A 288358-nucleotide genomic window follows, 5' to 3' on the forward strand; every position below is an offset into this window, starting at 1 on the left:
AGCGGGTCAGCTGGCCAGGCGGCTGGGCTGGCGCTCGGAGAGGCTGGCTGAGAGAATGATAAATGAGCTGAAGAACTCTGTTTCTGTGGGGAGGAGGAGACAGTGTTCCATACATTCAGTGACCGAGTCAGGCTGGAGTCATACTTTCACCTCCTGCAGGGGCTCCTGCAAGCTCTTGGGGTGACTTTCAGCAAGGAGATTTTTATTTTTGGGTTTCCCTATAGATTTAAAACAAGGAATAGGAGTGTTTTAATTAACTTTATTTTAGGACAGGAAAACTGGCTATTTTAAAATTCAGGATAAATAAGATTTTAGAGGCGGGACTGTTAGATGTGGTCAAACTTTTTTGTATTTTAGTAGTTAGCCAGGTAATGGTGAATTTTAATTATTTTAAAATAGTCAGTAACCTGGAGGGCTTTCAGGAGAGGTGGTGTGTGGGAGATGCCTTGTGCTCATTGAGTGAGGAGGGAGAGCCGCTGTGTAACTTCTAGTTTTAATTTTATTTGGTTTTATGTTTTAGTGTTTTTACTTACTTTGAGTCTAACCTGTTTTTACAGGAAAATCACTGTTTAGATTTTTTTAAAATAGGGTTTTTGTTTTTATTTACATTTTATGATCCTTTTATTTGGTTAAAATCTGTTTGTAAAGGAGAACATTGTTTTTTTAGGATTTTACGCTGTTGCCTGGGAAGGTTTCTCTGGAGCCAGCAAGTATCTTAATTGTGTTGTGTTTTTCCTTATTGTTATTGAATGGATTTTAATTGCAATGATTTAATAAAGGATCTTTAAAAGTCAAAAGTCTCTCTCCTCAGGAATTGTGTGGTGGTGATCACTCTCTCTCTCCTCAGGAATACTGTGGTGGTGATCACTCTCTCCTCTCCTCTCAGGTTCTCTCTTTCTCTTTAGGAATGGTGTGTTGGGGAATCACTCTCTCCTCTTCTCTCAGGTTCTCCCTCTCCTCTGGAATGTTGTGGTGTTGATCACTCTGTCCTCTCCTCTCTCAGGTTCTTTCTCCCCAGGAATGGTGTGGTGATTACTCTCTCCTCTCCCTTTCAGGTTCTCTCTCTCCTCTGGAATGATGTGGTGGTGATCACTCTCTCCTCTCCTCAGGTTCTCTCTTTCTCCTCTGGAATGGTGTGGTGGGAATCACTCTCTTTCTCAGGTTCTCTCTTTCTCTTTAGGAATGGTGTGGTGGCGATCACTCCTTCCTTTCCTCTCTAAGTTATGATAAAGCATATTAAAAAACAAACCATGGTAAACTAACTCTTATAAAAGTTTCCTACAGTATAGGGGGGGCTGGAGCCGAAGGACGGGGTGACTGAGGCCGATTGACCGAGGGATGTCCCTTTTCTCTTTTCTTCCCTTCACCGAGTGGGGTCACCACAACGTTGTCCACGGAGGGGAGTCGGTCCGTGGTCATCACAGGAACTGGACTAAGGCCACACTGGTGGAGAGGAAAACAGAAGACAGTCTTGCAAAGAGGATGTTCGGCACAAGACTTTGTATGGTGGCGATTGCCACTTATGTAACTGAAATAACTTAAGTCTGTCCGTCGCAACAACTACTACTACTTCCCTACTTTGGGGTAGGGAATGACTGGTGCACGGGTGGTGTGAATTCAGGTTGATGTGAATTCATTTTTTTAGCGAGTTTTAGAAAAGTTAACCTTTCTTGTTTTACTTTTGAGTAATGATTTGTGCTGTAACCTATTTGCAGTGACTGTTCCTTTTCCAGGGTTTTTATAACGATTTGTTTTGTAGCTGCTATGCTGTGTGTTTTAGTGTGCTGTGTTATTAGAATTTACCTTGGCCATTGTTTCTAATCATCTTGGTCGAGGGTGGTCCACTGCAATTCAAAGAGAACCTGCACAGGAAAGAAAATCAAAGGGTTATTCATTGGGGCTAACGATGTTATACACTTACCTGAGCTACCTGTGACATAAGCACTGTAAAGCACAGAGAGGTATGGTAAAGCATATTAATAAACATTGCAAACTGTGGTAAACTAAGGTAAATGTATTACCTGAGGAAAATGGCTGTGGTAAACTTTTATAAGGGAATGTGAACAGATGGGCTTGAGTGGCGTGTGTGGTGACGTCACGGATCAGGAAGAAGTGCAACAACAAAACCAAGTACCAATGCTGAAACTCGGCGCATTGGCCCTCAGCGTTTTATTGAATGAAATGATCAAAATAATAAACGGTTTAAAAAAAAAAACACAAAAACAAAAGAGCATAAGGACCAAACAAACCAACACTAAATCAGTAGCATGCTGGTTGCAAAACCAGCATACGCAGCAATTTATTTCTTTGTTTACAGCCTTGCGTCTGTCCTCTGACACTCTCCGCCTGCTGAGTCTTTTATATTCGTGGCTGGAGCCTTAATTGCCTATTAATAAATTACCCTAGGAAGGCTCCAGCCACATTCTCAAGAGAGTTCTAGGGAAGAGGTTTTAACCCATCCCCCTGACTATATATTACAAGACCGGCTTTCCGCCGGTCTCAAACCGCAAAACAAAAAGACGGACGGTGCTCGACCTCCTGTACATAAAACACAATAATAACAACAAACGAATACATACAGAAATAATAAAGTACACACTGCCACATGGAAACGAAAGATGTTTAAAATATTTCTGGTTTAAACTTCTGTGCTCTCTATTGTATCACAGACAGAAAGGCCGTGCTGAATGTTCAGTTTCGTGTTCAGATAGCTAAACATCCCAATATTGAAATTAATACCAATAAAAAATTGATAACATCACCATTCTACACCTGGCTCAGATTTTTTTATCCACGTTCTTACCTGTGATTATTAAAAACACCCCGATAGCCACAAGACACTCGGGCCTCAGCACTGATTTGAACTCAGCTTGTTTTCCCAAATAACGCAATGTTACCTCTAATAATGCTAAAAATATTGCCAAATAAATGTAGAAATAAATAGATCAGGTGGAGGGAGGAAAAGGAATGAAACATTAAGAGTTTCCTGAGAGTAGTCAGCTCCTTCTTGTTTCTCATTTGATAATGCTTCAGGTGTCTTATCGCAGGAATTAAGCATTAGCTGAAGTTTAGTTCCATGTTAATAAGCAGTCAATAGCTATGCCATGCATGTGTGTATCTATCATTAGACTGCCACTGGAGCTACTATTTCATGTGTATGTTGAGCATGTTTTTGAGACTTGGCAGTTTCCTGCTCCAGTAAAAAAATTCAAAGATCAGGATGTCAATCTACTAATATCCGATTCACTTGAAAACGTGATTGTGAATGGCAATCCTCTGGTTTAAATGCATATTATTTAGGTAGTGTGGATAGCTTGTAGGATATCAGTAACACTACATACAAGTTTTTGTCTTTTTTTTACTGAAGCAGGAAATGACCAAGTCTGAAATACTCAACATAGATAAGCAGTCTAATGATAGATACACACATGCACGGCTCATCTATTTATTTACATTAAAAACAAATGGAAATGGTTAATTGCACGTGAAATATTTGTGGCACTCAGTACAGCGTTATCTATTGTTTTTTTTTTTTTTTTTTTTTATTTAGTCGTCGCCAATTATTTACCCCGGTTTTCCTCCCCAGTTTGCTTCGCCCAATTATTGTCTGTATCCTCGGCTCATCGCTCGCAACCCACCCTGGTTTCCAATTGATGACCAGCTTGCAACCCTCAGCTTTCACCTCTCCCTCGAAGGGGCTGTGAGAGTAGTCATACTTGAACATGTAAACTTGAAAGACGCAGACGGGACAGTGTCACACACCATGACTGCAGAAAGCCATGCTCAGAAAACTTCACATAAGAACAATTGAGACATTTAGTAATCCTACTACCTTAACTGAAATGTACACGGCTTTCTTGGTCATAAATGTTGGTTTGACTTTGCCTGTTTCATTTATTACGATAAATGAAACATGGAGCCTATAGATTCCTGTACAGTTTCTATATATGAAGCTTAGAGAAACTGCTCTACTTGGTTAAGCACAATTGAAGAAAAAAATTGCAAACTTGAGAAACCTTGGTCAGGTTAGGGTGGACAGCAACAGTTAAAGCTTAATTTACTTCATATCAAACACACTCTAGTGCTGCTGCACAACATCTGTTCCAGCTACAGTGTAGTCTGCTAATTTATTTTCTTGGTGTCTGCTCCACCTTGTGGAACACAAATGTAACTGCTGGTCACTCTGGCTCACTGTGTAGTCCTGGTTGAGGAAGGGGTTATTGAAGTCCATGACCTCCACCTTCCCAGAGAGCACTGCGGCAGGGGTCAAGGACTGTGAGATAGGCGATACGGCCAAATCTGAAACAGTGAACAGATCATTAAATAAGAGATACAAGACACCCAGGCTAGACTGGAACACAGCCTGGGCACTTTCAAGATCTACTTCAGAGAGGAATGTCAGTCTGCCAATGCCAGGCCTCAGATTGCATTCTCTAATAGCGTTTAAACCCATTTAACTTGAACATACCCTGACTGCTTGTAATGCAGTCAATAGAGAAACTTTAACATACTAATATAAATTAGTGTTACATTGACCGCAAGCATGAATGCCTACAGGCAAGAAGCAAGACCTTGTGAGACATTCTAAATTAATTAACAATCCGAGGGAATCTCTAAAACACTGCCTTATGATCGATTGTTTGAGAAACACCTGTGTGTAAATGGTCAGTTTAAGCCCTTTATTAACTTGTAGTAAAAAAAAAATTAACATTATGAATGAGTGAAATACTGCAGTTGCAATTTTTTTCCCACAAGGTGGCAGCTCAACCCAACAAAAAAAATCCAAGCGAGCCAGCTGTATTTCAGTGCTGCCTCTCCAGACCCCTGCTAACAGTAAACAAATAGTTTCATCAGCTTTAGATGCTAGACCAGTAGGATTGGCTTTTGGAGAGTGTTTGTGCACTTTAACCCAATACATGCAGCCCTGTTAAAAACCCACCAAAGTTTTAGCCAAAGGTTATGTGCAAAGGTCAGTATACAAACCTTTAGCTTTTTAGAAAAAATATCAACTTCCTAAATTAAACTTCTGGAATGGAGCAGCTGTAATTCTATCTTCACCGCACCAACTTTCAAACACATTGTAATTAAAGTCATTTTACAAATGCTTTGTATTTTGTATTTCATACAATGCACTTCCTGTCACCTATTGTATCGCTGCAGAATATATCTATAAATATAAAAATATGCAAAAAAAAAGAAAACATTTGGATGGTTATGGCAGCAGCCTAATGTATGCAATAAATAAATAAATAATAAAACAAAAACTGTACTCAGTGACGTTATTTTGTGATAAATGTAGAACGAGGAAAAAAGCTCACTCAACGAAAAACAGGCTTTTCGATCACAGCAGCATTGGAGTTGGTATTTGTAAGTCAAAAATATACTTCAAAGTGCAAAACTGAATCAATTAGTCTTTAAACGCATGTAACATAGTCAGTGGGACATCAACGTAATTGAGATGTTTTCATTTTCACCATGCTGGTGTGTTTACACCTCTTTCCACGCACCATAAATCTAAATATACTGTCCCATTTACTAACAGAGAATTCATTTACGTACACACTATAGCGTGCACAATACATGCATTGTGAGCAATAATTCAATGTGCACGATAATGTCCAAGAATTACCCGTGACCACCGTGATATGAAAAGTCCTAGCAGTCCAGGTATATACCTTTGGTCAGTGGTTTATTCTGAAAGGTGGAGGTGGCTTATGTTGACCAAACCACTAGCGATCAACAGACACAGCACTCAGCAGGGGACAGGCAGAGGCAATGAAAACTAAAATATTAGTTTACCTACCTTAAACCTGGTTCCCTGAAAGAGAAGATGGCCAGCAAAACATTGTTATGGGATACATGCCTGCCTATTGGTAGGTGTCACTGAGCTCTTTCTATCAGAGCTGCCGATGGGCCCCCTCCCCTGGGTGACCCCCTCAGTCCCGCCTACAGAGGGTACATAACCGTCATGCAGGGGAGCCTCACCCTCTTTTTGCGATGAAACCGTGATGTCGAGTGACGCGACCTTGCGGTTGGTGGCCATCTTTTCTTTCAGGGAAACCGGTTTATGGCAGGTAAACCAACGTTCCTTTTCAATTCGAAGATGGCTACCAAAACATCGTTATGGGAAACGTTTACCAGAGCCGACGCGAGGGAGAAAAGAACGGCAGCATATGAGGGGCGTGAGCGTGCAACCTCAAGGACCCTAGTGCCCAAAGAGGGCAATGAGGGATCTATCACATTCAGGCGATAGAACCTGGAAAAAGTATGCGGGGTAGCCCAGCTAGCCGCATCACAAATCTCAGCCATGGAGGCACCTCGAAAGAGGACCCGTGACGTAGCCACACCTCTCACAGAATGTGCGGCTACCCGCCCAGGCGGGGGTAAGCCAACACCATCATACGCAGTCGAGACTGTGTCCGCAATCCAATGCGACAGTCACTGCTTCGAAGGGCTGTCCCAGGGTCCGTGTTCCATGGAAGACGAAGAGTTGGTCAGACTGACGCAGCACTCTCGTCCGATCGACATAATATCTCAACGCCCGATCCAGGCACAGAAGGTTCAACTTCTTATGTTACTCCGAAGCAAACGGTGGAGGATGAAAGGACTCCAGTTCCACAGACTGATTCATGTGGAAGTCTGTAACCACCTTGGGGAGAAAAGCAGGGTTTGCACGCAGTGACACTCTGCTACCACCATCCCAAATACGCATGCAGGAGCTATGCACAGACAGCGCCTGCAGCGCACTAACCCGCTTCGCGGAGGTGATAGCCAAGAGGAAGGCTGGCTTCATGGACAGGTGCGCACCAGAAAATGCACGCCCCGGGGACACAGAGTCAACTGGGCCATGGCAAGCAGAAATAGCCGCTAGGTAAACCTTCAGAGTGGAAGGTGATCTACCAGCCTCAAGCAGATCTTGCAGAAACTGCAAAATGACAGGCATGGGACAGGAGACTGGATCATGACCTTTAGTACGGCACCAATCTTGAAAGTATTTCCACTTATAGGCATACAGTGACCTAGTGGAATACGTCCTAGCATTCTGCAGTGTACCCATGACCGCGTCCGACAGCCCTAAGGCTGACCAGCAGTCCCTTTCAGGGGCCAGACCCACAACTGGAGTCTGCCCGGCTCCGGGTGCCAAAGTGTGCTTCTCATCTGACTGAGACGATCTCGGCGAAGCAGGATTTCCCAGGGCGGGCCGTTCAATAGCTGGCACAGGGATGAAAACCAGATTCTCCTGGGCCACTGGAAAACTGACGCCTTCTCTGACCGGACTTCGTACTCGTAAATGAGTGCTCTGGGCCATATGTGGACTAGGGCGTCGATGCAGAGTGGACCACTGCAGCGGTGAAGGGAGTACCATAAGGGGCAGTGTGTCACTCCACCAAGGCAAAGAGATTGACCTGCGCCTTCCTGAACCGTTCCCAAATGCACTCCACCACCTGAGGGTGGAGCTGCCGCTCCGACAGATATGGGCCATCCCTCGAGAGGAGGTCCGCTGCCCAATTCTCCATGCCCAGAACATGCGTCGCCCGAAGGGACAGTAGGTTCTGTTGGGCCCAAATCAGAAGCCTTAGGTTAGGCAATGCAACCCCGGAGACCGAAGGCCATCTGGTGGTTGTGCGGACCAGCACATGTCTGTTCTGCACCATGGGTAGGAAGTGCTGGAGGGCAAGGAACACTGGCTGCAGCTCCAGCATGTTGATATGCAGGGACATCCAAAGGCCCGACCAGGGTCCACTGACTTGTTTGCCTTCGCAGACTGCGCCCTAACCCGAGTTGGAGGTGTTCGTCATCACCACCCTGCAGCTGCAAACCACTCCCATTTGGACTCCTTGGCGCAGGTGAGAGGGAATCCTCAACCAGTGCAGGGCCGCCGTACACGTGAGACACACTATCAGCCAACGATGCCTGTTGCGTTTGGGATGTAACTGGAATGCATTGAGCGGCGCCTGTAGCGGGCATATGTGCAATAAACCCAGCTCGACGGCTGATACCGCTACTGCCATCAGACCCAGTAGTTGCTGGCACAAAATAAGGGGCACCCTTGATCTCTGTCCAAACAGGGAGAGGTGGTGCTGGAGAGCTGCTACCCAGTCGTCTGACAGGTATGCGCATATCGTAGTGGGGTCCAGCCGGAGCCCCACATACGTTATGCACTGCACCGGCGTCAGCAAATTCTTGGCATCTCACTAAATGCTCCGTCACTAGCACTGTGTGGGCCATCGCTCCCTCCCGCGACTGGGAACAAATCAACCAGCTGTCGAGGTAATTCATCACTCTGACTCCTTGCAGCCGCAAGGGGGAGAGGATAGCGTCTACACACTTTGAAAACGTACAGGGAGCTACAGAGAAGCCGAAAGGCAGCACAAAAAACTCGTACACGCTGCAGTGGAAGGCGAAGCGGAGATATTTCCTGTGCTGTGTACGAATGGGAACGTGAAAATATGCGTCCCGTAAGTCCACCGAGGTGAACCAGTCGCCCTGCCGGACAGACTGGAATATGCGACGATGAGTCAGCATGTGGAACCCTTTCTGTTTCAGAAACCGGTTGAGAAACTGCAGGTCCAGGATGGGGAGAAAGCCACCGTCCCACTTCGGTACCAGAAAGTATCTCGAGTAGAACCCCTCTCCAAGAGAGGTGGGATCTACGAGACGAATGGCGCGCTTGCGTCAGGTCACCTGGTGGGGCTGTGGGATCTGGCACCGTCCGAGTGACTGTTCGCATCGGAATACAGTGTCGACCTGACCCATGCCGGAGCGGAGGGCGGGTGCAACACGGCTACCTGTCTTGACACCTCGCGTTCCCTAAGAGACCGCTACAGAATCTCCTCCACTGCTGGGCCAAAGGTGTGGCCTGGTGATATGGGCACATCCAACAGCATGGCCTTATCGGCATGAGGCACCTGCAACAGCCACAGCTGTCTGCATGCGACCACTAGACCCGCCAGACAACGGCCCAGGGTCTGACCCTGCAGGCCGGAGATCTGGAGGACCATGTGCGATACAATCGCAACTCTGTGGCCACCGGCTCTGGGAGCACAGCGTCACGCAAAATCCCATCCAAGTATGCAGTCAGCATGCTGGATGTGTTTGATCAGCGGGTACTTTGGGCTTCTGCTATGTAAGCTCTCCGGAAGTGTGTCTCCGTAACCCTGCACTGCAGGTTTGGGCACACAGGTCCCTGGGCATACCTCCTACCGGTGGAGCCTTAACCAAGGCTGCAATGGTGGAGTCCACAGGGGGTAACCCGGCCAGGCCCAGCTTCTCTGCACCCTCCAGCGAGGCCAGAGGAGAACCATGTCTCAATTGCACCGGTGCTGTGGCTGGGTGGTTCCAAGAGGAACGCACCTCCTCCATAAAATTGGGGAAAGCTGGGAAGGGTTGAGTTTGGGGAGCCACATCATGCGGTTGAAAGACAGAATGGTGTGGCTCTGTCTGCGCTGTCCAGGGGACCTGAAGGTACGCCGCTGCACGCACCACAAGTGCGGGCACGGGCCCTGCCAGTGGTGGTGCATTAATAACCGAGGCAGCCTCGGAACTAGGGGCCATATCAGCCGAGAATTCGGGCTCCGTCTCGACCTCCATATCCGGAGGAAAAGCGGACTCCCCCACAAGGCGGCGATAGAGAGTGTCCACGTCCAAACAGAGCGGTCGATCCGCTTGCCCTGCTGCCCTCCTGATGTCGCAGGAGCCTTTCAGGGCTGAAGCGGCGTGATGGGGCCTAGGCAACAAGCACACATGCTGTGCCTGTCCTCCTGCGGGATATTGGTCCCACAGGCCTCACAGGCATGGAAGCCAGCCCTACCCGTCATAGAGTGGGGTAGAAAAACCACCGTTTGCACTGAACACCATGGGCACCGAGTGTCGTATAGCACCAGGTCTAAGGAGCACCGAGTACCGTGGGCACTGAGTGTCGTATAGCACCGGGTCTAAGGAGCACTGAGTGTTGTATAGCACCGGGTCTAAGGAGCACCGAGTACCATGAGCACCGAGTGTCGTATAGCACCGAGTCTAAGGAGCACTGAGTACCATGGCACTGAGTGTCATATAGCACAGGGTCTAAGGAGCACTGAGTACCATGCAACAATAGATGTTGTTATTTTAAGTTTATTGTCTCAATAAATTAAGCACGCGGTTGATTTTCAGCGCTCCAGCGTGTTTGTGTGGTGGGTACCCCTGATTGGTCAATAGGAGTTGTTCTGCCTGACCCACCTCCGCACACTTGCCGTGACTGCCTAGCTAGTTATTTCTGCACATAGAACGCTGCACAGCGGTTTGGTTGAATAACACGCTTAAGAAAAGTCGCAGTGCTGTTTCTGAAGGTTACTTTTCAACAGGAGAAAAAAAGTTTAAGGAATTTGGGACGGAAAACATGCTTTCCACACGAGAGGCGCGGAGGAAGTAAGTAAAACATTAGGAAGCTGTTCAACTTATCTGGAGAAATGCTCATCACATGTATTATCAGCGATACACAACTGAAAAGGCAGGTTGTTTTTACAGTGTGATCCTGAACACTGGAATTGAATGCTGGTTTGTTTAGTCCCATCGACCTGGTGTGAGCTGGTTGAATGCTAATTTAGTTTATCACTGAGTACAGTTTGAATACGTTTCTTCGCGATACCCATTTCTTACAAAAAAAAAAACAAAAAACTGTCCCAGTACGGGATTTTTTTTTTTCATTTTTTAGAGAGCGTTATTTCAGTTTTTTGGACATTACTTTTCAAGTGTTGTTAAAAATGTATTTTCCTACTCGTGTAATGTTTCAAACTTTAGCATGGTAATGCGCGCGCACACACGCACATATTTAAAAAAATGTTTAAGAAAACTTCTTTTGTAAGCGAGTTTGAGAATGCACACTGTGTAATATTTATTTTAATAGCTATTGTTTTCAAGTGTTAATAGTATATTTCCAAACAATTAAACATTAGATGTGTTTTAAATCGCATACCATTTTTATGTTCAATTTGTAAACACCTGCTCTTTATTGCAGTGTAGGATGTTTGGTTGGGAACGTATCTCTAAATGTAGGTCCATATGGATGACCTTTAATATTGGGTGCGTTCACATAGATCATTCTTAGACGATCATTGGCTAAACTGTTCAGATTCTGGACAAAATCTGCGCGGAATGATCTCCGTGAACGCACCCATACTGTTCACTGTTTTACTAAATTGCTTTCCATTTTTATAACCGTATGTAAATAGTTGTACGTTACTTTCGTAATCTACATCCTCTAGTGCGAGCAACATGTTGTAGTCAGTGGTAAGGAATAGGCTTGCTTGGTGATTGTGTTTCACAAAGCGCACAGTCCACAAGGAAGCTGGGGCCCAGAAGGGCCTAAGCATTCAGTCAGTATCTATCCAGCCTAGTTGTCAAGAACCCTATACGGAGCCAACCTGAGTCACTTTGAGTCATATTCATGTTCAGCAATCCATGTATATGAAGACTTTTTAAAAAAACAGCAGAGGCAGACAGTGAGTGTGTTCATACATGCAGTGGAAAATAATGCATATTAAAACAGTGTGTTTAGTTCATGGTTAAAATAAGACTAATGAGGGGGAGTGTTGGAGTTGACAGCCTCTTTGGGATGTGCTGGAAGAACTCTATCTAGTGGTCTTTGTGTACACGGATCCCTCTGTATCTAGTAGTTATCTTCACACTCAATCAATTGTCCCTTGCTCTTAGCTCAATTGATGCAGATATTCGAAGGGTATGAAAACATCAGTCACCTTAAACAGTTTTTAAATATCAGGCTTCATTTTGTCTATAATGAAAGATTATATTACTGTTTTGAAGTCCAGTCATTTTCATTTAAAGGATACTATAGCAGATCAGTTGTACCAATACTTGGAAAGTGTTGGCATTCACTCAAAATGTTCTAGCGCTGTGCTAGTGCCTTGCTATTTTAAAATGGACCGTCAGTACAGAAAGCTTTGTTGCTCTAATTCATTTGTACTTACATCAGGGAAATGGCCCAGAGGAGGGGACCTGTGCACGTTCCGAGTGTGCCGTCCCCACAGGTACAGCTTGCAGTGATCGGGACAGCTCTGAGGAACAGGACCGTGTCCCACCCAAGGAAGAGGAGGAAGATTAGCCCCTCTGGCTGTAAAGAGAAAGGTACTGAATGGATAAGGAAGGTAGGCCCCTCTGGCTGTAAAGAGAAAGGTACTGAATGGATAAGGAAGGTTAGCCCCTCTGATTGTAAAGAGAAAGGTACTGTATGGATAAGGAAGGTTAGCTCCTCTGGCTGTAAAGAGAAAGGTACTGTATGGATAAGGAAGGTTAGCTCCTCTGGCTGTAAAGAGAAAGGTACTGTATGGATAAGGAAGGTAGGCCCCTCTGGCTGTAAAGAGAAAGGTACTGAATGGATAAGGAAGGTAGGCCCCTCTGGCTGTAAAGAGAAAGGTACTGTATGGATAAGGAAGGTAGGCCCCTCTGGCTGTAAAGAGAAAGGTACTGTATGGATAAGGAAGGTTAGCTCCTCTGGCTGTAAACAGAAAGGTACTGTATGGATAAGGAAGGTTAGCCCCTCTGATTGTAAAGAGAAAGGTACTGTATGGATAAGTTCTGCTTTTCTTTAACTTTATATAGTACTAAGGAAGGCTTTTAATGTTGAAGGAATTTCAGTGTGTATGACAAGTTTCCTGAAGGAAGTCCTACATTTACTATACTGTAGTATAGCTTCTTTCCTGCAAGCCAATGACAGTCTTTTTGAGAGGGAGGCTAGAAGCGCTACAGAAATGTGCCGAGACCCATTAAAACTAATATCACATAGGCTGTCAATGGCTACCCGATGCAGGCGACTCATAACTTGTAGCGAGGCAACTGAATACGGTAATTAAGGAGCTGTTTGGGGGAGAAAAGGTTATGCAATGGAATTGGAGATGCACGTTTGCCTACCCTTGCTTTAGACATTATCACATTGAGAGTGCGAGTCCTAGGAAAAGGATACAGTGACTTTAAGATAAACACTGGGAAACATACTCCTATATAGAGCAAGACCTGGCTGTGGGAGCAGTCATGAACTAGCTAGGGCAAATATGTAAAGAAAAAAAAAACAGGGTGGGGGATTTATAAAGTGTCGTCTAGTTTATTGGTGTCAAGTATACTTGTGATAACATTGTAAAGCCTAGTATTCTCATACATGGAGCAGAGCTGCCAATCAGCATTATAGTTATATGCACTGATTCCAATCAGCATCACAGTTATACGCACTGATTCCAATCAGCATCACAGTTATACGCACTGATTCCAATCAGCATCACAGTTATACGCACTGATTCCAATCAGCATCACAGTTATATGCACTGATTCCAATCAGCTTCACAGTTATATGCACTGATTCCAATCAGCATCAGTTATATGCACTGATTCCAGTCAACATCAGTTATATGCACTGATTCCAATCAGCATCACAGTTATATGCACTGATTCCAGTCAACATCAGTTATACGCACTGATTCCAATCAGCATCAGTAATATGCACTGATTCCAATCAGCATCACAGTTATATGCACTGATTCCAGTCAACATCAGTTATATGCACTGATTCCAATCAGCATCACAGTTATATGCACTGATTCCAATCAGCATCACAGTTATATGCACTGATTCCAATCAGCATCAGTTATATGCACTGATTCCAATCAGCATCACAGTAATATGCACTGATTCCAATCAGCATCACAGTTATATGCACTGATTCCAGTCAACATCAGTTATACGCACTGATTCCAATCAGCATCAGTAATATGCACTGATTCCAATCAGCATCACAGTTATATGCACTGATTCCAATCAGCATCACAGTTATATGCACTGATTCCAATCAGCATCACAGTTATATGCACTGATTCCAATCAGCATCACAGTTATATGCACTGATTCCAATCAGCATCACAGTTATATGCACTGATTCCAATCAGCATCACAGTTATATGCACTGATTCCAATCAGCATCAGTTATATGCACTGATTCCAATCAGCATCACAGTTATACGCACTGATTCCAATCAGCATCACAGTTATATGCACTGATTCCAATCAGCATCACAGTTATATGCACTGATTCCAATCAGCATCACAGTTGTATGCACTGATTCCAATCAGCATCACAGTTATATGCACTGATTCCAATCATCATCAGTTATATGCACTGATTCCAATGAGCATCAGTTATGCACACTGATTCCAATCAGCATCAGTTATATGCACTGATTCCAATCAGCATCACAGTTACATGCACTGATTCCAGTCAGCATCAGTAATATGCACTGATTCCAGTCAGCATCAGTAATATGCACTGATTCCAATCAGCATCAGTTATACGCACTGATTCCAATCAGCATCACAGTTATGCACACTGATTCCAATCAGCATCACAGTTACATGCACTGATTCCAGACAACATCAGTTATACGCACTGATTCCAATCAGCATCAGTAATATGCACTGATTCCAATCAGCACCAGTTATATACACTGATTCAAGTCAGCATCACAGTTATGCACACTGATTCCAATCAGCATCACAGTTATATGCACTGATTCCAATCGGCATCAGTTATATGCACTGATTCCTTTAAAGATTCCTTTTGTAGACCTCTTTTTTATTTGCTATTAACTATAACTGTTTTGTGTTTGTAAAAACAGTGGATAAAACAATTTATACTTTTGAGATATATCCTTTCTTGTGCTACTAAAGTTTCTATAACTTGTAACAAGCCCTTAAAATTGAATGTGATGGTAGTTTATAATAGGGGAGTTCACACTTTTGCCTGGAGAGGGCAGCAAAAACAAACACATTTTGTAATTTGTAAATGCAAGTCCCTTTTTCTCCTTACCCCTTTTACACATGCTACATCACTGAGATTCCCCATCAGTCTGTAGAATTTTAACAACCCCAGACATTCTTGTATTCTTTCCTAAATTCTTGTAAATAATGTATGCAGACAGATAGCAGCTTTATTCGAGCAGACCGTAACAGCAACAGCCCAGTAATTTGCAAACATCTCCTGGGTTTTAATACAGTGTAGATCAGGTAGCTGTTGGCTAGAAGAGCCCTCAGAACTGCCTTCCGCCAGTCTGTAATCTCCATTCAAGGGCACTGCCATACATTAGAGGGCTATCTAGCTTTCAGATAATGAAATGGAAGAACAGCAAAACATGGGGAATAATACACATGGGAACATTGAAAGATTTGAAGGATCAGTGGTAGTGTACCTACTTCAGTCACTAGATGAGGCCACATGGTCTCTTTTTATTAGTTTCTTCTGTTTCTGTTTTTCATTACATCCTTAACATGTTTTTAAGAAGGTTACGCTCAGCATGGCTCGCAGCTAGGCTTGCTACTATTCCATTTCTATTTTTTTTGCCAAAAACGATTGATTAATATCAACGTTTATTTTTGAAAGAATTTCCAGGTTTTTTTTTTTATCATTATTTTTCAATTCAAACAGAGCATGGGTGAAATCAGCCTTAATGCTTACCCCCCCATCTCATTCAGCGAAACCCCTTTATCATATTCAACATGCAACAAAACCATGGTTACCAACATTCTAATCGAAGTAACGTTTAGACACAGCAAAGCTATACCTTGTAAAGCTAAAGTTCCTACACAAATTATAAAATGTCTCAAATAAACTGTAGAAAACGCAGCATGTAAAGTGTATTACACAGACTTTTATAGCATACATTTATAAGTAAAAATAATTTGCGCAGAACAAAACATTAGATAGTTGAACAAAACTAACTTGCACTTATTATTCTGAGCTCCCACCTCTCCTGCTTCAGCACAGCTGGAATCAGAGTCACTGGAGGCAGACCTGCCGCAGAGACTTCAGCTGTCGATCAGGGATTGTGCACAATGTTCTTTAAGTGTTTTCCTCTTGCGCCACATTTTCAAATCAAACTAGTTACTGTCACAGTATACCTATAACAGCAAAAGCTTACCTACTCCTTAACCCGCTAATTTCAAAAGTAGGCGCTTTGAATGACAGGCGCTGTAGCTGGCGGTCTTGATGACTGACAGTCATTTAAACTAGCGTTGCTTCAGCCAATGAGATCTGTCCGAACAGGATGAAGTGATTGACAGTGAAACTACACTAGCTTATTAAGGGACCCCTGAGTTGACTGACAGCGACCCCTAGCCATTCAGAGTGGAACGGAGATGGGACAGACAGCATGTATAAAAACTACACAAACTAGAGATGATTTCTAAATGATTATTTTTGGTAAGAAAAATAGTGAGTGGTTTTACCGACGTTTATCCTATATAAATGTATTTGTCAAACTCATATTTTTGGGGAATTTGATGTTTAATGAGCTTTACTGATTTAATATCAAAGTAGCAAGCCTAATTATAACAGCATGCTTCTGTTCTAAGAACATTCAAACATGTGTCTGGTAAATTCCTCACAGTAGTTTTTGGTTCATCAGTGAGAAATCATTTTCAATATTAGTATTAACTTCCAACACCCATGTGTGCTTGAGTCTGTAGATGGAACAAATGGTGCAGTTTTACATCTGTATATTGGATTAGTGTGTGTGTTTTAGTCTCTCTTCCCCATGTAAAATTAATGCAGTTTTTCGTTACGATTTGAATGGGAGATTATTTGCATATTAGAACCACAGAAATGTACCCAAAATATCAAAAGAGCACATTTATGAAATGCATGCATGCAGTTCATGATTTTTAAACACCCTTCAGTCACACCATGTATCTTTAAACCCTTACATTAGGGCTATGTAATGTAGTTGAGGTTACAAATGTGATGTCTGCTCATATCTATGTGCTCTATACTAATCTTTAAAAATATTATGCATGTTTTTTATTTGAAGTGCTTGCCAAATTCAAGTAAATTAAGTGTGTTTCTGTTTAGTGCTAAAAACTGAATCCAGGGATTTTTTGTTTTCATTTCATTTTCTAGAATTAAAAAAACAAAAACCACACACATTTATATTCTACCTCCTTTTCTTTTCTCAGTGTATTAAAATACAGCCCATCTGAATATTCCAATTGGTGCAGGGTTATTACTGTGTAGTGCAAACCCTGCACTTGAAACATTGGTCTGTTTGCCTGGACCTGAGTAATATGTAACTTGTAAAGCTGATAACACACTGTAAAAGGTTCAGTGGCTTTGCTTTAAAACTTGGTAGTTAGTGTGTATTAGCAACCGTAACTGGAAGTGTAGGAGGAAAACCTGGAATGGAATCCTGTAAACTGGAGTTTTAAAGCATTGGCAGAACTCTCAGATTTGGCTGTGTGAAATGGGAGTGTGCTGAACGGAGGGTGCATATTTCACATCAGTTTGTTTTGTAATGGTTAATATGGTTTATTAAATCGGAGGATTTGCACTGAGGAGGCTGTCAGTTGCTGGTTTACGGTTATTTTCTGGCAGTCTTGTAAATTTGAGATTAATATATATTTTTTTGTATATTTGGGGTTACGGCTGTTACCTTTTAAATTAAATGCTTCTATTTAGTTTAGTAATAGTAAATGTTTAAAAAACCCGTGAGCTATGAGTTACCATTAAGCAGTGGACAAGTCTGCATCACCTCTCCACAATATCTTTTGTATTCTATTGCAATCGCATGCTGACTCGATGGCAGTCTGGTTCATAATTAAACAACATTGTTTTTTGTTCTTGTAAAGACTGTAGATGTTTTAACAAAAAAAAAATAACCCAAAAACCCATCCACAATACACATGGTCTAACTTCTAGCCAAATGAATACCCAGAAGCTGACCTATGAAGAGTAAGTGTTAAACTAAAGCGGTTTTGTTCATAGTTTGCTTGTGTAGATAGTAAGTGTTAATCTAAAGCGGTTTTGTTCATAGTTTGCTTGTGTAGATAGTAAGTGTTAATCTAAAGCGGTTTTGTTCATAGTTTGCTTGTGTAGATAGTAAGTGTTAATCTAAAGCGGTTTTGTTCATAGTTTGCTTGTGTAGATAGTAAGTGTTAATCTAAAGCGGTTTTGTTCATAGTTTGCTTGTGTAGATGGTAAGTGTTAATCTAAAGCGGTTTTGTTCATAGTTTGCTTGTGTAGATGGTAAGTGTTAATCTAAAGCGGTTTTGTTCATAGTTTGCTTGTGTAGATGGTAAGTGTTAATCTAAAGCGGTTTTGTTCATAGTTTGCTTGTGTAGATGGTAAGTGTTAATCTAAAGCGGTTTTGTTCATAGTTTGCTTGTGTAGATAGTAAGTGTTAATCTAAAGCGGTTTTGTTCATAGTTTGCTTGTGTAGATAGTAAGTGTTAATCTAAAGCGGTTTTGTTCATAGTTTGCTTGTGTAGATAGTAAGTGTTAATCTAAAGCGGTTTTGTTCATAGTTTGCTTGTGTAGATAGTAAGTGTTAATCTAAAGCGGTTTTGTTCATAGTTTGCTTGTGTAGATAGTAAGTGTTAATCTAAAGCGGTTTTGTTCATAGTTTGCTTGTGTAGATAGTAAGTGTTAATCTAAAGCGGTTTTGTTCATAGTTTGCTTGTGTAGATAGTAAGTGTTAATCTAAAGCGGTTTTGTTCATAGTTTGCTTGTGTAGATAGTAAGTGTTAATCTAAAGCGGTTTTGTTCATAGTTTGCTTGTGTAGATAGTAAGTGTTAATCTAAAGCGGTTTTGTTCATAGTTTGCTTGTGTAGATAGTAAGTGTTAATCTAAAGCGGTTTTGTTCATAGTTTGCTTGTGTAGATAGTAAGTGTTAATCTAAAGCGGTTTTGTTCATAGTTTGCTTGTGTAGATAGTAAGTGTTAATCTAAAGCGGTTTTGTTCATAGTTTGCTTGTGTAGATTTGCCGAATGTCTGATAAAAATGAACTGCTTAGCCGGTGGTTGGTGTGTGCTTATGATCGTGTTTAAGGGTTAATTAACAATGTTTTCTAATGCTCTGTATTCCAACACAGAAGCACATGTGCAAATAACTTGTCATATATACCTTAAGTGTATTATGCACTGCTTGGTACTATATTATATGTGAAACAATGCTTAATGCCCAATTGAAAGGTGTTGTTTTTACTCACCGTGAAAAATACCCGGGTACCCGGATCTTTTTCAAGAAATGATTTAAAAAAATGAAACACATATATTAATGTTAAGTGCATGATACATACATGTACATGTACTGTACGTTTAGTCCCTTCAGATCTGTAGAGTTGTGTAACCTTTTTCAGTACTGGAAACGTCATAATAGTAATAATTAAAAAAAAAAATCTCTGTTTTAATAGAGTTATTACTTTTAAATGTGCCTCATGCTGCAGGATTCTTTGCTACATATATTACCCATATTCCACTGTGGTGGTTGTTGTTGTTGTTGTTAACATGGCTGTTGTGTTCAGTTTTAAAACTAATTCAGTAGCACTGCTATTACGTTATTGACTGTCGCAAAAGGCACATGCGTCTGTTAGGTTGTAACAATGAAATGCCGTTCCTGATCACTAAATTCTGTCTTGTGAATACATAACAATGGCATCCAAGCAAAGCACTGGGTGGAATTTCTTTACTAAGCAGGAGAAAATGGAATTTGCAAACTCTGCCAAGGAAATTCAAAGGAGGAAGCACACTTACTTAAAGTGTTTCACGTTATTTTATTTTAATTTTATTGATTTACTTATTTGTTTTTAAATAAAGGCTACTGATTTTATTTTGTAGGTAAGTAACTTTATCTGCAGAATAACTGTAGATAAAGCATTCCGTATTGGAAGCCACACGGTTATTATTAATGAATTCCAGTGTTATCACTGGCATAAACCAACAGGATTTTATTATGTTGTTTTGTTTCCGATTTAGTTCCTGAGAAGAATAGTCACCGCAGTGATTATTATTGAGGTGTACTTGCTGTTCGCTGTCTTATTGTTTTCTGTGAATCATTGATATCCTGTCAGTTAAGAAAAGGCAGAAGCTTGTTTTAACATTGTCTTTATTACGCCGACGAGAGACCCGCAGTTACAACTGCATTGTCATATTTTCTACATTTTCTTTAAAGGACTGTGAACAGGATGGCTTTGCAGGTGTGCAGACCAGCACACACACTCCACAACAAGGACTGGCGGATGAAAACTGAGATGCTATGGCGGTCAGATTATTTATTAAATAATAAACAACAAAAGATTTAAACAGAACACACAACACTGAAAATAAAGGGCACGTTGGGCCAAACAAAAGGACAGACAGACAAACAGTGGACGAACACTAAACAAGTACCGTGCTGGTCTTTCCAGCACGTTGTAGCAATTGTATATACTTTGTTTTTACCTCCTCTCTACACCCGTTCTCCACTTGCTGAACACACAACCCCAAGTGGGTGAAAACATGCTGCTTTTATGCAGCTGTACCGAGACTCGAACGCTAATCAGTCATTCCATTGGAGTCTCGGTACAACTGCACGTGAATTAATTTCCAGTGCTCACGTATTACATTTTACCTGCACGTGAAGTTCTGTGCAATCCTTGTGCCTAAATAGAAATATAAATTTTAAACAACTCGTGCTCATAAACCATATTTATATCCCGTGTATTTTATAAATAAATACCAACATTAACACACTACATACGTCATAAAACACTAATAAACATAAAGGGGCGGGACACTCCGCCACATGTGCCCCCCCTTGTGTGCAGCATGCATGGCCTTAAAATGCCACCTCCTCCCTTAGTCCCCAAGGTCCACGTTTATAGTCCCAACCCAGGAACGGGCAGCAACAGGCCAAAGGTGGCGGCCACGGTGGGAGGTCCTCCTCCCCCCCCCAACAGCTGTAGCGGCCAAAGCAATCCTGGCAACCGCATGGCTGTCTGACCTCCCCCCCTTCTTTGTAGCTTGTGGGGCTCCGGCCACCAAATTGACTGCAGCGAAAGTGCTGCGCGGGAAGGTGGTCTCCTGATGAATCCCCCCTTTTTCATAGCCGGTAGCTCCCCCTTGTTGGGCTCCGGCCACAGTATTTCCTACGGAAAAGCAGGGCTGACAGCAACCCCTGGCGAAGCAGTTCCGGCGACCCCAGACGAAGCAGAGCTGGCAACCCCAGGCGACGGCAGCAGCAGCGGGCCCTCGGGAGGCGACGGCAGCAGCAGCGGGCCCTCGGGAGGCGACGGCAGCAGCAGCGGGCCCTCGGGAGGCGACGGCAGCAGCAGCGGGCCCTCGGGAGGCGACGGCAGCAGCAGCGGGCCCTCGGGAGGCGACGGCAGCAGCAGCGGGCCCTCGGGAGGTGAACTCGGGAGTGGAGCCCCTGGCCATAGAGGCGGCAGTGGGAGCTCCACTTCTCCCTCATACCCTGTAACCGTTAGCTCCCCAGGTGATGCGGAGCAGCAGGCAACCCCAGGCGATGCGGAGCAGCAGGCATCCTTGGACGGGGTAGAGCGAGGCAGGCATCCTTGGACGGTAGAGACGGAACCACAGGTACTCGCCCTCTGCTGGTGGAGATAGGAGCTGCAAGCAGTCTCCTGGCGATGAAGGTGGGAGCAGTGTGTAGTCTCCTGGCGACAGGGGTGGGAACAGCGTGTAGTTTTCCTCACTTGCAGGGGACTGGTGTGGCTCTCCCTCACTTGCAGGGGACTGGTGCTTCTCCTTCTCCTCTTCTTCCTGGAGAATGGGGCAGTTGACCGCGATGTGGCCCCACTCCCTGCAGGCAGTGCACCAGTTCATGGCCCCAAGAGCGCTGAGGTAAGCTTCCCAGCTGCCCTTCGGTCATCTTTCCTCCTCCTCTCCGGGGCGGGGACAGTTGACGACGGAGTGGCCCTCCTTCCCGCAGGAAGTACACCAACTCGAGGCCTCGACCAGGCAAAAGTAGCCATCCCAGCGACCACTCTTGGGCTTCCCTTTTTGGGCTGTGGATGCTCGGCCTCTTCCTTCTTGGGCTGTGGATGCACCTCCTTCTTCGCCTTCTTGGCAGCGCCCCTCCTTCAATTCTTTGGGACCGGCAGTTCCATCTCTTGCCATGGAGGGGGTTGGTCGGGTGATTTGTGCCTGACCTCACCGATGGCAAAGCAGCACTCCTTCCCTTTGAGGCAGGTGAGCTGTTGGGGTGGGAGGAGGACCTCCCACCATGGCCGCCACCTTTGGCCCGTTGCTGCCCCTGTTCCTGGTGGATCCACTCCTCGGTCTGCACCTCTCCCTGATCAAAGGCCTGCATAAAAAGTCTGTATATGGGAGGTGCCCATACTCCAGACAGGCGAGGCACCATGTAGCCCCTCCTTCCTTTAACTCCCTCTAATGCTCATGCCACTTCTCCATGTACTCCTCCACTTTATCCATTTCTTTTTTTTTTCCCAAACCAAAAAAAAAACTCCTGTTGCGAAAAAATAAAAAGGTTCACCTGCCGTATTCCTGGTCTGACGCTTGGAGGCGCTGTAATCCCACTTCTGTGAACAGGATGGCTTTGCAGGGGTGACGTTGGACCAGAAACACACTCCACAACAAGGACTGGCGGATGAAAACTGAGACGATATGGCGGTCAGTTTTATTAAATAATAAACAAACAAAAGGTTTAAACAAAACACACAACACTGAAAATAAAGGGCGCGTTGGCCAAACAAACGGACAGACAGTCAAACAGTGGACGAACACTAAACAAGTACCACACTGGTGTTTCCAGCACGTTGTAGCAATTACTTAGAAATGCATGTGAATTACATGCAATTCCCCATGCTCCCATATTACATTTTACCTGCTCGTGAAGTTCTGTGCAATCCTCGTGCCTAAATAGAAATATACATTTTAAACACTTGTGCTCGTAACCCATATTTATATCCTGTGTATTTTATACATAGATACCAACATTAACACGCTACATACATTATAAAACACTAATAAATATAAAGGGGCGGGACACACCGCCACAGTACATAAGGACCTTTTTTATTTTAGTGTTACGTGTTCCCATGTGTTGCTACAACTGTTTATGTAACGTGTGTGTTTTAAATTTATTTTTTACATTTTGACTGCTTTTTTTAAACTTTTTAAATTGCATTCCCTGCATCAAGATGGCTTCACATGTACCTGCTTGGACCTCTTGGAACTACATTTCCCATCATCCTCCTGCTCACTGGTAAATCCATCTCAGTTACATGTGTGTGAGCAAGACAGTGACAGTCTGGCAGCCACTACCTATGACCTTATTTTTGATTTGCCCATTGCGATGCAAACCGCACGTAACGCAAATACAAATAAAACAAATGAATTTCTATATTTGCTCGCTTCATTCGCGCTGCTTGCTTTGCTTGCAGTGTGCATTACTCCATTTAAATCAATAATTTGAATTATTTTTGATTGGCTCGCTCGTGGCTGGTGTGCATAGCCCTTAGCATGTGAGGCACCAGGTCAAATGAATAATAATTGCAAGTTTGTCAAATTCATATTTTGCATTTGTTGTTATTACTATGACTTTTATTTGTATTTATTTAGTTTTTGATACAAGGTGGAATTATCTGGGATCCCTTTTGAAAATAAAATATTAATAATAATAATAATAATAATAATAATAATAATAATAATAATAATAATAATAATAATAATAATAATAAATGGATTTACCTTTTTTAGATGTTTCAATTTACCTGGGATTTAAGTATGTTGTTTATAATCTCTGGTTTAAAATAATTTTTAAAAAGCGTTGTTTTATTAATCTTATCATTTGATTTCTATAAATCTCTTTGCATAAGATCAAAATCCCAAGTAATTTGTTTATAGTAATGCAGATTTTAAAAAAAGATGCACAAAGCAATGTAACGGTATTATTGGATCTTAAACTTGAATCAAATTGTGAACTTGGACCTCTGTTCAGATTCTGTATCTTATCTTTATCTACATTTTATAGGTCATGAGAAGTGTAAAATAAATACTTGAGCCATCACAACAAATTCGATAATACTTTACAAACTGAGCTTTGGAATTGGAATAGGGCGAGGTTGCTGCCAAAATCAGTGAGTTGGATTCCATGCCATGTTTTCCAGCTCACTTGCCAATTGGATACCATTCTTTATTGTGTGTAACAGATTTGTACTTTTGGAAGAGCCAGTGAATTGACTGCATAGTCAGGTGGAAAACCAACATTCAAACAAGCCCCCTTAGCCAATCAGATGAGGGGCTGCATGTCTCCCATTCAAAGCAAAGGCGGCTAAGAGGCTTTCTCTGTGACACTCCCACAGCAGGACTGATTCAGCATGCATTTTTAACGGCTACTCGAGTTACTGAACAGAAACCCTGTCTTGGATTCAAGTTTCACTCCTGCAGCAGGAGTTCTAAGCATGGAATATTGCAGCATCCACCGGGTCTCCCTGTGCAACAGGCTTCCCAGCACTCCAAATTCCTCTTTCCTCCTGCGGACCTTTGGTGAGTCCTGGAACAAGACCGGACCCTGTTAATTAGGATTCTGTTAGAAGGGGGTCTGGCAGCTGTGCTGTGACGCTTAGATCAATCACTGAGATATAACGAGCTGTATTACAGGTTGTGTGTGTTTATTATTAACATGCATCACTAGACCAGCATTGCTACCTCTGCCATTACTAAACACAACATTTTTGTTGTAAATCACAACCTAGAATAGAATGTTAATGGTTTGCACGTGACGCTTTCTTTCTGTTTGTTAAGTTTAGTGGTGTGGTGTAAGGGAGTCATGTTAGGGAATTGCCTTCTTCCCAGTTCCTGGGAGTGAAGTTTCAGTACATGCTGTTGGTTGGTTCGTGTTTTCCGCTGTGTGGTGTTTGAGTGTAATGTTCTTTACTGCCTGTGAACGGGACAGACTGTTCTAGGAACGGTTACAATGGACCACAGACACAATAGAAAGAGATGCTTTTCACATTGTATAAGATTGTGTTTCTGCCAAAACAATAATTATGGTCTTGTATACCTTTCATGGTTATTAATCTCGTGCACAGCGGCTCACTCTAATTTGGCTCTGAATGATGCAAGACTAAAGTGCTTGATTATTCTTTTGATATTTTTTTATTAGTGACAGTGGGATATGCATGAACCAGGGAGTCTGTTGGGCTTCTGAGAAACTGGCAATGTATATCTGTGCATTACTGGAGTCCTAAAATGTGCTTAAACTATTCTAATTGTAATATAAATTTTTGGGAGAGGTTGAATTAAGTATGTGGTAGGTCTATGTAGTAATCTCCAGGTGAGTCTCCTGAAGGCAACTGCTGACAGATACCGTTGAGTCATACATTTGGTGAACAGAGACACAAGTAATAGGTTTTATACAATGGGCTAGATTGCCTGCTGATAACAGAAGGCATGATCAGATTCCTTTACTTTCTTTCATTACTAACTTTAAATGTTCGAGGTGTTTTCCCGTCGGCCTCTAGTTAAGGAACAAGGATGGGAATAGAATGGAGCAGCTACAGTATATGTTTTAAAATGATTATGTCAACAACAATTTGTTACAAAAGGCAATGCTAATTGCTAATTTAAAAAATAAATAACAATGCTATATTTGCTTAACTCATTCTTATAAATCCATTGTATTTGGGGTGGGGGATCGGTTCAGGCAGTCCTGCAGCATGTGGGATTGATAGAATGTTATAGATTGTAAACTTCATAAGTCAGCCAGTGGTTTGAAATACACACTGCTGAGTCCAATATATGATATGAGTCTAGATCAGTTCTGCAATATTAGTGATCATTTCAAAGGATGTCAGTAGCCTTTATGCAAACATGGCAGCACTGACAGCAGTTCCCAGTTAAAGCAGGGCAATGCAAATGGCATTGAAAGTGTAAGGAAATCATTACATTTAAGGGATGAAAAGGAGCAAAAGCAAAATCAAACAGTGCTAAAGGCTGACTTGAGTCAATAAACCAGTGTCTGCTGTTAACAGTATTAGTGTCTTAGAGGCAGCTCCCTGCTATATAGCTGTGGGGCAAACGGGCATGCTTCTGAGACCTTTATGGAAACAGAAGATTATGATTGCTTTTTATAGCTCCTTCAAAGAGCTGGAAATCAAAAACAAAAAGGCAGGAGCGAGGAACAAACAGAAAAGTGAAAGGATGACAAAAGGGTCGCGCACAACCACTTGCCAATACACTAGTAATTCAATCAATACAATAGTCTCTGCAGACGTGGGAGCTTGGTACAATTACATTAGTGTATTTAAACCTTGTGTAGAATGCGGTACAGTAACTAGGCATATTTTTTTAAAGTCTCCTGACCTCCTCCCCCCCTCTTCACAACCAGCGGCTCCCTATCTGACAGTGAAAAGGCTGTCAGCTTACCGACTGGCAGCAGAGCCATTTATGGCTTCCGGGCTGGCTCCTCCAGCTCCAGCACATCCCCAGAGCTGGCGGCTACAACTAGCGAAGCAGTTCCGGCGAGGTCAGGCGAGGCAGAGCTGCTGGCAAGCCCAGGCGAACTCTGGGATAGAGGTGGCAGCGGGCGCTCCACTACTCCCTCACACCCCGTAACTGTTGGCTCCACAGGCGATGCGGAGCAGCAGGCCACCAAAGGCGATGCGGAGCAGCAGGCGTCCCTGGGCGGTGATGAGAAGGTGTCCCCGGGCGAGGATGGTTTTAGAACCAGTCGTGGTGATGGAGTTGGCCACTCGGGCAATGGCGGGGATGACCCTCTTTGCGGCCGCTGCGGCTGAGCTGTTTTCTGCCGTGCTCCCCTCAGCAGACTATGTAGTGGTGGCTAAGGACTGCCAGCATCATGTCCTGGTCCTTCCACTAGGAATAGAGGGGGAAGCTGCAGGCAATCTCCCTTTTGTGGTGGTGGGAGAGGCAGCTCCTGTTGCTCTCCTTCTGGAGGTGGAGGCAGAGGCCGCTCCTTCTGCTCTCCCTCTGGTGGTGGAGGCAGAGGCTGCTCTGCTCCTGCCGGTGGAGATAGCGGAGGCAGCTCCTGCTGCTCTCCTCCTGGTGGTGGAAAAGGTGGAGGTGGGAGCAGCGTGTAGTCTCCTGGCGATGAAGGTGGGAGCAGCGTATAAGAACATAAGAGAGTTTACAAACGAGAGGATGCCATTTGGCCCATCTTGCTCGTTTGGTTGTTAGTAGCTTATTGATCCCAGAATCTCATCAAGCAGCTTCTTGAAGGATCCCAGGGTGTCAGCTTCAACAACATTACTGGGGAGTTGATTCCAGACCCTCACGGTTCTCTGTGTAAAAAAAGTGCCTCCTATTTTCTGTTCTGAATGCCCCTTTATCTAAACTGCATTTGTGACCCCAGTTCCTTGTTTCTTTTTTCAGGTCAAAAAGTCCTTACGCTCGACATTGTCAATACCTTTTAGAATTTTGAATGCTTAAGTTAGGTCACTGCATAGTCTTCTTTGTTCAAGACTGAATAGATTCAATTCTTTTAGCCTGTCTGCATGTGACATGCCTTTTAAACCTGGAATAATTCTGGTCGCTCTTCTTTGCACTCTTTCTAGAGCAGCAATATCATTTTTGTAGCGAGGTGACCAGAACTGAACACGATATTCAAGATGATGTCTTATTAATGCGTTGTACCGTTTTAATAATGCACATATTGTTTTTATAATGTGCATTTTTATTTCCTGCGTGCAGTACCTTACACTTTTCTCTATTAAATGTCATTTACCATGTGTCTGCCCACTTCTGAATCTTGTCTAGATCATTTTGAATGACCTTTGCTGCTGCAACAGTGTTTGCCACTCCTATTTTTGTGTCATCTGCATATTTAACAAGTTTGCTTACTATACCAGAATCTAAATACATTAATGTAGATTAGGAATGTGGCAGAGCAAAGCTCTGCCGTTTAGAAATTGGCAGGGATGGGGTTAATTTCCCCTACCTGCCTGGGTTTATTATGTTCGGGTGGCTGGGGTTGATTAGTTGATTCGGTCAATTAACGATCAATCAGTGCCCAGCCACCTGACATAAAAGGAGGCCTCTGCTTCTCATTTCGGGAGGAGGGAGTTGAGGAGCAGGTTGGTGTTTTGTTGTTTGTATTTTTGAAAGTTTGAATCCAGTGAAGGCATTGCCCAGCCTGGAAACCTTATATTTTTTGTAAGTTTTGTTTTGTTGTCTTTCTATTTGTGTTTGAATATTTTTTATTTTGCCTTTGTGCATGTTTATTTTGTGTTATTTATAATAAAATTTGTATTTTTTTTTAACTGAAATCTGTCTCTGGGCCTCTTTCCACTCGCCAGTCTGCCACAAGGAATAATTAGGATTTTTTTTTATGTCTCCTGGCAGCGAAGGTGGGAGCAGCGGGCAGTCTGCCCCTGGCGATGGAGGCGAGAGCAGCAGGTAGTTGGCTGGTAGTGGAGGCGAGAGTAGTGGGTAGTCTCCCTCTATTGCAGGGACTTGTGTGCCTCTCCCTCTCGCTCTGGAGACAGCGGTGGGACCTCTTCCTCTGGCGCTGGAGACAGCAGTGATGCCTCCTCTCCCTCTGGAGCTGGAGACGGCACCTCTGGCTCTGGAGGTGAAACCAGCAGGCATTCTTCCTCTGCTGGTGGAGATGGGGACAGCAGGCATTCCTCCTCTGATGGTGGAGATGGGAACATCTGCCTCTTGGGCTTTGGATTCCCGCGATCCTCCCCCCGTCTGGGCACTGGATGCTCGCGGTACCCCCGTCTGCGCGCTGGATGCTCAGGCTCCTCCCAAACATATGTAGGATGACTGGGATCCTCATCCTTCCAGTCTGTCATCTCCTGCGGTTGTTGTTGCAGCTTTCCTCTCCCCCTTCTCTTCCTGCTCCTTCTTCCCACCTTCCTCTCCTGGGCCGGTTCCTCCTCCTTGTCTTGGAGGGGGCAGATTGCCACCGTGAGCCCGCAGGCAAGGCATCAGCCTTGATCGTTGATGCCCCTGAGGAGGTCCTCCAGTTCCTGGCAGCAGTCTCTCCAGCTCCAGCCTTCCATTTCTTTATTTTTTACATTTTTTAAATAAATTTTTTTTTTCTCCAATAACAGAACAAAAAAACACATCGAAAAACTAAACCAAAAAAAAACGCACTTTCCTTTCCTGGTCCGGCTCCTGGAGGTGTTTATCCCACGCAGGACACCATATGTGACAGATGGCTTTGAGAGCTGCTGCACTCATATTTAATAATCAAACAAAATAAACAGTGTTAACAAAAAGAACACACACAAAACAAAGCAAAGGGGCACTCTGGCCAAAACAAACACGAACCTAAACAAGTATATTCTCGATTTGATACAACTGTTCTTTCCAATCATCTAGACCAGGATGTCAGTCTCTCCTGGAAGGCCACAGTGTCTTCTGGCTTTCGTTCACCTGAGCTCTCAATTACTTAGCTGGTCTAATTATTTGATTAACACTTCTCTTCAGGCCTCAAAATGTTTTTACCTTGAATCAAGTGTATTCTTAAAACCATCAACTGTAAAATACCTTGAAAATTATAAAATGCAAAATTGAACAAATAATTAGATAAATTATATCAATTAAGAGCTTAAGTTGGAATGAAAGCCACAAGACCCTGCGGCTCTCGAGGACTGGAGATTGACACCCCTGCTCTAGACTAACGTCTCTCCTCTGACACTCCCTGCCGTCTGAGCCGATGGTGGGTCTTTTATATTCGTGGCTGGAGCCTTAATTGCCTATTAATAAATTACCCTAGGAAGGCTCCAGCCACATTCCCAAGAGAGTTCTAGGGAAGAGGTTTTAACCCCATCCCCCTGACTATATATTACAAGACCGGCTTTTCGCCTGTCTCAAACCGCAAAACAAAAAGACGGACAGTGCTCGACCGCCCGCACATAAAACACAATAATAATAACGAATGAATACATACAGAAATAATAAAGTACACACAAGGGGTGGGCACACTGCCACAGGGCACTACTGGGGGATACTGTGAAGCACTGGCTATAACTAAGCATTCCTTTAAGGGGAGATTGACACTCACACCAGCTACTACCTATATCTCTAAATCATTTCAACTGCAACTTCACATTGTCAGTGCTGTGGAGACTGCAGGGCAAATCTAACAGAATCCTTCACTTTGATCTGTGACCTAAGATAGCCGCCACATTGTGTCAAGCGACTTTTTAGTTTCCAGGTGATAAAAACCTAATACTTTGAGAAATCGCCTTCTTGCTTGGCACGCAGGTATTCTGTGATTCTTCAGATTGTGAGTGCAGATAAGTGAACCACTTTATGGAAAGCTGCTGACTCCACATTGTCAGATTTGCATCTCGGAACCTGTTTTGAGATAGTGACTGTTTGCAGGGTTCTCTTGTCTTTGTGTTACACAGCGTAGAGACAGGACAGCTTGAGTTATTGTCTTCGTGTTACACAGCGTAGAGACAGGACACCTTGAGTTATTGTCTTCATGTTTTGTACACAGATCTGTTCTTACTTTAGTTCCATTTCCAGTGTTGTCCAGTAAAAATGAACCCTTTTACTACTGCATGGCTTTAAAATGTGGCCATATCGATGATACAGGCAGCATGCTTTGACATATATTTAGAAAGAGCGTTTACCAGGCATTTCACTAGTGATGTGGCTAAGAGTAACATGTATTCATATTGGAGTGAAGCGTGTCTGGCTAAAAGGGCTTTCAATGAAACTTCAACCAGTATTCAAAAAAACGATTTAAACACCCTTTTAGCTGAGTGTGTCTAAATGTGAGAGATGCGCTACGCTTGCAGTCAACTGTAATTAAATGCAACGTCACTGGTGGATTATGTGGCATATTAGAGATGGACGCACCCCTCCCAGTAATTTCTTTTGTTAATTGAATACAGTATTTTTGTTGGGTAATTAAAAAGGTCTCTGTATTCGGTATGGTGAAAGCTAATCCTATTGTAGTACATTGGGTGGTCGTTATTACTTCCTGCCAGTAGATGGCGTCGGGACTCTTGTAGTACAGAGTAAGAACATAAGAACATAAGAAAGTTTACAAACGAGAGGAGGCCATTTGGCCTATCTTGCTCGTTTGGTTGTTAGTAGCTTATTGATCCCAAAATCTCATCAAGCAGCTTCTTGAAGGATCCCAGGGTGTCAGCTTCAACAACATTACTGGGGAGTTGATTCCAGACCCTCACAATTCTCTGTGTAAAAAAGTGCCTCCTATTTTCTGTTCTGAATGCCCCTTTGTCTAATCTCCATTTGTGACCCCTGGTCCTTGTTTCTTTGTTCAGGTCAAAAAAGTCCCTTGGGTCGACACTGTCAGTACCTTTTAGAATTTTGAATGCTTGAATTAGGTCGCTGCATAGTCTTCTTTGTTCAAGACTGAACAGATTCAATTCTTTTAGCCTGTCTGCATATGACATGCCTTTTAAGCCCGGAATAATTCTGGTCGCTCTTCTTTGCACTCTTTCTAGAGCAGCAATATCTTTTTTATAGCGAGGTGACCAGAACTGCACACAATATTCAAGATGAGGTCATACTAGTGCATTGTACAATTTTAACATTACTTCCCTTGATTTAAATTCAACACTTTTCACAATGTATCCGAGCATCTTGTTAGCCTTTTTTTATAGTTTCCCCACATTGTCTAGATGAAGACATTTCTGAGTCAACAAAAACTCCTAGGTCTTTTTCATAGATTCCTTCTCCAATTTCAGTATCTCCCATATGATATTTATAATGTACATTTTTATTTCCTGCGTGCAGTACCTTACACTTTTCTCTATTAAATGTCATTTGCCATGTGTCTGCCCAGTTCTGAATCTTGTCTAGATCATTTTGAATGACCTTTGCTGCTGCAACAGTGTTTGCCACTCCTCCTATTTTTGTGTCGTCTGCAAATTTAACAAGTTTGCTTACTATACCAGAATCTAAATCATTAATGTAGATTAGGAATAGCAGAGGACCTAATACTGATCCCTGTGGTACACTGCTGGTTACCACACTCCATTCTGAGGTTTTTCCTCTAATCAGTACTTTCTGTTTTCTACATGTTAACCACTCCCTAATCCATGTCCATGCGTTTCCTTGAATCCCAACTGCGTTCAGTTTGAGAATTAATCTTTTGTGCGGGACTTTGTCAAAAGCTTTCTGGAAATCTAAATAAACCATGTCATATGCTTTGCAATTATCTGTTATCGATGTTGCATCCTCAAAAAAATCAAGCAAGTTAGTTAGACACAATCTCCCTTTCGTAAAACCATGTTGACTGTCTCCCAGGACCCTGTTACCATAAAGGTAATTTTCCATTTTGGATCTTATTATAGTTTCCATAAGTTTGCATATAATAGAAGTCAGGCTTACTGGTCTGTAGTTACCTGGTTCAGTTTTGTTTCCCTTTTTGTGGATCGGTATTACGTTTGCAATTTTCCAGTCTGTCGGTACCACCCCTGTGTCAAGAGACTGCTGCATGATCTTGGTTAGCGGTTTGTAAATTACTTCTTTCATTTCTTTGAGTACTACTGGGAGGATCTCATCCGGCCCAGGGGATTTGTTTATTTTAAGAGCTCCTAGTCCCTCTAACACTTCTGCCTCGGTTATGCTAAAGATATTTAAAACTGGATAGGAACTGGATGACATGTGGGGCATGTTGCCCGTATCCTCCTTTGTAAAAACTTGTGAAAAGTAATCATTTAATATATTTGCTATTTTTTTTCTTCATCTACGATTTTGCCATTTGTATCTCTTAAACATTCAACCTGCTCTGTGAATGTTCGCTTGCTCTTGTAGTGATAAGGGAAACTGCACTTGGGACAGGGATCTGTTGTTGACCTACTCTGTGTAAGCAAAGCAAATGGCTCCTGAGTGATCGTCCTATGTAAAAATAATCTTTTGCTTTTTCAGATTGTACAGGAATAAAGACTATTGGAGCAAAGTGCTTTTGTTTATTTATTCAAACGTGCAACAATTAGCCAGTGGTGTAGAGGGTGATGCTCACCCACTGCAGAAATGTAAGAGTGAAATGTAAAAGCAATGTTGAATGGAAATATAAAATGGAATGTGGGAATATAAAAGGCTGTGTTGTTCCAATCAACATGAGGTCATTGTAGGACCTTTCAGTCCCTTCATTTGTTTTTTAACCATTCATTAGCAGAAAAATACCAATAAAAAACCCAATACCGTTCTGTCAACAGCTTAGACTGTTAAGATTTGAACAAGCCACCCTTGTTTAACAAATTCTATTGTATTCTGGTTAGCCACGTCTAAAATCTACAACAGACTTTAACCTATAATTACTTGGGTCTGTTTTATCTCCATTTTGAAATAATGGCACGGCATCTGCAAGCTTCCAGTCTTCAGGAAACTCACCTGGCTGTTTCTATTGAACTGGTCATGATAGCATATTTCTACCCTTCTTTCCTTAAGCACCCTTGGATAAATCTCATCTGACTTGTTATTCTTTAGCTCCTGTAACACATTTAATACCTCTGCATCACTGATGCTGATGTCTTTAAGGATAGTCAGCATATTTCTATCCTCCTGAGTGAAAACATTTAAACAATATATGTTTATTATATCAGATATTTTGCAGTCCTCATAAACCTAGTTATCATATTCATCCCCTAATACACTAACATTATCTTTCACAGTTATTTTACTTTTACAAGTAAAATACCTCGGATCTCGGTGCATTTGATCAACTGTTCTATGACCCAACTTACATTCCAAAATGCTGCATGAAAAACAATGTTTGTTAATGAGTGTAAATGACTGATTGGAATCGTGTTGTGTGGGATATACAGTATACATGGCTCTGCTATATGACACAGGCTACCAGGGGTGTGGTGGAGTGGAGCGGGGTGTCAATAATACCAGGGGTGCAGCAGAGCGGACCGGGGGTATAGTGGGTGCTGAGCGGGGCGTCAGTACTACCAGAGGTGCAATGGAGTGTACCGGGGCGTTGGTACTACCAGGGATATAGTGGGTGCTGAGTGGGGCATCAGTACTACCTGTGCCTACCAGTTCACTGTGCCTCAGTAACACAGCACTGGCCCCCTCACTATCATACAGCTCACTGTGCCTCAGTAACACAGCACTGGCCCCCTCACTATCATACAGCTCACTGTGCCTCAGTAACACAGCACTGGCCCCCTCACTATCATACAGCTCACTGTGCCTCAGTAACACAGCACTGGCCCCCTCACTATCATACAGCTCACTGTGCCTCAGTAACACAGCACTGGCTAGCAGGCAAACTTTTTATTGTACATACTGTACATGGAAATGCCCAGTCTGTGGAAAACCACTTCATTCATATCACTTTGCTTTTTATTCAGTGATATGAAGAAGTGTTTAACTTTCAGTTTTCACCTTCCTGTTTATACAGTAGCCTATCACTGCTTGCGACCCCATTGTTCATGTTAACACTGACTGTCACAACACAGCTGTACAAAAGCACTTTATTTAATATACACTGAAAAATGTGCAGTATTTTCTGGTTTTGCTTCAATGAGAGCATTTGTATTTGAAATTGCCTTTTGCTTTTGGACACACAGGATTTTAACTTTTGGATTTTGAAATCTGTTGTTATTCAAGTAAGTGATTTAACTGTGCCACCTTAGTATCAGTTATTTGTTTTTTATACTTCAGTTGTTAGTAAACATGAGTTAGTATGTGTGATGGTTGACTCAGCTGGTATTTAATTAAACATAAAAATGAGTAAAGGTTAAATGTTTACAATGTACTGTTCATTTATCGGACAGTTCCAGTAGGTTTCGCCAGTACACACCTGCTACCGGCTTCAGAAACTTTAGTGCTGATCTAAAATATTTAAGGCTTCTAAAACATAAAACCAGTTTTCTTAAATACTATAAAGCCCCTATTTTATGCCTGTGTTTAATAATTCATTCCAGATAGTTTCATATTTTTAAATGCTCGTTTTCTGTGTGTGTCATGTTTGAAACATGTTTGCGGAGATTCGGAAGACACACATTAAATGAGTGTGTGCGCACTCCAATTTGATGGAGTCAAAATTGGGAGATGTTGGACTTAATTACTTCCAGAAAATGTGAAGTATGAGGTGTAGGCCTATATATTAAAAAATGTTTCATACAAATCTTCACAGCTGCATTAAAGTGAATGAAGCCATGTCCCAAATCAGTTCCCATAGCAATCCTAAGTAACGTCTATATTGTGAAGGCTAGAAGTATAAACATTATTGTTCATGAATATAACAAAACATTCAGTTCCGTGTGCCAAAAGTGTTCAATGTGAAAGTAAATATTTTTAAATTAACAACAAATGGTGCTATGCCAGTAAAGAATACAATCACAGCAAAGGCAAACACCTGGGTTATCCTTTTCTTAAAGGGAATGCCAGTTGCTCCTGAATTCCTAGCAGCTTCTGATTCTCACTTTTTCTTCGTTGGTCAGCGCTATTGGAACTCTTGTCTGTGCCCAGCTCAAACTCCCATCAAAATCACAGCACAAAGTTGATGGCGCAGATGTAAAGTACTTTGCCCGTACATTTGCCTTTTAACCACATTTCCTCTGAATTGGGCCCTATACGTTCATCTGAATGCAGAGATAAAGAGAGTAACACTGCATGTTCACTTTACCAGAAGTATGACTGCAAATAAAGCAGTGGACCAAAGATGCTGTTCAATTTATCACTCATAAAATTGGCAACTGGTTCAATTCTTCTTTGTCATTTGTTTTGTAATTCGTTTTGTAACGTCTCTTTCTGTGACCTGTTGAAAATGTATGATGATTCAAGTAAGAATGATCCTTCTGATGGCTTGTATCTTTTTCCTTCTACAGGGCAGCTGAAACTGTCAATCAGTGCAGAGGATGGGGTTATTGTTCTTCATAGTAAGTGCATCCAGATATTTAACCACCACAAGATGTATCTGAAACGTGCAAGCGCTCTCAGGAAGGGCATGCTCACAGTTGCTTTTTCACACAGTAGTTATAGTAATCCAGCTTTCTGCAATTGAAATAAAACACCCTACATCTATAATCCATCCATTAAAACAATGGCCATTTTTAGATTGTCTTAATTTCTTCACATTGTCATGGACAGTATTCCTGTCTTGTAGGAAAATTAAATGCATTAAGTCAACATAAGTGTCTGGGAAGGCACGGATATTGATATACTGTAACACTAATGCTGGGTTTATAACTACACTATTGAGAGACTGGGTTTATAACTACACTATTGAGAGACTAACACTAATGCTGGGTTTATAACTACACTATTGAGAGACTAACACTAATGCTGGGTTTATAACTACACTATTGAGAGACTAACACTAATGCTGGGTTTATAACTACACTATTGAGAGACTAACACTAATGCTGGGTTTATAACTACACTATTGAGAGACTAACACTAATGCTGGGTTTATAACTACACTATTGAGAGACTAACACTAATGCTGGGTTTATAACTACACTATTGAGAGACTAACACTAATGCTGGGTTTATAACTACACTATTGAGAGACTAACACTAATGCTGGGTTTATAACTACACTATTGAGAGACTAACACTAATGCTGGGTTTATAACTACACTATTGAGAGACTAACACTAATGCTGGGTTTATAACTACACTATTGAGAGACTAACACTAATGCTGGGTTTATAACTACACTATTGAGATACTGCTCTAACAATAATACTGGGTTTGTTTACAGTCATGGAAGCCAAAGGGCTGATGGGTAAAGAATACAGGACTTGTGATTCTTACGTTAAGGTAGGGGGTGTATCTCTGTTTCATTTGCTGTGTTGTCTGTCATCTAGTTGGTCACAAGTTAATATATGGAATTCTTTATGCTGTGTTATAAAGTAACTATAACTAATACTAGTGCAGTATTGTAATTTCTTTTATAGTATGCAGTGTAATTTTAAACCTTATTCAAACCCTAACTTGCTGTTTATGTTCTATAGTGTGTTTTATTTAATTGTTATCACTTCAAACTTTCATTAAATTCAATAGCATTTAGAAAATGACAACACTCGCATCGTTATTTGTTGACTTCTTTAACAACTCTTCCAGATGGCTCTTGTACCTGATACTGACCACAGCAGTCGTCAAAAGACAAAGACTGTTCCAGACTGCAGAATCCCAGTGTTCCACAAGCTCTTCAGATTGTAAGTAGAACTGTGGAATCCCAGTGTTCCACGAGATCTTCAGATTGTAAGTACTAGAACTGTGGAATCCCAGTGTTCCACGAGATCTTCAGATTGTAAGTAGAACTGTGGAATCCCAGTGTTCCACGAGATCTTCAGATTGTAAGTAGAACTGTGGAATCCCAGTGTTCCACGAGATCTTCAGATTGTAAGTAGAACTGTGGAATCCCAATGTTCCACAAGCCTTCAGATAAGTGTTTTTAATATGTGCACAGTTTATTTACAAGCTGTTTGCCAGGAATGTAATCCTGTCGTCCTGCTCTGGATACAAGGCTGCACGTTTTTTTTTGTTTCAGTTTTTTGCACAGTGAATACAGAGAGGGGTGTACTAACAAAGAATTTTGTAAAACAGATTCGCTGGTAGGATGGGACCAGTAAATCAGATGCTAGTTAACACGAGCAGGAAAAGAAGAGCACGCCCACTGCTTGTCTGTGGCAGAAATACTGTAAATAGCAAGGCAGGGCAGTCAGCGCAGTTTCATTGACAACTTTAATAATGTTGTTAACTGTGCGTTACAAAAATGTAATTGCTGAATTGATTACACAGTGTAACAATTTTTTTTTTTGTTCCTGGGTAGTAAGTGTTATTTCCTAATTGCTTATGCCTCAAAAGTATAGAAAATGGCTATTATTCCCCACAAACTTTGCTTTTGTGACCAGGACAGTGATATTTTGAAATTTACCTATTTTCCAGAACATTCCAGATAGATTCAGTGCTGAGTAAACTTGGAGTAACTTCTAGAACTTTCCAGTACTATAAATAGTAGTATAAATACAGGGGCCTTAAGCCCACCAGTTCAGTTTAGTTCCAGCTGCCTAAGTGGATACATATCTGCATTTTTCTGAGATGGCATCAAGAGGCTGCAAGCATCCGGCAGACGCATTTTGCTATGTCTACGGCCAATTTATCAAGACAAGAGCGAAAAAGTACTCCGTGGACATCTGCTAAGATGTGTGAGGCCTACAAGGCATATTTCAGCATGCCTGTCGGGGATCAAGACAAACCCTGGGCACCTAATTTCACCTGCGAGCACTGCAAAAAAACTCTGGAAGGTAAGATGGACAATTGTTGCTCGGAATTTTATTATAAAATTTGTTAATTTTTAAAATTGTAAAAGTTTTTAATTTTAAAATGTTTTACAATTTTCAATGTTATTGAAAAAATATATCATATATGAAAAATGTTGCGAGAATCTCTTACACATTAGTCATGGGTGAAATAAATGTATTTTTGTAGGATGGTACAGAGGGGAAAAGAGATCCATGAAGTTCGCTATCCCAAGAATTTGGCGGGAACCCACTGACCACTCAAGCAACTTCTACTTCTGCATGGTGAACCCTTCCAAACGTCGGTCTGGCAAGAATGCACCTGCTATCACGTATCCGGACCTTCCTTCATCCATCGCCCTGGTGCCACACTGCCATGAGCTCCCCGTACCCACTCCTCCGGAGAGAGAGCAGCTGTCTTTAGAAGAGAGCAGCAAGTCAGAGAGCGAGGAAGACGTAGATCCAGATGACAATTTCAGAGGTGGAGCTGAGGAGAGAAACCCATACTACCCCAACCAAAAAGACCTCAACGACTTGATTAGAGGTCTTGGTCTCACCAAGTCCAATGCCGAGCTTTTAACTTGTAGGCTCAAACAGGGGGGAACTTGTTGGATGAAAGTGTGCAAGTCACAGATCAGAGGAAGCGTCAACAACCTTTTTCCAGCTTCTTCACCCGTCAAGATGGGCTCTGCTTCTGCCACAATGTGACCAGTCTGTTCGAGGCAATCAGAATTGCCTGTAACCAGAATGAGTGGCGCCTCTTCATTGGCAGCTCATCCAGGAGCTGCTCCATAATGGTAACAAGTACCTGTCTTTGCTGGACTTTGCTGGACGCCTTAAAGTATGATGAGTACGGCTGGGAGGTCATAGGAGACTTCAAAATGGTGGCATTCCTGATGGGTCTCCAAGGCAGTTTTACCAAGTTTCCCTGCTATCTTTGGCTTTGGGACAGCAGGGACACCAAGGCGCACTACCACAGGCGGGACTGGCCACAGAGGACCGAGTTCTTTGTGGGGAGGAACAACGTCAAGTGGGAGCCACTGGTGGACCCCCGGAAGGTGCTGATGCCACCACTGCACATCAAATTGGGCCTTATGAAACAATTTGTCAGAGCTCTAGATAAGGAGTCGGCAGCCTTCAAGTACCTTCAAGACTTCTTCCCTAAGCTGTCTGAGGCAAAGGTCAAAGCCGGTGTCTTCGTCGGTCCATAGATAAAGAAGATCCTGGAGTGCAATGAATTCCCCAAGAAGCTCACTAGGAAGGAGAAAGAGGCTTGGAACAGCTTTGTCGCAGTGGTTCAGGGCTTCCTGGGCAATCACAAGGCCGAAAACTATGTGGAGCTGGTTGAGACTCTGGTGAAGAACTACGGTACAATGGGCTGTAGGATGCCCCTCAAAGTCCACATCCTTGATGCTCATCTTGATAAATTCAAGGAGAACATGGGCGCGTACTCGGAGGAGCAAGGTGAGCGCTTCCACCAGGATATACTGGACTTTGAATGCCGCTACCAAGGACAGTATAACGAGAACATGATGGGAGACTACATTTGGGAGCTGATTCGTGAAAGTGATTTACAGTATAATTGTAAATCTCGAAAAACTACTCACTTCTAAATCTTTTGTAGTCATTTTTGTATTACTTTAGTATAAATACATGTTAATTTGGATTCATATGTTTTTTTCTGACTTTATGTGAACGAAAAGACACACATTCGCCCGTTTTCTCATTGGAAATAGGTCAATTTCAAAATATCGCTGTCCTGGTGTGGAAGGGGTGTGGATAATTCACTGACTAGGAGACAGACAGGTGTAATTGAAAACACCACACAGGTGCCCAGTTTTATTTTTAGACCAGTTCTTATTTTTCCCCGGCAGAGGGCACTGTTGGCCGTGGGCTGCCTATCAACGATGATAGACAGCACCACGGAAATACCACAGCTGGTACACGAACAGCAAGTGCACTCGCAGGTGCTCAAAGAAATAATAATGAAAACAGAAGGTGAAAAGAACAAGGGAAAATAAAACAGTAATAAAACTACAAATAAAAGGTGCTGCACTCGGCAGCATTATCCCGGTCGCCGCTACCCGCACGACCTGGATCACCGTCCTACTCTGTCGGCTCCCAGCCTGCTCTACACAATAGTTCAGGGTCTGCCCAAGGGTTCCCCGCTGTCACTCCCTGACTTGTTCGCTGTTGTCAGCTGGTCTTTCCGTCGTCGACCAGCACTTCCGCACACACACAGCGCGTCTACAAAGGCAGACCTGAGGAAACAGCAGAGCATTTTTTATATAGGGCTAGCAATCTGCCAAGACTCGCCTCTCAGCCATTCAGAGAGGGAGAAAGTCCACACACCTACCTTCCCACCTCCCTGTGTCACTGCCATGACTCACAGGCGGTTGTTGGAAGGCTGCCGCCCTCTTCCTGCAGTACTGTGAACACGCCAGCAGAGTCAGCACAGATCTCTCCCTGCTACACCTGGTCACAAAAGCAAAGTTTGTGGGGAATAATAGCCATATTCTATAATTTTGAGGCATAAGCAATTAGGAAATAACACTTAATACCCAGGAACAAAAATTGTGTTACATAGTGTTATGCAGTGTCTATATAATGAGGAATGGAATCGATTGAAATTATTTAATGGCAGCAGCCCTAGTACCCGTATTTGGAGAGAAAAGCATCTGTTCTGTTTCCAGCCACGTTTAGTGAGTATGTGACTATCGTTTTCTGTGATTATCGAATAATTTAAAAATGTAAACAATACGGTTATCACGAATATTCGTAATCACGATATATGGTACTATCGAAAAACAGTTTCATCCCTAGCGGGGACTGGTAGCAGTAGGGGGCGCTCTAGGGAGCGCAGTTCTGACTGTCCTAGGGAACGCTGTTCTAGAGAGCACCGTTCCAAAGAATGTAGCCAGAGGCCCTATTCTGCGGAGCGCAGTGCAGGGCACGTAGCTCCAGGGAGCCTACCTCTAGGAAGGCACACAGGAGAAGCCCCACTTCCTCCTCCCCTTCCTCTCTTGCTTCTTCTCCTTCCACCCCTCCCCCCAAGGAGTAAGAAGAGGAGGTACAGGTCCAGGTCATCAGGACTGCTGGCATAATATGTACGAGATGTTCCAGCAACAGCAGTCAACTCAGACCCAGTTGTTGCAGGATCGGTCTTTGCCAGTACAGGCACCTACTGCGCTTATGGCGACACACACACACGGTGACTCCCCCCCCCCCCCCCCCCATCTGATTCGCTGCCTCTACCTCCATTACCTGGGGAGCTTATACCCTAGAGGCCTCGAGCCAATAAAGCACTTAGGGTGCCATGGCCAAGCGTAAAGGCCGAGAGGTGCTCAGTGTTTGATGAGCGTAAGGAGATTCCATCTGAAGCCCTGCCCATCCACCCGGATTTTAGGCAGGAGCTTACCTCGTCATGACAACACCTGGTCATAGCCCCTGTGACCCCTAGGTCGGGCACGACCTATAGGGTGCATGAGGGGGATAAGATGGGACTGTTCCAGTTCCCCCCCAGTGGGATCGACCATACCAGCCTTGGTGCAGCCAGCGAACCTGGCGTTGCTGTCCAAGGACGCTGCTTGCCTGAACAAGCAATGTAGGATTACAGAGGTCTTTCTAAAGAAAGACTACTCCGCTGATGCCTTTGGTGCGCATTCGGGCAACTACAATACGGGCCTGGTGGTGGGACTCATCTCTGATCAGACGGATGAGCTGCAGTTAATCTCTCGCATGTTGCTACTGCTGGTGAAGCTCCTGAGCCAAGCAACAGGGCAGAGTATGGCAGCATTGGTAGCAGCACGCCGTCAGCTGTGGCTTTCTCAAACCAGGCTGACGGAGGGTAACAAGGCTGCTCTGCTTGATGTGCCCATTACACCAGGGCATACTTTACCACCGCGGCCACAGAGGCAGCCTCAGGGCAGTCCATGGGATCCTCCAGCAGTTGCTGGTACGTCGGGCCGAGGGCGTGGTAGGCACAAGTAGTTTCAGCGCAATGCGCCTGGCAAGAAACCACAGGTGCCAAAGTTGAAGCAGCAGCCCTAGGACATTGCTGCCACAGGCCCAGTCCCCTTCTCCAGGGACCATCAGGGCTACTGGGACCAATGCACTCATGATTCTTGGGTGCTCACCACTATATGTTGGGGATACTCCTTAAAATTCAGCCATGGACCACCCCCCTTTCGGGGCGTGGTCCAGACGCTGGTCAGGGACCTCCGAGCCAGCGACTCACTAGCTCAGGAGCTAGGAACCCTCCTGCACAAGCAGGCTATTTGCATCTTACCACCCTCCAACGTGGTCGGAGGGTTCCACTCAAAATACTTTCTGGTGCCCAAACGGGATGGCGGCCTCAGACCGATCCTCGATCTCAGACAGGTCAACCTGTACCTAGTCGCAGGCAGTTCAAGATGTTGACCCTGCAACGGCTGTCGCAGTTCATCAGGCCAGGCGACTGGTTCACGACAGTGGACTTACAGGACGCCTACTTCCACATTCCCACATTTTACATGCATGTACGCTGCACTGGCCACTCTGAGACTTGAGGGTATCAGAGTTCAAAACTACCTGGACGACTGGCTCATTTGTGCGGAGTCGCTAGGTCAAGCACGACAACACACGCAACGCTTCACCAATCACCTCTTCAGGTCTGAAAGTGAATTATGCGAAAAGCCAGTTGGAGCCAACCCAGGTAGTGGGTTACTTGAGTCAAGGCTGGACTCTCGGTCCATGACAGCTGCTCTGTCGGACAACAGGGTGACAAACATGTCGGCCAGTCCAGACCTATTCTAGTTAGGCAGAGCATTACTAGTGGTGACATTCCAGAAACTTCTGGGCTTGATGGCAGCAGCTTCTCAATCCCTTACCCTGGGCCTTCTACATATGCGGCCCCTACATGTTTGGTTCAACAGGATGGTCCCTCACCCAATGCTGAACTGCAGCTGCTTAGTGACAGTGTCCAGATACTGTGTCCAGACTCTCTCTTGCTGGAAACAACCAACCCACCTGCGCTTAGGCGTCAGGCTGGGAGCAGTCACAAGAAGAGAAGTGATCACCACCGATGCCTCCAACCATGGTTAGAACATAAGAACATAAGAATTCTCTGTGTAAAAAAAGTGCCTCCTGTTTTCTGTTCTGAATGCCCCTTTGTCTAATCTCCATTTGTGACCCCTGGTCCTTGTTTCTTTTTTCAGGTCAAAAAAGTCCCTTGGGTCGACAATGTCAATACCATTTAGAATTTCGAATGCTTGAATTAGGTCATCGCGTAGTCGTCTTTGTTCAAGACTGAATAAATTCAGTTCTTTTAGCCTGTCTGCATATGACATGCCTTTTAAACCTGGAATAATTCTGGTCACTCTTCTTTGCACTCTTTCTAGAGCAGCAATATCCTTTTTGTTGCGAGGTGACCAGAACTGAACGCAATATTCAAGATAGGTCTTACTAATGCATTGTACAGTTTTAATATTACTTCCCTTTATTTAAATTCAACACATTTCAACAAAAACTCCTAGGTCTTTTTCATAGATTCCTTCTTCAATTTCAGTATCTCCAATATGATATTTATAATGCACATTTTTATTTCCTGCGTGCAGTACCTTACACTTTTCTCTATCAAATGTCATTTTCCATGTGTCTGCCCAGTTCTGAATCTTGTCTAGATCATTTTGAATGACCTTTGTTGCTGCAACAGTGTTTGCCACTCCTCCTATTTTTGTGTCGTCTACAAATTTAACAAGTTTGTTTACTATACCAGTATCTAAATCATTAATGTAGATTAGGAATAGCAGAGGACCTAATACTGATCCCTGTGGTACTGTTACCTGGCTCCATTTTGAGGTTTCTCCTCTAATCAGTACTTTTTCTACACCAGTAACCAAGATCATGCAACAGTCTCTTGACACAGGGGTTGTACTGACAGACTGGAAAATTGCAAAGGTAATACTGATCCACAAAAAGGGAAATACAACTGAACTAGGTAACTACAGACCAATAAGCCTGACTTGTATTATATGCAAACTTATGGAAACTATAATAAGATCCAAAATGGAAAATTACCTATATGGTAACAGTATCGGAGACGGTCAACATGGTTTTAGGAAAGTGAGATCGTGTCTAACTAACCTGCTTGATTTTTTTGAGAATGCAACATCGGTAATGGATATTGCAAAGCATATGACATGGTTTATTTAGATTTCCAGAAAGCTTTTGACAAAGTCCCACATGTCGATGCACTGTCTCATCAGTGGCCAGCACGACTACTATATGCGGTCTTGCCGTTAGCAACTCTGCCACTGTGTCTGGAGAAGATCAGACATGGCAGGGCCATGGTCCTACTAGTAGCACCTCACTGGCCTAAGAGAGCCTGGTTTTGCCTGGTCACCGCGACCTGTCAGTCAGACGCAAGGCAGTCTGTGGCACCACGACCGATTGAGCCTGCATCTATGGGTTTGGCCCCTGAGTGGCTGCATTTGAGCCGCCTTGGTCTGTGTAATAGGATGATTGACACCCTACAGAATGCTAGATCTGTCTCTGCTCATTCCCAGTATGGTGTTTTTTCAGGCATGGTGTCTCGCAATTGGACGCAATAGAAAACTCCTGTGCCTTATTTGCCAGTGCCTGGTTGCATAAAACATCTTATTATTAAGTATTTCACTATATGTGACACTTATGTGTATTCAGTGTAGGGAAAAACTTAAGGGTGTTGCACAAAAAAAATCTTAACCACTCTCCTTAGCTAAGGGAAAACACTTAAGTATGCATGGACTAAAATTAAGATTTCAACCAATAGGCGCGTAGCTTGCTGTACTCTGTAAATCCTGTCTACATGGGAACATTTGGGCAATTAAGGAAAACTACAGTATGTCTGATAGAAGAAAAAAAAAAGAAAAAGAAACCCAAACTGGACAGAGGAGGAAAAACATAATACTTACGGAGAAATGTAATAAAAAAAGCAACTAATAATAGGCAAACTATGTCAGAATTTGACAACAGCCATGAAGCAGAAGAAAGTGGCAGGAATAACTGAATGTGTGAATGCAAAATGTAACGGTAAGTTGCAGCATTCACGAGATTAAAAAAAAAGGTAAATATTCTGATTTCAGAAGAACATCACAAAAAAACAGGTAAATCTACAAAAAATATACACTAAACATATGTGTTTAAACAATTTGTATGGCTGTGTTCGCAACAAAAGTGAGAGCAGTATCTTGTATTTAGCAGAATTAACCATTCATCTCACTTAAGGTGTTATGCAACTTGCCAAATGTTGTGTTTTTTTTTTGTTGTTGTTTTTTTAAGTATACATTTTTATAGTAACAAAAAGCCATCAGCTGCAAAATAACGAAGTGCTGCCGCTGTATCTGAAGCACAGGGAGCAGTGCGTGATTCCTTCTTGTTTGGGATTGTTAATCTGCTTCCAGCATTATACAGACATTTAAAAGAGAGCTTGTCTGTCAAATCAATAGTTTGTTATTAATTGCTCGTCATCCATTATAGGATCCAAAGGATTTTCTCTCTGCAAATCCTTCTGCTAAGTGTGGCTCTGTCTAATTTTGAAAATAAACATTCTATGTTTATTTTTCCATTTAAATACAGTGTTTCTGTTATGCAAATGTTAGACATTATGTTCATGAATACATCTTTTGAGTTGTATTTGGAAGTTTGTATTTCATTTTCATATCGGAGCTGATTAAAAATGTACCAGTTAAAGTGACTGCTGTCAGTGTTAACCAAATTTGCCAAACAATCTGAGACCACGACTCTAGCTTACTCCTAACAAGTGGCCTGGAACATTGCCCGTGCAAAAAAAAAACCCTACTCTGAAGGTGAGTATGTGAAAACTTGCCTTAGGGATGTTTTTGCTATCCTATGTCCAAAAACAGTCGACTGCAAAAGCAAATTTCAGACCCGCTGGCTGCAGCTGTCGCATCACACAGTAGAACGTATCCATCTCAGATCTAAATAGTGACTTTGAACTACAGCTGCATTCAGAACTTCAACAAAGTGCGTAGTAAAGAATTCCAAAAGTACAGATCCTGCCTGTATGCGGTATAAGAAAAACGATAGTTAGCTACTCACCCAAATATGAAACAAAAACAAAACTATGCTTTTATAAATAGTGAAAATGTATTTGTTTGGATATCAATATTACGTAGGTACTTAAAAAATAAAGGTCAGCTGCATTTAATAGTGTGTGTGATAGTAATTGCAGTAAAAATATCAGTGAAATGCTAAATTAAGCACTTTTTAAAGTTTGTGGCTCTTTGTCACTACATTTTATTTCCTTGACTCTGTGAAAGGTTGGCCACCCCTGGTTTAGAGAGTCTATGGGGGATCTTCGAGCTGTACATGTGGGTATAGGTCATGGGGATCTACAGTTCTTTCATGTTACGGATTCTTGTTTTTGTATATACCTAGAGAACCGCTTGTACAATTATGATGACACTTGTTAAGGACTTTCTTTAGCTTTCTTTAAGTTAAGTGTATCATAATGTGCAGTATATGGAGGCTTTCTCTCTGACTGACTGTCTCTCTGTCATATCTAAAGAACTGATTATCCAGTAATTTCATTAAACTTTGTGTTTGTAGTTCAGTAAAAAACGAAGACTATCAGAAAAGGCTTCTGGTTACAGTATGGAATCGCGACAGAAGCTCCAGGTAAATATATTGAGTACATTATCCGATTTCCATTGTTCCAGTATTGTGCGTTCATACCTGATGTTCTCATCCCACATTGTTACTTTGGAACAATGGCTGGTCTCTAACTGTGTTCTTCCCTGAAGAGACTTCGTGCTGAATAATAATTATTTAATGCCCAGTCCTGCCTTCAGAATGTTTTCAGAAGGATACACTTACCAGATTGCAAATTCGACAACAACATGCTTATGTGACATTATTGAATAGTACTACACTGGCCTGGGATATTTCACAATCCATGCAACTGTTATAATGGATAATGCAAAGTCAATGTACATGTCTAACTAATTCTTTTTGCTTTTTAAATTAGTACTTCAACTTCTTGACACATTGCATGTCTTGAATATAACTAAGAACGCTAAAGAGCACTCCTGAGAGAAATCATAGCAGCAGTCCAGTTAACTATTTGCTTATGGAAATACATATACTGTAATACAGGGGAGTACATTAATTTAAGTGAAGATCCAACTTTCTTGGTAACAGCAAGGTCAAGGACTGAAGAAACATTTTCAGCCCGACTCCTATCCCCAGATACACAAATACACTTATTTGCCTAAACATGGTTTAAAGGAGTTTGTTTTAGCATTACTACTTTCTTTTGCATTAGTCTACCTTCCTTGCTGTCTTGTTACTCCAGGAGTTCCTTCTGTACCAAAACCACAGAATTGTAGAACTATTATTATATATACTGTTTCGCCATAGCAAAAACAAAGCAAACTGTTTGGGGGCAAAAGAACTGAAGCACAAACTACAAAATGATCATTCTTTCTCTTTCAACTGAATTAATAAATAAATAGATTTTGGAAATAATAAAAGTCTAGCAGCAGGGTCTTTGCTCATACAGTTGCATTTTGAATGTTTTTATAGGAAAAGTGAGCTGCTGGGATGCATGAGCTTTGGGATTCGTTCTTTAATTGCACATGAAAAGGTAAGGGTTGCATTCAAGATACATATTGTGAAATGGTTACATTTAATCCTATTTTTTCATTAAATATATTGTGCTAGTGCAACAGGCTGGAGACTCGGTTTACAGTTGCAAATGAAAGAGTTTCTTTTTATTTTCTCCGGGATTAAATAGGCAAATAAAAAATAAACAAACAAAATAAACCTAGCTCTTGTTTGAGCGCTGACTATGCAGCAGTTTTCATGTCCCTGTTACAGTCAGGACGGCTAAACCGTTTACCTGACAAGTTAGCAATTCCACACTTTCCCCCAGGAATGTAAGCACAGTAATCCCCGACAATGTATAGTGGTTTAGAACAAAGGTGTGACTCGTTCGTAGGTTTCAAACTCTTTTCTGGTTTCAGCAATGTCAGACACGCTTCCACTCGCACACTCCACAACACCCTCAATGAACCCTACCCAGAACTCTGCCCATCTTGCTCGTTTGGTTGTTAGTAGCTTATTGATACCAGAGTCTCATCAGGCAGCTTCTTGAAGGATCCCATGGTGTCAGCTTCAACAACATTACTGGGGAGTTGGTTCCAGACCCTCACAATTCTCTGTGTAAAAAAGTGTCTCCTATTTTCTGTTCTGAATGCCCCTTTGTCTAATCTCCATTTGTGACCCCTGGTCCTTGTTTCTTTTTTCAGGTCAAAAAAGTCCCTTGGGTTGACATTGTCAATACCTTTTAGAATTCTGAATGCTTGCGTAGTCTTCTTTGTTCAAGACTGAACAGATTCTCTGTTCAAATTGTGTTAGGAAGCAGTCATTTGTCATTTCCACCATTTCTATTTCGTCCGTCATGCTCCCCACCGGGTATTCCCACTTTATATGGGTGAAGTTGAAATCCCCCATTAGTATGGCTTCTCCTTTGCTACACGCATTTCTGATGTCATTGTATAACAGATTATTTTGCTCACCGTCTGAATCTGGCGGTCTATAGCATGCTCCTATTATTATGCCCTTTGAATTTTTGTCTGTTATTCTGACCCATATTGATTCTGCTTTATTTTCTTTGTCCAGGTTTAACCCCCGGGCTTCAAGACTGTTTGTTTGTTTCTTATATATAGCGCTACCCCTCCTCCTCTTCTGTCCTGCCTGTCTTTCCTATACAGTGTATACCCACAAATATTATATTCGTCCCCATCACTCTCAGATAACCACGTTTCTGTAACACCTATCACATCATAGTTACCTGTTAGTGCAGTAGCTTCAAGTTCTAGAATTTTGTTTCTGATACTTCTAGCATTTAGGTAAATACATTTAATGGTTGTCTTACCTGAGTTGTTGTCCTTGTTTTGATGCAGTCTCCCTTCTGTTTTTTTTTGTTGATTTCTCCCCCCTTCCTTTCTAGTTTAAATGCTTCTGAACCTGCTCGAGGATCTTTTCTCCAAGTAGACTGGTTCCCTTGTTATTTAAGTGCAGTCCATCCCGTCTATACAGATAGTCCTCGTTTTAGAATGTGGTCCAATGATCAAGATAGGTGAAGCCTTCCCGTGTGCACCACGTCTTCAGTCATGCGTTTTGATTAATTATTTCCAGTTGTCCATATGATCCTTTGCAAGGTGTTGGTAGTATACCAAAAAATACCACGGTTTTGGTCTTGTCTTTTTAATTTCCTTCCATCTATTTCCTTTTGTTGGCTGTCTCTCCAAGCTATGAAATTAATGTATTACAGCCACACATGACCTTTTATATATACCTTTTAAAAGCCTTTTTTTATATTAAATATTATTTGTATGCACATTACTGCATGTGTCATACTATATAGTGACTAAAAGCTGTTTTAATATGGAACAATACACAACAGTTCAATATGGGTGTTACTAAAACAATCAGTGATTTGTATCTTGTGTTTTTTTCTTTTCTTTTAAATGTTTTCTTTCTGTAAACACACACTCTGACAGCCCTCAGGGAGCACTTCAAGACTGCACTATTTTAGCAAGGGACAATAGTGCACAAAGGAAAAAGCTAAGTGGGAGAAACACATTTCAGAAATTAAAAATTGCTGATACTTATCTGACTGGGGAAAAACCCAGTGCTAAACTGGAAGTGTTTGTTCCAGCTGATTAACGTAAGAAGGTAAAGTCTCAGCAGTGTCTGTTGCTCTACGGCTTTTAATTCATTTTACAATTTTCACAGCAGAATGATGGCTTTTTCACAGCAGAATCATGGTTTATTTAATTATTCAGACAGTTTTCACTTGCCATATCCGCCACAGAATCAAAAACGGAAAGAAATAGAATTTTTAGCTTTTTTTAAAAAGCCAGCAATAAAGCATTTGGTTGTACTACTTATAAATGCTTATTATCCTACACTGAGCCAGTGGCTTACCACACATTTACTCAGTGGTAACTGTGACCACTAGTTGCATTGCTGTCCCTCGTATTTGATCAACTCCTGAGTGATATTTAAACTCACTGCACTTTTGCTTCTCGTTGAACACATTGCACTTTATTTTATTCTTGCCCACTCTGTGAAAATGAAACTCACAAAGACGGATCCAGTCAGTGAAGTGTGATGCGTCGACTCTCATGGCTGTCTGCTCACCCAATGTGTTGGGGTTAATCACTGCTGCGACTATGGCAATGCTAAGAGAAGTTCATTGGTGTCTAAGGCCAGCTACTTTTAAAAGTGTGTTGCAAATAATGAGTTAACATAGAGGTGCTGTTAACTAAGGGGTTCATCTGACCGCCCAAGTCTAGCAGTTATATTGTAACTTATTGTTTTTTTGGATACACAGATATGGGTGTAATGTTTGGATCAAGCATTTTGGCGTTCCATCACCCTTCACCTGCTTCTTTCTACTCTTGCTTTCAATAAAGCGTTTTAGTAAGAAGCTTTCTCTTCCAGTTTGATCCACAGTGTTGTCTCATGGAAAGCTGACTTTGCTTAGTTGTTACTATAGCATGTTTATTTGTTAGAATATGTTAATTGTCTTGGGATTGGTGACTGTTACTGTTCTGTGAATTAACAGCAGGAGTCTTGTTATAACAGAATTACCAACTTTTCTTTAATCAGAAGTCTGTGGGGGGGTCTAAATATGTTTACATGCTGCCAAGTGTGTTTGTGGCTGCCTTGCTCCTAACAGACATTGCATTTTAAGAGAAGGGGAAAGTGGTTCCAGTCTGTGTGCTTGGTGTATCATGTGTCTAACACATGGATATTTATTAAGACCCTAGCAGGATATGTGTAAGAGTGATTGTTGTGTTTGCCTCATTTAAGTATGGGTTCTTTTTTTGCCTTAATATGCAGATCAGGCTGTTTTCTTTTCCCTCTTGGTTTTCCGTTTAATTTGAATTCCTGTAGTCTAGAAGGAAAATCTATTTGTCACGATGTTTATGTGTGTGGACTGTAAGCATTTCATCAGGATTGAAATGGAATCCATGGCTTTCCTTTATATAACAAAGAACCATTTGGCTGCTTGGGGTAGATCAGCTGCTGGGTAAAACTGAACTTGCTCTTATTCCTAGACTGCACAACTTGTGTTTGAAAGTCTCAAGCTGAATTATGTACAAGCCAACTGAGTTTGTGTGGAGCGCCCTGTGCTCCTGTTAAACACTGCTTAGTCTTTTGAAGTGTCATTTTTACAGAAGCAGCTGCCGTGCATATTTAGGTGGTTTTACTTGATTTTTCTGATGTGAATGCCTCAGGAAGTCGTTGGGTGGTACTATCTCCTGGGAGAAGAGCTGGGAAGGACAAAGCATTTGAAAGTGTCTGCACGGCATCGGAAGCAGCGTCAGGGTAAGTTATGCAAGTTGATTCTGATTTTAATCATCTGTTTTAATTAACAGAAAGGAAGTGCTGTATGCTTTACTTGGAACTGGTTTGTGTAGGCAAGGGTTATCACTAGAAGAGTCAATATCTTGTCAAATACCATTCCTCTTTTAAAAGCATTTGTCACAATAATCTCCATGGGATACTGCAGTTTAATAATAATAGTAATAATAATAATAATAAACCTTTTATTTTTATAGCACAATTAATGTGCAATACAATTCAAAGCACTTTACATACAGAAAAAAATACAAATACAATAATAAACAGTAAGAAAGGAGTACAATTATTAAAAACTGAAGAAACAGTAAAATTCAGAATAAATCATAAAAATGTTATGGAAAAGCTATATTAAAAAGGTATGCTTTTAATTGAGATTTGAGATTGCAATTGAAGGTGAATCTCTGATAAAAAGGGTAAGGAGTTCCAGAGTGTGGGGGCATTAAAACAGAAAGCAGCCTCTCCCATCCTTTTACCATTCACCCTCGGAATACATAAAAGGCCAGCATTTGCATATCTCAGAGTGCGTTCAGGCTGATAAGGAATTAGAATATCATTTAGATATTGTGGAGATAGTCCATTCAGTGCTTTAAAAACTAGTAATAGAATTTTAAAATCTATTCTGTAATGCACAGGAAGCCAATGCAGTGATGCCAACACAGGCGTAATGTGAGTCCTTTTTTTGTTCTAGTTAGCATTCTAGCAGCAGCATTTTGCACTAGCTGTAGGCGTGATATAGCATGACTTGTAAGTCCAGAAAATAAGGCGTTCCAGTAATCTAACCTAGAAAAAATAAAAGCATGTACTAATTTCTTTGCATCATCCAAGGACAAGAATAATCTAACTTCTGCAATGTTTCTTAAATGATAGCAGGACACTCTAGTAATGTATTTTACATGTGGTTCAAAGGAAAGCACAGAATCAAAAATAACCCCCAGGTTTTTCACTTCAGATTTTACATTTGATTTTAGCATACCTAGATCAATATTTGTTGAGTCAATCTGTTGATTAGAGCCTGAAAGCAAGACTTCTGTCTTATCCAAATTTAACTGTAAGAAATTCTGAGACATCCAGCTTCTAATATCGGCTAGGCATTTGAAAAGGGCATTGATAGATGTTGTGTCACCTGGTTTAACAGATATATAAATCTATGTGTCATCTGCATAGCTGTGGAAATTCACCCCATGTTTACGAATAACCTCCCCAAGTGGCAGCATGTATAAAGAAAATAACATGGGAGCAAGAATGGAGCCCTGCGGAACAACACGTGTAATATCAGCTAGTCCAGATGGAGATTCTCCTAAGGCAACAAAATGCTGTCTCTTCATTAAATAGGATATGAACCAGTTTAGGACACTACCAGAAAGGCCCACCCATTCGCTAAGACGATTAATTAAAATCTTGTGATCCACAGTATTAAAAGCAGCACTCAGATCTAAAAGGATCAGTACAGATAAACACTTAGAATCTGTACTTACACGCAAGTTACAAGTGCAGTATCCTGCATGAAATTTCTCGAAGATGTTATTTCCAAGGAAACTATTAATTTGTTTAAAAACGACTTTTTCTAGTACCTTTTGATAAAAAAGGAAGTTTTGAAATAGGTCTAAAATTACTTAGAACTGAACTATCCAGATTCGATTTCTTAAGTAAAGGTTTCACTAAGGCAGTTTTTAAAGAAGTAAACCTTCCTGATAACAAAGAGCTATTAACTGTATCAAGGACATCATTGGACAGCTTACTAAATACCTCCATCTGGTGTAGGATCCAAAAGACACGTAGAGGATTTAATGTGCATAACTATTTTATTTAAGTCTTGTAAGTTAATCAGAGAAAAATAATATAGTTCTGTTTTGATTGTTTTTGGTGGCAGACAGAGCTCAAAGAGTGTAAGTAACACTCTATGCCTGCCGATAAGCCCGGTGATCGGGTTCTGCCGATAAGCCCGGTGATCGGGTTCTGCCGATGGGCCCGGTGATCGGGTTCTGCATGTCCACATATTCATGCATTTGTCTGGCTTTAACTGTGTGACCAGCAAGCTGCTATCCATTTTCTTTCTTTTTAATCATGTTGGAATGAGATCTCTAGTCATTCTTTATTAGTTTTACATTTTCTGGAAAGAAGACAGAAGACTATTGAAATAGCAAAGCCAGCACATTTAGATCCTCTTTATTGTGTATCGAAGTCAGTGCTACATTTGAAAATGTTATGATAATTCTTCAGCATGCTATCTGCCATCTCCTTTTTATTTTTTAATATAATTAATATAATTAATATAAACTTTGTTAATCTGATATTAAGCTTTGTCAAATAGAACTATTTGAAGTAATTTTAAAATATTTTCTCTAGAACTTGAATCTATATGTTACATAATCTATCAATGCCCAGATTCCATTATATTGTTATATTAACTATACTGTTCAGGGATCAGTGCCAGAAACAGGAATTCCATAAAAAAAAAAAGAAAATCTTCCCTTCTGTTGTCGAATTACATATTTGTGCCGGTGAAATCCTGATATCAAGGAAATGGAATTCATTTTTTTTATCAAATGATTTAAGTATACTGGTAAAATTTAAAACCTATAAATAATGTATTTATAGTTGTTCTCTGCAATAATATTGAAAAAAAAACTTCCTTTTAAAAATCCTGTTATACGTATATGAAACTTCGTCAAACACAACCACCAGAAAACAAAACATCCAACAAATTTGAGCCACTTCATAATTTTGATGAGCAAAACCAACATCAAGAGAATGAAAGGAATATCATCCAGGACCCTATTAACAGTGGTGACCAGACAGCAAAAAGAAGGGAGGTTATGATTGTTGGGGACTCCATATTGAGAAACACAGCAAGTTCAGTTCGCAGTTTGGACCCCCTTACTACAACAGTGTGCTGCCTTCCAGGAGCCTCTGTCAAGCACATCACTGAGAACGTGGACAGGCTCCTAGAACGAACAGAAGATGACCCGGTAGTAGTCATCCACATCTGTACAAACAACATTGGAAGAGACAGACCAAAATCACTGCAAAACAAATTCAAAACTTTGGTATTTTCTGGGATATTGCCGGCACCTTGAAAGGACCATATGGACAGCTGGAAATAATTCATCTAAACGCATGGCTGAAGATGTGTGCACACGGGAAGGCTTCACCTATCTTGATCATTGGACCACATTCTACAACAAGGACTATCTGTATAGAAGGGATAGACTGCACTTAAATAAAAAGGGAACCAATCTACTTGGAGAAAAGATCCTTGAGCAGGTTCAGAAGTATTTAAACTAGAAAGGAAGGGGGGACAAATCAAAACAAGGACAACAACTCGGGTAAGACAACCATTAAATGTATTTATCTAAATACTAGAAGTATCAGAAACAAAATTTTAGAACTTGAAGCAACTGCACTAACAAGTAACTATGGTGTGATAGGTGTTACAGAAACTTGGTTGTCTGAGAGTGATGGGGATGAATATAATATTTGTGGGTATACACTGTATAGGAAAGACAGGCAGGACAGAAGAGGAGGAGGGGTAGCGCTATACATAAGAAACAGTCTTGAAGCCCAGGTGTTAAACCTGGACAAAGAAAATAAAACCGAATCAATATGGGTCAGAATAACGGACAAAAATTCAAAGGGCATAATAATAGGAGCATGCTATAGACCGCCAGATTCAGACGGTGAGCAAAATAATCTGTTATACAATGACATTAGAAATGCGTGTAGCAAAGGAGAAGCCATACTAATGGGGGATTTCAACTTCACCCATTTAAAGTGGGAATACCCGGTGGGTAGCACGACGGACGAAATAGAAATGGTGGAGAGAAAAATAGAAATGAACATTGCTAAGGGGGCTAAAACCAATTCCAAAATGTTTTCCAATATTACAACAGCAAGAGAACATTCAAAGAGGAGGTTAAATGTTTAAGAGATACAAATGGCAAAATCGTAGAGGAAGAAAAAAAAATAGCAAATATGTTAAATGATTACTTTTCACAAGTTTTTACAAAGGAGGATACTGACAACATGCCCCACATGTCATCCAGTTCCTATCCAGTTTAAAATAACTTTAGCATAACTGAGGCAGACGTGTTAAAGGGAGTAGGAGCTCTTAAAATAAACAAATCCCCTGGGCCAGTTGAGATCCTCCCAGTAGTACTCAAAGAAATGAAAGAAGTTATTTACAAACCGCTAACCAAGATCATGCAACAGTCTCTTGACACAGGGGTTGTACCGACAGACTGGAAAATTGCAAACATAATACCGATCCACAAAAAGGGAAACAAAACTGAACCAGGTAACTACAGACCAGTAAGCCTGACTTCTATTATATGCAAACTTATGGAAACTATAATAAGATCCAAAATGGAAAATTACCTTTATGGTAACAGGGTCCTGGGAGACAGTCAACATGGTTTTAGGAAAGGGAGATCTTGTCTAACTAACTTGCTTGATTTTTTTGAGGATGCAACATCAATAATGGATAATTGCAAAGCATATGACATGGTTTATTTAGATTTCCAGAAAGCTTTTGATGAAGTCCCACATAAAAGATTAATTCTCAAACCGAACACGGTTGAGATTCAAGGAAACGCATGTACATGGATTAGGGAGTGGTTGACATGTAGAAAACAAAGTACTGATTAGAGGAGAAACCTCAGAATGGAGTGTGGTAACCAATAGGAGGAGTGGCAAACACTGTTGCAGCAGCAAAGGTCATTCAAAATAAGATCTAGACAAGATTCAGAACTGGACAGACACATGGCAAATGACATGCAATAGAGGAAAGTATAAGGTACTGCACGTAGGAAATAAAAATGTGCATTATAAATATCATATGAGAGATACTGAAATTGACGAAGGAATCTATGAAAAAGACCTAGGAGTTTTTGTTGACTCAGAAATGACTTCATCTAGACAATGTGGGGAAGCTATAAAAAAGGCCAACAAGATGCTTGGATACATTGTGAAAAGTGTTGAATTTAAGTCAAGGGAAGTAATGTTAAAACTGTACAATGCATTAGTAAGATCTCATCTTGAATATTGTGTTCAGTTCTGGTCACCTCGCTACAAAAAGTATATTGCTGCTCAAGAAAGAGTGCAAAGAAGAGCGACCAGAATTATTCCAGGTTTAAAAGGCATGTCATATGCAGACAGGCTAAAAGAATTGAATCTGTTCAGTCTTGAACAAAGAAGACTACGTGGCGACCTAATTCAAGCATTCAAAATTCTAAAAAGTATTGACAGTGTCGACCCAAGGGACTTTTTCGACCTGAAAAAAGAAACAAGGACCAGGGGTCACAAATGGAGATTAGACAAAGGGGCATTCAGAACAGAATATAGAAGGCACTTTTTTACACAGAGAATTGTGAGGGTCTGGAATCAACTCCTCAGTAATGTTGTTGAAGCTGCCACCCTGGGATCCTTCAAGAAGCTGCTTGATGAGATTCTGGCATCAATGAACTGCTAACAACCAAATGATCAAGATGGGCCTAATAACCTCCTCTAGTTTGTAAACTTACTTATGTTCTTATGTTCACAGGGATGCAAGGGGTTAAATAAATATCAGTCGCCATCTACAGCGTTCTGTTTGTTAATCTGCTAATACATGCTTTGCAGTAATGGGATGAGCAGTTTGTATTACTAGGTTGAAATAAATGATCTCTTTTTGTAGGAATAAATAAAGTAACATGCTCCTGAAATATCGTTTGATAGTGCTGGTACTTCAAACCGGTATTGCCTGCCTCCAAAACAGTTCATGTGTGTTTTAAGAATTGTGAAAATTATATTTTACTTTCTTTTTTTAATACCCACACCACCTATTAAAGTTAAATAATATTACAAAATGATATGTACAAAGACATATGTTTTTCTACCACATTTTAAAATTACGCCTTGCCCTGTTTCGTTGGGTGTCTTTCTTAATTTGTGCTGCTCATAACCAGATTAACTAAAGGGCAGCTTTGACCTGCGAAAAAGCTGCAGAAGTTTTTGTAGCACCTTTGAGAACAGTTCAAACCACAAATGATTCTAATAGTAAGGGCATTGTTTAGCTCAAGTTATTTAGACTTGAAGTCCCTCTTTGTCTTCCAATACATATGCAAGTCACGCTTCTACTTTGACGTACATCCCTGCATTTGTAATTCTGATAACATGGGGGGCTTTCTTTAACACAAGTATAAGTGTATATGTACAGAGGAGTGTGGCAGAGCAAAGCTCTGCCCTTTTTAAATTGGCAGGGATGGGGTTAACTTCCCCTACATGCCTGGGTTTATTATGTTCAGGTGGCTGGGGTTGATTAGTTGATTAACGATCAATCAGCGCCCAGCCACCTGATATAAAAGGAGGCCTCTGCTTCTCATTTGGAGAGAGGGAGCTGAGGAAGCAGGTTGTTTTTTTTTGGTTGTTTAGAAAGTTTGAATCCAGTGAAGGCATTGCCCAGCCTGGAAACTGTTATTTTTGTAAGTTTTGCTTTTTATCTTTTTTGTGTTTAAATTGCTTTGTTTTGGCCCTTGTGCCCTTTCATTTTGTGTTTATTTATAATAAAAGTATATTTGTTTGAACTGAAGTCTGTCTCTGGGCCTCTATCCACTCGCCAGCCTGCCACATTTGGTGTGAGAAGTGGGATAACGCCACCTAGAGGCTCAGAGCAGTATTTTTTTTTTGTTTTGTGGAATTTTTGGGATAATTTTATTTTTTTTTTTTCAAAAAAAAAAAAAAAAAAAAAAAAAAATGGGAAAGAAGAGCAGACAGAGGCAAAGGCAGGAAAAGCAGCAGCAGCTGAAGAAATGTAAGCTGCTGCAGCCACCGCTGGAGGACCCGGCCAGCCTCTTCCCCTGGTGTTCCTGGTGCGGGAAGGAGGACCATCGTTGGCGGTCCTGCCCAGACGTGCCACCGGCAAACTGGTGTGGCCGTTGTGAGGAGGATGGCCACAACTGGGCAGGATGCCCCTACAACCAGGCCCAGGAAGAGGTGCCGTGTTCACCCCGGGCATCAGGGGCCACCCCACTACCTCCAGCACCACCACCTTCACCACCGTCCCAGGAGATCTGGGACTGGTTGATGCACCCTGAGGCAGACCTCGTCCACGATCTCCCCATAGTTATCAACACGCTGTGGCGTCGAGATGGGGAGAGGTGGGAACAGTGGGAGGAACAACACCACCCGGCCTCCTTCCCAGAGGTTGCCCTCATGGTGGTTAATTACCTGCCGCTAGACATGGGAGATAAGAACATAAGAAAGTTTACAAACGAGAGGAGGCCATTCGGCCCATCTTGCTCGTTTGGTTGTTAGTAGCTTATTGATCCCAAAATCTCATCAAGCAGCTTCTTGAAGGATCCCAGGGTGTCAGCTTCAACAACATTACTGGGGAGTTGATTCCAGACCCTCACAATTCTCTGTGTAAAAAAGTGTCTCCTATTTTCTGTTCTGAATGCCCCTTTTTCTAAACTCCATTTGTGACCCCTGGTCCTTGTTTCTTTTTTCAGGCTGAAAAAGTCCCTTGGGTCGACACTGTCAATACCTTTTAGAATTTTGAATGCTTGAATTAGGTCGCCACGTAGTCTTCTTTGTTCAAGACTGAACAGATTCAATTCTTTTAGCCTGTCTGCATATGACATGCCTTTTAAACCCGGAATAATTCTGGTCGCTCTTCTTTGCACTCTTTCTAGAGCAGCAATATCTTTTTTATAGCGAGGTGACCAGAACTGAACACAATATTCAAGATGAGGTCTTACTAGTGCATTGTACAGTTTTAACATTACTTCCCTTGATTTAAATTCAACACTTTTCACAATATATCCGAGCATCTTGTTAGCCTTTTTTATAGCTTCCCCACATTGCCTAGATGAAGACATTTCTGAGTCAACAAAAACTCCTAGGTCTTTTTCATAGATTCCTTCTCCAATTTCAATATCTCCCATATGATATTTATAATGTACATTTTTATTTCCTGCGTGCAGTACCTTACACTTTTCTCTATTAAATGTCATTTGCCATGCGTCTGCCCAGTTCTGAATCTTGTCTAGATCATTTTGAATGACCTTTGCTGCTGCAACAGTGTTTGCCACTCCTCCTACTTTTGTGTCGTCTGCAAATTTAACAAGTTTGCTTACTATACCAGAATCTAAATCATTAATGTAGATTAGGAATAGCAGAGGACCTAATACTGATCCCTGTGGTACACCGCTGGTTACCACACTCCATTCTGAGGTTTTTCCTCTAATCAGTACTTTCTGTTTTCTACATGTTAACCACTCCCTAATCCATGTACATGTGTTTCCTTGAATCCCAACTGCGTTCAGTTTGAGAATTAATCTTTTGTGCGGGACTTTGTCAAAAGCTTTCTGGAAATCTAAATAAACCATGTCATATGCTTTGCAATTATCCATTATCGATGTTGCATCCTCAAAAAAATCAAGCAAGTTAGTTAGGCACGATCTCCCTTTCCTAAAACCATGTTGACTGTCTCCCAGTACCCTGTTACCATATAGGTAATTTTCCATTTTGGATCTTATTATAGTTTCCATAAGTTTGCATATAATAGAAGTCAGGCTTACTGGTCTGTAGTTACCTGGTTCAGTTTTGTTTCCCTTTTTGTGGATCGGTATTACGTTTGCAATTTTCCAGTCTGTCGGTACCACCCCTGTGTCAAGAGACTGCTGCATGATCTTGGTTAGCGGTTTGTAAATTACTTCTTTCATTTCTTTGAGTACTACTGGGAGGATCTCGTCCGGCCCAGGGGATTTGTTTATTTTAAGAGCTCCTAGTCCCTTTAACACTTCTGCCTCAGTTATGCTAAAGTTATTTAAAACTGGATAGGAACTGGATGACATGTGGGGCATGTTGTCAGTATCTTCCTTTGTAAAAACTTGTGAAAAGTAATCATTTAATATATTTGCTATTTTTTTTTCTTCCTCTACGATTTTGCCATTTGTATCTCTTAAACATTTAATCTCCTCTTTGAATGTTCTCTTGCTGTTGTAATATTGGAAAAACATTTTGGAATTGGTTTTAGCTCCCTTAGCAATGTTCATTTCTATTTCTCTCTTGGCCTTTCTAACTTCCTTTTTGACTTGCGTTTGCAGTTCTGTGTACTCTTTCTGCGTACTTTCTTTTCGGTCCTTTTTTAATGCTCTGTAAAGTGCCTTTTTTCGCTGAATATTTTTTTTAATTGATCTATTAAACCATTTTGGCAATTTAGTTTTACATTTAGATTTGTCTACTTTAGGGATGTAATTGTTTTGCGCCTCTAGTACTACATTTTTGAAGAACAACCATCCTTCTTCTGTGGGTGTTTTCTCTATTTTACTCCAATCTACTTCTGTTAGTCTCTGTTTCATGCCTTCATAGTTTTGCTTTTCTAAAATTGTAAACCTTAACTTTAGTCTTTACTTTTGGGGATTTAAAAAACACTTCAAATGAGACCATGTTATGGTCTGAGTTTGCCAGTGGTTCTCTGACCTCTGTTTTAGTTATTCTATCTTCGTTATTTGAAAAGACTAAATCAAGGCATGCCTCCCCTCTAGTGGGTGCCTTCACAAATTGTGTTAGGAAGCAGTCATTTGTCATTTCCACCATTTCTATTTCATCCTTCGCGCTACCCACCGGGTTTTCCCATTTTATTTGGGGGAAGTTGAAATCCCCCATTAGTATGGCTTCTCCTTTGCTACACACATTTCTAATGTCATTGTATAACAGATTATTGTGCTCACCGTCTGAATCTGGCGGTCTATAGCATGCTCCTATTATTATGCCTTTTGAATTTTTGTCTGTTATTCTGACCCATATTGATTCGGTTTCGGTTTTCTTTGTCCAGGTTTAACACCTGGGCTTCAAGACTGTTTCTTATGTATAGCGCTACCCCTCCTCCTCTTCTGTCCTGCCTGTCTTTCCTATACAGTGTATACCCACAAATATTATATTCGTCCCCATCACTCTCAGATAACCACGTTTCTGTAACACCTATCACATCATAGTTACCTGTTAGTGCAGTAGCTTCAAGTTCTAGAATTTTGTTTCTGATACTTCTAGCATTTAGATAAATACATTTAATGGTTGTCTTACCTGAGTTGTTGTTCTTGTTTTGATGCGGTCTCCCTTCTGTTTTTTTGTTGATTTCTCCCCCCTTCCTTTCTAGTTTAAATGCTTCCGAACCTGCTCGAGGATCTTTTCTCCAAGTAGACTAGTTCCCTTGTTATTTAAATGCAGTCCATCCCGTCTATACAGATAGTCCTCGTTGTAGAATGTGGTCCAATGATCAAGATAGGTGAAGCCTTCCCGTGTGCACCACGTCTTCAGCCATGCGTTTTGATTAATTATTTCCAGCTGTCCATATGGTCCTTTGCAAGGTGCCGGTAGTATACCAGAAAATACCACAGTTTTGGTTTTCTCTTTTAATTTCCTTCCTAGCTCTCTGAATTTATTTTGCAGGGATTTTGGTCTGTCTCTTCCAATGTTGTTTGTACCGATGTGGACGACTACTACCGGGTCGTCTCCTGTTCGTTCTAGGAGCCTGTCCACGTTCTCAGTGATGTGCTTGACCGAGGCTCCCGGAAGGCAGCACACTGTTGTAGTAAGGGGGTCCAAACTGCGAACTGAACTTGCTGTGTTTCTCAATATGGAGTCCCCAACAATCATGACCTCCCTTCTTTTTGCTGTCTGGTCACCACTGTCAATGGGGTCCTGGATGTTGTTCCTTTCATTCTCTTGTTGTTGGTTCTGCTCATCACAATTCTGAAGTGACTCAAATCTGTTGGTTGTTTTGATTTCTGGTGGTTGTGTTTGACGAAGTTTCTTTTTTTCCCTGCTTCTGCCTACCTGAACCCAGCTGTTCTGACCTTCTATCTCCCTGGTGGCTTTCAGTCTGTTAGGGGTGATGCAGACTTCCATGAATTGTGGGTGTGCCAGTTCCTCAAGATCCTGTTGCTGTCTCACTTCCTCCAGCTCCATTTCTAGCATGCTTACTAGTTTATGCAAATCCTGGATCGCGCGGCACTTTACGCACACTTGGTTTAGCTCCGCTGGGTTTTCTCGGATTTCCCACATCAAGCAGGTGTCACAGATTACTGGCTTGAAGACCATGTTGAGGTTTTTTTTTTTTTTTTAAGTTTAGTTTCTTCTGCAACTGTCAACCTGCTTTCAAACTGCTTCGAAACTGCTCTGTACTTTTCCACGCTGTACTTCTCCCACTCGCTGTCGCTTCCACTCGCTGTCGCTGGGAAGACTGCCTCGTTTAACTGCGTTGTTCTGCTGTGCTGTCGGCTCCTCCCCTCGCCCGTGTCTCAAAACGACGCTGAATTTGAATCAGCTGCTCCGAGTTTCAGCTTGTTTGTTATCAGAAAAACACACGCGGCTGTTTGACTTTGAGCTGCTGCTGTGTTTCCCCAATGTCCTCTTTTCTGATTAAAGCAATTCAAGATGCAATTTCTCCTTTCTGCTTCGAAACTGCTCTTTACTTTTCCACGCTGTACTTCTCCCACTCGCTGTCGCTTTGAATCCAGTGAAGGCATTGCCCAGCCTGGAAACTGTTATTTTTGTAAGTTTTGCTTTTTATCTTTTTTGTGTTTAAATTGCTTTGTTTTGGCCCTTGTGCCCTTTCATTTTGTTTTTTATTTATAATAAAAGTATATTTGTTTGAACTGAAGTCTGTCTCTGGGCCTCTATCCACTCGCCAGCCAGCCACAAGGAGATACAGAGGTGCCTGTCTGTCACATACAGAAGGCTGCTCAGACTTCATGTTTACAGCAGCTGCATGTGACTAATGATACTTGGGATTGTTTACAAAGAGGAACACGACTCTGCAAGTTTGTCCAGCCTTTTTTTTTAATTTTTTTTTTTTTTTTTTTTTAAGTGATTAGGAACCAGCTTTTCTTTTCTTTCAACCTGAGTAGCAGTGGACACAAACAAGCGAATAGCAGTGTTTCCCTTCAGGGACCTCAGACTTTCCGCATTTACATAAGATTAACTTTAGCCCAGCAGTTTTAGTGCCTGTGGCTCTTGTTGCCAAGTGTGCTATTGTATTGTTCTTGGAGTAATTCATACCCAGTCCCTTTGACAGATATCCCTCTTAGTGCGCCATCCGAATGCTTACAGTTTATTTCACAGACCAGGGTTAGGTAGTCCAGGATTAGGGCTTATCAGGATCTATGAAATCAACACTTAAACATACAATCTTCCAGTAATAAAAAGAGACAGAGTTCAAGTAAAAACACTGCCATCAGTGTTCTGAACACTGGTAATGATACTGCATGCCAGAAGGGCTCTAAAGAGGAACTAACATCCAAAGCAGTTTTCACAGTTAAAAATAATATATAAAAACATGATGTTTCTCAGGATCTTGCTATGTACTAAATGTATTGGTCAGTGCTCTAAGCTTTTTAAATAGCTTAGGGATTAATACTTTTTTCTTTCAGTGATGCTGTGTTGTAATCTCAGGACAAACAAATGTGTTTTTTTTTTTTTTTTTTTATAGTAGAAAATACAGCTAAAAAAAATAGTTAGGGTAGCTTTCACATTCCAGCTGTATAATGCAGAGGGAAGGCTAGATCCATTGTCCCGTAGTTGAATGATCTCCTTATAGGAATATTTAAAAGAACATTGCACCATCCACTAGTAGTAGTCTCCATGGAAACCCTGCAGAGGCCTGTGGATACTGGACTGATTGAGTTCAGTTTCCTTCTCGCTAGCTCCTTATCTCATGGTTCAATGCAGAGTCTCTAGAGCTGGACTGTTGACACTCCAGCTATACACTATACGTACACTATATATACGTTCTGCTGATGGAATGTTCTTCTTGGGACGCTCAACAGCCTGTCTTGTGTAACATGTTGTGCAGAAGGAGTGTTGCTGTCACTGACTCTCTTGTGTTGCTTGCAGAAGCTCAAAACTATGTGGCACACACAGAGAGGAGAAGCCCTCAGAATATGGACAGCTTAACGGTGAGTTGAATTCTTCCTCAGTTTTGCTTCAAGGGTTTGTTGATTTAACAGCTTTAATGTGGTTTTTTAACCCTAAAACATTATGTGGTGTATTTAGCGCTGTTTCACTTATGTAGTTCTTTCTAATATGGTATGCCGTTTGTGGTTGAGAGATTGTGAGTTGCTTCAGTTTTGCTTCATCTAATGAATGTGTCCTAAGTTTGATTATAAAAGAACATTAGAGGGCTGCTTCTGTGGCACCCTCAGGGTATATAGTAGCAGGAAAAACTATCATTAATACTTTGTGGTTATGATTTACTTTAATATCACTGACTAGAATGTTAACTGCATCTTAAAAACACTTCAGATACCTTGTATTGAATAGACATGTGGCAGACAATTTGTAATAATCATTCCAAATCATTTTCAAATGGTATTATCTGCAAGTGACAATCCTATTGTAGTGAGAGGTACATATGATGGCAGTTAGATTTGGATAGCACGCAGTTTGTTTGTATTTTCTCACTATGATGATTTCTTTTAAAACAAGCAATAAGAGAAGCTGTATGTTGTTAACACAATCTCACAATAACATTTCCCAAGACTAACGTCTGGGGGTGAATTTATGAGACACAAAGATGGGAAACGCAAACACAGGGCTGAAATAGGAAACGCAAACACAGGGCTGAAATAGGAAACGGGTCTGAACAATGTTTCCGATTTATCTGCTCGGCTTGATTCTGTGTCGCTGTATTCCTCAGCCTGGACTTTGGGACTTGGTTTGTTTTCTAGCACAATGTTTAGTTGTGCAAACACACTGAGCAATCATTCCTACCCTTCCTTCCTTTTGAGATTTCTCAATGACGGGGAGTTTAAGTTTGAGAGCAGTGATGCAGTAAGTGCTGTGATTAATGCTGGGTGTGTTCAGGTTCAGGTTCTTCTGTCGGGAATGGGTCAGACTCCTGGATGCACATTGGATTAAATAATGATCGCAATTCCAGTCCTTTTGAAATCATTAACAATCAGTTTTGAAATCATTAACAATCAGTTTTGAAATCATTAACAATCAGTTTTTGGTTTTAACCAAGACTCAAATACAGTGTTTATTTTAAATCTGCATGCATTCTTGTGCACATTTAAACATCAGTTTGGATAGACTGTGATGTGATGTGTATGTGCATTATCAAATTACACAGCAAGTACAACTTAATAAACAAACAAAATAGAACAATATTGAAATAAAAATCTGGACTGTAGTTGAGAACAACTGCATTGTTGAATACTTGAAGGGATCTTCTCTGTTTATTGCACAGTTCAGTTGTACTGCACTTGAATAACTAAACTTAGACCTGAAAAAGTACCTCAATTTCTAGCCTGAAAGCAAGAAATCTTGCCTGCAGAGCTGCAGTTTTCAGTTGAGTATTATTCTCTTTCACACATGTTTTTCACAAACATGCTTATTTGTTCTATTTTTATTTTTTTATTTTTGGGCATGTGCTTAAAGCAAGTCCTTTTATCATCAAAACACTGAAACAAAGTCTGTTGACTTAAGATAGTATTTATTTTTTCTGTAAAGAGAATGTGGGAACATTAGAATAACAATGTTCTTCATGCATCCCAAGTATGCCACAAGAACAAACGGCTGCATCAATAGAGAACAGAGCTGAGAATACTAATGAGAGGAGTTGTAATGTAAAAGGTAGCTTTCCTCCTTGTTGCTCCCAGTGTTCAGGAAGCCCTCTGGCTTATCATGTAGAGGCACACAGCACAACCAGGGGTTGGGGAGGTCAAAGGTTGTTTCCTGCCATTCTTTCTGGTGCTGGGTTCCCATGAGTGGCCATGCCAATTTCACTGTGGTTAATCAGGGCAGCTCAAACAGAGCACTGCAGCTTGTTGTTTGGGGCTCCGTGTTTCTGAATGCAGGAGACTTCTTTTTCATCTGAAAACATGAACCCGTTTTATAGGCTTTGCAAAGTGTGTTCCGAGCGCAGATGCATGCAGGTCTGTGGGGTTTGTTTGCTTTTTTCCTTTCCTTTTTTCATGATGTTGTTGCTTCTTTGTGTGTACTATTATTATGTGGGGAGTTTGGTGTCTGATTTGTGGTGTTCAGGTTTAGTCTGGTTTTCGTGGTTTTCTATACTTTATATGTGTTGTACTGCTAAGGCCAAACGTTTAGCATCACCCTATAGAATTAAATAATTTTGCTTAATAAAGTCGAATAGAACCTGCTGAGTAATGTTACGTTAACATATTAAATTAAATACTGCTTTGTAGTTTTCCATATACTTAACGAAAAACGGACAAGTTAAAAATGTCACATTCAAAATATAACATGAAATACTGTACTATAGACTCTTCAATGTCATTTTGTAGTTTCTTTGATTTACATGGCAAATAAAAGATCAAAATTGTGTTTTATAGCTTTTGTCTCAATCCTAAAATTCTAGGTGATGCAAAACTTGGCCATAGCTGTAGATTATTTAGGTTTATTAAAAGCACTCTGTATATCTGATTTGTCATAGTTTTAGTTGACACAGACAAGATTAATATGTGTATGAATACAGAACACAGAAATAGTATTTCTCTGATTTTATGGCAACTCTGGTTGGTACCTTGAAACATAACTTGTATATCTATATATCTGTTTATCTACACTGAACAAAAATATAAACGCAACATGTAAAATGTTGGTCCCATGTTTCATGAGCTGAAATAAAAGATCCCAGAAATGTTCCATATGCACAAAAAGCTTATTTCTCTCAAATTTTGTGCACAAATTTGTTTACATCCCTGTTAGTGAGCATTTCTCCTTTGCCAAGATCATTCATCTACCTGACAGGTTTAATCAAGAAGCTGATTAAACAGCATGATCATTACACAGGTGCACCTTGTGCTGGGGACAATTAAAGGCCACTCTAAAATGTGCAGTTTTGTCACACAACACAATGCCACAGAGTTTTGAGGGAGCGTGCAATTGGCATGCTGACTGCAGGAATGTCCACCAGAGCTGTTGCCAGAGAATTGAATGTTCATTTCTCTACCATAAGCCGCCTCCAACGTCGTTTTAGAGAATTTGGCAGTACGTCCAACCGGCCACACAACCGCAGCCCACGTGTAACCACGCCAGCCCAGAACCTCCACATCCGGCTTCTTCACCTGCGGGATCGTCTGAGACCAGCCACCCGGACAGCTGATGAAACTGTGGGTTTGCACAACCGAAGAATTTCTGCACAAACTGTCAGAAACCGTCTCAGGGAAGCTCATCTGCGTGCTCGTCGTCCTCACCAGGGTCTTGACCCGACTCCAGTTCGGCGTTGTAACCGACTGCAGTTTCGGCAAATGCTCACCTTCGATGGCCACTGGCACGCTGGAAAAGTGTGCTCTTCACGAATGAATCTCGGTTTTAACTGTACCAGGCAGATGGCAGACAGCATGTATGGCGTCGTGTGGGCGAGCGGTTTGCTGATGTCAACGTTGTGAACAGGGTGCCCCATGGTGGCGGTGGGGTTATGATATGGGCAGGCATAAGCTACGGACAACGAACACAATTGCATTTTATCGATGGCAGTTTGAATGCACAGAGATACAGTGACGAGATCCTGAGGCCCATTGTCGTGCCATTCATCCGCCGCCATCACCTCATGTTTCAGCATGATAATGCACGGCCCCATGTCGCAAGGATCTGTACACAATTCCTGGAAGCTGTAAATGTCCCAGTTCTTCCATGGCCTGCATGCTCGCCAGACATGTCACCCATTGAGCATGTTTGGGATGCTCTGGATCGATTTGTACAACAGCGTGTTCCCACCAATATCCAGCAACTTCGCACAGACATTGAAGAGGAGTGGGACCATTCCACAGGCCACAATCAACAGCCTGATCATCTCTATGCGAAGGAGATACTAACTGGTTTTCTGATCCATGCTACTATCTTTTTTTTTTTTTTTTTTTAAGGTATCTGTGACCAACAGATGCATATCTCTATTCCCAGTCATGTGAAATCCATAGATTAGGGCCTAATGAATTTATTTCAATTGACTGATTTCCTTATATGAACTGTAACTCAGTAAAACCTTTGAAACTGTTGCATGATGCGTTTATATTTTTGTTGTGTATATCTCAATCATTTCTGTTTATGATCTGGTTTTTCAAAGTTACACTTCCTGACAGGGATGTTGAAATCTGTTCTGCATGAATAGTTTGAGAAGGTGAAAATGCTTTCTCATTTGGCGCTGCAGTAAAACATTGCTCTGTGCTTGCACTGGAGAAGATGCATACATAGTGATGGTACATATTGCATCTCTTTGCATATTGGAGCTATTCTTATCTTTGACTATGAAGTGCAGTGTACTAAATGTTATAAACATTACTGAGAAACTACAATTTAATACAATTGAAATGTATTTTAATAATACCAATTTTACAAACATTTTTCTTTTCACGGACAAAAATGTATTTAAAACTGTTCCATTGATGTGTTGGTTTCCACTTGTGTGGGTTTGTTTCTTTTTAGAACAGGGTCTCCCCCTCTGCCCCGTGTGTCGTATTTGTTTATTATGATTTATTTACGTATGTGTTTATATAAATGACTGTGGGGCTGTATGTTTTTGTTTTGTTTAATGATTTTGTTGCAGCGTGGATGGGGAGCCCATCCACATTAATAATTAAACCTTGTGCAGAAGGCGGCCATTTCCCGAATTAAGTGATTAATTTGTTGCTAATTGGGAGCTGGTCACCTGTATAAATACCTGCAGCTCTCTGCACTCAGTGGGTATGTTCAGAAGTGGAGAGCGAGAGGAGAAAGTAATTTAAAAATAAACATAGGATCAGTGAAGGCGATTGCCCAGCCTGACCAGTTTATTTGTGTTTGAGATTTTGTTTTGTTTAATTTTTTTTTTTTTTTTTGTTTAAATATTTTATTTATTTATTGTTCTTTTAATAAACGGCACGCTGCGTCTTTTGCAACTGCAGTACCTGTGTGCTTCCTCATTCTGGCCTGACGTCACCACTCGCAGTCATCCTGTCACAGGGTTCTTTCTTGGTGTGCATTGTCTTGGCATGAAGGCAGTGTGTGTGCTTAGATATTCTTGTAACGTTTCATAAAGGCCTAAGATACAGTAGGTAGGAGGCAGTGTTGGTTCTCTAAAGGGCATAGCCAGCTAATGGCAGAGCTGGAGAGTTTGTGTTTTCCCACAAGATCAGTCACCATTAATACAACATTTCTTTACTAGGGTATTAAAGCATAAATTGATTTTTCCCTCAATGTTGCATTTCCCTTAACATGGTTTCAGACTTCACAAGCATGGCAAAGTGTCAGTGTCTGGTGTATTGTGACTCAGTCGGGTTGCTTTCACAGTGTCTGCATCCGGTGTATTGTGACGCAGTCAGGTTGCTTTCACAGCGTCCGGTGTATTTGATTTTAAATCAAGGGAAGTAATGTTAAAGCTGTACAATGCACTTGTAAGACCTCATCTTGAATATTGTGTTCAGTTCTGGTCACCTCGCTATAAAAAAGATATTGCTGCTCTAGAAAGAGTGCAAAGAAGAGCGACCAGAATTATTCCAGGTTTAAAAGGCATGTCATATGCAGACAGGCTAAAAGAATTGAATCTGTTCAGTCTTGAACAAAGAAGATTACGTGGCGACCTAATTCAAGCATTCAAAATTCTAAAAGGTATTGACAATGTCGACCCAAGGGACTTTTTCGACCTGAAAAAAGAAACGAGGACCAGGGGTCACAAATGGAGGTTAGACAAAGGGGCATTCAGAACGGATTCTGAGATTCTGGGAGCAATAAGACACAAACAACCAAACGAACGAGATGGGCCGAATGGCCTCCTCTCGTTTGTAAACTTTCTTATGTTCTTATTGTGACTCAGTCAGGTTGCTTTGACTGTGTCCGCGTCCGGTGTATGGTGACGCAGTCAGGTTGCTTTGACTGTGTCCGCGTCCGGTGTATTGTGACTCAGTCAGGTTGCTTTGACTGTGTCCGCGTCCGGTGTATTGTGACGCAGTCAGGTTGCTTTGACTGTGTCCGCGTCCGGTGTATTGTGACTCAGTCAGGTTGCTTTGACTGTGTCCGCGTCCGGTGTATTGTGACTCAGTCAGGTTGCTTTGACTGTGTCCGCGTCCGGTGTATGGTGACGCAGTCAGGTTGCTTTGACTGTGTCCGCGTCCGGTTGCTTTGACTGTGTCCGCGTCTGGTGTATTGTGACTCAGTCAGGTTACTTTGACTGTGTCCGCGTCCGGTGTATTGTGACGCAGTCAGGTTGCTTTGACTGTGTCCGCGTCAGGTTGCTTTGACTGTGTCCGCGTCTGGTGTATTGTGACTCAGTCAGGTTGCTTTGACTGTGTCCGCGTCTGGTGTATTGTGACTCAGTCAGGTTGCTTTGACACTTAATTGCTTTCAACTTTTTTGCACAATGCTGTATACCCCGGCATATCCTTCTAACATTTAGTGCCCTAGTCCCACCACAAGTAGTCTGTTTGAAAATAAATGAGCATTTATGAAAACACTGCTGAACAAAGTATCCCACTTCAGATTGATGTTGAACATCTTTCTATTTCCTGCAAACTGTAGAGAATTTTTTTTTTCCTGTGTTCCATCGTTCTGAAACTCGTCTCTTGGTGCCTGCCTGTGTGTTGTGACCTTTCAATACTAGTTTTGTTTATTTATTTATTTATTTTCTTTAAAGGGCAGTCCTATAGACTACTCCAAAACAACCAGTCACAATATCAATGTCTTGTTCTTATTATTGAAAAAAATATATACTGTTTTTTTTTTTTTTTTGACAGTATTAAAACAGTTATTGTGTGTATTGCTGAAGGGCTTTTGTCCAAAAACGTCCTGAAATAATGTTTTTTTAAGCCTTTTGTGTAAATGCAAAAAAGAAAAATATTTTTATTTTGTTCACTGAAGTTATACCTTCTCTCTCTCTTTCTCGCCATTATATGCAACATGTTATTTAAAGTAGAAAAATATCACATGAGAAAGAATACATTCTGTAAGTCTTACTTTATCACCCCAAAATCAATTACAATAATATATATATATATATATATATATATATATATATATATATATATATATATATTATATATATATATATATATAGTGCCTTTCACAACAGAATTATCACAAAGCGCTGTACAATCAAGAATAAGCAATATCAAAAAGGAAAGTTTTTAACCTACTTTTAAAAATCAGGGTCAGGGAGTGAGTTCCAGAGTCTGGGCGCATAATTAGAAAAAGCTCATCCACTCATAGAGACGAGGTGGAAGGAAGAGACAGAGCAGGCCTGAGTTAGAGGAACACAGAGAGAGACGAGGTGGAAGGAAGAGACAGAGAACAGGCCTGAGTTAGAGGAACACAGAGAGAGACGAGGTGGAAGGAAGAGACAGAGAAGACCTGAGTTAAAGGAATGCAGAGAGAGACGAGGTGGAAGGAAGAGACAGAGAGCAGGCCTGAGTTAGAGGAACACAGAGAGAGACGAGGTGGAAGGAAGAGACAGAGAAGACCTGAGTTAAAGGAACGCAGAGAGAGACGAGGTGGAAGGAAGAGACAGAGAGCAGACCTGAGTTAGAGGAACACAGAGAGAGACGAGGTGGAAGGAAGAGACAGGGCAGGTCTGAGTTAGAGGAACACAGAGAGAGACGAGGTGGAAGGAAGAGACAGGGCAGACCTGAGTTAGAGGAACGCAGAGAGAGACGAGGTGGAAGGAAGAGACAGGGCAGGTCTGAGTTAGAGGAATGCAGAGAGAGAGATGAGGCATGTACGATGTCACCGGTTCACAAATGTAATCTGGACCAAGTTCCCCACAAGCCCTATGTCAGAAGAAGGACCTTAAAATCAATTCTGTGCTTTATAGGCAGCCAATGCAAAGAAGCCAAGACAGGGCTAATGTGCTGTCTTAGTTTGGTACGAGTTAGGAGGCGTGAGGCAGGGTTTTGGAGTCGCTAGAGTCGGGATGGCCTACAAAGAGAGAATTACAATAATCAATCCTGGAAGAGATAAAAGCTTGAATCAGGACCTTTGCATCCTTTTGAAACCGCATGGGCTGGATTATAGAAATATCCCTAAGAGTACATTATTTACAAAATAAAGGATGCCATACAGCGTTAAATAGTATTTTCTTTATTCTCAAAATAAATAGTAGATAAAGTAAACACCACATTTTAATATATAGTTGCAGACAAAAGTATTTGGGCAGTTAAAAAAAAAAAAAAAAAAAAAAAAAAAGCTAGAGGAAAAACCACAACAAGTGATTTTTATAATTTCTAATTGTTCTATTGAAAGATATAAATTAGAGATTCAGCTTTTATAATAAAAAAAATCTTTGTGGGTTTTTCTTTTTCTTTTCTTTTTTTTTTTTTTTTTTTTAACTGCCCAGATACTTTTGCTTGCAGCTGTGGACTGCATTGGTGTGTATTCTGAATAGCCTAAACAAAGTATCCAAAGACCCATTTTGATTACTTGTTAACATTACTGAGGTTTCTTAGGCCTTTTGCAGCTGTTGAAGCTAACTGAACAAGCAAGAGTCAAATGCAAGTTTAATAAACATTTACCTGGTTCGCAAAACATATGGGGAGCATGGGCCTTTGAGGAATAAAAAAAAAAAAAGAAACCTCAACCTTTTGGAGTTCACTTACTGCAGTCCACATAACAAAAAACAGCTTGCCAGCATAAAACAAAACCGGGATCAGTACATTTAGAGCGTGTTGCATCCTCCAGCTCTGCACTCAGGGTGGCCCGCTGCTTCGTAACTGTGTTGCCAGCTGCTGAAAACATCCTTATACTTTAACATTTCTCTTGCAAGTTGGTATTTTTTTTTATAGAAATCTCACACATCTAACCGATATCTTTTTCCACTTGCCATTACAGAAGCTGTCTAACAACTCCTGGTAACGTGTTTAATACTATAGGCTCAAGCAAAAACACGCTGTGATCCGTTTTCTGTCAATAATGTAATTTATGTGGGACACAGACACTTTTTTTATTTTTGCATTTGGAATACATGTAAAAAAAAAATGTTTGTTCGGCTATTTGTCCCAATAAATAAAGTTTACACTTGCCACTTTTAAGCCGACTACGATGGCTTAGATCTTTATTATTATTATTATTTTTTTTTTTGTAGTATAAACATGCTGTCCCAGGTCCAGCCGTCTTTAACGTGGCTGCTGTAGAGGGGCCTTTGCTCAGTTTTTTGCTCTACTGTGAACGCAGAGGTTCCTGAGACGCTTGTGTGTGTAGGTACACTCGTGGGCAACGCCCCCATTATCCGTGCTAACAGGCACTGACAACAACAGGAAGTTGGCATTGTTACTCGGACAACAACAAAAAATGTCTTTGACAGAATGCTGAGAGAGGCAGAGGATTCCAAAATACAAACACTTTTATACATGTGCTATGATGTGAAAAGACATGGTGTATAATTTATGTGGGATAAATGTGAGATGAGCCTAGTTTCCACAAAACTTTTTCAGAAATATTATTTTTCACACATCTACAAACGTAGCCAGTGGTCCACATGAGGAAAAATTTGGTTTTGTGAGTACCTTTGTCTGAATTAAACCAGTCATTACAGTAAAGTTGCTAAGAAAATGAAAGGTTTGCTTTACAGGGCAAATACAGTCCTTTATTTTTAAACAAAGTGCTTTTAGACCTGCACATAGAGCTTGTTCAGTTAGATTCATCACGGCGCTGACTAACTGTCGTACAATTTGAAAAGTAAAGCCGCAAGTTTGTCAGTTTAAATGTCTAGGCTTTCCTTTTTAAAGGTTATCACCGCAGGTGCCGTGATGTGAATATATGTGGTAAGCACTACTGTAGATTCCGCTCCAAAAGCACTTCTCTTTAAACAAAGCACTGCACTCTCCTGACCAAGGAAATCTTTTGATTTTATGAAAGGTTTTATTTTTTTTAATTGAGTCAGACAGAGCCGTGGTACGTTATGGTAAATAAACTTGAGTTCTGGGGGGAGAACATTCACAACAGTCACAAGTGTTTCTTTTTAGCTATTAAACTAATGAGTTTCGCTTTTTCTTGAACAGGAAAATAAGTATTTTTCTGGGTAAGGAAATACAGGGGAGCTGTTTGTTTATATTTACTTATAAGAACAGTTGTCCGACTGACGCGTAAATGTGCACAGTAACCCTGCAGAGACTGGAAGTGGGAATGTAAAGAAACAGGCGTTATGAACACATCGGAGTCTGACAAGTAGAGGGTGCCTATTGCAAGTTTTTGAGGCTTCGCTCCTTTTCTAATGGCACAATTAAGTCTTGGTGACAAAAATGGCAGGCTTGTAGATTTAAACACTTCCCTGTGTTTTGGGAGGGTAAATGTCTTCACGCAAGGGCTGGTCGATATGACCTCATCGGACACACACTGCCGTTCAGGGGCTATTGTGTGCGCATACTGGGCCAAAGCCAGTTTAGGTCTGTGCTCGAGTGTAAACAGGTGGTCATCTCTGCGCCAGCTCAGCTCAGCTCAGCTCTGTGCCCTAAGTGTAAACGCACTGTTAGTCCTGGACCTTTGCACTGTGACCTACTGTGAAATAGGCAAATAGAGTGCTTGTGACACTTTAATATTGTTCTAGTCAAATCTTTACTGAAACATTTACAAACACTCCAATACCTTGATATTTAAATGTAAGAGACACGCCAGTGCAGTGAATGTATAGATTCAGAAGCAGTGCTATTAAGTTCAGACTGCTTACACTTGCCCATATAACAAATGTTATTGTAGGAGATTTGCAATGTGCGTTTTATACAGTTATGCTTATAAGGAATTGTATTAGTAGATTTATAGAAAATAATCTTTAGATACTCAGCTATTGCAGTCACTTAGCCAATTTGTAATGAAACCCTCCCCCTGTTTGCTCCATCTTGTCAGCTTCCCAGTGAGATAGACAGAACCCCACATGGCTGATTTTAAACAGGCCACACCTGTTGTTTTTGTAGATTGCACATCATTCAACCTTTTAACAATATTTATATTTTATGAAAATACCTCATTATTGCACATTAGGCGAGACAGTAAAATAATATAATAGGCTAATAAAATGAACAAAAACAGAAAACATTGATTTGTTGGAGTTATTTAAAGGATCTGGCATAGCTGCTTTGGGCAGAACATCAAATATTGTCATGCAGGTGCAATCAGTTCAGCTGGAAAATGCACATCTAAATATTTGACTTAAAGGATTACAGCATTGAACGTTTGTGAAAATCTAACCAATACTTGATATAGTGAATTAGTTATCCAGTCATCAATCAATCAATAAATAAAATGCAGTTGGGCCTCAGCTGAATTAGGAGGTGTTTCATGTGAGGGGTCAGAAACACTTTCCAGTGCTTCATGGGAGGGGTGAGCAACACTTTCCAGTGCTTCATGGGAGGGGTGAGCAACACTTTCCAGTGTTTCATGGGAGGGGTGAGAAACACTTTCCAGTGTTTCATGGGAGGGGTGAGAAACACTTTCCAGTGTTTCATGGGAGGGGTGAGAAACACTTTCCAGTGCTTCATGGGAGGGGTGAGCAACACTTTCCAGTGCTTCCAGAGTTGGGCGCCTACAGGAGTGTGTTGCTTTAACTGGGGTTGCAGAAGGTTGTGGCTGTACGGGTGAATTTGTGGGTGGTGGTAAAAGCAAGATAAGTGCATTAGTGTTTCATACAGCACCAGCATTTCTAAAGTCTGTAGAGATTACAAGCGTAACAAGAGTCTGGATGGTTTAGTTTGTCTGAGAGCAGAAGAATGACAGAAAGCTAATGCTGTTGAAACATGAACTCATGAATTGTTTGGGATTGTCTTCCAGGTCACAATCCTTCGAGGAAAGGATGGCTACGGATTCACCATCTGCTGTGACTCTCCAGTTAGAGTACAGGCAGTAGACCCAGGTAAGGCATACTCTTCAAAATCTCTCTCTCTCTCTCTCTCTCTCTCTCTCTCTCTCTATATATATATATATATATATATATATATATATATATATATATATATATATATATATATATATATATATTTTTTAAACAGGCATGATTACCTAAAAGTAAGGTTATATATTATATATAAAAGTATATATCTTATATCTATCTAAACAGTGTTTCTGTGTGTAAAAATGTCAATATACAACTGAAACAACATTTAAATAACTCAACAATCTTTTTTTTGTCATCTCTGTCACTAAGAATTACAGAAAAATTGGCAAATATACTGTGGTATTTATTTAGTCAGAGAACAGAACAAAGAAAACTCCGAGGCAAGCAGTAACAGTAACACTATTCAAAAGCCATCTGAGAAATCACCATGCAAGTCTCACAGTGTGTTATATATATATATATATATATATATATATATATATATATATATATATATATATATATATATATATATATGCAGCAGCGGCATCTAAATATCTCCTTATAAGACTGACTAGCGAGTATGCAATATTTAAACTCGACACAACAGATACATCTCACCAGTATCCTCCGATTTCAGAAACATATTTTAAAACAAAATTAAAATCTCTCCTGCTCTCTGCTGAAACAACCGTTGGGCTTTTAAACATGGTCGGGTTCAGAATAGAATGCTACTGTGCTCGACGCGGCCGGGAAGGACTGGGGCCCTGCGCAAACTCACACGGAAGCCGTTTAGTCCACATATCATCTAATGCTGATTTACAATCTAGGGAAATGATGCCAGTTCCTGTCATCGGTGTGAAAACAGCCTCATAAATTATTGTTCAGCTTCTCTTTAAGACCGCAAAGTCTGAATAGGATAATTTCTTATAAAATAAACAAACGCTCAGAAGCCCCTCCCTCGAGTGCCAGTGCGGTGCAGTGTTTGGCTGTTCCATGAATCCTCCCTCAGAAGTGGAAAATCGGTCTGCTTTCAATTCACAAATGTCATTTCATCTCGAAAATGTTACTATAAATGGCAATGTTCAATGTAATGTTTATGGCAAATAAAAAAGTACAAAATATATGTTACAATCAAACAGTCTTCAGGGACTATTTTTTCTCAGTGGAAGGATACATAATATATATATATATATATATATATATATATATATATAATATATATATATATATATATATATATATATATATATATATATATTTCCTTAAAAAAGCTAGTTTGTATAATTATTTTTTTAAAAATTTAGCCATTTTGTAAGCGAAATAACCCACTCCAAGGTGTGCGGCAAGATAATTCTTACAAGACTTCCTGGGTGTGAATTGTCTTACCGCACACCCTGTCATGGGTTATTTATTACATATTCTTTTATCAAAGTTACCCACATGGGTAGCCACAAATACATATGAAACTTCACTTTTTAAAATGGATAAATAGACTGTGACCCAACTAGTGAGAAACCAATTGTGTGCTTACAGTAAGCAGTAAACTGCTGAGTTAGTTTGGCAAAACTGAAACCATTCTCTCATCATGCCAAGCTTTTTTCATGCCAAGCTTTCTTCATACCAGTCTCTCATGCCAAGCTCTCATCATACCAGTCTCTCTTCATGCCAAGCTCTCATCATGCCAAGCTCTGATCATACAAATCTCTTTCCAATCTCTCTTCATACCTATCTCTGATGCCAAGCTCCCATCATACCAATCTCTTATGCCAAGCTCCCATCATACCAATCTCTCATTCCAATTTCTCTTCATACCAATCTCTGATGCCAAGCTCCCATCATACCAATCTCTTATGCCAAGCTCTGATCATACCAATCTCTCTTCATACCAATCTCTCATTCCAAGCTCTCATCATACCAGTCTCTCATGCCAAGCTCTTATCATGCCAAGCTCTCATCATACCATACTCTTCCCTGTTGTCTACAGTTGCTACAGTTGCTATCTTTTCCCCCATTTTAACCGTGGACATGTGAAGTGGCTGCTATATTTATAATCTGTGTATTTTTATAATGTTATTTTTTTTTGATAATTAACAGCTGTTATACTATTGTAGGAGGTCCAGCCGACCAGGCAGGGTTACAGCAGTTAGATATTGTATTACAGCTGAATGGACAACCAGTGGAGCAGTGGAAGTGTATAGAGCTCGCTCACACTATAAGGTAATTTTGGAAGTTGCTTGGCTGTTTTGGGGCTGTGCATACTGCATATAGTGATTGTATTCATTGCCCCTACCTCTGGAATTTCACATGACAGATACTTTGTTTCGATACTTGCTGCTTGTCGTTTTTCTGTCCCAACAATACGAGATCAGAGCACCAGCACTGCAGGGTGTACTGTAACACTTTATATTCAAATCCTAATTGTCTGCCAGCCAATAATATAGTTCATATATTAGCACTTAGTATTTGGAGCTCTTGGTTTAGCTACTCTTCTGTTTAGTACAGGGATATTCAGTTAGATAAGATATTTTTCTTTGTTACTTAATCAAAAAAGGCCTTGGTGATCATGCTGTATATTGTGCATTGAGTGGACAGGGTGCACATCATGTTGCTACACCTAGATTAGTTCATCATCTCAAATGTCAATTTGTACACTTTTTTTTTTTTCTCAAGAGTCTGTCATCTCATTTTTCTTTTGAATGACTTATTTTTATTTGAATTGGCTTCCAGAAACAGCCACAGTGAGATCACTGTTTCAGTGTGGAGGACGGTTCCTCAGATCAAGCCAGGTTTTGAAAGCCTGATCCGGCTGTCGGACAACTACAGCCCTCTGTCTCCACCCTGCAAGAGGGAGAAGAACTACAGCAGCAAGCCAGTCCCCTCAGAGCAGAGGCAGAGCTGCCACATACTGTACAATGGGACTGACTACAGCAGCCATCCAGTCCCCTCAGAGCAGAGGCAGAGCTGCCACATACTGTACCATGGAACTGACCAAGGCTCTCGTAACGGCTGGGCCCAGCAGGAGCAGGGAGAGAGTAAAACAGCCCACACTGTGCAGGGCCCCCGCTTGGCTGCTTCAGGAGACCAGAACTACATCCTGCTCGCCCCAATAAACCCAGGCAGCCAGGTACAGTCTGAACTTCCTTCATCGTTAGCATCCAAGAGCGAGCTTGTCAGTTCTTTCACTCTGTCTTACTGTTCCATTTAATAGCACCTGCAATCAGTATGTGTGAGTATGTACTCTTCTCTCTGCATTTATGTTTGACATTTAATTACATTACTAATAAGGGTACATTTAAGTTGAAATCATAAACTTGCAGAGTTATAACTTCGAGGTCCCTTCCACATTCCCCTTGTGTTGAATTGGGATCTGGGTTCCCCTTGTGTTGTGTTAATTCTGACTCTCCTGTTTTGATAATTGGCAGATCCTGCGGCCTGTGTTCCAGGAGAATTGTGGTACTCTTGGTAAGTGTTTGTTTGGAACCATATTCATAAGCACAATGTAGGGTGATTGTTGGTAAGGTTCAGTGCCTTGTAAAAGTATTCAAACCCTTCCTATGGTGTCCCATTTTGTGAAGTTACAAAATGATGCATATTTTTTTAAACAATATTTTATTCAAAACTTGAATGCTCAAACTGAAGACTTCTAAGGGTAAGATAAGTTACAGTAAATGTCAGCAAAAGCTAAAGAGAAAAAACTGAAATATGTTGCTTGCATAAGTATTCAGACCCGTCAACTCAATATTTGGTGGAAGCACCTTTGGCAGCAATTATGGCCGCAAGTCTTTTTGGGTAAATCTCTACCAACTTTGCACACCGGCTTGGTGCAATTTGTGCCCATTCTTCATGGCAGATTTGCTCAAGCTCTCTCAAGTTGCTTGGGGTCTCGATAATGAACAGCAGTTTTCAAGTCTTTCCACAGATTCTCAAGCCACTCCAGTTTAGCTTTGGATCATTGTCCTGCTGAAAGGTGAATTTTTGCCCCAGTTTTAAGTCTTTGGCAGACGGAAACAGGTTTTCCTCCTTTTTCCTTCAATCCTAACAAGCTTTCCAGTCCCTGCTGACGAGACGCATCCCCATAGCATGATGTAACGCATGGCATTGACCAAAAAGTTCCAACTTGGTCTTGTCTGACCACAACACCTTTTGACACATTTTTGCAGGATCACTCAGGTGCTTTGTTGCAAACTCCATGCTTCCTTCTTGCCACCCTGCCATACAGGCTACTTTTGTGAAGTGTTGACTGAAACACGTTTCCTCCCATCTCAGCCATTGAACTCTGTAGCTTCTTCAAAGTTGTCGTTGGCCTCACAGTGGCATCCCTCACCAGTTTCCTCCTTGCCTGGCTGTTCATTTTTGGAGGGACAGTCTGATCTAGGCAGTGTCTGGGTGGTACAATGCACCTTCCATTTCTTGATGATTAAGTAGACTGTGCTCACAGGGATATTCAGTTACTTCGATATTTTTTTGTACCCTTCTCCTGATCTGTACTTTTCAATGACTTTATCCCTGACTTGCTTTGAAAGCTCCTTGGTCTTCATGGTTGAGTCTTTGCTTGAAATTGACTACCTGACCAAGGAACCTCGCAGAGACAGGTTTTTTTATTCTGAAATCATGAGAACCACTAATATTGCATACAGAAAGAGGCCTTTCAACTAATTGTGTGGCTCGTTAAGGTAATTTTGTGCCACAGCAAAGGGTTTGAATACTTATGCAATCATGACTTTTCCATTTTTATTTCATATTAATTATCTATTTACTTATTTCTTTTTGTTTTTGTTTTGAATGTATGGAGTGGGTTGTGTATATAACACAAATTAATTCCTACTTCAAAGTGTCATGACTGCAAGCTTTAAAGCAACAAAATGTGAAAACTGTGAGAGGGTCCAAATACTTTTGCAAGGCACTGTGTGTTTACTAAGACTATGTAGAGTGACTGTTGATAAGGTATGTTTTGTTAATGTCCACTTTAACATTTCTGAAGTGCATAGTGTTTCTGTTCCTCATGGCAACACTTTGATTTATTTAATAGGAAGGGTTTATAGAGGGCGTGTTCATGGCGGATTGCAACGAAAATCGACCCTTATTGGATCTACTACAAACATGTCAAAAACACCTGTCCACGCTCTGAAGAACTACACAGATTATCAGAACTGCACCATAGTTAGATCTCATGTTCCTCACACCAGCTATGGGACATATGTGACACTGGCACCAAAGGTTTTAATCTTCCCAGTCTCTGTACAGGTAGGTTTCTTGCTGTTTTGTAAAACAGTCTTTCTAAATGTAACCCCCTGTCCCTTTTCTTGCAGTGTAACCACCAGCTGAAATACTATGTAGGGTCAGTGTTATCAGCTCAGACAGTGCTCACTAACATGTGCACAGCATACAATACGTTATTTTCTTTATGTAACCACAATAAAATGGTTTTGATGGTTACAAATTCAAATTATGGGTAATTTGATCAACTGTAGTTTGCACAATGCCTCTGCAAGGTACAGAAGGATATAAAGGCCAGCTCCTTTGATTTGTTATGAACAGGTTAGACTTTTAAAAATGGTCTACCAGCAGGTATCCTTTCACAGCTGTGGGATGCTGCAGGTGCTGTACCAGGGTCTTCCGACACCATCAGGTATCCTTTTACAGCTGTGGGAGGCTGCAGGTGCTGTACCAGGGTCTTTATACACCATCAGGTATCCTGTCACAACTGTAGGAGGCTGCAGGTGCTGTACCAAGGTCTTTCTACACCATCAGGTATCCTTTCACAGCTGTGGGATGCTGCAGGTGCTGTACTAGGGTCTTTTGACACCATCAGGTATCCTTTCACAGCTGTGGGAGGCTGCAGGATCTGTACCAGGGTCTTTCTACACCATCAGGTGTCCTGTCACAGCTGTGGGAGGCTGCAGGTGCTATACCAGGGTCTTTCTCTAGAACATGCAATAATCGTTCAATAAAATAGTCTCATGATAATAGCGCTATGCAATAATTTAATTTGTTACTATAATAACCAAATGGTCAGCTATACCCCTTAGCACGTACTTTACACAAATCCAGTGGAATAAGCTAGTGTATATACTGTGGGGATAAGGGCTGTTCATCATTAAGCTATTTCCTTAAACTTTGTTAACTTGCAATTTTTCACTTTCTTTGAATCTGTGGCTAATTGCAAAACCTTTTAGATTTCCTAAAAACTTTTTAAAAAAAACTAACTAACCTTTAAAAAAAAATGGTGAGAACAGAAAAGTATAAATTCTTCCCTCCAGGATTTCGCGATTGTGGGAAAAAATCACGGAATTTGCTCTTGCAGAATTTTGAATTTTTTTGCAAAACAAAAATGAAAACTCAAACATTTGCTCCTTCCTATCACTGTACATGTCACTAGAGTGCATACACGCTATTCGTATAGTGAGGAGTGTGGCGGGTTTCAGTGCGAGCTTCAGTTCAGCCATGGAAAGATTCCTAAGGCCATTGTGAGCTCCGGAAGCAAATCTAAATTAGCACCGAATATAACGGCAAAACATAGGGCACCAGATGCAAAGTGCCGTCACCGTCACAGCTTCTGTTAAAATGGCAGAAGACCATGACAACGACCACGGATAGACAAACAGTGGCTACTGAAGAACAAAATAAGGTAAGATTATTATTATTATTTTTTTTACAAAAGGATTTCAGATTTTAGTCGCAAGTTTAAAGTGGAGCATTGTTCTGTTACTCCTATGTGAAAGGTCAGAGAAAAACAGTGAGGACCTTGCTTGAGATGTCATCCTCATTATATATGGAAATACACATGCTTTATCTACATGGTGTAGTAACATGAATGCTCAAAAAGCAGGAGGGCGGCGAACTGTATATTAGATATTATCTGATAACTTGGGATGACAAAAATTTTTGTGAAAATCCACCTTTTTTTTTTTTTTAAATCGTTACTTTCCCGTTTGTTTTGTGGTGTGTGATGGCAGCACTTTCACACTGTGGCCTGAGTCAAAGAAACAAACAAGTGAGTTTATCAGCCTGTCACTGTTTCCAAGAGCTTGTCAGCTTCCAAACTATTTCTATGTGCTGTCTTGATGTGGATACGTTTTTTTAAATTACATTTTGGCAAATAACAAATGTTTCTAAAAAATACCCTGTTACATTTGTACAAAAATGCTCCAAGCGTACTATACATTTGTAAAACAGTGCATTTGTAAAATGAACCGATGCTGATTAGAATCCCAGTGCACCACTACAATCTAAGCTAAGCAAATATTGTTATTACTAATGCCATTAAATATAGTCATATGTTTTGGCCAGAACTGTATTTAATTTTTTTTCGAATTGTTATGTTTTATGTATTAAAAAAAAAAATGGCATCCAATAGTCTATGCTGTAAGAATTTAAAAAAAAGTGAACCCTTTGTTTTGTTGTATGTGTTTTTTATACTTTGATTTCCATGAAATATGGCAAGCATGTTTTGTTCTGTTTTTTTTTTTCAGATTTTAGTAATGAGATTTCATTAAAAAAATCAATGTAATTAACTGTGACTTACTTTTTCTTAATTATTTATACTCCTTAACACTATTTTTCATTAAAAAGTCATTGCCGCAGAATTTTGCAGAAAACGCTCTTTTCTCGTTGCAGATTTTAGGAAATTTTACCCCGGATTTCCGTGGGGACATAAATAAAGCCATTAGGGTCAAACATTTAGCACTACATTTAGGGCTACAGATGAATAAAAGGCAAGCCCAGCAGAGCTCTGTTAAAAGCGTGCGTTTCAGCCACCCACACCATGCTGACGACTGTCTGTGGCTGCAGCAGCGTTTGCATTAGTGGTCTTACTTCCTGTTGATTTTGCAAATCTCAGCCCACTGTTGTAGTTGTACCCATTAGCTAAAGTCCAGAGGCAGGAAGTGGCTTACTCTCCTGACAGCATCTTGCAGTTGCTCTGTAGCCCCCTCATGATGAAGACAACAGAGGCATCTTGTCAGGCTGCAAACATTTCATACCCACTTGATTGTTCCAGTTGAGAGATCTATATTTTAGCTTGTGGATTTTTTTTTTTGTTTTTGTTTTTACAATAAGTATGGACATGCAAGTTAAACTGGTATGAAAAATAGTATTTATTAATCTGAATAAATTCTTATTATGGGTTAAGTTTTATTTATTTATTTGTTATTTTTTGTTACAGCCTCTGGATCTGTGTAATCCTACAAGGTCTCTTGTCTTATCTGAAGAGATGATTTTGCATGAAAGCAACCATCAGTCTATCAAGGTAAGAAAAAACATATACTGAAAATAATTTGCCAATGACGACAGTAAGTAGAAGACACTCTGGGAAAACACCCTTGCAGAATTGCCTGCTGTAGTATGCGTTTTTAAATGTGTAAGTGTGTATGTGTTGGGGGGTTGGGGTTTCTGTAGACAATGCCCTCAAATTAAACTGCCGCTTCAAATTTACAAATATACTTGACAATATGGCAGTAGTGTGCAACACTGCATGCATACCTGCTTTGATGGTGTTAAACTAGTTTAGTGAGAGTTGTATCTCTTGATAAAGCCTGGCCTAATAACTTTCCTGTTTGACAGAGCTAGTGGCTGTTCTTCTTTTGGAACCCAGATTCTATGCTGTCTGTGGGTTAGGACCTAGAAATGACAGTCTAGACTTTAGATGAAGTGAATCCATATGGATCTCTTGGTGAGGGTAGGACACTGTTCTGAGCCATGTGGGTTACCTACAACTAAATCTATTTCTCTATCTGTCTGTCTGTCTCTTTCCTTTTTCTCTCTCCCCTCTTATTAAGATACAGAGCACAGGGAGTCAGCAATGTGCCAAGCTATTGTTTCATATTGAATTGCATGAAAGTGACAGTGTTTTTAATTTAGTGCTTCTATTAACTTCTACTGCTTAGAAACGTAGTTTTAGATGTTGAGGTTCCTGCATTAAGAAGGAAGTGGTACTAACCTATTAAAGCTTTAACCATAATGTTGCACAACACCAGCTAAACATTCATGTTGACACGACACCAGTATGCACAATGTATCTTGGATAATTTGAACTTTAACAAGGGTCTCCAATTTCTCACTAATTAGGAAGGTTCGTTTCCACAGTTCCAGGGTGTGTGCTTATATGAAACAAAGGACTAGTCTGATTTTAAACTAAAATATGCCAGGAATTTAATGTTTACATTTTTCATCTTAATTCTTCTATAATTATTACAATGTTGAAGTTATTGGCTGTTTTGACATACAAGTGATACTGTATTAAATCTTTAGTGGAAAGTTTTTTTTTTCTTTAAGTCTTGTAAAAAACAATGGTATTGTCTGAAAGACAGTGTTAATGGGGTGGTAAGAAGTAGTCCTTCTGTGGAAATGTGGCAGGCACGACAGTGCCTTGCAGTGCTATAGTTTGAGGTGTGAGACTGCTTCCTTCCTTAACCCTGTATACTGTGGTGCTCTGACTTCAAAGGAACTGCAGCTTTTCATTTCAGAACTTTGAGAAATAATCTGAAAGAAATTAATTGAGATATTATTTGTCTTGCACTCAGCATCTCCAGTACATTGAATAAAGTTTCCGACTATAACTAAATGACACATCGATGCATTTCAAATCATGCCCTTTATTTCTTTTGGGTGTCAATGTATATTTCTCTTGAAGATAACATTTCTAAATTACAATTACAGTTCTTCTCCACCTAGCATTTATTTCTTCACTACACTGCAGTCTACACCACAAACATGTCAACAGTAAGCAGTTAAAGATATTACCCGTCATCATGGTGGGGCTCAGAGCTTCAGGTTCATGAGATCCAGAGCTCCGGGTCAGGTTCACAGCGTGCGCTTCTTTTGTAGTTTAAAGAATATACTTAAAGAAAAACTGACACAGACGTATGCAATTCAGTATGTTAGTGTAACATCATTTAGCAGGTTTCATTCGACTTTATGAAGCAAAATGTATTAATTCTATTGGGTGATGCAAAACCTTTAAGTGCAAACACAGTAGCACCAAACGACAGAGCCAGTTCATGTCATATCTGCACAGTGCTGTACAGCACCTATAATTCAACACGCAGCTTATTAAAGGGAAGTGTGAAACAAACAATAACATGTACAGCGTGTTATTACATGGCTTGTTTATTGATAGATATATTGATATTTGTATGTTAACAGTTAAAGTATTCCTTGCTCGCCTTTGTTTTAAATGTAGTGCTGGATGCTGGAGAATGTTTTGTCATAAGACAATGCTGAGCTCAATTATCACGGCGTAACCTTCTGCACTAAGGTAAGCTTTGAGTATCAGGCGTGTGAGATCGTAAAAGGCGCTTAATCTAAGTTAAAAAAAAAAAATACTAAAAAACGTGAGCTTGGTCTGCTACTAAGGTACACGCTTTTAATTAAAAAAAAAAAAAACAACTGTAGCCAAAGCTTTGAGTAAAATCAGGCGTGTGAGATCGTAAAACGCCACTTTGATATATTTACTGCTGCTTAATCTAAGTTAAAAAAAAAAAATACTAAAAAACGTTTTCATGGCCAGTGCTTGGTTCTTATAGGTTAGTACAGTAAGCACCTGCCCTCACATTGCAATGCTTAGTGCTAATCTGTTGAATTAGAATGGAGTGAATGGAGTGAGGTAGCCAGTGGAGTACCACAGGGATCAGTATTAGGTCCTCTGCTATTCATAATCTACATTAATGATTTAGATTCTGGTATAGTAAGCAAACTTGTTAAATTTGCAGACGACACAAAAATAGGAGGAGTGGCAAACACTGTTGTAGCAGCAAAGGTCATTTAAAATGATCTAGACAAGATTCAGAACTGGGCAGACACATGGCAAATTACATTTAATAGAGAAAAGTGTAAGGTACTGCACGCAGGAAGTAAAAATGTACATTATAAATATCATATGGGAGATACTGAAATGGAGAAGGAATCTATGAAGAAGAATCATAACTTTTTCTAGTCGGAGATAAATGAATATGGGAGATACTGAAATTGGAGAAGGAATCTATGAAAAAGATCTAGGAGTTTTTGTTGACTCAGAAATGTCTTCATCTAGACAATGTGGGGAAGCTATAAAAAAGGCTAACAAGATGCTCGGATACATTGTGAAAAGTGTTGAATTTAAATCAAGGGAAGTGATGTTAAAACTGTACAATGCACTAGTAAGACCTCATCTTGAATATTGTGTGCAGTTCTGGTCACCTCGCTATAAAAAAGATATTGCTGCTCTAGAAAGAGTGCAAAGAAGAGCGACCAGAATTATTCCGGGCTTAAAAGGCATGTCATATGCAGACAGGCTAAAAGAATTGAATCTGTTCAGTCTTGAACAAAGAAGACTACGTGGCGACCTAATTCAAGCATTCAAAATTCTAAAAGGTATTGACAGTGTCGACCCAAGGGACTTTTTCAGCCTGAAAAAAAGAAACAAGGAAACAAGATTAGACCAGGGGCATTCAGAACAGAAAATAGGAGGCACTTTTTTACACAGAGAATTGTGAGGGTCTGGAATCAACTCCCAGAAAAATAGGAGGCACTTTTTTACACAGAGAATTGTGAGGGTCTGGAATCAACTCCCCAGTAATGTTGTTGAAGCTGACACCTTGGGATCCTTCAAGGAGCTGCTTGATGAGATTTTGGGATCAATAAGCTACTAACAACCAAACGAGCAAGATGGGCCGAATGGCTTCCTCTCGTTTGTAAACTTTCTTATGTTCTTATGACACAAACCTAGAAACTACCACAAGGTTAGGACACAAACCTAGAAACTACCATGAGGTTAGGACACAAACCTAGAAACTACCACGAGGTTAGGACACAAACCTAGGAATCTGCAGACTTCACTCTATACATGCAAACACTTATTTTGTTGTAGCAGAACTCTTTTTATATGCTAATGAATCTGTCTTGATTTTCACCTTTTTAAAACACACCCGTGCAATCTCAGTGTATTGCACACTGCTATCTTCATATGTGCACAAATCACTATATTATAGTGCTGTGCATTTTCCAGTATGCTGGTTCATGTGTGGAATGTACAGAATATGAAAATAAATAATCTGGATAACTACGCTCATGTGTAATGTACAGAATATGAAAATAAATAATCTGGATAACTACGCTCATGAGTAAGCGGTTTGACAAGTTGACCCATGAACCCTTTCCTTCTCATGGCTGTCTCTAGTTAATTCCGTGAAGTAAAAGTCCTGTTTCCCAGGGCTTGTTTTATGATGTCACAGATGGTTCTGACACATCCCTTTTTTTGCTATAAGTCATTAGATCCTTTTGCATGGAAGGCCTTGGTTGCAAGGGTGTGCGGTTCTTTGATGGACCAAGATTCAGTTAAAATGTGTTTGCCCACTGACGATGGGAATGAGAATATAGAGATGGGAGCCCAGCTAACAAGATTTAAGTTTTTGCAGGTGTCAGGCTTTTAAAGACTGTCACCCACACCTGTGAGCAGAAACTGACCCAAGACTGTCACAGCTACTGGAAGCAGGCTGATCTTTGGGTAACAAATTGAACATTTGTGAAACTGCAACAAATATTGTAATGACTGTAATGTGTTTTAAAGAATATACAACCAGGAGAAAATATTATTAGCAGATCTGTATAAGGCCTGTGAAAAGGATTTCATTGCATTGAAGGTCAAACTGGCCTGCTGAAATATCCAAATCTCCCTTATCAGGCAAAAGCATCTTTTTTAATTGGACTCAGAGTCTCAGAACATTCTGATCCAGCAGAATGGCAGAATCTATGGAGCGCAGTTAATATGCCAGAAGCAATCGATCTAGGTTTGATTATAGTAAGAAAAAACTAAAGTATTTAAGTAAATAAGAAACCTAATATAATAACATTAAGTAAATGTATGAGCAGACCTAAGTTTAAATATTCAATTAATATTAATAATTAAAAATCAGCCCCTTGCCTTCTGTGTATATCAGTGAAGTAAAGAATTACAGTTTATAAGAGATTGCTATATTGACATATCTGAATTAGTTCCCTTTCAAGTATGAAATGTATTCCATTACACATAGGTTAACCTGTTACACCCGATTCCACTGAACACTTCTACCAAAACCACGTCTACGCCCGTGACGTCAGCACGCCTGTCTCGACCCCCTCAGGAGACAAGCTACGTGCAAAGCGGTGCTTGGCGCTATTTCTTTTTCAGCCTTTTCCACAACAGAGTGAGCTCAGCATGAGAGAGTGAAACATCGCTATCTCCGGCCAGAAGCAGTCAGATAAACTTGTCATTTTATTTTTGCTTTATTTCTAATTATTTTGTGTTTTTTACAGCGAGTCTGTTTTCACGGCCTTCTGGCTTGCAGCTGCAGCGGGCTTGCCTGCCCTGCACTCGCAGATCGCTAACACAGTATTATTTACATTCATTAATATCTCTTGTCTACCTTAACTCCTGTTGGAGTTTTATTAGTCTTCTTTTTTACAAGCATATTGTAATTTTCAACTGTGTTTTTTAATATATTGCGGTTGAAATTGCTGTATTTGTGTTTTTCCCCTTTTATTCCAGGTACGGTGGTTTACTGCTTATTGCTTACAAGCCTGCGCTCCTGGACGGGCACTGTGTTAGCTCTCGGGCTGCACAGACTAACTTGCGGGCTGTAGCCCAACAGTTACAGAGTTATGCTCTGCTGCCTATGCCGCAATAGCGGGCAGCTTTGGCACTGTTTTGTGAAGGCTTGTCAGTGGAAGAAAAACTATAAGCAGGCACTCTCAGGTTCTTGCATTGCTCCCCTGTATTGCTGCCTTGGTAACGTGCAGTTTGCTTTTAGCCCTGCCAGTACCAACATTGCACCGTACCGTGTACTGTACCGTATGGTACCATGCAAAGTACTGTGTCCCATATACCGTACCGCACCATACTGTACAACGCACTGTGCTCCCATGTACTGTACCGTGCACCGTACTACACTGTACGTGCAACATACCATGCAACGTACTATGCACCGTACCGTACCGTGCACTGTACCATAGTGTGTATACCGTACCGTGCTCCCTCACCAGGTTGGCTGTAGCACGCTGTAGCATTGTGCTGTTTTATACTGTTATACCTTGCCTGTTACTGTCCGTGTACATTACTACAGTCTTGCTTTAACAATGCCTGGCTTCAATGCTTGCACAACCTGCAAGAAACCTATCCCTTCAGAGGATAAGCACGAGGAATGTGTGTAGTGTCTTGGTGCTGAGTATGCTTAGCAGGCTTTACACAATCACTCCATGTGTGGGTCCTGTGCATTGCTTTCCAGACAATCGGTCGAGCACAGGAGTGAATGTTTTGCAGAACCTGCTCCCTCGATCTCCTCTTGGAGAGATGTGTCTTCCTCAACGCGATATCATTGACCTCATCCTCTTCTCATCCCCCCCCCCCCCCCCCTCTGTCGAGGCGTAAGAAGGCTAGCTGCCACCATTCCCTGAGTGACGCAGCTATTAAGGCCCAAATGGATCGTATGTGGGAAGCACTCAGCCCAGAGCCAGATATTAGAATCCCTGACATTGGTGCGCCCGGTGCAACCCGCCCCTGCTCCCCCTGTGGTGCAAGCGGCTGTTGCAGCGCTAGAGTGGGGGCAGGATGACTCCTTGTCCCTTGCTGCCTAGGGGACTCTCGAGGAGCTAGAGGAGGACGAGCCGCTAGCGCCTCTCACCTTCTCTGCAGAGCTCATAGTAGCCTTATTGAAAAGAGTCACCACAGCACTAGAAGTGCTGTGGCCTGAGGAGTCTGAGCCCAAGCGCTTCATTTTTGACAGGCCCTCAGCTCCCCCTAAGAGGAGCTCGATGCCCCCTGTCCACCCAGATTTTCTGCATGAGGTCCAATCATTTTCCTCCTGTCGCAGCATCCACTGCTCCCTGGTACAGGCCACGCATCTGGCGGTCCCTTCTAAGGATGTGTCTTGCCCAAACAAGCAATTCAAGGTCATGGAGACAATTTTAAAAAAGACCTATGCGGCACAAGCTCTAGCTACCTGGCTGGGTAAGTACACAAGCATCCTGGTGGCTTACCAGTTGACGCTTGTACAGAGTTTGTCAGCGAATCATAGCCACCTTTTGTACAAAGAGCAACGGCGAACTCACTGGTGGCTCAGCAGCAGCCCTAGGGGGTTGCTGCCACAGGTCCAGGGCCCCTCAGGAGCCACCTGGATTAGTGGCGATCAAGCACCACAGACAGCTGGGTGCTCACTACAGTACAGCTCAGCTACTCGCTCCAGTTCACACAGGGCCCTCCCCCCTTTTCAGGAGTGGTTACGACTTCTGTCTCCAACCCTCAGGATGCCCTGGTGGTGTCCCAAGAGGTGAGGACCCTGTTACAAAATGGGGCTATTGAGGTAGTAGACCCCTCCGATCTGGGGTCTGGGTTTTATTCCAGGTATTTCCTGGTGCCAAAAAGGGACAGTGGCCTATGGCCCATTCTCGACCACCGTCAGCTCAGTCTGTTCTTGAGGAGCAGGAAGTTCAAAATACTGACAATAAAACAGCTCTTGTGGTCGGTCAGACCAAGCGACTGGTTCACTACGGTGGACCTGAAAGACGCCTACTTCCATGTCCTGATAAAATCCTGCCATTTGAAATATCTGCGGTTCTCCTTTCAAGGGACCATTTACAGTTTCAGTGTTCTGCCATTTTGGCCTCTCTCTAGCTCCTTGCTCCTTTTCGAAATGGCTCATATATGCCCAGTTTCCAGCACAGGCAGCAGCCCACTCAGAACTGTTGACCGCTCACCTTGATAGACTCGACCTGATGGTGAACATGTCAAAGAGCCAGTTGGTACCGTCTCGAGCTATCATCTAACTGGGATCCTGCTTGAACTGAAGCAGCATGATCGTCACTCTGTCAGAGGACAGAATCCAGAGGATCCACACGGGCCTGAGACTGTTTCAGCCTGGCGTGTCACGGGAGGTCGTCACCTTCCAGAGGCTTCTGGGCCTGATGGCAGCAGCATCTCAGACCCTTCTATTGGGTCTTCTCCGTATGTGTCCTCTTCAAGTGTGGTTCAATTGCAAGGTGAGTCAATTCCCCTTGCAACCACATCGCCGTCTGTCAGTGTCTCGACACTGTATGGAAGCTGTCTTGGGTGGAAACAGCCTGCTCACCTGTGTCTAGGTGTGCCGTTAGACAGTATCACTAGGCGAGAGGTGCTTTTCCACTGGTAGCATTGCTTCCGATGTGCCTGGAAAAGATCAGGCAGGAAAGAGCCAGGGTGCTTGTAGTGGCTCCTTATTGGCCCAGGAGAGTGTGGTTCTTCACGCTGGTGCAGCAATTGCCCATGTGTCGCGATCTGCACAGCCAGGCACAGGGGACGTTGTGGCACCCCGACCCATCAAGCCTACAGTTTGTCTCCTGTGGGGGTGGAGACAGGCATGCTGATGTCGCGGACGTAGACGTGCTTTGGTAGAAGTGGTCAGTGGAATCGGGTGTAATAGGTTAACCCATGTGTAATGGATACAGTTCTATTCCAGGAAACCAGGGTTATGATAATAACCTTACGAACTACACGTTATAAAATAATTTAAAGTATAAACTGTAACTCTAACAGTAAACTTACTAAAGGAATACAACTCATGTTTTAACCTCGTTCTCACCTGCTTGTGGAACAGGCAGTGTTGAAAATGACTCAATGGTTTTGGCCCATGAAGCAGGGTTTTTTGATGGTCTGCGATTTAACAGCCAAGACCTCCCTATAATGATCGATCTCGTTACTATTAACGAACGGAAATACCTTTCTGATAACAGACGATAGGAGTTTATCTTACAATAATCATTTTCTATATATAACAGAAATGAATTAGAACCTGTCAGGAAGAGATGGGAATGGAAAGCATAGGATGTGTTAAAACGTTAAGTTAAACATTGGTTTGAAGTAATGAGTATTGAAAAATGCTTACGATAGTGTTTCATATTAATCAATCTTAAAATTGGCAAAAAGCAAAGGTTGTCTTAAAACCTGCTTTGACTGGATTTTGTATGAACAGTGAAGGAAGTCAGACTTAGTTCAGTCACTGTAACATTATACCATTCTAATATGTTAACAGTGGCTTGTATTTAGATATAAATAACTGGACCTTCCATTCAAAACTTAAAAAAGATTTATCAATGGAGTAAAATAATATTACAATTTCTAGGATACCGAAGTAACTTAATTAGAAATACATCTTATAATGCCATTTAAAGTTAAACTGTTCAAAGTACATATCAAAAAGTTTATTATAACAGAAGCATGGTGTTGACACAATGTATCTCAGACACACAGTATAATTCTGGAAGGGCATTAGACCTTCAAAAGATAAGGCTTAATCTTTGGCACATCAATGCAGGATTCCGTGTTGGCTCTTGAAAGTGGGATTTGCCAAAAAATCTCATCCGGCCCAGGGGATTTGTTTATTTTAAGAGCTCCTAGTCCCTTTAACACTTCTGCCTCTGTTATGCTGAAGTTTTTAAACTGGATAGGAACAGGTTGACATGTGGGGCATGTTGTCCATATCCTCCTTTGTAAAAACTTTTGAAAAGTAATAATTTAATATATTTGCTATATTTTTTTTTTTTTCTTCATCTATGATTTTGCCAGTTGTATCTCGTAGACATTTAACCTCCTCTTTGAATGTAATATTGGAAAAACATTTTGGAATTGGTTTTAGCTGCCTTAGCAATGTTCATTTCTATTTCTCTCTTGGCCTTTCTAACTTCCTTTTTGACTTGCGTTTGCAGTTCTGTGTACTCTTTCTGTGTACTTTGTTTTTGGTCCCTTTTTAACGCTCTGTAAAGTGCCTTTTTTCGCTGAATATGTTTTTTAATTGATCTATTAAACCATTTTGGCAATTTAGTTTTACATTTAGATTTGTCTACTTTAGGGATGTAATTGTTTTGCACCTGTAGTACTACATTTTTGAAGAACAGCCATCCTTTTTCTGTGGATGTTTTCTCTATTTTACTCCAATCTGCTTCTGTTAGTCTCTGTTTCATACCTTCATAGTTTGCTTTTGTCATTACTTTTGGGGTTTTAAAAAGCACTTCAAATGAGACCATGTTGTGGTCTGACTTTGCTAGTGGTTCTCTGACCTTACTAGTGGTTCTCTGACCTCTGTTTTAGTTATTCTGTCTTCGTTATTTGAAAAGATTAAATCAAGGCATGCCTCCCCTCTAGTCGGTGCCTTGACAAATTGTGTTAGGAAGCAGTCATTTGTCATTTCCGCCATTTCAGTTTCATCCATCATGCTTCCCACCGGGTTTTCCCATTTTATAGGGGGAAGTTGAAATCCCCCATTAGCATGGCTTCTCCTTTGCTACATGCATTTCTAATGTCATTGTATAACAGATTATTTTGCTCGCCGTCTGAATCTGGCGGTCTATAGCATGCTCCTATTATTAATCCCTGTGGCAGGCTGGTGAGTGGATAGAGGCCCAGAGACTGTCTGCAGTTCAAAAAAGTAACAATTTTATTATAAATAAACAAAAATAAAGTGCACAAGGGCAAAATAACAGATACTGGAACACAAATAAAGCAAAAACAAAGCTCACAAAAATAAAGTTTCCAGGCTGGGCAATGCCTTCACTGGATTTATCAAAATTCAAAAATCACAAAACACACACAAAACAACCACAAACACCAACCTGCTTCCTCAGCTCCCTCCTCCCAAATGAGAAGCAGAGGCCTCCTTTTATGTCAGGTGGCTGGGCACTGATTGATTGTTAATTAACCTAATCAACTAATCATAAGAACATAAGAACATAAGAAAGTTTACAAACGAGAGGAGGCCATTCGGCCCATCTTGCTCGTTTGGTTGTTAGTAGCTTATTGATCCCAAAATCTCATCAAGCAGCTTCTTGAATGATCCCAGGGTGTCAGCTTCAACAACATTACTGGGGAGTTGATTCCAGACCCTCACAATTCTCTGTGTAAAAAAGTGTCTCCTATTTTCTGTTCTGAATGCCCCTTTGTCTAATCTCCATTTGTGACCCCTGGTCCTTGTTTCTTTTTTCAGGCTGAAAAAGTCCCTTGGGTCGACACTGTCAATACCTTTTAGAATTTTGAATGCTTGAATTAGGTCGCCACGTAGTCTTCTTTGTTCAAGACTGAACAGATTCAATTCTTTTAGCCTGTCTGCATATGACATGCCTTTTAAGCCCGGAATAATTCTGGTCGCTCTTCTTTGCACTCTTTCTAGAGCAGCAATATCTTTTTTATAGCGAGGTGACCAGAACTGCACACAATATTCAAGATGAGGTCTTACAAGTGCATTGTACAGTTTTAACATTACTTCCCTTGATTTAAATTCAACACTTTTCACAATGTATCCGAGCATCTTGTTAGCCTTTTTTATAGCTTCCCCACATTGCCTAGATGAAGACATTTCTGAGTCAACAAAAACTCCTAGGTCTTTTTCATAGATTCCTTCTCCAATTTCAATATCTCCCATATGATATTTATAATGTACATTTTTATTTCCTGCGTGCAGTACCTTACACTTTTCTCTATTAAATGTCATTTGCCATGTGTCTGCCCAGTTCTGAATCTTGTCTAGATCATTTTGAATGACCTTTGCTGCTGCAACAGTGTTTGCCACTCCTCCTACTTTTGTGTCGTCTGCAAATTTAACAAGTTTGCTTACTATACCAGAATCTAAATCATTAATGTAGATTAGGAACAGCAGAGGACCTAATACTGATCCCTGTGGTACACCGCTGGTTACCACACTCCATTCTGAGGTTTTTCCTCTAATCAGTACTTTCTGTTTTCTACATGTTAACCACTCCCTAATCCATGTACATGTGTTTCCTTGAATCCCAACTGCGTTCAGTTTGAGAATTAATCTTTTGTGCGGGACTTTGTCAAAAGCTTTCTGGAAATCTAAATAAACCATGTCATATGCTTTGCAATTATCCATTATCGATGTTGCATCCTCAAAAAAATCAAGCAGGTTAGTTAGGCACGATCTCCCTTTCCTAAAACCATGTTGACTGTCTCCCAGGACCCTGTTACCATATAGGTAATTTTCCATTTTGGATCTTATTATAGTTTCCATAAGTTTGCATATAATAGAAGTCAGGCTTACTGGTCTGTAGTTACCTGGTTCAGTTTTGTTTCCCTTTTTGTGGATCGGTATTACGTTTGCAATTTTCCAGTCTGTCGGTACCACCCCTGTGTCAAGAGACTGCTGCATGATCTTGGTTAGCGGTTTGTAAATTACTTCTTTCATTTCTTTGAGTACTACTGGGAGGATCTCGTCCGGCCCAGGGGATTTGTTTATTTTAAGAGCTCCTAGTCCCTTTAACACTTCTGCCTCAGTTATGCTAAAGTTATTTAAAACTGGATAGGAACTGGATGACATGTGGGGCATGTTGTCAGTATCTTCCTTTGTAAAAACTTGTGAAAAGTAATCATTTAACATATTTGCTATTTTTTTTTCTTCCTCTACGATTTTGCCATTTGTATCTCTTAAACATTTAATCTCCTCTTTGAATGTTCTCTTGCTGTTGTAATATTGGAAAAACATTTTGGAATTGGTTTTAGCTCCCTTAGCAATGTTCATTTCTATTTCTCTCTTGGCCTTTCTAACTTCCTTTTTGACTTGCGTTTGCAGTTCCGTGTACTCTTTCTGCGTACTTTCTTTTCGGTCCTTTTTTAATGCTCTGTAAAGTGCCTTTTTTCGCTGAATATTTTTTTTAATTGATCTATTAAACCATTTTGGCAATTTAGTTTTACATTTAGATTTGTCTACTTTAGGGATGTAATTGTTTTGCGCCTCTAGTACTACATTTTTGAAGAACAACCATCCTTCTTCTGTGGGTGTTTTCTCTATTTTACTCAAATCTACTTCTGTTAGTCTCTGTTTCATGCCTTCATAGTTTGCTTTTCTAAAATTGTAAACCTTAACTTTAGTCTTTACTGTCTTACTGTCTTTAGTCTTTACTGTCTTTACTAATCAACCCCAGCCACCTGAACATAATAAACCCAGGCAGGGAGGGGAAATTAACCCCATCCCTGCCAATTTAAAAAGGGCAGAGCTTTGCTCTGCCACAATCCCTTTGAATTTTTGTCCGTTATTCTGACCCATATTGATTCGGCTTTATTTTCTTTGTCCAGGTTTAACACCTGGGCTTCAAGACCTTTTCTTATGTATAGCGCTACTCCTCCTCCTCTTCTGTCCTGCCTGTTTTTCCTATACAGTGTATATCCACAAATTATATTCGTCCCCATCACTCTCAGACAACCAAGTTTCTGTAACACCTATCACATCATAGTTACCTGTTAGTGCAGTAGCTTCAAGTTCTAAAATTTTGTTTCTGATACTTCTAGCATTTGGATAAATACATTTAATGGTTGTCTTACCTGAGTTGTCCTTGTTTTGATGCGGTCTCCCTTCTGTTTTTTTGTTGATTTCTCCCCCCTTTTTAGTTTAAATGCTTCTGAACCTGCTCGAGGATCTTTTCTCCAAGTAGACTGGTTCCCTGTTTATTTAAGTGCAGTTCGTCCCGTCTATACAGACAGTCCTTGTTGTAGAATGTGGTCCAATGATCAAGATAGGTGAAGCCTTCCCGTGTGCACCACGTCTTCAGCCATGCAATTAATTCCAGCTGTCCATATGGTCCTTTGCAAGGTGCTGGCAGTATCCGGGTCATCTCCTGTTCATACTTGGAGCCTGTCCACGTTCTCAGTGATTTGCTTGACAGAGGCTCCTAGAAGGCAGCACACTGTTGTAGTAAGGGGGTCCAACCTGCGAACTGAACTTGCTGTGTTTCTCAGTATGGAGTCCCCAACAATCATGACCACCCTTATTTTTGCTTTCTGGTCACCACTGTTAATAGGGTCCTGGATGTTGTTCCTTTTGTTCTCTTGATGTTGGTTTTGCTCATCAAAATTTTGAAGTAGCTCAAATGTGTTGCATGTTTTGATTTCTGGTGGTTGTGTTTGACAAAGTTTCTTTTTTTCCTTGCTTTTGCCTACCTGAACCCAGCTGTTCTGACCTTCTTTCTCCCTGGTGACTTTCAGTCTGTTAGGGGTGGTACAGACTTCCATGAATTGTGGGTGTGCCATCTCCTCAAGGTCCTGTTGCTGTCTCATTTCTTCCAGCTCCATTTCTAGCATACTTACTAGTTTATGCAAGTCCTGGATCGTGCAGCACTTTATGCACACTTGGTTTAGCTCTGCTGGGTTTTCTCGAATTTCCCACATCATGCAGGTGTTGCAGATTACTGGCTTGGAAGTTTAGTTTCTTGTGCAGCAGTCAACCTGCTTTCAAACTGATCCTAAACTGCTCTGCATTTTTCCATGCCTGTACTTTTCCCACTCTGTTGCTTCCACTCGCTGTCGCTGGGAAGACTTTAGTTCTTGAACCTTGTGTTTGGACAGGTGCATTTCCAGCTGTGGCAGTGGGTGTATGTCACTGATGTGTGTTTGCATTATGTTTGCAGGTGACTGTTTTCATCTACACTGATCTGATGCTGCTCACCAGAGAAGATGAGCTGGGCCGGTGCAATGTGCTGCAGAACCCTCTCTTCCTTCAGCACCTGAAGCTGCAGGAGGGTGAGTGCATGAGCTCTTCAGTGTTTTTATAGTGTGTTTTAGTGAGAACACCAGGTCATTACTAGCATACATTCTGTCTGAGATAGCACTGGGGACTACTAGCCTGTATAGTACCAGTGTCTGTGAGATAGCACTGGGGATTACTAGCCTGTATAGTACCAGTGCCTCTGACATAGCACTGGGGATTACTAGCCTGTATAGTACCAGTGCCTCTGACATAGCACTGGGGATTACTAGCCTGTATAGTACCAGTGCCTCTGAGATAGCACTGGGGATTACTAGCCTGTATAGTACCAGTGCCTCTGACATAGCACTGGGGATTACTAGACTGTATAGTACCAATGTCTGTGAGATCGCTCTGGGTATTACTAGCCTGTATAGTACCAGTGCCTCTGAGATAAGCCATTCCCAATTATGATATTTATTGACAAAGAAAGACAAATTAGCACATCTAAATTGTCTTCGGGAGTGAGATGAGCCTACCTGAATGAGTGCTCTGGAATGTGATAACCTAGTCTGAATGAGCACTCTGGGAATGTGATAACCTAGTCTGAATGAGTGCTCTGGAATGTGATAACCTAGCCTGAATGAGTGCTCTGGAATGTGATAACCTAGTCTGAGTGAGTGCTCTGGAATGTAATAACCTAGTCTGAATGAGTGCTCTGGGAATGTGATAACCTAGTCTGAATGAGTACTCTGGGAATGTGATAACCTAGTCTGAGTGAGTGCTCTGGGTAATAACTTAGTCTGAGTGAGTGCTCTGGGAATGTGATAACCTAGGCTGAATGAGTGCTCTGGAATGTAATAACCTAGGCTGAATGAGTGCTCTGGGAATGTGATAACATAGGCTGATCTGGTTTAGTTAGACCCTATTCTCACTTTCTTTTTCACATCTTGTTTCTCAGCCATATGTCTCCTTTTTGTTTTAGCATTATTAATGAATCGATGAGATCTGGAATTGTTCCCTCACCCCACAATCTTGTTGCTATTGCAACTGTATTTAAAGTAATACTAATTTAAACTCAGATGTGCTGTGCAACTACAGGCCAATTTCAAATTTTTACCTTATCTGACAAACATTTTTGAACAGGTGGTAGCGTCTCAACTTCAGTCACATCTAATGTCTAATGTGCTCTTTGAATCTTTTCAGTCTAATTTTAGCCCTTTACACAGCACAGAAACAGTCTTAGTTAATTACGATGGTAAAGGACTTATTGATGGCTGCAGATTCAGTCGCTCCATCTGTTCTTGTTCTTTTGGACCTCAGTCGGCTTTGACACTGTTAATCATGATGTTCATGTACGTCGTTTAGAGAACTGCACTGGTGTTTTTGATACTGTTAATTATAATGTTCTTGTACATCGTTTAGAGAACTGCACTGGTGTTTTTGATTCTGTTAACCCTTTGTGGTCCTATGTCGGACCAGGTCCCACGTTAAAATTTTCCCTTTCCATTCCGATGTTGGACCCTGTTTGACGTCATCAAAAAGACATCAATCACAGGTCTCTAGTCGTTTTTTTCTGCGGTAAAAGCAGAGAAAACCGTTCAATGGTCGAGTGAGACCGATAGGAGCCGAGAGAAGGAGAGAAAAGGGGCGTGTCTGAGCAATACACATACAGTTCCTATAGTAAGTATTCACCCCCTTTGGACGTTTTCACAGTTTGTTGTGTTACAACCTAAAATCTTGATGCATTTAAATGGGTTTTTTCCCTTTTGATTTACACAACCTTCTCAACACTTTGAAGAGGCAAGAGAATTTTTATTGTGAAACAACAGTTAATGAAAAAAAAACCTGAAATGTCTTGGTGTAGCGGAGTGTCCCGCCCCTTTGATTATTTTGTTGTTAGATTGTTTATGTCCGGGCGGTCGAACACTGTCCGTCTTATTTACTGTTTGAGACCGGCGAAAAGCCAGTCTTAATATTGTGTAGTCGGTGGGGATCGGGTTAAAACCCCTTCCCTAATACTCTTGTGGTAATGTGGCTGGAGCCTTAAGGTAATTATTATATCAAATTAGGTAATTAAGGCTCCAGCCACAGACTATAAAAAGACGCACTCCAGGCTCATTAGGGTCAGAGTGTTAGAGGAGAAACCTAAGTCTGTCAAAGTATTAAAAGTGTAAACAATTGCTATATGTGCTGGCGAAAAACTCTTGTATTTTCTATTATTTAATAAAAAACTGAGCATCCCTGTGCCTCAGTTTCACCCACCATTCCTTATTTTGGAGTCTGTGTTTCTGTTCTGATGTCACCACTGCAAGCCATTGTTTCACAATTGGTGTCATTGTGGGATAATAGCGTCTCCTAGTGTCAGACCAGGAATACTGGGATTTTTTTTAAAGAAGATTAGTGTTTTTGTTTTGTTTGAAAAAAGATAAAAATGGGAAACGGTCAGAGGAAGCAGCAGCAACATCAGCAGCAGCAAGTGCATCATCAGCAGCGCAAGGCCGGTCGCAGGTCCTGCGCTGTCTCTACCACGCTGGACATCTGCCTCACCTGCCTGAAAGGTGAGAAATGGTGCTTTGCTGTTGGCAGGGTTGGGCACATAGCACCTGACCAACCCCCTCCATTGCCAGAGACAGAGGAGCCCGAACGTCCTATCCAGCCCCCAGGTCCACAGCCTAAGATGAGAACAGCGGTGGAAAAGTGCATGCTGTTCTCAACTCCACCAGCAGAGGGAGAATGCCTGCTGGTTCCACCTCCACCACTGTGGGAGGACTACCTGTCATTCCAACCATCACCAGCAGAAGGAGGATGCCTGCTGGTTCCTCCACCTCCAGCAGAGGGAGAATACCTGCTGGTTTCACCACCACCCTCACAAGGAAAGGAGCAGGAACTTCCTCTGCCTCCATCCCTACAACGCGGGGAATAGAACCAGGAGCTACCACCATAGAGCCAGCACTACGCCCTGAGCACTATCTTCCCTGCACAGTACAGCACGGACACAGGCACCGCTTTCCCAGGATTAAAGGGAGAGCCGCACCAGTACCCTGCAAGTGAGGGAGAGCCACACCAATCCCCTGCAACAGGGAGAGACTACACGCTGCTTCCACCTCCGTCGCCAGGAGACTACATGGTGCTCCCACCTCCACCGCTTCCACCACCAGGAGCAGAGCAGCAGGAGCTGCCTCTGCCAACTCCACCAGCAGAGGGTGAATTCCTGCTGTTTCCGCCTCCACTGCCATTGGAGCTTGCAGCTCCCTCCTCCACCAGCAGAGGGTGAATACCTGCTGGTTCCATCTCTACCACCCAAGGATGCCCGCCTCGCTCTGCCCAAGGATGCCCGCCTCGCTCTGCCCAAGGATGCCCGCCTCGCTCTGCCCAAGGATGCCCGCCTCGCTCTGCCCAAGGATGCCTGCTCTGCATCGCCCGGGGTGGCCTCCTGCTCCTCATTGCCTGGGGAGATACCAGTTACAGGGTACCAGGGAGAAGTGGAGCTCCTGCTGCCGCCGCTGTGCCCGGGGTCTCCCCTCCCGAGTTTGCCTCCTGGGGGTCCGCCGCCGCTGCCGTCGCTTCCCGATGGTCCGCTGCTGTTGCCGTCACCTGGGGTCGCCGGGGCTGCTTCGCCTGGGGCCCTGCCAGCTCCGCTTTGCCTGGGGTTGCTGTCTGCCCTGCTTTTCCTCAGGAAATACTGTGGCCGGAGACGAACAAAGGGGAGTTGCCGGCTATGAAGAAGGGGAGAGGTCAGAAGACCACCTTCCCCCGCAGCACTTTCGCTGCAGGGAATTTGATGGCCGGAGCCCCACAAGAGGGAGCTGCCAGCTGCAGACAAGGGGGCGGGAGGAGGTCAGGAGACCACCACCACAGACAGCTAGGCGGTTGGGTGGGAGAAGGACCTCACACCATGGCCACCACTCTTGGCCCATTGCTGCCCCTGTTCCTGGGCTGGGACTGTGAACCAGGACTTTGGGGACTAAGGGGGGAGGTGGCCTTTAAGGCCGTGTGTCCGTCTTATTTACTGTTTGAGACCGGCGAAAAGCCGGTCTTTATATTGGATAAATGTTCACCCCCCCTGAGTCAATACTTGGTAGAACCACCTTTGGCAGAAATTACAGCTCTGAGTCTTTTGTGGTAAGTCTCTACCAGATTTGCACATCTGGATCGTGCAGTATTTGCCCATTTTTCTTGGCAAAATTGTTCAAGCTCTGTCAAGTTGGATGGGGATTGTTGATGGATCTCTGTCACAGTCTTACGTCTTTTGCAGACTGAAGCAGGTTTTCCTCAAGGATTTGCCTGTATTTAGCTCCATCCATTTTGCCCTCTACCCTGACAAGCTTCCCAGTGCTGTGTTGGGTTTGCGCTTTGCACGCTTTGCATTTAGGCCAAATAGTTCAATTTTTGTTTCATCAGACCACAGTCTTTTGACACATCTTTTCAGTCTCCCACATGCCTTTTTGCAAATTCCAAGCAGGATTTTACATGGGCTTTTTTCAGAAATGGCTTCCTTCTTTCCACTCTTCCATACAGGCCAGATTTGTGGAGTATCCGAGGTATTGTTGACACATGGACAGTTTCTCCCATCACAGCCATGGAACGCTGTAGGTCTTTCAGAGTTCTCATTGGCCTCTTGGTGGCTTCTCTGACCAATGCCCTTCTTACCTGGCTGCTCAGTTTGGGAGGATGGCCTGCTCTAAGCAGATTCTGGGTGGTGCCGTATACCTTCCACTTCTTAATGATCAACTTGACTGTGCTCCAAGGGATATTCAGTGTCTTTTGAAATCTTTTTATACCCCTCCCCTGATCTGTTCCTTTCCACAACTTTATCCAGATGTTGTTCTGAAAGCTCCTTGGTCTTCATGGTAGTATCTTTGCTTTGAATGCACTACCCAACTGTAGGACCTTACAGAGACAGGTGTATTTAATCTGAAATCATGTCAACCACTTTTATTGCACACAGATGGACTCCATTTAACTTACTGTGTGAATTCTGAAGGCAAGTGGTTGCACCTGAGCTTATTTAGGAGTGCCATAGCAAAGGGGGTGAATACTTGTCTAATGAAGAAGACTTTTCAGGTTTTTATTTAATTGATTTGTTTCTCCCTCCCATTTTTTCACACATTGAAAGTGTTGAGTAGGTTGTGTAAATCAATGGAAAAAATGCATCAAGATTTCAGGTTGTGCTCTGCTCCACAGAGATAACAGACACAAATAAAGGAGGTAGCTGCTTCCGCATCCAGCACTCAAAGAATATCACGGACATTTGCAGAGCTTTTTGAGATGTTATAGTAATAAAATAAATGACTTTGATCACATTGTTGAGGAGTTTGGTGATTTAAAACGAGTGATCAGGAGAGGATTTATCAGTTTGCACATCTAGGAAGACGTGTGGACAAGTGGTGGGGCTTGGCTGGAGATACAGTACCGAGTGTCCTTTTGCAATGCAGTGCCTTTTAAACCTGTTTTGCTCTGGGGGGGGGGGGGGGGGGCTTGGTTACTGGGCTCTTTTTTTTATTCAGTATCCATGTGCTCCTGTTCGGTCAGATAATTAGTCATCACAACATTCGATTTCATAGCTACAGTGGCTTGCAAAAGTATTGACCCCCCTTGGCATTTTTCCTATTTTGTTGCCTTACAACCTGGAATTAAAATGGATTTTTTGGGGGTTTGTATCATTTGATTTACACAACATGCCTACCACTTTGAAGATGCAAAATATTTTTTATTGTGAAACAAACAAGAAATAAGACAAAAAAAACAGAAAACTTGAGCGTGCATAAGTATTCACCGCCCCAAAGTCAATACTTTGTAGAGCCACCTTTTGCGGCAATTACAGTTGCAAGTCTCTTGGGGTATGTATCTATAAGCTTGGCACATGTAGCCACTGGGATTTTTGCCCATTCTTCAAGGCAAAACTGCTCCAGCTCCTTCAAGTTGGATGGGTTCCGCTAGTGTACAGCAATCTTTAAGTCATACCACAGATTATCAATTGGATTGAGGTCTGGGCTTTGACTGGGCCATTCCAAGACATTTAAATGTTTCCCCTTAAACCACTCGAGTGTTGCTTTAGCAGTATGCTTAGGGTCATTGTCCTGCTGGAAGGTGAACCTCCGCCCCAGTCTCAAATCTCTGGAAGACTGAAACAGGTTTCCCTCAAGAATTTCCCTGTATTTAGCACCATCCATCATTCCTTCAATTCTGACCAGTTTCCCAGTCCCTGCTGATGAAAAACATCCCCACAGCATGGTGCTGCCACCACCATGCTTCACTGTGGGGATGGTGTTCTCGGGGTGATGAGAGGTGTTGGGTTTGCGCCAGACATAGCGTTTTCCTTGATGGCCAAAAAGCTCAATTTTAGTCTCATCTGACCAGAGTACCTTCTTCCATATGTTTGGGGAGTCTCCCACATGCCTTTTGGCGAACACCAAACGTGTTTGCTTATTTTTTTATTTAAGCAATGGCTTTTTTCTGGCCACTCTTCCGTAAAGCCCAGCTCTGTGGAGTGTACGGCTTAACGTGGTCCTATGGACAGATACTCCAATCTCCGCTGTGGAGCTTTGCAGCTCCTTCAGGGTTATCTTTGATCTCTTTGTTGCCTCTCTGATTAATGCCCTCCTTGCCTGGTCCGTGAGTTTTGGTGGGTGGCCCTCTCTTGCCAGGTTTATTGTGGTGCCATATTCTTTCCATTTTTTAATAATGGCTTTAATGGTGCTCCGTGGGATGTTCTAAGTTTCGGATATTTTTTTATAACCCAACCCTGATCTGTACTTCTCCCCAACTTTGTCCCTGACCTGTTTGGAGAGCTCCTTGGTCTTCATGGTGCCGCTTGCTTGGTGGTGCCCCTTGCTTAGTGGTGTTGCCTTTCAGAACAGGTGTATATATACTGAGATCATGTGACACTTAGATTGCACACAGGTGGACTTTATTTAACTAATTATGTGACTTCTGAAGGTAATTGGTTGCACCAGATCTTATTTAGAGGCTTAATAGCAAAGGGGGTGAATAGATGTGCACGCATCACTTTTCCGTTATGTATTTTTTAGAATTTTTTGAAACAAGTTATTTTTTTTCATTTCACTTCACCAGTTTGGACTATTTTAAGAACATAAGAACATAAGAAAGTTTACAAACGAGAGGAGGCCATTCGGCCCATCTTGCTCGTTTGGTTGTTAGTAGCTTATTGATCCCAAAATCTCATCAAGCAGCTTCTTGAAGGATCCCAGGGTGTCAGCTTCAACAACATTACTGGGGAGTTGATTCCAGACCCTCACAATTCTCTGTGTAAAAAAGTGTCTCCTATTTTCTGTTCTGAATGCCCCTTTTTCTAAACTCCATTTGTGACCCCTGGTCCTTGTTTCTTTTTTCAGGCTGAAAAAGTCCCTTGCGTCGACACTGTCAATACCTTTTAGAATTTTGAATGCTTGAATTAGGTCGCCACGTAGTCTTCTTTGTTCAAGACTGAACAGATTAAATTCTTTTAGCCTGTCTGCATATGACATGCCTTTTAAGCCCGGAATAATTCTGGTCGCTCTTCTTTGCACTCTTTCTAGAGCAGCAATATCTTTTTTATAGCGAGGTGACCAGAACTGCACACAATATTCAAGATGAGGTCTTACAAGTGCATTGTACAGTTTTAACATTACTTCCCTTGATTTAAATTCAACACTTTTCACAATGTATCCGAGTATCTTGTTAGCCTTTTTTATAGCTTCCCCACATTGCCTAGATGAAGACATTTCTGAGTCAACAAAAACTCCTAGGTCTTTTTCATAGATTCCTTCTCCAATTTCAATATCTCCCATATGATATTTATAATGTACATTTTTATTTCCTGCGTGCAGTACCTTACACTTTTCTCTATTAAATGTCATTTGCCATGTGTCTGCCCAGTTCTGAATCTTGTCTAGATCATTTTGAATGACCTTTGCTGCTGCAACAGTGTTTGCCACTCCTCCTACTTTTGTGTCGTCTGCAAATTTAACAAATTTGCTTACTATACCAGAATCTAAATCATTAATGTAGATTAGGAATAGCAGAGGACCTAATACTGATCCCTGTGGTACACCGCTGGTTACCACACTCCATTTCCATTCCATTTTGGCTCTTATTATAGTTTCCATAAGTTTGCATATAATAGAAGTCAGGCTTACTGGTCTGTAGTTACCTGGTTCAGTTTTGTTTCCCTTTTTGTGGATCGGTATTACGTTTGCAATTTTCCAGTCTGTCGGTACCACCCCTGTGTCAAGAGACTGCTGCATGATCTTGGTTAGCGGTTTGTAAATTACTTCTTTCATTTCTTTGAGTACTACTGGGAGGATCTCATCCGGCCCAGGGGATTTGTTTATTTTAAGAGCTCCTAGTCCCTTTAACACTTCTGCCTCAGTTATGCTAAAGTTATTTAAAACTGGATAGGAACTGGATGACATGTGGGGCATGTTGTCAGTATCTTCCTTTGTAAAAACTTGTGAAAAGTAATCATTTAACATATTTGCTATTTTTTTTTCTTCCTCTACGATTTTGCCATTTGTATCTCTTAAACATTTAATCTCCTCTTTGAATGTTCTCTTGCTGTTGTAATATTGGAAAAACATTTTGGAATTGGTTTTAGCTCCCTTAGCAATGTTCATTTCTATTTCTCTCTTGGCCTTTCTAACTTCCTTTTTGACTTGCATTTGCAGTTCTGTGTACTCTTTCTGTGTACTTTCTTTTTGGTCCTTTTTTAATGCTCTGTAAAGTGCCTTTTTTCGCTGAATATTTTTTTTAATTGATCTATTAAACCATTTTGGCAATTTAGTTTTACATTTAGATTTGTCTACTTTAGGGATATAATTGTTTTGCGCCTCTAGTACTACATTTTTGAAGAACAACCATCCTTCTTCTGTGGGTGTTTTCTCTATTTTACTCCAATCTACTTCTGTTAGTCTCTGTTTCATGCCTTCATAGTTTGCTTTTCTAAAATTGTAAACCTTAGCTTTAGTCTTTACTTTTGAGGATTTAAAAAACACTTCAAATGAGACCATGTTGTGGTCTGAGTTTGCCAGTGGTTCTCTGACCTCTGTTTTAGTTATTCTATCTTCGTTATTTGAAAAGACTAAATCAAGGCATGCCTCCCCTCTAGTGGGTGCCTTCACAAATTGTGTTAGGAAGCAGTCATTTGTCATTTCCACCATTTCTATTTCATCCTTCGCGCTATCCACCGGGTTTTCCCATTTTATTTGGGGGAAGTTGAAATCCCCCATTAGTATGGCTTCTCCTTTGCTACACACATTTCTAATGTCATTGTATAACAGATTATTGTGCTCACCGTCTGAATCTGGCGGTCTATAGCATGCTCCTATTATTATGCCTTTTGAATTTTTGTCTGTTATTCTGACCCATATTGATTCGGTTTTATTTTCTTTGTCCAGGTTTAACACCTGGGCTTCAAGACTGTTTCTTATGTATAGCGCTACCCCTCCTCCTCGTCTGTCCTGCCTGTCTTTCCTATACAGTGTATACCCACAAATATTATATTCGTCCCCATCACTCTCAGATAACCACGTTTCTGTAACACCTATCACATCATAGTTACCTGTTAGTGCAGTAGCTTCAAGTTCTAGAATTTTGTTTCTGATACTTCTAGCATTTAGATAAATACATTTAATGGTTGTCTTACCTGAGTTGTTGTTCTTGTTTTGATGCGGTCTCCCTTCTGTTTTTTTGTTGATTTCTCCCCCCTTCCTTTCTAGTTTAAATGCTTCCGAACCTGCTCGAGGATCTTTTCTCCAAGTAGACTATTTTGTGTATGTCCATTACATGAAATCCAAATAAAAATCCATTTTAATTCCAGGTTGTAAGGCAATAAAATAGGAGAAATGCCAAGGGGGGTCAATACTTTCGCAAGCCACCGTATGCTGACGATAGTACAGCAAGACAGTGGTCATGCTATTGGATTCTGCGCACCAGATGTGCAAAATTGGTAGTTTTAGTTTGGTCATCGATGGGCTTGAGATTAGACCTATGTCTGAAGTTAAAAATCTAGATGTTAAATTTGACTCTACGTTGTCTTTTGAGGCCCACGTTAGAAATATCTGTAGTTTTTATTTTTTCATCTACGAAAAATATTGCTTGCCTTAGATGATCTTTGTCAGTGTTTAAATGTGGAGAAACTGATACATGCCTTCATTTCATCGAGAATTTCCTATTGTAATGCTTTGTTTTTACTGGCGTTTCCACTAATTTTCTTAATAGGATGCAATACATTCAGTATTCTGCTGCTTAAGTTTTAACAAGAAAAAGACAGTATGACCAGAATACCAGTTTTAGCATCTCTGCACTGGTTACCAGTTAAATATAGAATTGACTTGCTGCTAACCTTTAAGGCCTTGACTAGCCTGGGTCCATCTTACACCAAGGATCTGCTTTCCTGCTACATTCACCAGCGCAACTTGTGCTCCTTTCTGTGCCAGCGTTGTGAACTGTGGGAGATCATGGCTTTTGCTCTTTGGCCTCTCATCTCTTGAACTCTTCCAAGGACTGGTTTAGAAAAATGAGTAAATCGCACCCACATATATTTGTAGTGCTCAATTAAATTTAAATGTATGTCTCATTGTGCTTAAATAACAGTGCATTATCTGTACAGATTACATAATGTAAAAATATTAATCTGTACAGTAGGCCTATACAGTACAATAGCAAAATCAAATAAATACCTAGCACACTTTCTTTACTTTAGCCTAGGTTACAGGTAACAAAAAAAGTCATGCTTACGCATTGTTGTACAATTTGAAAATAATAAATGATTATTTTATAAGCTAAACTAAACGATTTTAGCGCTTTCTCTTTTTTTTCTTTTGTACTGTAGCCTACTTAGTACACAGTTAACACAAAATCGAACAGTGCCGGATTGACACGCTGTGATACTATACAGTACCTTACTGTGATCAGGTGGGCTTGAGTGGTGCGTTTGGGTGATGACATCACGGACCAGGAAGAAGTGCAAAACAATAAAGGTATACAGGGTTGAAACTGAGCGCATTGGTGCTGAGTGTTTATTAAATAAACAGAAGTAAATATCCAAGCAAAGACTTTACACAAGAAAACACAAAGAAAAGAGCATGCTGTCCAAACAAAAGAGATTTAAATAACAAGTACCTTTTATACACGCCCTTATACGCCTTTATACCTTTGCTCGCTGGCTGATAGCATTCACACTATTGTCCTCACAACTCTCTCCGTCCGACCAAGGATTTCTCCTTGTGTTTTATAGTTTGTGGCTGGAACCAAATTAACCAATAATTAACAATGACATCATTAAGCTCTAACCACGTTCTCACATGACTTTTGGCAAGGAGAGATTTAACCCCCTCCCTGCCGATCCAAACAAAATGGTACTAACTATATAAACAAACATAATATACAACAACAATAATACAAGTAAATACCTACATAAATAAATAACATACACACAAGGGGTGGGAATCTGTGACACTTGCATATACTGCATACACATAGAACTGTATCATTTTAAACATGGAATCAAAATTGATTTAATTAGGAGTTTTTGCCGCTGAGCAACACAACACGTGATCAACACAAAAAGTCCATAATGTCAAAGTGAAAAATAAAATCTACAAATTGTTGTAAATGAATTACAAATACAAAACAGAAAATAATTGCTGCATAAATATTCACCCCCTTGAGTCAATATTTGGTTGAGGCACCTTTGGTAGCAATTACAGCCATGAGTCTATTTGGATAAGTCTCTACCAGCTTTGCACATCTGGACACTGCAATTATTGCCCATTCTTCTTTGCAAAATTGTCAAGCTCTGTCAAGTTGGATGGGGACCTTTGGTGAACAGCAATTTTCAACTCTTTCCACATATTCTCATTGGATTGAGGTCCGGGCTTTGACTGGGCCTCTCCAGGACATTGACCTTTTTGTTTTTAAGCCACTCCATTGTGGCTTTGGCTGTATGTTTGGGGTCATTGTCCTGCTGGAAGATGAATCTTCTCCCAAGTCCCAGGTCTCTTGCAGACTTCAGTAGGTTTTCCTCCAGGATTTCTCTGTATTTTGCATCCATTTTGCCCTCTATCTTCACAAGCTTTCCAGGCCCTGATGCAGAGAAGCATCCCCATAGCATGATGCTTCACGGTAGGGATGACGTTCTCAGGATGATGTGCGGCATTAGGCTTGCACCAAATGTAGCGCTTAGCGTTGAGGCCAAAAAACTATATTTTGGTCTCATCAGACCATAGAATCTTCTTCCACTTGGTCTCAGTCTCCCACATGCCTTCTGGCAAACTCTAGCCGAAATGTGATGTTTTTTTCAACAACGGCTTTCTTTTTGCCACTCTCCCATAAAAGCCAGTTTTGTGAAGCACCCGGGCTATTGTTGCCGTATGCACAGTGTCTCCCAGCTCAGCCGTGGAAGACTGTAACTCCTTTAGAGTTGCCATAGGCCTCTTGGTTGCCTCCCTGACTAGTGCCCTTCTCGCCTGGATACTCAGTTTTTGAGGACGGCCTGTTCTAGACAGATTCACAGTTGTGCCATATTATATCCATTTCTTAATAATGGATTTTACTGTGCTCCGGGGGATATTCAATGCAGAACGGGATTCAAGGAAACATAATTACATGGATTAGGGAGTGGTTAACATGTAGAAAACAGAAAGTACTGATTAGAGGAGAAACCTCAAAATGGAGCGAGGTAACAGTACCACAGGTATTAGTATTAGGTCCTCTGTTATTCCTAATCTACATTAATGATTTAGATTCTGGTATAGTAAGCAAACTTGTTAAATTTGCAGACACAAAAACAGGAGGAGTGGCAAATACTGTTGCAGCAAAGGTCATTCAGAATGATCTAGACAAGATTCAGAACTGGGCAGGCACATGGCAAATGACATTTAATAGAGAAAAGTGTAAGGTACTGCACACAGGAAATAAAAATGTGCATTATAATTATCATATGGGAAATACAGAAGTTGAAGAAGGAATCTATGAAAAAGACCTAGGAGTTTTTGTTGACTCAAATGTCTTCATCCAGACAATCTGGGGAAGCTATAAAAAAGGCCAACAAGGTGCTTTGATGTATTGTAAAAAGTGTTGAATTTAGATCAAAAGAAGTAATGTTAAAACTGTACATTGCATTAGTAAGACCTCATTTTGAATATTGTGTTCAGTTCTGGTCACCTCACTACAAAAAGGATATTGTTGCTCTAGAAAGAGCAAAGTGCAAAGAACAACAACCAGAATTATTCCGCGACCTAATTCAAGCATTCAAAATTCTAAAAGGTATTGACAATGTCGACCCAAGGGACTTTTTCGACCTGAAAAAAGAAACAAGGACCAAGGGTCACAAATGGAGATTAGACAAAAGGGCATTCAGAACAGAAAAAAGGAGGCACTTTTTTACACAGAGAATCGTGAGGGTCTGGAATCAACTCCCCAGTAATGTTGTTGAAGCTGACACCCTGGGATCCTTCAAGAAGCTGCTTGATGAGATTCTGGGATCAATAAGCTACTAACAACCAAACGAGCAAGATGGGCTGAATGGCCTCTCCTCGTTTGTAAACTTTCTTATGTTCAGTGCCTTGGAAATGTTCTTATATCCTACCCCCCTGATTGGTGCTTTTGAAGAACCTTATTCCAGATTTGCTTTGAATGTTCCTTCATCTTCATGATGTAGTTTTTGTTAGGAAATGTACTAACCAACTGTGGGACCTCCCAGAGACAGGTGTATTTAACCTGAAATCATGTGAAACACCTTAATTGCACACAGGTGGACTCCATTCAACTAATTATGTGGCTTAAAGACAATTGGTTGCACCAGAGCTTATTTAGGTGTGTCATAGCAAAGGGAGTGAATACTTATGCAATCAATTAATTTAGAACAATTTGTAGATTTTGTTATTCACTTTTACATTATGGACTTTTTTTGTGTTGATCAGTGGCAAAAAACTCTGAATTAAGTCAATTTTGATTTCTGTTGTGACATAATAAAACGTGGAAAAGTCCAAGGCGGTGAATACTTTTGAGAGCCACTGTACATAGTAAGTGTTAGTGTGGCTGCAGGTAAAACACATAGCCTACCTACCACTTTTGTTTTCTGTTCATGTGAGTCAGACTTTCTTTGCAAAAGCAATTCAAGACTTCAGATTCTGAATTGCAGCCCACATCTTGCATTTCAAGCCACTGGAGCCTGGCAGTATTTGTGAAAGCTTCTTGTCCTATTCCAGCCGATCGACCACAGTTAATTTAAACTCTTAAGAGCAGGAGTTCTGTTTCAGTCATGCACTTCAGCCATTCAGGAGGCTGCTTGTATCTGCTCTTCCTTGTATCTATGTTCTGCTGACACCATGCTGTCTCTTTGGGTCATGCAGTTCACAGTGACCTAGCGTCACACTTCATTGGATATTACCGGGGGACCTACGTCATGTCCAGCATATCCGTCACGTGTACGGCATAACGGTGTCTGTGTTAGCGAGGAACTACTGTATCAAGAAGCAGCTCTGACCTTATCCTGCTGTATGTTTGTAGTTGCAGTTACATTCCAAGCCATGTCTACACATTGAGACAACTTTTATTTAAAATACCTGAATATCAAGAATATACTTTTGGTTTGATTTGACCTTGATTACCACAAATCCTGGACTCCTTAATGTTACTTTCGGTATCTCTAATAATAATAATATTATTTTGGATACTTTAATCCCCAACCAAAATTCGTTACCTAAGAATTAAGAACTACTGCTATTGCTGTGACAGACATAGGGATACTCAGTGTTGTCATTCAGATTTAAAGTGGGTTAATATTTACTTTTCATGTATTTGAGAAGTAGGTGTATTTCAGCTTTTATTGTATTTTAGTGTATTTTTTTGTAATGCTTTACTCCTTAGTGTGAGCTTCTGTCTGCTAATGGAGAATGTTACTGTAAAACGACACACTAGAAATGCTAAATAAAGTTCCAAATGGGGACCTCTGCTGGTGAAGAGCAGTATACTTGCATGATTATTTTAGTAAGTTTGTTTTCTTTGCTTAACTGAAGTATGACACAAGGTGTAACATTCCTCTTAACTGTCATACAGTGTTAGTATTTCTACAAAAGTAAAGTCTCTTGTCAGACACTGAAACAGAGGGAGAGCCATACACTGTAGGCTTGTAATGATTATATTAATTACAATAACTCATGGCTGAATTAAACAGAAGCCATGATCATTGACTGAAAACAGGTTCATCAGCAGCTGCTATCTGAGGTTCTGCAGTTTGATAAGGGGTAGGAGAGCATTCAGTCAGAATGGAGACTTTTGTGTTTAAATTATTGAAAATATAAAATACTTAAATAAACTTGGCAAGGCTTTGACAGGCCGCTATTGTTTTTTCAGGAGGCATTTTTACTGTGCTGCATGAGGATTGAGCTGCAAATCGGTTCAGCGCTGCGCAGTCTAATTCAGCAAAGAAAAAAAAAAATTGTTCAACACATGAATTACATTTTTTTTTCCAGCACGTGTATTCTGAGGCTAATTGCATACACATCCGCTTCAGCTCTGAGGAAAGTAACCGAGTGTGAAATGATTGGTCTCTTTATTCAGTCAGCCAGGGAAAGAAAAAGCCCTTGAAGACACTACCTTTTCACCTTTGTATTTTTTAAATTATATAATAATTATTATTATAACTGCATCACTGGGCAATGAAGTGCTAGAGGTGTGGACCATCTGTTAACTGTTGATGATGCATACAATGAGTGAGAGGGAGGGTCGTGTTCTAGGGCAAAAAGGACAGATTTATTTGGCTTTACTCTCAGGGCAAAATTTTCTACAAATGCAACTTCTCAGCATTTACACCAATACAAAATGAACTGTAGAAATTCTGGATGTTAATTGAACTGCTGTTTCCCACACCCACTGTTAAGATGCTTTGAAAGAGTCATAGTTATATGTGTAGTGATAATATTGGGTAGCATGCTGTGGAGCAAACTGCAAAAAGTTTTACCCATCTGTAAGAGGTTAGTGGGCGGAGTCAAATGGTGGGACTGGCAAAAAGTACACAGGAGGCTTGTTCTAGTTTTCCCCGCAGCAGGGTTTTATTAAGTTTAGCCGGAGAAATGGCCACCGACCAGTAATTCAGTTCACAACAAAAAAAATAGAACAAAAGTAATGAAAATAAAAATAATCAAAATAAATTTCCCCCACCAATATCAACAATGATAAAGGAGGAGGAGAAAATAAAAAGGTATAATCAACAAAGTCCCGCACACAGTAAAATATAAGTTGAAAAATAAAAAGACGTTTCAACAGCGCTCCCGCGCCGACCTCTAGGGGGCTCCCGGTCCTGGGTAGGGTTTAGTGCCTTGGTCCCGGGCGTTCTTCCAGGCAAAACGCAGCAACACCGTCTCCAGTCTCTGCAACACAACACACTTTCACATACATTAATAAACCCAACAGCACGTCTCCTTCGCTGTTCCCAGGACTGAGCAACCGAGCTTAGATCGTACCGTCCTTTAAATACTGTTCGACCCCGCCCTTAGCCTCGGCCCTGGTCGCCGCTGTACCCAATCGCGTACATAGTAACTCCGACTGAGGTACGTGGCGCGGCGGCCACGGACTTCTGCGTTCGGGTGGAGCGAGCGATCTTTCTGGAATTCCCAGACGGTTCGACCTTTGTCTTTTCGCCGGCCTCGTCCCATTTTATGCAACGCCACCAGCGATCGGGAGGATCGACCACAGCTCCGACCCGTTGCACCCCCGTCACATATTTCCCCCCCTCAGAGTGGAGCTGTAGGCCCGCTCGGCCTCTCCTACGTCCCCAATTGACCTCCCTTCCCTTGAAAAGAAATCAGCACGACGTCTGATAGTATATTGGAAGGGTTGCAGCGCCAGACTCCACCGAGTAATCCGGGCGTTCGTGTCCCTCGTCGTGCGTAACCACTTAAGAGGGGCGTGGTCTGTGACGAGAGTGAACGGTCGTCCCAGGAGATAATATTTAAGGGAATTCATAGCCCATTTGATAGCGAGACACTCTTTTTCAATTACTGAATAATTTCTTTCTTGAGGAGCCATTTTTTTTTACTAAGATATAGAACAGGGTGTTCAACTCCATCAATCTCCTGAGACAGAACAGCCCCCAGTCCAACGTCTGAGGCATCGGTCTGGAGGATGAACTCTTTGCTGAAGTCAGGTGACACTAGGGCTGGAGCTTGGGAGAGAGCACTTTTGATACGATCAAACACCTTTTGACATTGTTCTGTCCATTGTACTGAATTTGGGGAGCCCTTTTTCGTAAGGTCAGTGAGGGGTCCGGCAATGGTGGAAAACTCGTGGATGAATCGGCGATAATAGCTTGCCAGTCCCAACAATGACCTTACTTGGGCTTTGGTGCGAGGAATCGGAGTCTCTACCAAGGCCTGGACCTTGGAAGTGACTGGTTTCACTCGCCCGTTACCCATAATGAACCCTAAATATTGAGTCTCTTGCTGTCCAAACGTGCATTTCTCCAACTTGACTGTTAGCCCCGCCTCCCTCAGAGATTGAAGGATGGCCGCTAATTGATCCAAGTGCTCTTTCCAGGTAGAGCTGAAAATAACTACATCATCAATATATGCGGTACCGTACCGATGCATACCGATGGGGCTAATATCCTGTCCATCATTCTCTGAAAGGTGGCTGGGGCTCCATGCAACCCAAAGGGCATGGTTCGAAACTGAAATAATCCATCTGGAGTGGAGAATGCCGTTTTCTCCCGCGAGCTGGGGGTTAGGGGAATCTGCCAATATCCATTTGTCAGGTCCAGAGTTGACAGATACCTCGCGTCCCCCATTCGGTCAAGGAGTTCGTCCACTCGGGGCATCGGGTATGCATCGAATTTGGAGACCGCATTTACCTTGCGGAAGTCAACACAGAAGCGAGTAGTACTGTTCTTCTTGTACCATTACTACAGGACTGCACCACTCGCTCTGAGAAGGTTCTATGACCCCCAATTCGAGCATACTCTCTACTTCCCGGCGCAAGACCTCTCGTTGACTCACTGGGACACGATGGGGACGCTGTCGATCTACTACACCTGGCAGAGTGATAATGGCATGTTGGATGACGTTGGTTTGGCCAGGCACCCCCGAAAAAACATCTCCATATGCCGCCACTAACTGTTCCAGCTCTTGTTTTTGGTGGGGAAGTAACTGGTCCCCCACCTTAATCGAAGCTGTGGATTTTGGAGCCCCTATTTCTGGTCCAAAATCCTCGCTTACGCTATCTTGTGTAATAAATAGAGCCTCTCATTCTTGCCAGGGTTTTAACAAATTAACATGATAAATTTGTAGGGGCTTTCGGTGGTCCAGTTGCCGAATTTCATAATTCACTGGCCCTACCGCCCGAACCACCTCATAAGGACCTTGCCACTTTGCATACGGCTTAGATTCGGTGGAGGGAAGGTGTAACAATACCCGGTCACCCGGTCGAAAAGTTCGAAGCCTTGCTCGTTTATTATAATGCCGCATCTGTTCTTGCTGGGTGTTTCGTAGATTCTCCTGGGCCAATCGCCCGTTTAGTTCTAAACGGTCCCGCAAGAGAAGGACATATTTAGCCACATTTTTATTATTAAATTCTCGCTTCTCCCAGCCTTCTCGTACCAGGTTGAGAATACCCCGTGGCTGTCTCCCATATAATAGCTGAAATGGAGAGAACCCCGTAGAGCTCTGGGGCACTTCTCTCACTGCAAACATGAGAAAGGGGAGGAGTTTTGCCCAATGTTTCTTTTCTTGATCTACGAAACGCCTCTGCATCTGTTTTAGGGTCTGATTAAATCGTTCCACTAATCCGTCCGTCTGTGGATGGTAAACTGACATGTGGATGGAGCGGATTTTGAGCATTTTGTAGACCTCTTGCAGGGTGTCCGCCATAAAGTTAGTCCCTTGGTCCATTAAGATCTCTTTAGGAATCCCTACTGTAGCCATAATTTGAACCAATTCTCGGGTGATGTTTACGGCATTAGTAGAGCGCAGCGGCACCACCTCGGGATATTGCGTTGCGTAGTCCACCACTACCAATATGTGCGTATATCCCAAGTCGGCCGGCAGCAGCGGTCCTACAATGTCCATCGCAGTTCGTTCAAAGGGGGTACCAACCAGGGGCAGAGGAACCAGTGGAGCTGGACGCACTGTAGCCAGCGCTACTCGCTGGCATTTGGGGATTTTACTGGCAGTCCCAGCCAGTAAAATCAGGCCAGTATTCGTTCCAAAGTCTTTTCTCGACCCAGGTGGCCGGAAAAAGGGATATCATGTGCTAACCGCATTATCTCAGCGCGAAAAGGTTTTGGAACGAGTAACTGGGTTACAGGCTGCCCTGTGCCCGAGGCTCGGGATACTCTATATAGTAGTCACCTGGACACGATAAAATGGGGAAAAACAAGCGGCCCGGCGCCTTCAACATCCTTCCACTCGATCGACCGGAGCCGTTCCCGGGCATGTACCAGAGTGGGATCATTATTTTGCTCCCACTCAAGATCCACATCCCGGTCCCAGGTCGAAGGTAGCTTGAGCGGTGGTGACGTAGCATCTGCCCTTGGGGCTTCAGTGGCCAGTTCCTGTGGGTCACACTGAACTCCCACCCCCTTCTTTTGTTTGGTCGGTTCAGAACGCTCTCCCACCAATCCCCATCCTTGTCTTGCTACTGCCCACTCAAGCTTCTCAGCCCTCCGCTCTCGTTTTGTTTTCCGGGGCCGAAACTTGGTGGTAAACAGATCTGCTTTCAATGGGAAGATTTTGCCAATCTCTCTTCCCGTTGTTGTTTCTCTCTTTTCAGTTAGGGATGGGATCGGTACCAGGCGTAATTCGTGGTAAAAAGGCCAGTCCCGACCCAATACTATGGGGTATGGAACCCACCTTGCGACAGCCACGACTACACGGCATGTCCGACCCTTCACGGTCAGTCTAACTTTAGTGGTGGTGTAGGTCTTGGTGTCCCCGTGGATACACGAGATTGCCACAGTTCCCTGAGGCCCCCAAGCCACACCTTCCAAGAGAGCTCCTGACACAATGGTGTGGTTACACCCCGAGTCCACTAAAGCGTGGGTACTCACATTCTCTATCTGAACAGGTACAAGACAAGGTTCCTCCCGACCCCTTCCCCGGTACTTACCCTCCGCTGGTGTTAGGTATTGGGAGGCCACATCGCACTCCATGGCAGCAGGACACACCCGGGCCAAGTGGCCCGGTTCGTGGCATCGAAAGCAGATTGGGGTGGTGGACGTTGCAGGAGACGGCTGCTTGTTTCCGGGTCCGCCTTGAGTGAGGCTTCCCGGTTTTGTTGTGGCCCAGCTGGGGGCTAACTTTGCTCTCCACTTTGGAGGCAAAGCACCTGAAGGGTCGGTGGAAGCCGGAAGCCTCATCGCTGTCGTACGCGATGTCATCTGGGCTTGGGTCTGGGTGGGCGGAGACGGGTTCTGAAGTTCCTGTCGTTCCGCAGCATCTTCACAGGCCTCGGCTAGTTCAATGGCCTGCTGCAGGGATTCGGGAGCATGACGTGCCACCCAGTTCCGAGTTCCCAGTCCCAGTACCGTGAGGAACTAGTCAATGGCCACTGCCTCCATCATCTGCTGCGGGGTTCTCGATTCCGGGTGGAGCCATCGAGTGAGGTGATCCCACTTCTGACACCAAATGTAAGAGGTTAGTGGGCGGAGTCAAATGGTGGGACTGGCAAAAAGTACACAGGAGGCTTGTTCTAGTTTTCCCCGCAGCAGGGTTTTATTAAGTTTAGCCGGAGAAATGGCCACCGACCAGTAATTCAGTTCACAACAAAAAAAATAGAACAAAAGTAATGAAAATAAAAATAATCAAAATAAATTCCCCCACCAATATCAACAATGATAAAGGAGGAGGAGAAAATAAAAAGGTATAATCAACAAAGTCCCGCACACAGTAAAATATAAGTTGAAAAATAAAAAGACGTTTCAACAGCGCTCCCGCGCCGACCTCTAGGGGGCTCCCGGTCCTGGGTAGGGTTTAGTGCCTTGGTCCCGGGCGTTCTTCCAGGCAAAACGCAGCAACACCGTCTCCAGTCTCTGCAACACAACACACTTTCATATACGTTAATAAACCCAACAGCACGTCTCCTTCGCTGTTCCCAGGACTGAGCAACCGAACTTAGATTGTACCATCCTTTAAATACTGTTCGACCCCGCCCTTAGCCTCGGCCCCGGTCGCCGCTGTACCCAATCAGCGTACATAGTAACTCCGACTGAGGTACGTGGCGCGGCGGCCACAGACTTCTGCGTTCGGGAGGAGCGAGCGATCTTTCTGGAATTCCCAGACGGTTTGACCTTTGTCTTTTCGCCGGTCTCGTCCCGTTTTATGCAACGCCACCAGCGATCGGGAGGATCGACCACAGCTCCAACCCGTTGCACCCCCGTCACACCATCATAATAATATATGCTATAAGCATATGAGCTATAAGCAGAATGTATCCCAAGCACAGTATCATTGCTTCAATTGCTCCTCACTCAGTATGTTGCTGGTTTGTAAAGGAGCTGCAGACAGACACGCAAGCCTCTTTTCTACAGCATGTTTCTGTTTTCCTCAGCATGTCTGTTTTTCCACAGCCTGTCTCTGTTTTTCCACAGCCTGTCTCTGTTTTTCCACAGCCTGTCTCTGTTTTTCCACAGCATATGTCTGTTTTCTACAGCATGTCTGTTTTCCACAGCAAGTCTCTCTGTTTTCTACAGAATGTCTCTGTTTTCTCCAGCATGTCTGTTTTTTCTACTTGCATTGCTTTCTCCCAAAGGCCTTCCTGTGCCTTTAATCACATGCTGGCTCTTTCCCTGACACGGTGTCTTGCTTTCCCTACCAACAGTCTATTGTTCCTATCTCAGTGAAAGTGGATAGATCATGTAAGCTTGCTGCAGCTCCCAGAATACTCGCAGGCATGCTGAGGGATTGATGCTAAAGCTGAGTTCTCAGAACACTTATGCAGTTTGTACTCTCAGATGCTATTTTTATTTGAATGTAATTTCCCATTTTTTTCCTTTCGTTGTGCAGATTCCTCCGAGGGTCTGAAGTTTTACCTCATCCACATCACAGAGGTAAGTTCATGAGCTCTTTGATATCGGCTTTAAGCTCTGGACACTGTGCTCTTTCATTGTCTAGGTTAAGTTTGTACGTAACATTGTGGCAATTCTTTTACCGTTCCTCTGCACCACTCTGCCAGAGGCTCGTATCAGAAACCACCTATGACTTTATATTTGCAAGGCTACCATATTATAAACTCTGCATGCTAAATGTTTTGGTGACAATGACCTTTCCCTTGGAGACCTAGTAGGGCTGCCATGTCAAGGTCATGTTTTTATGAAGTATAGGTGGAACACTATATTGAAACAATGTTCTTGTACTTTTCAAATTATTTCCACAAATTTAAATTGTTGAAAATTATAAACACAGTTATTTCTGATCCAGAAGAGAGTCAGTTTGGTTATGTTCTCATAAAGTAAACAGCAGTATTATTGTGACTCTGGGGATGCTGTGTTGCCTAGAAGTCTTTCTGTTTCTGTCACGTGGCCTGTTTGCACACTAACTCCCCGTCCCTGGATGGCACAGTATGTGGGTCATTACATTAGAAGCTTGAAACTGTTTCCACAATGTGTGGTGTTTTCATTGGTATTCACAACATGAAATGGAAACATTTAGGCTCCGAACCACAGACTGTAAACTCTTTGCTATAGCAATTCAATGCACCAAAAAAGGGTCCTTGTTCAATATAAGCAAGAATCTTAGAGGCTGAAAGAGTGGAAAAATCTTGAAGGCATCGGAAAATAAAGGCAGCATGCTAGGGAAAAGAGCATTGCATAAGAGTTGGTCTTCCACGGCAAACAGAGCTGAACCTGTCGCCCACTGACTTGGTGTAACAAGCTGCCAAGGAAATGTGTGAGTTGCATTTGTCTTTGAAAACATGTGACCCTGATTCCACTGATGCAGATTTGTTCAAAGTCACACTCATACATTGCTTTATCTAAAAAGCTTTGCTATCTGACACGAAAACTTGAAACTGTTTATTCATATGTTTGCTGGTCATCTTAATGCAAGGCAGTTAATCTATAGCTAAATATGCACAGAGCTGCAGGGGATACAATTCACGTGTTCTGTGTACTCTGTTTCATTACTTTAACTAAATTACATGTCTCCACTTATAACCGAAGATATTTGGTTAAAACTTCCAATTGAAAACTACACCCCTGTTTTGATGCCAAGACTCTGTCAGTGTGAAAACATTTGTGCAATTGTATTGTTGTTTCTTTTTAGTTCCATTGTATGGGGCAGTATTTGCTGGGGTTTCTAATACTGAGGTTTCTTTTATTATGAACAACAGCCCTGATGTTTTAATGTAACACACTGCTTTCAGCTAAGTTATTTGAATGTGGGGGCTGGGGGAGAGGGGTCACAAAGCATTAGGGAACCTCCTGTACCCAGAAAACCTTGTCATTGAAAATTAGGAAAGGGTGTGGTTATCCTGTTCATCCTCCATCTACGCCAATAGGAACTTAATAGCATGCAGGGTATTTGAGACACAAGCATGTGCATGAAAAACTGCATACAAATGCATAATTCAGAGTTTAACCTTTCCCAGTTGATCCCGTGCACCTCTTCATTGCATCTACACATACAGTACAGGAAAATTCTTCAGATTTTTACAGTGGAAGGAATGCAGACTTGAAAACAAGACTACAGTATTCCAGCATTAGGACTGACTGTATTTTGGTAATTTAGAAACTAGACCAGTAAGGTGAGTGGTGTGTTTACTTTTTCTAATGACAATGAAAACTTCTAGATTATGCTGAACAATTTGATTTGCACATGCCTGCCTTTTAGACTCTGCAGAGTCTGTGGTTCGTGACTTTATAGCCAGTCACTGTGTGTAGCCTCTATCCAGCTGCTTAAAAAGGTGCTTTGTGACATTCCCAAAATTCACTTCCTTGAAATATGCCAAGGCTGGGATGCAAGGTTGATAAATTATGGAGGTTTATGAAAAGGATAATACATTGCCTGGATTTACTGCTGTGCTGAGTAATTATTTATAGATTGCCCTGCAATAAATTCAATTCCCATGTCCAGACCGCTCAGTAAATTTGTTTAGTTTATGTTCTTTACTCTTATGGGAACGCAGTTTTGCATTTTCAAGCCTAAAAATCTGTTTTATTTTTTATTTAATTTTTTACTTTTTTGGCCCATGTAATATCTGGCCACGGTATATTAACAAAACAGTTGTAGAGATTATAGAATGTACTGTCGGGCAGCTATATTTTCTGGTCAGATAATTTGCTTGTAGGGAACTACTTTATGCTATAGCATATATGTGAATGGGAATAGTCTTTAGTTTATTTGAACTGAAGAGAAGATCAGTGGTATGTATCTATTGAACCTCAGTGCTATGAGTGGTATGTATATATTGAACCTCAGTACTATCAGTGGTATCAGTGGTATGTATATATTGAAAAGCACTCAGTGCTATGTATACAGTATCAGTCAAAAGTTTGAGTAGACCTGCTTGAAACCAGGTTTTTCATGGTTATCTGTGCTGTTAACTGTATCAACTTGCATGTAAACACGTAATATTTCATTATATGATACGTGTACTTATATAAGCTGATAATCATAAGTGAATTGCATTCAAAAATTACATTTTTAAATGAAAATGTAAATCTTGTCAATTTCAATGAAATAATGGTCACCCAAAGCAAGGGGATTTCAGTCTGAAGCCCAAGTCACTTAAAAGTCTGAAATGTGTATAACACGGTGTTAGAATACTGGCCTAAGTATAATAAAAGTGTGTCTGTTAGATGTTCTCTGAGTTAACTACAGTGTTACCTAGTTAACCTTTTGTCACCAATTATTGTTAACAGGTGAGGGTCCATGATTACTATAAATATAGGTAGCGTAGGCACAATTTTGTGTAACAATGTAAGGGAGCGATGGGAGGCGTATGAGAGGGAACACACCCCAAACTCCCTGGAGGAAGGTGTGTTGGTCCTCTGCTACCTGGAGGCAGCTATAAACAGAACAACAGCCCAGGTAGCAGTGTCTCCACTGCGAGAATCCAGCGCCCAGACGGGGGGACCACGAGAGTCCAGCGCCTAGACAGGAGGAACCGCGGGGATCCAAAGCCTGAGAGGGAGCTGTTCCCATCTCCACCAGCAGAGGATGAGTGCCTGCTGGTATCACTTCCCCTACTGTCACCACCTGGAGGAGAGGAGCAGGTGCTTCCTCTGCCTCCATCACCTTCCCTTGCAAGTGAGGTAGAGCCGCACCAGTCCCTTGCAAGTGAGGGAGAGCCGCATCAGTCCCCTGTAATAAGGGTAGACTACATGCCTCTCTCACCTCTGCTGCCAGGAGACTACAGAGCAGCAGGAGCTGCCTCTGCCTCTGCCTCCGCCACCTCCACCAGCAGAGGGTGAATGCCTGCTGAGTTCCTGTCCACCAGCAGAGGGTGAATGCCTGCTGGGTCCCTTTACACCAGCAGAGGATTAATACCTGCTGGTATCACTTCCCCCACCAGCAGAGGATTAATACCTGCTAGTATCGCTTCCCCCACCAGCAGAGGATTAATACCTGCTAGTATCGCTTCCCCCACCAACAGAGGATTAATACCTGCTAGTATCGCTTCCCCCACCAGCAGAGGATGAATACCTGCTAGTATCGCTTCCCCCACCAGCAGAGGATGAATACCTGCTAGTATCGCTTCCCCCACCAGCAGAGGATGAATACCTGCTAGTATCGCTTCCCCCACCAGCAGAGGATGAATACCTGCTAGTATCGCTTCCCCCACCAGCAGAGGATTAATACCTGCTAGTATCGCTTCCCCCACCAACAGAGGATTAATACCTGCTAGTATCGCTTCCCCCACCAACAGAGGATTAATACCTGCTAGTATCGCTTCCCCCACCAACAGAGGATTAATACCTGCTAGTATCGCTTCCCCCACCAGCAGAGGATTAATACCTGCTAGTATCGCTTCCCCCACCAGCAGAGGATGAATACCTGCTGGTATCACTTCCCCAGCATCAGGGGGAGAGAATCAGGAGCTGCCTCTCCCTGCACCAGAAGGACCAGGACTAGATGCTGGCGGTCCTCAGCAGCCCTCGCATAGGCTTGCATAGGCTGCTGAGGGAAGCACGGGGAAGAACCGCCCGGCCGCAGTGGCCGGGAAGAGGGCCAACGCCCGCACCCCAGCTTGTCCTGACTCCCTGCCGGGCATCGCCCAAGGGGATGCCTGCCTCGCTTCGCCCAAGGATGCCTGCCTGTCATCGCCCTGGGTTGCCTGCCGCTCAGCATCGCCCGGGGTCGCCTGCCGCTCAGCATCGCCCGGGGTCGCCTGCCGCTCAGCATCGCCCGGGGTCGCCTGCCGCTCAGCATCGCCCGGGGTCGCTGGAACTGCTTCGCCTGGAGGTGCCAGCCATTGCTTTGATAATCCTTATGTTTTGTTTTGTTTATGGTAACATGTGTTTTCAAGTATTTACAGAAACGTATATGACGTAAAACATTTTTTTTTTTTTTTAAGAGCTTTAACGGCTTTGGCAGTAAAAACCTAAATATATGTCAAAAGGCTATTGCAGTAAATCGACACCAGAGGGCTTCTGAAGTAATACCTAGCGAGCCAGCTATCCGGATGCCCTCCTCCTTTGTACAGTGACAGGCTCCAGGGTCTGGGTGTGTTATAAATGGACTGTGGGTTTTTCAGTTTTTTACTTAAGACTACCGCTGTCCAATAAATATTATAAGCATGATTAATCAAAAACATTTCTAATTTCATTCTTATGCATTCAGTAATTACAAGTCAGTTTAACCAAGAGGATCTGATGGATTTGACTGTGCGTGTGGGACTGAGCTTCAGGACCACTTGCCAAAATTGAATAAAACTTGAATATTGGTACGAGAACTGCTTCATAATACTCAAATATGGGATCCCTATGCTAATCCCTTAGACAGTCTGCCCACCAGTTAACCCCCCAAACATTCAGCTTTATCTAAGATGTTTTACAGGAATAGTGTGTGCTGTACATATCCAGAGATTCAAAGGCTAAGTTTTCAGCTGACCGGGTTTGATGCAGCAGCCAAACAGAGCAGAGTAGTTTAGAGGAGAGTCTTGAGATTAATTTTTAGAAGTAGCATTGAGGGGATTTCTAAAAATAAAATAGGATATTTTATAAGTAACATTGAAGAGACTTCTAGTGGCTGTGTTTGTTTTTGTTAGTTGCTGTCTCTTGTGTTTTATTTTGTTTTTGTATTTTCTGTTTTGGCCATTGTGCCGTTTTGTTTGTTTGTTTGTTTGTTTGTTTAATAAAAGTATTATTATTTTCTCTGCAACCCGTGTCTGTGCCTCTGCTGTGCTTTCATCTTGTCACAGTAACTAGGAGACCTAGGAGTTTTTGTTGACTCAGACATGTCTTCATCTAGACAATGTGGGGAAGCTATAAAAAAGGCTAACAAGATGCTCGGATACATTGTGAGAAGTGTTGAATTTAAATCAAGGGAAGTAACGTTAAAACTGTACAATGCACTAGTAAGACCTCATCTTGAATATTGTGTGCAGTTCTGGTCACCTCGCTATAAAAAAGATATTGCTGCTCTAGAAAGAGTGCAAAGAAGAGCGACCAGAATTATTCCGGGCTTAAAAGGCATGTCATATGCAGACAGGCTAAAAGAATTGAATCTGTTCAGTCTTGAACAAAGAAGACTACGTGGCGACCTAATTCAAGCATTCAAAATTCTAAAAGGTATTGACAGTGTCGACCCAAGGGACTTTTTCAGCCTGAAAAAAGAAACAAGGACCAGGGGTCACAAATGGAGTTTAGACAAAGGGGCATTCAGAACAGAAAATAGGAGGCACTTTTTTACACAGAGAATTGTGAGGGTCTGGAATCAACTCCCCAGTAATGTTGTTGAAGCTGACACCCTGGGATCCTTCAAGGAGCTGCTTGATGAGATTTTGGGATCAATAAGCTACTAACAACCAAACGAGCAAGATGGGCCGAATGGCTTCCTCTCGTTTGTAAACTTTCTTATGTTCTTCTGTTCTTAACTAAAAAAAATAATAATAATTTCAAAACAGAGAATTGGAATTTTCATATTACACTAGCTGACACTATTGTGATAAATAATACATATATTCACTTGAAATCTGAAAAAAGTTTAACATTCACAAAACGATGATAAATTATTATTTGACTCTTGTCACTGTGGTCAGTGCTCTCGTCGCACATTAAGTTTACAAACTGTGCATCTACTGCTGCTTGAACAGTTTCACGTAAAGATAGCCACCTAAATCCTTGGTGTTTCTTGACACAGTTTTTGCACTGCAATGCAGTTTTGAAAAGGAACAGAGTTTGGGTCAATTTTTTCAGCAATTTCTTTGAAAACGATGCCTGCTGTAAATGGCAGTTTGGCTTTTGCTAAACTGTAGGCAAGGCAAAGATCATTTTGTGCATCTTTGAGATTGCGGTTAACAAAGTCGGTCATTGACTTTACCTGGCTTCCTCTGTTAGCTTTGGCTTCTTTGATGAATCTGTTCTCTACACTCGACATGTTTGAAGTCTTAGATATTTTTTTGCACCGTTTTTCAGCATGGTCGCAAGCTACTGTTGACTTGAGTTGTTTCATTACTTGGCCACATCTTGCACACTCCATAAAATAACACTATGTAACACAATTTTTGTTCCTGGGTAGTAAGTGTTATTTCCTAATTACTTACGCCTCAAAAATATAGAAAATGGCTATTATTCCCCACAAACTTTGCTTTTGTGACCAGGACAGTGATATTTTGAAATTTACCTATTTCCAATGAGAAAACGGGCGAATGTGTGTCTTTTCGTTCACATAAAGTCAGAAAAAACATATGAATCCAAATTAACATGTATTTATACTAAAGTAATACAAAAATGACTACAAAAGATTTAGAAGTGAGTAGTTTTTCGAGATTTACAATTATACTGTAAATCACTTTCACGAATCAGCTCCCAAATGTAGTCTCCCATCATGTTCTCGTTATACTGTCCTTGGTAGCGGCATTCAAAGTCCAGTATATCCTGGTGGAAGCGCTCACCTTGCTCCTCCGAGTACGCGCCCATGTTCTCCTTGAATTTATCAAGATGAGCATCAAGGATGTGGACTTTGAGGGGCATCCTACAGCCCATTGTGCCGTAGTTTTTCACCAGAGTCTCAACCAGCTCCACATAGTTTTCGGCCTTGTGATTGCCCAGGAAGCCCTGAACCACTGCGACAAAGCTGTTCCAAGCCTCTTTCTCCTTCCTAGTGAGCTTCTTGGGGAATTCATTGCACTCCAGGATCTTCTTTATCTATGGTCCGACGAAGACACCGGCTTTGACCTTTGCCTCAGACAGCTTAGGGAAGAAGTCTTGAAGGTACTTGAAGGCTGCCGACTCCTTATCTAGAGCTCTGACAAATTGTTTCATAAGGCCCAATTTGATGTGCAGTGGTGGCATCAGCACCTTCCGGGGGTCCACCAGTGGCTCCCACTTGATGTTGTTCCTCCCCACAAAGAACTCGGTCCTTGTGGCCAGTCCCGCCTGTGGTAGTGCGTCTTGGTGTCCCTGCTGTCCCAAAGCCAAAGATAGCCTCTTGATGCCATCTCAGAAAAATGCAGATATGTATCCACTTAGGCAGCTGGAACTAAACTGAACTGGTGGGGTTAAGGTCCCTGTATTTATACTACTATTTATATTACTGGAAAGTTCTAGAAAGTTCTGGAAGTTACTCCAAGTTTACTCAGCACTGAATCTATCTGGAATGTTCTGGAAAATAGGTAAATTTCAAAATATCACTGTTCTGGTCACAAAAGCAAAGTTTGTGGGGAATAATAGCCATTTTCTATACTTTTGAGGCATAAGCAATCAGGAAATAATACTTACTACCCAGGAACCCCAAAAAAAAAAAAATAATTTGTTACACGGTGTAATCTGTGGGTCTTTCAAAAATGAAATATTCTCCTTCCCAAGCTGGGTTCAACAATCTTTTTTTTTTTTAATTTCGACGCCATGTTTTTTTTCAATGTTAAGAAAAAGAAAACAGTGCACAACATGATCGTAACTAACACGTAATCGGATTGTACAACAAGGCTTCAGTAGGCGATTCGGTGTCATCAAGATTCTGCAGTAACCTCAGTTATGGTAGAATCTTGTCATTGTCAGTTTACGGGGAGAAGCAGAGACCAAATCTAGCCTGTTCGCATTGCAATTACAATATGTACATTCTTTTCTTAACAAGATTGTAAATCGTACTTTTTTAAAATAAATTACCATGGACCTCAAACTTTTTACCACGGACACCTTGCAGATCCCTGCTCTTCAGTTATAGGCATGTCAGCCAGGAAACAGCCCTGCTCAATTCCCATTGGCTCTTTGGTGCCACCGTCCAAGGAACGGTTGTGCTGAGATTGAATTGAGAGAGCTAGCCGATGAAAATAACATTTTCCTGCAGCCTTTCAGAAGTTAGAAATTAATTTATATCACAGAGAATGAGGCTATTCTTGGTCTTTTTAGTTTCCCCGCAATGTGAGTACATGCAGTACTCGTGTGCAGAATTGTGCATGTGTCGGAAGCTCTTGAAACCCGCTTTCCATCAGTAGCCCTGGAGCAACAATACAAACTCATCAGTGCACTCAATCAGGAATGGCAGTGCATTCCACAAGCCATTGCCCATCTCTGCTGATGGAGAACATTTCTGTTCATAAATCATTGAGTCAGACTCCATCAGCAGATGTCTATTTTATGGACAGAATCATTGTCTGTTACAAGCTCACTGAATCTTTTCAAAGGCGACAGGGGCAAATAAAACCTGATTTTCAAATTTTCTGGACATAATACTCAGAAATGGCATAATGGGCAAAAAAAATAAATCTTCAATAACATTTATTTTCATAATCGCAGCCCTTGGAGTCATGGTGATCCGATTCTCAACCATGATCACCTCACTCACTGTATAAGGAGCTCTGATCACAGGTCATTTCTGTACCTATTTTCTGATGCAATATGGGCACAACTGCAAGCAAGACTTGCATCAGTTTGTCTTGCGTGTCACATGTGACGAGTCCTTTTTCAGGTTCTGTGTCTTATACAGGGCTTAAGAGTGTTGCTAGGTTTAGTAAATTGAGCCCTTCATATGTATCCATGTACATACTGTAGATTGGACATTCAGCAGTGCCACTGTTTCAACAGGTACAGCTCGTACATGCCTGCAGTCAGGGGCTTGGTTGTTACTGTGCATCAGATATTCCAATCCTCTGCAGCTGTATTCCTCTGTCAGCCTCTGTTAGATTCCAGCTGCAAGTTAGCAACAAGGATTGTCAGTTCTTCACAGGACACAGTGGTCTTTGGTTTCACTCAGGCTGGGACCAAGTCAAAACTTTGACAACCTGCTAATCGCACTTAACAAAACTCCTATTTAATAGCTTTTTCTTTTTATTTCACGGGGTGGAACAAGGCCACCTGCTGTGATGTTTTAGGACATAAAGTTAGTAACAAATAACATATAAAGAGAGGCTCCATCCTTCAAAGGCCCTACGCATAAAAGTGGGAATCCTTCATTGAGGAAACCCGAGAAACAGGAGGGGGGTCACCATCTCTGAGATAACCCGACAAACTACGAGGCTTGCGGACCAGAAAGAAAAAAACATTGGTTAGTAATATTAACACACAAAAGAGGTTCTGACTCTTCAATGGCCCAACATATACGATAGGTAGGTTCCATCACTGAGGATACCTGACATACAGGAAGGGGGCCACTGTCTTTGAGGTGACTCGACATACAAAGAAGGGCACCATCTTTGAGGTTACCTGACATGCAAGAGGCTCACGAACCGGAAAGAAAACAAACTTAGAAGATGTTAATACACAGAGCCGGATGTTCTGCCTCTTCAAAAGCCCAACATAATAGAAGGGGGGTTCCATCGCTGAGGAGACTCAACAAACAGGAGAGGGGTCACTGTCTTTGAGGAGATCCGACAAACAAGAGGGGTTTCACCGCTTGGGGCCCTCACATGAAAAGAGGCATCGGAGCCTGAAACAGAAGTAGACAAAGGATCATGCATGCTAAAGGAGGGGTTTGGCTGGGGGTCCCCTCTGACTCTCGTAGAACCCTCCTCTATCTGGTAAATGAAGCAACACTTTACAAAGGGTTGGAGAAAGTGGAATCACTAACCCCCGACACCCGGCTCCCCGCTGAAGATGTTTATGGGAAGAAAGAGAACCGCCAATGCATATAGAAAAGAAAAAGAAAGAAAACATTTAACACCAAAGAAAAACGCTTAATGTGACACGGGTTAGTAACTGTACCCTACTGCTATGTAAAGACCCTCTGCACAGTGGGAAGGAAAAAACCCTTTTTTATTTAATTGTGTATTATTTTCATTTTTATTTTAAAGGAGGAAACCTTCGATAGCCCACTCAGGACATACTAGCAATGGACTGATGGGCAGATGCTATTTCGGCTGGTGAAGAACGAATGTAAGCTTCGACCGACGATGAGGTCCAGCGACCCATATTTTTTATTAGATGCTGGTTAATCTTTGCACCTGCTATTGAAGTGGCTGCCCTGATTCTGAATGAATGCGGAGTGTAGAATTGCGGGGGAAGACCAGCTCTGGAAACCAAAGCGGAGAGCTGAGAAGAAAACCAATGCCTTGACAGACTCGCTTGCATTGATGAACAGGGGATCGGAAGGAGATTTAGGTTTACGTTCTGTAATGTACTTCAGCATAGAAGAATACAGGCATAGAAGAGAGTCAATCTTTAAAAGTTGAATACATTGTCCGTGCCGTAGCTGATCAGTTTTTGAAATGTGAAAAGAACAAAATGAGAATCCAGAATATGACTCAGGTCGCTGCAGCGAATACCCAGAGTGGGAAAACTGGAAATAGAAGGGACTGTGTATTCAGAGTATCTCAAAAAAAAATGCAGAGAGACATAATGCTTCCATTGTTAGGTTATCAATTGGAGAAAAACAGCCGTGTCGGAGAATTGAAATCATACTACCAAGAATGTCAACAGAGATAGGCAAGTGAATGGTAGAAGCAGCCGGCGAGCTCTTGGAAATTCCTCGCAGGAGGAGACGAATGGCTGGGATTGATAGTAAGGTTGGAAAAGAAATAAACGTCATTTGAAATGTGTGTTGAATTCCTGACAGATTGGTTTTAATTGTAACTGGTGCCAGGTGCAGAGAATCCTTTGCATGAAGAATCCAATTCTGGTTGAAAGAAGTAGATTGATCCTATTTTGAGAGCAGAAGGTTACATAACAGGCCCGACCTGTAGAGTAAGAATATCTGGTAGAAGGAGCAAGTGCTGAAGCCATGTAATCTTGAGCTGAATTAAGTAGCTTATTGATGGTTGGATTTAGTTGAAAATGAGCTGGTTGAACTGAGAAGTTGCTTCTGAGGGTGGCAGTGCGGTAGGAATCAATCTCTGAAATTTGGATATCTGTAAACGAGAGAGAGCATCAGCTGCATTATTACATATGCCCGGTAGATGGAGAAAATGTTATTAAAAATGGTATTAGAAAATTGTTGGGTACTGAAATCTATTCTAGCCGCCACATTAATTGCATGATTAGAGGGGAACTGGAACGGCTTTTATTTATAATATGAACTGTAGCTAAATTATCTCAATAAAATAAGATCGATTTATTGGACCTGAGATGACCCCATAGCTGGGATGCTGCAACGATTGGGTAAATCTCAAGAAGAGCTGTGGATTTTAGATGTGGAGATAGATTTTCAATTTCGGGGGGCCATATACTGGAAAACCATTCATTCTTTAAAAGACCTCCGAATCCAAGAAATGATGCGTCTGTAAACAAAGACATGTCGTGCAGTGCTGAGATGAAATCGTCATAAAAACATGAATAAGCCGTTCCAGTGCTGAATAAGAGCGGCTTCTTGGCTTATGATGAAGTATTAATGTAGGAGTCCAAGTTTTTTGCTGTTGATACAAGAGCAAGCAAACAAGATATAAATGTCCTCCCTTGGGGAATAATAGGAATTGCAAAGTTGAAGTGACCCAGCAATGAAAGCAGAGCATGTCTTCAATCTTGAGTTTAGTATTTGCTTCTGCTGGTGGATTAGATGGAGGGGAGATTAATTAAAAGTCATCAAGCAGGTGAAGCAGAAGTGGAACATGGTAGGCATTGAGTAGTATCCAGCATGATGCATCAGACGGTTTCAAATATCTTCGGGCTGCTGCGGCGGCCGAAAGTTAATTGAGTGGCAAAGTAAAACTTTCCTTCCCCACGTATACTAAACAGGTGGCAAAGAGAAGGATGGATTGGCATTACCTTAAATACAGCTGATATATCTGCTTTAGCAAGCCAGGAACCACAACCTGCTAATTTAATTGAATGAATTGCATCTGAAATAGTAATGTAATGAAAAGAAAATTGATCTTGGGGAATAAGCGAGTTGATACTGCTGATGCTTGAACCCCGCAGAGCTGGCAAATCAATAAGACGTTTTTCCCCCGACATTTTCCGTGTTGCTATGCAGATAGGATTAATTTTATAGTCTGGAAAAGGAGGAGCTAAAAAAAGGGCTGACTATAAATCCTTTTTTCATTTCATTTTCAATGAGAAATTGAACGGACTCTGGATCTTGATTAGCAGAATGAAGATTTTTACTTTGAAACAAGGCAGAAGGGATTTGGGTGAGACCAGTTGAAAATCCGTTTTTTAATCAGTCAGTTAAGTAATTGGTGAAATTAATATCAAGATGATTTAATTTATTATATAAATCCGGAATGTTAATGGGAGTGGAGACTATGAGCATTGGAGAAAGTCACTTGCGATTTAAAGGACAGACTAAATTGGTGTGAGCATCTCCATAATTGCTGCACATATGAATGAAATTCCATTGCCTGTTTGAACAGAAACCGGTGTTGAAGTTGTTACTAATATGTCTTCCTCCTGTGAATCTAATTATATGCCCGTATTTGTCTTGTCTTGAGGATTGATGAGGTAGAGCTGAGGAATGGATTGGACTGGGATGCTGAATGACCCGTCTAAGCGCAGACCCCGCATACGTTAGCTCTGAGGCCGCCGGAAATCTTGTTAAATAAATGTGGATTGGGTTTAGCCCAATTGATATCCGAAGAACATAGTCCCTCCGTATCTGACAGACAATTCCATGGTATAATACTCGTAGGAGTCTAATTCAGCTCTGCGGTTAGGATAAACGGAGCAGAGCACATCTCTAAACATGGAGAAAGCAAGGACGAATTCCCCCAATGTTAGATTTTTAATAATCTGGGATCTCTGTATTTTAATGTAACTGACAGATCTCCGCAATCCACCACTCTGTGACCTAGGAATTCTGATGCTGCCAATAATAAAGAAACAAGATTAATGTCCTTGCCTTCATTTATACTGCGCCAAATTTGCAGAGCTATTGAATGCCGCCTAGCTTTGGTTGGGGAGGAGGAACAAAAAGCTAGAGCAGTGGCGATGTTGAAGACGGGAGGATCTACTCAAGGTGCCAGTGATCGAGCGGAACCGGAAGCAACTGTAGCTGCGACTGGAGTAACTACAGGAATAGAGGAGAAAACTGAAAGAGCTGAAGTTTGCTTCTCTTGTTCAATATTAGACATCCTTTTACCTAAATCACTCAGTTGGGTATTGACCGAGGATAAAGGTTCAGCAAATGGCTGCATAAAAGATTTAATCTCTTTTAAAATCAAGGAGTGCTCTTATTGGATTGATCTGACTGAAGCAGGTTCCTGCTGTTTTGAAGTGCTGGCTATCGGGATGAATTGATCTGTGCAGACTGCCTTCTGTCTGGTTGGGGCTGCTGAATGGCTGAGCATAGCTGGGGAGCTTTTAGGAGGGAAAACAGGTTCTGCAGAGATGGATTTGCAATAGAGAATAAATAGAAATTCTCGATCGCTACCTGCTGGAATCGCGTTTCCGTTTTTAAGAGGGACTTTATAAGTCCAGTCCTTCCAGTATAGTCGCTCTGGAGGTTCTTCCTGAGCCCCGAGTCATTTAAAATGACGAAGATTAACTCCTTGGGAAGCTGGAGTACTGAGAGAATCTTGGGAGTTCTGTGAATCCGAAGAGAGTTGCTGTAAGTATTCTATTTTAATTGCTCTTTGCTGAAAACAAAAAAAACAAAAAACACAATGGGTCTTGGAGTCTGCTTTGGTTTACACCTGAACGAAAAATGCAAGACAACTAAGAGGAGGTGACTAAGGTTTAAATAGAATAAATTTAATTGGTGGAAGATGATAGGGCGCACAGTCCTAGTACCACCCCCTGAACCACACTTATAGGTTAACATGAGTACAACAAAAAGTACGACAAAAAAAAAAGAAAACGCTATTAAGTGCGGTTAGCGGGTTGTCAAAGTTCTGATTTTGGTCCCAGCCAGAGTCTGGGGTACAGTGAGCTTTGAAAGTTACTTAAATAGTTTAACTTGTCCAAGTGCAAATGTGCCAGGAGTATTGATCTCCAGAGAATTTATATTCTCTTGTGCCTGAAGTGTTGAACAAAAAAATGTAGATTTGTCACTAATAGCTCTGCATTCTGACAACACAATATGGTGAATATTCCCTCTCAGATGCCTATGCTGACCTGTACAGTCTAGCAATACCTGAATGCAAATGAGTATGAGCTGCAGAGAGGTTAGGCAAATAACTAGAACATTGCATGACCAATCCATGTTTATTATACATGTATCTAAAGTTTAACAAACATCTTATAACTAGAATCAGATTGTTTGAAATGTTTTTCAATGTTTCTTTCAACTTTTAAACAAATCTATAATCAAAATATGTGATGTAAAGGGAGTTTCCCTTTTGATCCAGTCTTGTTGTCTGTGGACTTCATGCCACAATGTACATCCTTAGGAAATCTTAAGTTTAAGTCCTTTTGCAGGGCAGCTAAAATTGACGAGATTTCTTTAGTCCCTGCTAATTTAAAGTTTGAATTGAGCATGAGGTATTTGGGTAAATGCTTCATATTGCATACTGTCAGTACACTATATAACAAAAACTATAAACTCTCAACTATTTGGCAGTTGAAAGCTGTTATTTAAAGCCTGTGTGTGATCATGAGGTTTCCTTTTTCTGTGAAAAAACAAGACGACAAAACAGTTGTACTAACAACCACCCACATCCTCTTTTTGTTAGATGTGCTATTAATATTAATAACAGCCACACTAGTGCTGCGTGACTGTCATTAGTCATTTTAATATTTTAAGTGGGCGTGGAGTGCAGCAGCAGAGTGACCACCTTGTGTTATGTCAGGAAATGCAAATGAAAACCAAATATGCAGTATTTATTTTTTTAGGTCGGATCATCCTCAAAGACCTCATTCCGAAAGGAAATGCATCGTTTCTGAATCTCGTTTGCTAGTTTATTTGATTTGTGTCCATTCTGCAAACATTACAAATCAGCTGGAGCTATATCTAAGACTTTGGGGATGTATATTCTAATAACACTGCTGCTGTAATTGTGGGCAGGTCCCTTCTTTAGTTGGAACTGAGAGCAACTCTGTCTTGGGTTTCTTTTCCCCGCAACCACTTACATAGCACAGGCGTGTTGGTTTTTTTTTTTTTTTTTTAATTGAATGCAGCATTAATCATAATAATACATCAAAATACAACCTGCGAAGGAAACATGCACAGTGTGAAAGATGTCTACTACACCAGAGGTTCTCAAACCTTTTTTGTTCTCGGTCCACTTGAATTTTTTTTTTTTTTTTTTATCATAACGGACCACACAATAACTGTATCGGAGACCTGAAAAATAAGCACATAACAAAATCACTATAGTACTTAAAAATAAACATACTCGCCTTTCTTTGTTTCAGTGCAATGGATGGGCCTATTTCCCTGAGCAAATTGGAGTTTTAAAGAACGGTTCTAGTTTACTTTTCATTAACTCGAATTTACCGAGAAGGGAAATAAAATGGACTGTTTTATTTTTAAATTGATAATTACAGCAGAATTTATGTAAATGAATAATCTGTGAAGTTACAATACATCCATACAATGCCAGCACAGTCAGAGCTACGTGTCCGGCTGTAACCTTTATTTTTATAACACTCATTGGCTGTTGAATTGTTTACTGTTCATGGCACAGTAATAATACATGATTAGTACACAACATATAAAACGCACAATAAATGTATACATTTCTTAAAAATGAGTTCCTTTCATCACATTTGATCTTTTCAGAGGCATGACAGTGTACAAGTGTATAGAATTACAAGAAGCAAAACCTCTGTTGGAAAAAATAAATAAAAAAGCAAAAGACACAGAGATCTAAGAAGTCAACAACTTAATGAAAGGGCAGCTGGTGCTTTTATTGATTTGATGAAAAAGACTTGGAAACAGTTTGTCTTGAAAATCTAAAAGGTCTGCTATGATAATTCTATGCTTCGGTGTGTAATTCAGCTGGTCAAGAGTACTCAGTTTTGTGGCGTTAGCCTCCATGCTGGTCTCAATCGCTCTGTAAACAGTGCTGATGTAAACCGCAATGATAGCAAGTGCTAGTGGCCAGGCATTAAAATATGCAAATCCTGTGTTTTTGTATTGGCTTCTCCAGGTCAGCGGAAGTAATGCATGGATAGTGAACTTTGTCTTTGCTCCCTTCTGTATCTGTTCATTATTAACACAAATATATGATTTACATTTTTAAATCTTTGGTCACTAACAAGGTTAATATTGCGGATTCTGTTAAAGAGTGGCAGACCAGCGTGGAGGCCTCATTCGTTTGAATTACAATAAATGGAAAAGTTGAAAACCTCCAGTTTAATGTTTGAGCGACTATTTATTCTCGAAAGCGAAACGATATATCTTTTTTGTTATTAATTTATCCATTTTATAAGTGGGATAACACTACAGGGCTTGTGTGTTTTGTTACATTAACATACAGATGTATGTTAATGCAACACAATGCATGCCCTGCCGTGTGTTACTTTACAAGCTGCTGTATTGAGTGCACGTGAGCTAATACTAATACATTTTAGACACTCCAAAACTGTATAGGACAGAGAGTTTAGACATTTTTTTTTACTTGCAGATATTCTCCATTGCATGCTCTACCGTTCCTGATACCTGACTCCCAGCTAGATGAGTGATAGCATGCCCTACTGTTCCTGATATGTGACTCCCAGCTAGATGAGAGTGATTGCATGCTCTACAGTTCCTGATACGTGACTCCCAGCTAGATGAGAGTGATTGCATGCTCTACAGTTCCTGATACGTGACTCCCAGCTAGATGAGAGTGATTGCATACTCTACTGTTCCTGATACCTGACTCCTCCAGCTAGATGAGAATGATTGCATGCCCTACTGTTCCTGATACCTGACTCCCAGCTAGATGAGAGTGATTGCATGCTCTACAGTTCCTGATACGTGACTCCTAGCTAGATGAGAATGATTGCATGCCCTACTGTTCCTGATGCCTGACTCCCAGCTAGATGAGAGTGATTGCATACTCTACAGTTCCTGATACCTGACTCCCAGCTAGATGAGAGTGATTGCATGCTGTACCGTTTCTGATACCAGACTCCTCCAGCTAGATGAGAGTGATTGCATGCTCTACTGTTCCTGATACCTGACTCCCAGCTAGATGAGAGTGATTGCATGCTGTACCGTTTCTGATACCAGACTCCTCCAGCTAGATGAGAGTGATTGCATGCCCTACTGTTCCTGATACCTGACTCCCAGCTAGATGAGAGTGATTGCATACTCTACAGTTCCTGATACCTGACTCCCAGCTAGATGAGAGTGATTGCATGCTGTACCGTTTCTGATACCAGACTCCTCCAGCTAGATGAGAGTGATTGCATGCTCTACTGTTCCTGATACCTGACTCCTCCAGCTTCACAGCCTTTTCAAGGTTTCACATTGTAGGAGCCGAATGGCCAATTATACTCTTCAAAAACTAGTTTAAAACTACTGCTACTGTTGTAGCCTGCACCGATACACTTATACCAGGACTAGCTAAGTAGAATAGAAACTGGTTCTATTAATTGTAAATTAACCAAATGCATTTTTTCTTAATGCTAGGCTATTCTATTCTGTTGTTAAATGTCCTATTACGCAGATACAATATCTTGGCGGTCAGAAATGCATACTTATTTTTGATGACATCTGATTGGGTTATATAATGAAACATGCTTATAAACATGTTGAATTGCACGCAGTCATAGTGTCACTAAAAAAAAATGGAGCCACAGGCTTTGTTCAGTTTTGTTATATTTGGCCCTTATAGGAGTGATGTGTTTGAAAAAAACTCCATATTGAGAGAAGGCAGAATGATTTGTAAAGGTTAATTCGTTTTAGTTTAACGTTTGACCGAGTGTTACAAAGCATGTGAAAGAAGTGCTTCACGTTTAGCTGTTGTGGAATAATTGGCAGATGAAGTGATTTAATAAAGTGTAGTGAAGAATTTTCTGTTCTTGAAGGATTTGGTAGTGAGCTGACAGCATTAGAACGACAGCAAAGAGGAATTAAAACTGTCAGAGCATCCTGAGGAAGTTGCAGAACTATCTGAGGCATAGCAGTTGTGGGGTTTAACTTGACCTTTTAATAAGACCTGCAGCTCTGAGGCTTAACTTTACAACTTGCTCCTCACAAAGGAAAAGCCTGGACCTTTTCACTATAAAAATGCAACATTTTGAAGGTAGTGGCATTTCCTTACAGGATAGTAGACATACTTAGGGCTCTTCGTTTTTAAGGTTTTTATTTTTGATCATGTATGGCCCTATTTTTTGAGCTGACTCCGTTCAGTTAAACTCTTGTGAAAGTGTTGATTGTGAAACAAGTTCACTTTAGTTTTTTCTCCCGTAAGTTGATTTGATAATATAAAAAAGGCATCCCATTATTTTTAATTCAAACAGAATGCAAACAGCGACTTGATTAAATTAAATTGTAATTAATAGGACAGTCTATTTGCAGAACAGGTTATAATATTATTGCAACAGGTCATTAAGATTTTAAATCTGGGAAAAGCAATTTGACAGAACTCGCTTTTTGGGTCGGTTTGAATTAAAAATAAGGAGCTGCCTTTTTTTTTTTTTTAATAAACATGATCAATTAAACAATCATAGCCTCAAGGGAGAACAAACTAAAGTGATCTTCCTCACCAGTGCAGGCTGCTTGATCACCCCACTCTCCTGACCACAGCAGTGCAGGCTGCATGGTCACCCCACTCTCCTGACCACAGCAGTGCAGGCTGCATGGTCACCCCACTCTCCTGACCACAGCAGTGCAGGCTGCATGGTCATCGCGCTCTCCTGAGCTCAGCAGTGCAGGCCGTTGAAGCAGCTGTCCTGATCAGCTGGCCCATGTTGCGACACATTGCTGTTTATGTTGGGAAAGTGGATGATGTGTTGAAAGTAACATACAAAAAAAACTTTAGTGTGAAATAAGAAGAAAAAGATTGATTGATAAATTAAAAGGAGTTACTGATTGTATTACTGTTTCACTGGCATTGACATCCAGGGCTTCTGAAAATGAAGAACATTCGACCTGTAAACGATATAGTAACAGGCTTTTAATATCTGTGAGTGAACTGTGCAAGAACAGCTACCGCCTACACAAACGCAGACACCTCTAGTATTTCTGCAATGCAAACGGAGCGATAGCGACGCACGGTTTACCACTCCAGCTTTGTGCTGCTGGACAGGTACAGAACACTCTGTTTTCTATTAGTTTATTTCTTTCATTTTCTGATTTGAAAGAACAGAAACCTTTGTAATTTGAAACTAAGCACAGTAGTTATTGACCCACACTCCAGGCAATTCTTAATTCCTAAAATAAAACTAAAGGTACTAATGTGCACAAGCTGCAAGCACAAGGCAGATACTGTTTTCATGCTTTTTCTTGATCAGTACTTAACTTTATTTACTAGTATCTGTCATAGAAGCAGGATTAGCTCAGTAAAGTGTGCAAAATACCATTAATAAGACTGATCCTGTGAGAGCACATCTCATCAGTGCAAGAGTGATGGTTCTTTGTCTAATTAAAACATAGCATTAACCCTCTCCCCTGGGATATATTTTAACTTGCAGGACATGGCGATTCAGATAAATGGTTCACTATCTGCTGTGGGTTTGACCTTGCAGGCATTTTTATGGCGTCCGTCTGTGAATGACTATCAATCTCACTTTATGCAGCCTCTTTAAATGTGTTCTCACTTTTATTCCTCACACCTGCAATGAGCATTTAGAGGAAAATGCTTTTAAATCTTTCTGTGGCGCGGACAGGTGTGGCCACTCTCCAGTTAGTGCAGATTGGTGTTAATTGAGGAGGGGCCACCTGCATCAAAGCAGGCAGAAATCCTGCATCTGGGAGAGGGGGTTTGGTGAGGTTTTTATGTCTATAATTCTCTATGTGCGTATTGCTGTTTGTTTAGCTCTGTTCAGTGGTGAGTGCCCAGCCTGACAGCAGTTTTTGTGTTTAACCCTTTTGTTTTGGCCCGTGTGCCTGTTTATTTGTTCCTCTGTTTTATTTTGTTTATTAAATGTGTGCTTTAGCACTTATGTAACACCTAGCCAATAAGGCAAGGGCAATAGCGACTAAAAACCTGGAAGATTATAACCCAGGCAAACAAGTTATCTATATGTGCTATACACACATCATCACAGACTCTTCTGGAAATCAGGTAAGTTGTCATAATATCCTTCCAATGAAAGCTCAAGACATAGGTTTTAAGAAAATACAGGTAAACCTTGGTTTTATTTCAGTCACAGCTGTACCGGGTTGTTTTCTTTTGTACCTGCTCAACCCACAGGGAAGGTGCAAAAGAAAACAAATCAAAAACACACAAACTAGTGAACAAAACACAAAAAATTCTAATGCCACAGAAATCACTCGAACAAACAAATAAAACAACTCTGAATCTTGTGAAACAAATAAATCACATAGACAAAATAAAGTAAACCACACAAACTCAACCTAATAGTTACTCAGAATAACTCTGCACAATAACAGACTATTACTAGTGAATACAGTGTACTGTGGGGTCGCAGGGGTGCAGTACCAGCCCAAACCACCAGAGGAACAGCTGACACAAGCTACATTAACAATTGGGTTTAAACTGCAATTTCATAAGTTTAGCTTATTCTATAGTTAAAATGGTATGCGATGTTTAATGAAAGCTTTAGAACAAAGAATAAATAACTAGGTGAGAGAGCTAAAAACACAATTTAAAATAAGTTCAGCACAAATTCACAATTGATTGATAAGTAGCCTGAGTGTGAGGACAGCGGCAGCGAACTTCAAGCAGCAATTACACAGACCACACACCAAGAGGTCAGCGCCCTGCAGTGAATGGGTTAACCTGAATATCAACAAAGAAACAAACAGCAGCAAGAAAGCTTCACGTTTTCAAGTAGTTTCTTGTGCAAAATAGTGTTTAAGGGTGGTCTCAAAACAAACAATTCTACAGTTTCTATACGACCCACAAAACAAACAGAATCAGTATTCTCATTTTCTATAAACTCCAATGCACACCACAGCCCCGCCTGTCCTTGCCTTTTCTCTGTCTCTCAACAGATTACAGTGTGCTCTGACCTCCTGATTCTCTCCAACACAGCATATATATATATATATATATATATATATATATATTATATCTATATATTATATATAATATGTTATATATATTATAAAACAAAAGATAAATGGGGATGGTAATTATCATTATTAACCAATAGTAATTACATGATAAACCAATAGTATAGATCATGCGAGTAGAGAAACACAACGTACAGCACATGACAGGTATCAGGTGCATCAATTAGAAACAACAGCATAAGCACATCAACTGAAAGGTAAGCTCCCTATAATTAAAAGGACCATGTCAATCTATTCTAAATGACACCAGCCTTCAACTATTATATAACTAATTAACCAGTGTATTGGGAACATCTATTCTTAGTGCAGTGTGCAACAACTGATTTATTAAAGCAGTTCTCATATATATATATATATATATATATATATATATATATATATATATTATATATACACCGTGCTCAAATTTGTTGGTACCTGTGATGAGTCAAAGGGGTTTCGGTCTGCAATTCAGCCTCCCAACAGTAGAAGGCATCAAACCACTCGGGACTTCCCTTACCAAGGTCTTGTGACCATGACAAAAGTCATCTTTTTGAGGGGCGGTACCTTGGTGAGGGGCGGAAGTACGAGTATGTAAATTCCAGCCACTGGAGTCAAGTGAAGTTAAGGATACCTGTCAGTCTGGGATTGGTGATCCACTGACTACCGGGGCGGGGTTTGCATACTAAAGGGAACGTGCTACTGTGTTCGGGGTTGGTCCTGAGGAATAGAGGCGGGGAAAGAAAAGGCTGGAGGGAAGTACGTGCGGGGTGGACTGTTATTTACTTTTAATTACAGACGGAGGCCTTACTAACTTTGCTCTTTTCTATTTTTATTCCTTTTTGTTTCATTTTGGATTGAGCAGATCACGAAGAGGATTAAGTGGCTTCTGCTCCTTTATTTTTGATTACTCCAGCACTCCCTCCCTCACATCCTTCTTTATTGTTTTTTTTCCTTTTCCGTGTAATATTAAATAAAATTTTTATTTTTTTTACATGTAAATCGCTGTCTGGAAAATCCATTTTTACTCACACGCCTCATAGTACTCCTCCACAAAAAACGAAGAATGCACAATTTTTTCTGAAATAACTTGAAACTGACAAAAGTAATTGGCATCCACCATTGTTTATTCCATATTTAATAGTATCAGTCTTTATCAGTCTTTGCTTTTGATTTTTTATTCAACATAATATTGTAAATAATAAAACAAATGAAAATGGCATGGACAAAAATGATGGGACCGCTAACCTAATATTTGGTTGCACAAGCTTTAGCGGCAATCTCTGCAATCAGACGTTTTCTGTAGCTCTCAATGAGACTTCTGCACCCGTTAACAGGTAGTTTGGCCCACTCTTCCTGAGCAAACTGCTCAAGCTGTCTCAGGTTTGATGGGTGCCTTCTCCAGACTGCATGTTTCAGCTCTTTCCATAGATGTTCAATAGGATTCAGATCAGGACTCATAGAAGGCCACTTCAGAATAGTCCAATGTGTTGTTCTTATCCATTATTGGGTGCTTTTAGCTGTGTGTTTTGGGTCATTATCCTGTTGGAGGACCCATGACCTGCGACTGAGGCAGAGCTTTCTGACACTGGGCAGTATGTTTCGCTCCAGAATGCCTTGATAGTCTTGAGATTTCATTGTACCCTGCACAGATTCAAGGGACCCTGTGCCAGGAGCAGCAAAGCAGTCCCAAAACATAACCAAGCCTCCTCCATGTTTCACTGTAGGTAGGGTGTTCTTTTTTGTGAAAGCTTCATTTTCTCATATGTGAACGTAGAGCTGATGTGACTTGCCAAAAAGCTCCAGTTTTGACTCATCTGTCAAAAAATATTTGCAACTGTTGTCACAGGAACATCAAGCTGCTTGGAGATGGTCTTGTAGCCTTTACCTTTACCATGCTTGTGTATTATTTTCTTTCTGATCTCTTCAGACAACTCTCTCCTTTGCTTTCTCTGGTCCATGTTCAGTGTGGTGCACACAATGATACCAAACAGCACAGTGACTACTTTTCTCCATTTAAATAGGCTGAATGACTGATTACAAGATTGGAGACATGTGTGATACTAATTAAAGAAACTAATTAGTTTGAAATATCACTATAATCCAATTATTTATTATCTTTTCTAAGGGGTACCAACAAATGTGTCCAGGCCATTTTAGAATATATTTGTAGAATAAGCAATAAAAAAGATATTGCTGCTCTAGAAAGAGTGCAAAGAAGAGCGACCAGAATTATTCCGGGCTTAAAAGGCATGTCATATGCAGACAGGCTAAAAGAATTGAATCGGTTCAGTCTTGAACAAAGAAGACTACGTGGCGACCTAATTCAAGCATTCAAAATTCTAAAAGGTATTGACAGTGTCGACCCAAGGGACTTTTTCAGCCAGAAAAAATAAACAAGGACCAGGGGTCACAAACGGAGATTAGACAAAGGGGCATTCAGAACAGAAAATAGGAGGCACTTTTTTACACTGTGAGGGTCTGGAATCAACTCCCCAGTAATGTTGTTGAAGCTGACACCCTGGGATCCTTCAAGAAGCTGCTTGATGAGATTTTGGGATCAATAAGCTACTAACAACCAAATGAGCAAGATGGGCCGAATGGCCTCCTCTCGTTTGTAAACTTTCTTATGTTCTTATGTTCTTAATAATTCATCTGTTTTCACAGCTTCTTTGCTTTATTCTGTGACATAGGATTGTGACATTCAGGAGGAATGAAGCATTATTTCAATGAGCTGTAAGGGTACCAACAAATTTGAGCACGTGTGTGTGTGTGTGTGTGTGTGTATATATATATATATATATATATATATATATATATATATATATATATATATATATATATATATATATATATATATATACACACACACAGCTCTGGAAAAAATTGAGACCACTGCAAAATTATCAGTTTCTCTGGTTTTACTCTTTATAGGTATGTGTTTGGGTAAAATGAACATTTTTGTTTTATTCTATAAACTACTGACAACATTTCTCCCAAATTCCAAATAAAAATATTGTCATTTAGCATTTATTTGCAGAAAATGACAACTGGTCAAAATAACAAAAAAGATGCAGTGTTGTCAGACCTCGAATAATGCAAAGAAAATAAGTTCATATTCATTTTTAAACAACACAATACTAATGTTTTAACTTAGGAAGAGTTCAGAAATCAATATTTGGTGGAATAACCCTGATTTTCAATCATAGCTTTCATGCGTCTTGGCATGCTCGCCACCAGTCTTTCACATTGATGTTGGGTGACTTTATGCCACTCCTGGCGCAAAAATTCAAGCAGCTCGGCTTTGTTTGATGGCTTGTGACCATCCATCTTCCTCTTGATCACATTCCAGAGGTTTTCAATGGGGTTCAGGTCTGGAGATTGGGCTGGCCATGACAGGGTCTTGAGCTGGTGGTCTTCCATCCACACCTTGATTGACCTGGCTATGTGGCATGGAGCATTGTCCTGCTGGAAAAACCAATCCTCAGAGTTGGGGAACATTGTCAGAGCAGAAGGAAGCAAGTTTTCCTCCAGGACAACCTTGTACTTGGCTTGATTCATGCGTCCTTCACAAAGACAAATCTGCCCGATTCCAGCCTTGCTGAAGCACCCCCAGATCATCACCGATCCTCCACCACATTTCACAGTGGGTGCGAGACACTGTGGTTTGTAGGCCTCTCCAGGTCTCCGTCTAACCATTAGACGACAGGTGTTGGGCAAAGCTGAAAATTTGACTCATCAGAGAAGATGACCTTACTCCAGTCCTCTACGGTCCAATCCTTATGGTCTTTTGCAAACCTCAGCCTGGCTCTTCTTTGCTTCTCATTGATGAAGGGCTTTTTTCTAGCTTTGCACAACTTTAGCCCTGCCCCTAGGAGCCTGTTTCGAACCGTCCTCGCCGTGCACTTCACCCCAGCTGCCGTTTGCCATTTTTTGTAGGTCACTTGATGTCATCCTGCGGTTGCTGAGTGACATTCGAATGAGTTGACGGTCAGAAGAAGTTCACGTTTTCCGCCCGCTCTCCTGGTAGACTGCCAGACATGTACTTTGTTGTCCCCAATGCGTGCTGCTTGACCTTGTTCTTATGAACCGCCGCAACCCGACGCTCACTGTATCCCTCTGCCAGTAAAGCCAGAATTGAACCCTTCTTTTCCTCACTCAAAACTTTCCTTTTCAACTCTTTGGGCATGGTCAATAGTTATTTTTTGATTCCAATTACTTTTGAGGTACTACTAGCACTGTTTTGCCATCTAGCTGGTCCTATTGCAAGAGGATAGTGATGACCACAGGAGTGGTTTTTATACATTTCCTCGTTAAATAAGATTTGGTTCAGGTGATCCCCTAATCAGTACCTCATTCAGTAGAATGAGGTGTGCCTGTGTTGGAATTCAACAGACACTGGAATGGAATGGCTGCCATACATGTAGAGATGCTGATTTAAGAAAAATTTGCAGTGGTCTAAATTTTTTCCAGAGCTGTATGTGTGTGTGTGTGTGTGTGTGTGTGTATATATATATATATATATATACACACACACACACACACACACACACACACACACACACACATACAGTACCATGCAAAAGTTTTAGGCAGGTGTGAAAAAATACTGTAAAGTAAGAATGCTTTTAAAAATAAAAATGTTAATAGTTTATATTTATCAACTTACTAAATGCAAAGTGAGTGAACAGAAGAAAAATCTACATCAAATCAATATTTGGTGTGACCACCCTTTGCCTTCAAAACAGCATCAATTCTTCTAGGTACACTTGCACACAGTTTTTGAAGGAACTCGGCAGGTAGGTTGGCCCAAACATCTTGGAGAACTAACAACAGTTCTGTGGATTTAGGCAGCCTCAGTTGCTTCTCTCTCTTCATGTAATCCCAGACAGACTCGATGATGTTGAGATCAGGGCTCTGTGGGGGCCATACCATCACTTCCAGGACTCCTTGTTCTTCTTTACGCTGAAGATAGTTCTTAATGACTTTCGCTGTATGTTTGGGGTCGTTGTCATGCTGCAGAATAAATTTGGGGCCAATCAAATGCCTCCCTGATGGTATTGCATGATGGATAAGTATCTGCCTGTACTCCTCAGCATTGAGGAGACCATTCATTCTGACCAAATCCTCAACTCCCTTTGCAGAAATGCAGCCCCAAACTTGCAAGGAACCTCCACCATGCTTCACTGTTGCCTGCAGACACTCATTCGTGTACTGCTCTCCAGCCCTTCGCGAACAAACTGCCTTCTGCTGCAGCCAAATATTGCAAATTTTGACTCATCAGTCCAGAGCACCTACTGCCATTTTTCTGCACCCCAGTTCCTGTGTTTTCATGCATAGTTGAGTCGCTTGGCCTTGTTTCCACATCTGAGGTATGGCTTTTTGGCTACAAGTCTTCCATGAAGGTCACTTCTGACCAGACTTCTCCGGACAGTAGATGGGTGTACCAGGGTCCCACTGTTTTCTGCCAATTCTGAGCTGATGGTACTGCTGGACATCTTCCGATTGCGAAGGGAAGTAAGCATGATGTGCTTTCATCTGCTGCAGTAAGTTTCCTTAGCTGACCACTGCGTCTACAGTCCTCAACGTTGCCTGTTTCTTTGTGCTTCTTCAAAAGAGCTTGGACAGCACATCTGGAAACCCCTGTCTACCTTGAAATTTCTGCCAGAGACCTTACTGATGCAGTATAACTACCTTGTGTTGTGTTGCTGTGCTCAGTGTTGCCATGGTGTATGACTTTTGACAGTAAACTGTCTTCAGCAACCTCACCTTGTTAGCTGAGTTTGGCTTATCCGCACCCAGTTTTATTCCTCCTACACAGTTGTTTCTGTTTCAGTTAATGATTGTGTTGCAACCTACATATTGAATTGATGATCATTAGCACCTGTGTGATATAATTGTTTAATCATACACCTGACTATATGCCTACAAAATCCCTGACTTTGTGCAAATGTACCTAGAAGAATTGATGCTGTTTTGAAGGCAAAGGGTGGTCACACCAAATATGGATTTGATGTAGATTTTTCTTCTGTTCACTCACTTTGCATTTAGTTAATTGATAAATATAATCTATTAACATGTGTATATATATTAGACAGACACACACACACACACACACACAATGCACATATGTTACACTTACACTGCAGCTTCCTTGCTGCGACCCTGCTACAGTTATACTATGCACTTACCATAGTTTTCCATGGTTGCTATATATTCCTTTTTGGATAACATGCTTATATCGTGTGCAATAATTCATGGAAAAAAAATTTATTAAATCATACTGTTATAGTATGATTATAGCATGATATATGATACGCTTTTTCATGTGAATAAAAATATAAGTACTTTGCTTAGATTTGTGTCTCTGGTTAATCTAAAAATATTATGGTAGCTTTTTTTCTCAACCAAAATGTAGAAGGGCAGCTTGGCAATAGAAATCAATTTTCAAGCTGTGCTGCTTAAACTTTACAGTTGATGAAACAGATGGTGATATTGGTGAGTTAATAGTGGAGACCCAGTTCAGTTTAAATGGAGCAAATGTTTGCCAGCATGGCTTCTAGGACTTCACAATGAGAAAGCAAGATTGAACCTTGGAAAGGTTTAGATTGAAAGAAAACCTCTAGGTTGGTTTGTTCAGATTGACATTATAGCCGACAAGTGCTTGGATCCAGATCAAGAAACCAAATTGCAGTTGAACTCTATAAATTACGTTCTTTCAAATAAGAACACTGACTTTTTTTATTTCTGTTGATGTTTTAAAAAAACAAAACAAAAACAAAAAACAAACAGCTGTGGCAGGGGAAACGAGATCCATCCAACACAGGTGATCACAAAGGAAATCTTCAAACCCCGGAAGAGATCCTCAAACCCCGGAAGAGATAGCAACAGATAGTGCTTTACCAGTCGGGGTCTCCATTGGTTTCTTATAAACCGACGCAGCAGCTGTCTGCAGACATTGAGATTGCCCAGCTTGTGTTCTGGTTTGAGCAGGTGTTGTGCTGTTTGTAAACCAAGAGAAACTTGATTGTTTTTTAATCATAAATACTGTCATCCTTCACTCGGCTGCTCACCAAAGCGACAGACACAACCGCAATGGGAGACACGGGATTGACAGTAACCTAGATGGAGATTTTTTGTCTTTTCTGATTAATTCATAAAACCTGTGTAAAACACACTTTTGAAAGTCCTATACTTTAACCGGGGGTGGGGGGGGGGGTACTCTGGCTTGCATGTATTAAGTTGTGTTAAAGAACGATTTTGTGTTGAGCATTACTACCATTGAGTGAGAAATGGGGTTAAGCTGAGATGGTATCTGTGTTGTGCTTCAGCAAAACAGGAATATATCTTCAAGCTCTTGTCTATAAAAAAGCAAGTGCTGTTAAGCCTGGCTGAATATTTGCTGCTGTAATGACCTTTAATTTTTCAGATTGTGAGCTTGTCATGTTTGTGTTGGAACTCTTTCTCAATCGATACACTTGTGAAAAGGGAAGTTGTTTCTAGGCCTGACTGCTGATAATGTTTTTGGATTAGTATTTAATGATGTTTACAATGAGACACATCACAGACTGGGACACTTCTGAGCGGCACATACAGCAGTTATTTGTTTGGGTATATTGACTTTACATTCAGTGAATTCATTAATAAAATCTGATGCCCTGGAAAAAAGAAAAGTAATGGGTTATGCATGTTTTAAGTCTTTCAGTTAAACTGTGACAAAGAAGCAGAAGTGTTAAAGGGACTAGGAGCTCTTAAAATAAACAAATCCCCTGGGCCGGATGAGATCATCCCAATAATACTCAAAGAAATTAAAGAAGTAATTTACAAACCGCTAACCAAGATCATGCAGCAGTCTCTTGACACAGGGGTGGTACCGACAGACTGGAAAATTGCAAACATAATGCCGATCCACAAAAAGGGAAACAAAACTGAACCAGGTAACTGCAGACCAGTAAGCCTGACTTCTATTATATGCAAACTTATGGAAACTATAATAAGATCCAAAATGGAAAATTACCTATATGGTAACAGGGTCCTGGGAGACAGTCAACATGGTTTTAGGAAAGGGAGATCGCGTCTAACTTGTTTGATTTTTTTGAGGATGCAACATTGATAATGGATAATTGCAAAGCATATGACATGGTTTATTTAGATTTCCAGAAAGCTTTTGACAAAGTTCTGCATAAAAGATTAATTCTCAAACTGAACGCAGTAGGGATTCAAGGAAACACATGTACATGGATTAGGGAGTGGTTAACATGTAGAAAACAGAAAGTACTGATTAGAGGAAAAACCTCAGAATGGAGTGTGGTAACCAGTGGTGTACCACAGGGATCAGTATTTGGTCCTCTGCTATTCCTGATTTACATTAATGATTTAGATTCTAGATTCTGGTGTTAAATTTGCAGACGACACAAAAGTAGGAGGAGTGGCAAACACTGTTGCAGCAGCAAAGGTCATTCAAAATGATCTAGACAAGATTCAGAACTGGGCAGACACATGGCAAATGACATTTAATAGAGAAAAGTGTAAGGTACTGCACGCAGGAAATAAAAATGTACATTATAAATATCATATGGAAGATACTGAAATTGGAGAAGGAATCTATGAAAAAGACCTAGGAGTTTTTGTTGACTCAGAAATGTCTTCATCTAGACAATGTGGGGAAGCTATAAAAAAGGCTAACAAGATGCTCGGATACATTGTGAAAAGTGTTGAATTTAAGTCAAGGGAAGTAATGTTAAAACTGTACAATGCACTAGTAAGACCTCATCTTGAATATTGTGTTCAGTTCTGGTCACCTCGCTATAAAAAAGATATTGCTGCTCTAGAAAGAGTGCAAAGAAGAGTGACCAGAATTATTCCGGGCTTAAAAGGCATGCCATTTGCAGACAGGCTAAAAGAATTGAATCTATTCAGTCTTGAACAAAGAAGACTACGTGGCGACCTAATTCAAGCATTCAAAATTCTAAAAGGTATTAACAGTGTCGACCCAAGGGACTTTTTCGACCTGAAAAAAGAAACAAGGACCAGGGGTCACAAATGGAGTTTAGACAAAGGGGCATTCAGAACAGAAAATAGGAGGCACTTTTTTACACAGAGAATTGTGAGGGTCTGGAATCAACTTCCCAGTAATGTTGTTGAAGCTGACACCCTGGAATCCTTCAAGAAGCTGCTTGATGAGATTCTGGGATCAATAAGCTACTAACAACCAAACGAGCAAGATGGGCCGAATGGCCTCCTCTCGTTTGTAAACTTTCTTATGTTCTTAAGAGAAATGATTAGTGGGGTATTAATAGAGTTCTTGTGTATTGGGAGTTCTCTTGCATAGTTTTAATATTCTAAAGAAAAAATTATGTTTCAGTACAGATGAGGAAGAATGTGTTTTTTCTGTAAAAATAAAATAAAATATTCTTGTTTTACTTTAATTTGCTGAGCGCGTGCTTCCCCTGCCACAACACTATTTTTGTGTTCTAAAGATAACTCTGAATTCTTGCGTTTGTACTGACATTTACCCTTCAGTTCAACTTGTGTAGGACGGCCAACACCATATCCTGTTATAAACCAAGACAGTTCCCTTTTTGTTCAGACAACCTTGTTTGGAGTGCTTTCCTTTCACACTCGGATAAGAGGAAAGCACTCGGGACTATAACCCTGTGTTAAAGCAGAGGCTCACTAACTTCTCCTCCTCTGGCAACCAAACCACAAGTAGAAGAAAAACGCCAGTGTGCTTTGTGTGATGCTGGTAGTAACCTGTGCTTTCTGTGTTTTTCTTGGTCAGAAGTCGGATTGCTTATTAAGTTTGGAATCTTATTCGGAAAAGCAGAAGAGGAGGGTTTGCCAGTGCCTGAAGGAAAGCATTGAAAAGCAGCACCAGGAGAGAGAACCACCTGCTACAGAGGACAAGGTAAGAGATGTGCAAACTCACATTGCGATCTCAGGGAGGAGAGCTTAGCTTTTTAATTTTAATGCAACAAAGCTTTATTTTCAATATCATAAAATACCTCTGTTATCCTTAATCAATGAATACTCTGTTAATTGTCATATTCTGCTATATGTTGAGCTGCTTTGTATCCTTTTATCAAGAAAGTCGTTTGATTGAGATGCCTGTTTCCCAGGTTCCCTGTACAGTCTCTTCTGTGTTGGGATCAGGGCTCTAGAATAGTTGGGCACATGTGCACAATGTGAGCTGAATTGTTTGCTCAGGATCTCAACATTTTTTTTCGGAGCCGACAGTCAGGAACATTCTTATGTCAGCATCAGCTGCTGCCACAGCACCCCCTCTGTCTCCCTGCTGTCTTTTAAAACTCAGCATGATGTGTTGTACTGAAATATGCAGCTTTCATTAACAAAGCCACTGCCCGCAATGTGCTGTTTACCTTTGATTTAACCCCTATATATTTTTTAATGTATTCAAGTGAAGGGTGCTAGGTGATGCATTTTGAATTGTAATAACTGACAAGGTATTGCCAAGTACACTTAAACAACACATGGTTCTTCTACACTGCTGTACTATAGAAAAACAACAAACAGTTCCTTTAGCTTGCTGTGTACTTCCAAGCGTCGCATGAACTGACTGCACAATACAGTATTAGAAGTGGGGAGAATGTCTTGTTTTTATAATTAAGTCATCGGAGGGAAAAGTGTGATTGAAATGAAATTGGAATTGGAAAAATGAATTGATCCAACCCTGCTGTAGTAATAGTATAGCAAGTCCTAGCGGGGATCAGTCAGTGACGTTGTTTTCAAAGTATTATATTTGTTGTGTGAATGTAACAAGTTTCAAATCTATAAATGAAACTGCAGAGTTTTTCAGTTAGTTCTTTTTTGCACACCAAATTGATTCTGTTCTCAGATTCAAAGTGAAATAGAAATATTAAGCCTTTCCCCCACACTTTAGATTTCCGGAAGGTCTGGAGTCTGTGCCCCGAAGAATTTGGGACATTCTGCTGTCATGGTTTTGAATCAGGTCTCCTTTCAAGTCCTGTACCAGTCATTTTCTGTTCTGTAGAATCATTTCATGCTTTTATGCAAAAATTGTGCAGAGTTGACATGACAAACTAATCTGATTTGCAAGAATCATTGCTTCTGAAACTTGCAACAGGTTTGCCTGCAGGATCAGCAATATAAAGGTTTGTGGAATTGATTCCTCAAATAAGTATCTTGCTATCCTTTTGCATGTAAACGAGGCAATGCCTCAAAGACTTCCCTGCAGATTACCCATTGAGAGCCTTTTCAGCATTTTATTCAAGATCATTCGACTTGAAAGAACAGTGGTAGGGAATAAGAACATAAGAACATAAGAAAGTTTACAAACGAGAGGAGGCCATTCGGCCCATCTTGCTCGTTTGGTTGTTAGTAGCTTATTGATCCCAAAATCTCATCAAGCAGCTTCTTGAAGGATCCCAGGGTCTCAGCTTCAACAACATTACTGGGGAGTTGATTCCAGACCCTCACAATTCTCTGTGTAAAAAAGTGTCTCCTATTTTCTGTTCTGAATGCCCCTTTTTCTAAACTCCATTTGTGACCCCTGGTCCTTGTTTCTTTTTTCAGGCTGAAAAAGTCCCTTGCGTCCACACTGTCAATACCTTTTAGAATTTTGAATGCTTGAATTAGGTCGCCACGTAGTCTTCTTTGTTCAAGACTGAACAGATTCAATTCTTTTAGCCTGTCTGCATATGACATGCCTTTTAAGCCCGGAATAATTCTGGTCGCTCTTCTTTGCACTCTTTCCCAGCTCATACCAAGTTTTACATTTGTTTTCTTAAACAGTAGCTGCATTTTAGGACATGCTTCTGCAGTCTGCTTGTGTAGTTTTACTTGTTTATTTATTCAAGGGTTAGCTGTTGTGTACTTGGAGTGTGTCTTACAAGAAGCAAATTAAAAACTGCATTCTCGGCTTTATACAAAGATGTACTGAATAGTACTGTGTACATTAAATAATATTGGACATGTACCCTGGTTGTATATTATACGTTTGCATTTTTAGTCTAGTTTAAAAGCCCTACAGTATTAAATGTAACAGCGACTAGAATAGCTCCCTTCTTCCACATGATTCCTGCTCACAGTGCCTTTTATTCAACATTGCAGCGCTTGTTTTAAGTGATTGTGAAGAAAGCAATTTAAGTTGTACTTGTTTGTGCTCCTAGTCAATTACAATTATATGGAATAGACTGGGAGTAAATACTCAATATAAAATAGCCTTGCACATAGTTACCACTGTGAAGGAGTTTACACTTCTATTCCGACACTTATCGAGGGATTGGAGATTCCTTGTCCAGTTTGCTAAGGGTATTCTTATTGAGGGTATACACACATCTGGGTACATGGGGTTTGTTTTTCATTACTGCAGAATAACTGTGCTATGTCAGCTATAGTTGGTTAAGCAAGGTGCATAGCTTAAAATCAATTAAATCTTCTCACTATTTCTAATAAGGAGGTTCACTGCTTCAATAAGAATGCATTTTTAACCCAGTGTTGGGTTGGGTGGGATGTGGGGGCTGGCTGGCATTGCAGTGTGTGTGTAACCAGCTATATTATTTAACAACACAGATTCACATATCTGCTTATGTCCATGTATTTAATTAGTTTTTTCTTCAAAAAGAGCAGCTGTCATAAACAGCATTAGACTTCTGTGGAGCTGCAATTTGAAATTGTAATTGCAGCAGATTTCTGTTAAGTGCAGGAAATGGGATGTTGGTACTGCCATTGCTAGATCTTTCAGATTGCAGGAGTTTGTGGTTCAGTTTTATTTGTCAAGCGTTCCCGTGTAAGTTTATGACAATTAACATTGGCAGAAAAATTAAATTGTTTGCAACTTGAGTGGTTAATAACCATTATAAAATGTAATGTGTAACTATGCAGTGTTGTAAAACACAGTATAAGCATGGGAAACGACAACATATCTGTGTACATTTAACGTGTATAGTATACCTATATATGGAAGAGAATCTTTTTTTTGCCTGTATTTCATACGTGCAGCCAGTTTAAATGTCAATGGGTGTGCCAAACACTTGTTTTACAAGAGAAAACTCCTAAAGTAATGCCACGTACAGTTAAGGTGCTGTGTGCTGTAAATAATGCCATGTAGATATGAACAGGGTTGAGGTGTTGTGTGCTGTAATGCCATGTAGATGTGAACAGGGTTGAGGTGTTGTAGATAATGCCATGTAGATTTGAACAGGGCTGAGGTGCTGTGTGCTGTAAATAATGCCATGTAGATGTGAACAGGGTTGAGATGCTGTGTGCTGTAAATAATGCCATGTATGTTTGAACAGGGTGGAGGTGTTGTAAATAATGCCATGTAGATGTGAACAGGGTTGAGATGCTGTGCGCTGTAAATAATGCCATGTAGATGTGAACCGGTGTAATGTATTGTTGAACAATGTTTAAATTACCACTAATTGGCCCCCCTATTCTCAAGAACGTAATTTCCTTTTGGCATATCTAGCTAGTTTAGCATGAAAGCATCAGAATGTCCCTCAACTCAATGTAGACCTAGCGCAAGAACTACAGTGAGTGCAAGTTAAAGGAAAAGCTGTTCAAACAGCAGGCCTCCTGTCAACACGTTTGCATGCCCTGTATGCCCTTTCTTGTCTGTGAAAGGCTGCTTTTAGATTGCAGAGCATTCCTCTCTGGGAAAGGACTCCACAAACTGTCTCATTGTTGCCTTGTTCCATCTTTTCACAAGTTTTTACAAAGGAGGATATGGACAACATGCCCCACATGTCATCCAGTTCCTATCCAGTTTTAAATAACTTTAGCATAACTGAGGCAGAAGTGTTAAAGGGACTAGGAGCGCTTAAAATAAACAAATCCCCTGGGCCAGATGAGATCCTCCCAGTAGTACTCAAAGAAATGAAAGAAGTAATTTACAAACCGCTAACCAAGATCATGCAGCAGTCTCTTGACACAGGGGTGGTACCGACAGACTGGAAAATTGCAAATGTAATACCGATCCACAAAAAGGGAAACAAAACTGAACCAGGTAACTACAGACCAATAAGCCTGACCTCTATTTTATGCAAACTAACGGAAACTATAATAAGATCCAAAATGGAAAATTACCTATATGGTAACAGTATCCTGGGAGACAATCAATATGGTTTTAGGAAAGGGAGATTGTGTCTAACTAACCTGCTCGACTTTTTTGAGGATGCAACATTGATAATTGCAAAGCATGTGACATGATTTATTTAGATTTCCAGAAAGCTTTTGACGGTCCTGCATAAAAGATTAAGTCTTAAATTGAACGCAGTTGGGATTCAAGGAAACGCATGTACATGGATAAACATGTAGAAAACAGAAAGTACTGATTAGAGGAGAAACCTCAGAATGGAGTGAGGTAACCAGTGGAGTACACAAGGATCAGTATTAGATCCTCTGCTATTCCTAATCTCCATTAATGACTTGGATTCCAGTATAGTAAGCAAACTTGTTAAATTTGACATAAAAATAGGAGGAGTGGCAAACACTGTTGCAGCAGCAAAGGTCATTCAAAATCATCTAGACAAGATTCAGAACTGGGCAGACACATGGCAAATTACATTTAATAGAGAAAAGTGTAAGGTACTGCACACATGATATAAAAATGTGCATTATAAATATCATATGGGGGATACTGAAATTGAGAAGGAATCTGAAAAAGACCTTGGAGTTTTTGTTGACTCAGAAATGTCTTCATCTACAATGTGGGGAAGCTATAAAAAAGGCTAACAAGATGCTCGGATACATTGTGAGAAGTGTTGAATTTAAATCAAGGAAAGTAATGTTAAAACTGTACAATGCACTAGTAAGACCTCATCTAGAATTTTGTGTTCAGTTCTGGTCACCTCGCTACAAAAAGGATATTGCTGCTCTTGAAAGAGTGCAAAGAAGAGTGACCAGAATTATTCTGGGTTTAAAAGGCATGTCATATGCAGACAGGCTAAAAGAATTGAATCTGTTCAGTCTTGAACAAAGAAGACTACTCAGCGACCTAATTCAAGCATTCAAAATTCTAAAAGGTATTGACAATGTCGACCCAAGGGACTTTTTTGACCTGAAAAAAGAAACAAGGACCAGGGGTCACAAATGGAGATTAGACAAAGGGGCATTCAGAACAGAAAATAGGAGGCACTTTTTTACACAGAGAATTATGAGGGTCTGGAATCAACTCCCCAGTAATGTTGTTGAAGCTGACACCCTGGGATCCGTCAAGAAGCTGCTTGATGAGATTTTGAGATCAATAAGCTACTAACAACCAAACGAGCAAGATGGGCCGAATGCCCTCCTCTCGTTTGTAAACTTTATTTTGTTCTTATGTTCTTAAGAAGGCTGGGCCTGTAAAGCAGCAAAGCCTCCCACAGCAGGGGCCTGGACTCAGTCACATTAAAAGCCTTGATGAGTGCTGGTCTTATAGAGGCAACACCTTCAAATGTACAAAAGTAGAATTAATATTTTAAAGAGAAAGACCCCAGACTTGCCTGGGGGTAAAAAAAATGCATTACATTGCAGTCCGTGCCCTTTACTGCTCTGCGGGGAAGGTAATGCAATTCAAGTCATGCTCGTAAACTGTGATAATATAAAAAAACTACCTTCCTGGGTTAACTTTGAATATGTACTGTATGTGTGAAACAACAAGTATTGCAGAGTATTGTTTTAATTGATGCTGACCATTCTGTCTCTACCTTTCCCGTTTGTGGGCAGCTGGTGATCATAGTAACTTCTTGCAGATTGTGTCTATGCTTTATTGTCCAGTCATAGTAATTTCTTGCAGAGTGTGTCGATGCTTTATTATCCAATCATAGTAACTTCTTGCAGATCGTTTCTATGCTTTATTATCCAAAACTGCACACCATAAAAACAGTTTTTTGGGAGGTTGTTAAATGCTATGTCAGAAAGACACTCTGACGAGCAAAATTCTTCTAGTTAAGTAAAGGGCATTAAGTGAATTTGTTAAAACATTTAGTCATTGCAATCAACCCTGATTAGTGATCGGTATGGTACTGCCCTGAAGGACAACCCTTTCCAAGTGCTTCATTGTATCTCTTCATACTTATACTGCTGCTGCTCTCTATTTATCTGCAGGCTTTTCAATAGCAGTCCTAGTCCAGCTGCCTTGGTCTTATTCACAGTGGAGAATCTTAAAAGAACCGTTCTGTGTGTAATTAATACATCTAGACTACCATCTTTTTTAATGCAGTTTGGGTGCAAAAAATGAATTTAACAATTCTAAAGATCTGTTGATAATGCCTTCCAAACTGAAAATAAATGCATACAGTAGTTTAAAAACATAACCGAAGGAATGGTGCTGCAGTAGCTGAAATGTTTGGTTACTTAGTTTGTGTAGGACCTTTTTTGAAGAACAAACAGAAAACAAATAAGTACGCAATGTGTTATTTCACTGGCTCTTTTGGTCAAACAATTGAATCATGTATTCAGTTTATTAAAACAGGGACAGTTTGGATTGTAAGATTTATAGTCTGATTTGCTCTGTGGTGTAAGAGCCAGCCAGATAGAAATGTAATCTGTGTAAGATGTAAAAGTAATTGGTTCCCTTATAATTTATTTATTTATTTATTTGATAGTCATTGCTGCGTTCTCGCTTTTACTTTAACAGTAGTTACTTTGCTGCTGAAAATGGAAATAAGAATGTTTCTATTGAGCAAAGCAACAAAAATGGAACGGGATGAAGCAAATCTCAACCATAATGTAATGGGTCAGAGGTATGTATGCTCCAGAACTGTGAAGGAAAGGTTTGGCTTAAATCTCGCTCAGGGTCACACAGTCAGTCAGTTTTACGTCTCTTCTGAAGGACGGAGCACAAGGAGGTTCAGTGACTCGCTCAGGGTCACACACAGTCGGTCAGTTTTACGTCTCTTCCGAAGGACGGAGCCCAAGGAGGTTCAGTGACTCGCTCAGGGTCACACACAGTCAGTCAGTTTTATGTCTCTTCTGAAGGACGGAGCACAAGGAGGTTCAGTGACTCTCTCAGGGTCACACACAGTCAGTTTTATGTCTCTTCTGAAAGACGGAGCACAAGGAGGTTCAGTGACTCTCTCAGGGTCACACACAGTCAGTTAGTTTTACGTCTCTTCTGAAGGACGGAGCACAAGGAGGTTCAGTGACTCGCTCAGGGTCACACACAGTCAGTCAGTTTTATGTCTCTTCTGAAGGACGGAGCACAAGGAGGTTCAGTGACTCGCTCAGGGTCACACACAGTCAGTCAGTTTTATGTCTCTTCTGAAGGACGGAGCACAAGGAGGTTCAGTGACTCGCTCAGGGTCACACACAGTCAGTCAGTTTTACGTCTCTTCTGAAGGACGGAGCACAAGGAGGTTCAGTGACTCTCTCAGGGTCACACACAGTCGGTCAGTTTTATGTCTCTTCTGAAGGACGGAGCACAAGGAGGTTCAGTGACTCTCTCAGGGTCACACACAGTCAGTCAGTTTTATGTCTCTTCTGAAGGACGGAGCACAAGGAGGTTCAGTGACTCTCTCAGTCTGGTCACACCAGTCATCAAAATGCAGAGTCTCTTCTGAAGGACGGAGCACAAGGAGGTCAGTGAGCTCAGGGTCCCACACAGTCAGTTAGTTTTTACGTCTCTTCTGAAGACGGAGACAAGGAGTGTTCAGTCCAAACTCTCTCAGGGTCCACACGTGTCAGAGCAGTCCCAGTGTCTGAAGGACGGATCAGTTTTACGTCTCAGGACGGAGCACAAGGAGGTTCAGTGACTCGCTCAGGGTCACACACAGTCAGTCAGTTTTAGTCTCTTCTGAAGGACGGAGCACAAGGAGGTTCAGTGACTCGCTCAGGGTCACACACAGTCAGTCAGTTTTACGTCTCTTCTGAAGGACGGAGCACAAGGAGGTTCAGTGACTCGCTCAGGGTCACACAGTCAGTCAGTTTTACGTCTCTTCTGAAGGACGGAGCACAAGGAGGTTGTCACTGGGTGTCAGTCAGTCAATGCAGAGAAGACTTCCTGTCTCTTGTTCCTCCAAGTCACTGGCAGTCCCAGTGTGTCGTCAGTCAGTCTGAAAACACAGAGAAGACTTCCTCGCTCAGGTCACTCCAAGTCACTGAGCGAGTCCCAGTCTGTGTGTCAGGAGTGTTTGACGTCTCGTCTGAAGGATGGAGCACAAGGAGGTTCAGTGACTCGCTCAGGGTCACACACAGTCAGTCAGTTTTACGTCTCTTCCGAAGGACGGAGCACAAGGAGGTTCAGTGACTCGCTCAGGGTCACACACAGTCGGTCAGTTTTACGTCTCTTCTGAAGGACGGAGCACAAGGAGGTTCAGTGACTCGCTCAGGGTCACACAGTCAGTTTTACGTCTCTTCTGAAGGACGGAGCACAAGGAGGTTAAGTGACTCGCTCAGGGTCACACACAGTCGGTCAGTTTTATGTCTCTTCTGAAGGACGGAGCACAAGGAGGTTCAAGGACGGAGCACAAGGAGGTTCGCTCAGGGTCACACACAGTCAGTCAGTTTTATGTCTCTTCTGAAGGACGGAGCACAAGGAGGTTCAGTGACTCGCTCAGGGTCACAGTTTTGGATTGTTCTCAAGGACGGAGCACAAGGAGGTTCCTCGTGACTCGCTCAGGGTCACACAGCGAGTCAGTTTTGTTTGTCAGTCGTCAACAAGAAGAAGGAGTTCCTGTCCTCGTGTTCCTGATGCAAGTCACTGAGCGAGTCCCAGTCAGTCAGTCAGTCGTCAAGTTCAGAAGAAGAAAGACCTGCCTCGTGTTCTCAGGGTCACACACAGTCAGTCAGTTTTACGTCTCTTCTGAAGGATGGAGCACAAGGAAGTTCAGTGACTCGCTCAGGGTCACACATAGTCAGTCAGTTTTATGTCTCTTCTGAAGGACGGAGCACAAGGAGGTTCAGTGACTCGCTCAGGGTCACACATACAGTCAGTTTTACGTCTCTTCTGAAGGACGGAGCACAAGGAGGTTCAGTGACTCGCTCAGGGTCACACATACAGTCAGTTTTATGTCTCTTCTGAAGGATGGAGCAGTAGGAGGTTCAGTGACTCGCTCAGGGTCACACAGTCAGTCAGTGGCTGGTGGGGATCAGGACTGGGGACCTCCTGGTATGAAGCTCTTTTCTTTAACCACTGGACCACCAGTCTTCCACTTCCTGATCTTAATCAAAAACATAGAAATAACCTCATATTTCAAACTGTTCGTGGCTAACGAGATATATTCAGAACTTCTATTGCATCTTTTTTAAATGTTGTCTTTACATTTTACAGTGAACCCTTAAAGGCATCAACGTCAAAATGTCTCATTTGCCATTAACAGTTTAAATACTATCTTTTTATTTTTGGGTTGTACACATGAACACTTTGTTCTGTACGTCCTTCGTCTTAATAAACTCTATTCTGGAGCTTAAATCCAGGGGTAACAAATTCTACCTTGCTGTAACTTCTTTCATTTTAAAAGTTAAAGGGTAGTAATCTATTTTATACAGTCATGATAATTCTTTTGGGAAATAAACCCACAAGTATTTAATAGAGGTTGATTGCCACTTCAGTTTATATTTATCCTTCATTTGATTAGGTGGACTGTGACAGGGTCTTCCTCGAGTCACGCGTGTGGGTTGCCGCTGTTCAAGCATACAGAGAGACAGAGGTTGGTGTTGAAACGCCGGCACAGGCGCGCAGGCGCGCAGGATTTATTAACAACAAACAGAAAGTGAAAGTAAAATAAAGGCGGTCATGTGACGTTACCAGCGATGGTAACGCACAGAGGACAAATACAGTAAACCGTACAAAAAGTGAAAAATAAAACACAATACCCCAAACTATAACTCAAAAAGGTGCCGTGAAAACGGCAGGCCTTGCAGCAGCCCCGATCACAGCGATCGCCCTGCTTTTATATTGACGCTCCGTTGAGACACGCCCACCCGCCTGCGGGAACAGCTGATTGCTTTCAGCTGCTGCTCCACGCAGACGGGTAATCGTCCCCAGCGGAGCGCCACAGCAGCTAAACAATTAAATCAATTGTAACAATTAACACAAAAACATACAATAAACTACATATTCCATTGTGCAAGGCTTACGCTTTGCCACATGGACTGTGTTGTGTATCGAGATTTGAGTTTTCTCTACGTTTAATTTATAGCCTGACACCCCTCCAAATTCATCCAGAAATGTCATTAGTTCAAGAAAAGAGACTGTAGGCTCTTCTAGGTATAGCAAGACATCATCTGCATACAGTGCAAGTGTGTGTTCTTCTCTAATTTGTATTTATTTTATTTTTGAGCTCTGTCTTATCCATTAAGCAAGAGGTTCAATATACAAAGCAAACACAAGGGATAACAGGCATCTGTGTCTTTACCTCTTTTTAAAAGAAGAGTCTGAGAGGTGGTCATTCATCTGAACTCTTGCCAGTGTCTCTGTATACAATGATTCCACACCTTCTATTGAATACACAGTGAGGAGCAGACAAATGTGTGACAAATGTATGTAGTCTCGTCCTGAAGGGAAGCCTTCCCTCCACATATCTATTAATCCTGTCTCCTCCAATGATCTGTTTTATTAGTCTGTTCTCCCCTTCACCAAAATGTATCTTGCCTATTTAATTTCAGATAAACATAAAAAATTAACCATGTTAGATATTGAGATAGCGACCCCTCGTCTGTGGCCAGATTTGTAAGAGGAGTAAAAAACATTTTGAAATCCCATTCGCTTTCAGTTTTGCATGTTCTATTTCAGAAGTAAAGCTATGTTGCCTTCTCTTTAATTTTTCTTATAACTTCACTTTGTTTTATTGGATTATTCAACCCATTAACATTAAAAGACATTACTTTAAAATCTTGAGTCATGTTGCTTAAGAAACAATTAATATGAATGTATCCTCCCCTGTACCTGCTTCGCTGTCTGATCTCCTGTTGTTATTGTATTATGTGGTAGGCATTGATAACAGAACGTGTTTAACAGTAACAAGTAACATAGCTGCCTGAACGCGACTGCTTCCATAGTAGAGGTCCACTCCTTTCTGGACCCTTTATGACACCCCCCCCCCAAAAAAAAAACTTGTGTTCTTTAGGGAAAACCTCATACTCCAAGGGGGTGAAGAGGGCTCTAAATACACCAAATAAAAAATAGGGAAGGCTTGGGGTACTTGAGTACTCGAAATAATTATAATTTCTCGAGCACTCATTTATTACTCGAGTACTCAATAATTATAATTACTCGAGTACTCATTCATTACTCAAGTACTCGAAATAATTATAATTTCTCGAGCACTCATTTATTACTCGAGTGCTAAAACATTTCAGTAATATCCTGCGCATTCATGTTATCTGTATTGTTCCGGGGTGGGACCATACCACTAGTTTTGGTAGTGTGGGGGTATGTGTGAGCCGCTGTTGGGTACGGACCATGTGTCTGTGTCTCTGTCTCTCTCTCTGTCTGTCTCTCTCTATTATTTAATACACAGGCACAATCTTGTTGTTATCTGTACTGTACCTGCAAGCCATCAGTTCTTTTGTTTTGTGCAAAGAATGCACAAGGAAAAAATAAGTAGGAGAGATTTCATCTTGAAGCTAGCCACAGCGCTTCTTCAGTTTCTTCTATTCTTGTATTGGTACAATTCAAGACTTCTGTAAAATCTATTAGTTTTCTGTTTATCTCATCTGAAATAGAGCAAATCAGGGCAAAAACATGGCAAATGAAATTCTGGTCACCACACCAGACACATTGTGGCACTGGAGAGAGTCCAGAGAAGAGGTACCCGACTAAGCCCAGGACTTAAAGGACTGCGCTATGAAGAAAGGATGAAAGAACTGAATCTATTTTAGCCAGTAACCAAGTAATCAGTCAGGACATGATTGACATATTTAAAATCTTAACAGGAGTTGACATAGTTCACCCAAACCATTACTTTAAGCGCAGTACAGAAACCACGACTAGAGGACAGAGTTGGAAATCAAGTGGAGACAGGACAGCGGGAAGGAGACATTTCTTCACACAGAGTGGTGAGTGGATGGAATGGGCTACCTAGTAATGTTGTTGATTTGGAAACACTGGGATACTTTGAGCCGAGTTGACAAAGTTCTGAGATCAATCAGCTACTAGGAGCCGGAGGAGCTTAGATGGGCTGAATAGCCTCCTTTTTTTTTGTAAACTTTTATTTTATTTTGCCGCATGGTTGCTGGACAAGCCAAAAACCAGAGTGCTTTTTGACAACCTATATCCACGACAAAGATATGCCTGCGTTACTGCTTCTTTCAAACGATCAATATAGTTCCCAGCTTTAATGCAACATAAAATGATTTTAGTTTCGGAGGCATAGTTACACAGCGTGTGCTTTTTATTAAGACAAAAGTGTTGACTTCGCTGCAGAGGTGGCATCCTATACAGACTGAGATGTTGACCCGTGCTTGCAGACCGGGATGTTGACAGTGCGTGCTCAGACCGGGATGTTGACAGTGCGTGCTCAGACCGGGATGTTGACAGTGTGTGCTCAGACCGGGATGTTGACAGTGCGTGCTCAGACCGGGATGTTGACAGTGCATGTACAGACCGGGATGTTGACAGTGTGTGCTCAGACCGGGATGTTGACAGTACGTGCTTGCAGAGCGGGATGTTGACAGTGCGTGCTCAGACCGGGATGTTGACAGTGCGTGCTCAGACCGGGATGTTGACAGTGCGTGCTTGCAGACCGGGATGTTGACAGTGCGTGCTTGCAGACCGGGATGTTGACAGTGTGTGCTCAGACCGGGATGTTGACAGTGTGTATTTATATTTCATTATCTTTTTTTAATATTTTTTATTTGGGGTCCAGGGACCAGGTTCGTTATAGCTGAATGTTCATTATAATGAATGGCATTATAGCGAGGGTGTACTGTATTTCAGCACACATACGTCTAAAACCTTCCATAAGGTTACATTTGGATTTAGACTCCCAAAACTTAATGGGATTTTCAGAGTTACAGACTTTAGTCTGCCCTCCGTGTAGGCAGATTATTTATTTAAGAGTATTATAATATATGCAAATGGACAGGAAGTGAAACATTTGTCTAATAGACGTCTAGACGTATGCACCTATTACCGATTTGAGAACACAGGTGTGTGTGTGTGTGTGTGTGTGTGTGTGTATACATTTGCGCTATACACTGATAAGATTAAGTTGCATACACGTTATAAAACAAACATTTGCTCAAATGAATATTACATCGCACATAGCTAACTGCTGTTACAAACTTGAGCTGTCTGTGCAGGGAAGCAGTTGTGACATACCTGTTTTATGGGAGTGCTTCTCCTAGTACTAAAGATAGCAGCCCTCATCTGAGACATAACAACAGGGCAATCCGAAATCTACAGTTTATACAAGACAACACAAGTCATTATGTGGGGAGAGGACACAAGCAGAGAGACATTTTAAATATCGACCCTTCAGCAACACATGAAAGGGGAAACTGCAATATAACAGAAATGTGTTGATGGTCCAGTTTGTTTACATTGTAAAGAGCATATAAACAAAGGGGTTAGAATTGCTTAGATGCGGTTGCAATTAAATAAATCAAACCTGTAGCTGAGGCTACGCTGTGCTTTCCAGGGTTTGGTTATCACCTGATAGGATTGCAACACTGTATAGCGAGGTTCAGTTATATCTGTGTTAGGAGCTGTGTGTTTGGAGTCTCACACTAAGCATTGCATGACCACTAGAATTGTAACTTGAATGATAATTGAACCTTGCTGATGTGTGAATCCATTATTCAATCCACTTTCTGGTTCTGTCAGGTTTTATTTCTAGTGAATGAAATCGCCTGAACTGTGGCTGAATGTGGAGGCTATGAGTTACTGAGACTAGAAGCTCTTTCTTCTAACAGGGGAGTGTAAGCAGTGTGTGTGTCTGTTATACACAGTTTATATATTTGACTTTAAGTAATTTGTTTTAAATATCTCATTTTTATCAGTATAGTATCATTGTATTGCTAATTTGGAGGGAAGACGCGAGTGAGGAGGCAATTCTGGTATTAAAAGGATTGAGTTTATTAACCAACACAAATATTATTGTTTTCAATCCATAACTTGAATCTATTGTTCCCCAAGGTACACAACATCATCATCACACATTTTGAATGAAATGAAAGCTGAAGTCAGATGCTGCATTGATATACTGTTTATTAAAACGGTGGCATGATCCTGGATACTTTGCAGCAATTTGCATCACACACCATCTGAACATTGATTGAATGGACATGTTTATGATTTATATAAGCTATACCATGGCTGGGGCACGTAATGCAATATGTGTGCAATCTATAACACCTACGATGTTTGGAAATTCTGTCTCATGGCTAATATATATAATATATATTTCTCTTAAAATATGAAATATGAACCATCACTAGCGCGTTATTCCTCTTTAAGAACCGAAGATCTGAAGCATGTATGCATGACGCAGTGCGAGTTGCCCCAGCAAAAGCACACTGCGGCCATTTGCAAAATCTTTTTTCCTTTTTCACGAAGAGTGAAAGCATCAGAGCTAAGTTTCTCATTTCTTGCTCGATTTGTGCCTCTTATTAAACTCTGTTTAGCAGATTCTGTCTTAACAGTGTTTTTCGATAAATTCTGCCCTCACCCGGGTCTAGCTCACTCTTTGCAGTGAAGTGCTCTCTTCTGGACAAGGCGCTGTTCCAGAAATAAAAATAAGTAAATAAAAATATAGTACTACCCCAACTGGGATAGTTTCTTTATCTTTTGTGTATCAGTGCTGTTATGTTACTGTTTACGTCCTTCCCTTGTTTTTCTTTTTTACAGAAAACAGGATTGAGTTCTGTGGGCTCACAGGACTCTGAATTACGGCAGTAATACAGAGGATATCTTCAGGCTTGGAGATAGCTTGTATCTGTGACTGAGTGTAATTTTTATGCTGCTCATTCTACAGTTAGTCTTCTTGACTGTACAGTTAGCTGGCGTGCATCTTTTCGTGAGATCTCCTGCTTTTGTGGGATTGCCTTGCTACTGTTGTGCTTTAGCACAAGGTTGATGTCTTCTTTGTACCTCGGTACCAGAGTCGACGCAACCTTAGAGTAGGTACTCAGTACCGACTCTATATTGACGCGATATATAACGCATACGGTACCTAGCCTCTTGGTACCAAAGGTATACCTCTGTACTGGGGCTGTCAGGTGAGTATTAACAGCCTGTACTGACGTCTCGTTGAAATTTTTTTTTTAAAAAACCCGGACGTTGCGGTACCGACGCCTCGGTACCAACGGTACCAACGGTCGGTACTGGCATCGGTACTGAGCCGTTTTCAATCAGTTTTGGTACTGGTAGTATTTATATTTGGTACCTAAACTACTTCAGTATCAGGTTTACTGGTACCAGCATATTGCTGTCAATGCTGTCACGATGACTCCCCCCCCCTCCATTTGGGTAGGTGGGGGAGGAAATGGAGGATGCTGTCTCTGTCCTTGCCATGATGTCATGGCCAAGCACAAAGTCCGAGGTGCTCAGTGTTTGACAAGCGTAAGGAGATTCCATCTGAAGCCCCGCCCATCCACCTGGATTTTTGGCAGGAGCTTACGTCGTCATGGCAACACCCAGCCACAGCCACTGCGCCTCCTAGGTTGGGCACGACCTATAGGGTGCACGACAGGGATAAGATGGGACAGGTCCAGTTTCCCTCAGTGGGATCGACCATACCAGCCTTGACGCAGCCAGCGAACCTGGCGTTGCTGTCCAAGGACGCCACTTGCCCGAACAAGCAATGTAGGGTTACAGAGGTCTTTCTAAAGAAAGACTACTCCGCTGATGCCTTTGGTGCGCATTCGGGCAACTACAATACGGGCCTGGTGGTGGGACTCATCTCTGATCAGACAGATGAGCTGCAGTTAATCTCTCGCATGTTGCTACTGCTGGCGAAGCTCCTGAGCCAAGCAACAGGGCGGAGTATGGCAGCATTGGTAGCAGCACGCCGTCAGCTGTGGCTTTCTCAAGCCAGGCTGACAGAGGGGAATAAGGCTGCTCTGCTTGACGCACCCGTTACACCAGGGCATACTTTCGGCCCTGCGGTGGATAATACACTGCTTCGGTCTAAGATGGCAAGGGAAGCAACAAAGGTGTTCGATGACCTTGCCACTAAGCCTGCACCACCACCTAAGAAGGCGTGGTATCAGAGACCACCACCCTGGCCACACTAGCAGCCTCAGGGCAGTCCACGGGATCATCCCGCAGTCACTGGCACATTGGGCCGAGGACGTGGTAGGCACAAACAGTTTCAGCACAACATGCATGGCAAAAAACTGCAGGTGCCAAAGTCAAAGCAACAGCCCTAGGACATTGCTGCCACAGGCCCAGGGGCCCTTCTCCAGGGATCATCTGGACTACTGGGACCAGTGCACCCATGATTCTTGGATGCTTACCACTGTACCTCAGGGGTACGCTTTACAATTCAGCCATGGACCACCCCCCTTTTGGGGCGTAGTCCATACACTGGTCATGGACCTCTGAACCAATGACTCACTGGCTCAGGAGCTAGAAACCCTCCTGCATAAGCAGGCTATTCGCATCTTGCCACCCTCTGACGTGGTCTGAGGGTTCTACTCAAAATACTAACTGATGCCCAAATGGGACAGCGGCCTCAGACAGGTCAACCTGTACCTGAGCTGCAGGCGACTCAAGATGTTGACCCTGCGACGGCTGTCTCAGTCTATCAGGCCAGGCGACTGGTTCACGACAGTGGACTTACAGGATGCCTACTTCCACATTCCCATAAACCGGGGCACCAGAAGTACTTTCGGTTCGCCTTTCAAGGAAAAGGCTATGAGTTTTATGTACTGCCGTTCAGCCTGTCCATGGTGCAACGCGTTTTTATGAAATGCATGGATGCTATTCTGGCCACTCTGAGACTTGAGGGTATCGGAGTTCAAAATTACCTGGACGACTAACTCCTTTGTGTGGAGTCGCCAGGACAGGCACGACAACACACACAACTCATCACCGATCACCTCTTCAGACTAGGTCTGAAAGTGAATCATGCGAAAAACCAGTTGGAGCCAATGACAGCTGCTCTGTCGGGCAACAGGGTGACAAGCATCTCAGCCTGTCCAGACCTATTCCAGTTAGGCAGAGCTTTACCAGTGGTGACATTCCAGAAACGTCTGGGCTTGATGGCAGCAGCTTCTCAATCCCTTACCCTGGGCCTTCAACATATGCAGCCCCTACAGGTTTGGTTCAACAGGATGGTCCCTCACCCAATGCTGAACTGCAGCTGCTTAGTGACAGTGTCCAGATACTGTGTCCAGACTCTCTCTTGGTGGAAACAACCAACCCACCTGGGAGCAGTCACAAGAAGAGAAGCGATCACCACCGTGGAACAGTCGGGGGGCACAAGGGCTGTGGCGTCCCCCTTGGCGGGGCCGACACATAAATCTTCTGGAACTGCAAGCAGTGTTTCTAACCCTTCCGTTCTTTCTGGAGGAGATCAAGGGGACGGACAACATGACAGTGATAGTTTACATCAACCACCAAGGTGGTACGAGGTCACCCAGTCTCAACAGGGTGGTCACCAGGCTTCTGCTCTGGGCACAGCAGCCATCTCCTCTCACTCCGAGCGATTCATCTACCTGAAGTGGTAAACACTGCCACGGACCTCCTTTCGAGGCAGGTTCCAGACAGTGCAGATTGGGTACTCCATCCTGAGGTAGTGAGCCTCATATGGGAGCAGTTCGGGAGAGTGAGATCGATCTCTGCCTCCCGGGAGTCGACTCATTGCACCCTGTGGCTCTCCATAAAGAGAGATGAAGGGTGTCTAGGGGTCAATGCACTGGCTCACAATTGGCCAGCACGACCACTGTATGCGTACCCGCTATTAGCAGTGCTACCGCTGTGTCTGAAGAAGATTAGACAGGACAGGGCCATGGTCATAAGAACATAGAAAGTTTACAAACGAGAGGAGGCCATTTGTCCCATCTTGCTTATTTTGTTGTTAGCAGCTTATTGATCCCAGAATCTCATCAAGCAGCTTCTTGAAGGATCCCAGGGTGTCAGCTTCAACAACGTTATTGGGGAGTTGGTTCCAGACCCTCATGCTTCTCTGTGTAAAAAAGTGCCTCCTATTTCCTGTTCTAAATGCCCCTTTGTCTAATCTCCATTTGTGACCCTTGGTCATTTTCTTTTTTCAGGTTGAAAAAGTCCCTTGGGTCAACATTGTCAATACCTTTTAGAATTTTGAATGCTTGAATTAGGTCGCCGTGTAGTCTTCTTTGTTCAAGACTGAATAGATTCAATTCTTTTAGCCTGTCTGCATGTGACATGCCTTTTAAACCCAGAATAATTCTGGTCGTTCTTCTTTGCTCTCTTTCTAGAGCAGCAATATCCTTTTTGTAGCGAAGTGATCAGAACTGAACACAATATTCAAGATGAGGTCTTACTAGTGCATTGTACAGTTTTAACATTACTTCCCTTGATTTAAATTCAACACTTTTCACAATGTATCCGAGCATCTTGTTAGCCTTTTTTATAGCTTCCCCACATTGTCTAGATGAAGACATTTCAAGTCAGTCAAGTCAACAAAAACTCGTAGGTCTTTTTCATAGATTCCTTCTCCAATTTCAGTATCTCCCATATGATATTTATAATGTACATTTTTATTTCCTGCGTGCAGTACCTTACACTTTTCTCTATTAAATGTCATTTGCCATGTGTCTGCCCAGTTCTGAATCTTGTCTAGATCATTTTGAATGACCTTTGCTTCTGTAACAGTGTTTGCCACTCCTCCTACTTTTGTGTTGTCTGCAAATTTAACAAGTTTCCTTACTATACCAGAATCTAAATCATTAATGTAGATTAGGAATAGCAGAGGACCTAATACTGAACCCTGTGGTACTCCACTGGTTGCCACACTCCATTCTTAGGTTTCTCCTCTAATCAGTACTTTCTGTTTTCTACATGTTAACCACTCCCTAATCCGTGTACATGTGTTTCCTTGAATCCCTACTGCGTTCAGTTTGAGAATTAATCTTTTATGCAGAACTTTGTCAAAAGCTTTCTGGAAATCTAAATAAACCATGTCATATGCTTTGCAATTATCCATTATTGATGTTGCATCCTCAAAAAAATCAAGCAAGTTAGTTAGACACGATCTTCCTTTCCTAAAACCATGTTGACTGTCTCCCAGGATACTGTTACCAGTAGCACCTCACTGGCCCAAGAGAGTCTGGTTTGCCTCACTGATACAGCGCTTGTGCGGACAACCATGGGAATTGCCCGGTCGCAGCAACCTGTCAACTCGTTCCCAGTAGGGTTACACGTGGGGTGTTTTTCAGACGTGGTGTCTGTTGCAGGGTGAAGATCCCACGACATGTCTGATGCCGGTAATCTTGCAGTTTTTGCAAGACCTATTGGATGAATGGAAGAGCCCTTCTACTTTAAAAGTTTACCTGGCAGCTATTTCAGCTTGCCATGTTAAGATTTACTCATTGGAGCACATTTGGAGCACATTTGGAGCACTTTTCCTGGCGGGAAGTTTCTGAAAGGGGCAGGAGGCTTTGTCCCCCAGAGAAGGGACGTTGTTCCTCACTGGCGGTTGAATGTCGTGCTGAATGCACTCACAAAACCACCTTTTGAGCCCATAAATTCCACAGAGCTAAAATTCTTGTCTTTTAAAACAGCTGCTTTGGTAGCTGTCACTTCAGCAAAGCGAGTAAGTGAGCTACAGGCACTGTCCATGGCTAAAGTTTGTTTGTTTTTTACACAAGGGAGGTCACGAGTGACACCCCGGACCAACCCTGCATTTTTACCGAAGTCAATTTCGGTTTTTCATGTCAGTCAGTCTGTGGAGTTGGAGGCCTTTCACCCTCTCTCTATCCAATCTGACGAGACAGGATGCTCCACACACTGTGCCCAGTGAGGGCAGTGGCATACTATGTGGAAAAGACAAAAGGTTGCCGCCAATCGGAACAACTCTTTGTTTGCCACGGGCTCTCAATCCCAAGGGCAAATCAGGGTGGCTGACAGAGACCGTGAAGATGGCGTTTCAACTTTCCAAGTTGCCCCCGCCAGAGAAGATAACTGACCATTCCACTAGGGGGCAAGCCACTTCTTGGGCGATGTTACAGGGCGCATCTGTCGCAGACATATGCAATGCAGCGGTATGGACATCGTGGATCTGCTGTATCCTGGATTTGGATCACGGGTGCTGAGGGCTGCTTCGGAGGCTGTCCCCTGAACCACGATTGATTTGTGGGTGATTAGCGCTATTAGCTCAGAAGAGTCTTGCGCCTGTCCTCACGACAGATTGGGTATACTTACCCATTAGGGATGGTTTATATTTCGTGTTTGTAAGAGAATGTTAGGTTATTATCATAACCCTGGTTCTCTGAAATAGAAATATTAACCATCCGTCTTTGCACTCGCTGCAGAGCCAGAGAATTTGCAAATGGGCGCAGCGTGCTTTTGCTGGGGCAACTTGCACTGCGTCATGCATACACGCTTCAGTTCTTGGGTTCTTAAAGGGGAATGACCTGTTAGTGATGGTTAATATTTCTATTTCAGAGAACCAGGGTTATGATAATAACCTAACGTTCTGTTTTTGCAACATTTATAAATATCAAGAAACAAGTGGATATACCAGATACTATTTCATGAACTAAGTGTGTCATGTACGTTGTTTTCCTTATTACTGATAATAATATAAAGACCATCACAATAAACATGTGTTATGTTACTGCAATCTAACAATGTCTTCTAATTTGCCCAAACATTAATATTTTTCAACTAAACGTTCAAGAAGTATTGTAAGGTCCCTCAGGTCATAGTATAACACAGTTTTACAAATGTATTTCTAAGCAGAATTCATAATAAAAAGTACTTTGTCCTGAAAGTGTTAATAAACGAATCGATGTCCCTCAAGACACACTTGTGATGACAAGTCGCTTCTTTACAAAACAGTACTGTATCAGTTGTGAATGAATTGCTAGCGGTGCCAGGAAGGTGTGCTTCTTTTGAGGAAATTTCCTTTAGCCAGACCATTTATACTGGGGGGGGGGAATCTGTTCCATCACACGTGTTCTCTTAGGAAGTGTTCCTGTATGTGTTGGCAGCTGTACTATGCTAAGGATAAAACATGAGAGAGAGAGAGAGAGAGAGACAGAGACAGAGACAGAGACAGAGAGAGAGAGAGAGAGAGAGAGAGAGAGAGAGAGAGAGAGAGAGAGAGAGAGAGAGAGAGGAGAGAGAGAGAGAGAGACAGAGAGAGAGAGAGAGAGAGAGAGAGAGAGAGAGAGAGAGAGAGAGAGAGAGGAGACTTTTTGACTTTTAAGCTCCTTTATTTAAATATTCCAAATAAAATCCATTAAAATTCAAATAAAGGTAAAACACAACAAAAGTTAAGATTCCTACTGCCTGAGCAAAATTTAAAAAATCCTAAAATATATCGTGTTCTCCTTAAAAACAGATTTTAAACAAAATAAAAGGATCATTAAAAAATCAATATTAAACAGTGTTTTTTTTTTTTTTTTCTTTGTTGAAAACAGATAAAAGCCAAAAATAAAACACTGTAAAACAAAAATTTAATAAAATTAGAACAAAAACTGGAGCTCCCCCTCCTCACTCACAGCACACAAGGCGTCTCCCACACACCACCTCTCCTGAAAGTCCTCCAGGTTACTGACCAGTTTAAAATACTCAAACTCTACTCTGATCTGGCTGACCACGAGCACCCTGAACTGAACCACTAAACTGGTCAGTCCAGAACCAGAGAGTTGATTTTTCCTTGTCTTTAAAATAGCCAATTTTGCCTGTCCAAATAAAAAATTAATAAGAACACACCTGTTTTTCATTTTAAAATTGTATAGAACCCCAAAAATAAAAAGCTCCTTACTAAAAACGACTCCTAAATTATTCAGGATTCCCTGCAGTAAATTAAAAAGTGGCCGCAGCCTCTCACACTCACTGTAGGCATGAAAGAGAGTTTCCTCTGCTGAGCAAAAAGCGCACTGCTCACTGATGCTGGGGTCCACTCTATGGAGAAACCTGCCTGTGGACACAATGCAGTGTAGAATCTTCCACTGCAGGTCCCCCACTCTCTTGGCGAGAGGCGGTTTGTACAGCACCCTCCACACCGGCCTGTGCCCCTCCTCTACAGCCAAGTAAGCTCGCCACTTAGAGTCTACCAGACCCCTTAGCCTACTATACTCTGTGGCTTTAACACACAATTTGTATATCTGTTTTCCATTCATTGTGTGAAAGATAATTTCCTCCACATTCTGCAATTTAAGCAAAGTCCCTCCATTCTCTCCACCGCCCTCACCTTCCTCACCTACTGCTGGTGACACGATCATCCCTGGAAATAAGGAAAGCTGTCTCTGCTCTGTGCCTCTGGACAACTCCTCCCTCAGGACTGCCTTGAGCCGCGGGGAGAGGCAGCCCCTCAACTCACCCATCAGTCTTTCTGCAAGCCTCTCTGAGTGCCAGCCTAGCTGTGCAGTTAGCTGGGAGGCAGTTAGCCAGCAGGAGAGCTCAAGGTTTAACAGGTGGACCATCCTGGTTACACCTGCTTTTAAAAAACTGGCACAGAGCGTCATCGACTGGAGGAACTTAACTGGAAAGAGTGGATTAAAAAATAGGGGCTCCTCAAACAGGTCCTGCCCTGTCAAGGACTCCACATCCCTTTCCACCCTCACCAGCTGCCAGGCTTTTAAAATACTTTGATAAAAAGGAGGAAGTCCTGCTTTACTAAAACTGGTGTTCTCAATTAAAAACAGGTGTTTTCCTAACCCCAGCCCCCCAAATCTATTGAGAAGGAAACAGGCCAGCCTCTTCCAATGAGCCTCCTCCTCAGTGTACAGGAGTCTCTGAACCGCCTGCAGTCTGAAGGCTGCCACCCTGCTGGCAATGCTGACTAGCCCCTGCCCCCCCTCATCACTAGGGAGGTAGAGGACTGCCGGCCTCAAACTGTGTCTCCCGCTCCAAAAGAACTCCAGCAACACTCTCTGGATCTCCTTCACCAGGCCCTGGGGTGGGTCCAGGCATACCAGCTTGTGCCACAAGCTAGAGGCCACCAGATTATTAATAACAAGCACCCGGCCCTTGAAGGACAGTTGAGCCAGCAGTCCCTTCCACCTCTGCAGCCGCCCCCTCACCCTATCCAACAAACCCTCCCAGTTCTTTTTCATGTAGTTTTCTGTTCCGAGGTACACCCCCAACACTTTAATACCTGTTCTGTTCCATTTCAGCCCCTCAGGCAGGAAAGGAGGGGTGCCCTCATCCCAGCTGCCTGACAGGAAGGTGTCACATTTTGCCCAGTTTACTCTGGCAGAAGATGCTCTCTGGAACTCATTTAGAGTCTGCTGCAGCGCTTGGACATCTGCATCCCCCCTCACAAACACAGTCACATCGTCTGCGTAGGCAGACACCTTCACTGTGGCAGAGGAGGGTGTGGAGGGCGAGGAGGGCACTGTCCATCCAGCTAGCCTGACCCTCAGCAGGTGCAGCAGGGGCTCTATAACCAGTGAATACAGCATACCAGACAGGGCACAGCCCTGCCTTATACCCCTGCACACTGGGAAGGGCTGACTCAGCCCATTGTTGATCTTTAAAATACTAAAAATGTTGGAATATAAAAGCCGAATATAAGAAATAAAACCAGGACCGAACCCGAAGGCTTCCAGTGTATGAAAGAGGTAGGTGTGGTCGACTCTGTCGAAAGCCTTCTCTTGATCCAGGGAGACCATTCCTACATTAAAATCACAAATATCACTTACAGTTAAAAAATCTCGAATAAAAAACAAGTTATCAAAAATAGAGCGACCCGGTATACAATATGTTTGATCCATATGTATTACAGTTCCAATAACACTTTTTAATCTATTAGCGATTGTTTTGGATAAAATCTTTAAATCAGAACATAAAATTGACACAGGTCTCCAATTTTTAAGCTGGCATAGGTCTCCCTTCTTGGGCAGCAGTGTAACCACTGCCCTACGGCAGCTAAGAGGCAGTTCCCTGTGGCTGAGGCTCTCTCTCAGAACCTGGAGCAAATCCTCCCCCATTATATCCCAGAAATTATTATAAAATTCTGCTGGCAGTCCATCGATCCCGGGAACCTTTCCGCTGGAGAGCTGCTTGACAGCGGCGGTCATCTCCTGGTGGGTCAGCGGTGCGTCCAGCTGAATCTGCTCCTTCTCACTGAGGCTGGGTAACCCCTGGAGCAGCCGCTCAGTGTCCTCTATGTTGCACAGTTCTTTATTATAAAGTTCCTTGTAAAAACGCACCGCCTCTCTGCTGATTTCCTCCCGGGTGTGCAGTTCTTTCCCACCAGGAGTCCTGATACAACACAGCTGTCTACTGTCCGCTCTCTTCCTCTCCAGGTTGAAGAAGAAACTAGTGGGGGCATCCATGTCTCTCAACTCCATGAATCTGGAACGCACAATCGCCCCCTTCACTCTTTCCTTCAGCAAGCTCCCCAGCGCGATTTTCTGCTCCTTTAGGTTCTCCAGGGTCTGTTCTTTAAATTCTGAATTTAAACTTTCCTCTAGGAGGAGGATTTTGGACTCCAGTTCTCTCACGGCTGTGTTCAGTGACCTGGTTGCATTTATAGTATATTGTTGACAAAAACATTTAATTTGTATTTTGCCAATGTCCCACCACTGTCTTAAATCTTTATATTGTGCTTTTTCTTTTTTCCAAATTATCCAAAAAAGTTTGAATTGTTGCTTAAATTTTACATCTTGTAATAATTTTACATTGAAATGCCAGTAAGATGCTCTGTGGGGTTCTGATTGAATTAATACTGTAATTAATAGACAGTGGTGGTCAGAGAGACTACTGGGGATGATTCTTGCTTTGATAAATTTATTTAAATCGTTTTTTGAAGTATAAAACCGGTCTAGTCTTGCTCTATATACACAGTCTGTGTGATACTGAGACCAGGTGTATTGTCTTGAACTGGGGTGCAGGCATCTCCATATGTCAACCAGGTCACTGGACTCTAACAATGCAGCCAACTCTCTGGAGGACTGAGGGTGTGGTTCATCATTATTTCTATCAATATTAAAATTAACAGTACAATTAAAATCTCCTCCTACTACCACCACATCATTATTATTAATATTAAAAAGAGCTTGCTTTAATTTCTTAAAAAATAAAATTCGTTCCCCCCCTCTATTGGGGGCATAAATATTAATAAAAACATACACTGTACTGCCCAGCCTAGCTCTTACTTTTAAAATCCTCCCTTTCTCGATTTCATCTATATCTAGTAAAACTGCCCCCAGGCTGGGTTTAAAAAGCACGGCTACTCCTGCACTAGTACTAGCGCCGTGACTCATCACGCACAGCCCCTTCCACTCCGCTCGCCACGCCTCCTCATTCTCCTGATCCGAGTGCGTTTCCTGCAGAAACACCACCCCCGCCTGCTTCTGCTCTAAAAACTCGACTAGCTGCGCCCTCTTAAAAGACTGTCTGCAGCCGTTTAGATTAAAAGAAATAAAAACGCACCTTTCCATCATAGCTAAAAAAACTAACACACTAAAACAAGTAATAAAAGAAGTTTCATAAAACACAGCCATTTTTAAACAAGAGATTTTGAACCACTTTTAAGATCCTTTTTAATTTTCTGAACAATTTTTTTTAATCTATAACGTTTTGGCTGATCAAATTCTTCTATTGTGGCTTTCCTTGTTATAACGTGAGCGGAGTGGAGAAATAACCTTAGATCAGGGAAAAAACTCTCTATTTCTACTCCCCTTTTCCCTTTTGTTTCTATCATAAAATCATTTACCTGCTCAAGTGTGTATAACTTTTTCTTACTGACGGGTTGGCTATCAGGGATGTCTGAGATAAGCGAGGAGTCAGAGAGCTCCCCCTCCATCTCATCCGCGCTGTCCTCTCGCTCGCCCCCGAGAATCCGTTCCTCCGCAGCTCCCTCCGACTCCCCGACACCGGTCTCTGCTACAGCCGGCACTATTTCAGGCGGCTGAGATTCAGCTAGCGGAGAGTCTTGCACCGCGCCCGGCTCACCCTGCGCTGTGCTCTCTTCCTCCGCGTTGGGAGGGACTGACGCCCCGCCTGGAGCCCGCAGTCTCCCTGTCTGCACGGGTTCGGAGTTCTGCACTGGCTGCGCTCTGCCATCCGGCAGCTCTGCAGCCTTCCGCTGAATTCGTGTCTTTTTCGCTACTACCTTGAATGATTCTTCACCATTCTCAGTAGTAGCGGTATTATCCTCCGAACCCGTCAGTGACAGGCTGCGGCTGGGTCTCTTTGTGCGAGGCCGTGGTGTTGGTGGTTCTGCTCCGGTTTCCCTCTGGATCGCCCCCTCCTCGGTCAGCACGGGCTCGCTCTGCGGCTGCGCTGGGGGAGCCGACTCTTCCTCCCGCTCACCCCCAACACCCCCGACTTCCTCCCCGCCAGCATCGCCCTGATCCTGCCCTGTCTCCGCTCTAGCCTCTTTTCTCGGGCAGGCTTTTCTCTGGTGTCCCTGTTCTCCACAGTAAAAACATCTCATCGTTTCGGAACTGACAAAAACTACACAATTCATCCCTTCCACGTTAAAATTCCAGGCAACATTAATGACTTGGTTAGGATCATTTAGTAAGACAAACGCCTGCCTTCTAAACGACATGACGTGCCTAACACTGTTATTTTTGCACCCCAGCGGGATTCCCTTAATCGGGGACACCAGTTTACCAAAACGAGCTAAATTCTTTTCTAATTGCTCATTTTTTAAAAACGGAGGCACATTAGAAATAATAACTTTCGTAACCGGGGTTACTGGAGGGGAAACCTGAACAAATTCACCTTTCACTGTAAATCCTTCCTCTACCAGCTTGTGTACCAGAGACACCTCCACTAAAAATATTACCAGCGCTTTATTCATTCTTGACGCCGACATAATATTTTCAAACCCCACCACCTCTCCTACTGCCAGCAGGCACTCCTCCACCGAAACCCCGGGGTCAGGCAGGCAACGGACCCCGTGTCGGCGGGTGAGAGCCCCCAGCCCTCCTGAACGAGACCCCATAACGGGATCTCCAAACACCCTACAAACAAACAAACAAACACACACACACCACTAACCTACGAACAAACAAAACACACAAAAAAAAACAACTAAGTAACTAAAAACAAACAAAATAAATAAATAAATAAATAAGATAAATAGATAAATAGATAAATAAATAAAGTTTTAAATTTCCCGGTCCTACCGCACCGGAGTTCCAGAGAGAGAGAGAGAGAGAGAGAGAGAGAGAGAGAGAGAGAGAGAGAGAGAGACTTTGACTTTTAAGATCCTTTATTTAAATATTCCAAATAAAATCCATTAAAATTCAAATAAAGGTAAAACACAACAAAAGTTAAGATTCCTACTGCCTGAGCAAAATTTAAAAAATCCTAAAATATATCGTGTTCTCCTTAAAAACAGATTTTAAACAAAATAAAAGGATCATTAAAAAATCAATATTAAACAGTGTTTTTTTTTCTTTGTTGAAAACAGATAAAAGCCAAAAATAAAACACTGTAAAACAAAAATTAAATAAAATTAGAACAAAAACTGGAGCTCCCCCTCCTCACTCACAGCACACAAGGCGTCTCCCACACACCACCTCTCCTGAAAGTCCTCCAGGTTACTGACCAGTTTAAAATACTCAAACTCTACTCTGATCTGGCTGACCACGAGCACCCTGAACTGAACCACTAAACTGGTCAGTCCAGAACCAGAGAGTTGATTTTTCCTTGTCTTTAAAATAGCCAATTTTGCCTGTCCAAATAAAAAATTAATAAGAACACACCTGTTTTTCATTTTAAAACTGTATAGAACCCCAAAAATAAAAAGCTCCTTACTAAAAACGACCCCTAAATTATTCAGGATTCCCTGCAGTAAATTAAAAAGTGGCCGCAGCCTCTCACACTCACTGTAGGCATGAAAGAGAGTTTCCTCTGCTGAGCAAAAAGCGCACTGCTCACTGATGCTGGGGTCCACTCTATGGAGAAACCTGCCTGTGGACACAATGCAGTGTAGAATCTTCCACTGCAGGTCCCCCACTCTCTTGGCGAGAGGCGGCTTGTACAGCACCCTCCACACCGGCCTGTGCCCCTCCTCTACAGCCAAGTAAGCTCGCCACTTAGAGTCTACCAGACCCCTTAGCCTACTATACTCTGTGGCTTTAACACACAATTTGTATATCTGTTTTCCATTCATTGTGTGAAAGATAATTTCCTCCACATTCTGCAATTTAAGCAAAGTCCCTCCATTCTCTCCACCGCCCTCACCTTCCTCACCTACTGCTGGTGACACGATCATCCCTGGAAATAAGGAAAGCTGTCTCTGCTCTGTGCCTCTGGACAACTCCTCCCTCAGGACTGCCTTGAGCCGCGGGGAGAGGCAGCCCCTCAACTCACCCATCAGTCTTTCTGCAAGCCTCTCTGAGTGCCAGCCTAGCTGTGCAGTTAGCTGGGAGGCAGTTAGCCAGCAGGAGAGCTCAAGGTTTAACAGGTGGACCATCCTGGTTACACCTGCTTTTAAAAAACTGGCACAGAGCGTCATCGACTGGAGGAACTTAACTGGAAAGAGTGGATTAAAAAATAGGGGCTCCTCAAACAGGTCCTGCCCTGTCAAGGACTCCACATCCCTTTCCACCCTCACCAGCTGCCAGGCTTTTAAAATACTTTGATAAAAAGGAGGAAGTCCTGCTTTACTAAAACTGGTGTTCTCAATTAAAAACAGGTGTTTTCCTAACCCCAGCCCCCCAAATCTATTGAGAAGGAAACAGGCCAGCCTCTTCCAATGAGCCTCCTCCTCAGTGTACAGGAGTCTCTGAACCGCCTGCAGTCTGAAGGCTGCCACCCTGCTGGCAATGCTGACTAGCCCCTGCCCCCCCTCATCACTAGGGAGGTAGAGGACTGCCGGCCTCAAACTGTGTCTCCCGCTCCAAAAGAACTCCAGCAACACTCTCTGGATCTCCTTCACCAGGCCCTGGGGTGGGTCCAAGCATACCAGCTTGTGCCACAAGCTAGAGGCCACCAGATTATTAATAACAAGCACCCGGCCCTTGAAGGACAGTTGAGCCAGCAGTCCCTTCCACCTCTGCAGCCGCCCCCTCACCCTATCCAACAAACCCTCCCAGTTCTTTTTCATGTAGTTTTCTGTTCCGAGGTACACCCCCAACACTTTAATACCTGTTCTGTTCCATTTCAGCCCCTCAGGCAGGAAAGGAGGGGTGCCCTCATCCCAGCCGCCTGACAGGAAGGTGTCACATTTTGCCCAGTTTACTCTGGCAGAAGATGCTCTCTGGAACTCATTTAGAGTCTGCTGCAGCGCTTGGACATCTGCATCCCCCCTCACAAACACAGTCACATCGTCTGCGTAGGCAGACACCTTCACTGTGGCAGAGGAGGGTGTGGAGGGCGAGGAGGGCACTGTCCATCCAGCTAGCCTGACCCTCAGCAGGTGCAGCAGGGGCTCTATAACCAGTGAATACAGCATACCAGACAGGGCACAGCCCTGCCTTATACCCCTGCACACTGGGAAGGGCTGACTCAGCCCATTGTTGATCTTTAAAATACTAAAAATGTTGGAATATAAAAGCCGAATATAAGAAATAAAACCAGGACCGAACCCGAAGGCTTCCAGTGTATGAAAGAGGTAGGTGTGGTCGACTCTGTCGAAAGCCTTCTCTTGATCCAGGGAGACCATTCCTACATTAAAATCACAAATATCACTTACAGTTAAAAAATCTCGAATAAAAAACAAGTTATCAAAAATAGAGCGACCCGGTATACAATATGTTTGATCCATATGTATTACAGTTCCAATAACACTTTTTAATCTATTAGCGATTGTTTTGGATAAAATCTTTAAATCAGAACATAAAATTGACACAGGTCTCCAATTTTTAAGCTGGCATAGGTCTCCCTTCTTGGGCAGCAGTGTAACCACTGCCCTACGGCAGCTAAGAGGCAGTTCCCTGTGGCTGAGGCTCTCTCTCAGAACCTGGAGCAAATCCTCCCCCATTATATCCCAGAAATTATTATAAAATTCTGCTGGCAGTCCATCGATCCCGGGAACCTTTCCGCTGGAGAGCTGCTTGACAGCGGCGGTCATCTCCTGGTGGGTCAGCGGTGCGTCCAGCTGAATCTGCTCCTTCTCACTGAGGCTGGGTAACCCCTGGAGCAGCCGCTCAGTGTCCTCTATGTTGCACAGTTCTTTATTATAAAGTTCCTTGTAAAAACGCACCGCCTCTCTGCTGATTTCCTCCCGGGTGTGCAGTTCTTTCCCACCAGGAGTCCTGATACAACACAGCTGTCTACTGTCCGCTCTCTTCCTCTCCAGGTTGAAGAAGAAACTAGTGGGGGCATCCATGTCTCTCAACTCCATGAATCTGGAACGCACAATCGCCCCCTTCACTCTTTCCTTCAGCAAGCTCCCCAGCGCGATTTTCTGCTCCTTTAGGTTCTCCAGGGTCTGTTCTTTAAATTCTGAATTTAAACTTTCCTCTAGGAGGAGGATTTTGGACTCCAGTTCTCTCACGGCTGTGTTCAGTGACCTGGTTGCATTTATAGTATATTGTTGACAAAAACATTTAATTTGTATTTTGCCAATGTCCCACCACTGTCTTAAATCTTTATATTGTGCTTTTTCTTTTTTCCAAATTATCCAAAAAAGTTTGAATTGTTGCTTAAATTTTACATCTTGTAATAATTTTACATTGAAATGCCAGTAAGATGCTCTGTGGGGTTCTGATTGAATTAATACTGTAATTAATAGACAGTGGTGGTCAGAGAGACTACTGGGGATGATTCTTGCTTTGATAAATTTATTTAAATCGTTTTTTGAAGTATAAAACCGGTCTAGTCTTGCTCTATATACACAGTCTGTGTGATACTGAGACCAGGTGTATTGTCTTGAACTGGGGTGCAGGCATCTCCATATGTCAACCAGGTCACTGGACTCTAACAATGCAGCCAACTCTCTGGAGGACTGAGGGTGTGGTTCATCATTATTTCTATCAATATTAAAATTAACAGTACAATTAAAATCTCCTCCTACTACCACCACATCATTATTATTAATATTAAAAAGAGCTTGCTTTAATTTCTTAAAAAATAAAATTCGTTCGCCCCCTCTATTGGGGGCATAAATATTAATAAAAACATACACTGTACTGCCCAGCCTAGCTCTTACTTTTAAAATCCTCCCTTTCTCGATTTCATCTATATCTAGTAAAACTGCCCCCAGGCTGGGTTTAAAAAGCACGGCTACTCCTGCACTGGTACTAGCGCCGTGACTCATCACGCACAGCCCCTTCCACTCCGCTCGCCACGCCTCCTCATTCTCCTGATCCGAGTGCGTTTCCTGCAGAAACACCACCCCCGCCTGCTTCTGCTCTAAAAACCCGACTAGCTGCGCCCTCTTAAAAGACTGTCTGCAGCCGTTTAGATTAAAAGAAATAAAAACGCACCTTTCCATCATAGCTAAAAAAACTAACACACTAAAACAAGTAATAAAAGAAGTTTCATAAAACACAGCCATTTTTAAACAAGAGATTTTGAACCACTTTTAAGATCCTTTTTAATTTTCTGAACAATTTTTTTTAATCTATAACGTTTTGGCTGATCAAATTCTTCTATTGTGGCTTTCCTTGTTATAACGTGAGCGGAGTGGAGAAATAACCTTAGATCAGGGAAAAAACTCTCTATTTCTACTCCCCTTTTCCCTTTTGTTTCTATCATAAAATCATTTACCTGCTCAAGTGTGTATAACTTTTTCTTACTGACGGGTTGGCTATCAGGGATGTCTGAGATAAGCGAGGAGTCAGAGAGCTCCCCCTCCATCTCATCCGCGCTGTCCTCTCGCTCGCCCCCGAGAATCCGTTCCTCCGCAGCTCCCTCCGACTCCTCGACACCGGTCTCTGCCACAGCCGGCACTATTTCAGGCGGCTGAGATTCAGCTAGCGGAGAGTCTTGCACCGCGCCCGGCTCACCCTGCGCTGTGCTCTCTTCCTCCGCGTTGGGAGGGACTGACGCCCCGCCTGGAGCCCGCAGTCTCCCTGTCTGCACGGGTTCGGAGTTCTGCACTGGCTGCGCTCTGCCATCCGGCAGCTCTGCAGCCTTCCGCTGAATTCGTGTCTTTTTCGCTACTACCTTGAATGATTCTTCACCATTCTCAGTAGTAGCGGTATTATCCTCCGAACCCGTCAGTGACAGGCTGCGGCTGGGTCTCTTTGTGCGAGGCCGTGGTGTTGGTGGTTCTGCTCCGGTTTCCCTCTGGATCGCCCCCTCCTCGGTCAGCACCGGCTCGCTCTGCGGCTGCGCTGGGGGAGCCGACTCTTCCTCCCGCTCACCCCCAACACCCCCGACTTCCTCCCCGCCAGCATCGCCCTGATCCTGCCCTGTCTCCGCTCTAGCCTCTTTTCTCGGGCAGGCTTTTCTCTGGTGTCCCTGTTCTCCACAGTAAAAACATCTCATCGTTTCGGAACTGACAAAAACTACACAATTCATCCCTTCCACGTTAAAATTCCAGGCAACATTAATGACTTGGTTAGGATCATTTAGTAAGACAAACGCCTGCCTTCTAAACGACATGACGTGCCTAACACTGTTATTTTTGCACCCCAGCGGGATTCCCTTAATCGGGGACACCAGTTTACCAAAACGAGCTAAATTCTTTTCTAATTGCTCATTTTTTAAAAACGGAGGCACGTTAGAAATAATAACTTTCGTAACCGGGGTTACTAGAGGGGAAACCTGAACAAATTCACCTTTCACTGTAAATCCTTCCTCTACCAGCTTGTGTACCAGAGACACCTCCACTAAAAATATTACCAGCGCTTTATTCATTCTTGACGCCGACATAATATTTTCAAACCCCACCACCTCTCCTACTGCCAGCAGGCACTCCTCCACCGAAACCCCGGGGTCAGGCAGGCAACGGACCCCGTGTCGGCGGGTGAGAGCCCCCAGCCCTCCTGAACGAGACCCCATAACGGGATCTCCAAACACCCTACAAACAAACAAACACACACACACACACCACTAACCTACGAACAAACAAACACACAAAAAAAACAACTAAGTAACTATCAAACAAACAAAATAAATAAATAAATAAATAAATAAATAGATAAATAGATAAATAAATAAAGTTTTAAATTTCCCGGTCCTACCGCACCGGCGTTCCACCTCTCTGCAAGCCCTTCCCACAATCCTCCACGAGAGAGAGGTTTATTTATATATTTTGTTTTGCTACACTTTTATTGGTAATGCATAGTTTTCCCCAGGCATATTCCTGCTCCTTGTAGTTTTATTTAAAAGGAAGAATCAATTTGTAGTGAAAATTAAAAATGCCTGCAGCAATTTTATTCTCCGGTGGACAAAAGAAATGTCCTTTTATCTGCAGTGTCTATAAAGGGAACTGGATTGTGTAGTTGAATTGCCTTTGCGAGAGCTCTCATTTAAAAGGGTGTTTTATTAAATTAGTTTGTATAGTTTTAACTTTTAACATTTTAATGATGTCTCATAGTGAAGCGTCATCATGCAGGGGCAAGCAAGGTACACTGTGCTATAGTAAGAATAGCACACCTCAGGGATTAAGCATTGATAATTTATACTGTGCTATAATAAGAATAGCACACCTCAGGGATTAAGCTTTGGTAATTTACACTGCTATAGTAAGAATAGCACATCTCCGAGTTTAAGCATTGATAATTTATACTGTGCTATAATAAGAATAGCACACCTCCGAGTTTAAGCATTGATAATTTGTACTGTGCTATAGTAAGAATAGCACACCTCACAGTTTAAGCATTGATAATTTGTACTGTGCTATAGTAAGAATAGCACACCTCAGGGATTAAGTTTTGGTAATTTACACTGCTATAGTAAGAATAGCACACCTCGGAGATTAAGCTTTGGTAATTTGTACTGTGCTATGGTAAGAATAGCACACCTCAGGGATTAAGCTTTGGTAATTTGTACTGTGCTATAGTAAGAATAGCACACCTCAGAGTTTAAGAATTGATAATTTGTACTGTGCTATAGTAAGAATAGCACACCTCAGAGATTAAGCTTTGGTAATTTACACTGCTATAGTAAAAATAACACACCTCAGTGACTAAGTTAAGACTGATGCATGATTTACATAGGAATATGCAGCCAGACTTTCTTTCAACCATGGGTATGGAGCAGAATAATATTTAAACACCAAATGAAATAGATATTTAATGTGTTCTTCATTAACTTGACTAAATTAGTTTTTTTCCCAGTTGCTTTTCCCAACAGTTTTTTTTTTCTTCCTAATCTTCTCAAATAAAATTGGCCCTGTGGAATTTTCCAATGGTTTTGACTGCCAATACAAACTAACATTGTAGGACTGTGCTGTTACTTGATGATTTAAACTACAGTGGATGTAAATCGTCTTTTTCATGATTCAGATCTAATGTTGTATTCCCTACTGTGAGAGGGGGGTGTTTGTAACTAACATAGTAATCATTAGTTAGGGTGCACTGCAACCAAATCACAAGCTTAATAGCATCTGTCATTTCAAAATTGCAACCTTCCAAAATAACCTGGAATAACCCCTTAGACTAGAGTATTGGGTAACCTGGAATAACCCCTTAGACTAGAGTATTGAATAACCCCTTAGACTAGAATATTGGATACCTTGGAATAGCCCCTTAGACTATAGTATTGTGTGACCTCAAACATTTAAGGTGTTCCACTTGGCAGTGATAGTTTGTGTAACCGGTTCAACTTTGCCCCAGCTTAATGTCTCTGCGTTGTGTTGTGCTTTATTTCTAGTTGGCCTTCTCTACTACTCTGTCCCCCTTTGCTTATCTCACACACATAAGAACATAAGAACATAAGAACATAAGAAAGTTTACAAACGAGAGGAGGCCATTCGGCCCATCTTGCTCGTTTGGTTGTTAGTAGCTTATTGATCCCAAAATCTCATCAAGCTGTTTCTTGAAGGATCCCAGGGTGTCAGCTTCAACAACATTACTGGGGAGTTGATTCCAGACCCTCACAATTCTCTGTGTAAAAAAGTGTCTCCTATTTTCTGTTCTGAATGCCCCTTTTTCTAAACTCCATTTGTGACCCCTGGTCCTTGTTTCTTTTTTCAGGCTGAAAAAGTCCCTTGCGTCCACACTGTCAATACCTTTTAGAATTTTGAATGCTTGAATTAGGTCGCCACGTAGTCTTCTTTGTTCAAGACTGAACAGATTCAATTCTTTTAGCCTGTCTGCATATGACATGCCTTTTAAGCCCGGAATAATTCTGGTCGCTCTTCTTTGCACTCTTTCTAGAGCAGCAATATCTTTTTTATAGCGAGGTGACCAGAACTGCACACAATATTCAAGATGAGGTCTTACAAGTGCATTGTACAGTTTTAACATTACTTCCCTTGATTTAAATTCAACACTTTTCACAATGTATCCGAGTATCTTGTTAGCCTTTTTTATAGCTTCCCCACATTGCCTAGATGAAGACATTTCTGAGTCAACAAAAACTCCTAGGTCTTTTTCATAGATTCCTTCTCCAATTTCAATATCTCCCATATGATATTTATAATGTACATTTTTATTTCCTGCGTGCAGTACCTTACACTTTTCTCTATTAAATGTCATTTGCCATGTATCTGCCCAGTTCTGAATCTTGTCTAGATCATTTTGAATGACCTTTGCTGCTGCAACAGTGTTTGCCACTCCTCCTACTTTTGTGTCGTCTGCAAATTTAACAAGTTTGCTTACTATACCAGAATCTAAATCATTAATGTAGATTAGGAATAGCAATGGCTGCGGCAGGCAATTTATTCAACAGCATAATATCACAGCATCTGTTAAAAATAAAAATGCATTTCGTTTCAGGCAGCTTCATTTGTTTCCTCAATTCCTATAACAAAATAAAATAATAAATATACTCAAAGAGCAATTCTGAATTAAAAACATAGCACACGTATATGAGTCTAATGCATTACGGGGAGTGGTTATTATACGGTATATATGTTAATAAAATTGAAGTATAACAACAGAGAAAACACCATGAAGCTTACCCTCTTTCCATTTGAGAAGCGAAGAGGTAACCTGGAACCAGAACTATTCAAGAGGCCCTTGTTTACTCCCTTTATTCACCACAAGGTGTCAGAGTAGCTGACCCTAATACAGTAATGGACGTTTGGAGGAATTAAATTAGTCTATATTAGCTCTGTTACATTTGCACTTGTGAAAGCTGATCATAAGGGTGTGCATTTTGCAGTGAACTCTCCGTCTCTCTGAGATTTGAGTTAAACAGCCCATGTGTGTGCGCTACAGTGTATGTTCATTAATAAACAGTGAACGGTCATGTGACCAGGTTCCTGTCAGCAGTCTTGTGGAGAGGTGGTGTATTTTGAGTCGGAACTACACTACTCTACTCAGTGACCTGGCAATGAAGTAATAATGTGTTGGAATGTCTGGTGAGATACCGCAGACTGGAGTAGGATGTACAGTGCCTATAGAAAGTCTACACCCCCTTGAACTTTTTTCACATTTTGTTGCGTCAGTGCCTCAGTTTCAAGCATGTAAATGAGCATTTTTTTCCACTTATCTACACACCATACTCCACACTGTTAAGGGGAAAAAAAAGTTTTTATTGAGAAAGCGCAAATCAATTAAAAATAAAAACCTGAAAAGTCTTCATTAGATAAGTGTTCACCCCCTTTGCTATGGCACTCCTAAATAAGCTCAGGTGCAACCAACTGCCTTCAGAATTCACACAATGAGTTAAATGGAGTCCATCTGTGTGCAATAAAAGTGGTTCACATGATTTCAGATTAAATACACCTGTCTCTGTCCCACAGTTGGGTAGTGCATTCAAAGCAAAGATTACTACCATGAAGACCAAGGAGCTTTCAGAACAACAACTGGATAAAGTTGTGGAAAGGCACAGATCAGGGGAGATGTATAGAAAGATTTCAAAGGCATTAAATTTCCCTTGGAGCACAGTCAAGTCGATCACCAGAATCTGCTTAGAGCAGGCCGTCCTCCCAAACTGAGCAACCTGGTAAAAAGGACATTGGTCAGAGAGGCCACCAAGAGGCCAATGACAACTCTGAAAGACCTGTAGCATTCCATGGCTGAGATGGGAGAAACTGTCCATGTGTCAACAATAGCTGAGGTACTCCACAAATCTGGCCTGTATGGAGTGCCTATGCCTGAGTGGCAAGAAGGAAGCCATTTCTGAAAAAAGCCCGTGTAAAATCCCGCTTGGAATTTGCAAAAAGGCATTTGGGAGACTCTGAAAAGATGTAGCAAATGATTCTGTGGTCCGATTAAACAAAAATTACCCAGGTAACACAATTCCTACTGTGAAGCATGGTGGGTGCAGCATCATGCTATGGGGATGCTTTTCAGGGTAGAGGGCAAAATGGATGTAGCAGTTCCCTTGTCACAAACACACTGCTTCCTCAGTATCATGCCAATGTAATAATATACATGCAGGTATCTGTGTAGAAGTGCTGGAGGTGTGACACCAGTGTACAGCGAATGCAAGATCCTTTTGTACTGTAGCTTAAGAAAGTGATGATGTACAGTTTGATTGATTGTTACAAATAAGCACTTCCCCTGAAGGTGTCATTGTTGAACCTTTGTTGTATCCATTTGAGACCTCTGTGTTCTGTCCAGTCTGCCTCTGTAAGCGCTGAACCTGTCTCGTGACTCTTTGAGACCTCTGTCTTCAGTCAAGGCTGCCTTTAAAAATTAGATGTATATCTCCCCACAAGACTATCACTGCTGCTAAAGATTCAGTGTGTTGTACCGGATACAGTGTAGCAGGAGCAAGATGATTCAGTGTGTAGCACTATACTGTATAAGAACATAAGAAAGTTTACAAACGAGAGGAGGCCATTCGGCCCATCTTGCTCGTTTGGTTGTTAGTAGCTTATTGATCCCAGAATCTCATCAAGCAGCTTCTTGAAGGATCCCAGGGTGTCAGCTTCAACAACATTACTGGGAAGTTGATTCCAGACCCTCACAATTCTCTGTGTAAAAAAGTGCCTCCTATTTTCTGTTCTGAATGCCCCTTTGTCTAATCTTCATTTGTGACCCCTGGTCCTTGTTTCTTTTTTCAGGCTGAAAAAGTCCCTTGGGTCGACACTGTCAATACCTTTTAGAATTTTGAATGCTTGAATTAGGTCGCCTCGTAGTCTTCTTTGTTCAAGACTGAACAGATTCAATTCTTTTAGCCTGTCTGCAAATGACATGCCTTTTAAGCCCGGAATAATTCTGGTCGCTCTTCTTTGCACTCTTTCTAGAGCAGCAATATCTTTTTTATAGCGAGGTGACCAGAACTGCACACAATATTCAAGATGAGGTCTTACTAGTGCATTGTACAGTTTTAACATTACTTCCCTTGATTTAAATTCAACACTTTTCACAATGTATCCGAGCATCTTGTTAGCCTTTTTTATAGCTTCCCCACATTGTCTAGATGAAGACATTTCTGAGTCAACAAAAACTCCTAGGTCTTTTTCATAGATTCATTCTCCAATTTCAGTATCTCCCGTATGATATTTATAATGTACATTTTTATTTTCTGCGTGCAGTACCTTACACTTTTCTCTATTAAATGTAATTTGCCATGTGTCTGCCCAGTTCTGAATCTTGTCTAGATCATTTTGAATGACCTTTGCTGCTGCAACAGTGTTTGCCACTCCTCCTACTTTTGTGTCGTCTGCAAATTTAACAAGTTTGCTTACTATACCAGAATCTAAATCATTAATGTAGATTAGGAATAGCAGAGGACCTAATACTGATCCCTGTGGTACACCACTGGTTACCACACTCCATTCTGAGGTTTTTCCTCTAATCAGTACTTTCTGTTTTCTACATGTTAACCATGCCCTAATCCATGTACATGTGTTTCCTTGAATCCCAACTGCGTTCAGTTTGAGAATTAATCTTTTGTGCGGGACTTTGTCAAAAGCTTTCTGGAAATCTAAATAAACCATGTCATATGCTTTGCAATTATCCATTATCGATGTTGCATCCTCAAAAAAATCAAGCAAGTTAGTTAGACACGATCTCCCTTTCCTAAAACCATGTTGACTGTCTCCCAGGACCCTGTTACCATATAGGTAATTTTCCATTTTGGATCTTATTATAGTTTCCATAAGTTTGCATATAATAGAAGTCAGGCTTACTGGTCTGTAGTTACCTGGTTCAGTTTTGTTTCCCTTTTTGTGGATCGGTATTACATTTGCAATTTTCCAGTCTGTCGGTACCACCCCTGTGTCAAGAGACTGCTGCATGATCTTGGTTAGCGGTTTGTAAATAACTTCTTTCATTTCTTTGAGTACTACTGGGAGGATCTCATCCGGCCCAGGGGATTTGTTTATTTTAAGCGCTCCTAGTCCCTTTAACACTTCTGCCTCAGTTATGCTAAAGTTATTTAAAACTGGATAGGAACTGGATGACATGTGGGGCATGTTGTCTGTATCTTCCTTTGTAAAAACTTGTGAAAAGTAATCATTTAATATATTTGCTATTTTTTTTTCTTCCTCTACGATTTTGCCATTTGTATCTCTTAAACATTTAATCTCCTCTTTGAATGTTCGCTTGCTGTTGTAATATTGGAAAAACATTTTGGAATTGGTTTTAGCTCCCTTAGCAATGTTCATTTCTATTTCTCTCTTGGCCTTTCTAACTTCCTTTTTGACTTGCGTTTGCAGTTCCGTGTACTGTTTCTGCGTACTTTCTTTTTGGTCCTTTTTTAATGCTCTGTAAAGTGCCTTTTTTCGCTGAATATTTTTTTTTATTGATCTATTAAACCATTTTGGCAATTTAGTTTTACATTTAGATTTGTCTACTTTAGGGATGTAGTTGTTTTGCGCCTCTAGTCCTACATTTTTGAAGAACAACCATCCTTCTTCTGTGGGTGTTTTCTCTATTTTACTCCAATCTACTTCTGTTAGTCTCTGTTTCATACCTTCATAGTTTGCTTTTCTAAAATTGTAAACCTTAGCTTTAGTCATTACTTTTGGGGTTTTAAAAAACACTTCAAATGAGACCATGTTGTGGTCTGAGTTTGCCAGTGTCTTTCCTATACAGTGTATACCCACAAATATTATATTCGTCCCCATCACTCTCAGACAACCAAGTTTCAGTAACACCTATCACATCATAATTACTTGTTAGTGCAGTAGCTTCAAGTTCTAGAATTTTGTTTCTGATACTTCTAGCATTTAGACAAATACATTTAATGGTTGTCTTACCTGAGTTGTTGTCCTTGTTTTGATGCGGTCTCCCTTCTGTTTTTTTGTTGATTTCTCCCCCCTTCCTTTCTAGTTTAAATGCTTCTGAACCTGCTCGGGGATCTTTTCTCCAAGTAGACTGGTTCCCTTGTTATTTAAGTGCAGTCCGTCCTGTCTATACAGATAGTCCTCGTTGTAGAATGTGGTTCAATGATCAAGATATGTGAAGCCTTCCCGTGTGCACCACGTCTTCAGCCATGCGTTTAGATTAATTATTTCCAGCTGTCCATATGGTCCTTTGCAAGGTGCCGGTAGTATACCAGAAAATGCCACAGTTTTGGTTTTCTCTTTTAATTTCCTTCCTAGCTCTCTGAATTTGTTTTGCAGGGATTTTGGTCTGTCTCTTCCAATGTTGTTTGTACCGATGTGGACAACTACTACCGGGTCGTCTCCTATTCGTTCTAGGAGCCTGTCCACATTCTCAGTGATGTGCTTGACCGAGGCTCCCGGTTGTAGTAAGGGGGTCCAAACTACGAATTGAACTCGCTGTGTTTCTCAATATGGAGTCCCCAACAATCATGACCTCCCTTCTTTTTGCTCTCTGGTCACCACTGTCAATAGGGTCCTGGATGTTGTTCCTTTCATTCTCTTGTTGTTGGTTCTGCTCATCAAAATTCTGAAGTGACTCAAATCTGTTGGTTGTTTTGATTTCTGGTGGTTGTGTTTGACAAAGTTTCTTTTTTTCCCTGCTTCTGCCTACCTGAACCCAGCTGTTCTGACCTTCTATCTCCCTGGTGGCTTTCAGTCTGTTAGGGGTGATGCATACTTCCATGAATTGTGGGTGTGCCAGTTCCTCAAGATCCTGTTGCTGTCTCACTTCTTCCTGCTCGATTTCTAGCATATTTACTAGTTTGTGCAAATCCTGGATCGCGCGGCACTTTACGCACACTTGGTTTAGCTCCGCTGTGTTTTCTCGGATTTCCCACATCAAGCAGGCGTCGCAGATTACTGGCTTGAAAACCATGTTGAGGGTTTTTTTTTTTTGAAGTTTAGTTTCTTCTGCAGCCGTCAACCTGCTTTCAAACTGCTTCGAAACTGCTCTGTACTTTTCCACGCCTGTACTTCTCCCACTCGCTGTCGCTTCCACTCGCTATCGCTGGGAAGACTGCCTCATTTAACTGTGTTGTTCTGCTGTGCTGTTGGCTCCTCCCCTCGCCTGTGTCTCAGAACGGCACTGAATTTGAATCAGCTGCTCCGAGTTTCAGCTTGTTTGTTATCAGAAAAACACACGCGGCTGTTTGACTTTGAGCTGCTGCTGTGTTTCCCCAATGTCCTCTGTTTTCTGATTAAAGCAATTCAAGATGCAATTTCTCCTTACTGCTTCTAAACTGCTCTGTACTTTTCCACGCCTGTACTTCTCCCACTCGCTGTCGCTTCCACTCGCTGTCGCTGGGAAGACTGCCTCGTTTAACGCTTACATACAGTGTAGCAGGAGCAAGATGAGTCAGTGTGTAGCACTATACTGTATGCAGTGTAGCAGGAGCAAGATGATTCAGTGTGTTGTACCATATACAGTGTAGCAGGAGCAAGATGATTGTGTGTTGTACCATATACAGTGTAGCAGGAGCAAGATGATTCAGTGTGTTGTACCATATACAGTGTAGCAGGAGCAAGATGATTGTGTGTTGTACCATATACAGTGTAGCAGGAGCAAGATGATTCAGTGTGTTGTACCATATACAGTGTAGCAGGAGCAAGATGATTGTGTGTTGTACCATATACAGTGTAGCAGGAGCAAGATGATTCAGTGTGTAGCACTATACTGTATACAGTGTAGCAGGAGCAAGATGATTCAGTGTTGTACTGTATACATAAGAAAGTTTACAAACGAGAGGAGACCATCCTTCCCATCTTGCTCGTTTGGTTGTTAGTAGCTTATTGATCCCAGAATTTCATTAAGCAGCTTCTTGAAGGATCCCAGGGTGTCAGCTTCAGTGTGTTGTACTGTGTACAGTGCAGCAGGAGCAAAGTGAAGCAGAAGTGAGCCAAGACATCTGCCCTAATCCACAAGGAAGTCCTTTATTTCACTGACCACAGTTAATGTTAAAGAACATACCACTATTGCCTTAAATAGGTCATGCATTCGTATCACTTTTTAAAAACCTATACTGTCCTAATTTTGTTTTGTACTCCTTCAAATTCTAATAGCGTGAAATTGGACAAAAAAAAAATCTATTTGCGAAATTAACATTTAGGAAATTAAGCAAATCACCAAGCAAAGCAATAGTGAATCAGTTTGGAAGTTAGGAATGTTTATATTGCTGTGTTTGTTTTTGACTTTGTGTGAAAAACATAAAATCAGACTTGTTGAAGTGATTCACTTTTAATCAGGAACATGTTTATTGTCGCTTGCAAATCAGATTTGTATTTTTAAAATGGAGCACTTGATTTTATTGCATGTCATTTTTTTATGTGGAGTGCAACACAAACTGTTTCCAGTATGCAACCCATGTGATGAAGTGCAACACTGTCATTTACAGTGACAAGTATAGGTGACTCACCGGCTGCTTAAGATCAATAGATACAGAACTTGCAGGAGATATTGCACTGCAAGCTTATTGCACCTCCCTGATTTTTCACTGCAAGCTTATTGCACCTCCTTGATATTGCACTGCAAGCTTATTGCACCTCCCTGATATTGCACTGCAAGCTTATTGTATCTCCCTGATCATGATACAGAACTTGCAGAAGATATTGCACTGCGAGCTTATTGCACCTCCCTGATCATGGCTGCAGAGCGCTTCCTTTAGCAGCAGCAAGTGATTTGTGAAAGAACTTGATTCCTGGACCAGCCTATAAATAGAGGGATAGGACACAGAGGAATGTCTCTGGGGAGTGAGTCGCTCATGTGTGTCTCTTTCCTTGGCACGTTGACACACACGTTCTAACCACCGTGGGCTGGACTGGCTCGCTGCAGAAAGGAGCATGGTGCTGATGTGGGTACACATTTAACAAGTTTCAGGATCTAGAAAGCATTGGAATCCAGTCAGCATCCTTCCAGGACTGTTAATTGCATCTGTGCTGCTTCAACATCAGCATCCTTCCAGGATTGCTAACTGCATCTGTGCTGCTTCAACATCAGCATCCTTCCAGGACCCGCTAACTGCATCTGTGCTGCTTCAACATCAGCATCCTTCCAGGACTGCTAACTGCATCTGTGCTGCGTCAACATCAGCATCCTTCCAGGACTGCTAACTGCATCTGTGCTGCGTCAACATCAGCATCCTTCCAGGACTGCTAACTGCATCTGTGCTGCGTCAACATCAGCATCCTTCCAGGACTGCTAACTGCATCTGTGCTGCTTCAACATCAGCATCCTTCCAGGACCCTCTAACTGCATCTGTGCTGCGTCAACATCAGCATCCTTCCAGGACCCGCTAACTGCATCTGTGCTGCGTCAACATCAGCATCCTTCCAGGACTGCTAACTGCATCTGTGCTGCTTCAACATCAGCATCCTTCCAGGACTGCTAACTGCATCTGTGCTGCGTCAACATCAGCATCCTTCCAGGACTGCTAACTGCATCTGTGCTGCGTCAACATCAGCATCCTTCCAGGACTTCTAACTGCATCTGTGGTGCTTCAACATCAGCATCCTTCCAGGACCCGCTAACTGCATCTGTGCTGCGTCAACATCAGCATCCTTCCAGGACTGCTAACTGCATCTGTGCTGCTTCAACATCAGCATCCTTCCAGGACTGCTAACTGCATCTGTGCTGCGTCAACATCAGCATCCTTCCAGGACTGCTAACTGCATCTGTGCTGCGTCAACATCAGCATCCTTCCAGGACTTCTAACTGCATCTGTGGTGCTTCAACATCAGCATCCTTCCAGGACTGTTAACTGCATCTGTGCTGCGTCAACATCAGCATCCTTCCAGGACCCGCTAACTGCATCTGTGATTCCTCAACAGCTTTTCATGTCCAGAGATGTCAAATTAAGTCTCCTGATGCCTATTGCCAAGGTACATTTTTATAATAGAAAGTTTTGAATTTTGTGTTGTATCTATTCTAGTTATATATATATATATATATATATATATATATATATATATATATATATATATATATATATATATATATATATATATATATATATTCAAACTGTATTTCTGTATTTCCAACCACGTTTGCATTGTTCTTTTTAAGTAACTGATTAATACAGGAGACCTAGTTTTGCAGAAATCTACGATATGTAAAACCGCACCTTCCACAGAGCATAGTGTGTGTGATGCAAACTAACATGCATGTTTATTGTTGGACTAGAACATGCATCTTTAAGATGAAAGTCCTCATTGTATGTGTGCTTTGAGAATGCTGTGCTGTGTGTTTAACGCTGCTACAGTACATGAAGGGTTCTGGTTAATGAAAGATTCTTGACCTTTTTTTCTTCAGCATTAAATTTAGTGGCAGCGAATATTAATTGCCTTCCCTGAAGAACACAGGGTATAGCAGTGGCTTACGGTCTGATTTAAAGCATTTCACTTTATAATTAGAAAAAGGCAAAACTTTAGAAAATTGGAGGTCTTGATAATTGTGGGATTGTGGTGTTCCCAAAGATTATAATTGTTTCTGAATATTACATACTTGGTTTGCCCAGATATTGAAATGAGATTTGGAGTAGTGGTGCAGTTCATTAGATCAGTGATGGTTAGTTATGCCAAGAATTGTCAAGGCTATTAAACTGTCATTGTAATATTTTGAAATCTTCTCAGGCTTATCTTTTATCCTCCATTTTGTATTGAATTTTATATATCTTGTTTTCTTTATTTTATGTAATGAATGATTGGCTGTTTATTCAGTATTCCACAGAGCTGTGTTAATGTTTTAGAGTTTTAGAGCTGTGGCTGCCTGGGTAACCTTCACATTGTACAGCTGCTTCTACAGGATGTACAGCTGCTATATGTCACTCATGAGGTTTGGTTTCACACAGATATGACCACCTAGAGCAGTGGTCCTCAACGTAATGTTGGCACAGGCATAAATTGATCTTTCTTGGCTGTTTTCGGGCACGCTGACTTTTTTTTTTAAGGGTTTGTGGGAAGTCTCAGGCAGTAATTGTGTGTGCTGTGCTTATACTTTAACTAATTTACATAAAATACCCAATGCAAATATTTTTAAATACCATGTTTACACAGATAACCATGAACAAACTAAAACAAAGTGTAGATAGCATCTCACTTTGCTTCAATTTGACACATTTGTCAACACTACTCAGTTTTAAAGATCGCTCATCTCCAGTACAATGATTCAGAGAACGCGGATTCGTAGCTAAATATGGCACGGTGTTTCCCTTGTCTGGTGGGAAAAAAAAAAAAATAGAGATAGAAAATGTAATTCTAAATACTGAAATGTATTATTTCTCAATAACAGTCGGTGAAATTCAGTGCTTACTAATGATTGATTGGACAGCTGTCAGATCTTTCACTTTCCCTTTGGCTACTCACTCGCCTTCAGTTTTCATACAGAATACCGTGAACGGCCTCTCCTTGGTTATGATTGGACAGCTGTGTAAAACTTGGCAGATATTTGACTCTCCTATTGGTTAAACTTAGTCAGTCCCTGCACCTGAAACAGACAGACACAGTTTATGTCCCACCCATGCTACAATCCGCCAGAAATGTGTTCACGACCCATAATTTGAGAACAGCTGCCGCGGGCACCACTTTGAGGACCGCTGACCTAGAGGCTTGCTCAGGTAGACGGAATGTCAGAAGTGTTCCTGTAGTTACTATTTGCAGAAGTAACGTTATGTATTTCATTCTGTGTATCTTGTTTAGTGTGTGTTTTGTCATCCTATATGTCAATTTTTTGGTCCTCAGTGTAAAAAAAAAGTTGGCGTTTTTGTTTGTTTTTTAAAATATAGTTTTTATTTTCTTCATAAGGATATAGTAGGTTTTAAAACACGTAAGTGGACATTGTGAAAGTAAATGTAAAAGACTTGGCCTAAACGTACAGTATGTGGAACATATACTACACATTTACTGTGAGTGATTTGATTTGATCACTTTAGGCACACAAATATCTAAATAAACATTACACGGTAAAATGTTTTGACTAATAAAATGGGTTTGTAATCCACTGAAATAATATTTAGGTTTAGTTTGTAAACATTTAATTTTAAGTGTAAATTTAGAAAAAAAAAAAAAAAAACTATAAATCAGCTACACGGTCTGTTTGTTAGGCTATTAAAAGACTAAATATTTCATCATTAAACAGCGTTGTGTTTTTCACTGAAAAGGGCAGCACTGTGTGTGATAAGAACTGAAGGTTTGCTGCGTCAGTGGTACAGGAGATAGTAGTGGGCTATGAATGTGTGTTTCTCTTCTGGGATGTGGAACAGCGAAGAGCTTCCTAATGACTGCATGTTTCCAGGGTGTGCTGGGGGTTTGGAACATGTGTGCTGGTGCTGCAGCTGCAAGGAGGATCTCTTTACAAAGTGAAGGGCAGAGTGTGAACAACATTGAGAGAGCAAGCTCTGCAGCTCACACATACAGGTGGACAGACTGGGACTCTTCTGTTGTACATGTGCATTACACAGCAAGCTGCTAAAGTGCAAGGATATGAAGCAATCTGCTGGGGCGTGGCTGGATATCTGGAGGCACTGTACAGTACGTGAGGCTGGGTGGCTGTCTGCTACAGAGCATTTCCACTGGTAAATGAGACACTGGGCTAGGAGGTGGACTCACTATTCTCAGTACATTTAGATTTGCAAGCTTTGAAAGGCTAGATAAGATTTGATTATATGCTGTAGGGAGTTTGTAGATGAGATGATTAAATAAATAATCTAAGTGATCTATTTAACATGGCTGTTATGTTTTGTGGTGGTAGATTTGTTATATTGTGCATTTTTCTGCGCAAAGGAATGGTTTCATGTGACAGTGTTAAAGATGCCATTCTCCCTCATGCAGTACAGCCCTGCTGGATACAGACGATGAGAACACCCTGTTTAAATGCACATTCACATTGTTATTACAGTAATAAGAAGGATATGTTGGTAAGAACTGCCACAGCTTGTTAAACAGGGGAGCAGTGATTTCAGTTTTACTGCAAGGTTGTTGTATGTTGAATCAGGTCTAAGTAACTGGTGAACTACAAGTCCTCTATGTATATCTGTAATACTTGTCTTTATGTTTTCTACAGTAGCTGTATTTTGGTGTTTTTGTATTATTCTTCATCAGGAGTGTTAGGGTCCTGCATTTGCTGGTATTTGATAGGGGTCTCATTGATCACAGTCCACAAGATCACTCTCGATTTTAGGCTAAATAGGCTTGGTTTTGAAGATTACTTCAAAGAGTCCTTGCTATGCAGTGTACCACCTCAATTGCATTTGAATGTATAGGGTCACGTTACAGTATTGTTTTTGTATAGGGTCACTACAATAATCCAACCTGGTTTTCTGTTTCTTGTAAGAGGTAACTTTGAGACTTTTTTCTTTGCGCTTACATGATATGTAACAACATTCTGACAATTCAAAAGATAATGATGATGGTTAGCCAGCACATCTTACAAGGGAGCACTGCACACCATTTCAAGATAAAACACTCTTAACTATATAGACAGCACAGTGTGAGGGTTAGTGTAGCCAGATGGTAGCAACCAAAATAAGCAACTTCCGCACACTTTAAATGAAGCAATGAGAACGGGGCGACTGACGGGTTAGAAACTCTAATGTGATGTAAACAGTTGCTAATGTGATGTAAACAGAGTGCAAAGAAGAGCGACCAGAATTATTCCGGGCTTAAAAGGCATGTCATATGCAGACAGGCTAAAAGAATTGAATCTGTTCAGTCTTGAACAAAGAAGACTATGTGGCGACCTAATTCAAGCATTCAAAATCCTAAAAGGTATTGACAGTGTCGACCCAAGGGACTTTTTCAGCCTGAAAAAAGAAACAAGGACCAGGGGTCACAAATGGAGTTTAGAAAAAAGGGCATTCAGAACAGAAAATAGGAGACACTTTTTTACACAGAGAATTGTGAGGGTCTGGAATCAACTCCCCAGTAATGTTGTTGAAGCTGACACCCTGGGATCCTTCAAGAAGCTGCTTGATGAGATTTTGGGATCAATAAGCTACTAACAACCAAACGAGCAAGATGGGCCGAATGGCCTCCTCTCGTTTGTAAACTTTCTTATGTTCTTACTACAGGGCTGTGCCTTTTTGTTGCAGCTGTCTGTTTTGAGGAAGCGAGGGTTTCTGCTTCTATGAGTATGATGCATTTTAGTTTTAATCCAGTTCTTAGTACAGAGATACTTATGTAATTACTGGTGCATCCACATCCACTGCATTTGTTAAATTAGTTGACATGTAAGAGACAGAGACCTTCCGTTTGCTGGACAGCATAAGAAAAGCTCTGAAATCATTGGAAGCTGGTATTAGTCAGCTTCCATCTCTCTTGGCTCTTTTTTTTAACCCTGTTTCAGGTCTATTTGACTCTCTTTTGGAAGGTAGGAACCCTCTTTCAGGCCTGTTTTCTCTATATTGGGAGTCAGGAACCCTGTTTCAGGTTTATTTGGCTCTACTGGGAGTCGGGAACCCTGTTTTCAGGTTGATTTGGCTCTATTGGAAGTCGGGAACCCTGTTTCAGGTTTATTTGGCTCTACTGGGAGTCGGGAACCCTGTTTTCAGGTTGATTTGGCTCTATTGGAAGTCGGGAACCCTGTTTCAGGTTTATTTGGCTCTTGGGATCTGGTCCTTGTCTGCAATCGCCGAAAAGTTTTTTTTTTTTTTTAACTTGTACTGCTTTCAGTTGGAAGACCTGAGGACTTAGTGGGTTTGCAGACTCCAGTAATGCAGATAAATGTGGGTAGAGTTTTGTGGTAGAAAAGATAACTGTCAGACAATATACAAACATACAAAGATGTCTTGGACCCGACATTTGCATGTTAACCTTCCTTATTTTGTGACCCTATTGAGTGTTTGTAAATGTTCTGAGGTGGTGGGAACATGGTCTGGGGTGGTGGGAGCATGTACTGGGTGAGCAAAGTAATTTGAAGGAGTTTAATGTTTCATGTAATTTTTCTTTGAAAGTGAAGTGTGTGGCTGGGTGTGTTGCTAATTCCCTCAGAAGTGCTCACATACACCCCCCCCCCCCGGCACACACACACACACACACACACACACACACACACATTCAGTTCAGAAAAGAAGTTCAATCAGTCAAGGAAAGGGTGCTCTTTCATTGCGTGTAACGGCAACAGCATCTTATGTTTCAATTACAATCCAAATGAAAAAGGCATCTTTTAATAAAGCTTCAGTGAAACTCTAGGGGCTCACTTCCAATTTCATAGAATCTAAATGAAGAACCATTCATAAATCCTGGCTAATTATGCAATGAACCCTAACCCATTCATATGTCCTTGTTAATCAATCAATGAACCCTAACCCTGACCCTTTCATAAGTCCTGGCTAATTATGCAATGAACCCTAACCCTGAGAACTGTTGCACCCCCACATGAAAGATTGGATTTACTGGCACCTGCAGTGTCTGTATCTCAGCAGGCAGTGTTTGAAAGAATGGGGGGCTGTTTATGATAAAATAAAGGTGTATTTGTTTCAGCATTCTTGCTGCAGTGCCAGTAGAACGGTGTGTTGATGTGTTTTTAATAGCGTCCCTTCAAGCCATTAGGAATTATTCCTTTGCTGTATCAGGTCAGACACCGTGTACTTCAAACATACTGAACCAGTGCAGATGACTGGATTCACTTGCTTTGGCAGCTGTCATGGGATAGGTCTGAGACGTGGCATGTAGTATTATTATTATTATTATATTATTATTATTTATGTATTTATGTATTTTTTATTTAGCAGATGCCTTTATCCGTGGTTACTTACAGGTGTTACAGGACAGTACCACATTAGAATACCCAATACCCAATTAGAATGGGCTTTTTCCATGGACAGATAAAGGTGTCTGTTCACTCAGTGGCACAGACCAGATCTGATGCTCTAGAGCTGTTAATGTGAATTTATTAGCATTGTCGTGCTGGTTTTATCAGGGACTTTTATACATTTACCTATGTAGAGATTAGAGTATCCCGCCCCTTTGTTTATTATTGTTTTGATTTATGTATTAATGCGACAACGAAAGCTGTCCGATGATATTATTATTATTATTATTATTATTATTATTATTATTATTATGTATTGTTCGGCCCGAGACGCCGTCCGCCAGGTTATTGTTTTTATTTTTAAAAACCTTGTGAGGATGCGTGACTGATCAGCTACTGATTATTTAACTAGCTGACAGTCACGCACCCTTATTTAATCTGTCTCTGTGTTGCTTACGTCTCTGGAAGCCAGACAGTTGTGCATAGTATTTATTATTATTATTATTTTTATTTAAAGTTGTTTTTTCACAACGTGAACAGTATATAGATGTTAAAGTTAAAATGTTTTAATGTTTAATGTTTGATTTTATTGTATCAGTTAGGGTTGGATTGATGCAATGAGATAACTTTCAGACATTTGTGGGGGGGTTTTTGGCTCCAGATTTATAACAAGGGTGCTTGGAGGCATACTTTGACCTAAATTAAGTTTTCAAAGCGTTCCTGCCAGTGATTGACCTATTTCATCTTACATCAGTAATCGCAAGGCTGATTTTTATTTATTTTTTTCCTGAAACTGTGTTTGGGGACCAGTTTTACCATGACTAGTCATCTTTGTAGATAATTTATTTTTTTCTTAAAATCTGACATTGGCTGTTCCATTAAGAGGGATATGTCCCAGAGCTATACTGTTAGCAATGCCAGATTTCCATTGAATTGCTTATTGTGATAACAGGAGTTGGGAATCACTTGTACTGCTGCGCCTTGGGACTTACCCTGGGTTACAGAACCTGGGGATTCTTCAGGCCTGGTCATGTAATTCAGCTGGCTTATAGGCTTTGCCTTTCCCCTGTAAATCAATACAGGATGTAGGGGAGCGCCAGAACGGCAATTGCATGTTCTGTATCCGTGAAGGGAACATGCATGCAGCCAAGTCTGCTGCTACAAATCCTTACGCTGGACTGATTCTCTAGGCATGCCGTTATTAACATAGCATTTTACTCTGTTGAGGTCATGGAGCCTCTTGCTCGCTCTCTTTCTTTTATACCAGCATTGTTCATTTTTAGAAATGTTTGAATTCTGAAGTAATAAAGTTAGACATTTTACTCCCAGTTCTCCCCCAAATTAATATTCGACTGCACCCCAGCAGAAACCAGAACAGTTAATAGACACTCTAAAAAGTTTAAATTTATCTTAATATATATGACGTACAGCCATTTGCAGAAACAGCATCTAATGTAAAGAATGTCCATCAGAATCTCACAAGGTTCAACCCATCACTTTTGGTTTTACTTGCTGTCAGTTTTAAAGGTCCCATGCAGTTATATACTGCTCGATTTATTGAAGCAAGCTACTAAGCAAGCTGCAGTATGTTATTCCAGCGTATCAGAGTAGGAAGGCTGCAAAATATGTTGGAAAGTAAAGGCAAAGAACTATTTGCCTTTATTTTTTCCAAGGCTCACTTCTTGCAGTCAGAGCCTGTGATTAAGGAGGCTGTGATCTTGATGAAACTGTTTTTCAGATTAGTGGGTGTTCTAATTTGGCTGCATTTCCTCTCTGAGAGAATATTAGCTGCTGGGGAGTTCTTCCCTTCCCATCTCATCTCATCTCTCAGGGGTGGGTCCTGATAGTCTTGGTAAAGGAGGAATCTGTCTGTTCATCGGAGAGCTCTGCAGGGAAGGTATGATTCAATTGCCAGCTTCATCTGGGATACACGAGAGTGGGGGGTAAGGAAGATAAAAGGGTTATTTTACCAATTTATATTAATGAGATTTGGTCTGCAAAACTGCAGAAAATCACGACTTTCACCCTCATCGCTCAAACAAGGTTGGTTTTACCTTTTCTACAATTATAGCATTTTAGGAAATTGCCAGACAGGCTAGAAGGTTTGCAAGATATATAAAAAGTTAGTAAATAGTTATGGTAAGAAATATGTTGATGGGAATGGGCTGTCCAGTAATTGGAAGCACTTTCTGAACACAGTCATTGGAAAGCATTAGTTTCAGAGATGAGTAAACATTGTAAATCTGAATGGACTTGTTAGCTCTTCCCATGGGATGCGACTGGCTGAGATAAATAGGACTGGACTGCAGTATGCACCCACACCCTAGCAGGCTGACAGGCGATTGCCTGTGCGTGAGAGGCACTGTTGTCAGCTTTTCCGTTTATTTTAGCTCCTGGAGTTCAGAGTCAAACAAATACAGAAAAGAAGCTCAGCTTTACTTGAAAATGATGCCAGTGCATGATCGTGTGAGGGCCCTGCAAAATTCTGGAAAGAAGTCTTTGCAGCACAGTTTCCTGTAATTACAGTACCTCCTTGTTTCTGACATGTCAGTAGTAAAAGTCATAGTTAACGTTGGTAAGACGTAATCATTGTACTGTAGTTTTTTAACCATTGAAAATGCCTTATTAGTTATACTGTACATGCTGAAATACTGTAATGTGTATTAGTTTGAGATGTTTAGAGAATTGCAATACTGTAATGTGTATTAGTTTGAGATGTTTAGAGAATTGCAATACTGTAATGTGTATTAGTTTGAGATGTTTAGAGAATTGCAATACTGTAATGTGTATTAGTTTGAGGTGTTTAGAGAATTGCAATACTGTATAACAGGTATTAGTTTGAAATTAGTTTACAGAATTGCTTCCATTGTATTTTGTTTTGGTTTACTCAGTGCAAAAATGTATATTTTATTATGAAAGATGAAGAAGAGAATAGAAAACCATATTTAAAATATTTGCGCCTACTTGTATATAGAACTGAACTTTTAGCAGAATTGGTTTGGTCTGTTTAATAGCCTGCACTTAACTTCCTATTATAAAAGAATGGTAAAATATTGTATAATATATTTTATAAGCACATTGCTACAGTTATAACTGGTTTGGCCATTCATTTGATCCTATTTTATTTTGTGCACTGAAGAGCCAGTTAATGTCCCAATGGACTGGATCAGATTTACTGTGTGGTAGAGAAATAGATGAGGGGATTAAGGACGTGGTGCCCAGCGCATGGCTATCATTTCAGCATTATAAACCCTTAGCAGTGCATTTATTCAGTGCTTGTCAGGCGCGTCAGGTCCACATGCGCTGTTTATTTTGCACGCACTGTTTATAATATTTTTTTCAGAGTAAAACAAGTTTAAAAGGCATTGAATCGCAAAAGGACACTCAGTACTGTATCTCCAGCCAAGCCTCACCCTTTGTTTGCTGTTTTTCTCACATACCTCTTTATAGACATGCATACTGATAAATCCTCTCCTGATCACTCGTTTTATCACCAAACTCCTCAATAATGCGATCCAAGTCATTATTTTAATACTGTAACATCTCAAAAAGCTCTGCAAATGTCTGTGATATCGGTCTCACTCACAACTAGAGACCTGTGCTTTACGTCTTTTTGATGATGTAGGCCAGGATCCGACATTGGATTGGAAAGGGAAAATTGTAATGTCAGACCTGGTCTGACATAGGACTGCAAAGGATTAAAGCAGTCAGGCTTACATTTTAAGGCTTGGGGAGGCAGAAAAAAAGCAGAGGTCTTGGGGTCCCCTTAAGCCACCACCAGCAGAAGAATCTTATTATTCTATTCTGTCTGAGAACACTTTTCATATCTTAATGTGTTGCACCAATTCAAAGCTGTGAAACACGTAAGAAAACAGTAGCCCACTGTAATTTAATCTAACTGACTTAATCGTTGTGTGTGTGTGTGTAATATATATATATATATATATATATATATATATATATATATATTACTGTGTAACATGTTTTTAAGTTGTGAGCACTTAGTGAAAATTGTGTTTGTTTTCTCTAAATGAAGTATTAGTCATTGATTTTACTTAAAACCCTGAGTCAGTGAATGATTATGCATATTACCTTTCACTCATCAAAAAGCTCTACAGTTATTATTTCAGTGGTATTAGGATGAATTATGATACCAATCTGGCAAATGGCATGACTATTGTAGCAGGATTTCTGAGTACATTAAATCAGCAGTAAACTCTCAAGTGCTGTGCAAAGCAGGGCTATCCCTTTTCCTGGCAGAGTGGGCAGTGTTTGCTTGAGTTAGCATAACCTACTCAGCAGGTTGCCATGTCCTCACAGTGTATTGGAATATTTCAAGTGGCAACTCTTAAGGGATCTGAGATTGCAAGTAATTGCAGCCTGTATGCTGAGGACTGCTGGAGTGCAATGCGGTAGCTTTATTTCCCATACTCTACTCTCTCAAGAGCTCTTGCTGTCCTATCAGGGGGAGTTGTTTTTGGTTTTATTGTTTCACATGTTCCCTGTCAGAGCGCAATGGAAATAGTTGTTGTTGTCGAGTGGAATTCTCCTGTGTGTTTATTTTTTATTTTTCACTTTCTTGAAGGTTAGCTAAGCTGTGTACAACCTGACACAGCATCTGGATTTGCTAAAGCTTAATACATTCATTTAAAGGAATTCAGGATTTGTCTTGGTTTAAGAAGTTGTGGTGGTATTTTTATTACCAATTACAGCTGCTGGGTTATCTTTTCCTACAGTATAATGCAGCTAGATAACATGAAGCAATACTCTGAACTGCCTGAAAACACAGCTGTTCTATTACAGCATGGGATCTGCAGGGAATTCTTCATTTTTTTATTCTGATATTAAACACTTGCTACATTGAAAAATCATACAAACACGAGTTTACGTAAATACTCTTAACCAATACATAATGCTAGATGTGCCTTGCAGGAGGATTCTGTCAGCTCAATAATAATGTGGTGACCCTCTCATTATTTTTGCTGTTTGGGAGTTACAGAAATATACTGTAGTTCCCTGTGTACATTGTAATGAAGTAAGGCTTGCAGGGTCTGCATGATAAGTGCTCCTTTTTAACTGCAGGGTTTCTACAGCCAGTTGACTCTATCTATAATACTCCCTGCTAGCAATGCTGTGTAAGTAATGCAGTACCACAGGGTTACACACAGTGTTCCACAGCGCCACTCATTACCTCAGTAAAGCAGTGGAGAATGGGATGCATGCTTGAGAGGAGCCTGGAAGCCAATCTAGCTGCATTGTCAGGATCCGTTGCTCTAGTGAACGTTTTCAAGCAAACCCCAGAATCTGTTTATAGTGAACATTTCCAAAACCCAGAATCCGTTGCTGTAGTGAACATTTCCAAAACCCAGAATCCATTGCTGTAGTGAAGATTTTCAAGCAAACCCCAGAGTTTAGTTAACTTGAATTCAGACGACAGTGATAAAATGGTGTGATGTTGGATGTGTGGGGGGAAGCAGCCTGCTCCTTGTGGTTGGAGCAAAACATTAAAAACTCAAAGGTGTGGAATCCCCAAGCCACAGAATAATATCGACGTGCATCTACTCATTTGTTTTCAGTTCATACATTTTAAATATCAACATAGGAATGTCTTCATAGGTGCTTTTTATAGACTACCTAGTGAGTACCAGGAGTAGAGTGCATGAAGTACAGTGCGAAGAGGTAATGGAAAAACAATTAAATGTAGACTTTATTTATGCAGAAAAAAAATGTAACATAGGCTGTTGTCTATACGCAATAATGCAAAGAAAAAATAAGTCATGGTTCTGTTTTTGTATCAACAGATGCTCAAGCCAAAGACAAATGAACATGGAGAGATGGCCTCTGAGGAGGAGAGGGTGTCCGGGAGCATTGCAGAAGCTCTGGCAAGCAGGAAACTGGACGGTGAGAATACACCAGAAGAGGAGAAAAGCTCTTCAACAGCTCCGACTCCAGCAACCACTCCCACAGAGGACAGCAAGAGCATGGAGGAGGACTCTGAGAGCTGCAGGGGTGACCAAGAGGACAACTTGAGGGGGGGTGGTGAGGACGGGGGTGCGAGGGGAGGCGGTGAGGACGGGGGTGCGGGGGGGGGTGGTGAGGATGGGGTTGCAAGGGGGGGCGGTGAGGACGGGGGGCGCTCGAGGGGGGGCGGTGAGGACGGGGGTGCGAGGGGGAACGGTGAGGATGGGGGTGCAAAGGGTGGAGATGGAAATGACGGCGATGAGAGGGGGGAGCAGCTGGAAACAGCCAGGGCCACGTTCGTCATCCCTGAGGTACGTCTCGACTGGACCTTCAGCCAGAGTGCAGACGCGCTGTCGGCATTGCAGGATGGAGTGACAGATGAGGACGAAGAGGAGGAGGAAGACGATGAAAATGAGGGGGATGAGGACAGTGATGAGAACTATCTGGAGCGCAGCGACAGCAAGCGCCACAGCATGATCGAGTCCTCGGCCTGCGAGAAGCACTGCACCCTGAGCACTCAGAGCTCTCTGCAGCGCCGCACCCACAGTGAGGGCAGCCTGCTGCAGGAGCCCAAGGCGCAGTGCTTCACCTCGGACAACGCACTGCACTGCCTGGAGCACGAGAACAGCAAGTCTGGCTGGCTCATCCCCTCCCCAAGGACACTGAAGAAGGAGCTAGCTAAGGATGGGGGCTCTATGCATCAGCTGTACCTGCTCTTCTCCAGACGAAAGGTAAGTACTTAAGTGCCATGACTGCATTCTAGCATTAGGTTTGATATTATATCTGTTATAAATGCTAGTGTCTGAAAACTGCATTGTGATTGATCAACACTTCATATACATTCAGCAGTGTATATAAAGGTGGAAGGAGATTATACACTTTATAGAGTAATACAGCATACCCTGTATACAGTAATACAGCATACGCTTTGTACAGGAATACAGCATACCCTTTATACAGTAATACAGCATACGCTTTGTACAGTAATACAGCATACCCTGTATACAGTAATACAGCATACGCTTTGTACAGTAATACAGCATACCCTTTATACAGTAATACAGTATATACTTTTGGATAAGCAACTTGGCAAAAACAAAACATCCATTTTAACAGGATTGAAGCAAACCTCCCAAAGGTGCTGCACCTACCTGCTGTTAATCTGCTTGCGACAGGAAGTACTTTACACTCTTAACCCTTTGATTTAGTGGCTGTCAGTGTTGCACAGCATTCTCGCTGACAGTGCAATTGAGAGCTCTTTAGTGACATTCCCAAGGCTAGGGTTATAGTACTAGAGGCGCCCTTATCAGCACTGATATATCAGGAGAGATCCCAACCACAGGTGGAATTCACACAACCTGACATTGTATAGAAACATACCTGCTGGCCTGTGGAAATGGACAGGTTATATAAGCCTCTAGTATCTCAACAGAGAAACTGGGCAAGCTTACATCATTCGAGGAATTGATTGCCTGCAGCAGCAAGATCCTCTCGGGGTCTGTCATGGGAATGAGCTGCTTGTTTTGTTGTGTTAAATATAAGAGGCAGGTTATCAGTGCTGGTCTTGTACAGACCATTGCATATGTTGGTACATTTCTATAAACTGCATCGCTGCATTGATAGGTGTGTGTGTGTGTGTGTGTGTATGTGTATGTGTATGTACAATGGAATAGGACATTACAGTCCAGACGTCTGACAAGCTATAGAGCCATTTCAGTGTAAACTTCAAAATTGATTCTGTTACCTTATTACCCTTGAAAATGCATACCCTTCAAGACATTTTTGTGACATTGGTAAAACAAATACAATAACCATAGAATCAGTGGAGTGGGGAGAACTGTATTCGTGCCTGGTTGTTGTTTGCCACCTTGTGGTGCTTTTGTAAACTGCATTTTAGTATCTAATGATAGTAATGACTTGTTGCATGCAGTCCCAGTCCTGGTGTATGGTGACTGTATTGTAACACTATCCACTGTCCATCTGCATGCTCTGATACAGTAGAACCGTTGCAGTAGCATCATCGAAGCAGCTTTCTCCTAGTGCTCCATGGAGACTAAAGGACTGTCTGTGAATAAGCAGGTTCTCAGTGATACAGGAAGTGTGTGGTGTAACCTGCTTTCATCAGACTGCTCTCAAAACTGAGCACATACCAGACTAGTCATTCTCAGTTCTGTACAGTGGGCTGGTTATTGGCGGTCATTTTAAAACTGGCACTGAATTCTGAAGACACTTCAAGCAGCATATTCAAAGAAATGAAAGAAGTAATTTACAAACCGCTAACCAAGATCATGCAGCAGTCTCTTGACACAGGGGTGGTACCGACAGACTGGAAAATTGCAAACGTAATACCGATCCACAAAAAGGGAAACAAAACTGAACCAGGTAACTACAGACCAGTAAGCCTGACTTCTATTATATGCAAACTTATGGAAACTATAATAAGAGCCAAAATGGAAAATTACCTATATGGTAACAGGGTACTGGGAGACAGTCAACATGGTTTTAGGAAAGGGAGATCGTGCCTAACTAACTTGCTTGATTTTTTTGAGGATGCAACATCGATAATGGATAATTGCAAAGCATATGACATGGTTTATTTAGATTTCCAGAAAGCTTTTGACAAAGTCCCGCACAAAAGATTAATTCTCAAACTGAACGCAGTTGGGATTCAAGGAAACACATGTACATGGATTAGGGAGTGGTTAACATGTAGAAAACAGAAAGTACTGATTAGAGGAAAAACCTCAGAATGGAGTGTGGTAACCAGCGGTGTACCACAGGGATCAGTATTAGGTCCTCTGCTATTCCTAATCTACATTAATGATTTAGATTCTGGTATAGTAAGCAAACTTGTTAAATTTGCAGACGACACAAAAGTAGGAGGAGTGGCAAACACTGTTGCAGCAGCAAAGGTCATTCAAAATGATCTAGACAAGATTCAGAACTGGGCAGATACATGGCAAATGACATTTAATAGAGAAAAGTGTAAGGTACTGCACGCAGGAAATAAAAATGTACATTATAAATATCATATGGGAGATATTGAAATTGGAGAAGGAATCTATGAAAAAGACCTAGGAGTTTTTGTTGACTCAGAAATGTCTTCATCTAGGCAATGTGGGGAAGCTATAAAAAAGGCTAACAAGATGCTCGGATACATTGTGAAAAGTGTTGAATTTAAATCAAGGGAAGTAATGTTAAAACTGTACAATGCACTTGTAAGACCTCATCTTGAATATTGTGTGCAGTTCTGGTCACCTCGCTATAAAAAAGATATTGCTGCTCTAGAAAGAGTGCAAAGAAGAGCGACCAGAATTATTCCGGGCTTAAAAGGCATGTCATATGCAGACAGGCTAAAATAATTGAATCTGTTCAGTCTTGAACAAAGAAGACTACGTGGCGACCTAATTCAAGCATTCAGAATTCTAAAAGGTATTGACAGTGTCGACGCAAGGGACTTTTTCAGCCTGAAAAAAGAAACAAGGACCAGGGGTCACAAATGGAGTTTAGAAAAAGGGGCATTCAGAACAGAAAATAGGAGACACTTTTTTACACAGAGAATTGTGAGGGTCTGGAATCAACTCCCCAGTAATGTTGTTGAAGCTGACACCCTGGGATCCTTCAAGAAGCTGCTTGATGAGATTTTGGGATCAATAAGCTACTAACAACCAAACGAGCAAGATGGGCCGAATGGCCTCCTCTCGTTTGTAAACTTTCTTATGTTCTTATATATATATATATATATATATATATATATATATATATATATATATATATATATATATATATATATATATATATAGTACAATGACAGTTTTCTGCAACTCAAATAATAAATTACATGTATCTGAATTAATTTCTTATAAAATAGGACACATGACCCTTAAATCATCAAGTAAAACATGTGAATAATAAAAAATAAACATAACCTAGACTGTGTGTGCAATTCCTTCTGTTAAGTTCAGTAGGAATGAATGGAGCAACAAGTAAAAACACTGAACAAACAGGTGGCTTGTCCTTTTGATGCCATATGAAAATAAAAATACAAATAGAAAAAAATCCTGCAGCAATGATAGCGGACGCTACGGATCTCAGGACATTTAGAGGGTGTAACTGTGATGTCAGAAGCTGGACTGTTTGACTTTAATGTCCTTTTTATATCATTGTTAAATATCAGGAGGTTAAAATAATTGAGCAATGCAGTTTGCTCTTTGACAGGAGCTGTCTTTGTCACTTGATGGAGTGTGTCAACTCCATCAGAGCTTGTAAAGGGTCAGTATTTACTGCTTCACTGACCGGCTCCCTTCCGTCACTCCGCGCTGACTTGGGAGTAGCTTCTGGGAAAGCAGGATGAGAATGTCTGAGTGTTCCTGTAAACCCTTTTTTTACAGTTTCCACGCAATCCACCTGCACTCTGCTACAGGGCCCTGTCTGCTGGCCTCAGGACAGAGGGATGAATAATATAGTGGGCATTCCAGTACAGTATAATAGCATTGCTCATAAATGTGTCTTCGTGTTTGTTTTTATTAAACAATGCTGCAGAAAAACACAAATAAAAACTTTACTTAAGAGCAGCATTTAGATGGGTCAGTTTCCTTATGAATAGCTCATGTATTGATCAGATTTGACATTAGCCCCACAAGTTCTGCGAGTGCTGGGAGCCTTCAGTGTAAGGTCAGGTCAGCCTGTCTCTCTTGCTGTGCTTACTGTACGTTGAGAGGCTGTGCTGTGATCAGGAGTGGTTGATAGTGGCTGTGCTGTGATCAGGAGTGGTTGATAGTGGCTGTGCTGTGATCAGGAGTGGTTGATAGTGGCTGTGCTGTGATCAGGAGTGGTTGATAGTGGCTGTGCTGTGATCAGGAGTGGTTGATAGTGGCTGTGCTGTGATCAGGAGTGGTTGATAGTGGCTGTGCTGTGATCAGGAGTGGTTGATAGTGGCTGTGCTGTGATCAGGAGTGGTTGATAGTGGCTGTGCTGTGATCAGGAGTGGTTGATAGTGGCTGTGCTGTGATCAGGAGCTGTGCTTGATAGTGGCTGTGCTGTGATCAGGAGTGGTTGATAGTGGCTGTGCTGTGATCAGGAGCGGTTGATAGTGGCTGTGCTGTGATCAGGAGCGGTTGATAGTGGCTGTGCTGTGATCAGGAGCGGTTGATAGTGGCTGTGCTGTGATCAGGAGCGGTTGATAGTGGCTGTGCTGTGATCAGGAGCGGTTGATAGTGGCTGTGCTGTGATCAGGAGCGGTTGATAGTGGCTGTGCTGTGATCAGGAGCGGTTGATAGTGGCTGTGCTGTGATCAGGAGCGGTTGATAGTGGCTGTGCTGTGATCAGGAGCGGTTGATAGTGGCTGTGCTGTGATCAGGAGTGGTTGATAGTGGCTGTGCTGTGATCAGGAGCGGTTGATAGTGGCTGTGCTCTGAACAGGAGTGGTTGATGTGGAAGCAGACAGGCATGAATTGAATGCGGGGATACCTAGGGGGCTTCTTGTGTGATAAAGGTTTTAGTTCAGAAAATGGAGCATCCCCTTGCAGGTGCACAGCATTAAAGTGCATGTGTGTTTGTGTGCTTCAGTATCTGCACGCCTGGCTTGTTCGTTGCATTTCCATTTATCTAATACTGGTTAATAATAATGTACTTCATAGTTTTCTGCAGCTGACAGGAAAATTTAATTTCAGGTACATGTACAGTATTGAAGTTGAATGCACTGTATGTAGGGCCCTGTATTATTATTATTATTATTATTATTATTATTATTATTATTATTATTATTATTATTATTATTATTATTTTATGTAAATTTCCTGGGAATTTGTCCATGCCATTTAAAAAATAAGAAATAACGTGCATTGAACAGGTGTGAGTTATACTGAAACACATTTTACATAAATATATTTGCAGAATGTGAAGGAATTTCAAGTGAAATAATTATCTTATTCAAACTGTTGTATTTATAAAGCCTGCAAATGTTTTAATTTAATAGGTTAAAAGAGAAAATATATAGACTTGACTTTACTATAAACACTGTCCTACTGCTTTTGAGCATTTCTCATCAGTGCCACATGGGGGCACTGCAGAGTATGTTTTCACTGATTTAATCACCAGCACAATATTGTGTGTGTTTGTGTGTGTGTGTGTGTGTTTAGAGTGAATAACCATGATATATTTTGAGAAGAGTGCACACAAGAAACGTTGTGAATGTGATTTCAGCCCCTTCTGCATCATGATTGCAGCACTATGCAGCTGTGCACATCCATTATTTAAACCCTGTCTTTATAAATCACATCATCTAGGTCTACACGTATTATACAATCTGCAACAGCTACCTAACCACACCCCTTACAAAACGGCCCTGTACATTCAGTACACAGGGCTTCTACTTTAGAACCAGCTGCAGTGCTTGAGCATTCTGACATGGCAAGTAGAATTTGGGCTCCTTTTGTATTTGGTCTGCTACTGCACTGTAGTGATAGTTTGAAACCGGAGCACTCTAACTCACTCTTCCAGGTTTCAGACTGGACTTCCATTGATCTGACCAATCTTGGACTAGTTTACCATCCCTTAACCCCGGACACACACATGTGCTGGTTATTGAACCCTGCACACCCTGCTTAACACAAGTGCTGGTTATTAAACACTGCACACACGTGCTGGTTGTTGAACTCTACACACCCTAATAATAATAACTCACTTTTCCAGGTTTGACTGGACTTTCATTATTCTGACCAATCCTGGACTAGTTTACCATCCCTTAACCCCGGACACACACGTGCTGGTTGTTGAACCCAGCACACCCTAATAATAACATTGGTTGTTTCTTGTATTATTTCTACAATTAGAAATATGTGTGTATTTGATATACAGATTTAATATAGTATGCCGTTTAGAATGCAGCCAGTGAGCCAAATGCCTCCCAGGCACAAATATTTACTACTTCACATTATGATACTTTAATCATTAATCATAATATACTTTAATGTATTATTCATCATGTACTCCAGCACAAAGCTTTTGATTGTGTGTGTGAATGGTGCACATATATAGATAGATAAGGATTTCTGTGGATGTAGTGTGGGTTACAGCAGAGGTTTAGTAGGTCTGGAATCTGAGAAATGCCATTTCATGCCAGTAGAAACATGTGCAAAAAAAACCACACATCTGAAGAGACACTGCAGATCTAGGCATTATGCTGTGGATTACAGCACTCATTATATCACCACAGTGTACATTTTTTGATAAAGGAATGGAAAGAGGGTCACTGTGTCTAAAGTGAATGCGTGGATGGCATGTTTCTGGCACACATCACAGTTGTGGCAGGATAGGTCTTTCTCTTAAAGAGATATTTAAAGTCCCTCTTTTTTTTCCATGTGTTTTCTTGTGATAGAGATAACGTAGGAAATGTTTAATGATATGTTAACACTGTAAGACTTCACTTTTTTTTTTTTTTTAATTCATTACTGCATGAAATGTGTTAATTCCTGTTCTAGATAGTTGCAGGTTGCTCTGGATGGCAGCTCTTCAGTACTGTGTGCCGCTGGCGGTATCAGTGCCAGGCTATTTCTTCTGTAAGGCCTAATCCTGACCAGCCTAACACAGTAAAGATCAGGACTGGTACATCTCCCTTTGAGATACACAGACCAGCCTAATACAGTAAAGATCAGGGACTGGTACATCTCCCTTTCAGATACACAGACCAGCCTGTCACAGTAAAGATCAGGGACTGGGAGCATCTCCCTTTCAGATACACAGACCAGCCTGTCACAGTAAAGATCAGGGACTGGTACATCTCCCTTTCAGATACACAGACCAGCCTGACACAGTAAAGATCAGGGACTGGGAGCATCTCCCTTTGAGATACACAGACCAGCCTGACACAGTAAAGATCAGGGACTGGTACATCTCCCTTTCAGATACACAGACCAGCCTGACACAGTAAAGATCAGGGACTGGTACATCTCCCTTTGAGATACACAGACCAGCCTGACACAGTAAAGATCAGGGACTGGTACATCTCCCTTTGAGATACACAGACCAGCCTAATACAGTAAAGATCAGGGACTGGTACATCTCTCATTGAGACACACAGACCAGCCTGACACAGTAAAGATCAGGGACTGGGAGCATCTCCCTTTGAGATACACAGACCAGCCTGACACAGTAAAGATCAGGGACTGGTACATCTCCCTTTCAGATACACAGACCAGCCTGACACAGTAAAGATCAGGGACTGGTACATCTCCCTTTGAGATACACAGACCAGCCTGACACAGTAAAGATCAGGGACTGGTACATCTCCCTTTGAGACACACAGACCAGCCTGACACAGTAAAGATCAGGGACTGGTACATCTCCCTTTGAGACGCACAGACCAGCCTGACACAGTAAAGATCAGTGACTGGTACATCTCCCTTTGAGACACACAGACCAGACTCATTTGTGTTTCTTGCTTTATTTGCACTTTTTATCAGCATTACAGCAGCATATGTAGCTGTTCCTCAGTCTTATGAATTGTATTAGTGATTTTACATCAGAAGGGCTAATGCTGCAAAAAACTAGAAACAGCTACAAACTAGTGGCTTGTTTATAACACTGTGTTCAGTGGTTTAGTCGATTTCATTATCTGTAAATACTGTGTTCTTCAAATAAAATCAATTTAAGGGTAGCTATGCTTTCAGAAGATATATTTAAACATGAATTGTTTTTGCCTGTACTGCTGCTTCAATGCTAATTGTACACTGGTTTTAGCAAACAGTTACATCTATTTTGGTACCTTTGGTGTTTATTTTTATAGAGAGACTTTTTAAAAAAATATTTGTAATTGTTAAAATCCAAAATAGGAAATAGGCATAAATTGATTTCTTCATATATGACATACTGTATTCTGCCAAAAAGTGTAAATAATACATGTAAATGAGATTGTTGCTCTTAAGCTAGTAATACCATTCTACACCTTTTGGGGGCGTGTGTGTTACTCTGCATGAGCTATCCGTCACCTGTAACAAGGCACTCCGGTTGTCTGTTTTTTCACTAGCAGTTGTTGGTACTCTGTGGTCACTAGAACAATGTGGGCATTTTAAAGTGTGGGGAAACCCAAATGTGGGTCTCCACAACTACTTCCTGTACTTGCTTCCACTCGTACTGTACGTGGGCTCTTGCACTCAGTAATAATGGAAACTATTTCATACAGCAACCCCTCCAACCACAAAGCCTCTGCATGCTTCCTGTAACCCCCTGCACCTCTGCATGCTTCCTGTAACCCCCTGCACCTCTGCATGCTTCCTGTAACCCCCTGCACCTCAGTAACTTCCTGTAACCCCCTGTACCTCAGTAACTTCCTGTAACCCCCTGCACCTCTGCATGCTTCCTGTAACCCCCTGCACCTCTGCATGCTTCCTGTAACCCCCTGCACCTCTGCATGCTTCCTGTAACCCCCTGCACCTCTGCATGCTTCCTGTAACCCCCTGCACCTCTGCATGCTTCCTGTAACCCCCTGCACCTCAGTAACTTCCTGTAACCCCCTGCACCTCAGTAACTTCCTGTAACCCCCCTGCACCTCAGTAACTTCCTGTAACCCCCCTGCACCTCAGTAACTTCCTGTAACCCCCCTGCTTGTTCCAGCTGCTCCTGTCGCCTTGTGCTGCTGTGAGGGGGCTGCAAGCAGAGAAGCAGTGGTGCTGTCTTTAAAATGGAGTTACTCTAATATAATAACACCGTGTAACAATTTTTTTTTTTTGTTCCTGGGTAGTAAGTGTTATTTCCTAATTGCTTATGCCTCAGAAGTATAAAAATGGCTATTATTCCCCACAGACTTTGCTTTTGTGACCAGGACAGTGATATTTCAAAATATCACTATTTCCAATGGGAAAACGGGCAAATGTGTGTCTTCTCGTTCACATAAAGTCAGAAAAAAAAAACATATGAATCCAAATTAACATGTATTTATACTAAAGTAATACAAAAATGTCTACAAAAGATTTAGAAGTGAGTAGTTTTTCGAGATTTACGATTATACTGTATTTACATGTTATGTTATATGTTGTTTTTTTCTGACTTTATGTGAACGAGAAGACACACATTTGCCCGTTTTCCCATTGGAAATAGTGAGATTTTGAAATATTACTGTCCTGGTCACAAAAGCAAAGTCTGTGGGGAATAATAGCCATTTTCTATACTTCTGAGGCATAAGCAATTAGGAAATAACACTTACTACCCAGGAACAAAAATTGTGTTACATAGTGTAATCAGAGCAGTATTTATATGATTTTAGTACTAGTCAAAAAATAATTTGGTCAAGTGGCTGTTTTTCTTATCCATTTCTCTAGCAGCCCTCCTGCCCATTACCCAGCCAGTAGCTTGCATTGCCTGTCCCATCTGTAACAACTGGAGGCTGGAGGATCCAGGAAAGCCATTTGCATCAGTACTAATGAGGGTCCAAAACTAACGACCAGCCTAAACTACTGTGGATAGCAGCAGCGGGGTTGTCCTTTTTGAAAATTATGTGCTGCATAATTCTTAAGGGTTAGATTCATTCTACACAATAAGATATTCAAAGTTCTAAAAGTACCAATGCAGTTGTGAGTGACTGTTGCCTGAATACCAGTCCCTAGGGGGAGCAGCATGCTGAAAGGCAGGAGGCTGTTGTACTCTACACAGTGAAATGCAGTTTGTCTTTCTGTGTGAGTGGGTACAGGCAGCTCCTCACAGTGAAATGCAGTTTGTCTTTCTGTGTGAGTGGTTAAAGAGCTCTTCACAGTGAAATGCAGTTTGTCTTTCTGTGTGAATGGGTACAGGCAGCTCCTCACAGTGAAATGCAGTTTGTCTTTCTGGGTAGGTGGGCACGGTCAGCACTCAGCAGCAAAGGTACATCTTGATAACAGCTTGGATACACTTTAAAAATAGAACCATCATGTTTGTAAAAGTTCAAGGCTGACTCTGGAGGCCTGCCTGTTACCCACACAGTACAGCTTGTCTCCACACACTTATAAGCAGCACTGTTTTTCATAGATAAACCCTTTTTATTTTGAAGCACAGTTCAATAACAACAAACACTGGATACTGGCTGGTGTTCAAGGACTGGGATGACGGCACTTTTGATTGTTTGTCGAGTAGGTTTCTTCCCTGTGCCAGGGCCTAGACTGCCTGATTTAAGATGTGGATCTCATCAAGCCCAGCGGGTTGACCTGTTCATTCTCTTACCCTGTGTCTGTCTGCCTGTTTGACATCTATTGCCACTTGAAACCACAGGGGGTTAATCAGAAACTAGTGGTTAATCTGCATCTTCTGTAACTAGGGCAGCCCTGTTCAAGTCTTGGCTGAATAAAGCCCTGCTTAGGTTAACAAACAATCCTTATAAAAGTTTACAACAGTACATTTCAACAGTGATTTTGCAGTTTTCAATGCTAGTCCCATGGTTATACTTTGAATTTACCATAGTTTCCATGGTTTGCCTTTTTGTAAAGCTTCACCTCTATCTTAATTACAGTGTTTGCCTATGCTTTACCTTGTGTTAACTGCTTTGTTACTCTTTACTTTGCTTTTTACTATACTAAACGTATCAAGGAACAAACACCTCGATTTGATTAAGGTGACTTGTGAACAGGGTTTTGAAGCGTGCTAATAGAGTGTTATCAGTCAGAAGGAACAGAGGCTGTGGTCCAGTGGTAAAGGAAAAGGTTTATAACCAGGAGGTCCCTGGTTAAAATTCTGGCTCAGCCACTAACTCACTGTGTGACTTTGAGCAAGTCACTGAACCTCCTTGTGCTCCGTCTTTCGGGCGAGACGTTGTTGTAAGTGACTCTGCAGCCGATGCATTGTTCACACACCCTTAGTCTCTGTAAGTTGCCTTGGATAAGACATCTGCTAAACAAACACATGATAACAGGAATGGTCTTGGTTATTTTAAAGTAGATTTTTTTTGGTGGTTCATTTAAAAAAAAACGGAAGCATCAATTAGATTTTTATTCAGATTTTGTTTTGTTTCATTGCTCATGTGTTGGTGATTTACCGGTATGTGTTATCGGAATTAGTTAAATTTAGATAGGGATTCTCAAGCACTCCTCAGCATAAATGCATCTGCATAAATAAATGATAATCATTACTCCATTTGACTTGTGCAGTCCATAAAGGGTATTAGGGAGTACTGTGCATTTGTCATTTGAGGTGGACAATTTAAACTATTTCAGTATTATGTTATTTCCAGTAGTGCTTTTGTTTCCCTTAATGCATCATTTTTTATTAATGATGCATCCCTTGAAAAGTGTACCCAATGGTTGTGCCTTTCTGACGTTCAAACCCTTCAGAGAGCGATCGTTTATTCGATCAGCGCCGCTCCTGCCTCAGTGGCTTGTGAAAGAGGGAACTGGAAGGTAACAAAAGGTTTATTTTGATTCGGTTTAGGTAGCCGTTGCTACAACAACACCACTGCAGAGTCGCAGCAAACTGTATGGAATGACATCAGGGGCCCTTGGCCTGGCAGATTGTTGTTCAGTTAAACAGTGAAACTCAGTATTTCCCACAGCTTCATATAAGCAGCTCCCTCTCAACAGGCTTCTATTCTGATTCATTCTGTCGTGTGTTTATAAATATGAGGAACATATGGCAGTGTTTGTATCAGAGTACTAGCTGTTGCTATGGTGCCCTAGGCCTGTCTTTGTAACTGTAGTGAAGGGCCTCAAGTGTTGTTAAAGGCCATTTAGGTATGTGCTGTTTGCATTTAATTGCGTCTCTAAGGATATTTATGCTGTAGCTGCCCTGGAGACACCAGGAAAAGGGTATTAACTGTATAGAATGTGAATTGCACACAGTCAGACTAACAGAGCAGCTGCTGCTTCCACCAGGCTTATAGTCTTGCCAGCTCATGTAACACATGGCAGGCTACACAATGCAGCGTTTGTGTTGCCTAGTTTGCAAGTACAAGCAACAACAAATCTGCATTACAGGTGCTGTGGGAGCAATTGTAAAACCGCACTCATATAGAATTGTGATGTCACATAACAGTGCAGGCAGATGCTAGTCAGCTTAGTGACGGCATGCACCCTAAACAGCTAGTCCGTAATGAGCACCTTCAGGAACAGTGGGGGCACAGTGACCAGTGCTGGGGGCCCAAAGAAGCTTGCTGTTTTGAACAAGTTTTAATAAGAATGTAACAGAATAGATAAAAATTGATCCCAACCTCTGCTGTATAACTGCCGAGTCACAACAACGTCTCAGCACACCTGGTCTTCAGCCTAAAACAGGGAACGCTTGCAAACGCCTAACATGATGACATTGCTTCCTTGTCATTTGCATGCCTTGTAATACTCTTTATCCAGTCGTATAAGTGAATTTGTTTAAATGTACAAATTGCAGACTAGCATGTCTAAAAGCATCCACACTCTGCAGTGACTTTTGAAATCAGGTCTTGAAAGTGTAATATTAGACATCAAACAATTTCAACACCATTGTAAATCTAGCACTGTCACTTATAGCTGTCAGTGCACCAAGTACAAAGATGAATCGGCTTTCCTCATGTAGGACAGTTTTCATTTTGTATTGCTTTAGCACCCTAGACTCTGGACAGGGCCTCAGAGGAGACGCACACTAGAATCTGGACAGGGTCTCGGGGGAGACGCACACTAGAATCTGGGCAGGGTCTCGGGGGAGACGCACACTAGAATCTGGGCAGGGTCTTGGAGGAGACGCACACTAGAATCTGGACAGGGCCTCAGAGTAGACGCACACTAGAATCTGGACAGGGCCTCAGAGTAGACGCACACTAGAATCTGGACAGGGTCTCGGAGGAGACACACACTAGAATCTGGACAGGGTCTCGGGAGACGCACACTAGAATCTGGACAGGGCCTCAGAGGAGACGCACACTACACTTTAGGGTTAAAAAAAATAAATAAAAAATTAAAGAATTTTCTAAATAGGTCTAACGGTGTGTTTTTTTTTTTTTTTTTTGGTTATCGGTTAAAAACTCAAGCCCTACCGATAACACATTTAAAATGTATTTTTTTCTAATGGGTCTGTTATGCTTGTATTGCAATGAATTCATGAACAACCCTTCTGTTGAGGGATGTTCTTGAGATCTGACATCACATCTGACTTGACAGATAAAATAATTAAACTTTGTTTGGGTGCCATTCATGCAAATATGACCAACATTCTCCTTGCATTGATAGTATGTAAAGAACACATTTACTGGCAGGATATCTTGTAAAATGATAAAAGCCCAGCAGTAAAAGCAGCTCCTACACTATTCTCCAAGATGTTTGGATTGGGCTGATAAACCATGACGGTAAACAGTAAGCTGCAGTGTGACTGCTGGTCACTTTGTGTAGTATTTAGAAGAACTGGAGGTTGACCTGGGGTTGAGGTTGACTTGACTTTGACCCACTTCAATTCTGAGCTTCAACACCTGTGGGCTCTGATGGCTCTTTACATAACTTTGTACTAGTTTGGTATAAATACTATTCCAAGGTTTACACTTTTAATTTAGGACCGATGCCTTCTTTCTATGCAGTGTCATACTGTTCTACTGTCTGACCTGTTTGTTTACAACAGCTGTGTGAACTCTGCAGGTTATATTAACGTAGAAACAGGTGGGCTGGATATTAATCTTTGCAGTTTGAAAGCAAAATGTTTTGTTTTACGCTAAGCATCAGTACCACACTGGCAGCTAGTACTTACACACACACACACACACACACACACACACACACACACACACACACACACACACACACACACACACACACACACACACACACACACACACACACACACACACACACACACACACACACACACACACGTACGTTAAACTTATCAGATTTTCTTTTCATATGTGCCCAAAGTTCTTTACAAAAACTAGAAGAGTTAATAGAGATCATTGGAATGTGAAGTTCATCTTGCAGTAATATTACAGTGAGATACCGAGGCCATTCAGGGAGCTGTTAGGTTTCAAAAAGCAGGCATTGTTTCACGCATCCTGTCACAGGAAGAAACAAAGCCTGCAGGAAGTGGCTGTCTCCGGAGTCACCAGGAAGTATTTGAGGGGTACAATAATTCCAATATTTTGTGTGGATGGAAGCTTTCGTTTCCATCTCATGCACTCTCCTGCTCCACACAAGTTGAATTAGTAGTTGACACGCCTCCTCCTCCTCATCTCTCTTGCTCATTATCTTCTCATAGGTTCATATTGAAGCAGGTTAAGGCTGCAATTCTTAATCTAGTGGTGATGGACTGTTATCCTATCAAGATCCACACTTATTATTAAACATTGTTATGAAGCAAAACAACTTTATTCTAGCAATCTTAAACATGAGCTTAGGTATTACACAAGAATATGGATTGCATATTAGCAGCTGGATCCATTCCAGGTTTTATTATAGTGTGTGTGTGTGTGTGTGTGTGTGTGTGTGTGTGTGTGTGTGTGTGTATGTATATATATATATATATATATATATATATATATATATATATATATATATATATATATATATATATATATATACGCACACAGTACCAATCAAAAGTTTGAGTACACCTGCTTGAAACCAGGTTTTTCATGATTATCTATGCTTTCAACTGTATAAATTTGTCTATAAACACATAATACTTCATTATATGATACGTGTACTTATATAAGCTGATAATCATAAGTGAATTGTACTCAAAAATTACATTTTTAAATAGAAATGTAAATCTTGTCAATTTCAATGAAATGGTCACCCAAAGCAAGGGGATTTCAGTCTGAAGCCCAAGTCACAGAATTGGTGATCTTTACCAAGTCCATAGCAAGCTCAACCAGCATGGCTGTCATAGCATACTTCAGAGGCATGCCATTCCATCAGGATTACGGCTAGTTGGGCAGTCCCTCATTCTTCAGCAAGATAATGAACCGCAATACACCTCAAAATTGTTCAATAACTATCTGGCAAAGAAGGAGAGTGAAGGACAGCTCAATCTAATGACCTGGCCTGCCCTGTCTCCAGACCTCAATCCCATAGAACTTGTTGGGACAAACTGGACAGAAGAGTCAAAGCAACGCTAGCCACAAGTGCCCTACATCTCTGGAAATTGCTGCAGAAGAGCTGGGAAGACATGTCAAGCAATTTCCTGCTGAAACTTGTTAACCGAATGCCTCGTGTTTGTGAGGCTGTTATTAAGGCAAAGGGTGGCTATTTTGAGGAATCCAAGATTTAGAGACAATTCTCAATTTTCTTGAACATTGCTTTGATAATCCTTATGTTTTGTGTATTGTAATGTGTTTTCATTTTCAGGTATTTACAGAAACGTATACAACGTAAAACATTGTCAATTATGAAAAAAAACCTAGTTTCCAGCAAGTGTACTCAAACTTTTGACTGGTACTGTGTATGTATATACCTCCAAAATTATTGGCACCCTTGAGAAATATGAGCAAAAAAGACTGTATAAAATAAACAACACAGGTAATGAGCTATATTGTAATTTTCCAACATGTGGAATGTGTTGTATTTATTAATGATTCAAGAGAATCAACCAAAATTACACATTTCTCAAATTATAAATTTATTTCCAAAAAAAAAAAAGTGTCAGTTATTGGCACCCTTGTTTTCAGTACTTTGTGCACCCTCCCCTTGCAAGGATAATGGCACTGAGCCTTTCTATAATTTTTTTATAAGATTGGAGAACACATTGGACGGGATCTTAGTCCATTCCTCCATACATAATCTTTCCAGATCCGTGATATCCTTCGTTCTGTGCTTATGGACTGCCCTCTTCAATTCAGACCACAGGTTTTCAGTGGGATTCAAGTCTGGAGACTGAGATGGCCATTGCAAAATGTTGATTTTGTGGTCAATTAACCATTTCTTTGTGGATTTTGATGTGTGCTTTGTGTCATTGTCTTGCTGGAAGATCCACTTGCGGCCAAGTTTCAGCCTTCTGACAGAGACAACCAGGTTTTTGGCTAAAATATCCTGGTACTTGGTAGAGTTCATGATGCCGTTGACCTTAACAAGGACCCCAGGACCAGTGGAAGCAAAACAGCCCCATAACATCAAAGATCCACCAGCATATTTTACAGTAGGTATGAGGTTCTTTTCTGCATACGCATTCTTCTTACGACGCTGGTGTGCGTGGCCAAAGAGCGCTATTTTCGTCTCATCTGACCATAGCCCCCTGTTCCAATCCAAGTGCCAGTGCCGTTTAGCAAACTTCAAGTGCTTACATTTGTTGGTTGCTCTCAATAAAGGCCCTTTTTTCTGGCAACCCTTCCAAGTAGGCTATTGCATGGAGGTGGCGTCTAATTTTAGATTTGGAGACTTGGTGACACCAAGACAAAATCAAGTTCTGTGATTCTGCAACTGTGGCCCTTGGATTCTTCTTTGCCTCCTGAACCATCTTCCTCACTGTGAGTGGGGGCAAAATACACTTGCGTCCTCTACCAGGCAGATTTACCACTGTTCCACTGGTTTTGAACTTCTTAATTATTGCCCTAGTAGTGGTAAGTAGTATATTTAGGTTGTTAGCTATTTTTTTATACCCATTGCCTGATTTATGAAGGTAAACAACTGTTTGTCTCCATTTGTGAGTTCTTTGCCTTTCCCTATGGTGATGGATGACAAGTGGATTTTACATGCGTATTACCACATTTTTATGCTCCAGCGAAACAGAAAGCCATGGAAGGCCACAATACTGAGACTGAGATGTGCTTAAAGTAGAATGTCAATGCAGATTTAATTTTGTTTGATTTTATTTATAAGAATCTTTAGGGGTGCCAATAATTGACACCTATCTTTTTCAGAAAAACAACTTACTTGTTAAAAATAAACATTTTCTCTGAGCAATTGTTCTATATTATAAAAGTAGTTTTCCCATATTTTTGAGCATAAAATATAGCTCATTACCTCTCTAAAATTTTTAGACAGCAAAAACTAAATAAACCAGATTATGTGCGCGCACCCATAGCAATCTTTATGGAAAGCCATCTGGGACAAAAACACGTTGTGCTACTCTATATTTGTTGTGCCTTTCTGTTTTGTGGAATGTAGTAAACTTTACAGTGGCATTTCAATGTTTGTTTTATTTGAAGTGTGTGAAGTTAAATTTCAGTTTTCATTTGCTTGTTCAGCTACAAAAAGGCACAAGTAAATCTCATGTTATTACTTTATGAAAACGTGTCAATGACCGCTGTTTACTGTGAAGAAACAGCAACGGCAAGGAATGAAAAAAAAAAAATAAAATGCAGTGTCAACTTTATATACTATTTATTTCAGGCATAAACAAAATGACATTTAACTTGAACTGCTATTTGGCATCCTTTGTTTTGTAGTTAATTCACTGGTTAAAGCAAGTCCTGCACAGCTTATTCTTTACTCCTGGTATATTTTTCTATTTTAACATGTTACATATTGTAACGTCTTGCTGTAAAATAAAGACACACACACAGGGGCCACGCCCCTGCAGTTATGTTGTCTCTGCCTGCTTTCAGAGTAATATAATGGCTTTTATTATTTTTGGAAAAACGATCAAATATCTGAACGAATATTTAAATAATGAACGAATATCCGAACATGTAATTTCTAGAAATTTTTTCTAACAATTATAGGAAAAATCTTTTGTTGCAAAAGTGTTGCTTTTGTGGATGAGGAAAAAAGTTACAAGATAATAGATGTCTATAATTTTATTTAATCAATTTTTTTGCAAATCTCCAAAAATGCTAATTCAAAAGTATTCATACCCTGACTAGGAAAATGAAATTAATAGCTAGTTGAGGCACCTTTAGCAATAATAACCTCCTTTAAATGATTAGGATATCTGTCGATGATTTTTGACCATTCTTCAACGCAAAATTGTTCCAGTTCATTCAAATTCTGAGGACTTCACTTGTGCACAGCCTCTTCAACTCATACCAAAGATTACACTATGTAACACAATTTTTGTTGCTGGGTAGTAAGTGTTATTTCCTAATTGCTTATGCCTCAAAAGTATAGAAAATGGCTATTATTCCCCACAAACTTTGCTTTTGTGACCAGGACAGTGATATTTTGAAATTTACCTATTTCCAATGAGAAAACGGGAGAATTTACGTCTTTTCGTTCACATAAAGTCAGAAAAAAACAACTCAACCAGCTTCACATAGTTTTCGGCCTTGTGATTGCCCAGGAAGCTCTGAACCACTGCGACAAAGCTGTTCCAAGCTGTTTTCTCCTTACTAGTGAGCTTCTTGGGGAATTCATTGCACTCCAGGATCTTCTTTATCTATGGTCCGACGAAGACACCGGCTTTGACCTTTGCCTCAGACAGCTTAGGGAAGAAGTCTTGAAGGTACTTGAAGGAGGCCGACTCCTTATCTAGCTCTGACAAATTGTTTCATAAGGCCCAATTTGATGTGCAGTGGTGGCATCAGCACCTTCCAGGGGTCCACCAGTGGCTCCCACTTGACGCAGTTCCTCCCCACAGAGAACTCGATCCGCTGTGGCCAGTCCCGCCTGTGGTAGTGCGTCATGGTGTCCCTGCTGTCCCAAAGCCAAAAATAGCAGGGAAACTTGGTAAAACCGCCTTGGAGACCCATCAGGAATGCCACCATTTTGAAGTCTCCTATGACCTCCCAGAAAAATGCAGATATGTGTCCACTTAGGCAGCTGGAACTAAACTGAACTGGTGGGCTTAAGGCCCCTGTATTTATACTACTATTTATATTACTGGAAAGTTCTAGAAAGTTCTAGAAGTTACTCCAAGTTTACTCAGCACTGAATCTATCTGGAATGTTCCGGAAAATAGGTAAATTTCAAAGTATCACTGTCCTGGTCACAAAAGCAAAGTTTGTGGGGAATAATAGCCATTTTCTATACTTTTTTGAGGCATAAGCAATTAGGAAATAACACTTACTACCCAGGAACCAAAAAAATAAAAAAAAACATTTGTTACACAGTGTTATCAATCGGATTTAGATCAGGACTTGACTGGGCCATTCCAGAAACTTGATTTTGTTCTTCTTTATCCATTCTGAAGTAGATTTTGATGTGTGCTTTGGATCGTTGTTGTGTTGGAACATCCAGTTGCGCTTTAACCGTTCTGTAGCAGAGGGTTTAAGATGATTGGCCAATATCTTTTGATATGCTATGGAGTCCATTTTACCATGTATTGGAACTAAGGGCCGGATCAAATCAAACCCTGATCGCTCTTGCGAACGAGTGTTTATGCGATAATATCGCTAGTTTCCATATCGCATTTTCTTTATCCCGAAATAAAACTAGCCATTTCCAATCCGCGAAAGGGGTGGAGAGAAGTTTCACAGGAGTAGGAGGGACCACTGAAAGCAAAATGACTATAAAATATGGTCCTGCGAAAGTCTTGCGATGTGATTTATAGTTGGAATTGAGTAGATTTGGTCGGACTGTAGCAAACCACTCCCCCTTCTCAAACCATTTGCAGTCAACAAGAGATAGCTACTTTGATTTGGTCTGGGCCTAAATTTCCTATGCCATTAGAATAAAAACAGCCCCATAGAAGGATATTACCACATTGATGCTTGAGAGTAGGTATGGTGTTAAGAACATAAGAACATAAGAAAGTTTACAAACGACAGGAGGCCATTCGGCCCATCTTGCTCGTTTGGTTGTTAGTAGCTTATTGATCCCAGAATCTCATCAAGCAGCTTCTTGAAGGATCCCAGGGTGTCAGCTTCAACAACATTACTGGGGAGTTGATTCCAGACCCTCACAATTCTCAATGTTCTTTCCTTTGTATGCCTTGCCAGAATTTCTCCAAATGTAATGATTTTCTGACTGAACAAATAACTAATTTTTTTTTTCATCACTTCACAAAACCTTTGACCAGAGCTCATATCCATAATTCAAATGCTGTTTTGCAAACTTAGGCGAATGTCCTTGTGATGTTTTCCTACGAATGGCTTTTTCCTTGGCCTGTGACCATTGAGACCTTCACAATGCTCGACCTATGGTTGAAATGGAAACCCTAGCCTCACTTGCAGCCACTTCACTTTGAATATCTTTGGAAGTCAGTTTCGGATTGTTATTAACCTTTCTCACAATTCTTCTACTTTTTGTTGGTGAAAAAATCTTCTTTCTTCCAGACAAGGGAGTGTTGGGACAGTACCATGAGTCATCTTGATAATAGAAACAATAGTTGAAATTGGGATACTCAGATGCTTGGAAAAACCTTCTCCAGCTTACATCATTTTCTGCCTAAGGTCTTCCGATAGCTCTTTACTTTCCCCCATATTGATTAATTGGTAATGACAGCAATCCTCCTATGCCTAACCCTTTTATACTCTCAAAGAATGTTCAATAACAATCTAGCATTTTCTAGACTAGACTAGGTTCTGTGAATCTGTGCCTCTGCTAAGTGCAAGTAGGTTCTGGGGACCATGTAGTGTAATAGAGCTGAAGGATTCATTATCAGAGCCACATTTCACAGCCATCTCTGGTCTTGCATGTTACTTTGTTTCTGGACTCAAGAATGAAGTATATCAATCTCGTTTTATAACCCCAGTCGAGTCGTGTAACATATTAGTCCAAAGGCATAACTCTAACTACTATCTTAACTGTGTTAATGAAATGCTTCTCTAGAATGTAATCTGAAGTCTTTTCTTTTGGACCATTTAAAAAGGAGCTGCCTTGACTAACTTATTATTCTGCTAGTTGTGGAAATGTCTTATAGCAGCAATGTGCAGCACTCCCAAAGTCCATGTTTAGACTTGGCACTAGATTAGGTTGCTTTGTGGTAGCTTTTTAAATGAGTATTGTTAACATGGGTCCCATAAGAGCAGAGGTTGGTTTTTTGGTTTTTTTTTTTTGCTCTGTTCAGTGTTATATACAATACCAGGAAACCCGGCCTGTGGTTTATTCCCGGGTTCATTGTTTCCATTCATTGAAAACGTGCTCTCAAAGAAAAGCAATTTAAGGTGCACATTGTCAAGCATGCACATTTGTAGTGTAAAAGTCACAATGTAATGGAAGGAAGTGTTGGGCAGACAGGAGATTTGGAAGTTGGCTGCAGATCACCTGAGTCGGTTGTTAGAGCTTTTCAGGCACACTTGAGATTACTCCTGGCTGTGGCCTATTATGAAATGCACCATTGTCCTGCATTAAAAAAGAAATCCCATTAATTCTGTAAGTGGCTTTTCCATTTCGCCAGCTTATGCCCTGTCTGCTGCAGTAGTATCTGGCTCCATGCTGTGTATTAGAAACCAGTTCTATCTACTGAGGAGAAGCTGCAGTCTCCTGTATAAGCTGAACTCTGTCGGTGTTTCAAGCCATCTTCAATAGGAAAACTAGAACAACATCTATGAATGTCTGTAGTGATGGGTCCATACAGTATGCCTACATTAAAGTACAGCAGTTGATTCTGACCATTCGGGTGTGTAGCCGTGTGTTGGTGTCCTTGTTTATTTATGAGTATAGTCAAGCTGAGACGCAACTGTTCCTTAGTAATGGCCCAGTTTATCCACCAGGGTGGACAAGGAGGCTTTAAAACAGCACCAGACCTCATCACAATGATTCAATACGTATCTTTACTAGCAAAGCACCTTATGTACTGTGCTCATGTTGTTTTGGTGCAGCTGGGTGTCTGTAGACACAAAAAGGTTAGGTGTCCTGCTGCAGAGGCCAGTCTGTGACTCCGTGGCAGTGATGTAATTGGAGCTAGGAACAGCTGGCCCCTGCCTGTTCCAGTTCATTTGTGAACTCCTGCCTGCTTCTCTCGCATGTAGCTAAATGGGACACAATATTCTGCGTTATCTGATTGCTGTATGATCTCTCAAGGGTGTGGGGGAGCTACCCACATTGTTCTGTTGTATTTCTGTATTTGAATGTAAACACCCAGCATGCATTGGGAAAAATTATTTATTAACCCAGCCTCCAGATGAAGTATTAAAAACAAACCCATTTTCCTTAACTCAATCACATTTTAAATAAAATGTAACTTGGTAGCAATTTATACAAGCCAGCCTTTATTTTAGTATATAGTAAAGTTAATAAGGGGTTAATGCATCACACCTTGCGAGACACATTCCCCCAAAAGGTTTGAAAGTTTATACCAGCTAGCGGAAGGTAAGTTGGATAATTCCTGTAGTTTTATGAGGATATGAGGTTGGCTTTCATCCTGGTATTCTTTATTCTGCTCAGGAGACAATAGAAACTTCACTGGGACGTTCAGCGCAGTTAGAGTCAATACAGAGGGACTGAGCTTTCCTTCCTTTTACTGGACAGAAAGCAATTTCCCTTCAGACTGCTCTGAGCACCCTGGCTTCAGTACTGCGCTTGTCTTCCAAATAAGGCTTATCTGGTTGAGCAGCGCTGGGATTTCAGTTCCCATGGTCCTTCCTAAAATAAAATGTTATAAGAAGCTGTGATTGATTGTAGCGTGTGACTTGTATTTATTATTTTTTAGCTGCTCTTTCCTGGTTGTAATAATAATAATAATAATAATAATCTTTATTTTTATATAGCCCGTTACTTTAATCACTGGACCACTCAGTGTAGAATATATTATATGCAAGCCACAGCAGTGCGCAGAGTTAGACTTGCCACACGGTTACAAATGGGAAGCAGGTGCTCACGGTGGTCCCTTTCAACAGTCTAAAAAGGTTTGCTTTGTTTAAAGTCATATGTCTACATTTCCAAACAGGCTATTAGTAGCTAACATGGTCACAAGGGATCCTCGACTCTGTACGATTCTTAGTAATGTTTGCCTAATCTTGCCTGTGTAATTGCGTATTTGGACAATGTTCCAAAATAGCTCCGATCAGACTGGCTAAAGCAAACAAAAACATCAGTTGCATGATGGTAGCTTTTTTTTTTTTTTTTTTTTTTTTAATCAAGTGAAGAATAAGAAGTCAAATCAAATTCAGCTTTTCATAATATGTTTATATTGCTGTACTTGTACAGCGGTTGTTTGATGGGCGATTTAAATGGATGAGATCAATAGGCAGGTGCATTCATTTATAACAGATATTACACTTGCTATTTACTTGCTTTTCTGTTCTCTTCTGAACAGTGAATTCTAATGAAACATGGAAAAGCACAGGTCAAAATGAGGTTGGTTTTTGTTCGTTTCTTTACAACTGTTCAAAACAACTGTGGGCATTTCATAAGATATGAGAGTTGATAGAAAATTATGCTATTGGGTTTCCTTCAGTAGTTCTGCAATATGAGCTTGCATTTGTTTATTAAAACATCTGTTAACCCTGTAGGGTCAGAGTTGTTTTTACTGTTAGATTTGTGGCTGTAACTCTAACTATAAAGATTACAGGTTCATGTCATACAAGAAATGAATGAGCACACACTAGGCTTCCGTGAACAAAAAGTCTGAGACTCACCCTGTTTAGTACAGGTAATAAAAAACACTGAAAAAGAGACACTTTTTAGAAAACAAAAAAACAAAACATTATTTATTGTTTATACAATTTATTTTAGCATGACCAGCTGAAATCTAACTGTGTACAATGAAACTTCAACATGTAGGGAACATGGAAACATTTTTTTGATCAAATTGGGTAATAAATAAAGGAATCGTGGCTATATATGCAAAAGGAACCAAAAGCAACCAAAGAGAAATGAACAATTGAAAAATGTGCCAAAGGAAAAACAACTCATTCAAGTGATTCGTCCCAGGGACCCTGATCATATGCTATTCACTGTGGCTAACAGGCCAGCAAGGTGGCAGCCATGGAATCTAACCCTAACAGCTGACTTGTCTCGTGCATCTGATCCAAAAAACACCAAAAAAAAATCTATATTTATCGGAAAATAGGTCTGTGTGCCTTAGCTGTCACCATTTCTCTGTAAAGAATTTGTCTGAAAGTGTTTGTTTATTGCACTGAGGTAGGTCTGTCTTACAGTGCACCAGTAACATTGCATTCACGGCTCTCTCCTGACAAGGTCCAATGCTGGAAATGCACGAATTGAACCTCGTTTTGAAGCTCTGTCTCTACCCTTTCAAATGGTGTATCGCCAGCAGGGCTGTCTCTTACAGTGCCTGAGTAAAACCAGTTAAAGGGCCAGGTCGCTGGCAGGATGTTCAACGTTAGGCAGACCCTAAGGAACACTACTGAGGATGAAAATGTAAACTAGAAATGAGGTGGAAAGGGTGAACGTGTTTTCTCTGATTTGCAGTGCGTGTATATGATTTCCAGTCTGTAGTGTCGGCTAGTAATTTATTTAAAAAGAGACTCATAAATGTGTCTTGCTCTTGTGTCTTTCTATTTCAGTAATATATGTAAATTGTGCTAGCTTTCCATGATGCCCATGTTGTGCTGCTTGCGTTCATTAAATCCATTAACTGAAAGGGAGTCATTCGTAACAATGGGAATGTTTCATTTCTTAACATACAGCACTGCTGCTGCTCTGTACTGCAGGGCTCCCAAAGCTCCGCCTTGGTTCTGAAGGGCCAGCCCCCTTTTTTAGCTGTAGCCACTCAGCAGCTGGGGATTAAGAAGTGTAACACTCCCCTACTCAGCATGCTGCCTTACATTCCATGGCAGTGTCTGCAGAGCACTGATTGCTAGACTCTGTGGCCAATACAACATGTTCATTGTGAGCAGACCAGCAGAGAGCTGTGTGTCCCCATTCTCTAGATAAACAAAGCCTTGCTTAGTGCTGGATACTGGGCTGGTGTGCCTGTGCCAATCCTGTAGTAGATAGAATTGGGGTACCCTCAGCTTGTTTCACCTCCACCTCCACTGACCTGAACACTGGAGTGTATGATGCAGACTGTTCTCTTGCTGTTTCCCCATCAGCTCAGCGGAGGCGACTCGGAGTGCAGCTGTGAAGAGGAACAGGACGGCTCCAAGAAGAAGACGACGACTAAAAACCTGTAAGTCACAAGGTCAATATGATTAACTGAATGAACAGGTTCCTGCTTTCTGAACCCACACATTTAAAGGAACATGCCTCTAGAGATAGACAAGTATTGTGAACATCATTATTGCATTGGCATTTGGAACTACTTTGTGTTTCTCTTCAGCCACAGAAAGTGTTGTTTTCATGCAGTCTGTAATGTGATCCTTACTGACCTCATTGTTGGGAAGTGTCCTGCTAGCAGGCCTATGTAGGGAAGAGGGCTCTGGGGGACTGTGTGGGAGGGAGGGGGCAGCAGACTGGGGGCCCCTCTGATAGGATCATGCTGCACACAGGCTAGGGGCACCTCTGATAGGAGCACGCTGCACACAGGCTGTAGGCTGGAGGCCCTTCTGATAGGAACACACTGCAGGCTGGGGGCCCCTCTGATAGGAACACACTGCAGGCTGGGGGCCCCTCTGATAGGAACACACTGCAGGCTGGGGGCCCCTCTGATAGAAACACACTGCAGGCTGGGGGCCCCTCTGATAGGAACACACTGCACACGGAGCAGCTGCCTCTCGTTCATTTTAACCAGAGGAAGGAGCACTCCCCTAAAATCTGCTAGCTGCGCGGCAGCCTGTGAGAAATGCATGCAGAGGACCAATAGTATGCTGATCAGAAATGAAAAAGACATGCCATTTCGGGACATGTTTTTGTATTGTGGGTTACGGTAAAATGTTAAATACTGTGCTATTGAAAGTATATTTCAGAAGGTTGTTATTAGGCCATTTTAAACGGTATTAATATAACAAAAAAAAGGATTGAAGGAAGCTACAATAAGGGAACTTTACATGAATAACTTCTTGTACTGTCCTCCAGACCAGCTCACACATCCATGGCAAGTTGGGTTTACTTTACCTTACTTGGAGAATGTAAACAAACTGAGCAGTCAACATGATATTAATTGCAACGTAGAGCACACAAAGCTAAACTGGATTACTTTACAGTAGTTAACATATAGAAATTAATTATATTACAGTAAAATACATGGTTTTTAAGCAAACTGTAGGCTCATTTATTAGTTACACTACCTTGAAGACATTGTTTTACTGCAACACTGAAATAGGACATTAATACATTTACTCAACATTCTGCAGCACATTGTAAAATTCCTTTACGACTTCCGAAACACCTGGAAATGATAAAATGCAGTCTTCACTCTTTCCACTAGATGGCAAAGGGTTCTTAGCATTAGAACTTGAGGGCTGGATCCTCTCGATTTGTACATTCTTGAGGTTTATATGACCTAATGCACTTGAAATACCAACCCTTTAACGCTAGTGCCGATTACACCATATGGATCAAGATACACATACACCGTTATGTATATTAGTATGTTTTTACATGTAGTATTTGTTTGACAGATTGATGCACTTTCATGTTGCAGAGTGTCATGCTGACCCCTCTTTTATAGAAGTCTTGTTTTGTAATGATGATGATGTTTGTTTGTTTGTTTGTTTTTAACCCTGTGCAAGTTAGACAGGATAGCCATTCAGTTACCTGGGGCTGTAGCGAGTGCAGCTCTGGAAAGGACTCTGTGCAGGACACGTGGTTTGTGCTGCCCTCTGATTGGCTTGCCATCTGGCCTCCTTCCAGTACTTTGTGTCTGTTTAACGTGTTGGATAAGGAGGGCCGTATTGCAAAGCTACAGCTTCGTACAGAGCAGTTTTTAAACACGCTGGCTCAAATGTACCACACAATGGTTGACTTTTCAGAAAGGTATCTGGAAAGGTAGGATATTGTTTTCCTTGATTCAGCTTGCATTGCCTTTCTGATCTTTTAACATGTACAGCTTTGAAAAGCATATGGAAAAGGAGATTACTGTGACATAGTATTATATTGTTGCAAATGGAATTGTTAAAGTTGTGTTAAAACAAAAGCAGTATTACAAACCTCTCTGGCAGTTAATAGAGTTAACACATCAGATGACAAGTGTGGCATCTGTAATTATTCAGGCTGTACTGTCAGCACTGTTGTTTTGGGATGGCTTTTAAATGCTGTTGTATTAATGATGCTGAAGTTGGCTACAGATGGAGATCCTTGCGAGAAGTGATATGTCCCGTAGCTACTGAAGCTTTTTGTTGTGTGGCAGTGAGTAGTTTGTTTAGCAATTAAATTTACTACTGATGAATTGAATTGGCCGACAATGGCTGTGTTAGGCAAGCTACACTGTTTATTCTGAATTCACCAACACACTCTCTGCAAAGTCAGATTCTATCTTCTGAAGCCCATGTATATGGTGCTTGCACTGCTGCAATGTTGTTGCTCATTCAATTCTCATTTAAGGTGTTACAAAGTGAGAGACTTGAATGTAAATGACCTGCTACACGTTTAAAGCAGTGTGGTTTTATCCAGTCTGTCCTGAAGATGATGTGTCTGCTTGTTTTTTGTATTTGTAATGCTTTAGCAGTCATAGGTTCTGCTTTGCTGTTTGTACCAGTCCAATTGGTTGTGTTCACTATCCTCGCAGTTTTCAATATTAAAGACCCTTTCCGATCAAGCAGTTCTAGTTTTAAAAGCCCACAAGCACTGGGATGCAATTCCAGATGCACTGTTATAAGAGACAGAAGATTTGAGGTTTGGAGTTTCTCAAGTCCTAAGATGATTATGCCTGGCAAGATTCTGTTTCCCATGCAGCTCTCAGATTGATTTTAGGAAACTGCTAATTACTGCAAATTACACTCTTAGCGCAAACTAACAATCTGAGGCCTCTTCGTTTGATAAATAGGCGCAGATCTGACTGGATTACAGACAGAAGGAAGAGCTGTTTTAAGTTGCCATGATGTGATCCTTGCAAAAATCTGAAATGAATATCTTTATTTGTTCAAATAAACGTGTGTGCAAGACAGCTTGTGTGTGTGTGTGTTGTAGCTGCTCCCAGGCCACTGCATGCTAACTAAATGTCAAACAATGTTCAGTATCTATATGGAAACATTCTTTGCCTGTAGAGATTTGTGCAGCTAATGACAGAGCCAGCAGCTTTGCACTGAGCTCTTTAGAAATGTAGTTCATATATAGTCATGGGTTCTGGTCCCAATACAGTAGGAGTGTCCGTGTTTCTGTGAACAGTTACATGCTTGTACTTTTAAAGTAATGCATAAAGTCATCTTGTGTATGTGGTTAGGTTATGGGCCCAGTCACAGACCACTCCCCTTGCCCATACTGTCATTGACAGCCCACCCCTCTGTGCCCACCTGGCCTTCGCTAGTAAGTGTCTCAGATCTTTCCATTTAGTGGACCACACTGCTGAATTAATTCCAGATTTTAATCATAAATTCTTTCATTAAACTCTCAAATACTTTCCAGGGCTATAAAAAGAAATGCTGCTTACCACAGCACCATATGATGGTTGGCTAGACTGCGCCTTCATTATAGAAACCCAATAAACCAGAGAAGAGTCTAAAAATAAAGAAGCAGGTTCTGAAGTCTCCTGCCACGTCCTGCATACCTTTGGGATGCAAGGGCAGTGAATCCGGGGGCCCTTATTGGGGGTAAATAAAATCCTGCTGTGGATTTTTGTTGGAGCTGTTCTATTTTATTCTATTACTGTGTAAACGTGGTCTTATAATGCAGAACAATATCTTTAGTGTGTGGGACATTTTCATTTTGAGTTGTGCGCGTTTTAGGTAGTTTATTAAATGTTAATGCGAAATACATAAATATAATAACCGTAGTTATAAGTTTTGTTAATTCAGTATTTATGCCCCCCCCCCATTGTGTTAATCCTAGACACAGTAGACCTCCTGTGTTGTCTTCTGCTATTAAGAGTACATCTTAAAAAGTACATTCTGACAGTCCTAGTCAAGATTTCTAACATCTGTGAACACAGTGATAAACAGAGTGTTGGCCATTGTTTAATCAAGGGGGGAAACAAAGAATCGGAATAATATTCCTTTGGTGCTGAAGCAAAAGTCTTTCATAACTGACCCATGCAGCAATTCTTTGGCGATTTATTTGCCTTCTCACTTGAAAGACTCCACTATTCTTAGTGTTTGCTTATTTTCTCCACTTCACTTAGTTGCCCTGATGACCAGTAGATGAGTTATCATGAATAGCGCCAGCATGCCTGCATCCTGTTTCCTGCCTTGGTCAGTCCAGAGTTTACCTAACTTTCTGGAGTATGGAAAACAGTGCGCCAGTTCGGGCTCTGGTGGGAGCTGACGTATCCCCCTTTTCAAACACACAAGTGTTGCTGGAGCCTCCCACATCCGGAGGAGTCGTGGTAGCTAAATACCCAGGACCAGACAGGAATGTATACTTCACTTCACTGTCAAGGCAGTCTCATTCAGTCAGGAAAGCTGTGTGTTGGGCTGGCTATACCTGCCCCGTGTTTTAGAAACTTCACTTTAAAAGCAATATATAAATACATAAAAAAAAGGAAAGACCAAGAGAAAAAGTGATTACATGAGTAAATGAGAGCAAGGTGGATTAACGTGGAGTGGATGAAGCGCGGTCAGAGCGATGCCGTTTTTCCTTCGTGCTGCGTTGAAGCCTCCGTCCCAGGAGGTTCATTGGGAGATGCTGCTGGGGACAGGGCGAGCAGGGGGGGTACACAAGAGACACAGCATGAAGGAGTAAGTTCAGAGCGCTTCTCAGCAGCAGTAGTTCTGTCGAGTCTTGGTAGATGGAAGCTTGAAAGAGAACTGGCAGTGGATAAGAACAAGACATTTCTTTAAACATTGGAAACGAAAATGTTCAAAGGGTGCTTTTATTAAGACTTTTGTTCCTTTAGGCATTTAAAATTAACTGATATTGCTTTATTTTCAACTAGAACTTACCTTCTTGGCTTGTGACTTGTGGCTCAATTCTTTTTTTTCTTTTTTTTTTTCCAAGGGCCAAAGACATGAAGAATCGCTTGGGTTTTCTTCGGAGGCGAAATGAATCTCCGGGAAGCAACCCAGCAAGCAAGCTGGATAAAGTGATGAAATCTGTCAAGTAAGTGTTTACATGAAGCAACATTTTAAAATTAGTCATTTTCAAAATGCAGTTTTATTTTACAAAGAGAGAAGGCAATCAAAAATAAAAACCAGCTGGAAAGGATGGTGTTTTTATTAATGTGGACTTCATTAGGATATGCAGATGTCATGAGTACTAGCTAGGCAATGAGGTTTATTTTACTAATTCAATCACTTTCTAACAGTCTGAACCTATAATACTGACTGTATTGACAGGCTTAAGGTTGGTTCATACTTCAGACTCTGACCTGATTTCTGGTCGGAGTGGAGGGTCTCCGACTCTGTGTGACAGGTTGGAATTACATCATCCACACTCTTACGATGTACGTCTTTTTTGGAAAGTCATACAACATTTTCTCATACGCCTGAAATCGCATAGGGTGGGATAATGTTGAAAAATGTCTGAGTGAAGCTGCACAGCTTTTATAGCGGTCTGCGTCTGAAGTATTGCATTCATCTGCGACAGGAGTATGAACCATCCCTAACTCAAACTTTACATGGTCTCTTTATAAGAGAGGATTCAATATAGTCAAAACAACTTTGTAGTTTGGATGTGCACAGACTTTGTATTGCCAAGTGTAGGAAGCAAGGGTCAGAATATGACGGCATAAAGTATCAGATCTGGAGAGGAGCCGAGAAAAATCAGCACATGACTACAAGTGTTGCATGATTTGTTTGTGCTTGCTCTGTGTGGACAAGCAGAGAGTGTTTCAGTGGAGCCTGGACAGAATATGCAAGAGCTAAACACTGAAAACATGTGCTCATCAGACAGCCACAGCAGCTTTATTTACTCTGGCCCAGCTTGAGATGAATCAAACAAACATGTTTTAAAAGCTTGATTAACTGCTTATTTAGGCTGAAACCTTAAATAAGTACTAACTTGGCTTTCTTTGCAGTGGTTTTAGTTTGACTGGCTTAAGCTGTTTATCTTTTTACCATTCTGTTTGCACCCTAAAAGACAGCAATGATGCCCTGTGTCTTTAAATCCATGTAAAGATCTTGACAACAGCAGCTACTGAGAGTAGAAGTAACGAGAGCCCTCCCACTCAACAGCTCATCCAGCCCTTCATGTTTATAGCGAGTCACGGTGCTTTTCAGGGGCGGCGTTTGGGGTGTAGAAAGAGGCTGCCTTTATCTAGCTAGAGCTACACTGAGACCAAAGGAGACAGATGAGCGTTGAGCCACTGACAGGTCAGACAATGAAGAGCTTAACCGAGATGGGATTACTAAAGAATCGCTCTGCTTTTATTTTCAGGCCAGCACCTGAAGAGGCAGTGAAATGGGGCGAGTCTCTGGACAAACTACTGCTCCATAAATGTAAGTGTTTTATTTAAGTCTCAGTTTCTGGCTTGAGAATGATCTTCAGCTATGGAATATGTGCTGTAGAAGGGACTTGGCACTGCCGAAGTGATTGCTTGTGTAAAGAGTGTGTGACATAATTTCTTTGGCTTTTATTTGAACTGTAATTAGCAACCTTTGATATGCTGAAAGGTGCTTGTGAATGACTGGATGTAAAACACATTTTTAAGTTTATGCTAACTTTTTTTTTTTTTTTTTGTTCATGCAAATCACGCTAGCAAATTGAGTGGCTGCTCCCCCTCTCTCGCTCTCTGTTAATCTTGATTAAATAGAAGCCTGTCTTTGCAGCAGGAGAGAAATGTTAGGTTTAGCTTCGTTTCCAGCTGTTCATTTTTTTTTCCTCAATACTGATCTTGAGCTATGTGAGAGCTATGGGAAAGCAAAGCCGACTGATTAGTTATGATGACGTTGGGTGTGCAAGCTCTCGAAGACAGCTTTCGGAGCACATGCAAAACAAGCTTTTTTTTAAACTGTCTGAATCACATGCTAGCTTAGTAGTTTCATGTAACCCATGCAAATTCTATCTAACCGAAGCAGAACGGAATGCGCAAAAATGCATTACATAGTCCCTGATAGGTTTTTATTTTGGCGTTTAGAAGCATGTGCCCTTGTGAAATACACACTAGCTTCCCTGTAAGCAACACTTGTTAGTCAGTGTGTCAAGATTAGTGTTTGCATACAGGTCTTAGGTTGTTGTTGCTTATTCCCTATCCTCTATTTATTTGGCAGCTCTTTGTGTTAGTCCATTACATAATGCTGGTTTTTACACCTGCTGCTTGCATTGTTGGCCTTTGATCTTTGAGTTGTTGTCATTCTAGTATTCCTGTTTCTTACAGTTCTGTGTATTAACCAGTCTTTTTGTTTTGCTCAGATGGCCTGGCTGCATTCAGAGCATTCCTCTGCACAGAATTCAGTGAAGAAAATCTGGAATTCTGGTTGGCTTGTGAGGACTATAAAAAGATCAAGTCACAATCTAAAATGACATCGAAAGCCAAGAAAATCTTTGCAGAATACATTGCCATCCAGTCATGTAAAGAGGTAAGGAAAATCTTCAATAGAAGGTCTGGTCATCTTTAGCATAACCCTCCTGCTGTAAAGAAAGATAGTGTGTTTGCTTTTGTTTTGTTTTTTTGCTGTTTTTTGGAGGTTGAATGAAACCTTGAATAAGCAACAAGAGTGCCAGCATTTTGTGTCCAGACTGAATTCCTTCCCTTTATCTAAAACCCCTCTGTTGGGCTCTGCTACAATAGAACTGGCCACCAATATTAAAAACTTTAAATAAAACTAATAGATATCTAACATTAACTCTTGTTTTCTCCCAAAAGGTCAACCTAGACTCCTACACAAGAGAGCACACAAAGGACAACCTACAGAACATCAACCGCACCTGCTTCGATCTGGCACAGAAGAGGATATTTGGACTGATGGAAAAGGACTCTTACCCCCGATTCCTCCGATCAGAGTTGTATCTGGACTTGATAAATCAGAAGAAGCCCAATTCTACATTATCATCATAGAGAGATCTGTGGGGGCTTGTTTTGTGGAAAGACTTGAAGCCGACTGGGAAGTTGAATGTTTCCATGCGATTGAGGACCCCTCTGGTTGGCTAGAGGGTGGCTGTGCACCATTTCATTTAGTGTTATAGAATGTGGAAGCCAATAGCCCTTGGCAGAATAGTGGCCATGGACTAGCATGAGAATGGAGCCTGTCTTTCACACTGGGGACTGGATATCTGAAACAGTCCGGTACTGTTGGAATCGCACATCGCTCCTTAATCCCCCCACCTCTCCCAGTTGTTGGTACGATGTGCTTAAAGATCTTTCTTTGTGCATGGTATACAGGGACTGCATGAAGACTATCAGATGTTCAGTGGAGCACTGCCCCTCCCCCATTCTATTCTTCTTTCCAGGCATGATGTTCCTCCACCGGGCTATTTTACAACCCTTGCTGTGGGGCTGTTCTTCTAGCATGCACATATCTGAGGAGTGAAAAAGAAAAACAGGAGAGAGCGGAATGGAACAAACTGCAAAACGCTTTCTTTCAAAACGTGTCCTGAAAGGAAAAGAATTTGGTGCATGCTACCTTTTTCCAAAGACTCAAAGTTTCAGGTGCTTGGTTCAGTACAGTGATAAGCAATTTGTTTTGTGATAGAGGGATGAGGCAGTATTCTCAGGACATTATGACATTCTACTCTGAAGCTTTCATGCTGTTTTTAACCTGCACTCCTAGACAAATAGCGCTGTACCGTTAGGCTGGTGCTCTTTTTATAAGACGACTTCACCTGGACAGAAGATTGCCTATTTATTTAGATAATTGTTGCTGAATGCTTGATGCATTGCTGTGTAATCATAGCTCTTTGGATTCTTATCGTCCTAATTTAAGTGCAATATTTTGGATAAGTTTAATTTGAGTAAAACAGTGGATCTAAGCTGCATTATACATGTAAGAGTTATGAGTTATATTAAAAAAAAATCTGTTTAAAAGTTATTTTACAGTTTAAAAAACAAGAACGTTAACTTTAACAGCATGTTCCCTGGCAGCAGGCAGCTAGGGATTGAGGATGTGTATATATAGTTCTAAAAAAATAAATAAATAAAGCAAACATGTTTCGTAATCTAACGTGAAAATGTGGATGTAGCTGTAATATGAGAGATTGAAGCTATAAAATTACATGTAATGTTGTGAGGGGAGGCATGAAAGGAAGGCTTCCCTTTGGTTAAACACTGCTTGCAAGGAGTTTTATGAAATGTATTTTATCATTTTCACTGTTTACAAATCAAGGCGTCTCCTAAGATAGCAAGCCAACCCTGTTTGGTGTCATTGCAAAGGTTAAATAAACAAAATTAGTAAATTATGTGTTGCACATTGTTTTTGTGTCTTTTTGAGTTCTTGATGTGTAAACTATACCAGCATGTCTAGTTGAAAGATGAATAGGGTCTTACCCTGGGTTCTCATTCAGGTGGTCTGATAGCAGATATTCTGTCACACGTCTACTTCCCAAGAATTGGGATACACTTACCAATGTAGGGGAAATGAAACTAAAATGATCAAAACTACTCTTCCAAATACTGCAGGCAGGTGTGATTTCATTTACAGTGCTGGCCTCTCCAGCACAGGCTTATGCGTATTATAGTTACATTGCAAACTGTAGCTCATTTTCATTTGCACAGTTCAATACATTTTTGCCAGTAGTTTACAGCATCCTTTGCACAAGGCATGTTCATTCCACTCAGCACATCTGGGTTCAATTTAAGCTGCAGTACCGACAGCTAGTTCAATTGGACACTACCAGCACCATATAATTCCTGTGCTAACTACTGTAAACTTCTGCAGCTTAGCCTTGTGCTACCTTTAGTTTATCAGAAAGCCTTGTTGCCAGTCCAGTTTAGTTTAGCTACAGCAACGAGTCCCCTTAAAACTTACCTGCTGAAAAGCCACTCAGCAACAGCATGACCTTACAGTATTGCAACAGAAGGACTGAGTATGTTTTACATATATATCAAGAAGCAGAACCAAAGTGAAGCCTGTTCACCACGTTGAAGTTGTGCTGGTTTACAGGAAATTCAGATACTGTAGAGCTTGTAGGGTAGCTTGTAGCTTTCACAGGCCCTGATCAGCACATATTGTGCATGGAAGTGTGTGCAATGGATCATTTGACCCAAGTAAAAGCCTATGCTGCTATGTCAAGGAGCTAACTACAGTGGAGTATTCTCAATTCCCAACAAACCAAGAGTGTGTGTATTTCTTAGTTTAACCTACCGGCCACTTATTGGTACATATATTAGGGTTTAAGTAACATTTCTTTATTTTTTTTTATTTTTATTATTTTGCCCACTTTTAAATGCCCATGCTTGGATATATCCCTCAGGACGGTCGCATTCAGCGTTTGTGCAACTGCTCTGCACATTCATCCTTTTGTATTAAGAAATCATTATGGCCATGCTTCTGTAGATACGTACACTGTGAGTGGATATTCTGTGTACTGTATTCCTGGTTTGGGTTACAAAAGACAGTGAGCTGCTGTCCACTGATTATTTACTATGGGCTTGTTTACAACATGGTACTTGATGTGCCACGGACCCTGCGCATGAGACTTGCAGAGTTCACTAGTGTGGCTTCTTCAACCAGCTCAGTTGAGCCCCCTGCGGTGTTGAGAGCCCTGTCCTCCCCCCTCTTTCATCTGCCTTTGAGCCATTTAAGAACAGAACATAAGAAAGTTTACAAACGACAGGAGGCCATTCAACCTATCTTGCTCGTTTGGTTGTTAGTAGCTTATTTATCCCAGAATCTCATCAGGCAGCTTCTTGAAGGATCCCAGGGTGTCAGCTTCAACAACATCACTGGGGAGTTGGTTCCAGACCTTCACAATTCTGTGTGTAAAAAAGTGCCTCCTATTTTCTGTTTTGAATACCCCTTTATCTAATCTTTGGGTTGGATAAGTCCTTTGGGTTGATATTGTCAATGCCTTTTAGAATTTTGAATGCTTGAATCAGGTTGCCCCGTAGTCTTTGTTCAAGAGATAATAGATTCAATTCTCTTAGCCTGTCTGCATATGACATGCCTTTTAAACCCGGAATAATTCTGGTTGCTCTTCTTTGCACTCTTTCTAGAGCAGCAATATCCTTTTTTGTAGCAAGGTACCAGAACTGAACATAATATTCTAGATGAGGTCTTACAGTTGTACAGTTTTAACATTACTTCCCTTGATTTAAATTCAACACTTTTCACAATATATCTGAGCATCTTGTTGGCCTTTTTTATAGCTTCCTCGCATTGTCTAGATGAAGATGTTTCTGAGTCAACATAAGCTCCCATTCCTTCTTCGATTTCAATATCTCCCATATGATATTTATAATGCACGTTTTTATTGCCTGCGTGCAGTACCTTACACTTTTCTCTAGTGAATGTCATTTCCCGTCACGGGTTCAATGCAAAAGAGAAGGTGATCTCCGCAGAGTGACTGTTTATTCCCTCAGTGGGTGTCAAGGCTGTCACTCCCCGGAATGGCCTATTGGCAGCTTTGATATAAAAATGCTCAGTAAATACCTGACCTGTGGCAGGCATATCCCAAAAGTTCCTCTTTCAGGGAACCAGGGTTACATCCATAACTTGATGTGTTTTGTTTTATAGCATGGATGGGGTTAAAATCCCCTATCCAGCTAAACTTGTGCATAATGTGGCCAGCTCCAAATGAATGCAGTAATTACCAATCGGGAGATGAGCCCATACATAAAAGCAAAGCAGCCACTCATAGAAGGTGGATGAGAGGGAGAGAGAGAAACTTTAAAAACAATTGCTACGAGTGCTGGGTTAAGACCAGCACGATAAACTTGTTTACATTATTGGATCTGTTTATTTTGGCCACTGTGCCATTTTGTTTTGGGTTCGGTGTTTTGTTTCTGTTCCAATATTTTGCACACAGACAGACCCCAGTTTGATCTTGTTTGTTGTGTAACTAGAATGTATGACTATATACAGTAATTATTGTCAATTAAATGTGAAGATGTCTGTACTAAATTGGATATGTTTTTTATATTTTGAATTTGCTGGCATTGCTTAGCAGCTGGTTGGATTGTGTCAGGCAGAGCGGTTGAAGACGGATCTATGGGCTGGCTCTGCGGGGTATTCTCTCTGGAGGAAGGGGTTCCGTTGTGTTGGCAGCGCAGTAAAGAACAATCCTGCTTGCATCCCCTCTGCCAGGTTCCATTTCTGTCCTCTAGCCATTAATCAGAACTGAAAAAACTCATCGGTATCCATTCTCACAGGCCCTAGTAACAAGCTTCCTTCCTCTGCCTCGTCTGTTTTTGCAATCTTTCTTCACATCACTGCCAAAAGTGGATGAATTTTTAGCAGCAGTCCAATAATAGCTCTCCTTATTTTCCATTTTTCCAGAACCTGACAAACAACTGTCATTCCTTCCTATAAATGCTCCATCATGGCAGGGCTTTCAAAATAGAATCCTGCAAATAACTAATTTGTGATTTATTAAGCAATATCGAAAGTACAGGCCACTTGTTTTAGTTAGATCTGTTTAATAGCATCCTAATATGCAGTAGCATTCTTCATTTTACTTGTATTGTTTTCACTGCCCCAGTAGTGATTGCTTTCTTCTTTGGCCCTGTTTGAAAGCTGTTTTTGCTTCGTAACATGAGGTTGATACCGCCATCTGTCAAGTGTGGTTTATACAGCAGAATGTAAGAACAGAAGCGTGGTCTATACAGCACATTGTAAGAACAGAAGCGTGGTCTATACAGCACCCAGATGCCTGACAGTGTAAGAACAGAAGCGTGGTTACACAGCACAGTGTAAGAACAGAAGCATGGTAAGAACATTGTAAGAACAGAAGAGTGGTCTATACAGCACAGTGTAAGAACAGAAGCGTGGTCTATACAGCACATTGTAAGAACAGAAGCGTCCCAGGTGCCTGACGGTGTAACCCATCTCCAGGGAAAATGTATTTTTCTAAAGTCTGTAAACATTAAGAAAACTACTATTATAGATGGTATGGGGGATGAGGCTTCAGTTAACACTAGGCGTTAGATCATCAAAGCTTTTTAATCAAAACCTTCATTCAGAAAGACAATACAAATAAAAACATTGTAATTGTAAGTGTAAGTAGTCTTAATTCTTTTTGTATTTGTTTTCATTACAGAATAAAACACTAAATATGGAGCAAATAGCTTTGAAAAGAGTTGCCCGTATACAGAAGGTAAAAGAAAAGAAAAATAGAGAATAAAAAAACTTATACAGAATAGAACTGTAGAGCATCCTGTGACGTAGAAAGATGATTTCTCTGCAGAGCAGGGATAGCACAAACAGGGAGCCCTATACCCCAGGTACGTTCTTCAAGACAGCGCTGACCCTGCTCCCAACCCTTTAGCCACCTCTCTGAAATAGCACAAACAGGGAGCCCTATACCCCAGGTATGTTCTTCAAGACAGCGCTGACCCTGCTCCCAACCCTTTATCCACCTCTCTGAAATAGCACAAACAGGGAGCCCTATACCCCAGGTACGTTCTTCAAGACAGCGCTGACCCTGCTCCCAACCCTTTATCCACCTCTTTGAAATAGCACAAACAGGGAGCCCTATACCCCGATAATGTTCTTCAAGACAGCCCCCAACTCTGCTCCTCTACCCTTTATCCACCTCTCTGAAACAGCACAAACAGGAAGCCCTATACCCCAGGTACGTTCTTCAAGACAGCGCTGACCCTGCTCCCAACCCTTTATCCACCTCTCTGAAATAGCACAAACAGGGAACCCTATACCCCGATAACGTTCTTCAAGACAGCCCCGACCCTGCTCCTCAACCCTATATCCACCTCTCCGAAATAGCACAAACAGGAAACCCTGTACCCCGATAACGTTCGTCAAGACAGCCCCGACCCTGCTCCTCAACCCTTTATCCACCTCTCTGAAATAGCACAAACAGGGAACCCTGTACCCCAATAAAGTTCTCTGAAGTGAAAAAGGATCATTGCGTTTCATTGAGCATTGCTGGTTTAGTGTCCTTCAGCACATATGCTATAGGAATATTTGCATGAACCATGGTTTAACAGAAGGAAACATATTTCAATTACACAATGATAAACAAGATAGGTGATGACCTAGGTATGAGTTTAATCCCCTCACAGCCACATTACCTTCCGCTGACTTTGTCTGTCGAAGCTCACTGGTTCTGCTGTCACTGGTGGAATAAAAGTCATATTTAACAGCCTCCCACCATCTATCCTCCACTGACAACGTGTGAGGGACATATCAGCTCAGTGTTGTGTGCTGTGTGTGTAAGGGACATATCAGCTCAATATTCTGTAGCATTTCAATTAGGACCTCAATGTATTGGTAAGGGATTTATCATGTATATTATTTTTATTACTTTTACTGTTACTGTTATGGTGATTTATGTTTTGAATTATAACAAAATCAAGCTGACAACTGAAACACACCCACAGAAATGTACAGCTGTGATGTGTTTTCAATTAAGAACGAATCCAACATGAATAATTTTGCTATTGCTAAGTTGTGTTCAGGGAAGGTCACCCTACAGTTTGTCTGTTCATTAACTAGCACAATAAAGCATGGAAATAATGCTGGACAGAAAGCAGCTTTGTATTTTTTATATTTAATCCATTCTATTGGCTTCTTTTCCTGCCAAGGTTATGGAGTTCTGCTTCCAATACACTTAATTACATCAGGACTGGGCTGCCATGCAGCAGCTGAACATTAATAACTACGACCACCAGCTTCATCCAACCTCATCAAGAAAGTGATAGCTCTTTTTGTTCAGGGTGGGTTAAAAGCTTTAGGATAAAAAAAAGGAAGACAGAAGAGGACTGTTCCTGTACACTGGTTTACTCTTCTCACTGATGAAAGACACATGAGAGGACTGTTCCTGTACACTGGTTACTCTTCTCACTGATGAGAGACACATGAGAGGACTGTTCCTGTATACTGATTTACTCTTCACACTGGTGCGAGACACAGGAGAGCACAGAGAGATATATATCTGTCTGAACACTCATAGGAATCATTATATTAACCTGCAGAGAGATATCTATCTGTCTGAACAAACATAAGAATCATTATATTAACCTGCAGAGAGATATCTATCTGTCTGAGCACTCATAAGAATCATTATATTAACCTGCAGAGAGATATCTATCTGTCTGAACAAACATAAGAATCATTATATTAACCTGCAGAGAGATATCTATCTGTCTGAACACTCATAAGAATCATTATATTAACCTGCAGAGAGATATCTATCTGTCTGAGCACTCATAAGAATCATTATATTAACCTGCAGAGAGATATCTATCTGTCTGAGCACTCATAGGAATCATTATATTAACCTGCAGAGAGATATCTATCTGTCTGAACAAACATAAGAATCATTATATTAACCTGCAGAGAGATATCTATCTGTCTGAACACTCATAAGAATCATTATATTAACCTGCAGAGAGATATCTATCTGTCTGAACACTCATAAGAATCATTATATTAACCTGCAGAGAGATATCTATCTGTCTGAGCACTCATAAGAATCATTATATTAACCTGCAGAGAGATAGCGCTATAGCGCTATACATAAGAAACAGTCTTGAAGCCCAGGTGTTAAACCTGGACAAAGAAAATAAAACCGAATCAATATGGGTCAGAATAACAGACAAAAATTCAAAAGGCATAATAATAGGAGCATGCTATAGACCGCCAGATTCAGACGGTGAGCACAATAATCTGTTATACAATGACATTAGAAATGTGTGTAGCAAAGGAGAAGCCTTACTAATGGGGGATTTCAACTTCCCCCAAATAAAATGGGAAAACCCGGTGGGTAGCGCGAAGGATGAAATAGAAATGGTGGAAATGACAAATGACTGCTTCCTAACACAATTTGTGAAGGCACCCACTAGAGGGGAGGCATGCCTTGATTTAGTCTTTTCAAATAACGAAGATAGAATAACTAAAACAGAGGTCAGAGAACCACTGGCAAACTCAGACCATAACATGGTCTCATTTGAAGTGTTTTTTAAATCCCCAAAAGTAAAGACTAAAGTTAAGGTTTACAATTTTAGAAAAGCAAACTATGAAGGCATGAAACAGAGACTAACAGAAGTAGATTGGAGTAAAATAGAGAAAACACCCACAGAAGAAGGATGGTTGTTCTTCAAAAATGTAGTACTAGAGGCGCAAAACAATTACATCCCTAAAGTAGACAAATCTAAATGTAAAACTAAATTGCCAAAATGATTTAATAGATCAATTAAAAAAAATATTCAGCGAAAAAAGGCACTTTACAGAGCATTAAAAAAGGACCAAAAAGAAAGTACGCAGAAAGAGTACACGGAACTGCAAACGCAAGTCAAAAAGGAAGTTAGAAAGGCCAAGAGAGAAATAGAAATGAACATTGCTAAGGGAGCTAAAACCAATTCCAAAATGTTTTTCCAATATTACAACAGCAAGAGAACATTCAAAGAGGAGATTAAATGTTTAAGAGAAAAAAAAAATAAAAAAAATAGCAAATATGTTAAATGATTACTTTTCACAAGTTTTTACAAAGGAAGATACTGACAACATGCCCCACATGTCATCCAGTTCCTATCCAGTTTTAAATAACTTTAGCATAACTGAGGCAGAAGTGTTAAAGGGACTAGGAGCTCTTAAAATAAACAAATCCCCTGGGCCGGATGAGATCCTCCCAGTAGTACTCAAAGAAATGAAAGAAGTAATTTACAAACCGCTAACCAAGATCATGCAGCAGTCTCTTGACACAGGGGTGGTACCGACAGACTGGAAAATTGCAAACGTAATACCGATCCACAAAAAGGGAAACAAAACTGAACCAGGTAACTACAGACCAGTAAGCCTGACTTCTATTATATGCAAACTTATGGAAACTATAATAAGATCCAAAATGGAAAATTACCTATATGGTAACAGGGTACTGGGAGACAGTCAACATGGTTTTAGGAAAGGGAGATCGTGCCTAACTAACTTGCTTGATTTTTTTGAGGATGCAACATCGATAATGGATAATTGCAAAGCATATGACATGGTTTATTTAGATTTCCAGAAAGCTTTTGACAAAGTCCCGCACAAAAGATTAATTCTCAAACTGAACGCAGTTGGGATTCAAGGAAACACATGTACATGGATTAGGGAGTGGTTAACTTGTAGAAAACAGAAAGTACTGATTAGAGGAAAAACCTCAGAATGGAGTGTGGTAACCAGCGGTGTACCACAGGGATCAGTATTAGGTCCTCTGCTATTCCTAATCTACATTAATGATTTAGATTCTGGTATAGTAAGCAAACTTGTTAAATTTGCAGACGACACAAAAGTAGGAGGAGTGGCAAACACTGTTGCAGCAGCAAAGGTCATTCAAAATGATCTAGACAAGATTCAGAACTGGGCAGACACATGGCAAATGACATTTAATAGAGAAAAGTGTAAGGTACTGCACGCAGGAAATAAAAATGTACATTATAAATATCATATGGGAGATATTGAAATTGGAGAAGGAATCTATGAAAAAGACCTAGGAGTTTTTGTTGACTCAGAAATGTCTTCATCTAGGCAATGTGGGGAAGCTATAAAAAAGGCTAACAAGATGCTCGGATACATTGTGAAAAGTGTTGAATTTAAATCAAGGAAAGTAATGTTAAAACTGTACAATGCACTTGTAAGACCTCATCTTGAATATTGTGTTCAGTTCTGGTCACCTCGCTATAAAAAAGATATTGCTGCTCTAAAGAGTGCAAAGAAGAGCGACCAGAATTATTCCGGGCTTAAAAGGCATGTCATATGCAGACAGGCTAAAAGAATTGAATCTGTTCAGTCTTGAACAAAGAAGACTACGTGGCGACCTAATTCAAGCATTCAAAATTCTAAAAGGTATTGACTTTTTTTAAGGGACTTTTTCAGCCTGAAAAAAGAAACAAGGACCAGGGGTCACAAATGGAGTTTAGAAAAAGGGGCATTCAGAACAGAAAATAGGAGACACTTTTTTACACAGAGAATTGTGAGGGTCTGGAATCAACTCCCCAGTAATGTTGTTGAAGCTGACACCCTGGGATCCTTCAAGAAGCTGCTTGATGAGATTTTGGGATCAATAAGCTACTAACAACCAAACGAGCAAGATGGGCCGAATGGCCTCCTCTCGTTTGTAAACTTTCTTATGTTCTAGGTCTGTCAAGGGAGCAGCGAGCGTAGCGAAGCTCGGATGAACTTTCTATAATAGCCCGCTAGTTCCAAGAAAGAGCGCAGTTTTTTATTTTTCTTAAAAATATTTCCCAACATAAAACCAGTGTCACCTTACAATAATTGATTTTGAGTTTCAGTGTTTTAAAATAAAATATCGAACAGACCAAAATTTCAATGTACCATTTGTAATTCAGTAATATGAGAGAATTGGTCAGGGGTCTGAATACTTTTGCAAGGCACTGTGTGTATATATAGATATAGATATAGATATAGATATAGATATACTACACAGGCACAATGTGTATACAAGCTAAACTGCAAACAGAGATATGGCAGTTGGGTAGATTTTTAGGGTTTGAAATTGCAGAATGATGGTTGGCTAGACAAAATCTGAAAACATTTGAGAAGAATGAAACTGTATGTCATCTTAAAGTGCTGTGGGGAAGTAGACAACTTCAGACACCCATTATTTGACAATACAGTATGTGTGTATGCCGGTTTAGGTTTGATGGATGGTCATCAAAGAACACAAGTAAATGATTCATCCTTCCCAAGAGGTACACTAAGCAGGCCCTCTGCCTCAGCACACTTTACTACATCATGTATTGTATTTAGCTCTGCACGTTGGGCCTCTGTCCTACACAGCTGTGATGCAGCATGCTGATCTGTAAGTAGGTCTGTGTATCATCTGCTTAAATCTTCTTTTGAAACACCCTACAAAGCTCTTCAGTAAATATTGTAAAAGAAACAAGTAGAAACACAGGTTATTATAGTCCTCTGACCACTCAGGATATTTCCAATTCCTTTAGGAATTCCCTCAGAGAGAATTGGATGAAAGGAGTTGTTGTATTTGTGATGGATTAGCAGATAGATTAGGGTGAGAAAGATTTCACATACCTCAGGACCTTGTCTTGATATCATTAGCCACTTAGAATTAACATTCATAGGTCTGCCCTAACTACTGCATCCAGCTGAATTGGAGCAGGGTTAATGACTGGATGAACTTTAAAGAATGTCCATGAACTTTAATGAACTGGTCTTTAAAATCCCTCAAAATGTGTTCATGAAGTAACCCTATGAATATTCCTGTACTTCTAGAAAAAAGAAATCAACGTGTATTTTGTTTCGAAATGCTTTTAAGGCACATTTATGTAGGTTTGTTGATGTGTATTAATCACTTGTATAACATATAAAACATCAACTTTTGATTATAAAAAGAAACCTTTAAAGCCACTGACCTGACAGAGGAACTTTCAGTTTACAAGCGCCGTTGCGCACTTTTATTTTCAACAATACAAAATAAACAAACAAAACAAAAAGCTAACTTCGCTTGGAGCACTGTCTGCCACTTTTTACGTTCTTACTATAAGCCGAACAGCTAAGCTTTACCAGCCAAACACTTTTTAAATATATAAAACTAACCCTAGGTTTTACCATACCTTAGACAGGTCTCACAATTTAGTTTGGCAGGGAGGGATTTTTTTTTAACCCCGTCCCTCCCATAAAACATACATTTTGCAGGGTCCCTCCCTGCCACATATTTCCCCCTTCTTCACAAGACCCACCCCCCCCCCCCCCTCCTTTTTGAAGTCTGGCACCTTCCAAAAGGGACAGAGCACCAACAACAGGGGACCCAGGCGGGGGTGGCAAGCGTGACCGGAGCTCAGGCTGTTACCTTGGGCAGTGCAGGACAGGCAGAGGTGGGAGCCACGGGATGGTGGTCAGGGCTGTGGTGGAGGTGGGCTTCTCACCTCCTTCTCCGTTGCTAACAGCTGCTGTTCCTGCTGTGGCTCGGGCTTCTCAGATTCCTGCACAGGTGACCCTGGTTCTGGTGCAGGCAATTCCGGCTCCACTGCAGAGAACTCTGGCTCCGGCACAGGGGCAGGTGACTCTGACAAATGCAGTGCTTCCTCCCACTTAAGAACATAAGAACATAAGAAAGTTTACAAACGAGAGGAGGCCATTCGGCCCATCTTGCTCGTTTGGTTGTTAGTAGCTTATTGATCCCAAAATCTCATCAAGCAGCTTCTTGAAGGATCCCAGGGTGTCAGCTTCAACAACATTACTGGGGAGTTGATTCCAGACCCTCACAATTCTCTGTGTAAAAAAGTGTCTCCTATTTTCTGTTCTGAATGCCCCTTTTTCTAAACTCCATTTGTGACCCCTGGTCCTTGTTTCTTTTTTCAGGCTGAAAAAGTCCCTTCGGTCGACACTGTCAATACCTTTTAGAATTTTGAATGCTTGAATTAGGTCGCCACGTAGTCTTCTTTGTTCAAGACTGAACAGATTCAATTCTTTTAGCCTGTCTGCATATGACATGCCTTTTAAGCCCGGAATAATTCTGGTCGCTCTTCTTTGCACTCTTTCTAGAGCAGCAATATCTTTTTTATAGCGAGGTGACCAGAACTGAACACAATATTCAAGATGAGGTCTTACTAGTGCATTGTACAGTTTTAACATTACTTCCCTTGATTTAAATTCAACACTTTTCACAATGTATCCGAGCATCTTGTTAGCCTTTTTTATAGCTTCCCCACATTGCCTAGATGAAGACATTTCTGAGTCAACAAAAACTCCTAGGTCTTTTTCATAGATTCCTTCTCCAATTTCAATATCTCCCATATGATATTTATAATGTACATTTTTATTTCCTGCGTGCAGTACCTTACACTTTTCTCTATTAAATGTCATTTGCCATGTGTCTGCCCAGTTCTGAATCTTGTCTAGATCATTTTGAATGACCTTTGCTGCTGCAACAGTGTTTGCCACTCCTCCTACTTTTGTGTCGTCTGCAAATTTAACAAGTTTGCTTACTATACCAGAATCTAAATCATTAATGTAGATTAGGAATAGCAGAGGACCTAATACTGATCCCTGTGGTACACCGCTGGTTACCACACTCCATTCTGAGGTTTTTCCTCTAATCAGTACTTTCTGTTTTCTACATGTTAACCACTCCCTAATCCATGTACATGTGTTTCCTTGAATCCCAACTGCGTTCAGTTTGAGAATTAATCTTTTGTGCGGGACTTTGTCAAAAGCTTTCTGGAAATCTAAATAAACCATGTCATATGCTTTGCAATTATCCATTATCGATGTTGCATCCTCAAAAAAATCAAGCAAGTTAGTTAGGCACGATCTCCCTTTCCTAAAACCATGTTGACTGTCTCCCAGTACCCTGTTACCATATAGGTAATTTTCCATTTTGGATCTTATTATAGTTTCCATAAGTTTGCATATAATAGAAGTCAGGCTTACTGGTCTGTAGTTACCTGGTTCAGTTTTGTTTCCCTTTTTGTGGATCGGTATTACATTTGCAATTTTCCAGTCTGTCGGTACCACCCCTGTGTCAAGAGACTACTGCATGATCTTGGTTAGCGGTTTGTAAATTACTTCTTTCATTTCTTTGAGTACTACTGGGAGGATCTCATCCGGCCCAGGGGATTTGTTTATTTTAAGAGCTCCTGGTCCCTTTAACACTTCTGCCTCAGTTATGCTAAAGTTATTTAAAACTGGATAGGAACTGGATGACATGTGGGGCATGTTGTCAGTATCTTCCTTTGTAAAAACTTGTGAAAAGTAATCATTTAACATATTTGCTATTTTTTTTTCTTCATGTACGATTTTGCTATTTGTATCTCTTAAACATTTAATCTCCTCTTTGAATGTTCTCTTGCTGTTGTAATATTGGAAAAACATTTTGGAATTGGTTTTAGCTCCCTTAGCAATGTTCATTTCTATTTCTCTCTTGGCCTTTCTAACTTCCTTTTTGACTTGCGTTTGCAGTTCTGTGTACTCTTTCTGCGTACTTTCTTTTTGGTCCTTTTTTAATGCTCTGTAAAGTGCCTTTTTTCGCTGAATATTTTTTTTAATTGATCTATTAAACCATTTTGGCAATTTAGTTTTACATTTAGATTTGTCTACTTTGGTTCTCTGACCTCTGTTTTAGTTATTCTATCTTCGTTATTTGAAAAGACTAAATCAAGGCATGCCTCCCCTCTAGTGGGTGCCTTGACAAATTGTGTTAGGAAGCAGTCATTTGTCATTTCCACCATTTCTATTTCATCCTTCTCGCTACCCACCGGGTTTTCCCATTTTATCTGGGGGAAGTTGAAATCCCCCATTAGTATGGCTTCTCCTTTGCTACACACATTTCTAATGTCATTGTATAACAGATTATTTTGCTCACCGTCTGAATCTGGCGGTCTACAGCATGCTCCTATTATTATGCCTTTTGAATTTTTGTCTGTTATTCTGACCCATATTGATTCGGTTTTATTTTCTTTGTCCAGGTTTAACACCTGGGCTTCAAGACTGTTTCTTATGTATAGCGCTACCCCTCCTCCTCTTCTGTCCTGCCTGTCTTTCCTATAAAGTGTATACCCCCAAATATTATATTCGTCCCCATCACTCTCAGATAACCACGTTTCTGTAACACCTATCACATCATAGTTACCTGTTAGTGCAGTAGCTTCAAGTTCTAGAATTTTGTTTCTGATACTTCTAGCATTTAGATAAATACATTTAATGGTTGTCTTACCTGAGTTGTTGTTCTTGTTTTGATGCGGTCTCCCTTCTGTTTTTTTGTTGATTTCTCCCCCCTTCCTTTCTAGTTTAAATGCTTCCGAACCTGCTCGAGGATCTTTTCTCCGAGTAGACTAGTTCCCTTGTTATTTAAATGCAGTCCATCCTGTCTATACAGATAGTCCTCGTTGTAGAATGTGGTCCAATGATCAAGATAGGTGAAGCCTTCCCGTGTGCACCACGTCTTCAGCCATTCGTTTTGATTAATTATTTCCAGCTGTCCATATGGTCCTTTGCAAGGTGCGGGTAGTATACCAGAAAATACCACAGTTTTGGTTTTCTCTTTTAATTTCCTTCCTAGCTCTCTGAATTTGTTTTGCAGGGATTTTGGTCTGTCTCTTCCAATGTTGTTTGTACCGATGTGGACGACTACTACCGGGTCGTCTCCTGTTCGTTCTAGGAGCCTGTCCACATTCTCAGTGATGTGCTTGACCGAGGCTCCCGGAAGGCAGCACACTGTTGTAGTAAGGGGGTCCAAACTGCGAATTGAACTTGCTGTGTTTCTCAATATGGAGTCCCCAACAATCATGACCTCCCTTCTTTTTGCTGTCTGGTCACCACTGTCAATATGGTCCTGGATGTTGTTCCTTTCATTCTCTTGTTGTTGGTTCTGCTCATCACAATTCTGAAGTGACTCAAATCTGTTGGTTGTTTTGATTTCTGGTGGTTGTGTTTGACGAAGTTTCTTTTTTTCCCTGCTTCTGCCTACCTGAACCCAGCTGTTCTGACCTTCTATCTCCCTGGTGGCTTTCAGTCTGTTAGGGGTGATGCAGACTTCCATGAATTGTGGGTGTGCCAGTTCCTCAAGATCCTGTTGCTGTCTCACTTCTTCCAGCTCCATTTCTAGCATACTTACTAGTTTATGCAAATCCTGGATCGCGCGGCACTTTACGTACACTTGGTTTAGCTCCGCTGGGTTTTCTCGGATTTCCCACATCAAGCAGGTGTCACAGATTACTGGCTTGAAGACCATGTTTTTTTTTTTTTGAAGTTTAGTTTCTTCTGCAGCCGTCAACCTGCTTTCAAACTGCTTCGAAACTGCTCTGTACTTTTCCACGCCTGTACTTCTGCCACTCGCTGTCGCTTCCACTCGCTGTCGCTGGGAAGACTGCCTCGTTTAACTGCGTTGTTCTGCTGTGCTGTTGGCTCCTCCCCTGCGGCTGGCGAACGGCCCCGTCCTTGTTCTCGACCTTTTGCCCCGCCATTGTCTTCTTCAACAGCCTCAGTACTGTTTCCATTTTTTTTTTCCTGGGTCAGTTTGGGTGCACAATTGACCGAACGCAGACCAGCTAGGAAGGGGTTAGGTCAGCAGGGCAATCCACGGTTCACCACGCACCAGCGCCCCCCTGTGGCTGATCGGGCACCTGCGGGTCTGCAGTGGAGCCATTCAGATCTGTGTTGTGCTCTGGCACTATAGATCTGGGGGCAGCGCTGTGTATCCGCAGTGTGAAAAATGACGCTTGGCAGGAATACGTTTTGAAGAGTTTCAGCCTCCTTTCCCGAGTCGCCTGGGGTTGCAGTAGTAAACCAGGATAAAAATAATAACTGGGTATTCCAAATTGGGGAGAAAACCAGGGTAAAATAAATAAATAAATAAACATTTTTTATTTGCAGGGCCCCTCCCTGCCACATTGTTTATTTAGTTATGATGAAGACACAAATTTAAATACCTGTAGGGGTGTTGATTTGTATTAAAGCTTCTAACATTTCCTTTCAAAGTCTTTTCATATTTAAGTTCTTTAGTTATGCCAGTGTGGCAATAGGGCCACATGTAGATCATTCTGTTTATTGTACTGTGTACAATGAAACAGTTTAACGGTTTTCTTTAACATTCTTTGCTGTGGCTTAAGTTTAAAAAACGTTAGTTACTTAAGCCACAATTGTAACGAAATGAAAGTCTTAGAGGGAACATAATGAGTGACTGGAATACAGAGGGACAGCCACTTCCTTAAATCTACACATTCTGATCAATAACTCTTCTGAAGAATGTCCCAACCAAGTGTCATCACAATGGCCCTCAGACCAATGACTTACAGATTGGGTGTGGGACTGACCGGGATACGGAGCTTGAAACACAATGCTTACAGAGCTAGCCACTCCACACAAACCTCCTCTTACACTGGGAGGGATGGCTATTAATCCATCATTTCATTAGGATACTACAGTATGAAATACAGAGCATGTAGCCACTCCACACAAACCTCCCCTCACACTGGGAGGGATGGCTATTAATCCATCATTTCATTAGGATACTACAGTATGAAATACAGAGGATACAGCTACAGGCTAATGGAGCACTTCCACAGCAGTTGATAATAAACACACTTGGCAGCTTCGTGATGATTTTAAATAGTAGGTACATTTGAACAAAAATATATTCTATTTAATGTAGATTTTCAACTTTAACAAATAGCATTCTTTTCTATGGTTGTGTAGATGGGCTCAGTGTAGATGTTTCACTTAACAAACCATATTTCCTCGGACATCTATGCTGTCATTCTCTTCCATAAGCTGCTCTACCGTGCTCCTCATATATACCTCATTGTGCAGAAATTTGTGTCTCTTTACTGTGTAACTATCCAGACTGTCACATTAATAATACCTTCAACCAAGAAAGACAGAAAAATATACCACAATAATGAATCCTTAGCAAAAACCTATTGAGATGTTAAAAGAGCGTAATCCATGCATTTGCTAAGAACGTGCAGTCCAGAGACAATTCTTCCCATTCCCAGAAACACATGAGATCATCTGCTGACAGTACGTGGGGAGCTTGAGCCAACTTTCTTTTATTAAAAAAAGAATGAAAGAAAAAGCTAGATGGATTTACTGATGAAGACACTGTTTTCCTTTAACCTTGTTCTGCGTGCCACACACATGGTTGCTTAGAAACCAAAAAGCTTAAACTCAATAGGTCCTTGTCAGTACAGGACACAGTCGTCTCCTCGGTAACATGCTGCTTTTTGAATATTTATAATTATCATGAACGCTCGGGCTGGTACAGGTGTCCTGCAGTAACAGATGAGCTTGTGACCACACCCACAATGGTGTTCCCATCTGAGATTCTTTCCACTGCCCATTGAGTTTCCTGGTAGGGCGCTAAGCTGAGAAGGAAGTTTCTCTTATAAAGCATTAAAGCATTATGAAAGCCATTATACTAATGTCCACAGTTAAAGTATACTGTTGCAAACATTGTAAACTATGGCAAACTATGAAAAAAGCTTAGAATAAGCATCAAGGTTCCCGAGTGGTGCATCCAGTAAAGGCACTCTGCTTGGAGATTGGCAGTTCAAATCCAGGCTATGCCACTGCTGACCATGGCCGGTAGTTCCCTGGGGGATGTGCACAGCTGGCCAAGTGCTGCCCGAGCTGGGAGGGTTCAGCCTGCTGGGGAATCTTTGGCTCACCTTGCACCAGCGACCCCTGTGGCTGGCCGGGTGCCTGCAAGCCTGCCTGCGTGTAATTCAGAACTGATTGTGCGTTTTTCACCCCCTTTTTTATTTGGGAGAGCGCTATTACTCCACCAGGACTAGACCTGCCTTGTCCCCGTTGTTGAATTAATCCACCAGCCACCTGTGGGCCGCCGGTTGGGCCTTGTTTTGATTGTGCTGTGCGTCCCTGTCCTTGCGCAGAGGACTAGCTGCAGCGTGGCTGCTTACAGCTGAACCAGCCGTGTACTCCTCACTGGGGCCTGCCCCGTTGTTGAGTTGAGATAGACCTTCAAGCTGCGTTGGCCTACCTCCACGTGTCTTGGGCCTTACAATCGAACAGACAGTGTGCTCTCCACCATATCTACTGCTGTATTATTAGTCTCTATTATTGTTTTGTGTTTTGCTATATTGCTGAAGTCAATCGCCTGCCGCAGCTTCGGCCCTGTCCCCCTGTAGTAGGTGTGTGACCACACGGTTAGGGTAGGCACCATTGCATATCTTCGGTACCACGGTTCGCTACCACAGTGCGCTCATTGACACACAGTACCCAATACAGGCAGTGCGTCGACACTGCACGGTGCTCGGTGAATGCGGTACCCAGTGCTGCATGGTATGCATGGCGCGGTACTCGGTGCGCACGTATTCGGTGCATGCGGTGCGTTAGTGCCATGGTAATTGGTACTGCACGCGCTCTCCGTGCCATGCACTTCTGCTGTAGGTGCCCCTAAGAACATAAGAATGGCTAGCAGCAGGGTGCTGTGGCTTAGTTGGTTAAAGTGCCTGCCTAGTAAACAGGAGATCCTGGGTTCAAATCCCAGCAGCGCCTTACTGTCCTTGGTTTCTTTATTCCACAATTCATGGAAGTCTGCATCACCCCTAACAGACTGAAAGCCACCAAGGAGATAGAAGGTCAGAACAGCTGGGTTCAGGTAGGCAGAAGCAGGGAAAAAAAGAAACTTTGTCAAACACAACCACCAGAAATCAAAACAACCAACAAATTTGAGTCACTTCAGAATTTTGTTGAGCAGAACCAACAACAAGAGAATGAAAGGAACAACATTCAGGACCCCATTGACAGTGGTGGACAGCAAAAAGAAGGGAGGTCATGATTGTTGGGGACTCCATATTGAGAAACACAGCAAGTTCAATTCGTAGTTTGGACCCCCTTACTACAACAGCCTCGGTCAAGCACATCACTGAGAACGTGGACAGGCTCCTAGAACGAACAGGAGACGACCTGGTAGTAGTCGTCCACATTGGTACAAACAACATTGGAAGAGACAGACCAAAATCCCTGCAAAACAAATTCAGAGAGCTAGGAAGGAAATTAAAAGAGAAAACCAAAACTGTGGTATTTTCTGGTATACTACTCGCACCTTGCAAAGGACCATATGGACAGCTGGAAATAATTAATCAAAACGCATGGCTGAAGACGTGGTGCACACGGGAAGGCTTCACTTATCTTGATCATTGGACCACATTCTACAACGAGGACTATCTGTAAAGACGGGATGGACTGCACTTAAATAACAAGGGAACCAGTCTATTTGGAGAAAAGATCCTTGAGCAGGTTCAGAAGCATTTAAACTAGAAAGGAAGGGGGGAGAAATCAACAAAAAAAACAGAAGGGAGACTGCATCAAAACAAGAACAACAACTCAGGTAAAACAATCATTAAATGTATTTATCTAAATGCTAGAAGTATCAGAAACAAAATTCTAGAACTTGAAGCTACTGCACTAACAGCGACCAGAATTATTCCGGGCTTAAAAGGCATGTCATATGCAGACAGGCTAAAAGAATTGAATCTGTTCAGTCTTGAACAAAGAAAACTACGTGGCGACCTAATTCAAGCATTCAAAATTCTAAAAGGTATTGACAGTGTCAACCCAAGGGACTTTTTCAGCCTGAAAAAAGAAACAAGGACCAGGGGTCACAAATGGAGATTAGACAAAGGGGCATTCAGAACAGAAAATAGGAGGCACTTTTTTACACAGAGAATTGTGAGGGTCTGGAATCAACTCCCCAGTAATGTTGTTGAAGCTGACACCCTGGGATCCTTCAAGAAGCTGCTTGATGAGATTCTGGGATCAATAACCTACTAACAACAAAACAAGCAACACAGGCCGAACAGCCTCCTCTCATTTGTAAACTTTCTTAAGAACATAAGAACATAAGAACATAAGAAAGTTATTTAAACACAAAATAGTGATTGGTGCAATTTCTTCAGAAAGGAAGAATGCACTCAATAAGGTTACCAAACAAGAAAAAAAACCTGTATAAGTTGTTTCTTAAGAACATAAGAGAGTTTACAAACGAGAGGAGGCCATTTGGCCTATCTTGCTCGTTTGGTTGTTAGTAGCTTATTGATCCCAAAATCTCATCAAGCAGCTTCTTGAAGGATCCCAGGGTGTCAGCTTCAACAACATTACTGGGGAGTTGATTCCAGACCCTCACGATTCTCTGTGTAAAAAAGTGCCTCCTATTTTCTGTTCTGAATGCTCCTTTGTCTAATCTCCATTTGTGACCCCTGGTCCTTGTTTCTTTTTTCAGGTCGAAAATGTCCCTGGGGTCGACACTGTCAATACCTTTAGAATTTTGAATGCTTGAATTAGGTCGCTGAGTAGTCTTCTTTGTTCAAGACTGAACAGATTCAATTCTTTTCGCCTGTCTGCATATGACATGCCTTTTAAGCCCGGAATAGTTCTGGTCGCTCTTCTTTGCACTCTTTCTAAAGCAGCAATATCTTTTTATAGCGAAGTGACCAGAACTGAACACAATATTCAAGATGAGGTCTTACTAATGCATTGTACAGTTTTAACATTACTTCCATTGATTTAAATTCAATACTTTTCACAATGTATCCAAGAATCTTGTTAGCCTTTTTTATAGCTTCCACTATTGTCTAGATAAAGACATTTCTGAGTCAACAAAAACTCCTTGGTCTTTTTCATAGATTCCTTCTCCAATTTCAGTATCTCCCATATGATATTTATAATGTACATTTTTATTTCCTGCGTGCAGTACCTTACACTTTTCTCTATTATATGTCATTGCCACGTGTCTGCCCAGTCCTGAATCTTGTCTAGATCATTTTGAATGACCTTTGCTGCTGCAACAGTGTTTGCCACTCCTCCTATTTTTGTGACTGGGCACTATGTTCGGATGAGGACGTCCTTTCCATCGCGATCTTGTAAGGGGAGTCCGCTTTTCCAGAGGAGAGAGGTCGAAGCAAAGCCTGAGTTCCCAACTGAAGAGGTCCCTAGTTCTGAGGTGTCCTCAGTTATTAGTCTGCCACCTCTGTCAGGGTCAATGCCCGCACTCATGGGGCATGCGGCAGCGTACCTGCTGGTCCCCTTGGCAACAGCGGCAGAGCTGTGTCGCTCTGTTTTTCGGCCACATGAGGCCCTGGGCTGGAGCCTGGCTGGCCTAGTAGTGGCGTGCAGACAGCTGTGGCTGTCGCAGTAGCGGGTGCCTGATGCCGATAAGGCTGCGCTTTCGGACACACCTATATCGCCAGGCCATACCTTTGGTGCAGCAGTGGAGGAGAGCCTAATGCGGTCTTTCTGAGAATGCGAGGCGACTAGGCAGGTGTCCACGTTGCTCCCTCACCCTGCTCTGGCATACACCTTCGACATGGATGGACGGTGCCAGTCCCCACAGCCCTGCTGGGTGACCTGAGGTGTCACCTACAGGCCTCACCTCAGGCAAGGGACAGGGTTCTACTCAAAATACTTTCTGGTGCCGAAGAAGAACAGTGACTTTCGCCCCGTCATGGACCTGCAGTTCCTCAACCAGTTCTTGAAACAGAGGAGGTTCCAAATGCTGACTCATCATCACATACTCCAGTCTGTCCGGCTGGGCAACTGGTTTATCATGGTGGACTTGCAGGACACGTATTTTCACGTTCCCATTCGTCCAATGCACAGAAAATATCTCTGCTTTGCCTTTCAAGGCAGAGTGTACGAGTTTTCCCTGCTGTCGTTTGGCCTCTCCCTAGCTCCCCGTACGTTTTCAAAGTACATAGACACTATCCTCGCCCCTTCCACATTCCACCGTGAGATGAATGATCCTACTTTTATCTCAGTTTTGGTGCAAATAGCATATATTGCGTTTTGCATCTAAACTCTTCATATTATTTATATATATATATATATATATATATATATATATATATATATATATATATATATATATATATATATATACACACACACATAAAGTGCCAAAAAAAAGTTTGTGAATGCCAATGATAATTATGGAAATTCCATAGTTTTACCATGATAGCCTTCTGAATCAAAACCAGTCTTTTCTTAAATGTCCGATAGGTTTTATATTAACCAATTCCATGTCTTTTGAAACAAAATCATGTGTGAATTAGACAAGCAATGAGTAATTAAGATTCAGAGTATGTGAAAAAGTAAGTGCATGCCTGGTTTTATCAGCTCAATTAAGGGGATAATTAGAATCAGGTGTTTAAATAATTAGGTAGATCTTCAGGGGTGAGTTTGGGAGGCCCCACCATATATAAAGATCAGAAACTTTGTGGGTTTGGTCTTCACCATACAGGTGTGTGGAAAAACGTCATGCCACGATCAAAAGAAATCTCTGAGGACCTCAGAAAAACAGCTATTGATGCTCTTCAGTCTAGAAAGGGTTACAAAACCATTTCTAAGGATTTGGGGCTCCACCAGTCCACTGTCAGACAACATACACTCAGACACTGTCTACAAATGGAAAAAGTTCAAGACCACAGTCACTCTACCCAGGAACAGCCGTCCTACCAAAATCTCTCCAAGAACAAACCTAAAGAAAAATAATAAAGGAAGTCACATAAAACCCCAGAGTAACATCCAAGGATCTGCAGGCCACTCTTGCCTTGGCTAATGTGAGTGTTCACGACTATCACAAAAAACAAGAATGGTTTTCGTGGAAGGATAGCCAGGAAGAAACCACTGCTCTCTAAAAAGAACATTGCTGCCCGTCTGAATTTCTCCAAAGAGCACATAGATGATCCATAGGATCTGCAACAATGTTCTCTGGACAGACGAGTCAAAGGTAGAACTTTTTGGCCTCAATGAGAAACATTATGTTTGGCAAAAACCAAACACTGCGTTCAAACAGAAGAACCTCATTCCAACTGTCTAGTATGGTGGTGGGAGTGTGATGGTTTGAGGCTGCTTTGCTGCCTCAGAACCCAGACGGCTTGCCATTATTGACACAACCATGAGTTCTGCATTGTATCAGAATATTCTAGAGGAGAATGCCAGGCCATCCGTCCGTGAGCTGAAGCTGAATTGAAAGTGGGTCATGCAGCAAGACAATGATCCTAAACATACAAGCAGATCTACAATCAAATGGCTGCAGAAGAAGAAATTCCGTGTTTTAGAATGACCTAGTCAAATTCCGGACCTAAACCCTATCGAAATGTTGTGGCAGGATCTCAAACGAGCTGTCCATGCAAGGAAGCCCTCAAATGTCACAGAGTTGAAACAGTTCTGTAAGGAGGAATGGGCCAAAATTCCTCAAAACCAATGTGAGAGACTGACCAACAGTTACAGGAAATGCTTAGTCATTGCTGCTCAAGGGGGTGCCACCAGGTTCACATATTTTTTCACACATGGATATTGAATGTTGAATCATTTGTGGATAAATACATGTTGAAAAAGTATCATGTTTTTGTGTCATCAGATTATCTTTATCTATTATTAAAACTTAGATTAAGGTCTAATATCATTTTAGGTTTGAAATATGTAAAAATCCTAAGGGGTTCACAAACTTTTTCTTGGCACTGTATAGAAAATGCAGGATTTGAACCCTAACTAGTCATACTTTTACTCCAACTACATAACTGCTATGCTACACAGATTTACATTTAACCTTTCAACAGACTAGGATACTATTTACATTTACCCTATCCAAATGGCAATTTATTGCCTCAATATAGGTTGAACAATTTTGCTATTGCCATAATATATGTGTGTTATTATCCATTAAGTGAAAAAAAAGTGAAATCTGAAACAAAAACAAATTGGAAATGTAAAATGTCAAGTTATCAGAAGTGACCCACTATTTAAAGTGGAGCTATCAAAAACACAAGCTAAGTTAGAAGAAACCATTGACGCAATCTTGTCCAGCACCAAGCAAATAGGCACAACTGTAAAAGTGGTGGGGGTCAAGGTTGCCCCAGTTGTTTCTACTGATACAAGTTAGAAGAAACAATTAGGGCAACCTTGTCCCCCATCGGATTTATAGTTATTTGCTTTGTGCTGGGCAAGGTTGCCACAATGGTTTCTTGAAACTTGGTTTATGTTTTTGAATTTGCCACTTTAAACGGCTGGGTACACTTGATAACTTGTCGTTTTTTCACATTTCCAATGTGTTTTTGTTTCATATAATATATTATACAGCGGTTTTTGGTAAATTACCTCATTTTTTTTAAAAGCAGTGCTTGACTTATTTCAACATCTGCTTTTTTTTTAGCCATTATTTTTTAGTTGAAAGATTTATATCCTGAGTGTAGTTTTAAGACACCATGGGGATTTCACAAAAATAAACTCTGGAATTTCAACAGGCAGCCAGGAGAGGCAAACTGAAACAGTATAGACATATTTTACAGTTCTGAAACAGCGCAGAATAGAAGCAGAGGTTTTAAATTCTGTAAAAAAAATGTACATCATGTAATCAAAGGAACTACAAAATTATTTTGCAAAAGTCTGCCGGAAGCAATAATAGTAGTACAGTATTTCATGTTGTCACATTTTTTAATTTGTCAGTTTTTTGTTAAGTAGGCCCATGTGGAAAACAGTATGTAATTCAATATGTTAACATGCATTATTCAACAGGTTTCGTTTGACTTTATGAAGCAAAATTACTAAATTCTATAAGGGATGCTAGTGGCTTGCGAAAGTATTGACCCCCCTTGGCATTTTTTCTATTTTGTTGCCTTACAACCTGGAATTAAAATTGATTTTCGTTTGGATTTCATGTAATGGACATACACAAAATAGTCCAAATTGGTGAAGTGAAATGAAAAAAATTACTTGTTTAAAAAAATTCTAAAAAATAAATAACGGAAAAGTGGTGCGTGCATATGTATTCACCCCCTTTGCTATTAAGCCTCTAAATAAGATCTGGTGCAACTAATTACCTTCAGAAGTCACATAATTAGTTAAATAAAGTCCACCTGTATGCAATCTAAGTGTCACATGATCTCAGTATATATACACCTGTTCTGAAATGCCCCAGAGTCTGCAACACCACTAAACAAGGGGCACCACCAAGCGAGCGGCATGATGAAGACCAAGGGGCTCTCCAAACAGGTCAGGGACAAAGTTGTGGAGAAGTACAGATCAGGGTTGGGTTATAAAAAAATATCCGAAACTTTTAACATCCCACGGAGCACCATTAAAGCCATTATTAAAAAATGGAAAGAATATGGCACCACAACAAACCTGGCAAGAAAGGGACGCCCACCAAAACTCACGGACCAGGCAAGGAGGGCATTAATCAGAGAGACAACAGACCAAAGATAACCCTGAAGGAGCTGCAAAGCTCCACAGTGGAGATTGGACTATCTGTCCGTAGGACCACTTTAAGCCATACACTCCACAGAGCAGGGCTTTACGAAAGAGTGGCCAGAAAAAAGCCATTGCTTAAATAAAAAAATAAGCAAACACGTTTGGTGTTCACCAAAAGGCATGTGGGAGACTCCCCAAACATATGGAAGAAGGTACTCTGGTCAGATGAGACTAAAATTGAGCTTTTTGGCCATCAAGGAAAACGCTATGTCTGGTGCCAACCCAACACCTCTCATCACCCCGAGAACACCATCCCCACAGTGAAGCATGGTGGTGGCAGCACCATGCTGTGGGGATGTTTTTTATCGGCAGGGACTGGGAAACGGGTCAGAATTGAAGGAATGATGGATGGTGCTAAATACAGGGAAATTCTTGAGGGAAACCTGTTTCAGTCTTCCAATAGATTTGAGACTGGGACAGAGGTTCACCTTCCAGCAGGACAATGACCCTAAGCATACTGCTAAAGCAACACTCGAGTGGTTTAAGGGGAAACATTTAAATGTCTTGGAATGGCCTAGTCAAAGCCCAGACCTCAATCCAATTGAGAATCTGTGGTATGACTTAAAGATTGCTGTGCACCAGCGGAACCCATCCAACTTGAAGGAGCTGGAGCAGTTTTGCCTTGAAGAATGGGCAAAAATCCCAGTGGCTAGATGTGCCAAGCTTATAGATACATACCCCAAGAGACTTGCAACTGTAATTGCTGCAAAAGGTGGCTCTACAAAGTATTGACTTTGGGGGGGTGAATACTTATGCATGCTCAAGTTTTCTGTTTTTTTGTCTTATTTCTTGTTTGTTTTACAATAAAAAAATATTTTACATCTTCAAAGTGGTAGGCATGTTGTGTAAATCAAATGATACAAACCCCCCAAAAATCTATTTTAATTCCAGGTTGTAGCAACAAAATAGGAAAAATGCCATGGGGGGGTCAATACTTTCGCAAGCCACTGTAGTTTCAGTGAGGACATCTAAAAGCAAACTTTTAGCTGGGCAAATTGCCTTTAAAGACAACTAAAGACCAGTGGCACCTTGTCAGAGGAGGCACTGCCTACTCAAAATGTTCAAAATAAAAAAGCTTATTAATTTATTTATATGTAATATGCAGCCATAAATACATAGCTTTACGCAGAGGTAGATGTCCAATCATTGCAGTACATTCAGAGGAGACTGTCCGATCATTGCAGTACATTCAGAGGAGACTGTCCGATCATTGCAGTACATTCAAAGGCAGCTGTCTGATCATTGCAGTACATTCAGAGGAGGCTGTCCGATCATTGCAGTACATTCAGAGGAGGCTGTCCTATCATTGCAGTACATTCAGAGGAGGCTGTCCGATCATTGCAGTACATTCAAAGGCAGCTGTCTGATCATTGCAGTACATTCAGAGGAGGCTGTCCGATCATTGCAGTACATTCAGAGGAGGCTGTCCTATCATTGCAGTACATTCAAAGGCAGCTGTCCTATCATTGCAGTACATTCAGAGGAGGCTGTCCTATCACTGCAGTACGTTCAGAGTCAGCTGTCCTATCATTGCAGTACATTCAGAGGAGGCTGTCCTATCACTGCAGTACATTCAAAGGCAGCTATCCTATCATTGCAGTACATTCAGAGGAGGCTGTCCGATCATTGCAGTACGTTCAGAGTCAGCTGTCCGATCATTGCAGTACATTCAGAGTCAGCTGTCCTATCATTGCAGTACATTCAGAGGAGGCTGTCCTATCACTGCAGTACGTTCAGAGTCAGCTGTCCTATCATTGCAGTACATTCAGAGGAGGCTGTCCTATCACTGCAGTACATTCAGAGGCAGCTATCCTATCATTGCAGTACATTCAGAGGAGGCTGTCCGATCATTGCAGTACGTTCAGAGTCAGCTGTCCGATCATTGCAGTACATTCAGAGTCAGCTGTCCGATCATTGCAGTACATTCAGAGGAGGCTGTCCGATCACTGCAGTACATTCAGAGCAGGCTGTCATGCTCTTGCCTCCTCTGTAGTTATGATTAGCATGTCATATTCTTCCATTTCTTCAGCTGATATCATTTTTAAAAACCATTGGTTAAACAAGGTCCCTGGAACTAATTAGTGGAAGATGTGGAAAGACCACAAAGCTTGTGGTCATGGTTTAATTTAGTTTAGCATATTGTGACATTGCTGTTGAAAAGCTTTATATGCATGAAGGGGAGGACCATTTACCCTTGAACATGTATTTTTATCTAACCTAGATCAATGTTACTGGCCCTGCAAGAATGGAAATAAGACATGCAGAACAGTGTGAGCTGTTAAAGGATGTGTACTTATCCAGAGACTGTGATGTCACAGACTGTCTAGCCAAACTCACTGTAACTGGTAAGCAGTGGGTTGTTATTTTGATCCCTGTGTTTTGTGTTTTTGTAGTCAGTTTGTGTTTCTTCAAATAATTTGAATAATAATTGTTATTATTTTTTGCAGTTAAGCAGTATAATAAACAAGTTCTGGGACACTGGCTATCCACTTTACAGAAAGTGACTAGTGACTAGCTTCCCTTTTTGAAATCCTGGGACACTAGCTATCCACTTTACAGAACGTGAGTAGCTTCCCTTTTTGAAATCCTGGGACACTAGCTATCCACTTTACAGAACGTGAGTAGCTTCCCTTTTTGAAATCCTGGGACACTAGCTATCCACTTTACAGAACGTGAGTAGCTTCCCTTTTTGAAATCCTGGGACACTAGCTATCCACTTTACAGAACGTGAGTAGCTTCCCTTTTTGAAATCCTGGGACACTAGCTATCCACTTTACAGAACGTGACTAGCTTCCCTTTTTGAAATCCTGGTACACTAGCTATCCACTTTACAGTCAGCTTCCCTTTTTGATGGTTTGGCAAGGCTACTGTATTCATGACTGTTTTAGTGAGATTTAAAAGGAATAGCATGTATTTACCCTCCTGCGTTCAGAAAACCTTTAGAAACTCATTTGGTTTGGAAGTCCCCTGTATTTGCTAGGAATCTTGTTTAAAAAAAAAAATCTGGCAAATCCCAACAGTCATGACTAACAGCTCAAAAACGATCTCAGGGCTCCCCTTGCCGTGTATCCCTGCTTATTGATGTGTCTGCGACACACTTTTCAACGCTAGCTCTGTGCACACTGCACGAGCGTCTGCTGTTACCATGGTGTATCCGAGTTACTAATATGGGTTAAAGCCAAAGAATATTAAAAGAAATCATGCATGAGCCAACTTTTTTTTTTACAGGGCCATGCTGATGGAATTCAGATTCTTTGCTGCAGTTAGGTCTGGTACAGCAGTCCAGATGGGGATCACATTAAATACAGATGTATTAAAGGCAACTGACGAAATCCGTCACAAGCCAGCTCGCTTATTTATTAGTCTTGCTTCATCAGCTCTTATTTTGGACAGCAGTTCGTTATGGTTACACTGTGATTGTAAGTCTCTCCTATAAAATCTGTGGAGCAGAATTAGAAACAATCGAAAGTCTTTAATCATTTGCCACTATAGATCTTATGTCATGTGGGCTGTAATCCAAAACATGGAAAAAATTAATTGGAAACAGATGTGTAAACAGGGCTCTTGGGTGAAGTTATTTTTCTGTAGGTTTGTGAGGGTCTTATAAATACATATACATCTCTTAATACTCATATGTGATGAGTACACATTAATCACTATGCTGATTGCAATACTATAAGACACATGTTGATTCAGCTCCAGTATTGGGCTCTGCTAAAATTGCACTACAAAGATCCACGTCAGTTTTTTTAAACCTATACTTGAGTCCAGTTGGAACTAATTAGAGGGACAATAAACTTTACCAGAAGAAGGGGAACCCACATAATTATTAGAAGTCCAAGCATTGAAACCAATCATATTTCTAGATGTTACAGCACCTACCACTTAACCTGTCTAAATCACTCTAGCACCGATGTCTTAACTGTAATGAAGGACTTGAAAGGCACATGCTCCAATATTATAAAGTATCCATGTGTCCTACTAAGGGCAAACCCCAAATATTATAATGTTCTATTTCTATATCCATTTATCCATGAAACTAGCACAAGCAGTGGGGACCAGAGCTTCTCCACATTGCCCCACAAATGTTACTCAGCAGATATAATCATGTGTAACAGGTGGGAATAACAGTACAGGTAATGGCCATAATTAACAGCAATCAAGGCTTAATTACCTTGTATATAAAATGCACCTGGAAAAGTAGGATAAGAGTTCATTTGTTTGTCTGCTGTGTTGGTGTGTCCTGGGTTCTAGAGTTTGGCAAGCCCCCCGCCCCTCGATTACTATTTGAATTGTTTTTAAGTATGTATTGTTTTATTGGGTGTTGTTGTAGGGAGAGTGCCAGTGTAGTTTGTGTACAGGACGGACGTTTCTCTGAACTCCAGAGGTCACTGTTTTTAATGTTTTCTTTGAATGATTCTCTAACCAAATGGCTGATTTATTTATGGTTAGAGCACGTTAGAGCACGCATGTGGCTTGGTTCTTTTTATTAGTATTTTGTAATGTTTCACAATCTTGTTGCTTATTCTTTGTGCACGGTTTTCTATGTTTTGTTTAAGGATTAAATCTATTAGTTAAGAGCACTTGGCACTATCTTGTGTAGTAGTGTGAGTGCTATTTATTTCACTGGGTGATGTGCCTGGCTGGGTCTGGTCTGGGGCTTGGTGATCAGAGGTGAGTTCACCTGGTAAACTATCTCCAGTTTGTGTCAGTGCTTGGACTGCCTATGCTCGCTCCTGCTTTTTGTTTTCTAGTGCTAACAAAATCTCACTACAGAGGACTCAAGATTTGTGTGTGCCGCTTTCAGCCATTGGGTGTTCTCTCTCTTTTTTATTTTTTATTACTGTTAAAATAAATAATTTGTTTTATTTATTTAGCAGACACTTATCCAAGGCAATGTACTGATTAGAGTAATTCAACAACGGGGACAAGGCAGGTCTAGTCCTGGTGGAGTAACAGCGCTCTCCCAAATAAAAAAGGGGGTGAAAAACGCACAATACTGCACCGGCAGTTGACTCGCAGGCGACAGACACAAAGAGAAGCAGCCTAACACGCGTAGCGAGCAGGTGCTCAAGACAGTATAAGAAACAGAAAAAAGGCTGCGATTTAGGAGCTACTGATTCTGTGAAAAGTGGCAAGCCAGCTTTCAGCACAAAATGCAAGGGAACTAGCAGCAAGCCCAATGCAGCACTTTTTAAGTAATAAAAAGGGCTCAATACCGTCTGTTTTATATTTGCAATTAATTTAGAACAATTTGTAAATTTTATTTTTCACTTTGACATTATGGATTTTTTTTGTGTTGATCAGTGGCAAAAACTCCTAATTAAATCCATTTTGATTCCATGTTGTAACACAATAAAATGTGGAAAAGTCCTCTCTATAGCATGCTCTGTGTTGACGAATCAGTGGTTGCTCTCTATTGAAGAATCAGTAGTTGCTCTTTATTGAAGAATCGATGGTTGCTCTCTTGAAGAATCAATGGTTGCTCTCTTGAAGAATCGATGGTTGCTCTCTACTGAAGAATCTGTGGTTGCTCTCTATTGAAGAATCGATGGTTGCTCTCTGTTGAAGAATCAGTGGTTGCTGTTTATTGAATAAAATCGGTAGTTGCTCTCTTTTGAAGAATCGATGGTTGCTCTCTATTGAAGAATCGATGGTTGCTGCCGGCAGGTTTTGGGATCTGCGTAGACATAGAGGGGACACCCAATGCTGCCAATCCAACACTAACAAGGGGTCAATTCTCAAAGCTATTTAAACACAAAATAGTGATTGGTGCAATTTCTTCAAAAAGGAAGAATGCACTCAATAAGGTTACCAAACAAGAAAAAAAAACCTGTATAAGATGTTTCTTAAGAACATAAGAGAGTTTACAAATGAGAGGAGGCCATTCGGCCCATCTTGCTCGTATGGTTGTTAGTAGCTTATTGATCCCAGAATCTCATCAAGCAGCTTCTTGAAGGATCCCAGAGTGTAAGCTTCAACAACATTACTGGGGAGGGGATTGTGTTGATGAAGATTTGGAGCAAGTAGCTTTGAGAATGTAGCCCGATGTGTTTAAGTTGTTCTGAAAGAGCTGACAGTGTGCTAATGAATCCAGAGTGACTATTTCAACCAAGTCCAGCTGAGGCATGATGAGCGATCCTGGGTTGTTCCATTGCACAGCTAGATATACTATCACTTTGAACTGTGTGTAAAACAAACTCAATTGCACAAAGCACATTTACATTTTAAGTTTGGAGTCTATTTATAAACAGATCTTATTTCCTGTCAATGTTAGCCGAAGGCCAAAAATAAAAAAACTTCTTGATATATACACACATAAATAAAAATAAATGAAATACAGCTGAAAGTTTAATCTGATGTAAAAAACTTTATCAAGGCTGCATATAGAACTCATTGAGAACATAAGAACATAAGAACATAAGAAAGTTTACAAACGAGAGGAGGCCATTCGGCCCATCTTGCTTGTTTGGTTGTTAGTAGCTTATTGATCCCAAAATCTCATCAAGCAGCTTCTTGCAGGATCCCAGGGTGTCAGCTTCAACAACATTACTGGGGAGTTGATTCCAGACCCTCACAATTCTCTGTGTAAAAAAGTGTCTCCTATTTTCTGTTCTGAATGCCCCTTTTTCTAAACTCCATTTGTGACCCCTGGTCCTTGTTTCTTTTTTCAGGCTGAAAAAGTCCCTTCGGTCGACACTGTCAATACCTTTTAGAATTTTGAATGCTTGAATTAGGTCGCCACGTAGTCTTCTTTGTTCAAGACTGAACAGATTCAATTCTTTTAGCCTGTCTGCATATGACATGCCTTTTAAGCCCAGAATAATTCTGGTCGCTCTTCTTTGCACTCTTTCTAGAGCAGCAATATCTTTTTTATAGCGAGGTGACCAGAACTGAACACAATATTCAAGATGAGGTCAGTTTTAACATTACTTCCCTTGATTTAAACTCAACACTTTTCACAATATATCCGAGCATCTTGTTAGCCTTTTTTATAGCTTCCCCACATTGTCTAGATGAAGACATTTCTGAGTCAACAGAAACTCCTAGGTCTTTTTCATAGATTCCTTCTCCAATTTCAATATCTCCCATATGATATTTATAATGTACATTTTTATTTCCTGTGTGCAGTACCTTACACTTTTCTCTATTAAATGTCATTTGCCATGTGTCTGCCCAGTTCTGAATCTTGTCTAGATCATTTTGAATGACCTTTGCTGCTGCAACAGTGTTTGCCACTCCTCCTACTTTTGTGTCGTCTGCAAATTTAACAAGTTTGCTTACTATACCAGAATCTAAATCATTAATGTAGATTAGGAATAGCAGAGGACCTAATACTGATCCCTGTGGTACACCGCTGGTTACCACACTCCATTCTGAGGTTTTTCCTCTAATCAGTACTTTCTGTTTTCTACATGTTAACCACTCCCTAATCCATGTACATGTGTTTCCTTGAATCCCAACTGCGTTCAGTTTGAGAATTAATCTTTTGTGCGGGACTTTGTCAAAAGCTTTCTGGAAATCTAAATAAACCATGTCATATGCTTTGCAATTATTCATTATCGATGTTGCATCCTCAAAAAAATCAAGCAAGTTAGTTAGGCACGATCTCCCTTTCCTAAAACCATGTTGACTGTCTCCCAGTACCCTGTTACCATATAGGTAATTTTCCATTTTGGATCTTATTATAGTTTCCATAAGTTTGCATATAATAGAAGTCAGGCTTACTGGTCTGTAGTTACCTGGTTCAGTTTTGTTTCCCTTTTTGTGGATCGGTATTACGTTTGCAATTTTCCAGTCTGTCGGTACCACCCCTGTGTCAAGAGACTGCTGCATGATCTTGGTTAGCGGTTTGTAAATTACTTCTTTCATTTCTTTGAGTACTACTGGGAGGATCTCATCCGGCCCAGGGGATTTGTTTATTTTAAGAGCTCCTAGTCCCTTTAACACTTCTGCCTCAGTTATGCTAAAGTTATTTAAAACTGGATAGGAACTGGATGACATGTGGGGCATGTTGTCAGTATCTTCCTTTGTAAAAACTTGTGAAAAGTAATCATTTAACATATTTGCTATTTTTTTTTCTTCCTCTACGATTTTGCCATTTGTATCTCTTAAACATTTAATCTCCTCTTTGAATGTTCTCTTGCTGTTGTAATATTGGAAAAACATTTTGGAATTGGTTTTAGCTCCCTTAGCAATGTTCATTTCTATTTCTCTCTTGGCCTTTCTAACTTCCTTTTTGACTTGCGTTTGCAGTTCCGTGTACTCTTTCTGCGTACTTTCTTTTTGGTCCTTTTTTAATGCTCTGTAAAGTGCCTTTTTTCACTGAATATTTTTTTTAATTGATCTATTAAACCATTTTGGCAATTTAGTTTTACATTTAGATTTGTCTACTTTAGGGATATAATTGTTTTGCGCCTCTAGTACTACATTTTTGAAGAACAACCATCCTTCTTCTGTGGGTGTTTTCTCTATTTTACTCCAATCTACTTCTGTTAGTCTCTGTTTCATACCTTCATAGTTTGCTTTTCTAAAATTGTAAACCTTAGCTTTAGTCTTTACTTTTGGGGATTTAAAAAACACTTCAAATGAGACCATGTTGTGGTCTGAGTTTGCCAGTGGTTCTCTGACCTCTGTTTTAGTTATTCTATCTTCGTTATTTGAAAAGACTAAATCAAGGCATGCCTCCCCTCTAGTGGGTGCCTTCACAAATTGTGTTAGGAAGCAGTCATTTGTCATTTCCACCATTTCTATTTCATCCTTCGCGCTACCCACCGGGTTTTCCCATTTTATCTGGGGGAAGTTGAAATCCCCCATTAGTATGGCTTCTCCTTTGCTACACACATTTCTAATGTCATTGTATAACAGATTATTGTGCTCACCGTCTGAATCTGGCGGTCTATAGCATGCTCCTATTATTATGCCTTTTGAATTTTTGTCTGTTATTCTGACCCATATTGATTCGGTTTTATTTTCTTTGTCCAGGTTTAACACCTGGGCTTCAAGACTGTTTCTTATGTATAGCGCTACCCCTCCTCCTCTTCTGTCCTGCCTGTCTTTCCTATACAGTGTATACCCACAAATATTATATTCGTCCCCATCACTCTCAGATAACCACGTTTCTGTAACAGTTACCTGTTAGCTTCAAGTTCTAGAATTTTGTTTCTGATACTTCTAGCATTTAGATAAATACATTTAATGGTTGTCTTACCTGAGTTGTTGTTCTTGTTTTGATGCGGTCTCCCTTCTGTTTTTTGTTGATTTCTCCCCCCTTCCTTTCTAGTTTAAATGCTTCTGAACCTGCTCGAGGATCTTTACAGCTGTGAGGGAATGCAGGAAAGCAAACTAAACAGGCTGAAAGTGTGCTAAACATTAGGCAAGCTGTGTGAGGGAACTACAGTAATAGGCAGAGGCAGGCAGAGTGGGCTGCCCTGAGATCTGTTGAACAATACAGGCTTTATTGGTTTAGTACATACAGCTGTATACAAAGATGGGATCTTGATCCATGCGCTTCCTGGAGTGAGTTGTGACGTGTTGTCGATAGCATTGGTGTACTGTAGACACCTATTGGGGTTCATTCTGAGAGACTGACAGCGTACCAAATTTATTTAATTGCAGTGTACCAAATTTAATCCACTTGATCTGTCTCACTAGTGGATTAAGCAGGTTTAGTCCACTTGATTAGACTAAAGTTAGTACACCTTCTAATCCCGATTGCAGTTAATCATCACCGTGGATCGTCTGTGAAATCAGACTGAACAAGATCCTGATTGCAGCCTACTAAATCAGATTGGTGATGATCCTGTTCAAGTGGATTCATTTAGTACTGTGAAGGATAAGACTAACTCAGTATACTTGCTCATCCTAAGCACTTATTGCATGCATTTTTCTTTGCAGATAGCTGCATTTTCCCCTCTGAAATGACTAACACATCTGAAAACTTTATTCAGTACATTTCTTATGTCACGTAAGGCAATCAAATCCATGAAAATAAAGTCTTGCACAATATATGTGTGCCCTACATTTTAATCATGTACCTTTATACTATTTTCTGTTTAATGCAATACAATGACAGTTAATATGCGTTAACTATAAACAACTACTAATGTGCCTATGCAGCAAGGCCGACAGCTTAAATGCAAGTATGATCAGCCAGTTCGAAATGTGCATTTATTTTTACTCAAATATCTTTGATGTAATAAAAATGTGTCTTTCTTTTTGTACAGGGATCCCTTTATATATTTATCTGACACTGAATTCCACATATCGGTTTAGTAAAGAAGGGTTTATACAACTAAGGCCAAAAGTTTTTCATTGCCTAGAATTTTAGGATTGAGACCATAAAAAAAACAAAAAAACTATATGGACATAATTTAGATCTTTTATTTAACATCATGTAGTCAAGGAAACTATAAAATCACATTGCAAAAGTCTACCGGAAGCCATCATAGTAGTACAGTATTTCATGTTAGATTGAAATGTCATATTTTTCAATATGTCAGTTTTTTGATAAATATATGGAAAACTACACAGCAGTATGTAATTCAATATATGAACATAACATTACTCAGCAGGTTTCATTACACTTTATGAAGCAAAATGTGTTCATTCTACAGGGTGATGCAAAACTTTTGACCATGCAATCGGGATGAAGTTAGTACTGATAAGCAGGATTTTCTAGTCTGCAGTTTAGTCCACTTGATGTGGATTAAATCACTGCTATACTGCAATTGACCCAGAGGGTGCAGGAATTGTTTAGCTGAACAATGAGATGCTGGTTTTGCACAAAACACCTTCAACCCTTCACCACCATGAATGGATTTCTCAATACCCCTGCCTCTCCTCCAAAGAACAGCATCTGCAATAGAGGGAGCAGGATCATATTCCCTCAATAGCTGATTTATTACAACAGTGGACCAGTATGTAGCAATGCAGGTGTCTCAACCTTAACCAGGAGAACCTCGCCCCTTCTAATAATTAAAAGGCTTTCTGATCCTCACTCTTGATTAAATTTCTTGTTATTACCTGTAGTAGAACAGGGTTCTATAGAGGCATCTGTCCATCTGTCTGCACTTCACACTTCCTCTTTTACATCATAGGGATGTCTGTCAATGACAGGCTTGTTATGGAAGGGAACATGGTGGGTAATTGTGTATTCTATTGTATTGTAGGTAAGAGAGCCGTCAGTCTCCAGTGCTGCCAATCCATCTAATCCATCACATTTTATAAGTGCCTGAATTCATCACACACATCTATTGGCAAACTGGATTCTCGACGCAGGACTGCCACATGGCTGGACATTTATTGACTAACAGTAGTTCTATTCTTTCTAGGTAGAATGCTTGCATTAACTGTTCTATGAAGGACTGAAAAACTTGACGCAGCAGAAAAGTAAAAAGACACACAAGATGCCAAGCAGACATCAATCAATGCAGCCCAGACATAAGATATAGATCGAAGGTTACCGGCATCCACTCAACAGTAAACAACCCCAGGCACATCCCTGTGAGAGAAATGCCTTTCCTGGCCAATGGCAGATAAACCACGTCCCTTAAAAGTGCATATTCACAGAACCTTCCGTTCTGTCTATAACCACCATCTTTATAGTCTTTATATCCTGTCTCAGTAACATAAAAGAAACCAGCTTAAATGTAACTTCATAGAAGAGCTCAGATACAGGATACACAGGTATTTAAAAAGGTCACACTCATCCAATTGTGATGAAACTCGGTTTCTTTAGTTCAAATTATTAAAAGACACTTGCCTATGTTTTTTTTTTAATGTATTTTTATTTAGTAGTCCACAATTATTATTTTTTTTATCATTTTCTCCCAATTTAGAATATCCAATTATTAATTAGGCTTAGCTCACCGCTACCATCCCTGCGCTGATTTGGGAGCGGCGAGGATGAACACATGCTGTCCTCCGAAGTGTGTGCTGTCAGCCGACGTTTATTTTCACACTGCTGACTCACCATGCACCCACCTCGAAGCTACAGGACAACGCAGCTCCAGGCAGCTTACAGGCAAGCCCGCAGGCACTGGCCAGTCTGCAGGGGTCGCTGGTGTACGGTGAGCCAAGGACACCCTGGCCGACCTAAACCCACCCCCCCCGGGTGGTGCTGGACCAATTGTGTGCTGCCCCTTGGTCGTCAATGGAAAAGGCTATAGGGCACATCTTGCACTCCACACGGAGCGCCTTTACCGGATGTTCCACTTGGGAGCTCCTTTACTTGCCAATATTGCTGAAGCTGACACCCTGGAATCCTTCAAGAAGCTGCTTGATGAGATTTTGGGATCAATAAGCTACTAACAACCAAATGAGCAAGATGGGCCGAATGGCCTCCTCTCGTTTGTAAACTTTCTTATGTTTTAAAAGCTTATTTTCTTGGAATGGTGGAATGTTTTAGCAATGTGTTTTGACAGTAAGGACCAGCGTTAAGAAGGAAGCATCATCAAAATAACTGGACTGTGATTCAATCAATCCTGCTCAAAGCACAACCTTGCAATAGTATTTCACAGTAGGAAGTGTGTTTCGAAATTAACTTTCTGTGAAATTACCCTTTTGTCAAAATGTCTCTTTTATCATTTGTTTAATCTGACAGAGCATGTTAGATTCCTTTAGTACTCCGACATTAAAAAGTGTGTGTCTGTTTCCATCAGTCATGCAGACTACTGACGAAAAAAGAATCGTGTAAGCTTTTCACTTTTAGTAGGAGACTTTTCATCCTTTATGTAGGGGAGTAATTCTGTTTGATCAGTGCCTGTCATAAGAGATACCTCACAGTTATTCATTGTACAGGGAAAAAAATATGTCACTTTACCACAGATTTGTTGTAGAAGCATGGTTGTAAAATATGCAGTATACAGAGAGGTAGGGTTAGTTTTTGCCCTTTGTTCTTGTCTTGCTGCTTCAGCCCCCCTTCATTATCGTTTTACCTCAAAACAAGCTGTCACAGATGCAAATGTTATTTTTATCCCTGTTTGTTTTTTTATTTTATTTTTTTTAAATATCTTTTTATTATCAGCTTTTAGTTTAGAACAGAAAAGAAAATCATGTTAAACATAAAATATAAGAACATAAGAACGTTTACAAACGAGAGGAGGCCATTCGGCCCATCTTGCTCGTTTGGTTGTTAGTAGCTTATTGATCCCAAAATCTCATCAAGCAGCTTCTTGAAGGATCCCAGGGTGTCAGCTTCAACAACATTACTGGGGAGTTGATTCCAGACCCTCACAATTCTCTGTGTAAAAAAGTGCCTCCTATTTTCTGTTCTGAATGCCCCTTTGTCTAATCTCCATTTGTGACCCCTGGTTCTTGTTTCTTTTTTCAGGCTGAAAAAGTCCCTTGGGTCGACACTGTCAATACCTTTTAGAATTTTGAATGCTTGAATTAGGTCGCCATGTAGTCTTCTTTGTTCAAGACTGAACAGATTCAATTCTTTTAGCCTGTCTGCATATGACATGCCTTTTAAGCCTGGAATAATTCTGGTCGCTCTTCTTTGCACTCTTTCTAGAGCAGCAATATCTTTACATCTTACATATGTAAGTATGGTAAGGATAGTACTTAGGTAAGGATTAAATCATAAATATATAATTACATTCAATAATTCATAAGAATATGATACACCAATACTCCTTGACTCATGAGGAAAATAAAGAGTAAATAAAATAAGTAAATAAGAATTAAAATAAATAAATAAATAAATAAAGGGAACATATACAAACAAGAGATATGTTGACCTATGTCCAAGTTTGAATATGTAAGTTCTCAAAGTATTCCATGAAGGGCAACCACACCTTGAAACTTGTCTTTGGAACCTCTTAATGTAAAGTTAATTTTCTCCAATATAAGATGTTGCATAACCTCCCTGATCCACTGTGTGCGAGAGGGTGGGGCAGCTTGCTTCCAATTCAGAAGTATCAGGCACCTCGCCAGTAGGGATGAAAAAGCTATGGCATAAGACTAGGTTTTTTGTAAGGCTGTGTCTGCTAGTAGAACTCCAAAGATTGCAATAAGTTGGTTGGATCAATATTTAAATGGAAAATTAGGGAGAATGTTTCAAAAATAGAGATCCAATCTGGGACTGGACCAGAACATGTGGATTAAAGAGGCAGGAGTCTGTTTGCATCTATTACAGGCTGGGTCAGTATCTACTTTTTAGTACTAATTTAGTAGAATTTTAAATTGGATAAGCCTGTGCCTAACACAAGGGGAAGAAGAATGTACACAAGCTAGAACAGCCTCCCACTGATCATCTGAAAAAGTGATGCTCAGATCCTGCTCCCAGAGTGTCTTCACTGCTGATAAGACTCAAGTCAGAATATTGTAGATTTTAGATATCAGACCTCTACCATTGGGGTTCAGCTGCAGCAAACTGTCAATAAGGGTTAGAGGAGGCAAAATGGAAATTGACTAAATTTTTTGGTAAAATGTCTAATTTGTAAATAGTGAAAAAAGTGTGAATGAGTGTGGCAAAGTGGTTTGTAGTGCTCCGGTGTATAGGTGAGTTGAGGTGCTCCAACAAAGGACAAACACGAAGTCTACCGGTCAGGTTTCTTTTAATGCCCTTTTTAAACCGGGTTTCAAATAATAAAGCTGGCTCTACCCAGCAATGGGTATTGCCAGTGAAAACTCGACCCAAAATAATAAAGCTGATTCTACCCAGCAATGGGTATTACCAGCTACAAAACAAAGGGGTTGCAGTCCCGAAATAATAAACACAAAAACACGTCTCCAAACTGGGTGCTCTGGTGCAGGTGCTCGTGCGCGTTCAGGTCCGGGCTTCTTGCTGCAGCTCCAGCTTCGTATCAGCCGTCTGGTAAAACAAACACAATACTCCTCAATGAACCCACACTTCATTCAAGATTCTGTCCTTGTCTCCTCCCATTAACCACAACAAAGGAGCCGATTACGGCGTCACGTCCCCCTAAAGTACCCTAAGCCCCGCCCCCTCCGATAGCTAGTTCAATCACGTCTCCTCCAATTCATGACTGAAACTTCGCTCATCGTACTAGGGCGATGACTCCAGGTACCGTAACGCCGCCCTCTTCCTGAATGGCCGGCTCCCGACTGTCCCCAGGATGAACTGCCCAACCATTCAGTAGGAAGCCCGCAGCTCCTGTTGTACAGTGCCCTCACTGGTCGAGAGGGAGATTTTTGATTCGGATTCATTCGCTCTCCGTCACATATCCCACCGCTCAGAGTGGAGCCGAAGGAACACTCGGCTGAATCTACCTTACCCATTATACCCCCCTCCCGGGAAAAGTAATCCGCATTTTGATGATCTTTCCTTGCACGGTGTGTCATGAAATACATGAAGGGTTGCAGCGCCAGATACCACTGAGTTATCCGGGCGTTGCTATCCTTCATCGTGCTTAACCATCTGAGTGGGGCGTGGTCAGTGACGAGATTGAATGAATGACCCAAGAGGTAATAACGTAAGGTCTGAGTGGCCCATTTAATGGCCAGACATTCCTTTTCTATGACGGAGTAATTGCGCTCCCGAGGGAGCATTTTCTTGCTTATGTAGAGGATGGGGTGTTCTACTCCGTCGACCTGCTGGGACAAGACCGCCCCCAGACCAACATCAGAAGCGTCGGTGTGGAGGAGGAATTCCTTATCAAAATCTGGTGTGATCAGGGCGGGGGCTCGGCAGAGTCATTGCTTAATGGTATCAAAGGCTCCCTGACATTCCCCTGTCCATTTAATTAAATTTGGTGCGCTCTTTTTAGGAGGTTCACTAGAGGGTTTACCACTGTGGCATACTCGGGGATGAATCGACGGTAATAACCGGCCAACCCCAAGAGAGACCTCACCTGGGACTTGGTTTTCGGGATTGCCGTGTCCATCAAAGCCTGGACTTTGGTGGCGACGGGTTTCACCTGCCCATGTCCCATAATAAATCCCAAATATTGTGTTTCTTCTTTGGCAAAGGCACATTTACCCAAGTTAGCTGTCAGCCGGGCTACCCTCAGAGACTACAAGACGGCTGCGACCCTAGCCAAATGCTCCCGCCAGGTGGAGCTGTAAATCACCACATCATCAATATACGCTGCTGCATATTCATGATGTGGGCGTAAAGCCTGGTCCATTAGTCTCTGAAAGGCAGCAGGTGCACCATGTAGCCCAAACGGCATGGTTGTGAAATGAAACAAACCATCAGGGGTAGAAAATGTCGTTTTCTCACGTGATCTGCGGGTTAATGGGATCTGCCAGTATCCCTTCGTCAGGTCCAAAGTCGAGATGAACCTCGCCGTTCCCAGTCTGTCTAGAAGCTCGTCGACCCGAGGCATGGGATATGCATCGAACTTGGCAATAGCGTTCACCTTGCGGAAATCAACGCAGAAGCGGTTGGTGCCGTCCTTTTTGGCGACTATCACAATTGGACTGCACCACTCGCTCCTGGAAGGCTCAATCACCCCAAGCTCGAGCATCCCCCGCACCTCTTTGCGAACGCCACTTCGTCGACTTTCTGGGATCCGGTAAGGTCTCTCTCGAACCATGACACCTGGGGGAGAGATAATGTCATATTCAACGAGATTAGTTTTGCTGGGCACATCAGAAAAAACATCCCTGAACTCCTCAATTAACCTACGCAGATCTCTCTGCTGATCTGGGAGTAACTGTTCCCCCATTTGAATGTTCTGTATGCTAGGAGCCTCTATACAGGGTCCAAAATCATCCTCTACCTCACCTGGGGCTATAAATAAGGCATCCCTTGCCTGCCAGGGCTTTAATAAATTGACATGGTAAATTTCCCGTTCATTACGGCGATCGGGCTGTCGAATTTCATAATTAACTTTCCCTATAGCCCGAATCACCTAAAAACATATGGCCCCTGCCATTTAGCATATAGCTTCGATTCCGACATGGGAAGAAGCAGCATTACCTTGTCTCCTGGCCGAAAGGTCCGAATCCGTGCATTTTTGTTGTAATGCTGCTGTTGTCGGTGCTGTGCCGATTTTAGATTGTCCTGGGCCAAACGACCGACCAAATCCAGGCGATCACGGAGTAGGAGCACATGCTGCACTACGTTTTTGGACGAGCCTTTGTGCTCCTCCCACCCCTCTCTCAACAGATCGAGGATACCGCGAGGTTGTCGGTCGTACAGGAGCTCAAAGGGGGAGAACCCTGTTGAACTCTGCGGCACCTCTCTCACTGCAAAAAGGAGGTAGGGGAGAAACGATGCCCAATGTTTTTGCTCTTGATTCACAAATCGTCTCAGCATCTGTTTTAATGTTTGATTAAAACGTTCCACCAAACCGTCCGATTGTGGGTGATAAACAGACGTCCTGATGGGACGTATTTTTAATATTTTATACACCTGCTGTAGCGTTTGAGACAGAAAGTTAGTCCCATGGTCAGTCAGTATGTCTTTGGGGATCCCTACTCTCGACATAATCTGTACTAGTTCTTTGGCTATTGCAGCGGCACTAGTGGACCTCAATGGAACTTCCTCTGGGTATCGCGTTGCATAATCCACCACTACTAATATATGCGTATACCCAGAGTCAGAAGGTAGCAAAGGGCCAACTATGTCCATTGCAATGCGCTCAAAGGGAGTGGAAATAATTGGCAGTGGGACCAAAGGAGCGGGGCGCACTCGATCCGGCGCTATTCGCTGGCAGTCTGGTCATGTGGCTACATATTTCGACACTTCATTATGAAGTCCTACCCAATAAAATCGAGCCAATATGCGTTCCCTCGTCTTGTCGGCTCCCAAGTGTCCTGCAAAGGGGATGTCATGCACCAGCCTCATGACCTCAGGCTGACACGACAGGGGAACCATCAATTGTGTTACAGGCTGTCCTGTGCCCGTGGCAGGGTTTACCCTATACAGTAATTGCCCCTTGATAATGAAGTGCGGATATACTCAGCGCCCCAGCGCCTTCAACGTCCTTACCTTCAATAGACCGGACCTGTTCCCAAGTGTGCACCAGTGTGGGGTCATTTTTCTGGTCCCACACTAGGTCCGCGCTTGAGCCCCACATGTCCGGTACATTGAGAGGGGCTGGAGTAGCATCTGCCCTGGATGGCCCAGTAACCTCGCCCCCTCGGTCACACTGCGTACCGACTCCCTTTGAGTGGCGTTTGATACCAACTGCGCTCTCTCCCACCAGTCCCCAGCCTCGTTTCAGAGATGCACCTTCCCATTTTTCGATCCGTCTCTCTTTCTTTGTTTTCCTAGGACGAAAAAGAGAATTAAACAGGTCGGCTTGCAGGGGAAAAATATCACCAATCGTTTCCCCTGCTCTGTCTGCCACGGTTACGTGTGTGGTTGGGACTGCCTTTTGGAGCAATTGTCGATACTGTGGCCAGTCCCGACCCAGGATTACGGGATGCGGCAGCCTTTCCACCACCCCCACTATGAGGTGGCGTTGTGTCGAGCCTATCGACACGTATGCTTTTAGGGTGGGATATGTCGCCGTGTCTCCATGGATACAGGAGATCGCCACCTTGCCTTGTGGCTGCCACGACATACCGCCTAAGAGAGACGTTTGAATTAAGGTCTGTGCACACCCTGAGTCCACTAAAGCATGGGTACTCACATTACCAACCACTACATCAATAATACAAGGCCCCTCCTGACCCTTTCCCCGTACCTTACCTGCCTCAGATGCCAGACAACAGGTCGCCACGTTGCACTCTATTGCCGCGGGGCACAAGCGGGCGATGTGTCCAGGCTCATGACACCTGAAACAGACGATCGGGGCAGAAGGCACTGGGGTTAGCTGTCTGTCCCGCTGCTGATACTGCAGCGTGTCGGGGGCAGTAAATCTACCCCAGCTGGGGGCCAACCGCTGTCTCCATGGTAGGGAGGTGGGCCGGCCCATTGAGGCTGGTGATCTGGGAGGTCTGGTTCCCAACTGGAGAGACGAGGGCACTGATCCGCGGGTGATGGGAGCGCTGAGAGGGGTCAGTAGTCCGGTCTTTACGGAGACCAGGGAGTCCTCATAATCCTCCGCAAGTCTGACGGCGGCCTCCAAGGTGGTCGGATTGTGGCGCCGTATCCATCCCTGGGTCTCGGCACCGACCACATGGCAGAACTGCTCCAGGACGATGGCTTCCCCCATTTGCTGACCCGTTTTTTCTGCCGGGTTGAGCCAGTGCACCATGTGGTCACAAAGTTTCCGATGTGTCTCCCCCGTGATATTGAGGCGTCGGAGGATGGCCTGTTTGACCAGGTCGTACTGGCTAGCCTCCTCGTTGGTCATGGCCTGATATGCTGCCTGAGCCTCCCCGATCAGACAGGGACCCAGTTGGCTCACAATGAGGTAAATTAAATTTCAAGGAGAGCTGTTCAATGAATGCTTTGGTCCCATTTGAACGCCAAATTTGAAAAGCTGAATCCATTTGAGACGGTATGAATAAGTGGTTTAGAATGATTGGAGTAAGTATGGAGACTCTCTGTAGGCCAAAGTGTCATCTAAATTGAGACCAGATTTTAAGAGTGTGCTGGACTATGGGACTGGAGCTAGATTGACTTGCACATAACGGGATAGAAGAGCAAGCCAAGGCAGATAAGTAGGATAATCAACAGAAGGAGGCTTCCAGATCCACCCAGAATGGGCTTCTGTTATTAGAGTTGTGTTCTGTCCAATATGTGATTTTATGAATATTGGCTGACCAGCAAGTGACAGCGGCAGAGCAGAGCAGAGGGCAAGATCTTGTCGACTGCATTCGGTGTTGAGGAGAGAGATTGGCCTATAGGAAACGCAATGTAGGGGATCTTTTTCTTTCTTTAGTAGAAGACATATATAAGCTTGAGAAAGAGTTGGAGGGAGAAGTCCTGAAGATAAGGAGTCTCTGAAAACAGAAGAAAGCAGCGGGGAAATAAAAGCAGATAATTTCTTGTTAAATTCCACAGGAAATCCATCCGGACCAAGAGATTTGCTGTTTTATATAGATCTAATGGCTTATTCTATCTCTGGGAGAGAGATTGGTTCCTCCAGAGTGGTTTTGGACTGTTGGTCGACAGTAGGAATATTAAGGTTATGAAAGAAATAATTAAATAAAGAAGAATCATCTGCAGATTCAGTTGTATAAAGTATAGAACTTTACAAATGTATTATTTATGTCTTGTGGATTAACCACTGAGGGGCCTGCAGAGGTGTTAATCTGGGTAATAAGCGTATGGCAGCAGATTGGCGAGCCTAAGAGTTACTGGCTTTGTCTCCAAATTCATATGCAGTGTGACGGAACTTGAGAAGCAGCTGCTCAGCATATTTAGTGGACAACAGGACAAACTCAGTTTGTAATTGAAGACGCTCTTTATAGAGGCCAGGTGTAGGGGAAGAAGCGTAATGCTTATCAAGTTGAGAATAAGGTCAGTAAGTTCAGAAAGTCTGGCAGATTCTTGCTTTTTTACTTTAGAGGTATAACAGATTATTTGCTCACACAGATAGGCTTTGAGGGCTTCCCATACGATGGAATTAGAGATCTCTGGGCTGCAGTTAGTTTCAACGAAAATAATTATTTCAGAAGTAATAAACAGGACAAATTCTCCATCGGAAAGCAAAAGGGGGTTAAGCCACCAGGTCTTACGAGAAAAAGAACAGTCAGGGAAGGCTAGCTCTACTGATACAGGGCCATGGTCAGAGATCACAATGCTCTGATAGGAGCAGGTTTTAACCAATGAAAGAAGCCTAGAAGCAGGAAATAGTCTATGCGGGAGAGAGTGGTGGACAGGAGAAAGAGT

General features: G+C 41.5%; 2 protein-coding genes and 1 non-coding gene across 5 annotated transcripts; all 3 read left to right on the forward strand.

Annotated features, from left to right (window-relative positions):
* Nucleotides 1–24115: 24115 nt before the first annotated feature.
* LOC121303615 (regulator of G-protein signaling 3-like) lies at nt 24116–212671 on the forward strand. Its single transcript, XM_041234411.1, has 19 exons — nt 24116–24316; nt 35569–35619; nt 36447–36505; nt 36809–36903; nt 46579–46647; nt 47554–47614; nt 51282–51372; nt 64282–64343; nt 76135–76216; nt 78292–78397; nt 78908–79304; nt 79603–79642; nt 81210–81424; nt 84345–84428; nt 98573–98684; nt 120630–120673; nt 151987–152112; nt 208055–208945; nt 212606–212671. Exons 1-19 carry the CDS (start codon nt 24232–24234, stop codon nt 212669–212671), a joined length of 2736 nt encoding a protein of 911 aa, XP_041090345.1. The 5' UTR covers nt 24116–24231.
* Nucleotides 212672–233683: 21012 nt separating this feature from the next.
* On the forward strand, nt 233684–243211 carry LOC121303612 (regulator of G-protein signaling 3-like). 3 transcript variants are annotated; one of them, XM_041234409.1, is made up of 5 exons: nt 233684–234017; nt 238877–238978; nt 240254–240315; nt 241229–241395; nt 241683–243211. In XM_041234409.1, exons 1-5 carry the CDS (start codon nt 233905–233907, stop codon nt 241872–241874), a joined length of 636 nt encoding a protein of 211 aa, XP_041090343.1. In that variant the 5' UTR covers nt 233684–233904; the 3' UTR covers nt 241875–243211. The 3 variants fall into 3 exon arrangements, with proteins under 3 accessions (XP_041090343.1, XP_041090341.1, XP_041090342.1); XM_041234407.1 differs by lacking the exon at nt 233684–234017 and adding an exon at nt 235686–235774; XM_041234408.1 differs by lacking the exon at nt 233684–234017 and adding an exon at nt 238265–238617.
* Nucleotides 243212–260830: 17619 nt separating this feature from the next.
* Nucleotides 260831–260904, forward strand: trnat-agu. Its single transcript has one exon. It is a non-coding gene; the product is annotated as a tRNA-Thr (tRNA).
* The last annotated feature ends 27454 nt before the right edge of the window (nt 260905–288358 follow it).

The sequence above is a fragment of the Polyodon spathula genome, chromosome 34 (genome assembly GCF_017654505.1).
Source record: "Polyodon spathula isolate WHYD16114869_AA chromosome 34, ASM1765450v1, whole genome shotgun sequence".
Lineage (NCBI taxonomy): Eukaryota > Metazoa > Chordata > Actinopteri > Acipenseriformes > Polyodontidae > Polyodon > Polyodon spathula.

Excerpts from the sequence above, each read along its gene's own strand:
- LOC121303612 (XM_041234409.1), top strand. The coding sequence starts at position 233,905 with ATGATGCAGACTGTTCTCTTGCTGTTTCCCCATCAGCTCAGCGGAGGC. Across the intron at positions 238,979-240,253 it reads AAAGTGATGAAATCTGTCAA|GCCAGCACCTGAAGAGGCAG; the intron begins GTAAGTGTTTAC and ends TTTTATTTTCAG. Across the intron at positions 241,396-241,682 it reads CCATCCAGTCATGTAAAGAG|GTCAACCTAGACTCCTACAC; the intron begins GTAAGGAAAATC and ends TTCTCCCAAAAG.
- LOC121303615 (XM_041234411.1), top strand. The coding sequence starts at position 24,232 with ATGGAATATTGCAGCATCCACCGGGTCTCCCTGTGCAACAGGCTTCCC. Across the intron at positions 36,506-36,808 it reads CTTGTGATTCTTACGTTAAG|ATGGCTCTTGTACCTGATAC; the intron begins GTAGGGGGTGTA and ends CAACTCTTCCAG. Across the intron at positions 64,344-76,134 it reads AGAATATGGACAGCTTAACG|GTCACAATCCTTCGAGGAAA; the intron begins GTGAGTTGAATT and ends ATTGTCTTCCAG.